This window comes from Erinaceus europaeus, chromosome 21 (assembly GCF_950295315.1).
Source record: "Erinaceus europaeus chromosome 21, mEriEur2.1, whole genome shotgun sequence".
Classification (NCBI taxonomy): domain Eukaryota; kingdom Metazoa; phylum Chordata; class Mammalia; order Eulipotyphla; family Erinaceidae; genus Erinaceus; species Erinaceus europaeus.
Window position 1 is genome coordinate 40,375,361 of NC_080182.1, and position 288,358 is coordinate 40,663,718.

Below are 288,358 nucleotides of genomic sequence, written 5' to 3' on the forward strand. Positions count from 1 at the left end.
AGACTATAGGATATAGTCCCACACCACACCCCCCACTAAAGCTCTGTGTCCCCTCGCCCCCACCTCCCACAGATTACCACCAGTAGTCGTTTTTGAAAACTTGACAACTCAGAAATCATGACCACGGTGCATTATATTTGGTTAAAGTTATGATGTACTTTTTTATGTTTCCCTATGCAAAAATGTGCCAAAACTTTTCTGGCAACCCAATACAATGCCTATAACATTTGGTTGCCTTATTTAGAGACCCCCCCCCAATTAAATTCTGCTTATCATACCACATAAACACGAGTGCCGTTGTCCAGTATAGGAGGTTTTGAGGGCATTTCATTTGAAGGTTGTGATTTATTAACAGGAATGTAGACTTTTATAAAAACCTTTTGTTCTTATTGGGGAACTGTATTCATATGTATCTTCACATCACTTTTATGGGATTCTTTTAGCAGGCCTTTTGAACATCAAAATAAATTACAGCCTGTCCATATTAGATGTTATGCGTAAATAGTAGGTTATAGTCATTCCTTGTGGGACCTCTAGTCTAGAAAAACAGATGTGGGACGGGGAGCCAGCATAATGGTTCTACAAAAAGACTTTCATGCCTAAGGCTCTAATGTCTCAGCTTCAGTTCCTAGCACCATCATAAATAAGCCAGAGCTGAGCAGTGCTCTGGTCTCCCATTCTATATCTCTCGTTAAAATAAATAAATGAATGAAATATATATATATATTTAAACCAGCTGTTACAAACCGGTCCTTATAAAAAGTGTAAGTCACTGCTGTATATCAGGAAGTCTGGTGGCACAGCAGCAGGAGCTGAATACAGTGGGATAAAGGAAAGTAAGAGCTGAGGGAACGGCTTTTGTTGGTCTGATTGGGATCGTTCTTTTTTTTTTTTTCTTTTTAAAGGAGAGAAAGTTTATTATTTTCCCTTTTGTTGCCCTTGTTTTATTGTTGCTATAGTTATTGTTGTTGGACAGGACAGAGACAAATGGAGGAGGAGAAGACAGAGAGGAGGAGAGAAAGACAGACACCTGCAGACCTGCTTCACCGCCTGTGAAGCTACTCCCCTGCAGGTGGGGACCTGGGGGCTCGAACCGGGATCCTTATGCCGGCCCTTGGCGCTTTGCGCCACCTGCGCTTAACCTGCTGCGCTACCGCCCGGCTCCCTGGGATCGTTCTTCTTACAGAGTATCACTATAGACCTAGTCGTTGCCAGTCTGTTACTGTAAGCCATGTAAAACTTTAGCTGTTCCAGCTAATTGTAAAAAGTTTACTAATTGCATTGTTTTAACTGATAAATTTGGTGGGTTTGTCTTGCCTTTTTCAAATCTTTCCAACTTATTGCTTTTACTACTATCAAGGTGTCTAAAAGTATCTAAACAGTAATAGTAATAACAGACCTTGTTTTGTTTTGTTTATAAATTTAGAAAAACTGAAAAGAATGTTGATTTCAGACCTGATGTAGCAGAGACTTGTTAAATTTTAAAGGAGATTTCTATGTAGATTAAGAAGGGATACTGGGAGTCTGGCTGTAGCATAGGGGCTTAAGCGCAGGTGGTACAAAGCACAAGAACCAGGATAAGGATCCCCGTTCGAGCCCCGGGTCCCCACCTGCAGGGGAGTCGCTTCGCAAGCAGTGAAGCAGGTCTGCAGGTGTCGGTATCTTTCTCTCCCCCTCTCTTGTCTTCCCCTCCTCTCTCCATTTCTCTCTGTCCTATCCAACAATGATGTCGTCATTGTTGGATAGGACAACAATAAGCAAGGGCATCAAAAGGGAATAAATAAATAATGGATACTGACTGAAATGCCACTTTACAGTTTATTTAAACATATTTTTCTGGTTTGGGCTTTAATAGAGTAGTAACTTCATATTTCTGAAAGAAATCTACTTGATTATGGACTGTTCTTTGTTGAAGTGTCTTTTCCCGTATTTATTTGACATCTTTTAATTCATTTAATATTTTTTAAAAGAAAATTGGTGACCCTTTTGATATCTTTGACTTGGAAATAGAACTGTTTCTTTAAGACAGTATAGTTGGTGGTTATTTTCCCTGAATCTAAAGTTGATTTATATAAATGTAAATGAATCGCTTTACTCTTTGTCTAAAACAGGAAAACCAAGTCAAAATGCAAATTTTAATATACTTTTTTCAAATTGCATTGAACTACACTTGAAAAGACTTAATTTGTGTTGTTTTTCTTTTTTTCTTACTGAAAATGAGTACTGTCTTAAAATTCTGAAGTTTTTACAATTATGTTTTAGGGAACCGGGCAGTAGTGTAGCAGGTTAAGCACAGGCGGTGCAAAGTGCGTAAGGATCCCGGTTCGAGCCCCCAGCTCCCCACCTGCAGGGGAGTCTCTTCACAGGTGGTGAAGCAGGTCTGCAGGTGTCTGTCTTTCTCTCCTCCTCTCTGTCTTCCCCTCCTCTCTTCATTTTTCTCCATTTCTCTGTCCTATCCAACAACAACAATAATAACTATAACAATAAAACAAGGGCAACAAAAGGGAATAAATAAATAAATATTTTTTAAAAGATGAAATAAAATTGTGTTTTATTCTATAAACATTTCACAAATAAATAACCATACTAGTAGCATTCTTACTATTCTTTGCCATAAATAAGAATTTCAGAAAACAGGTATTTCAGCTAATTTTGTATGCTAAGACAAATTTAAGTGAAAGTATTACTAAACTATGACTAGGCACATGTGAGCATTGACAGATACTTAATAGAATCTAGCTCACCATAAATACATCCCCAATTATGACATCTACAAAATTGACAGGATTAAAATAGCATGAAAAGTTTTATATCTAGTATGAGATAGAATTTCTAATTAGACTTTACTTAATTCACATTTAATATTAACTGTGATTCTTATGAGGTAGTGGTATCCCAAGGAAAAACTACTGTAATAGGTAGTTCAGGTGAATGAATTTTAATTCCCTTACTTTAGAAAAATTTTTAACTTAATTTGGGAGAATATATTGTATAATGCATCTGGAGCTAAGAGCAAAGGAGAAGGAAGAGTGTACTTATGAATGGTAGAGCAGTGGAGAGCAGAGTACCAAAGCTAATGAAGAGGACAGAGAGAGAGGGTATTGACTGCAAAGAATGTGTGTACGTCTTATACACAGGGGCCTTTGTTGAAGCTAACTGCACTTAGACACTTACTCTGATAGTGAATTTTTAAAGTTCAGTTCACTTGACTGATTATAGTCTACCTTTAGTCTTATCCTCACCTCAAATTAAATTCTGCTTATACCACATGAACAATAGCACTGTCTTATAGATCACTTATTTTTCATAAATGCTGATTCTGGTATTCTTCCTGATATTTTCTGGCAAAACTAAAACACTTGCATTTATACTCTTTTTTCATATTGTTCTTTTTAAGCAAATTTAGAAAAGTGATAGTGGAAATTCAAGGTTTGACTCAAACCTTTTTTTAAAAGAATATTATCAAGTCATACTTTATTGCTAGAATTAAAATCTGAGAAAAGAACAAATAAAAAATACAAGTCTAAACTAGATCTGTGGTGAGGAATAGAAGAGCTAGGTGTAGACAGTGACTATTTCAGGTGTCATAATATTTAGTAGAATAGCAAATAAAAAATGTTAAGTGCAGATGGGATGAAACTAAATCCCAAGAACAAGGGCAACAAAAGGGAATATTAAAAAAAAAACATTTTCCTACATTGTTAAAGTTTGTTATTCTATCAAATACATTTTTACAGTTTTACAAATCAATACAAAATAATTTAGGACTAAAAGAAAAAACACGTAGTTTCCTTTTTTGTTGTGCTCATTCCTGAGTTCAATTACTATCTATGACAACAGATGTTTTCAGAAAGGGGAAAACAAGTAGACACAAGAAGAATGAAAGTAAGGAGTGGAGCTGATAACATGGCAGTTAGTTACAGGTAGGCAGTTTTTCTGGCTGTTTTTAAAAACATACCAAATGCATACCAATGTAGTCTCTGCTTAAAGTAACTTACAGGAATTAATCAGTGGGTGCCTGCAAAGCCATCACACTTTTCCTGTATACTGTGTTTTTTCCGATAATACATACCTTGAAGAAGTAGGTATAGTTAATAAATTAGGCACAGTAAAGTGTGGATGTGGTCTCTCCCCTTTCTGAAAACATCTGTTGTCATAGATAGTAATTGAACTCAGGAATGAGCACAACAAAAAAGGAAACTACGTGTTTTTTCTTTTAGTCCTAAATTATTTTGTATTGATTTGTAAAACTGTAAAAATGTATTTGATAGAATAACAAACTTTAACAATGTAGGAAAATGTTTTTTTTTTAATATTCCCTTTTGTTGCCCTTGTTTTATTATTGTAGTTGTTGATGTCGTCGTTGTTGGATAGGACAGAGAGACACCTGCAAACCTGCTTCACCACCTGTGAAGCGACTCCCCTACAGGTGGGGAGCCGGGGCTCGAACTGGATCCTTACACCGTCCTTGCGCTTTTGCACCACCTGCGCTTAACCCACTGCACTACTGCTGACTCTGAGAAAATGGTTTTTTGGTGTTTTTTTTTTTTTTTTACAGAAAACCTATGTATGTAGTTTTGAAACAGATCTTCGAAATAAGCCACTATTTGCTGTGGTTATGCAGCATTTCAGGCTTTCAGGTGTCTTCTTTGTATTGTGAAAATACTGAGAGGGAAATAAGAGACTTATTTCGTGAATTTTCTTCTTTCAGCTGCATTTCTTACCCAAACTGTGTGTCTTGATGACACAACAGTCAAGTTTGAAATATGGGATACAGCTGGTCAAGAACGCTACCACAGCCTGGCGCCAATGTACTACCGAGGAGCACAGGCAGCCATAGTTGTGTACGACATCACCAATGAGGTAAGTAGGGACGGAATCTCCCATGGAACTACTTTTGGTATTTATTTTTTATATTCAAAATTTTGATTAAGATTTTATAAACATATGTGAGTTAGAAAGACTTATTGAGGGGGGTTGGGCTGTAGTGCAGCGGGTTAAGCACACATGGCGCAAAATTCGACGGCCGGCATAGGGATCCAGGTTGGAGCCCCCGGCTCCCCACCTGCAGGAGGGAGAAGTAAAATGAGGGCTGGGGAGATAAGTTAATGACTGCAGATTTATTTTTTAATGGCTTTTTATATCTGATCTCCCAAGGACGCAGGTTCAATCCCTAGCATCACCATCAGCCAGAACTGAGTGATGCTCTGGTTAAGTAAGTAAGTAAGATAAAAATCTTAGAAACCAGTAATGCTATGATTGATTTATTTTTTAAAACGGTGCACTACCCACCCCTGGGCTATGGTGGTGCTTGGGATTGAACCTGGAGCATTTGGTGCTCAGGCATGAAAGGCACTGTACTATCTCTCCAGCTTGAGAAAAAATGGTTTTTCTGAACTATGACGCTAGGAATTGTTGCTTCGGGCATGAAATTCTTGTTGTGCTGCTTTCTCCCCCTTCTTACTATGAAGTCTTTTTTTTGTTTTGTTCTTTCCCCAGATCAAAGCTTTGAAGACTTAACTAAGCTTAACTAAACTGCTTGCTCATGTACCAAATAGCTGTTTTCTTTGTTTTCTAGGAGTCCTTTGCCAGAGCCAAAAACTGGGTTAAGGAGCTTCAGAGGCAAGCCAGTCCTAACATCGTAATAGCTTTATCAGGAAACAAAGCTGACCTTGCAAATAAAAGAGCTGTCGATTTCCAGGTTTGTTGGCGTCTGCATTCACACTTTATTACAGTTAAAATTTTAAAACCATGCAAATAATAGAAAATATCTTTATTTTGGTTTATTTTAATAAATGTTTAAATGTGTACTATATAATAACATTCTCTGACATGCCTGAATATTTTAATGTATTTATATAACTATTATGGGCATTGATTGAAAGATTTTTTTTTTTAAATTACAATTTTTGGATGCAGACAGTGACAGTCAGAAATTTGAGAGGGTAAGGGAGATAGTAAAGGAGAGAGAAAAGTCACCTGAAACACTGCTTCACCACTTGCAAAGCTTTCCCTCTCCAGGTGGGAACCAGGGGCTCAAACCTGGGTCCTTTTGCACTCAGCCAGGTGCCACCACCCAGCCCCTGAAAGATTTTTTAACCTAAACACTTGACAAAGGAATTGTTGACAGTGTAGACATTCCTACAGTGAAAGGCAACTTCCTCCTGTCCTAGTCCCTACACCCCCACATGTGTGCACATCCATATGCACCTATACTCTTGGCAGCTGTTGAAGGGACCTTCAGTAATGGGGGCTCCAGAATCCATGTACATATCTCCTAAGAGAACAGCTTGTGGCTGCTCATGTACAAGAGAGTGCTGTCAATTTATTTATGAGAAAGATAGGAGAGGGAGACGGGGAGAGAGAGAGAGAGAGAGAGAGAGACGGACGGAACCAAACAGTCTGGTACATGTACTGCTGGGGATTGAACTTAGGACCTTGTGTTTGAGAGTCCAATGCTTTATCTACTGCGCCATCACCCAGACCACCCCATTCACATTTTCTTCAATTTTTCTTTTTCGATGATGGCAGTAGGTGGAGAAATTAAGACTGTTAGTCAGTATAGACTGGTAGATAGAGTGCTTGAATTATATCCATTGTGACCCAGCTATCTAACAGTTCAAATGACCCTTTTTTTTTTTTTTTTTTTAACATTTTACTTATTTAGTAATGAGAAAAATAGGAGGAGAGAGAAGGAACCAGACATCACTCTGGTACGTGTACTGCCAGGGATTGAACTCGGAACCTCATGCTTGAGAGTCCAATGCTTTATCCACTGCGCCACCTCCCAAACCACCAAATGAACCTTTTTAACCATCAAATAGAAAGCATAATTGGGAGAGTCCGGCAGTAGCGCAGCGAGTTAGGTGCACAAGGACCAGCCTAAGGATCCCAGTTCGAGCCCCCGGCTCTCCACCTGAAGGGGAGTCGCTTCACAGGCAGTGAAGCAGGTCTGCAGGTGTCTTTCACTCCCCCTCTCTGTCTTCCCCTCCTCTCCATTTCTCTCTGTCCTATCCAACAACAACATCAATTACAACAGTAAAACAAGGGCAGTGAAAAGGGAGTAAATAAATATTTTTAAAAAAAATTTTTTTTTTAATGGGTAATTGGGTGGCACAGTGGTAAAGCTTTGGACTCTCAAGCATGAGGTCCTGAGTTTGATTCCCAGCAGCACATGTGCCAGAGTGATGTCTGGTTCTTTCTCCTCCTGTCTTTCTCATAAATAAATAAAAAAAGGATAATTGGTTGCTCTTCATATAGCTGTGAGGATCAAAGACAACAATGCGTATAAAGTGTGGCAGAAATAACACAGCAGTGGGAGTCAGGCAGTAGCACAGCGGGTTAAGCGCAGGTGGCACAAAGCTCGAGGACCGGCATAAGAATCCGGGTTCGAGCCCCTGGTTCCCCACCTGCAGGGGAGTCCCTTCACAGGCGGTGAAGCAGGTCTGCAGGTGTCTTTCTCTCTCCCTCTCTGTCTTCATTCTAATTATGTTTCTTTTCTCTCTCCATTTCTCTCTGTCCTAGCCAACAACAACATCAATAATAACTACAACAATAAAACAACATGGGCAACAAAAGAATAAATATTTTTTAAAAAAAGAAAAATTTTAAAAAAGAAATAATAGAGCAGTAATAATTTTCAAAGGAATGGCTCATGTGATTAAAAAATACAGTATTGTGGCCCGGGAGGTGGCACAGTGGATAAAGTGTTGGACTTTCAAGCTATGAGGTCCCGAGTTCAAACCCTGGCAGCATATGTACCAGAGCGATGTCTGGTTCTTTTTCTCTCACCTCCTGTCCCTCTCATTAATAAATAAATAAAATATTTTTTTAAAAATAGTGTTGATTATAGAAGTCATTCAGAATTAAACATGAGGGTACCACTTAGTGGTTGGAGCAGTATAGGTGTTTGGTTTCCCTTTGTCTTCATTGTGAAAGTAGAAGTAAAAATTGCCATAGAGATCACAAACAGTTTTGTGCTGGAATAATTACCCTCACATGCACCCTACCCCCAAGTTTGTCATTTGAAAGCAGATTTAGCATGAGACTAGGCTGATCAGGATTTAAATAGGACAAGTTAACGTACTCTTTACAGAGCTCTTAACCTTTGTCTTACTTTTAACTAATAATAATTGCTGGTTAAACACTTGTTGATTTTACGTAGTCAAGCTGGAGTGGTAAGAGGGAAGCCTTTTTCCCTCTAGACCCAAAATTAATCAGGTATAGCATGTGCAAAAGGTATTATATCATTTTTTTTTCTACAAACAGGAAGCACAGTCCTATGCAGATGACAACAGTTTATTATTCATGGAGACATCAGCTAAAACATCAATGAATGTAAATGAAATATTCATGGCAATAGGTAAGGTTGACTTTTTTTTTTTTTTTTAATCTTTATTGGATAGACACAGCCAGAAATTGAGAGGGAAGGGTGTGATAGAGAGGGAGAGAGAGAGAGACCTGCAGCCCTGCTTCACCACTCATGGAACTTTCCCCCTGCAGGTGGGGACCAGGGACTCCCACCTGGGTCCCTGCGCACTGTAACATGTGCGCTCAACCAGGTGCGTTCCCACCTGGCCCCCAAGATTGACCTTTTTTTAATGGTATAAGCAAAACAGTCACACTGGAGCATATTTGATTTGACTGTCATAAAATGTTCCGTATTTTTTTTTTTCTTCCACACATTATGGGGGTTAATGGTTTGTTTACAAAACAGTTGTTGACAGCATAGGTACAAATTCTCATCTCCCCTAGGTGTCTTCCCCCAAACCCGCTCCTTTTTCAAAAATTGTCATACCTTAGGACACCAGACACCCTATCCCATCCCTCTTCCTCCTTCTCCAGTGTCCTTGCTCTGGTATAATACCTGTATTTTCTTTTTTAAAAAAGATCATACGAGGGCTGGGGAGATAGCATAATAAATGGTTATCCAAAAGACTTTCATGCCTGATCCTCTGAGTTCCCTGGTTCAGTCCTTCCCCCTCACCCCATATAATCTTTCTAGATCCCTTCTACCAAGCATTTCTTTTTTTTATTTTGTTTTGTTTCCTTTATTAGGGGAATTAATGTTTTACAGTCGACAGTAAATACAATCGTTTGTACATACATAACATTTCCCAGTTTTCCACATAACAATTCACCCCCCACTAGGTCCTCTGCCATCATGTTACAGGACCTGAACCCTCACTCCCCCCACCCCCAAAGAGTCTTGCTTTGGTGCCATATACCATACCAAACATTTCTTTTACACTGATAAATTTGAAAGATTATTACCCTGATGACTCAGGGAATTGCTCCAAATATGGCAGCAAAACTTTTTTTTAACAACAGAACCTTACTTCTAGGAAGTCAGATTAAAAATTTTTTTTTAATATTTCCTTTTTATTGCCCTTGTTTTTATCGTTGTAGTTATTATTGTTGAAGTTGGGTAGGACAGAAATGGAGAGAGGAGGGGAAGACGAGGGGGAGAGAAAGACAGACACCTGTAGACCTGCTTCACCGCTTGTGAAACAATTGCCCTGCAGGTGGGGAGCCTGCAGGGAAACGTACACTGGTCCTTGTGCTTTCCATCACCTGTGCTTAACCCACTGCGCTACTGCCTGACTCAATTTTTTTTTTTTTTAATATTTATAGATTAAAATTTTTAACCATGGTCTGGGAGGTGGTGCAGTGGATAAAGCATCAGACTCTCAAGCATGAGGTCCTGAGTTCAATCTCTGGCAGCACATGTACCAGAGTGATGTCTGGTGGCTCTTTCTCTCTCCTCCTATGTTTCTCATTAATAAATAAAATTTTTTTAAAAATTTTAACCACAAGAGAGTAAACTGGTGGTTGTTTGAAAAGTGCCATCTGGGGGAGGGGGGTAAAAATGATGTTTGTGTCATCATCCTGTATAATTAGATGGTGTGGTAGAAGGTAAATTGTGCTGCAGTGGTAATGATGCTATTTCCTGGCTTATTACTCCAGGGTCTCGAGAGAATGTGTTACATGCACATCTTTATTAACCTCAATTTTATTTTATTTCTTCATTACCACCAAAGTTGTTATCACTGGAACTCAGTGCCTGCATGAGGAACCCAAAGCTCCTGGTAGCTGCCCCCTCCACCCCTTTTTTTCCATTTGATAGGATAGAAATAAAGAGGGGAGGCAGATGGAGGAGGAGAGACAGCTGCAGCACTGCTTCACTGCTCCACAGGTGGGGCGGAGGCTCCAGCCCAGGCCCTTGCCCATTGTGCCATGTGAGCTCAGTTGGTTGCACCACTGCCTGGCCCCCAAACAAATTTATTTTTTACTGAGAGAGAACTGGTACGTGGGATTCTAGAGATAGAACTTGGGAACCTCATGCTTGAGAGGCCAGCACTTTGTTCATGGTGCCACTTCTCAGCCCTCTGATTTTTTTTTTTTTTTTCTGAGAAAGGAGGAGGGAGAAAGAACCCAGAACATCACTCTAGCAAATACATAATTTGTTTATTATTGGATAGAGACACATTGAGAGGGTGGGGTGATAAGGAAAGAAACAGACACCTGCAACCCTGCTTCACCATTTGTAAAGTTTTCCTCCTGCAAGTAGGAGACAAGGGCTTGAACCTGGGTCCTAACCCACTGTAGTGTGTACGCTTAACCAGGTGTGCCACCGCCTAGCCACCCCTCCTTTTTTTTTAAAGTATCATAAGTATAAATGATTGTGAAAGGAAGTATAATTTGGGCAGGGATAAGTAGCATAATGGTTATGCAAAGAGACTCTAATCTGAAGCTCCAGAGTCCCTGGTTCAGTCTCCCACCACCATAAAAACCAGAGCTTGGACAGTGCTGTGATGGGGGTGGGGGGAGTATAATTTTTCTAGTACTGCTAAAGAAATTCATCCTAATGAATGTGTAGGTGTTGTGTTAAATTTTAATTGTGTCTTTAGTGGCCCTTATTTTACTCATCTTTAGTTATCTGAACTCTGAGGACAGTGACCCATGGTTTAGTATTTAATAGCTACTCAAGAATTTGAAGTTCCCATACCTATGGACATCTAATCTTTGACAAAGGTCCCAGACTATTAAATGGGGAAAGGTGTTGGACAGTTGCACTGAAACTTGCTGAAAAATAAATCTGAGCAAATATTTCACCCAACACAACAGTAAATTCCAAATGGATCAAGAACTTGGATATTAGACCCAGAAAACTATCAAATATTTAGAGGAAAATATTGGCAGAACTCTTCTGTCTAAATTTTAAAGGCATCTTCAATGAAACGAATCCAGTTACAAAGAAAACTAAATAAAAAATAAACCAATGGGACTACATCAAACTAAAAAGCTTCTGCACAGCAAAAGAAACCACCACCCGAAGAAACTTCTCATAGAATGGGAGATCTTTTCATACCATACATCACATAAGGGGCTAATAATCAAAATATATAGAGGTGACCAAACTCAGCAACAAGAAAACAAATGACCCCATCCAAAAATGGGGAAGGATATGAACAGAATATTCACCACAGAAGAAATCCAAAAAGCCAACAAACATGAAAAAATGTTTCAGGTCACTGATTGTCAGAGAAATGCAAATAAAGACAACAATGAGATACCACTTTTCTCCTGTGAGAATGTCATACATCAGAAAAGGTAATAACAAATGCTGGAGAGGTTGTGGGGACAAAAGAACCCTCGTACACTGTTGGTGGGAATGTCAACTGGTCCAACTCCTATGGAGAACAGTCTGGAGAACTTAGAAAGCTAGAAGTGGGCCTACCCTCTGACCCTACAATTCCTCTCCTGGGAATACATTCTAAGGAACCAAACACACCCATCCAAAAAGATCTGTGTATGCCTATATACATAGTAGTACAATTTGTAATAGCCAAAACCTGGAAGCAACTCAGGTGTCCAACAACAGATGAGTGACTAAGACAGTTGTGATCTGTATATACAATGGAATACTACTCAGCTGTTAAAAAGGGTTAATTCAATTTATTCACCCCATCTTGGATGGAACTTGAAGAAATCATGTTAAGTGAGATAAGAAACAAAAGGATGAATAGAGGATGATCTCACTCATAGAAGTTTAAAAACAAGATCAAAAGGGAAAACACTAAGCAGAACTTGGACTGGAGTTGGTGTATTGCACCAAGTAAAAGACTCTGGGGTAAGAAGAAGGGTTCAGGTCCTGGATCATGGTGGCAGAGGATGACCTAGTGAGGGTTGAATTGTTATGTGTAAAACTGGGAAATGTTATGCATGTACAAACTATTGCATTTTACTGTCATAAAGAAATTTTAAATTTTTTTTGAAGTTAAAAAAATGAGCCATGCTGGGGAATTGTGCAGATGCAGTCACATCCACCATGTTGTCCCCTCAGGCTAGTGCCAGTTCCCGTGAGAGTTGGGACATTCTCAGAGGGCCTGTTCAGCCATATTGTCCCCTCAGGCTGTTGACAGTTCCCGCAAGAGTTAATACGATATTGATATTCTCGAAGTGCCTTTCCCAACCAATCCTGTCCCGGCTCATCACTTCCAGTTTTTGCCCTATAAAGCCCTTCTTATTCCACCTCTCGCTCTCTTGCCCGCTTTTCACCTCAGTGATTAGACGCAGAAAAGGGTGCTGCATGAGGCGGCCATTTTGGCTAGCTCCACGTGGCCCGAACTGCTGCACTCTCACCCAACTCTGTAGTGCCCGTGCAAATAAAGGACTGTGTTCCCTCTCCGCTCCAAATCTCCTCTCTCTGTCTCCTCCATGTCGCATCCTGACACCTGGCGCCGAGCATGAAGTCTCTTGATAAATTGTGATAAATGGAAAAAATAATTATAAGTAATTCTAATGGAAACATTCTAATTATATTTCTTTTTATAATTTTCCTACCAGCTAAAAAGTTGCCAAAGAATGAACCACAGAATCCAGGAGCAAATTCTACTAGAGGAAGAGGAGTAGACCTTACTGAACCCACACAGCCAACCAGGAGTCCGTGCTGTAGTAACTAAACGTCCAGTCTGAACTAGCTGGAATATTCTTCTGCTTCCTAAATGTTAGTAACAGTGGAATTGGAGCATTTAACCAGCCCAGTATGACTTCCAAAAAGAAGAGACTTTAGAGTCAAGTTTCTAATACAGAATTATTTTAAGTGTTTTGAACTTAATTTTTAATAACATGCATGTGACCCTCTGACTAACGTTTCAGGAGTAGGAAGGAAATGAAGGTTTTGTGTACACTTGTTTTCTTGGAAAGTTAGGGGGCTCATTTCTCATCACGGGATATAGATAAATAACTCTGAACCCACAGTTAACCAGCCATTTCTATGAAGACATCTATGAAAATATTCTGAATGTATTAATTTAGGGTTTTAAATAATATATGAGGTTCCAAAAGTATTTATGTTTAGCTACCATATTCTGGCAACTGGTAATTTCTCATACTATCTAAAGTACACATTCCACATTTTAACCAATTAGACACAAGGAAATAGTTCCACATCTTTGGGGGGGGAGGAGATGATCACTAATGGCAACTAAATTATAACCAGCTCTTTAATTTTCAGCTGGGGGTGAACAATGAAATACAACCTCAACTTGTTTTAGGAATGTGAAACTGATAAATGCATCTTAATAGTGTTCCCTTTCAAACGTGAGTTCTCCAACAGAAAATGAAACCAGATGTCTAGGATTCCTGTTTAATCACTGCTGACCATTAAAATATGGGTCTTGTTTGTTTGGGGCCAGGGAGAGGGGGCTTTTGCTCCCTTTGGACATAATATAGTCAATGCACTAACAATTATGTACATTCAACCTTGATTATTTTAAATTTGGTCTTCACCTGTACTGTAAATAGGGTATTGCATTGTTGTCTTATGTGTTTATTTCTTTTCTGTAATATTTAAGAGTTGCTTAAAGTATACAAAATGTACAGTTACTAAAACTGCTAATTTTCCTTTCCTCCTTTGTTCCTACACAGCTAAGACCATAATAAACTATGTATCTGTAATTTGTAACATAAATATTGAACATGTTAGTAACAATCTTGCAGCCTCGTTTTCCAAAGTTCATTTTATTTTGATCAGTTCAGTATATTGCACTAATCGTTTTAGGTATTTTCATTATATGAAATCTACCATGTGTCGGAGTTGATTTAATCTATTTAAATGTTGAACTGCTAGCAGAACTTGTACATTTACAGTAATTCAGAATTAGTAAGGAAAACAGTTCACCAGTGTTTAGTTTTATATTGAGGTGCTCAGGTTGGAATAAAGTGGTATAAAAAGAAATTGCTGGGTTTTTTCTCTTTTTTTGGCATGGAGCAGTGAACATAAATGTTATGCCCTATAATGTACTTTTATATTTTTCTTTACTACTTTCTTAAAAATGACTTGCATGGTATTGTTGTGTCACCCTAATCTAGTTAGTTGAAAAATTGTCTTTACGGAGTTATATTTTTGTACACTGGATAATCAGAACTTTATTTTTCATGTCAGAAGTTGATACTCACTTCCACTGAGAAGTATTACCATAACTGTGATGTTGTTTCTGGAACCTGCTGCTAAAGCAGCATTTACAAGTTCACAGCTAATATATTCAGCTGCACTTTTGTAGAATCTCTCAGTGAATGATTCTTTTTCTTTACTTGAATCTTTTGGTGCAGCATCCATGCTAGTTGGCCCATCAGCTTCTTTCCCAGTGTAAAGAGCATAGTTGGTTGTTTCTGGTTGGAATGTTTCTGTTTTTCCAGGATTATCTATGAAATGCTTAGAATATTTTGTATCGGGTAGTTCTTTTGAATACAGAGTTGTTAGACTTTCTTTAGATTCAGATTTAGACTGAAACAGTAAGTGGATGTTATTTTCAGGCTCAATAATGTTTGGCTTATTAGCTGGAGAAAGCAGAAAATTTTCTGATGGTAGATACTTACTTTCTATGATAGAATAATAGGAACTTTTATATACTTCAAATGTTGTCATTGCCAGAGCAGTGACTTCCTTTGTATCCATAACTTCCCAAAGTCCACTAGTGGCTAAAATAAGGAATTGGCATAAGATGTCTATTGGTACAGAGATAGTTTGAGGTGCTGGAATAATGAATCTTTTCAGTCTGGGATTTCCATGAAATCCGAGTCCTCGTGTCGTTTTTATTTGCCCTTCTAGGAGCCCGTGTGGTTCATTTGAACTGATTGTGGCTCCACTCTGAAGTACTCTTCTCCGTTCACTTGTGTTTCGTGTGGTGTGATCTTTGGTTAGGCAAAAACCTTTCCCATTTCTGCATAAGACTGCTTCCACGTTACCTGAAAGAATTTTTTAATTGATCTAGAGATTTAGTAATCAATTATTAAAGTATGCTGTTAAATTTATTGTTTCAGTACATAACACAGTTGACTAAGGGTTTTTTAAATATGTGCAATATATTACTGGATGATTCACAGTGATTGAGATTTCAAACTGGAAGATGAGTTTTTAAGCATCTTAGTGTTTACAACTTAAAGTTTAAAAATGATGTTTTTAATACTAAAATAGCTAAGTGTTAAAAATACTGTATTTAGTACTAAAATAACTGGTGACAGATACTGAAAATAATTTCTATGAAACAGTTTCCAAATATTAATTGTGTGTAGTCAAGAGTTGAGTGCTTCACTAATATATTCCATAAAACACACTTCTAAATGTTTAATAAATGTCTTCATTAAAAACACAAACTTTGATTTTTTTTTTTTTAATGGAGTTTGACAGTTACAAAGTAAGTATAAAACCTAAACATTCTATAGGTATGGGTGTTTGATAATAGAAAATGACTGTTACATGGTTAATTTTTTTAGGTTCCTATAATGTGGTTAAAAATGAGTTAATTGAGAATGGGGAGACAGCATCATGGTTCTGCAAAAGACTTTCATGCCTGAGGCTCTAAGGTTCCAGGTTCAAGCCCCAGCACCAGCATAAAACAGATCTGAGCAGTGCTCTAATCCTTCTCTCTGAACTTCTCTGTCTCACTAAAACTAAGTTGATTGCCCTGTAAAGAACATGATATGCACCATACACATACTAAATGGAATTACAACCAGCCAACATTAAACCCTTTGATTAAAAGCTGGAATCTTAAAAGTTGATTGCAGGACTGAGAAAATGGTGGTTTGCGCAACAGCCATTAATGCACGGGAGCTAGAGGTACCAAATTCAATCCTGTGTACCACTGGGAGTCAGTTTAGCAGTACTCTGGCAGAAAAACGAAAATCTGGGTGAGGATAGATAGCATAATGGTTATGCAAGGAGATGCTCCTGCCTGAGGCTCCAAAGTCCCAGGTTCAATCCCGAGTGCCAGCGTAAACCAGAGCTGAGCAGTTCTCTGGTAAACACGAAAGAAAAAAACAAAAAACTGACTGCAGTTTTCTCATGGTTCAGATGAAATAAAACATCTTGAACAGATTGAGATGTGGCTATACCACCAACTCAAAGAAAATTTATTTTCCCCAGGTTTTTCGGAACATAACTGTACATTCTGGACACGCTTTTCTTTCTCTTTCTGACCTGTGTTCCTCTGCAATTGCTGGTGGTGCCTGGGCTTGGACTGGAACCTCTCACACAAACTGGTTTTACTTGACACACAGTCAGTTACTTTTAGAAGTCAGAATTTTCAAACCTAGTGTTTGGGGGACCTTAGAATTGTGTTGCTTTGCGAGTTCAATACTAATCTGCCAGCTCTTTAGGTATAAGAATCTGAGTGTAGGAAGGAAGGTTGCGGTCTAGACAGTTAAGTTAGTGTGGCTAGACAGAACACAAGCTGGTGACGCAGCAGTGGCAGGCACAGGCAGGAGCTCTTAGCTGAGAATTACAGCTGAGCTAGTAGGTGGATATGGAAAATGTTGTTGTATATGTGCACAGGGTTTGTTTGAAATAGGCAAAACCACTTCCACGATATTTGTGTCAAGCTAAAACCATCAAAAAAATCATATTTCTCTGCTGTGTGATTTTGAAAAGAATTTAATATACAGGGAGTTACCGTGGAAGTTCTCAGCAGGGGGCTTGGTGGATGTAGGCTCCTATGTTATGCCCTTTTAAATTACCTTTTTTTGTTTGTTTTATTTACCAGAGCACTGCTCTGCTCTGGCTTATGGTGGTGCAGAGAACCCGGGACTTTGGAACCTCAGGCATGAGAGTCTTCTTGCAGAACCATTATGCTCTCTACTCCTGTCCCCGTATTTCTTTCATCAGAGACCAAGAATACCATTCCAGCCTCCAGTAGTAGTGCCAGAGCTGGAACACTGAGCCCATGAGTGTTCAAGTCCTACATTCTACCCACTGAACACTTGTTCAGCCACTGTTTGCCATGTTTATTTCTTCCCTGAATTGCTCTCAAATAGTAGGAAATGCTATTTTAGTTCCTTACACTCAGCATAGTAAAACTTGCTAGAAGCAACATTAAATCCTTTTTGGAATTTTCATTCTACAATTACTTCACTAAGCAAAAAAAAATTAATTTCTGTGATAGTTTATTAGTGTTGATAGAAAGTATAATTTAGGGAGTAGCACAGTGGGTCAAGCGCACCTGGCACAAAGCACAAGGACTGGAGTAAGGATCCTAGTTTGAGCCCCTGCTCCCCACCCACAGGGGAGTCACTAAACAGGTGGTGAAGCAGGTCTGCAGGTGTCTGTCTCTCCCCCTCTCTGTCTTGCCCTCCTCCCTCCATTTCTCTCTGTTCTATCCAAAAGAAAAAAGTACCTAGGGGTCAGGTAGTGGTGCACCTTTTTGAGTATTCACATTACAGTGCACAGGGACCCAGGTTTAAGCCCCTGGTCCCCACCTGCAGTGGGAAAACTTCACAAGTGGTGAAGCAGGGCTGCAAGTGTCTCTGTCTCCCCCTCTTCTCTCAATTTCTCTCTGTATCCAATAATAAAATTTAAAAAATAAAAGTATCTTCTAAACAACTCACCTAATTAAACCTAAACTGATGGTGTATGAAAGAAAAAAAACTAATAATTGCCCGGTGTCAGCTATCCAAGCATGTAGCCCAAAAAGTAGAAAATAAGTAACACCAGAGTCATGGGATGTGACGGGTGAAACCCACGAAGATTCAGTGTCGGGCCAGCGAGATGGCTCAACTGGTAGGATTCTAGATGCTAAACCCCATAGCACTTCTGGGACACTCTTATCTGTCTGGGTGAGAAAGTTCAGAACAGTGAAGCCCAGTAGTAACCATAAAAGAGAATAAGAAATTTGGCTTTCAGAGCTAATTTTACTTCCTGAACAGAGTACATGGCTATATCAACTACATAGGCAGTGAGCTTAAATCTAGGCTAGAATGTTGAACAATTTTCAGGGAAGATAGGAACACTGCCCATGCCCAGAGTGTAAGACAAAGAACAACTCTTGCAGTGAAGAGGGAGGACAGGCTGGCTTTAGAAATAGGTTCATGTGAGTGTGCACATACAAATGCAAAACTGATCATTTTGAATATAGCAGTAGTGGGAGAGACTGCTCTTCAGAAACTAACAAAAAATGGAGTAGGGTTACTGGAGGAATGACATGTTCAGGATACTGGGGATTTGCATCATTCTTGAGATTCTACTCAAGCCATTTAAGATGGCATGTAAAGTCACAGGAAGTGTTTTTATGTAATGGTCAGTGAGGTTATACTTCCTCCTGAAATTTCCTGCTGATCTCCGATGCTTGGAAAAGAAGGGTGCTACTCATAATAACAGATTGACCTCTAGAATCCCAAACAATTTTAGATCTAGATGAACAAAATTGAGTCGTGTTGTTTTTGCAATTAAAGCTGCTAACATTGTTGAAGATAGTAGGAATGTTTGAAGTACTGGAGGGAGAAAAGTTGAAATTTTAACATTGGTCAGAAAAAGCAAGAAGCTATGATGAAAGAGTGGCCTACAATTTTTTAAAATGACTTCATGTAGAAGAATTAGCATAGGGAAGTGGGGGGAGGTGGGAGCCAGACCTATTTGGGCTTAAATCCCAACCTTGTGTTTGTGTGACATTGACTAAACCATTTTAATTTTTTGAGAGGTTCATTCTCCATCTGCAGTTGGGGGTGGGGATATTGTGACTAAAATAATAAGTAGATACTTGATGATATGTTACTCTTCTTTGTGGCCTATAAAGGAGAAAGTGTTCTAAGAGAAGCTATCCAAAAGAAATGTTGCTTAAACTGCTTAAACATTCGTGAAGACAAGAACTGTTTAAAGAAAACCTACATTAAGAACGAGTTTGTGACTTGACCTTCTTCAGCTCTGCAGTAGCCTTGGAGAACTATGGGATTATGCTACCACATAGAAGTACTGTGAAAAAGGGGGCGTTTCATAGCAGTCTGCTGTGGTGCATCTCCTCTGTCACCCTCTATCTGGAAGAAGAAGAAAAAGAAGGGGGGAGAAAAGGTACTGGATGATGGAATTGTGCAGGTGCAAAGTTGCAAAGAAGCCCTAGTAGTGGAAAGAAGGTAGAAAAAAAGTATAACTCTGAGGCAGTGAAAGTATTTGAAACTGACAAAAAAGAACTAAGGAGAACAAGCCTGGCGAGACAGCTCACTTGCAACTCATCTGCCTTGCCATGCACGCCACGCCACTCAGGCTTGAACTTCGGCCCCCACAGCACTGGCGGAAGTCTCAACTCGATAGTATCTCTCTCCCTCGTTTTCTCTGTCTCTGAGAAATAGCCTGGAACAGTGAATCCCCAGTGGTGTCAGGAGAGGAGAGCGGGAAAGTAGGTGGGCTGAGAAATGAGAAATCATAGGAAATTACGAAAAAAGATTGAGCTCTGACAGAGTTTGACTGAGAAGTACAGCATCCAGAATTCAGTCCCAGGCACTGCTCATGCCAGAGTGCTACTCTGGTCTTTTTTTTTTTTTTTTTTTAGAGATTTTATTTATTAATGAAGATAGGAGGAGAGAGAGAGGAAAAAAAAAGAAAAAGAACCAGCCACCATTCTGGTACATATACTGCCGGGGATTGAACTCAGGACCTCACACTTGAGAATCCAGTGCTTTATCCATTGCACCACCTCCCGGACTACTGTGTCCATCTCTTTATCTGGTAGAATAGTTAGTTTTAGGGGCCAGGCAGTGACATACCTGATTAAGCACACAGAGAACCATGCGTAAGGATCCTGGTTCGAGCCACTGCTCCCCATTTGCAGGGGGACACATCACGAATGGTCAAACAGGTCTGCAGGTGTCTATCTCCCTCTCTGTCTCTCTCAGTTTCTGTTCTGTCAGATAAGAGGGGGGAAAATGGCTGCCAGGAGCCAGGAATTTGAAGTACCAGCACCAAGCCCCCGTGATAACCCTGGGTGGCAGAAAAAAGTAAGTAAATTATAAATGGGGCCAGTGGCACACCTGGTTGGGTGCACATGTTACAATGCGCAAGGACCCAGGTTCAAGCCCCTGGACTCCAACTGCTTGGCAAGAGGTAAAGCAAGGCTGCAGGTGTCTCTCTGCCTCTCTCCCTCTCTGTCATTCCTTCCCTCTTGATTTCTAGCTGTCTGTCCAATAAATAAAGATGAAAATTGTAAAAAATGACTAAATACAGAATGAAATTTTTTTTTAAGTTTCTTGTGACCCAATGCTCTGGCTTCTCCCCCTCCTCCCATTAGTGAATAAAAAGTTATGAAAAACTCATTACAGAGAAAAAAGATATTTCAGGGGAGGGGAGGACCTGTGGTGTCACACTGAGTAGAGCGCACATATTGAACCTGAGTTTAAACCCTGGTCTCCACCTGCAGAAACAAACTTCACAAGCAGAGGAGCAATGCAGCAGGTATCTCTTCATTCTCCTGCTAGCTCTCTACATATTTCTGTCTCTATAAGAAATAGGGGAGGAAGTAAAAAAAATATTGACCCCTGTGGAGGACAGTCTGGAGAACTCTCAGAAGGCTAGAAATGGACCCACCCTATGACCCTGAAATTCCTCTTTTGGGGATAGATCCTAAGGATCCCAACACATCCATCCAAGAAGATCTGTGTACACATATGTTCTTGGCAGCACAATTTGTAATAGCCAAAACCTGGAAGCAACCCAGGTGTCCAACAACAGATGAGTGGCTGAGCAAGTTGTGGTCTAGATGCACAATGGAATAGTACTCTGCTGTAAAAAATGGTGACTTCACCATTTTCAGCCCATCTTGGGTGGAGCTTGAAGAAATTATGTTAAGTGAGATAAGTCAGAAACAGAAAGATGAATATGGGATGATCTCTCACATGCAGAAGTTGAAAAACAAGATCAGAAGGGAAAACAAAGCAGAACTTGGACTGGAGTTGATATATTGCACCAAAGTAAAAGACTCTGGGGTGGGTGGGAGAGGGCTCAGGTCCTAGAACATGATGGCAGAACAGAATCTAGTAGGGGCGGGGACTGAATAATGTTATGCATGTACAAACTATTGGATTTTACTGTTGACTGTAAACCATTAATCCGCCAATAAATTAGGGAATCAGGTGGTAGTGCAGCGGGTTAAGCGCAAGTGGTATGAAGCACAAGGACCGGTGTAAGGATCCCGGTTTGAGCCCCTGGTTCCCCACCTGCAGGGGAGTCGCTTCACAGGCAGTGAAGCAGGTCTGCAGGTGTCTGTCTTTCTCTTCCCCTCTGTCTTCCCCTCCTCTCTCCATTTCTCTCTGTCCTATCCAACAATGAGGACATCAATAACAATAACTACAACAATAAAACAAGGACAACAAAAGGGAATAATTTTTTTAATTGCCATTCTGTGACTAGAGTCATTCTCTCATATTATACACTCACTTTTTTTAAAGATTTATTTGTTAATGAGAACCAGACATCACTCTGGTACATGTGCTACCAGGGATTGAACTCAGGACCTCATGCTTGAGAGTCCAATGTTTTACCCACTACACCATCTCCTGGACCACACAATTTTTTTTTTTAATTAAGAAAATATCGAGGCTAGAAAAATAGCTCAAGCTCACTTGGATAGTGCTCTGCTCTGCCTTGTTTGTGCTTTGCACTGTTTGCCATGCTGTGACACTGAAGGAAGCTTTGGTGCTGAGGCCTCCCTCCCCCCCACCCGTGTGTGTGTGTGTGTGTGTGTGTGTGTGTGTGTATGCACGTGTGCGCGTGTGCATGCATAAATATTAATAAAGAAGTTGTAACAGACAAAACTTTTGGAGTTGACAATTATAGTAACTGAAATGAGAAAATTCAGTAGAAAAGGCTAAATATCAAGATTTACACTGGCAGAAGAATTTTGTTAATTGGCCTGAAAATAATAATATGAAAATGTTAAGGCAAAGGGAACAAAGTCTCAGAGCCCTATAAGATAACACCAACCCTCCGGAGGCGGAGCTACGAGCAGCAGATCGCTTTCTCTCCTCTCCTCTCCTCTCCTGGATCAACTAGGAATACCAAAGGAGACCACCCGGACCGAAACAAGACAGGACTAGAATGACCACAGAAACCCAGTAAATCACCCGTGAGTACAAACACGCGTGGCTGGTGACAGGAGAGAGGGGCCTAAGGAGAGATTAAGTGACTGCTAACAGTTCGACAGTTTGTCAGTGGAGACACCACCTCCAGTCTGCTCCACCAACAAGGGGACAGGTGAAGGGAGGAGAGGACTCCCCAGAGACTCACCAAGTACAACTCTGAGTCTCCATTGCTACTACCCTCAGAATCTGGAGCAGCAACAGGGAGGGACACCAGGGTACAGAGATCTAACCGGGAAACTCAGGAGAAGACCTATACCTCGGTGGCATAGCTGAGGGGCTGTGAAAGTCTCTTTGCATAACCACTGGATTATCTCTGCCACACCCTGCTTTATCTCTTGGTCAGGAGTCATTAAGCCAAGAAGCCTATTGATAGTTTAAAAGCCCTCAGGCTACCATAGCCTACAGGGGAAAAAAAAAAAAGGCTTTTACACCACTGAACTCCAACTCAGGGATTGAAAAAACTGTTAACTTATATAAAATGGTTAAAACAACAAGAAAAAATAATGGAGACTCGAACCAGGACAAGAGTCCAGCTAAAAGTCCTCCAGAGGGCGAAGCACAAAACAACGAGTTCAACATCCAAACATTAGCTAAGGAAATAATAACAGGAGTGAGTAAAGAATTTGAAAAAATTGTAATCAGAAATGCAGGAACAACAAATGAGAATATGGAAGAAAATTCTAATAATCTCATGGTTATTAAAGAGCTGAAAGCTGAAATTGCTGAGCTAAGAAGGCAACTAGCTGAACAAGTTAAAACAGTATCAGAGCAGGGCAACAAAATAGATGAACTCCAGAAAGCAGTAGAGGGCAGAGAGAATAGAATCAATGAGGCTGAAGACAGAATTAGCAAGATTGAGGATGAATTAGAGACAACTAAAAAAGAAGTAAGAGATCTCAAAAAGAGATTAAGAGATGCTGAAAACAACAACAGAGTCCTATGGGATGACTTCAAAAGAAACAATATACGCATTATTGGCTTACCAGAGGAAGAAAGAGAAGGGGAGGAAGAAAGCGTTCTCCAGGCTATAATAGCTGAAAATTTCTCTAGTCTAGACAACACCAAAGACATAAAGATTCAAGAAGCCCAGAGGGTCCCAAACAGAATTAACCCAGACCTAAAGACACCAAGACATGTCATACTTAGATTGGAAAGGAATAAGGATAAAGAAAGGATCCTCAAGGCTGCAAGAGAAAAACAAAGAGTCACCTACAAAGGAAAACCCATAAGATTAGCAGCAGACTTCTCCATACAAACACTACAGGCCAGAAGAGAATGGCAAGATATCTATCGAGTGCTCAATGAGAAAGGCTTTCAGCCAAGAATACTATATCCTGCTAGATTGTCATTCAGACTAGATGGAAGCATCAAAACCTTCTCAGACAAGCAACAGTTGAAGGAAGCAACCATCACCAAGCCTGCCTTGAAAGAAGTTCAGAAAGGTTTCCTATAAACAACCAGACCACCACAAATAGAATATATATCAAAACACTCTAAAACTCTACGAATGGCGTTAAAATATCTTCAATCTTTGATATCAATAAATGTGAATGGCCTGAATTCACCTATTAAAAGACACAGAGTAGGAAGATGGATCAGAAAACACAACCCAACAATATGTTGTCTACAGGAAACTCACCTAACTCAACAAGACAAACACAGACTTAAAGTGAAAGGATGGAAAACTATCATTCAAGCCAATGGCCCACAAAAAAGGGCAGGAACAGCTATTCTCATATCTGACGTGATAGACTTTAAAATACATAAGATTAAAAAAGATAGGAATGGACACTACTTAATGCTCAGAGGATCAGTCAATCAAGAGGACTTAACAATTATTAATATCTATGCACCCAATGAGAAGCCATCTAAATACATCAAACTTCTACTGAAAGAGCTACAGCAATATATTAACAGTAACACAATCATAGTAGGGGACTTCAACACCCCACTCTCTCAACTTGACAGATCATCCAGGAAGAAAATCAGTAAAGACATAAGGGAGCTAAATGAAGAGATAGATAAACTAGAACTATTGGACATTTTCAGAGTCATTCATCCCAAGAAACTGGAATACACATTTTACTCAAATCCACATGGATCATTCTCAAGGATAGACCATATGTTAGGCCACAAAGACAGCATCAGCCTATTCAAGAGCACTGAAATCATCCCAAGCATCTTCTCAGACCACAGTGGAATTAAACTAACACTTAACAATCAACAAAAGATTAGTAACAGTACCAAAATGTGGAAGCTCAACAGTACACTTCTTAACAACTTCTGGGTCAAAGAGGAAATCAAGGAAGAAATCAAAATGTTTCGAGAGTTCAATGAAAATGAAGACACAAGCTATCAAAATATTTGGGACACAGCTAAAGCAGTCCTAAGAGGGAAGTTCATAGCTATACAAGCACACATTAGGAAACAAGGCACAAATAAACAGCCTGATTGCACATCTTAAAGACCTAGAAGAAGAACAACAAAGGAACCCTAAAGCAACCAGAAGGACAGAAATTACTAAAGTTAGGGCAGAAATAAATAACATTGAGAATAGGAAAACCATACAAAAGATCAATGAAAGTAAATGTTGGTTCTTCGAAAGAGTAAACAAAATCGACAAACCTTTAGCCAGACTCACAAAACAAAAAAGGGAGAAGACCCAAATAAATCGGATAGTAAATGAAAGAGGAGATATCACAACAGACACTGCAGAAATTCAACATACCATGCGAGGCTTCTATGAACAACTATATGCCACCAAGTTAGAGAACCTGGAAGAAATGAATGATTTCCTAGATACCTACCAACTTCCAAAACTAAGTAAAGAGGAAGTGGATAATATGAACAGGCCCATCACAGCTAATGAAATTGAAACAGTTATCAAAAATCTCCCCAAAAATAAAAGTCCTGGACCAGATGATTTTACAAATGAATTCTACAAAACCTTCAAAGAAGAACTAATACCTCTACTTTTAAAAGTCTTCCAGAAGATTGAAGACACTGGAATACTCCCTGCCAGCTTCTATGAAGCCAACATCACCCTGATACCAAAAGCAGACAGGGACACAACCAAAAAAGAAAACTACAGACCAATATCTCTGATGAACAAAGATGCGAAAATATTGAACAAAATTCTAGCCAACCGGATACAGCAGTATATCAAAAAGATTGTTCATCATGACCAAGTGGGGTTTATCCCAGGCATGCAAGGTTGGTTTAATATACGTAAATCAAACAATGTGATCCACCACATTAACAAAAGCAAGACCAAAAACCACATGGTCATATCAATAGATGCAGAGAAAGCCTTTGACAAAATACAACATCCCTTTATGATCAAAACACTACAAAAAATGGGAATAGATGGAAAATTCCTGAAGATAGTGGAGTCTATATATAGCAAACCTACAGCCAACATCATACTCAATGGTGAAAAACTGGAAGCATTTCCCCTCAGATCAGGTACTAGACAGGGCTGCCCACTATCACCATTACTATTCAACATAGTGTTGGAAGTTCTTGCCATAGCAATCAGGCAGGAGCAAGGAATTAAAGGCATACAGATTGGAAGAGAAGAAGTCAAACTCTACTTATTTGCAGATGACATGACAGTATACATGGAAAAACCTAAGGAATCTAGCAAGAAGCTTTTGGAAATCATCAGGCAATACAGTAATGTGTCAGGCTATAAAATTAACATTCAAAAGTCAGTGGCATTCCTCTATGCAAACACTAAGTTAGAAGAAATTGAAATCCAGAAATCAGTTCCTTTTTCTATAGCAACAAAAACAATAAAATATCTAGGAATAAACCTAACCAAAGAAGTGAAAGACTTGTATACTGAAAATTATGAGTCACTACTCAAAGAAATTGAAAAAGACACAAAGAAGTGGAAAGATATTCCATGCTCATGGGTTGGAAGAACTAAAATCATCAAAATGAATATATTACCCAGAGCCATCTACAAATTTAATGCTATCCCCATCAAGATCCCAAGCACATTTTTTAGGAGAATAGAACAAATGCTACAAATGTTTATCTGGAACCAGAAAAGACCTAGAATTGCCAAAACAATCTTGAGAAAAAAGAACAGAACTGGAGGCATCACACTGCCAGATCTCAAACTATATTATAGGGCCATTGTCATCAAAACTGCTTGGTACTGGAACATGAACAGACACACTGACCAGTGGAATAGAATTGAGAGCCCAGAAATGAGGCCCCACACCTATGGACATCTAATCTTTGACAAAGGGGCCCAGACTATTACATGGGGAAAGCAGAGTCTCTTCAACAAATGGTGTTGGAAACAATGGGTTGAAACATGCAGAAGAATGAAGCTGAATCACTGTATTTCACCAAATACAAAAGTAAATTCCAAGTGGATCAAGGACTTGGATGTTAGACCAGAAACTATCAGATACTTAGAGGAAAATATTGGAAGAACTTTTTTCCGCATAAATTTTAAAGACATTTTCAATGAAACGAATCCAATTACAAGGAAGACTAAGGCAAGTATAAACCTATGGGACTACATCAAATTAAAAAGCTTCTTCACAGCAAATGAAACCACTACCCAAATCAAGAGACCCCTCACAGAATGGGAGAAGATCTTTACATGCCATACATCAGATAAGAGTTTAATAACCAACATATATAAAGAGCTTACCAGACTCAACAACAAGACAACAAATAACCCCATCCAAAAATGGGGGGAGGAATTGGACAGAATATTCACCACAGAAGAGATCCAAAAGGCCGAGAAACACATGAAAAAATGCTCCAAGTCTCTGATTGTCAGAGAAATGCAAATCAAGACAACAATGAGATATCACTTCACTCCTGTGAGAATGTCACACATCAGAAAAGGTAACAGCAGCAAATGCTGGAGAGGATGTGGGGTCAAAGGAACCCTCCTGCACTGCTGGTGGGAATGTCAATTGGTCTAACCTCTGTGGAGAACAGTCTGGAGAACTCTCAGAAGGCTAGAAATGGACCTACCCTATGACCCTGCAATTCCCCTCCTGGGGATATATCCTAAGGAAACCAACACATCCATCCAAAAAGATCTGTGTACACATATGTTCTTGGCAGCACAATTTGTAATAGCCAAAACCTGGAAGCAACCCTGGTGTCCAACAACAGATGAGTGGCTGAGCAAGTTGTGGTATATATACACAATGGAATACTACTCAGCTGTAAAAAATGGTGACTTCACCGTTTTCAGCCGATCTTGGATGGACCTTGAAAAAATCATGTTGAGTGAAATAAGTCAGAAACAGAAGGATGACTATGGGATGATCTCACTCTCAGGCCGAAGTTGAAAAACAAGATTAGAAAAGAAAACACAAGTCGAACCTGAAATGGAATTGGAGTATTACACCAAAGTAAAAGACTCTGGGGTGGGTGGGTGGGTGGGGAGAATACAGGTCCATGAAAAATGATGAATGAAATAGTGGGGGTTGTATTGCTAAATGGGAATCTGGGGAACGTTATGCATGTAAAAAAAAAAAAAAAAGAAGTAGAAACGCAAAGCAGAAATTGACTGAGTTTGGAGTATGGCACCAAAGTAAGAAAGCAGAAGTATACTAGAGTTTGCAGTGAGTACCTCCCTAATACTTCCTCTCCACTTTTCCAAGCTTTGGGTCCATGATTGCTCAACAATTTGTTTGGCTTTGTATGTTAACTCTCTTTTCAGTCACCAGGTTCCAGGTGTCATCAGGATGCCGGCCTGACTTCCCTGGATTGAAGATACCACCAATGTGTCCTGGAGCTCAGCTTCCCCAGAGACCCACCCTACTAGGGAAAGAGAGAGGCAGACTGGGAGTTATGGACCGACCAGTCAACACCCATGTTCAGTGAGGAAGCAATTACAGAAGCCAGACCTTCTACCTTCTGCAACCCACAATGACCCTGGGTCCATGCTCCCAGAGGGATAGAGAATGGGAAAGCTATCGGGGGAGGGGGTGGGATATGGAGATTGGGCGGTGGGAATTGTGTGGAGTTGTACCCCTCCTACCCTATGGTTTTGTTAATTAATCCTTTCTTAAATAAAATAAAAAAAAAAGATAACACCAACCCTACAAATATACATATAATGGGAGCTCAAGAAGGAAAGGAGAAAAAGAAGTGCATAAAAAAAAAGAGAAATTCCAAAAAGTTGAAGTAATGTCTGAGAAGTTCCCAAATTTGATGAAAAGAATTCACTGGTACATTCGAAAGCTCAGCAACCTCCAAGTGGGACATGTTAGCAAGCCCCAGGTCCCCACCTCAGGAAGAAAGCTTCGCAAGCAGTGAAGCAGGGCTGCAGGTGTCTCTCTTGTCTCTCCCTCTCTATCACATTTCCCCCCTCAATTTCTCTCTGTCCTATCAAAATAAAAGTTTTAAATCCCTCTCTCCGTTGTTACTGGTCATCTCTATCAGGAACAACACAAGAGACCCCTTTGTGGGCCCCCATAGGACCTTGCCCTCAACTTGGATCAACAACAGGAGAGAATGTTCCATCCTCTGAAGGGAGGCTGGACAACATACTCTATGCTACACCTGAGGAAGATGGGTCCTGATATTGGGGCAGCCTGAAATGTTCCTACTCATGACCACAGAATGTGAGCTCAGATCTACAGGGATGCAGAGGTCACATAGGTTCCTAAGCTGAATATGGGCCCCAGACCACATCAAATCGATGGGGATTACAGTAAATATTTGTACACCTTTCCCATATTAGGGAGCTACTCTCTTCCCTGATCCAGCTTTCTGGTCCTTTTCCAGCCATGACATCACGTCCCCAGACAAATAACTTGGATCTACCTGCATGTCAGATTTCACACTCGGGGTGGGGGGGGGGAAAAGAAACTAGTATAGCCACAAGCCCTTTGGAATAGAACTAAAATATGCCTACTAGCTCTCTACAAAACAGAGGAACCCCCAACTCTTTATCTGCACTATTCCAGCCTTTAAGTTCATGATCAACAATTTGTTTGGCTTTATATGTTAACTTTCTTTTCAGCCACCAGGTTCCAGATGCTACCATGATGCTAACCAGACTGCCCTGGACAGACAACCCCACCAATGTGTCCTGGAGCTCTGCCTCCCCAGAGCCCTGCCCCACTAGGGAAAGAGAGAGGCAGGCTGGGAGTATGGATCCACCTGTCAACGCCCATGTTTAGCAGGGAAGCAGTTACAGAAGCCAGACCTTCCACCTTCTGCATCCCACAATGACCCTGGGTCCATACTCCCAGAGGGTTAAATAATAGGAAAGCTATCAGGGTGGTGGGAATTGTGTGGAGTTATATTCCTCTTATCCTATGGTTTAGTCAGTGTTTCCTTTTTATAAATAAAAGAGTTTACTACTTAAAACACATGATAGTCAAAGTTGAAAAGAGAAAAATATTGAAGGTAATATGAGAAAAGTGACTCAAACAGGACCGGGGTGACAGGAAGGCGGAGTAGAGGCAGAACAAATGCCTCACACACATGAGGTCCTGGTTCAGTTCTTACATTCCCTTTAAAAATAGAAATAGGAGTAGGGCGGTAGCACATTGGGTTAAGCACAGGTGGTGCAAGAACTGACATAAGGATCCCGGTTCGAGCCCCCGGCTCCCCACCTGCAGGGACGTCGCTTCACAGGTGATGAAGCAGGTCTGCAGGTGTCTGTCTGTCCCTCCTCTGTCCATTTCTCTCTGTCCTATACAACAACAATGACATCAATAATAATAGCTACAACAATAAAAAACAAGGGGAATAAATAAATAAATAAAAACTATTTTAATGAGAGTGAGAGACTAGAACACAGCTTAACTCTGCTTTATGGTGTGCTAGGGATTGAATTTGTCCTAAGAGTCTCAGGTGTTAAAAGTCTCTTTACATAACCATTATGTGATTTCTCCAGTCCTATTTCACAACTTGATTTACTATTTAAACAGAGAAAATATTTCACATGCTTGGCTCTTGGTTCCCTATGTTGTTGAGGTCCTGGGACCTATCTATTAAACAGTGTTATGAATTTAAAAACTCCAAATTGGTCACTTGCATAATAAAGAATTCCAATGTAGGGAGTCGGGCAGTAGCACAGCCGGTTAAGCACACATGGTGCAAAGCTCAAAGACCAAGCTAAGGATCCCGGTTTGAGCTCCTGGCTCCCCACCTGCAGGGGAGTCGCTTCACAGGTGGTGAAGCAGGTCTGCAGGTGTCTGTCTTTCTCTCCCCCTCTCTGTCTTCCCCTCCTCTCTCCATTTCTCTCTTGTCCTATCCACCAACGATGACATCAATAACAACAACAATAATAATTACAACAATAATTAAAAAAGAGCAACAAAAGGGGAAATAAATATATTTTTAAAAATTTTTAAAAAGAATTCCAATGTATTCTTTCTCAGATGTGTGTCACACGAATTATAAATAAACAGCCTATTTATACTGCTACCACACTTAGAAAACTAAATGATCTGGTTAGATTTCATATATGTGCCTCCTTAAAAAATAATCACGGTTATTTTTGTATCTGAAATCTGCACTAAAACTGTACAGTCATCAATCATTTCTTAAGCTACTCAACAGGGTTTATAGGCATATGTAGTTGACTCAACAGACCACTGAATAATTGTGGAACCGTGTAAGACTTTACCACCTGGAATAAAAAATGTTGACCTGTACCCTGCCACTACCAAGATACACACCAGTGTTTGCGATATGCAGCACTCCGGAAAGTATTTGTGATGTCCTTTTGAAAAGACCACGGTTGTCAATGGATTTTTTCCAACTCCTCTTCACAGTGGGATTTTTAGTCTTGTCTTCCAGAATGCAAGTAACTGCAGAGCAGCCACTCCACTGAACCCTGGAGACTTCTTTTCTTCCTAGACGTAAAAGTCTGTCCATCCTCCAAAATGCTTTGGCAAAGGCTTTGTGTATGCTCTCGTACTCACCTGCTGGTGGTGCTTTGATCACTTTCTTTGTAAAGAAATCTTCGGTGGCTGTGTAGTGTTCCTTAAAGACTGTGCCAAAGGAATTGATTAGATTTTGCTCTTCAAGGGTCATTTGGTAGGAAGGATCAATCCTGGAAAGCTGATGGAGAAGTAAAACTGGGAGTTCCGTTGATGCCAAGTCGGCCGCAGAGGCACCTTTATGCCCAGCAAACAAGCTAAAAAAGCACACGTTTGGCTTACTGCCGAAATTGTTCACTACGGTGACTTTATCATTCATGTCAGCCTTCCATGTAGAATTCCTGTCTGCACAAATGGCGACTCCTTTAATCAATAGGGTGGAAATGTTTTCAGTATAGCTGGAATTCCCGGGACTGCTTTCACAAATCTTGTAATATTCTGGCAGTTCTTTTTTCCAGAGAAGCTCAAAAGCGCTATTAATGCTGTGTAGGTGCTTTTCAGTGAGTGTAGATGACGACAGCAGTTTAGCGATGATCAGCTTTCTTTGAAGAATTATCTCTGAGGACCCTAGTCGCTTAATGCCATCCCACTGGACGCCCAGCGTGGCCAGAGCTACATGTCTTTTTTTATGGTGGAAAGTTCCAGGTATGTCAATTTCACGGTTGCACGTGGAGCAGGGAAATGTGGGGTCTTGTGTGTAGTAATCTTGCTGAGTTACTTCAGAGACTCGAGGGATCTTGCTCCTCTTCTTTCTAAATGGTTTTCTTCCTACTGGGGTTGGTATTTCCTCCTCTGAAGTGTTTCTTGCTCTCATATACACCCTGCAAACAGGATGGAAGATGTCAACAAGCCTGGAATGATGCAGTGACAGTTTCTTCCAATAGCCTCTTGTTTTTTGGTAATTGGCTTTGACTCTACTTGATTAAATAGGCCAAGAAATTAATTAGGACAAACCTACACAATTGAGTGTCCTGTGTATATGTGAATGAAATTGGGCAAACCTTCCACAAAACCATGGAGCCATTTAAGAAAAGCAGTCAGAGATATGCAGACAGCACTATATCCCAGTTTTGAGACCTTTGAATATGATTTCAAATATAAGTCTAATTCTTTTTGTAGTCCACTGTCTCAAATAACTGTCCTAATTGAAGGATCTCCAAGAAAATGAAGAGGAGATACCAAAATCAAGCAGAATAATGAAAAACGTTGACATAGAGAATTTCTTTAGGATTATACTGCAGAAGTGTAGGCTAACTAAGGAAAGGAAAGGAAAGATGTAGGCACGCTAAGTGATAGGGGCCAAAAAGAATAGAATGAATACCATATAATCTCGTTCACAGGCAGAAGTTAGGAAAACAACTTAAAAGTGGGTCCAGATTTGGTATATTACATGAAAGCAAAGGACTGTGGGGAAGGAGGGGAGAGAGGGAAAGACTTCAGTGATAAATGAAATGGTTCACTCCATTATAGATGAAAAGAATTCATATATGGTCTGCCCACAATAAGATTTAAAATCACACAAGCAGTGGTGCTCCCAGTTGAATACATGTCCCCATGTGCAAGCACCTGGGTTCAAGTTCCCAGTCCCACATGTAGACAGAAAGCTTCCTGAGAGGTAAAGTAGAGCTTCAGGCCTCTCTTTCTCTCTCTCTCTCCTCCCCTCTCTCTCTCTCTCTCAGATATTTTATTCATTCATTCATTTTTTTTTTTTTTTTTTACCAGAGCACTGCTCAGCTCTGGCTTGTGGTGGGATGGGAGATTGAACCTAGGATTTATTTTTTATTATTGTTTTTAATATTTATGTATTCCCTTTTGTTGCCCTTGTTTTATTGTTGTAGTTATTATTGTTGTTGTTATTGATGTTGTTGTTGGATAGAACAGAGAGAAACGGAGAGAGGAGGGGAAGACAGAGAGGGGGAGAGAAAGACAGACACCTGCAGACCTGCTTCACCGCCCGTGAAGCGACTCCCCTGCAGGTGGGGAGCCGGGGTTCGAACAGGGATCCTTACGCCGGTCCCTGCGCTTTGCGCCACGTGCGCTTAACCCACTGCGCCACCGCCCGACTCCCAGTAAAATCTTTTTTAAGAAATAAAGGAGACAAGCAAGACTAGGGAGATGTGCAGGAGAAGTGGGCAGGAGCTGCATGTTGTATCCCCAGTACTGAGCCGAGCAGTGCTGTGGTCCAAAACCAGCACAGGCTAAACAAGCGACTTGAAAATGCTTTGCTCCTTTCATTACTTGTATTCAGTTCTTTTTCTTTTACCAGAGAACTGCTCAGCTCTGGTTTATGGTGGTATGAGGGTTTGAACTTGGGACTGTGAGTCTTCAGGCATGGGAGTCTCTTTGCATAGTTATTATGCGTTCTACTCCCACTCGTGCATTCAAGTCTCTAAAGTACATGACTGAAGTAAATATAGCTTCTCGTTCATGGAGTGAAACGTTACTTACAGATTTCCCCTTCATAAACACATCTACAACTGTCATCCTATTAGCAAGTCTTCCTGGCTTTGCCTCACTGATTTAGTTTTGTTTATCTTAATGAAGTGATTTTAAACAACACAGAAACAAAAGCTTATAATGAGCCTTCAACCAGCAGCATTTTTTCATTCTTAGTTTCTCTGTACCCTCGGCCTATGTGTTTGTTTGATTGGGATAGTTTAAAAGCAAAACCCCAAGTTGTATCATTTGGTCAATAGACACTTAGTCTCATCCATATATTTATTTAATGGACATCCTTCCTTTCTTCCGTCTCTGAGACAGGTCAGCTCCCGTGCACAGCGCACAGATGCGTGAAGCGTGTGCTCTAGTTTAATGCACAGGCGGGTGACATTTGTGCTCTGCTACTAAAGCCCAAGATGGGGCGTCCGGCAGGAGCGCAGTGGGTTAAGCTCACGTGGCACAAAACGCAAGGACCAGCGTAAGGATCCTGGTTTGAGGCCCCACCTGCAGAGGAGTCGCTTCACAGGCAGTGAAGCAGAGCTGCAGGTGTCTGTCTTTCTCTCCCCCTCTCTGCCTTCCCCTCCTCTCTCCATTTCTCTCTGTCCTATCCAACAATGAACAACATCAACAGTGGTAATAATAATAACCACAACGAGGCTATGGCAACAAAAGGGGTGAAAAATGGCCTCCAGGAGCAGTGGATTCATGGTGCAGGCACCAAGCCCAGCAATAACCCTGGAGGAAAAAAAATAATAATAATAATAAATAAATAAAGCAGAAGATGGGTAAAGCCTGTGCTCCGCTTTTAACACCAGGAAGGAAGGAGTCTGCACTGCCACCCATGTACTCACACAAAGTCTTGAGCAAAGCAGACAGAATTCTGGACAAGCCTCATGACTCAACAGGGCAGAGCCCCAGGAAGAATGGCATCTTGAAACCTAAACTACTCTTGATCACAATAGAAAAATATTTGTAGTGGTCCGGGAGGTGACACAGTGGATAAAGCATCGGACTCTCAAGCATGAGGTCCTGAGTTCAATCCCCGGTTGCACATGTGCCAGAGTGATGCCTGGCTCTTTCTCTCTCCTCCTATGTTTCTCATTAATAAATAATAAAATCTTAAAAAAAAAAGAAAAATATTTGCAAAAGATCCAAAGCAAAAATGAAGGGAATGGCAGGGGCTAAGCAGTGGCATACCTGGTAGAAATTGCATGTAACAACGCTCAGGGACCCAGGTTCAAGTCCTTGGTTCCCACCTGCATGGGGGAAGCTTCACCAGTGGTGAAACAGTGCTACATATGTCTTTCTCTCTCTCCCTTTCTATCTCTCCTTCCCCCCTTAATTTGTCTATGCAAATTTTGTCTATACAGGAACAAATCTTAATGAAAAATCAAGGGAATGGTAAATTAGCAGGAGGAAAACTCAAGCTAATGAAACAGTCAAGCAGCAACTTAGAAAAACAAGATGGGGGGGGAGAGTCGGGCGGTAGCCCAGCGGGTTAAGCAGAGGTGACGCAAAGCGCAAGGACCAGCGTAAGGATCCTGGTTCGAGCCCCCAGGTCCCCACCTGCAGGGGAGTCGCTTCACAGGTGGTGAAGCAGGTCTGCAGGTGTCTGTCTTTCTCTCCCCCTCTCTGTCTTCCCCTCCTCTCTCCATTTCTCTCTGTCCTATCCAACAATGACGACATCAGTAATAACTACAACAATATTAACTACAACAATAAAACAAGGGCAACAAAAGGGAAAATAAATAAATAAATATTTGAAAAAGATAAAAGAAGATGGGGGCTGGGTGGTGGCATACCTGGCTAGGTGCACAGACTGTAGTGTGCAAGGATGTGTGTTCAAGCCCCTGGTCGCCACCTGCGGAGGGAAAACTTGCCAAGCTTTGGAGCTGGGTGGCAGGTAGTTCTCTGTCTCTTTTCCTCTCAGTTTCTGTCTTTATCCAATAAATAAAGATAATAAAAAAAATTCAAAAGGAAAAGAAAAATTACACATAGAAAAAGAAATAGGTACAGCTTTTTTTTTTTTTCTTGCCTCCAGAGTTATTACTGGGGCCTGGTGCCTACACCACGAATCCACTGCTCCTAGAGGCCATTTTCCCCATATTTGTTGCCTTGTTGTTAATGTGGTTACTGGATAGGCCAGAGAGAAATTAAGAGAGGAGGGGGAGAGACAGACACCTGCAGACCTGCTTCACCGCCTGTGAAACGACTCCCCTGCGGGTGGGGAGCCAGGGGCTCGAACCATCCGAATCTTTAAGCAGGTCCTTGCACTTGGCACCACATGTGCTTAGCCCACTGTGCTACTGCCCGACTCCCTGGATGCAGCTTTTAATGGGAGAGATTTTAAGTTCTGGTCAAAATGTATAGTAACTTTTTTATCTGCTATTATTTGATATCAAAAAATGTTTTTTTTTCTTTTTTCTTTTATACACAGGGTTACTGTTGGAGCTCTGAACCTAAATGATTTGACCTCTCCTAGGGAATTCTTCTCTTAGACAGGAGATGAGAGACAGAGGGGAAGAAGAAGGCAGAGAGTGCCACAGGACGGCTGTAAGGACGCCCCATGCCACAGGACTGCTGTAAGGATGCCCCATGCCACAGGACGGCTGTAAGGACGCCCCATGCCACAGGACGGCTGTAAGGACGCCCCATGCCACAGGACTGCTGTAAGGACGCCCCATGCCACAGGACTGCTGTAAGGACGCCCCATGCCACAGGACGGCTGTAAGGACGCCCCATGCCACAGGACGGCTGTAAGGACGCCCCATGCCACAGGACTGCTGTAAGGACGCCCCATGCCACAGGACGGCTGTAAGGACACCCCATGCCACAGGACGGCTGTAAGGACGCCCCATGCCACAGGACTGCTGTAAGGACGCCCCATGCCACAGGACGGCTGTAAGGACGCCCCATGCCACAGGACGGCTGTAAGGACGCCCCATGCCACAGGACGGCTGTAAGGACGCCCCATGCCACAGGACGGCTGTAAGGACGCCCCATGCCACAGGACTGCTGTAAGGACGCCCCATGCCACAGGACTGCTGTAAGGACGCCCCATGCCACAGGACGGCTGTAAGGACGCCCCATGCCACAGGACGGCTGTAAGGACGCCCCATGCCACAGGACTGCTATAAGGACGCCCCATGCCACAGGACTGCTGTAAGGACGCCCCATGCCACAGGACGGCTGTAAGGACGCCCCATGCCACAGGACTGCTGTAAGGACGCCCCATGCCACAGTGTTGGTATGCATGAGACCCCTTCTGTTTCATTTGGTTTAAATCCCCCCTGCTTAACACTATTCTATTTACATAACCACTTCATTCTATTTACATAACCGCTGTTAACAAGCACCACCCTCCCTCCAGGGCATTGGTTCAATCCCCACTGTTTCATGATATGTTTTTGCTCCACCCCTCTCCTTGTCACACCCTGATCCTCTCCTTGTCACACTCTGATTGTCACCAGTCACTTTTCTCTCCACCCTCTCTATGTCACATCCTGTTTCCACCCTACTTGGCAAGTATATATAAAGACAGCATTGTGAGTTTTACAGTACCTTGAGTTTAGCTTAGCTCCTCTTAGATTATGCTGCGTCCTGCATGAATAAAGAGATACTGCCTACAGCTCAACCATGAGTCCCTGGTCATCTGTTACCCGCCCGTGAAGCCAGCCTGGCGAAAACAACATAAACCATCGAAAACAACACCACAGGACTGCTGTAAGGATGCCCCATGCTCCCATGAGCTGGCCAGGACCTCACACCCAGGTCCTCTTTCAAAAAGCATGTGCTGTGCCAAGTGAGCTCTCTCCCAAACCCCAGAGTTTTTGATCTGCCAAGACAATATAGAAGATCCTTTATTTCTACAATACACCTAAAGTCAGCTCTTCATATCAGAACTTAAATCTGGAGCCAGAGAAGACCTAGAATTGCCTAAACAACCTTGAGAAAAAAGAACAGAACCGGAGGCATCACACTCCCAGATCTCAAATTGTATTATAGGGCCATTGTCATCAAAACTGCTTGGTACTGGAACATGAATAGACACACTGACCAGTGGAATAGAATTGAGAGCCCAGAAGTGAGCCCCCACACCTATGGACATCTAATCTTTGACAAAGGGGCCCAGACTATTACATGGGGAAAGCAGAGTCTCTTCAACAAATGGTGTTGGAAACAATGGGTTGAAACATGCAGAAGAATGAAACTGAACCACTATATTTCACCAAACACAAAAGTAAATTCCAAGTGGATCAAGGACTTGGATGTTAGACCACAAACTATCAAATACTTAGAGGAAAATATTGGCAGAACTCTTTTCCGCATACATTTTAAAGACATTTTCAATGAAACGAATCCAATTACAAGGAAGACTAAGGCAAGTATAAACCTATGGGACTACATCAAATTAAAAAGCTTCTTCACAGCAAAAGAAACCACTACCCAAACCAAGAGACCCCTCACAGAATGGGAGAAGATCTTTACATGCCATACATCAGACATTAGACAAGAGACTAATAACCACAATATAGAAAGAGCTTGCCAGACTCAACAACAAGACAACAAATAACCCCATCCCAAAATGGGGAGAGGTCATGGACAGAATATTCACCACAGAAGAGATCCAAAAGGCCGAGAAACACATGAAAAAATGCTCCAAGTCTCTGATTGTCAGAAATGCAAATAAAGACAACAATGAGATACCACTTTACTCCTGTGAGAATGTCATATGTAAGAAAAGGTAACAGCAGCAAATGCTGGAGAGGTTGTGGGATCAAAGGAACCCTCGTGCACTGCTGGTGGGAATGTCAGTTGGTCCAACCTCTGTGGAGAGCAGTCTGGAGAACTCTCAGAAGGCTAGAAATGGACCCACCCTATGACCCTGAAATCCCTCTCCTGGGGATATATCCTAAGGAACCTAATACACCTAATACATCCAAAAAGATCTGTGTACACCTGTGTTCTTAGCAGCACAATCTGTAATAGCCAAAACCTGGAAGCAACCCAGGTGTCCAACAACAGATGAGTGGCTGAGCAAGTTGTGGTCTATATACACAATGGAATACTACTCAGCTATAAAAAATGGTGACTTCACCGTTTTCAGCCGGTCTTGTATGGACCTTGAAAAATTCATGTTAAGTGAAATAATTCAGAAACAGAAGGATGAATATGGGATGATCTCACTCTCAGGCAGAAGTTGAAAAACAAGAGCAGAAAAGAAAATACAAGTAGAACCCGAAATGGAATTGGTGTATCGCACCAAAGTAAAAGACTCTGGGGTGGGATGGGGGGGACTACAGGCCCAAGAAGGATGACAGAGGACCTAGCAGGAGTTGTATTGTTATGTGAAAAACTGAGAAATGTTATGCATGTGCAAACTATTGTATTTACTATTGAATGTACAACATTAATTCCCCAATAAAGAAATTTTAAAAAAAGAACTTAATCTTTCTGTTTTGGGGGAATTACCATCATATAGGTCTCTCTCACCTGTAGCCACTCAGAGTATAATCAGTTATGTGAATTCACTCACTCATTCATTCAACAAATGCTTCAATATATTAGGCACTATTTTATTTGCTAGGGATTCAGTAGTGAAAAAAAAGGAGTTCTGCTCTGTGATGAAGTTTATATTCCAGCTGTTCTGGGAGGTGGTGCACTGGATAAAGCTTTGGACTCTCAGCATGAGGTCCTGAGTTTAATCACCAGCAGCACATGTGCCAGAGTGGTGTCTGGCTCTTTCTCTCTCTCCTCCTTTCTCATTAATGAATAAATAAAATATTTTTAAAAGTTTATATTCCAATATGAAGGAAATATTCAGATACATAATATTAAATAGAGAAGTATTATCATGAATAACAGAATAAAAGTATAAACGGGTAGAGGCCCTCTTTTGCATAAAAAGTACTCAGAAGAATTTATCCCTCCACAATATTCATAGCCAAAGAAAGTCAAGTACATGAAAATAATATGGCAGATAGAATGGATGCATTGACGACCTTTGTTATGGGCTACAACATGAAGAACACTCACCTGCAAGCACTGTGGAAAGACATTTTCCTTTAGAATGGTTACTTTCCTTTGTACTGTCTTTATCACCTCCCCCCAGTCTCTGCTCCTTCAAGTTGGGTAGTGACAGTGATGGCCGCAGTAGAGGTGGTAATGCTGGTGGTCATGGGGGTGGTGGAGGTCCTTCCACTGACTTAACTGTCCACCCCACCGAGTGGAATGTTTGCTACATCACCTGGAGTTGCAGTCAGAACTCACTTTATGACTCTGAAGGATTGTGAAGCAACAAGGTCACGAATTATACAAAGTGACAAATTTGTCTTTGACATTTCTGAAAGGTCATGTCTCAGACTGAAAAAAAATGAGAAGACTAGCAGGTAAGTTGTTAAAGTCATGACACTTTTAAAATAGTGATTCCCGGATACTGTCCTTAGTACAAACCAGTTGCCTTTCCTCCCAGAGTCAAGGAACCCCAGGCCAAGGTCATCTCTCGAGCACAGCCCTTCAGTCTACCTGCCCTCTGGTGTCACTCATATTTCATCACTTCTTGGAAGTTATAGTTCTTATTTAGATTATCACTTTTTTTAACTTTTTATTTATTTATTTATTTATTTATTCCCTTTTGTTGCCCTTGTTGTTTTATTGTTGTAGTTATTATTGTTGTTATTCTTGATGTCATCATTGTTGGATAGGACAGAGAGAAATGGAGAGAGGAGGGGAAGACAGAGAGGGGGAGAGAAAGACAGACACCTGCAGACCTGCTTCACTGCCTGTGAAGCAACGCCCCTGCAGGTGGGGAGCCCGGGTCTCGAACCCGGATCTTTGTGCCGGTCCTAGCACTTTGAGCCACGTGCGCTAAACACTCTGCGCTACCGCCTGACTCCCTAGATTATCTTTTTTTATTCTAGAGCCCTCTTCACTTCTGGTCAGTATCTTTTGTTTTTTGAGTTCTTTTTGTTTTTGCTTTAGTGGGTTTTGTCCAGAGCACCATTCAGCTCTGGCTATTAGTGGTGCCAGAGATCAAACTTCAAACCTCTTGCAAGTAAATTCCTAGATTCTTAATTCACAACTGTATTCCAGGTATGGAATAAAATAAGAGTCCTTGGGTCAGGAGTCAGTGATTAAGCTAAGAAGCCTATTGATAGTTTAAAAGCACTCAGGCTCCCATAACCTACAGGGAAGGAAAAAAAAAAAAGAAAGAGGTTTTTAAACCACTGAGCTCCAACTCAGGGATAGAAATAACTGTTAACTTCCACCACTGTGAACCCTTTAATTAACTTACTTAGACACAAGTAATCATCTAAGTTCATTTCCCACTTCGACGCTCGACCGGACCTGCCAATATACGCGGATATCTTCGCCCACCCTGTCCAACGCTTGACATCTCATCATCCAATCTGGTCCCCTACGCCTACACTGAACTTCTCTGTTCCAGACTCTTGGAAACAGAGTTGGCAGTCAGCTGAGGTAAAGAACAAACACCTCATCACAGACCCTTGCAGGCGTCAACCCGGCTTTGACCTAGCACGTTATGATCGGGCCCTCCTCAATCGCTATCAAACAGGCCATGGCTGGTGCGCCGCTGTGTTCCATCGCTGGGGAGCCAGAGACGACCTGAACTGCCCCTGCGGCTACAGACAGACTATGACCCACATAGTCAACGACTGCCACCTCTCCAGATTCAAAGGAGGTCTCGAAACTTGACATCAGGCTCAACCTGATGCTGTTGACTGGCTACGGAAGAAGGGCAAACGCTAGAAGAAGACACAAGTCAATCCAGGCAGTAGTGATCAATAATTTGAAAAGTACTGATAAACGGAACTCATAACATAATATATGAAATGGTTAAAACAACAAGAAAAAATATTGGAGAATCGAACCAGGACAAGAGTCCAGCTAAAAGTCCTCCAGAGGGTGAAGCACAAAATACCGAGTTCAACATCAAAACATTAGCTAAGGAAATAATAATAGGAGTGAGTAAAGAATTTGAAAAAATTGTAATCAGAAATGCAGGAACAACAAATGAGAATATGGAAGAAAATACTAATTATCTCATGGTTATTAGAGAGCTGAAAGCTGAAATCGCTGAGCTAAGAATGCAACTAGCTGAACAAGCTAAAACAGTCTCAGAGCAGGGCAACAAAACAGATGAACTCCAGAAAACAGTAGAGGGCAGAGAGAATAGAATCTATGAGGCTGAAGACAGAATTAGCAAGATTGAGGATGAATTAGAGACAACTAAAAAAGAAGTAAGAGATCTCAAAAAGAGATTAAGAGATGCTGAAAACAACAACAGAGTCCTATGGGATGACTTCAAAAGAAACAATATACACATTATTGGCATACCAGAGGAAGAAAGAGAAGGAGAGGAAGAAAGCATTTTCCAGGCCATAATAGCTGAAAACTTCTCTAGTCTGGACAATACCAAAGACAGAAAAATTCAAGAAGCCCAAACAGAATTAACCCAGACCTAAAGACACCAAGACATATCATACTTAGAATGGAAAGGAATAAGGATAAAGAAAGGATCCTGAAGGCTGCAAGAGAAAAACAAAGAGTCACCTACAAAGGAAAACCCATAAGATTAGCAGCAGACTTCTCCATACAAACACTACAGGCCAGAAGAGAATGGCAAGATATCTATCGAGTGCTCAATGAGAAAGGCTTTCAGCCAAGAATACTATATCCTACTAGACTGTCATTCAGACTAGATAGATGCTTCAAAACCTTCTCAGACAAGCAACAGTTGAAGGAATCAACCATCACCAAGCCTGCCCTGAAAGAAGTTCTGAAAGGTCCTCTATAAACAACCAGACCACCACAAATAGGACATGTATCAAAATACTCTAAAACTCTACAAGAATGGCGTTAAAATATCTTCAATCTTTGATATCAATGGATGTCAATGGCCTGAATTCACCTATTAAAAGACACAGAGTAGGAAGATGGATCAGAAAACACAACCCAACAATATGTTGTCTACAGGAAACTCACCTAACGCAACAAGACAAACACAGACTTAAAGTGAAAGGATGGAAAACTATCATTCAAACCAATGGCCCACAAAAAAGGGCAGGAACAGCTATTCTCATATCTGACATGATAGACTTTAAAATAGATAAGATTAAAAAAGATAGGAATGGACACTACTTAATGCTCAGAGGATCAGTCAATTAAGAGGACTTAACAATTACTAACATTTATGCATCCAATGAGAAGCCATCTAAATACATCAAACTTCTACTGAAAGAGCTACAGCAATATATTAACAGTAACACAGTCATAGTAGGGGACTTCAACACCCCACTATCTCAACTTCACAGATCATCCAGGCAGAAAATCAATAAAGACATAAGGGAGCTAAATGAAAAGATAGATAAACTAGAACTATTGGACATTTTCAGAGTCATTCATCCCAAGAAACTAGAATACACATTTTACTCAAATCCACATGGGTCATTCTCAAGGATAGACCATATGTTAGGCCACAAAGACAGCATCAGCAAATTCAAGAGCACTGAAATCATCCCAAGCATCTTCTCAGACCACAGTGGAATTAAACTAAGACTTAACAATCAACAAAAGATTAGTAACAGTGCCAAAATGTGGAAGCTCAACAGTACACTTCTTAACAACTTCTGGGTCAAAGAGAAAATCAAGGAAGAAATCAAAATGTTTCGAGAGTTCAATGAAAATGAAGACACAGCTATCAAAATATTTGGGACACAGCTAAAGCAGTCCTAAGAGGGAAGTTCATAGCTATACAAGCACACATTAGGAAACAAGAAAAAGCACAAATAAACAGCCTGATTGCACATCTTAAAGACCTAGAAGAAGAACAACAAAGGAACCCTAAAGCAACCAGAAGGACAGAAATCACTAAAGTTAGGGCAGAAATAAAAAACATTGAGAATAGGAAAACCATACAAAAGATCAACGAAAGTAAATGTTGGTTCTTCAAAAGAGTAAACAAAATCGACAAACCTTTAGCTAGACTCACAAAAAAAAAAAAAAAAAAAAAGGAGAAGACCCAAATAAATCAGATAGTAAATGAAAGAGGAGATATCACAACAGACACTGCAGAAATTCAACATACCATGCGAGGCTTCTATGAACAACTATATGCCACCAAGCTAGAGAACCTGGAAGAAATGGACGATTTCCTAGATACCTACCAACTTCCAAAACTAAGTAAAGAGGAAGTGGATAACATGAACCGGCCCATCACAGCTAATGAAATTGAAACAGTTATCAAAAATCTTCCCAAAAATAAAAGTCCTGTACCAGATGATTTTACAAATAAATTCTACAACACCTTCAAAGAAGAACTAATTCCTCTACTTTTAAAAGTCTTCCAGAAGATTGAAGACACTGGAATACTCACTGCCAGCTTCTATGAAGCCAACATCACCCTGATACTAAAAGCAGACAGGGACACAACAAAAAAAGAAAACTACAGACCAATATCTCTGATGAACATAGATGTGAAAATAATATTGAACAAAATTCTAGGCAACCGGATACACCAGTATATCAAAAAGATTGTTCATCATGACCAAGTGGGGTTTATCCCAGGCATGCAATGTTGGTTTAATATACTTAAATCAAACAATGTGATCCACCACATTAACAAAAGCAAGACCAAAAACCATATGGTCATATCAATAGATGCAGAGAAAGCCTTTGACAAAATACAACATCCCTTTATGATCAAAACACTACAAAAAATGGGAATAGATGGAAAATTCCTGAAGATAGTGGAGTCTATATATAGCAAACCTACAGCCAACATCATACTCAATGGTGAAAAACTGGAAGCATTTCCCCTCAGATCAGGTACTAGACAGGGCTGCCCACTATCACCATTACTATTCAACATAGTGTTGGAAGTTCTTGCCATAGCAATCAGGCAGGAGCAAGGAATTAAAGGGATACAGATTGGAAGAGAAGAAGTCAAACTCTCCTTATTTGCAGATGACATGATAGTATACATGGAAAAACCTAAGGACTCCAGCAAGAAGCTTTTGGAAATCATCAGTAAGGTGTCAGGCTACAAAATTAACATTCAAAAGTCAGTGGCATTCCTCTATGCAAACACTAAGTTAGAAGAAATTGAAATCCAGAAATCAATTCCTTTTACTATAGCAACAAAAACAATAAAATATCTAGGAGTAAACCTAACCAAAGAAGTGAAAGACTTGTATACTGAAAATTATGAGTCACTACTCAAAGAAATTGAAAGAGACACAAAGAAGTGGAAAGATATTCCATGTTCATGAGTTGGAAGAATTAACATCATCAAAATGAATATATTACCCAGAGCCATCTACAAATTTAATGCTATCCCCATCAAGATCCCAAGCACATTTTTAGGAGAATAGAAAAAAATGCTACAAATGTTTATCTGGAACCAGAAAAGACCTAGAATTGCCAAAACAATCTTGAGAAAGAAGAACAGAACCGGAGGCATCGCACTCTCAGATCTCAAACTGTATTATAGGGCCATTGTCATCAAAACTGCTTGGTACTGGAACATGAATAGACACACTGACCAGTGGAATAGAATTGAGAGCCCAGAAATGAGGCCCCACACCTATGGACATCTAATCTTTGACAAAGGGGCCCAGACTATTACATGGGGAAAGCAGAGTCTCTTCAACAAATGGTGTTGGAAACAATGGGTTGAAACATGCAGAAGAATGAAACTGAATCACTGTATTTCACCGAATACAAAAGTAAATTCCAAGTGGATCAAGGACTTGGATGTTAGACCACAAACTATCAAATACTTAGAGGAAAATATTGGCAGAACTCTTTTCCGCATACATTTTAAAGACATTTTCAATGAAACGAATCCAATTACAAAGAAGACTAAGGCAAGTATAAACCTATGGGATTGCATCAAATTAAAAAGCTTCTTCACAGCTAAAGAAACCACTACCCAAACCAAGAGACCCCTCACAGAATGGGAGAAGATCTTTACATGTCATACATCAGATAAAAGTTTAATAACCGGGGTCGGGCGGTGGCACAGTGGGTTAAGCACATGTGGCGCAAAGCGCTGGGACCGGTATATGGATCCCGGTTCAAGCCCCCGGCTCCCCACCTGCAGGGGAGTCGCTTCACATGCGGTGAAGCAGGTCTGCAGGTGTCTGTCTTTCTCTCCCCTTCTCTGTCTTCCCCTCCTCTCTCCATTTCTCTCTGTCCTATCCAACAACGAACAACATCAACAATGGCAATAATAATAACCACAACAAGGCTACAACAACAAGGGCAACAAAAGGAGAAAAAAATGGCTTCCAGGAGCGGTGGATTCATGGTGCAGGTACTGAGCCCAGAAATCCTGGAGGGAAAAAAAAAAGAGAGTTTAATAACCAACATATATAAAGAGCTTGCCAGACTCAACAACAAGACAACAAATAACCCCATCTAAAAATGGGGGGAGGCCTTGGACAGAATATTCACCACAGAAGAAATCCAAAAGGCTGAGAAACACATGAAAAAATGCTCCAAGTCTCTGATTGTCAGAGAAATGCAAATCAAGACAACAATGAGATACCACTTCACTCCTGTGAGAATGTCATACATCAGAAAAGGTAACAGTAGCAAATGCTGGAGAGGGTGTGGGGTCAAAGGAACCCTCCTGCACTGCTGGTGGGAATGTCAATTGGTCCAACCTCTGTGGAGAACAGTCTGGAGAACTCTCAGAAGGCTAGAAATGGACCTACCCTATGACCCTGCAATTCCTCTCCTGGGGATAGATCCTAAGGAACTCAACACATTCATCCAAAAAGATCTGTGTACACATATGTTCTTGGCAGCACAATTTGTAATAGCCAAAACCTGGAAGCAACCCGGGTGTCCAACAACAGATGAGTGGCTGAGCAAGTTGTGGTCTATATACACAATGGAATACTACTCAGCTGTAAAAAAATGTTGACTTCACCGTTTTCAGCCGATCTTGGATGGACCTTGAAAAAACAGGGAGTCGGGCTGTAGCGCAGCGGGTTAAGCGCAGGTGGCGCAAAGCACAAGGACCGGCATAAAGATCCCGGTTCGAACCCCGGCTCCCCACCTGCAGGGGAGTTGCTTCACAGGCAGTGAAGCAGGTCTGCAGGTGTCTATCTTTCTCTCCTCTCTGTCTTCCCCTCCTCTCTCCATTTCTCTCTGTCCTATCCAACAACGACGACAACAATAATAACTACAACAATAAAACAACAAGAGCAACAAAAGGGAATAAATAAATAAAATATTTTTAAAAATTCAAAAAAAAAGAAAAAATCATGTTGAGTGAAATAAGTCAGAAACAGAAGGATGAATATGGGATGATCTCACTCTCACGCAGAAGTTGAAAAACAAGATCAGAAAAGAAAACACAAGTAGAACCTGAACTGGAATTGGCATATTGCACTAAAGTAAAAGACTCTGGGGTGGGTGGGTGGGATGGGAGAATACAGGTCCATGAAGGATGATAAATGACATAGTGGGGGTTGTATTGTTAAATGGGAAACTGGGGAATGTTATGCATGTACAAACTATTGTATTTACTGTTGAATATAAACCATTAATTCCCCAATAAAGAAATAAATTTTTTAAAAAAAGAAAGACATCTCTTTCCCTGGGGGGCCGGGTGGTGACGCACCTGGTTGAGTACATGTGTTACGCTGCTTAAGGACCTGGGTCCGAGCCCCTGGTCCCCACCTGCAAGGGGACTGGTGATGCAGGTCCGCAGGTGTCTCTGTGTCTCTCTTCCTCACTATCTCTTCCTTCCCTCTCTATATCTGGCTGTTGCTATCAAACAAATAAAGACAATAAATTAAAAAAAAAAATCTCTTGTGGTCCGGGAGGTGGCACAGTAGATAAAGCATCAGACTCTCAAGCCTGAGGTCCTGAGTTCAGTCACTGGCAACACATGTACCAGAGTGATGTCTGGTTCTTTCTCTCTCTCCTTCTATCTTTCTCATTAATAAATAAATAAGATCTTATTTATTTATTTATTTTCCCTTTTGTTGCCCTTGTTGTCTTTTTATTGTTGTTGTAGTTCTTGTTGTTATTATTGATGTCGTCATTGTTGGATAAGACAGAGAGAAATGGAGAGAGGAGGGGAAGACAGAGAGGGGGAGAGAAAGACAGACACCTGCAGACCTGCTTCACCGCCTGTGGAGCGACTCCCCTGCAGGTGGGGAGCCGGGGGCTGAAACCCAAATACAATCTTTAAAAAAAAAAAAATCTGTTTCCCTGGTTTACTTTCATCTGTTTCTTTCTGCTCACTTTTGGCCCTCCTGTTGCCTATATTTATTTTTTCTCTATCACTTACCTTACATATACACATGTACAAATGGGTATGCTGACAGACACATACAGGCATGTCTAGCAAGCAATTTGAAGAGGTAGCAGTCATAAAACACGATCGGGGCTGTGTGTGTGTGTGTGTGTGTGTGTGTGTGTGTGTGTGTGTGTGTACACATATCTATCTACATATATATGTAATACATATATATATATATATATAATCAATGAACAAAAAATAAAGGAAGGAAGGAAGAAAAAAAAGACAAATAGAGTTCTTTCAGTCTGAAGTCTTTCTTACTCCTAAAAATGCCATGTGTCTATTAAAATGGAAACCTGCTGGGGAAAGGCTGGCTTACCAAACCGGAGTCAAATTTGATCTCTGACAACACAGGGCAGCACCGGGACACCGGGCGCTCTGTGTCCAGTCTGCCTCTCCACACACATATGTCCGTACATATATGTAATACAACATATGAAATACAAAATAAAATGGAAGGAAAATAATTGCCCCAGGAACAGTAAAGTTGTGCCTGTCCAAGGCCATGTTGCCACATGAATTTAAGAATCTTAAATATGGTTATATCTACGAAAAATAGGAGAACTTACTAAGGTGGGTGATTACATAAATAACATAGAAAAAGAGTGAGGGTAGATAGCATAATGGTTATGCTCCAAAGTCTCAGGTTCAATCCCCTATACCGCCATAAACCAGAGCTGAGCAGTGCTCTGGTAAAATAAATAAATGAATAAATAAATAATATAGAAAAAACTAATTTGGTGGTCCGGGAGGTGGCACAGTGGATAAAATGTTGGACTTTGAAGCGTGAGGTCCTGAGTTCAATCCCTGGCAGCACATGTACCAGAGTGATGTCTGGTTCTTTCTCTCTCTCCTCCTACTTTCTCATTAATAAATAAATCTTTTGTAAAAAAAAAACAACCACTAATTTGGCAGCCTAGAAGGTGGCACCATGGGTAAGGTGTTAGACACTTGGCAGAAGCTCCTGAGTTCCTTGGCATCACACGTGCCAGAGTAAGTAATGTCCTTGTTCTCTCTCTCTTACTAGAGCACTGCTCAGCTCCGGCTTATGCTAGTATGGGGGACTGAACTTGGGATTTTGGAGTTTTAGTCATGAGAGTCTCTTTGCATAATCTGGGCACTTGTGTATGTGCTGTGCGTTCAGCCGGGTGTGTCACTACCCAGCCCCTCATCTCTTCCTCACAGCCGGCTGGCTTTTATCAAGTTACAAATCCAGCTGCAAATTACAAAGATGTTTTTAAAGCTCACAGTGAAGAGAAAGCTTACATTGGGCTTGGAAAACTCATTCTTTATATGTCACCATAAAAAGGGAAAGTCAGGGCTGGCCAGAGTGCCGGCTGAAAAGTGTACTGCTTTGCGGCCTACAGCCGCAGCTCTGAGCCTGCTCCCCACACACTGAAGGGTGCTGGGTTCCCGGCTGTCTTTCCCTCTTTCTCTGTTCCTCTGTTTAACTCTTTATATCTGGAAAGATTAGTCTAGAGCGGTGAAACCCTGGCATATGACATATATGACATAGATAGACAGACAGACAGAAAGATAGATAGACAAACCGACAGACAAATCAACCACTGAGACACATACAGTTTCTAAGTTATTTCAATCCAGAATATATAAACATACAAATAAATGTTTTGGGCAAATCAGATTGAAAGACAAACACTCCTTTCACTCCAAAGGCAGAGAAGACTTTAGAGATACTTCTCAGGAAAATAAAAATATGGTTAGTGACTATGAAAAATTGTTCTAGTTCAATAAAAATCAGGATGATAAATAGTTGAACTAGAATGAGTTCACATTTCATATTCACCAGAGCAGAGGCCCAACAAGTGGCTCATGTGGGCAGTGTGCTGCTTCCAGCCTGGCCCCCACTGCGTTGAAGGAGGCTTTTGTACAGTGCTCTCTGTCTGTCTGTCTGTCTGTCTCTCTCTGTCTCTTATCTATCTAAATAAAACAAAACAGCAAACGGGTGGGGGGAGATACCATAATGGTTACGCAAACCTACTCCCATGCCTGAGGCTCAATCCCCCATACCACCATAAGCCAGAGCTGAGCGGCAATCACTCTGGCAAAATAAAATAAAATAAAATAAAATAAAATAAAATAAAATAAAATAAAATAGCGAACTAAACTAAAAACATATCCACCATATTGGCTATGGTCTAGGGTCTGGCCACACTAAATATTGATGAGTATGTTGAATTAAACTCACACTGGGGGACTAGGTGGTAGCGCAGCGGGTTAAGTGCATGTGGCACCAAGCGCAAGGACCCGTGTAAGGATCCTGGTTCGAGCCCCTGGCTCCCCACCTGCAGGGGAGTCACTTCACAGGCGGTGAAGCAGGTCTGCAGGTGTCTATCTTTCTCTCCCCCTCTCTGTCTTCCCCTCCTCTCTCCATTCCTCTCTGTCCTACCCAACAACGATGACATCAATAACAACTACAACAATAGACAAGGGCAACAAAAGGGAATAAATAATTTTTTTAAAAAAATTAAAAAAATAATTTAAAAAATGAAGGAGTCTGGCGGTAGCGCAGCGGGTTAAGCGCACGTGGCGCAAAGCACAAGGACCAGAGGAAGGATCCAGATTCGAGCCCCCGCTCCCCACCTGCAGGGGAGTCGCTTCACAAGCGGTGAAGCAGGTCTGCAGGTGTCTGTCTTTCTCTCCCCCCCTCTGTCTTCCCTCCTTTCTCCATTTCTCTCTGTCCTATCAAAAATAAAATAAAATGGCCACAGGAGCAGTGGATTTGTGCCCAGTGATAACCCTGGAGGGGAAAACAAAGCAAAACAAAAAACAAGTGAAGGGAAAGCACAAAGCAGAACCCGGACTTGGTTTGGTGGACTCTGAGGTGTGGGAGGTGGGGGGTTCAGGCCCTGGAGCATGATGGTAGAGGAGGACCTGGGTGGGGGAAACTGAGAAATGTTACACACATACCAACTACTGTATTTCACTGTCAACTGTAAACCATTAATCCCCCCAATAAAGAAAAAAAATGGTTAAGATAGTGAATTTTTCTGTGTTTACTTAATCACAATAAAAGGATGTGTTAAAAAAACTCACAGAAATGGTGAAACAGCAAAATGGTTACTTAAAAAGACCTTCTTTTATGCCTCCAGGGTTATTGCTGGGGCTCGGTGCCTGAACCACAAATCCACTGCTCCTGAAGGCTATACCCCCCTTTTTCTTATTATTTATTCTCTTTTGTTGCCCTTGTTTTATTGTTGTAGTTATTATTGTTGTCGTCACTGTTGGATAGGACAGAGAGAAATGAAGAGAGGAGGGGATGACAGAGAGGAGGAGAGAAAGACAGACACCTGCAGACCTGCTTCACCACCTGTGAAGCGACTCCCCTGCAGGTGGGGAGCCGGGAGCTCAAACCAGGATTGTTGTATCGGTCCTTGCGCTTTGCACCAGGTGCACTTAACCCGCTGTGCTACCCTTACCCCCTTTTTGTTGCCCTTGTATTTTGTTTGCTTGTTTGTTAAGTTTTTTAAATATTTATTTATTCCCTTTTGTTGCCCTTGTTTTTTTAATTGTTGTAGTTATTATTGTTGTTGTTGTCATTGTTGTTGGATAGGACAGACAGAAATGGAGAAAGGAGGGGAAGACAGAGGGGGGGAGAGAAAGACAGACACCTGCAGACCTGCTTCACTCTGTGAAAGGACTCCCATGCTACAGGTAGAGAGTAGGGGGCTCGAACAGGGATCCTTGAGCTTTGCGCCGTATGTGCTTAACCTGCTGCACTACTGCCTGGCCCCCTCAATCTGTCTTTCTTCCTTTCTTTCTTCCTTCCTTCCTTCCTTCCTTCCTTCCTTCCTTCCTTCCTTCCTTTCTTTCTTTCTTTCTTTCTTTCTTTCTTTCTTTCTTTCTTTCTTTCTTTCTTTCTCTTTTGCCTCTAGCGTTATTGTTCCTGGAGGCCATTTTTCCCCCTTTTGTTGCCCTTGTTGTTGTAGCCTTGTTGTGGTCATTATTGTTGCTATCGATGTCATTTGTTGTTGGATAGGACAGAGAGAAATGGAGAGAGGAGGGGAAGACAGAGAGGGGGAGAGAAAGACAGACGCCTGCAAACCTGCTTCACCGCCTGTGAAGCGACTCCCCTGCAGGTGGGGAGCCGGGGGCTCGAACCAGGATCCTTAGCTTGGTCCTTGCACTTTGCGCCACATGCGCTTAACCCACTGCACTACTGCTAGACTCTCTCAGTCTGTCTTTCTATTGTCCCCTCAGTTCTCATCTTCTCTCTGTCTCTATCTAAAAAAAACAAGACTTAAGGCTATATTGGCAGACTCAGCATAAGAATGGACTCTCCAAAACACACAAGAAAATAGAGACCTCAGTACAAAATATGCAAGAAAATTCTGTAACATACTTGCAAGTGCATCCTTCCCGCCCAGCAGATGAACAGGGAGCCTTGACCAACAGCTCATGGTAGCCTTGCAAAGAACAGGCATAAGCCATGTCCATACTCCTTAGTGTGTCATTTTAAGTTACCATGCTAGCTTACTTGGCAGCAACAGCTAGCCAATGTCTTCTTGCTGATGTCTAGATTATTTACGTTTTTCCCCAGGTTTATGAATAATATGGCAATAGCTCTTCTGACGCATGACTCCTGGCACAGACACTCAATTGTTTCTGTACAGTCAATAGTTCAAGTGGACTTGCCAAGCACAGAGCAGAAGTCACTTGCCAACTCTGTAGAGGACTGTAGCTAGTTAGCATTTTTGACTGCGGGCCCTGTACTTCCTGTTGCCATGAGTCATCTCTGTTGTTGTACCACAAAATTTGAATGAGAAGCAGCATGATTGGGTTCCACCACAGTCGTGTTTAGGAACACTGACATGTGAATGTTATGCTTCTTGTCATTCTGATTATTTTTCTACCCTGTGAGAGTGCTGAGACAAGTAATGTTTTTGCAATCAGTGGATACTTAGTCTGTTAATAGCATTTTCCAAGCTGGGGAGACAGCAGGATAGTTAGCATAAACACCATTCATGCCTGAGAATCTGAGATCCCAGGTTCAGTCCCCAGCATCACTATAAGCTAGTAGTAGTACTCTGGCCTCTCTCTCTCTTTCTCTCTCTCTCTCTCTCTCTCCCTCCCTCCCTCTCTCTCTTTCTACCTTTGTAGCTCTCACTCCTTAAGATAATAAAATAAATATTTTTTAAAATGCCATTTTCCTTTTACAAACAATGCTATACAGCAGTAACAAAAACCTTTGTATATGTATTCACACGATATTGATAATTCCATAGTAGTAGAACTCATGACAAGACTAAGTAAATTTGAATGTTTTTTATTTAATTCAACAATAATTTATTAAAGAAACTCTGTGGTAGACAGTTTTTTTAAAAAATATATATTACTATTATTTTACACCAGAGAACTGCTCAGCTCTGGTTTATGGTGGTGCAGGGGATTGAATCTGGGACCTCACAGCCTCAGGCATGAGAGTCTGTTTACATAACCATTATGCTGTCTCCCCTGCCCTAGTAGACAAGTTTTTATGGTAGGGATTTCATATATATATTTTTAAGTGAATTCCTTTATGCAGAGAGTGTACACTCCAAGTGTATGGCCAACTGCCATATATCTTACACTATCAAAAATAACTTTGGCGGAGTTGGGCGGTAGCACAGCAGGTTAAGTGCAGGTGGCACAAAGCACAAGGACTGGTGTAAGGATCCCGGTTGGAGCCTCCAGCTCCCCACCTGCAGGAGAGTCGCTTCACAGGCGGTGAAGCAGGTCTGCAGGTGTCTGTCTTTCTCTCCCCCCCCCTCTGTCTTCCCCTCCTCTCTCCATTTCTCTCTGTCCTATCCAACAACAACAACATCAATAACTACAAGAATAAAACAACAAGGGCAACAAAAGGGAATAAATAAATATTGAAAATAAATAAACAAAGGTTGGCTTTAATTCAGAAGGTAATGTTCAGGGCCAGGTGGTGGCACACCAGGTGAAGCACACATGTTACAATGTGCAAGGACTCAGGTTCGCGCACCTGCAGGGGCAAAATTTCACAGGTGATGAAGCAGCGCTGCAGGCATGCTCTGTCTCTCTCCCTGAGTCCCCTCCCTCTTGATTTCTCTCGGTCTCTCTCTGATAAATAGATAAGTAAATTTTTTTTAACAATTTAATAAAGAGACAACATTCAAATATTATCCCAAAGCTGTGTTCAACCTAACTAATATAAAACAAGTGGGAAGAAATATTCTAGGAAGATATATATCTTCAAAGTGTGTAGAATGAATTTTTTAAAATTAATTAATTAATTAATTAATTTCCTTTTTGTTGCCCTTGCTGTTTTTTATTGTTGTTGTAATTGATGTCGTTGTTGTTGGATAGGACAGAGAGACATGGAGAGAGGAGGGGAAGACAGAGAGGGGGAGAGAAAGATAGACACCTGCAGACCTGCTTCACCGCCTGTGAAGCGACTCCCCTGCAGGTGGGGAGCCGGGGGTTTGAACCGGGATCCTTGTGCCGGTCCTTGATCTCTGCGCCAAATGCGCTTAATGCGCTGCGTTACCGCCCAACTCCCAGAATGAATTTTTTTATCTACTCTTTTTTTTTTAACTAATTTTAAAAAGTTTTTTTTATCTACTTATTATTGGATAGAGACAGAGAAATTGAAAGGGAGGGGAAGATAGAGAGCGAGAGAGACAGAGAGATACCTGCAGCCCTGCTTCACCACTTGTGAAGCTTTCCCCCTGCAGGTGGGGATCAGGGGCTTGAACCCGGGTCCTTGTGAACTGTAATGTGTGCACTTAGCCAGGTAAGCCACTGCCTGGCCCCTCTCCTAATTTTTTTAAAACCACACTTTACTTGTGATTAGTAGTAGTTTACAACATTGTAAGATTACAAGGTATACTTCCAAACTACACCCAACCACCAGAGTCCTGTGTTCCCCACCCCTCCCAAGGACAACTACCATTGTGTACAATGATTTTATTTTCCTAACTCACAGTTAAAGCTGATATAAATAACAAGAAGGCCACGGAGAATTAGAAAGACATCCTGGAATGACTGATAAGACAAGAGATAAATTCCTGTACTATAGGATGACTCTATCAATTATATATTTTAAACATTGAACACTTACAGAACAGGCACTGAGTATAAAAGGCAATAAATAGTTGTTCTCTATGTTTAAGGAGCTCCGTGTCATGGAGAAGAAAGACAGAAGCATTACATAATAATAGCAATGTCAGCACTCCCTGTGTTGAAAGAGCATTTCTAAGCATTCCATTCACATTACCTTGCATCCATACAATCCCTCAAATAGATCACATGCACTGGCACTTAATCTCTGGGAAGACAGTGGTAGAGTTGAAGATCACACTCAAGTCTATTAACTACCAAATGCGTGAATTCCACTATACCAGAGACAAAGAAAACATCCAGGGTCATCTCTCTCCCTCTCTCACCCTCCCTTCTCACTCAGTTTCTGTCTGTCCTATCTAAAAAAAAAAAAAAAAAAAAAAAATTAACCACCAGGAGCAAAAGGGATGGAGTGAATTCATTGTGCAAACACTGAGCCCCACTCATAGCCCTGTTAGCAATGAAAAAAAAAAATTTAATCCATTCATTTTGGAAGAAGAAAACAAAAACTTATTTTATTTAAGGAAGTAGGATTTTCACTACTTGACACCGTTCAGGTTCAAATATATCCACAAATCTTTCTTCTTCTTTTTGTGCCTTTTTTTTTTTTTTTTTTTACCCCTGCAACAAATTCTTTGGCTTGGAGGTCAGCATGTGGGGACGTAGCCAGACTAGTAAATACTAACATCCAGCCTCTCTAGCAGGATGCCCTGGTTCAGCTGAAAACTGCCTATTAAGTCCCAGTTTCCTAGATGTTCTACAGCTCTGATCGTAAACGTCCAGGCAGAAGGCACCAGCCTGTGCCGCAGAGAGTTATATTTAGAATGTAGTCTTTTGGAAGCTGTCTCTCCCCATATCACAGAAACTCTGGTACAGGCTGTGACTGTTTGAGAACTTCTGAGCCCGAGGCAGAAAAAATGGAGTGGGTGGTTTGCTGACAGCGATAAAGTATAAATACCCTGGTATTTATTTAACGGCAGAGACACACAGAGCATATAGAGAGCATTAAAGGAAAGAGCTCAGCTCAGCTCCATTCACCCTCTGGGCCCAGCACCAAGTGCTGCAGATTTGTCCTGTGATCAGCCTCATTTGCCAGCTGCAGTCCAGGGTCTCAGGAAGTCACCTGCCTGCTGCTGGAGGAAGGAAGGAAGGGAGGGAGGGAGGGAGGAAGGAAGGAAGGCACGGGGAACAATGAGAGTCTTGCTAAGGTCAAGTTTTTCTTTGTTTTGTTTTGAAATTTATTTTCTAATCATGTCACTCCACTGCTTAAACCCTTTCAGTAGCAGGCCACTGCTTTTAGGCTAAAGGTCAAAAGTGGCTGATAGGACTAACACTCTGACATTTCCTCCCCCCACTTTCTCTTTCCAGAAAGTTCTTCAAGCACGGCGACAGTCTGCCTACCTCAGTGTTTCCCTCCACTTCGCAAGTTTTTCCTACACTGTCAATGCTTTTAATTTTGTCCCAGGATTCATTCCTCAGAGCATCACCTCCACAAGCTGAGCGCTGAAACCATCAGAAAGGTGCCTTTCTTTGTGCTCCAGTGCTGGGAAACCTGGGCACCAAGCAGACTTCACTCTACAAGGAGCTATTTATTCTGTGTGGAAACCACTAGACATAGGTACCACTCAAATTTAACTGGCTGAAAATTAAAGTTAAAATCTCATTCCTCTCTCAATTTCTCTCTGTCCCGTATAACAACAATAACAATGCCGGGGGGGGGGGGGGGGGAGTGGGGGAGGTAGCAGTCAGGAACAATGGAGCCCCAGCAATAAAGTATAAATACCCTGGTATTTATTTAACGGCAGAGGAAGAGAGGGCTGCGTGGTGGCGCACATGTTGCTTTGTGCAATGACCCAGGTTCAAGCCCCTGGTCCCCACCTACTGGGGAAGCTTCACAAATGGTGACACAGTGGCACAGGTGTCTTTCTTCCTCCCTATCTCCCTCTCCCTCCCACTTTCTGACCTTCTCTATCAAAGATAACAAAAATTAAAAAAAAAAAAAAAGGGAGTCGGGTGGTAGCACAAAGGGTTAAGCGCACGTGGTTTGAGCCCGGTTTGAGCCCCAGCTCCCCACCTGCAGGGGAGTCGCTTCCCAGGCGGTGAAGCAGGTCTGCAGGTGTCTGTCTTTCTCTCCCCCTCTCTGTCTTCCCCTCCTCTCTCCATGTCTCTCTGTCCTATCCAACAACGACGACATCAATAAGAACTAGAACAGTAAAAACAAACAAACAAAAACAAGGGCAACAAAAGGAAATAAATAAATAAATAATTTTTTTAAAAAAGAAAGAAAAAAAGGAACTGAGGAAGAGAGAAAACAAAAAATCACAATCTAAATGTCTAAGTGGGCAAATTCTTGTTGTCCCCATTGAACAATCACCTGTCAAGCTCTTCTCACAGGCCAGGTCCATCAACTCTAAATCTCTGCATTAGGCCTGGGCTTAAAATGACAAGCAAGACAGAAGGAGGAGAAAGCAATTCACTGAGTAGTCACGTAAAGGCATCTTTAGAAAGTTGTATCAGGGCCGGTGGTCATGCACCCAGTGCAGCACACACGCTCTAAGTGCAAAAGGAGCGGTTCACGGCCCTAGTTCTCCCTGCACGGGGAAACAGGGCGGTGGGTCGCAATCTCTCTCTCTGTGTCCCTTTCCTCTCAATTCCTCTGTCTTCATCCAAAGTAAATAAAACTTGAATCAAAGTAAACATCTGTGGTCCGAGAGTTGGCACAGTGGATAAAGCGCTGGACTCTCAAGAGTAAGGTCCTGAATTCAAGCCCTGGCAGTACATGTGCCAGAGTGATATCTGGTTCTGTCTCTCCTCCTATCTTTCTCATCCATCAATAAATAAAATCTTTAAAAAAATAATAAACACCTAAAAAAATTGTGGGCTGGGGAGATAGCGTAATAGTTATGCAAAAAAGACCTTCATATCTGAGTCTCTGAGGTTCCCAAGTTCAATTCCCAGCACCACCATAAGCTAGCGTGAAGCAGTGCTCTAATAATAAGTAAATAAAATTTTTAAAAGGGAGATGTTTGGCGAAGATAAGGTATTTCCCCTATATTTATTTATTACTGTATATAGACAAAGAGAAATTGAAAGGGAATGGGGAGAAAGAGAGGAAAAGACACAGAGACACCTGTAGCCTTGCTTCACGGCTCCTGAAGTTTCTCTTCTATAGGTGGGGGCCAGGGGCTTGAATCTACTTGTTTGCACAGTCCTATGTGCACTCTACTGTATGTGCCACTGGCCAGCTCTCTCTCTCTCTCTCTCTCTCTCACTAAAGGTAGACAACCAATTCTCTCTCCTTTTAAAATATATTTAATTTATTTTAATTATTTTAAAATTTATTTATTTTCCCTTTTGTTGCCCTTGTTGTTTTTTTATTGTTGTTGTAGTTACTGATGTCATTGTTGTTGGATAGGACAGAGAGAAATGGAGAGAGGAGGGGAAGACAGAGGGGGGGAGAGAAAGACAGACACCTGCAGACCTGCTTCACCTCCTGTGAAGCGACTCCTCTACAGGTGGGGAGCCGGGGGCTCGAACCAGGATCCTTACATGGGTCCTTGCTCTTTGCACCTCCTGCACTTAACCCACTGTGCTACTGCCTGACTTCCAATTTATTTATTTATTATCGGATAGAGACAGAAAAATTGAGCGAGGAAGAGGAGATGGAGAGTGAGAGAGACAGACACCTGCAGTCCTGATTCACCACTTGTGAAGCTTTCCCCCAGCAGGTGGGGACCAGGGGCTTGAACCCGGGTCCTTGCACACTGTAATGTGTGTGTTCAACCAGGTGCACCACCACCTGGCCCCACAGCTCACTCTCTATACCCATTATTGGTTGCAACTTCTAGCCCTTGAAATCCCAGGTGCTGAAGTAGAAGTCTCTTCCTCTTTAAACTGTGCTCTTCATGTCCCTCATTCGGCTTATGATGGGGATAGAGTTAGTCAAAACATATTTGGACCCTTGGCTTTTAGTAAATGGTAGCCACTGTTGTTACTGGCTGGAAGTAAGAGTGATTAGGAATAGAATCTCATACAAATGCTTTGAGTTCAAGTTTCTCTCTCTCTCTTTTTTAAAAATATATTTTTTTATTATTTATTAATGAGAAAGATAGGAGGAGAAAGAGAAAGAATCAGACATCACTTTTGGTACATGAGCTGCTGGAGATTGAACTCAGGACCTCCTGCTTGAGAGTCCAATGCTTTATCCACTGCGCCACCTCCAGGACCACAGAGTTCAAGTTTCTCACCTCTAAAATGGAAAAAAAACAGCTTTAACATACTGGTAGCAATTAGATGGGATAATCCAGAAAGAGAAGCCTAGGACAAAATAAATCCACCAAAACTATTGTCTATCCTTACTGTTGCTGACCTGCAACAAACTCTGACTTCTCATAATTCACCTCAGAAATTGGGAAGCATTCTAGGTGTGGACTCTGGCCAGTAAAGAAATTTCCACGAGGCCTTCCTGAGACCTAGCAGCCCAACCTGTAAATCCACCTGTTTGTCAGTCAGTCAGTCAACTTCGCTGTGATCACACCCACATTTCTGAGATGCCCAGGACTCCTCACAAGGCCAAGCTGTACCTGACTCACATTGTTTGTTACGATTCCACCAGAGGACAGAAAGGGGGTGGAGAGGATGGTGGTGTTTTAAACAATTGAACTTTGACCGCGTTTTCCTGTTTGGCCTCAGTTAGCCTCCACTAGTGTCTCTGTCAACACACTGGCTTTGTTTCTGTTTTCTTCCAAATTTTAGACGTGTATCAGGCAACCAAATTCCAAACAGGATGCGAATGTTTGCATTTGGAGGGTGGAGAATGGAAAGAGAAGGAGGGAAATGCTGTCTAATCTGGTGTCAAGCTAGAAGCAAAGGAGAGAGTGGCAAGGCAGGAGGGGACTTTTAATATTGACTGACTCCCCGTCATGTGGCGACCATGTTCTCCAGCTTTATTTTTTTCTTTATTGTGGTAAAGAAAAACAAAAACACCAATAAATAACTAAATAAGCAAATAAAATAAAATTGTAATAGTATTTGAATTATACAAATTTGGGGATGTTTAAAAATAAAAAACTTATAAAAATTTGGGGATAGGGGGTCGGGCGGTGGCGCAGTGGGTTAAGCGCATGTGGCGCAAAGCGCAGGGACCGGCGTAAGGATCCCGGTTCGAGCCCCCGGCTCCCCACCTGCAGGGGAGTCGCTTCACAGGCGGTGAAGCAGGTCTGCAGGTGTCTGTCTTTCTCTCCCCCTCTCTGTCTTCCCCTCCTCTCTCCATTTCTCTCTGTCCTATCCAACAACGAATTGCGTCAACAAGGGCAATAATAATAACCACAACGAAGCTACAACAAGGGCAACAAAAGGGGGGAAAAAAATGGCCTCCAGGAGCGGTGGATTCATGGTGCAGGCACCGAGCCCAGCAATAACCCTGGAGGAGGAGGGGAAAAAAAAAAAAATTGGGGGATAAAAAAAAAAACTAAGGGCAAATTTACTCCTTCAATTTAGTCATCTTAAATTCTGATTGATTGAGCACTGGACTCTTAAGCATGAGCTTGATCTCTGGCATTCGATGTGTTGAAGCGACATTCTGGTTCTCTTTCTCATTAATAAGTAAGTGACCTGGGTGGTGGTGCAATAGATAAAGTCTTAGACTCTCAAGTTGGGAGTCCTGAGTTTGACGCCTAGCATCACATGGACCAGAAGGATACTCTGCTTTTCTTCCTCTCTCAAAAAATAAATAGTCACAAACAAATAAACCTTAAAAATAACTGCTAATATAGTATTCTTCCAAAAACACAAAAGTCTGTGTGTATTTGCCCTCTCCCTGTATCCTCTATCCTTCTATTTCTCTCGGTCTCTTTTAGAAAAGAAAAAAAGGGTGGTTGGGGTTAGGGTATAAATATATTTAAGAGATATAAGTATAGGGCAGGGGGTAGATAGCATAATGGTGATGCAAAGAGACTCTCATGCCTGAGGCTCCAAAGTCCCAGGTTCAATCCCTTGTACCATCATAAGTCAGAGCTGATCAGTGCTCTGGTAAAAATAAATAAATAAAAATAAACAAAACCAAAAAACAACCAAATGAGTTTCTTTATGAGAGAGAGAGGAGAAGAGAAAGAGAGAGAGAAAGAATAACACCAGGGCATCATTCTGTTGCAGCTGAGATTGACGTCGAGGTCACATATATGCAAATCAGGCACTCTGTCAGTTCCTGCGCAGAGAATTTTTTTTCCTTTCTTTCTTTCTTTTTTATTTTATTTTATTTTATTTTTTTATTTATTTAAGAAAGGAGACATTAACAAAACCATAGGATAAGAGGGGTACAGTTCCGCACAATTCCCATAACCCGATCTCCATATCCCATCCCCTCCCCTGATAGCTTTCCTATTCTCTATCCCTCTGGGAGCATGGACTCAGGGTCATTGTGGGATGCAGAAGGTGGAAGGTCTGGCTTCTGTAATTGCTTCCCCGCTGAGCATGGGTGTTGACAGGTCGATCCATATTCCCAGTCTACCTCTCTCTTTCCCTAGTAGGGTGGGGCTCTGGGGAAGCAGAGCTCCAGGACTGTTGTTAAAATTTCGGGAGGCTCTGGTCGGGCTGGCTTGCTTCACGGTGGTGAACAGAGACGCGGAGACAACGGCTGGGCAGGGAAGCTGTATTTCTTTATTCAGGAACAACGATTCATAAACTAAGACAAACTAATCACCAAACAAAACTCAGCTGTCTCTTTGGGGCGGCGCAAGCACTCTTTCCTTTTCTCTGGAACTCAGGAACCCTCTCCCTTACTCTCGAACTCAGTAACTCTCGCACTCTCGAACTCAGGAACTCAGGAACTCTGTCTCTCTGGCACTCTCTCTTACTCTCGAACTCAGGAACTCTCGCACTCTCCAACTCAGGAACCCTCTCCTGGGGTTCCTTGGGGCGGGGCCAAACAGGCCCTGAAATTAATTGGACTGATCCAATTCTCTTGGCGGGGGGAGGGCTAGAACAAACCAATGTAAAGCATACGACACAGGACACATTGGTGGGGTCTTTAGTCCAGGGAAGTCTGGTCAGCATCTTGTTGGCAGCTGGAACCTGGTGGCTGAAAAGAGAGTTAACATACAAAGCCAAACAAACTGTTGACCAATCATGGACCTAAAGGCTGGAATAGTGCAGATGAAGTGTTGGGGGGTATTCCCTGCAGGCTCTTGTGTACTTCTGCTTTCAGATATATATTTTTCCCTGGTTTATGGACACATGTGAACATATGCTCTATCTCAGGGGACCTGGACTATATCTAGGTTTGGGGACTTTATTGGGGAGTGGACCACCTGGAATGGAATTAGAGAATACTATGAATGGAAAGGTCTCACCGAGTGATGAAGCTGAAGGGTTGTCATTCCACACCTGAAGTCTCTGGACACAGTCTGAAGTGAAGCATGCTGGGGTGGTAATTGTTGCATTGATTAGGTTGTGCTAGGCGGATGCAATATTATTTGATTTGAATTGAGAGCAGCATGAATCCACATGGATCCCAGTCCCTTTCAAAGCCAGAGACAAGCAGCTCCTGACAGCTTTCAAGCTGTTGGTCCTGCTCTTCGAGTCCTCCAACTTAATGTTGAGGGGCTGTCCTTTGCCAAACGCGTTCTTATTGGTCAATTGGCGATTCAGCATCAGGCAGATGTTATCTGCCTACAAGAAACACATATAGCAGTCGATGAAGCTGCTCGATTCACCATCAGTGGATTCAATTTAATATGCTATAATCTCCATCCTAAACACGGCCTAGCCATGTACGCCAAATTGTGTCTTGTGGACGTTTACCATAAGGCCTCTTCGACCTTCTACGACTCCGTTACTATTGGAACTATTCAGCTCGTCAATATACATAAGCCTCCCAGTGCCTCATGGGATAATGAGGTCCTGTCTAGCCCAAATCACCCAGCCGTTTACGTTGGAGACTTTAATAGTCATCACCAAGACTGGGGATATTCCTCCACTCGTGCTGACGGTTCTATCTTAGCCGACTGGGCTTCAGCGAATGACCTCTCCCTATTATATGATCCCAAACAGCCAGGCTCTTTTCACAGTGCTAGATGGAATAAAGACTCATCACCCGACCTGTGCTGGATTAGCACAGTCAACGGTCAAGCCTTTCCCGCTACGAGACACGTTTTCAAGATCTTCCCGCACAGTCATCACCGCCCAGCTATCATCCACATTGGTCTCCAGCTCCCACTGATTCTGTGCTCGGAGAAACTAAGATGGAACTTTCGGAAAGCAAACTGGCGTCTGTTCAGTGATCTTACCAACAAATCTATTCCTGCAATTCCAATTAACTCTATCCCCTCTGAAGATTTCTTCAGGTGCTTCCGCCAAGCCATCTTCAAAGCAGCTTCCCAAGCTATTCCTCGTGGGAGACGTGCTAACTATATGCCTTGTCTTGATGCTGAATGCGAGCAACTACTAAAGCAGTATGATGAGTCGGGCGACCCAGATGTGGCTGACCATCTCATTGCCTCCCTGGATGCAGCACGCCAAGCCCGCTGGCAACAACTCACGGTTGTTGAACTTCAAAGTCTGAACTTCACCCACTCAAGTAGGAAGGCCTGGAAGCTTCTTCATAGTCTGGGTGCCAGTAGCCAACCCCCTCCCGTCTCCCATCCTCCTGTATCTCCAAACTCAGTGACCAGTCACCTAACTCAAGTTGGACCCAGTCTGGAAAAGAGAAATTTCCCATGAGTGGTCATCCTACTTCCATTTATCTTGTCCATCTCCAAAACTCTCTCCCTTTACACTGTCTGAACTGGAAGACGCTTTGAAGAGAGTTAAACCGGGAACAGCTGTTGGCTATGATAACATCACCCCAGAACTCATTCTTAACTTGGGCCCCGCGGCAAAGAAGTGGCTCGCTTCATTCCTGTCCCACATCTTGGAATCCGAATCTATGCCCAAAGTTTGGCGTCGTGCGAAGATTATAGCAGTTTTGAAACCAAAGAAAGACCCAACACTGGCTGCCAGCTATAGACCAATTTCTCTCCTCTCCGTGTGTTACAAACTCCTTGAGAGGCTGCTTCTGTCACGTATTTCTCATCTTACAGAGAAATTCCTATCACCCGCCTGAGCTGGTTTCTGGAAGATCTACCTGCGAACAAGCCCTGGCCATCTCAACTTACATTGAAAATGGATTCCAGAAGAATTTAAAGACGGGTGCTGTCTTTGTTGATCTCACAGCAGCCTATGACATGGTCTGGCACCGTGGTCTCCTGGTCAAGATCTCAAGATGCCTGCCTCCATGGGTGGCCAACACTATATCGTTTCTTCTCCAAAACAAGATTCCGGGTGCATCTGGGTGACAAGTCTAGCAGATGGAGACTTGTCTCAAGTGGTCTCCCCCAGGGCTCTGTTCTGGCTCCTACACTATTTAATATTTACATCAGTGACCTCCCAGAAACTTCAAGGAAGTTCATCTACGCCGATGACATCTGCTGTGCAACTCAGGCATCCAAGTTCGACATCCTCGAGGAAACACTCACGAAAGACATGTCTCTGATATCTGATTTCTGTAAAAAATGGCGACTAATTCCTAGCACTGCTAAAACGGTATCATCTGTTTTCCATCTACACCATGCCTTGGCCTCGCGTGAGCTTAATGTGCAGCTTGGCGATACGAGAATCTGGCATGAAGCCCAGCCAGTCTATCTTGGCGTTACTCTCGATCGCACCGTCATTTCACGAACATCTCATAAAAACTGCAGCAAAGGTGGGCGCGAGGAATCACATCATTGCGAGACTGGCCAGCTCCTCATGGGGTGCGAGCGCTTCCACACTGCGATCCTCATCTCTGGCATTATGCTATTCCACTGCAGAATACTGTGCCCCACTATGGTTCTGTAGCCCCCATGTCCACTTGGTCGATTCCAAATTATATTCCTCCATGAGGATCATTTCTGGAACCATCCGTTCCACCCTGGTCCCATGGCTGCCAATTCTTAGCAACATCGCCCCGCCAGATATTCGTCGGGATGCGGCATCATCTAAGTTCATTTCCCATGTCTTCGCTCGACCGGACCTGCCAATATACACGGATATCTTCGCCCACCCTGTTCAACGCTTGATGTCTCGTCACCCAATCTGGTCCCCTACGCCTACACTGAACTTCTCTGTTCCAGACTCTTGGAAACAGAGCTGGCAGTCAGCTGAGGTCAAGAACAAACACCTCATCACAGACCCCTGAGAGCGTCAACCCGGCTTTGACCTAGCACGTTATGATCGGGCCCTCCTCAATCGCTATCGAACAGGCCATGGCCGGTGCGCCGCTATGTTCCATCGCTGGGGAGCCAGAGACGACCCGAACTGCCCCTGCGGCTCCAGACAGACTATGACCCACAGAGTCAACGACTGCCACCTCTCCAGATTCAAAGGAGGTCTCGAAACTTGACATCAGGCTCAACCTGACGCTGTTGACTGGCTACGGAAGAAGGGCAAACGCTAGAAGAAGAAGAAGAGAGCAGTATGCAGGAAAGTGGGCCCCAATTTTTCTTTCTTTCTTTCTTTCTTTCTTTCTTCCTTCCTTCCTTCCTTCCTTCCTTCCTTTCTTCCTTTCTTTCTAGAGCACTGCTCAGCTCTGGCTCATTGGTGGTGCAGGGGAATTAAACCTGGGACTTTGGAGCCTCAGGCATGAGAGGTCTCTGCATAACCATTATGCTGTCTACCCCTACCCTGGCAGATAGATTTCTTTCCCTTTCTCTTTTCCTGTTTTCTTTCCTTTTCTCTCTTTCTTTTCCTCTCTCTCTCTTTTTTTTGTGTTGTTGTTGTGTAGTGTTGCTTACAATGTATACTGTAATGATAAGTAGATTGATTAAACAACGTTGTCAGTGTTTAAAACAATGAAGAAAGAAAAAGGGCAAAAGTGCAGGGCACACTTAGATCTATTTATGATAAAGATGGAAAATTGATGTCAAGACCAACTAAAAATAAAAACGAAGGAAACAGCAATAATGGTATTGAAGTCATGCTTAACTCTCACAGTGGAAACTATTTAATTGTGTGTGCTTGGGATCCCTTTAATTGCCTAAGTACTTGGGGTTCCTTTTGTAATTTCTTTTCAGTATTTTTTCCTTAAAAGAATAACTTTTGGAGAGTCAGGCGGTAGCGCAGCGCGTTAAGCGCACATGGTGTGAAGCAGAAGGACCAGTTTAAGAAGGTTCCCGGTTCCAGCCCCCGGGTCCCCAACTGCAGGGGAGTCGCTTCACAGGCAGTGAAGCAGGTCTGCGGGGTTTCTGTCCTCTCCCCCTCTCTGTCTTCCCCTCCTCACTCCATTTCTCTCTGTCTTATCCAACAGCAACAACAGCAATAACAACAACAACAATAAAACAACACGGGCAACAAAAAGGAATAAATAAATAAATATTTTAAAAAAGAGAATAAGAAAAATGAATCACTTTTATCCTATAGATGACTCGAAAAAAGTCCAATAATTGCAGTCACTTTCTTCAGTCTGAAGGTGGCTGAAGGTGGCTCCATACTAAGGTGACAGTTTCCTGTTTTGTTTTTTTTTTTTACACTCACGCCAAGCTGTTGTCTTGAAAAGTAGGCCACTGTACTGGGACAGATGTCATCACTGGCCACACACTGGGCCAAACCTGCTCTGATATCACTTGGTCCAGACTCAACCCCTGTGGGACAATGTCACTCCGTCTGTGGACTTCCAGGTTATTGGCGCATTACAGTCATTATAGGAATATATATTCCTATAGGACTTGGTCGGAATATATAAATATTAAAAGGTGCTTGACACTGGAGTAACACTAGTTGGTCAAAAACCTGTCTTTCTTAGATGATGGCAAGTCATCTCCAAGCAAAGGATACTGGATGAACAGTGCTAGTCTTGCTGGGTGATGGGGAGAGGGGCATAGGGGTGGGGTGGGGAGGAGTTGTTGATAGAGGGGTGATCGGGCACTGCAGCAAATGCCAAGGTCTCAAGACAGAAGAGAACTTCTTGGGCTTAACTGAAGATTACCACACCCCAGCTAGAAAGGCCAGGCCTGGTAGGTTGCAGAGTTGAGATTGGACTTTATTTTTTAAATTTCAATCTTTTAAAAAGATTAATTACTTATTTTTAACCTTTATTTTTGTTTTATTTATTTATTTATTTATTGGATAGAGACAGAGAGAAATCAAGAGGGGGAGATCAAGAGGGAGATACCCGCAGCCCTGCTTTATCACTTGTGAAGCTTCCCCCTGCAGATGGGGACCAGGGGCTTGAACCTGGGTCCTATGTTCTATAATGTGAGCACTTAGGCAGGTGTGCCACTGCCTGGCCCCTGAGATTGGACTTTTTATGTGAAGCCACCAAGTTGTGTCTCCCAGGAGCTGTGGGATCAGGTTTGTAATTACATTTGTTAAGGTTTTTTAATGTTTGTTTGTTTGTTTGTTAATGAGACTGATAGAAGGAGAGAGGAAAGGACCAGATATCACTCTGGCACATGTGCTGTCAGGAACTGAACTCAGGACCCCATGCTTGAGAGTCCGATACTTTATCCACTGCACCACTTCCTGGACCAAAAGGTTTTGTTTATTTAATAATGAAAGTGATAGGAAGAAAGAGAGAGAACCAGATATGACTCTGATACATGTACTGCCAAGGACTGGACTTGAGACCTCATGCTTGAGAGTTCACACTAAAAGCCATGTTCCACTTATTTATTTACTTAATCTGTGAGAAAGCTATAGGGAGAGAATGAGAGCAGTATTCGGGCACAGACAGTTCCAGGGATTGAACCCAGCCCCTGACATACCCAAGTCCTGTAATTAAATGCTAAGTTGCCTCCCTGCTTGTATTTACAGCTTAAAAACTCTTCTGTGAAGAATGTGGTAGAGAGAGGGTAAAAACAGAAAGACGAATTAGGAAGTTACTGCTAGTAGGCGGAAAAGGAAATGGCCAAGGAGACAGATATAAACAGAGGAAAGAGAATTTGCAGGTGGAGGTGACTACAGGTATATACTGAGAAAATTTTACTGTGAGGACGGAGAGGAGCGTGGAGAGAGGAGAGAGAATAGAGAAGGGGGAGGAGGGGTGAGAACCAGCACATCAGTGTTACTCGGGGTCAAACTGAGGACCTCACCTTTGAGTTCCTAACTCTTTATTCACCATGCCACCTCCCAGGCCACAAAAGGAAACTTTTGTTTTTTATTATTATCTTTATTTATTTATTGGATAAAGACAGTCAGAAATCAAGTGGAAGAGAGAGACAGAAATGGAAAGAGACAGACACCTGCAATCCTGCTTTACCACTCACAAAACTTACCCCCTGCAGGTGGGGACCGGGGGCTTGAACCTGGGTCCTTGTGCATTGCAACAGGAGCGCTCAACCAGGTGCGCCACCACCACCCGGCCCCTAAAAGGAAACTTTTAATAAAAGGGCTTGCTGTGTACCTTTTTCTTTCTAAAACTTTCTCATGCTTTGCATTTTAGAGGGAGTGACCGTGCCTGTATCAAGCCCGGGACCTTGCATATACAAAGCACCCACAGCTGAGCTATATCCCCAGTCATATTTTGCATGTTTATTTGCATTCACTGAACACATACAGAACTGAGCTTACTTGCCACTGTCGGCTTTTAAAATTTGTAAAACTTAAATAGTATTACACCGTAGAGAGTTGATTTAACAGTGTTTCTCTGTGGGTCTGTATTTTAGATTTGTATAAAGGTCATAATATTCTATAATATTAACATGCTTCAAGGACCCTCCAGTGGTCAACCGATATCTTACAATTCTTATTTCCGAAGTCCTCGTTATTATCTGTGTCCTCCTTATGTTAGTAAAATACTTTGTGAACCAAAGTCTTTCCTGGGAGTCACTTACTCAGTGATCACAACAGCCAGATTATGAAGGAGGCAACAAGCCTCCTGCATCCTTTGTCCTTGAAGTGTCCCTGCCTGGTGCTCACAGCACATTTGGGTTAGGCCTTGAAACTGTGTGCCTCCAGCCTAAGGCAGCATGTCATTTGGGGGCTCTGAGCAGGAAAACAATGAAAAATAATTATTCCGTTGATGTCACAAGCCATTCACCATTCAGACAGTGATGATTTTCAGGGTGGACTAAAATGAGGTTGTTTTCTTCTGCTTCAAAACACACTGGAAATAGCTTGTCTTTTGGATTCTGGGAGAGACCTGGGAAGTAATGTTTTATTTGTCTATTGGATAAAAACAGAGAAGTCCAGCAGTGAGGTAGGGGGAGGGAGAAATAGAAAGACACCCTCAAGTAAATATATAAAAATATGGCTCTGAGTGGGAGGCAGAACATGATAGTTATGCAAAGAATTTTTTCATGTTGGGGGCTCCAAAGACCTTGGTTTAACCCCATATACACCCATAGGCAGAGCTGAGAAGCGCTCTGGTCTCTCTTCTTTATTCAAAGGAGTATTCCTTTGTTTTTTTGTATGTCTGTTACAATATTATTCGGGTTTCTCTCACTCTGTATTTTTTTCTCATTAAAAATAATTGGGGAGTCCGGTGGTAGCGCAGCAGGTTAAGCGCACGTGGCACAAAGCGCAAGGACCTGCATAAGAATCCCGGGTTCGAGCCCCCACCTCCCCACCTGCAGGGGAGTCGCTTCACAGGAAGTGAAGCAGGTCTGCAGGTGTCTGTCTTTCTCTCCCCCTCTGTCTTCCTCTCCTCTCTCCATTTCTCTCTGTCCTACCCAACAACGATGACAACAGTAATAACTACAACAACAATGAAAAAAAAAGGGGCAACAAAAGGGAAAATAAATATAAAAAAATTTAAAATAATAAAAAAATGGGAGACTGGGAGATGGCTCACCTGTGTGAGCACACGTTACAATGCGCAAGGTCCTGGGCTCAAGCCCCCTATCCCCACCAGCATCAGGAAAGCTTCACAAGTGGTGAAGCAGGGCTGCAGGTGTCTCTCTGTATCTCTCCTCTATTTCCCCTTTCCTTTAAATGTCTGGCTATATTTATCAAATAAATAAATAAATGTAAAAATAAAATTAATAAGTAAAAATTTAAAAATATATGGTTGTCCCCAACATCTCACTATGGAAAATTGCAAGCAAACAGATAAGTTTGAAGAACTTGATGATGCACCCTATTCCCACTACCTACATGGAATCAACACTGAATTCTACTAGCATCATGATGCAACCATCACCTGGTTTAATATTCTGATGCTAGACTTTGATCAGTGCACCACAGCACAATGGTTATGCAAACAGATTCTCATGCCTGAGGCTCTGTCAAGTCCCAGGTACAACCCCCCTGCACCACTATAAACCAGAGCTGAGCCTTGTTCTGTGTAAAAACAAATAAAAGGAGTCAGGGGGTATCACAGCAGGTTAAGCCCACGTGGCATGAAGCACAAGGACCGGCATAAGCATCCCAGTTCCAGCCCCAGGCTCCCCACCTGCAGGAGAGTCGCTTCATAGGCTGTGAAGCAGGTCTGCAGGTGTCTGTCTTTCCCTCCTCCTCCTCTCTGTCTTCCCCTCCTCTCTCCATTTCTCTCTGTCCTAGCCAACAACGGCAAAACAAGTGCAACAAAAGGAAATAAATAAATATTTTAAAAAACTTTTTTTCCGCATAAATTTTTTAAAATTTATTTATTTAAGAAAGGATAGATTAACAAAACCGTAGGCTAGGAGGGGTACAACTCCACCCAATTCCCACCACCTGATCTCCATATCCACTCCCCTCCCCTGATAGCTTTCCCATTTTTTATCCCTCTGGGAGTATGGACCCAGGGTCATTGTGGGATGCAGAAGGTGGAAGGTCTGGCTTCTGTAATTGCTTCCCCGCTGAACATGGGTGTTGACTGGTTGATCCATACTTCCAGTCTGCCTCTTTCTTTCCCTAGTAGGGTGGGTCTCTGGGGAAGTGGAGCTCCAGGACACATTGGTGGGGTCTTCAGTCCAGGGAAGTCTGGTCAGCATCTGGCTGGCATCTGGAACCTGGTGGCTGAAAAGAGAGTTAACATACAAAGCCAAACAAATGATTGAACAGTCATGGACCGAAAGTATGGAATAGTGCAGATGAAGTGTTGGGGGTACTCTCTGCAGACTCTTTTGTACTTCTGCTTTCAGGTATATATTTTTCCCTGGTTTATGGACACGTGTGAACATATGCTCTATCTCAGGGGACCTGGTTTATATCTAGGTTTGGGGACTTTATTGGGGAGTGGACCACCTGGAATGGAATTAGGAATCAGCTTCATCACCCGAGTGATGAAGCTGAAGGGTTGTCATTCCACACCTGAAGTCTCTGGACACAGTCTGAAGTGAAGCATGCTGGGGTGGCACTTGTTGTATTAATTAGGCTGCGATTGGCGGATGCAATATTATTTGATATGCATTGAGAGAAGCATGCAGGAAAGTGGGCCCCACCTTCAGGTTCCAGGACTGGGGGAAATATAAGCTCTATAGTGGAAATGTGAGATTCCTGCTGTCTTAGGGTTCAAGAAGACAATAGATAGTTATTGTTGTAATCACATTATTTGGCGATTGGGTTAACTTTGAAAAGTCCCTTTCTTAAAGTTTGCTGTATAATACCCAGGATCTTGTATATAGCTGTGCTACCGGTTACTTCTGTTCTACCTGGTCTAGACTTTTGAGAGAGTCAGCATATCAAAGATTCAGCCTATGTATTAAAAAGACTCAGTCTGTGTTTTAAAAAGTTCGAGACATACAATTTTTCCCCTCTCATATTAATTAAATAGTGATTTATATGACTACACTTTAATAGCAGTGTACATAAACACCATTCCCACCACCAAAAGACTGTGTCCCATCACACCCCACCCCCACCCCACCGTCCCGGGAAGCAGAATGTCCACCCTCCCCCTCACCACAGGGTTTTTACTTTGGTGCCCTGCTCTCGATTTAATCAGATCCTGCTTTTAGTTTCCCTTTCAGTTCTTCTTTCTCAACTTCTGTTGATGAGTGGGGACATCCCATACTCATCTTTATCTTTCTGACTTAGCTCACTTAACATAATTCCTTCTAGCTCCATCCAAGATAGCTGCATAGTATTCTTGATAGCTGCATAGTATTCCATTGTGTATATATACCACAGCTTTCTCAGCCACTCGTCTGTTGTTGGGCACCTGGGTTGTTTCCAGGTTTTAGCTGTTATGAATTTTGCTGCTGTGAACATAGATGTACACATATCTTTTTGGTTGGGCATTATGGAATCCTTGGGGTATATCCCCAGGAGAGGAATTACTGGATCATATGGAAGGTCCATGTCTAGCCTTGTGAGAGTTCTCCAGACTGCTCTCCAAAGAGGCTGGACCAACTTGCATTCCCACTAGCAGTGCAGAAGGGTTCCTTTGTCCCCACAGCCTCTCCAGCATTTGTTGCTGCTGTCCTTTTTGATGTATGCCATTCTCACAGGAGTGAGGTGGTATCTCAGTGTTGTCTTTATTTGCATTTCTCTGACAATCAGTGACCTGGAGCAGTTTTTTATGTTTGTTAGCTTTTTGGATCTCCTCTGCAGTGAATGTTCTGTTCATATCCTCTGCCCATTTTTGGATGGGGTCATTTGCTTTTTTGGTGTTAAGTTTGCTGAGCTCTTTGTATATTTTGCTGATTAGTCTCTTGTCTGATGTATGGCATGTGAAGATCTTCTCCCATTCATTCTGTGAGGGGTCTCTTTGTTTGTGTGATAGTTTATTTGGCTGTGCAGAAGCTTTTCAATTTGATGTAGTTCCACTGGTTTGTTTCTGCTTTAGTCTTTAGACGCCCTTGAGGTTTAGGTGGGAAAGTGTTTCACCAATGTTTCCCTCTAAGTATTTGATAGTTTCCCATCTAACATCCAGGTCTTTGACCCATTTGGAGTCGATTTTTTGTTTCTGGTGAGATAAGGTGTTTCAATTTCATTCTTCTGCATGTTACAACCCAGTTTTCCCAGCACCACTTATTGAAGAGAGCCTCCTTCTTCCATTTAATACTTTGGGCCCCCTTATCAAAGGTTAGATGTCCATGGGTGTGGGGGCTTAGTTCTGGGCTTTCAGTTCTGCTCCACTGGTCTGCGTGCCTATTTTTGTCCCAGTCCCAGGCTGTTTGATGATGATGGCCTTGTAATATAGTCTGAGATCTGGGAGTGTGATGCCCCCATTTCATTCATTTTTTTTTAAAACAAGAAAGACATTCATGCCACTCTGAATTAAAAGACAAAGAGCATAGGGAATCTTGCAAAAGGGTAGAGGAACATGCTTTTTAAAAGGGATAGGAAGGGGGCCAAGTGGTGGTGCACCTGGCTGAGTGCACCTTACAATGTTCAAGGACCTGGGTTTGAGCCCTAGTCCTGTCCTGCAGGGGGAAAGCTTTGCGCATGGTGAAGCAATGTTGCAGGTGTCTGTCTCTCTCCCTCCCTATCACCCACTTCCTTCTAGATTTCTTTTTTCTCTCTTTTTTTAAATTTTTAATTTTTGAGAGAGATTCAGAGAGAGACCAGCACAGAGAGAAACACCATAGCACTGCTCAGCTCTGGCTTATAAGGTGGTGCGGGTGGTGCCGGGGGTGGGGTGGGGGGATAAGTCTGTTTGCATAACCATTATGCTATCACCCTCTGCCCTACTTTTCTAGTTGTATTTATTTATTAATGAGAAAGATTGAGGAGAGAGAAAGAACCAGACATCACTCTGGTACATGTGCTGCCAGGGATTGAACTCGGGACCTCATGCTTGAGAGTCCAGTGCTTTATCCACTGCGCCACCTCCCGGAGCACTTGTTTTTAAAAATTTCTTTATTGGGGAATTAATTTTTTTAAAAAGATTTTGTTTATTTATTAATGAGAAACATAGGAGGAGAGAGAAAGAGTCAGACATCACTCTGGTACATGTGCTGCTGGGGATTGAACTCAGGACCTCATGCTTGAAAGTTTGATGCTTTATCCACTGCGCCGCCTCCCGGAGCACCACAGGAATTAATGTTTTATATTCAACAGTAAATACAATAGCTTGTACATGCATAACATTTCCCAGTTTTCCATATAACAATACAACCCCCACTAGGTCCTCTGTGCGGACCACTTTTTGAATTTCTTTTTACCAGAGCACTGCTCAGCTCTGGTTTATGGTGGTGCAGGGGATTAAACCTGGGACTTGGGAACCTCAGGCATAAGAATCTCTTTGCATAACCATTATGCTATCTACCCCTGCCCTCTTGTTGTCTCTATCCAATAAATAAATAAAGATAATAAAAATAAATTTTAAAAAGCTGGGTGTGGGGGGGGAGTGGTAGGAAGGGGAATGTTTCCAGGGAGAAAGCACATTCCTGCATGCTGCTGGGGCCAGAGGTGGTGTGAACAGTAAGGCATGCAAACACTGAGAATGTGCGGGCTGTGACCCATATTACAGAAAAAGGAAAAAAAAGAGACTCGAATAACAAAAGTGAGGATACTTGTGCATGTCCCTGAGGAACAGCACTGGACTTTTAAAAAGTGCTCTAGAAAGACTGATCAACTCCTTATTATTATTATTATTATTATTATTATTATTATTATTACTACCAGAGCACTGCTTAGCTCTGGCTTGTGGTGTGGGGGATTGAACCTGGGACTTTGGAGCCTCAGGCACTAGAAAGTCTCTCTGCATAACCATTATGCTGTCTACCCCCTAGATTGATTAACTCTTAAATATGTACTCCACATTATTAACCATCACCATCCTTTGTCACCAACAAAGAAAAGTAGGATTTTCAACAATCGCTGAAAATGCTGAATTGACATGTCCATCCCCCTCTTCCCGTTTGAGGCCAAAATCAATATTCATGCTTTGGATGAATAAATTTTAAAAAGTTGGGGGTGGAGGACATAGGAAGGGGGAATGTTTCCAGGGATTGGGGAACTTTTTCGCATTTGCTGTGCATCCTGCTGTTACCGATTTTGAAAACTACAGGGCCTACAGAAACGAACATAGCAAGGTTATAATTCCATCACGCAGCCATGAGTCCTAGCACCAAACTTGCGGTGCTCAAAACTTTTCCCATTGCGTCTCGTTCTCATTCTGACAGCGTTTTCAGATGACTGTTCTTTTAACAGCTAAAGATTACAGAAAATATCAGCTAAAATGGCGTTTCCTTCCTCTAGCAGATTAGATAGAGAATTTGTTACAGGAAGAAGGCATTCTTTATTATAAAAAAAAAAGTTGGTCACTTGATCTGAGCTTAAAAAAAAAAGTTGGATAGAAGAGAAAACATCACGTCATCACGCCTTTATTTTGGTGAATTAGCAACAGAGAAAAATACTTCTCAAAATTATATATATATATAATTTCTTTTTCTGGCTCCCGCTAGGGTGAAGGAAGTTGTGCTCCGAGAGTGGATAGAACAAATGACTGGGAACCCCCCCGCCCCCCCCCCCATACACACACACACACGGCCGCCGCCCTCTGGTCCCCACCCTGCCCCGCTCGGGGTGCGGGGTGCTGGGTGCAGGGTACGGGGCTGCTGGGTGCTGGGTGCAGGGTACGGGGCTGCTGGGTGCTGTGTGCAGAGTACGGGGCTGCTGGGTGCTGTGTGCAGGGTACGGGGCTGCTGGGTGCTGTGTGCAGAGCGCGGGGCTGCTGGGTGCTGTGTGCAGAGCGCGGGGCTGCTGGGTGCTGTGTGCAGAGTGCGGGGCTGGTGGGTGCTGTGTGCAGAGCGCGGGGCTGCTGGGTGCTGTGTGCAGGGTGCGGGGCTGCTGGGTGCTGTGTGCAGAGCGCGGGGCTGCTGGGTGCTGTGTGCAGAGTGCGGGGCTGCTGGGTGCTGTGTGCAGAGTGCGGGGCTGCTGGGTGCTGTGTGCAGGGTACGGGGCTGCTGGGTGCTGTGTGCAGGGTACGGGGCTGCTGGGTGCTGTGTGCAGAGTGCGGGGCTGCTGGGTGCTGTGTGCAGGGTACGGGGCTGCTGGGTGCTGTGTGCAGGGTACGGGGCTGCTGGGTGCTGTGTGCAGAGCGCGGGGCTGCTGGGTGCTGTGTGCAGAGTGCGGGGCTGCTGGGTGCTGTGTGCAGAGTGCGGGGCTGCTGGGTGCTGTGTGCAGGGTACGGGGCTGCTGGGTGCTGTGTGCAGGGTATGGGGCTGCTGGGTGCTGTGTGCAGAGTGCGGGGCTGCTGGGTGCTGTGTGCAGGGTACGGGGCTGCTGGGTGCTGTGTGCAGGGTACGGGGCTGCTGGGTGCTGTGTGCAGGGTACGGGGCTGCTGGGTGCTGTGTGCAGAGCGCGGGGCTGCTGGGTGCTGTGTGCAGAGTGCGGGGCTGGTGGGTGCTGTGTGCAGAGTGCGGGGCTGCTGGGTGCTGTGTGCAGGGTGCGGGGCTGCTGGGTGCTGTGTGCAGGGTACGGGGCTGCTGGGTGCTGTGTGCAGGGTGCGGGGCTGCTGGGTGCTGTGTGCAGAGCGCGGGGCTGCTGGGTGCTGTGTGCAGAGTGCGGGGCTGGTGGGTGCTGTGTGCAGAGCGCGGGGCTGCTGGGTGCTGTGTGCAGGGTACGGGGCTGCTGGGTGCTGTGTGCAGGGTACGGGGCTGCTGGGTGCTGTGTGCAGAGCGCGGGGCTGCTGGGTGCTGTGTGCAGAGTGCGGGGCTGCTGGGTGCTGTGTGCAGAGTGCGGGGCTGCTGGGTGCTGTGTGCAGGGTACGGGGCTGCTGGGTGCTGTGTGCAGGGTATGGGGCTGCTGGGTGCTGTGTGCAGAGTGCGGGGCTGCTGGGTGCTGTGTGCAGGGTACGGGGCTGCTGGGTGCTGTGTGCAGGGTACGGGGCTGCTGGGTGCTGTGTGCAGAGTGCGGGGCTGGTGGGTGCTGTGTGCAGAGTGCGGGGCTGCTGGGTGCTGTGTGCAGGGTGCGGGGCTGCTGGGTGCTGTGTGCAGGGTACGGGGCTGCTGGGTGCTGTGTGCAGGGTGCGGGGCTGCTGGGTGCTGTGTGCAGAGCGCGGGGCTGCTGGGTGCTGTGTGCAGAGTGCGGGGCTGGTGGGTGCTGTGTGCAGAGCGCGGGGCTGCTGGGTGCTGTGTGCAGGGTACGGGGCTGCTGGGTGCTGTGTGCAGGGTGCGGGGCTGCTGGGTGCTGTGTGCAGAGCGCGGGGCTGCTGGGTGCTGTGTGCAGAGTGCGGTGCTGGTGGGTGCTGTGTGCAGGGTGCGGGGCTGCTGGGTGCTGTGTGCAGAGCGCGGGGCTGCTGGGTGCTGTGTGCAGAGTGCGGGGCTGGTGGGTGCTGTGTGCAGGGTACGGGGCTGCTGGGTGCTGTGTGCAGAGCGCGGGGCTGCTGGGTGCTGTGTGCAGAGTGCGGGGCTGCTGGGTGCTGTGTGCAGGGTACGGGGCTGCTGGGTGCTGTGTGCAGAGTGCGGGGCTGCTGGGTGCAGGGTACGGGGCTGCTGGGTGCTGTGTGCAGAGTGCGGGGCTGCTGGGTGCTGTGTGCAGGGTGCGGGGCTGCTGGGTGCTGTGTGCAGGGTGCGGGGCTGCTGGGTGCAGGGTACGGGGCTGCTGGGTGCTGTGTGCAGGGTGCGGGGCTGCTGGGTGCTGTGTGCAGGGTGCGGGGTTGCTGGGTGCTGGGTGCAGGGTGCAGGGTGCGGGTGCGCGCGGAGCTGCAGGCGGCCGGCAGGTGCCTGTGCCCCCGCCCCGCGCCGCGTCCCCGGCCTCCCCCGCCGCCACCCCCCGCCCGGGCCCCGGGGCGTCCCACCCGCTGCCGCCCGGCCCGCGCCCCGAGCAGCATGTCGGCGGCCGGGCGCGGCGCAGGGCCCCGGGGCGCAGAGCGGGGCCGCTAGTCCCTCCCTCCCGGGAGCCGCCGCCAGCAGCGCGGGCCGGGCCGGAGCGAGCCGGGCGCGCGGGCGGGCGGGCGGCGGCGGGGGCGGGGCGGGGAGGGGGGTGGGCGCAGGGCGGGAGGCCGCGGGGAGGGTCTCGCGCTCCCGGCCGGCGAGCAGAGGCCGAGCGGAGACCCCGGCGGCGGCGGCGCGTCCTGCGGAGCTCCGGGGCGGCATGTCCGAGGCCGGCGGGGTCGCGCCGGGCGGCGGCGGGGCGGGGGTCGGGGCCGCGGTCGGGGTCGGGGCGCTGCCCCCGCCACCCCCCGCGCCCCCGGCCGCGCCCCCCCAGGGCTCCCCGTGCGCGGCCGCCGGGAGCTCGGGCGCCTGCGGGCCGGCAACGGCGGTGGCGGCGGCGGGCACGGCGGAGGGGCCGGGAGGCGGCGGCTCGGCCCGGATCGCCGTGAAGAAGGCGCAGCTGCGCTCCGCGCCGCGGGCCAAGAAGCTGGAGAAACTCGGCGTGTACTCCGCCTGCAAGGTACCGCCGCTCGCGGGCCCCGGGGGGCTCGGGCCCGGCCCGCGGGACCGCCGCGCCTCCCTCCCCGCCCCCGTCCCCGCCCGGGCGGCCGCCGCGCCGCGGAAGTGCCGGTGGGGCTGGGCGGGAGGAGGGGTCGGCGGGACGAGCCCCCGGGTCCGCGTCCCCGCTTCCCCGGTCCCGTCCTCGGTCCCCCTGCTCCCCGTCTCCAGTCCCCGGTTCCCCCGCTCCCCGTCTCCAGTCCCCGGTTCCCCCGCTCCCCGTCTCCGCCCCCGGTCCCCCCGCTCCCCGTCCCCGGGTCCCCGCTCCCCGTCCCCGGTTCCCGGCTTCCCCGGTTCCCCCGTCCCTGGTCCCCCGGTCCCCGTCTCCGTCCCCGGTCCCCTTGCTCCCCGTTTCCGGCTCCCCCGCTCCCCGTCCCCGGTCCCCCGACCCCCGTCCCCGGTTCCCCCGTCCCCGGTTCCCCGGTCCCCGGCTCCCCCGCTCCCCGTCCCCGGCTCCCCTGGCCCCGGCCCCGGGAGGAGTTGCCCTGCCCGCCGGCTCCCGGGCGTCCCGGGCTCGGTCGCGCAGTGGTAGCTCGCCCAAGGCTCCCTCCTGGCGTGGGGCGGCGCTCAAGGTGTGGCAGGCGCCGGAGGACCGGGGACAGTGTTGTTGTTGTTGTTGTTATTGTTATTATCATCATCATTATGGTTTGAAGGGAGGCGGGGTTGGTCTCTGGACGCGTCCTCTTCCAAGGGGCTCTGGGACCGACCGGCGCCGACTCCCCGCGCCCGGGCAGGTGGAGCGCAGGCCTGGGCTCCCGCACCCGGCGGAGGGCGCACGCGGCGGGCCGGGGGCCGGGGGCCGGGGACCCGGGGCCGGGCGGCGGTCGCCCCGCGCGGTCGGCGGCCGCTTTGTTTTGACAGGGCGACAGCTGAGCGGGGCGGGGACTCGGCCTGGGCGCTGGGCCTGCGGCTCTGCGGGGACGCGCTCGTCCTCCCGCCCGCAGCCCGCCGCACCCAGGCCGGGCCCCGCGCCCCACCTCCAGCCGCGGCCGCTCGTGCGTCTCGGGCCGAGGTGATGCGTCCCGCCGGACCCGCTCTCCTCCCTCCTGGTGCAGTTTTCAGACTGCGAGGAGTTTCTCAGCAGCGATGGCATGCTTTATTAGCCCGTCCTCCTGCCCCCGTGCAGATGATATATACTATTTATTCAACGCCTTTTATGTACCCCGCGGGGGAGGGGGTTCAACAAGTATTTGTGGGCGGGGGGGGGCACTTGTCACAGTTAATAGGCGCCTGGCTGCAATGCTGATTCCCAGTCTGTAGAGGTGGGGTGGTAGGTACTGCGGTTCTGCGCTCCCTTCTCTCTCCTTTACTTCATCTGAGCGCTGCTCGGCTCTGGGTGAACTTAGTGCAGGGGGTAGAATCTGGGACCTTGGAGCCTCAGGCACACAAGTTTGCATAACCGTGAAGCTGCCTTCCAGGCTGGCAGGGATTCTGCATTTCTGACTTGACTGTTGACATAAAGACTCGCCCAAGTAGCGAGACTCCAGTTCCCATCGGGACAATCGGCTGTTGGTCTCTTTTTGAATTCAGTCAAAGAAGGTGGAAATGTGGAAAAGCTAATGACAGCCCAGTTGCTTTTTCTGAAGCACAAACGCAAACAAACATTGTTTGCATTTAAGGCGAAGAGCTAAGCGTGGATGTGAAGGAAGGTCTTGCTGCGAGATCAGGAGTGCTGTGTGTGTGTGTGTGGGGGGGAGGTGCAGGGAACCGACAACAGGCCTGTCACCCCTGCAGCCTGGTGCTTTGCAGCCATACTGAGCTCACCGACCAGTGCTTCCCTGCTGGTTCCTTCTCGGGCTGATATCACAAGGCATCGTCTCTCCCTGATTACTGTCTGGTTTTGCCTTAATATCTGAAAACTGTCCTGACGTTTATAGAGTCCTGTTTAAAACCATCAGCTACTTGCTGGGGCTGTGACACCTACAGTCTGCCCTTTTGCAGCTACTGACCAGGCAAGTGTGTGCTCATCACGGAGGTGGGCAGTGTGACCTAATTAACAAAAAGTGTAAAAAAAATAAATAGGTAAAAGTCACTTTCTTGCAGTAGTTTTAGAACTCAAAGCAGTGAACTACAGGGCAGGAGCTTGGGTAGGGTAGGAATGGCTTCCTGGAACAAGTGTCAGTGGGTGCTAAAGGACTCCTGGGTGGGGCCAAGTGAAGCTTCTTGAAGAAACTGAAAGTAGTTATGAAAGCTTGGAGCTGCGCCAACAGGAGCTTGAGCCGGATTGGCTGAAGCCACCAGGTTGGGCAGAGGTGTGGCCAGAGGGCTCTGGGGAATCCAGAGTCTTGTCTTTTTCTTTTACCAGAGCAGCTCAGCTCAGCTCAACAGGCCTTTGGCCGGTGCTGGGGGTTGAACTTGGAACTTGGGAGCCTCATGCTTGAGAGAGAGTCTTTCGCCTAACCATTTAACTGTCTCCCTAGCCCTCCCTCTAGATGTCTGGGGCTTGGAAGTCTTTTTTTGCATAACCATTGTGTTGTGTGCTCACCCCACAACTGGGGAATCTTAACCTTGGGAAAAGGGACATTATCTCAAATTTGCTTTTTTAATTTTTATTGTTTTATTATTATTTTTTTTTACCGGAGCCCTGCCCAGCTCTGGCTTATCGTGGTGCAGGGGATTGAACCTGGGACTTTGGAGCCTCAGGCATGAAAGTGTGTTTGCATAACCATTATGCTATCTACCACTGCCCTTTAATTTTAAAAAATTTTTAAAAATATTTATTCCCTTTTGTTGTCATTATTGTTTTATTGTTGTAATTATTATTGATATCGTTGTTGTTGGAGCCCTTTAATTTTTATTTTGTGATTTTTTTTTTTTGCCTCCAGGGTTATTGCTGGGACTCAGTGCCTGCAGCATGAGTCCACTGCTGGAGGCCATTTTCCCCCTTTTTGTTGCCCTTGTTGTTGTAGCCATTATTGTTATTGTTGATTTCCTTCATTGTTGGATAGGACAGAGAGAAATGGAGAGAGGAGGGGAAGACAGAGAGGGGGAGAGAAAGACAGACACCTGCAGACCTGCTTCACCACCAGTGAAGCGACTCCCCTGCAGGTGGGGAGCCGGGGGTTTGAACCAGGATCCTTGTGCTGGTCCTTGAGCTTTGGGCCACATGCGCTTAACCCGCTGCGCTACCGCTCGACTCCCCCTAATTTTTTATTTTTAAATTGTTTTTGATGTAGTGTGAGGAGGCAGGAGAGAGCAGAATCAATCTGTGGTTCTTCCTTCCCTTGTCTCTATGCTCAAAGGCCCAAAGGACCAATTGCTTGACCTTTGGCCAGAAACTGGTTCTCAGGACTAGTTGGAGAATGGGTTAGGGAATGAGAAGCGACCCAGAAGGAGAAGAGCCACTTGACTGGGAAGAAAACAGTTGATGCTTCTAAAGCAAAGAGAAAAAGAAGGGGACAAGTTCATAGGGAGGAGCACATCCTGGACAGGAGACTTGGAGAAAACAACAACAACAACAACAACAAAGAAAGAAACTTGTTTTGCAGGATGGGGGGAGAGTTCTCTGAACTGTGTTCTGGTAAAGGTTATGTGACACAGCCAGGGTGACTATGAAAAGTGTGGATCTGATCTTAGCATGTGCCCACTTAAGACGCCCTCAGTTCTCTATATTAGAGTCCACAAGGGCCTTCCTGCTGGGCCCTCCTGGCCGCTGCTCTCTGTGGGCCTTGCGGGCAGGGGGTCCCTTCCACCCCGGCCTGGCACACACACCACTCACCTCAGCAGACAACTCAAAGGAACTTCCAGCTTTCCATACACACCTCACCTTCCCTTTAACTGGCCTTCCCATCAGGAAAGATCTGAACCTTCCTTCATGCTTTTTCTTTGTGGTGCTTTTATCAGTGGGTTTTAACTGTTGGATCATTTAATGAGTGCTTATGGCTAGATACGTTTTAAGTGGTATGCTTATGAAATGACTGAATGAACTAGAAAAGGAAAAAAAATAAAGGAAATAATTAGCTGCTGAAATAGCACAAGTGAAATGTTAGCCTTTTTACTTGACAGTTGGATAGAGAACTTTTTTCACATAGGGACTGATTTCTAGACATCTCATTCATATTTACAGGATTGAGTTTTTATGAAATTCATGTAGTTCCCCCCCCCCCTTTTTTTTTTTAGCTTCATTGCTCTGGAGAACTTTTTTCTAGACAGATAAATTAGATAGATAGAGAGATGGCCCAACCATAGCACTGAAGCTTCTGCCAGTATTGTGGCGGTTCAGGCTCAAACCAAGTAAAGCAACAAGCTCCTGGGTGAGTTATCTTGCCGTGTGTGTGTGTGTGTGTGTGTGTGTGTGTGTGTGTGTGTGTATGTGTGTGTGTAATTTCTTTACTGGGGAATTAATGGTTTATAGTCAACAGTAAAATGCAGTAGTTTGTACATTTCTGTTTTCCACATTTCTGTTCAACCCCCACTAGGTCCTCCTCTGCCATATATTTTTTTGCTTTTAAATATTTATATTTTATTTTAATGAGAGAAAAACAGAAAGGGAGAGAGACACTGACCAGAGCACTATTCAGCTCTGGCATATGGTGGTACGGGGCACTAAAAATATTTATTTTCTGGGCCCAGGAGTTAGCACAGTGAATAAAATGCTGGATTCTCAGGCATGAAGTACGTGTGCAGGAGTAATGCCCCTCTCCGCCTCCTCATTAATAAACACTTAAAATATATTTATTTATTTTACATGTTTAATTTTTATTAGTGATATAATATTAACAAGACTGTACTGGCATCGTAATAGGGGCACAGTTCCCACCACCAAAGTTCTGTGTCCCATCCCCTCCACTGGAAACTTCCCATTTGTTTATCCCTCTAGGAGTATGGACCAGAATTCTTTTTGGGGTGCAGAAGGTGGGAGTTCTGACTTCTGTCATTGCTTTTCTTTTTAATAGACATGGCAGGTCAGTCCGTACACCCAACCTGTTTCTGCCTTTCCCTAGTGGGGTAGGGCTCTGCAGAGGTGAGGCTCCAAATATATTTGTTTTTGAGGGGAAAGACAAGAATGCCATCTCATCTTGTGTGGTGGGTGCCAGGCGTCACTCTCGGGGCTTTACGTGTGCTCTCTGCCTGCAGACACATCTCCTGGCCTTCTGGGTCCCCCCACCCCTATGAAAGAAACTCCATGAGGGGCCGGGTGGTGGCTCAGCTGGTTGAATGCACATGTTGCAGTGTGCAAGGACCCGGGTTCGAGCCCCAGGACCCCACCCGCAGGGGGAAGCTTTGTGAGTGGTGCAGCAGAGTTGCAGGTGTCTCTCTGTCTCTGTCCCTCCCCCCCCTTTTTTTTCCTTCTTCCTTTTTTGCCTCCAGGGTTATTGCTGGGGCTTGGTGCCTGCAATAATAATCCACTGCTCCTGGAGACTATTTTTTCCCTTTTGTTGGCCTTGTTATTGTTATTGCTGTCGTCGTTGTTGGATAGGACAGAGAGAAATGGAGAGAGGAGGGGAAGACAGAGAGGGGGAGAGAAAGACAGACACCTGCAGACCTGCTTCACCGCCTGTGAAGCGACTCCCCTGCAGGATCCTTATGCCGGTCCTTGAGCTTGGCACTATGTGTGCTTAAACAACCCTGTGCTACCACCCGGCCCCCGTCTCTCTGTCTCTCTCCCTCTCTATCACCCCCTTCCCTCTCCATTTCTGGCTGTCTCTATCTAATAAATAAAGATTATAAAAAAAAAATAAAAAGAAGGTCCCCAAGTGTCCTAGGTAGCACAGTGGCTGTAGCTTTGGACTCCAAAGCCATGAGGCTCTGAGTTTCTTCCCTAGTCCCCCATACACCAGAGTGATGTTTTGGTGTTCTCTCTTACTGCTTAATTTTAATTATTATTATTTTACCGTCAGGGTTATTGCTGGGGCGATCGGTGCCTGCACTAATAATCCACTGCTCCTGCAGGCCATTTTTGTTGCCTTTTTGTTATTGCTGTCGTCATTGTTGGATAGGACAGAGAGAAATGGAGAGAGGAGGGGAAGACAGAGGGGAGGAGAGAAAGACAGACACCTGCAGACCTGCTTCACCGCCTGTGGAGCGACTCCCCTGCAGGTGGGGAGCCGGGGGCTCGAACCGGGATCCTTACAGTGGTTCTTGTGCTTTGCGCCATGTGCGCTTAACCAGCTGCTCTACTGCCCAGCCCTCTATTTATTTATTTTTAAGTTTCAGCGGGTGGGGGTGCATTCACCAACTGTAATGACACTAACATTAATAGTTCTTCTGATAACCCGCTACCATCAGACCAGCTTCTCTCTCTTACTCTTATGTTAATAAGTAAATAAATAGATCTGAAAGAAATTAAGAAATAACCCCCTAGAAAATGCATGAATAGCACAACTTCACATCTGGAATTAAAATGCAATTTAGCTACTAACTTAAAACCCAAAACCACTGACCATGCCTAATAAGTTAGGCCATTTATATTTGAGGAAGACCATAGGTAACAAAGTCAAGAAAACATGGTTAGGAGTTGAGATTAACCTGAGCTCATTTTTTTTAAAAATTTATTTCTTTATTGGGGGGTTAATGTTTTACAGTCAACAGTAAATACAGTAGTTTGTACATGCAGAACATTCCTCAGTTTTCACATAACAGTACAACACCCCCCCCCCCCCAGATCCTCTGTCATCCTTTTCCAGGACCTGCACTCTCCCCCATCCATCCCAGAGTCTTTTATTTTGGTGCAGTATACCACTGAGTTCAAATGTTAGCATGACTTGCTGAGTGGACCTGGACCAGGATTTTTTTTTTTTTTTTTGCCTTGTCCCGCATTTCCTTGCCTCTAAATTAGAACAGTAGACACCCTCTCAAGGCACAACAGTGAAGATTTAAAATGGGCTCCTATTCAGAGACATCCTCGGGGGGTATGTGGCCCAGAGTGAGTCTTCAGCTGCTCAGAAGAGACCTCACCATGAAAGTCAAGAAAGACTGGAGTTGGGGTAGTAGGTTAAGTGCACGTGCACGTGGCGCGAAGTGTAAGGACCCCGGTTCGAGCCCCTGGCTCCCCACCTGCAGGGGAGTCGCTTCCCAGGCGGTGAAGCAGGTCTGCAGGTGTCTGTCTTTCTCTCCCCCTCTCGGTCTTCCCCTCCCCTCTCCATTCTCCTCTCTCTGTAGTATCCAACAATGATGACATCAATAACAACAATAACCACAACAACAATGAAAAACAAGGACAACAAAAGGGGAAATTTAAAAAAAAAAGGAAGTCAAGAAAGAATATGGCACTTGGGGACCCTCAACTCTGCCACTTCTGTTCATTTTCCTAGCCTCGGTAACTTCTGTGAAATGGTAACCGTGAATCCAGCCTTGACCTTAATAGTTTGAGATCCTCCCAGGTTCCAGGAACTTGCAAGTGCTGGGCGGATTTCAGATCAGCTGATGTGTCTGGTGTTTTCCCCCATGTAGGGTCGGTGGCCATGGAGGAAGAACCCATTTGCTTTGATTCTGGACTGAGTGTTGTCTTTAGAAAGTTACACAGACACAGGACTATAAAAGTAGTCTGATTCCGGGACTGAGCAGTGGTGCACCTGGTTGAATGCACCCATTATCACGCACAAAGACCTGGGTTCAAACCCCTAGGTCCCTCCTGTAGTGGGGAAGCTTCACAAGCAGTAAAGCAGTGTGGCAGGTGTCATTCTTTCTGCCTGTTTCCCCTTCCTCTAAATCTCTCTCTGCCCTAGCAAAGAAACATTTTTAAAAACAAAAAAAGTTCATTTTAATTTCAAGAAACACTGGCTTCTGTTCTAGAAGTCAGTAGCCCTAGGGACTAAGGAGGGGTAGAAGCAGACATGCCATCCCAGGCCAAAGTGTCCTTCCTGGGTTTGCTGACTAAGCTGGCAGTGGGGGGAAGGGGCGGGATTTAGAAGAAGCCTTACAGCTGGGGGAGAGCCCCCAAGTGCCTTTATGTGTCTCTGCCAGGCACTGGGGGGTGGGGGGGGGAAGGCCTTTTTCCACTGTCAGCTGTGGCCCTCACCCAAGAACTCTTTAGTCCTCAGGGGAGATTTGGCAATGTCTGAAGACATGTTGGTCATTATAACAGGGTGTGTGGGGGGTGGGGTAGAGGGTGGAGCAGGCGATGTGGGGGGAGGGAGGGAAACTGCTGGCGGGCATCCAGACCAGAGGCCAGAGACTTGCTAAACATCCTCATCCACAGACGGCCTGCCCTTCACAGCAGAGAATTTTTTTGGCCCCAAGTGACAGTAATGCCAAAGTTGAGAGATTTTCCCTTTCAGAAGAAAGCCATGTTGCCCCCTCAAAACTGCATTTGCAGTACCAGAAAAAGAAACAGAGAGAGAGAGAGAGAGAGAGAAAACAACAACTTGTCATGCTGTCGATTTGGAGTCAGGCTTGAAATCGGAAACAAAATAAAACCTTGCTGCGCGGGTCACAAGCATATTTTTCAACAGCTTTATTGTGGCGTAATTAATCAGTCATCAGGCTCATGTTCAGACGCTTCGGAGTAAATGCAGCTGTGGTCTTCACTGCCGCCCGCTTTAGAATCCTCTCCTCTCCCTCACAGTTTCTCCCTCCCGTGAAAGGAGCATTTTGTATTGATTTGATCGCTGATGTGAAAGGTAACCAAATTGAGAATATCTGTTTGGAGAGTCTTCAGATAGTCTTGTTATGGAGGAACAGGTAGATAAAAAAGTTCAAGAAAGAATCACCAGCTTTAGGGGCCAGGCAGTGGTGCACCTGGTTAAGCGCACACATCACAGTGCACAAGGACCCAGGTTCAAGCCCCCGGTCCCCACCTGCAGGGGGAAAGCTTCACAAGTGGTGAAGCAGGGCTGCAGGTGTCTCTCTGTCTCTCTTCCTATCTCCCTTTCCTCTCTCAATTTCTCTCTGTCTCTATACAATAATAAAAAAATTAAAAAATATATAAATTCCTTAAAAAAAAACAACAACAAAAAGACTCATCGGCCTTTAGCCGCAGAGATGTGTAACCTGTAGTTACCCATGTGTGGTGACCCTCTAAAAGCTTGTGCCATACAGCCAAGCGCTCACGGGAAGAATGTTTTATTGGGCTACCGCAATTTAGAATGCTTGAGAAAGAGGCCCAAATATGATTCTGTTTCCTCATAGACTTTCAGGGAGGATGGAAATTCAAGCCTGTAAAGGCTTCAGATTGCAATTTTTTATGTAACCAAGAACAGAGTTTATAGGGCACCACAGAATAACATCTGCCGAGGACTGCTTTGTTTCAGAAGCGTACGCTAAGTAGCATTTTGTGCGGTGGCTCCAGTGATGTTTTGTTTGGTTTAGTCTTTAATCTACTCAACAGATTTAAAGCCAGCTAGCTACCTGGCCACACTGACAGGCTCTCTTCTTTTTTTTTTTTTTTTTTCTACACCACTCCCTTTAGTATTCCCCCTAAAATATAGAGAAAGATTGGTGCTTCCCACAGTGGAGGGGCCACCTTACATAGCATGATTAATAAATAGAAAGTTATGGTACCCGCCTAAATACAATGGGCCTTTTATTTATTTTTTTTTATTTAAGAAAGGATTAATTAACAAAACCATAGGGTAGGAGGAGTACAACCCCACACAATTCCCACCGCCCAATCTCCATATCCCACCCCCTCCCCCGATAGCTTTCCCATTCTCTATCCCTCTGGGAGCATGGACCCAGGGTCATTGAGGGTTGCAGAAGGTGGAAGGTCTGGCTTCTGTAATTGCTTCCCCGCTGAACATGGGCGTTGACTGGTCGGTCCATACTCCCAGTCTGACAGGCTCTCTTCTATACGCACCCGGGAAGGGTCTCTGGTCTCTGGTGTTGAGGGTGAAATACTTAGTTTCCTGTGTGGTACTTTGGCATAAGAAGTACAGCGGCTGCTCAGATGAAAAGTCTGGATGCTCAGTGGATCCCCAGAGCTGAGTCTGTCTTTCCGTCTGTCTTTCTGCGCACAGCCATCGTGTCAGTGGCTTCCTACTAGTTTGTTTTAAAAGCCGAGTCGAGTCCTGCTTTTGGCTCCCTCCAGACAGGGCGCCTATGGGGCAACCCCCAGAGTGGCCCAGTTTGCTCACTGGTGAAAGGGAAGCCAACATGCCATCTGCTGAACTTGTGGTGAAATTAAAAGGGTTTTGTGTATATGAGAGTTCTTGGAACATGGTCATTCCACAGCTCGTTGTATTTTTAATTTGTATTTATCTTTTGGTCATCACTGGGGCTTCATTGCGCCGGACCACCCTCCACCACCATCCCCCACCCCCGCAGGTAGAAATAGACAGGGGAGTCTGGCGGTAGCGCAGCGGGTTAAGTGCACTTGGCACAAAGCTGCAAGGACTGGCGTAAGGATCCCGGTTCGAGCCCCCGGCTCCCCACCTGCAGGGGAGTCGCTTCACAGGCGGTGAAGCGGGTCTGCAGGTGTCTGTCTTTCTCTCCCCCTCTCTGTCTTCCCCTCCTCTCTCCATTTCTCTCTGTCCTACCAAACAACTACGACATCAATAACCACAACAACAAGAACTACAACAACAATAAAAACAAGGGCAACAAAAGGGAAAGTAAATAAATAGATATAAAAATTAAAAAAATTAAAAACTGAAAAAAAAGAAAGAAAGAAATAGACAAAGAGAGAGAGACACCACAGCACTGAAGCTTCTTTCAGTGAAGTAGGGACGGGCCATATGGCAAAGACAAGCTATTTTGTCAGCTCATGTTTTATTTTATTTTTTTAAATATTTAATTTATTTATTCTTGAGAAAGATAGGAGGAGAGAGAAAGAACCAGACATCACTCTGGTACGTGTGCTGCCGGGGATTGAACTCAGGACCTCATGCTTGAGAGTCTCATGCTTTATCCATTGCGCCACCTTCCGGACCACAAGCTCATGTTTTATTTTAATTCATTTTCTGCTACCAAGGTCATCACTGAGGTGCCATACTACCTGCATGACTCTCCTGCTCCCTGCATCCCTGCAGCCTCCCCCCCCCCTTTTTCTTTGGTAGGGGTGAGAGACAGACAGACAGACAGACAGGCAGACATTTGCAGCACTGTTCCACTTACATGTTAACCCCCGTCCCTTGCAGGTAGTGAGTGACCAGGAGCTTAAGCTCACGTCTTTGCTCATGATAATGTATGCACTCCACCAGGTATGCCTCCATCTGGCCCTAGCATGATGATTGTTTTCTTTTATTATTATTTTTTTAAATAAACTTTCCTTGGGCATTAGCAATTTGCGTTTTGTTTAAGCGCTAGAAAGCTTCCTGTCATTTTCTTCTTCTACCTGGGAAGAGGAAGGAAAGAAGGTTGTTTTACTAGCAGGGAACCGAGACCCACGAAGGTTGAGTAACTTCCTCAAGCTGGCGTGGTTGCCCAGGCTAGAGCTGACCCACATCGTCTCTCTCCAGCACTCCGTTTTCACATCCCCTTCCGAAGCTTTCTGATGACGGTCGGTCAGAGAATGAATGCTCCTTCTTCAGACACTTTGCCCAGATGATGGCTGTTTCAGACATCCTAATGCTCTCACTTAACGCTTATTGTACTTCTGTGGAGAGGTCGCTGGAGCTCTGTAGGGCATAAAACAAGCAGAGTTGAGTGTTCTTTATTACTGGGCAGACAGATGCATGACCTTGACTGTGTCAAAGCTGACAGGATGCTGACCCAGGAGAACTATGTATTTAAGGATGGCGAAAGCGATGCCTTCTCTACGTGCCAGGTATGCTAGAACGAGGGAATCAACTGTCCTGGGTGTTCAAAGAAATCCCCAAGGGGCTCTCCAGAAGACAAAATGCAGAGTAGCAGCTCAGCACAAAACAGAGGAAAGTCATGTTTTATTTTTTAAAATAACTATTTATTCCCTTTTGTTGTTGCCCTTGTTTTATTGTTGTAGTTATCATTGTTGTCATTGATGTTATTATTGTTGGATAGGACAGAGAGAAATGGAGAGAGGAGGGGAAGACAGAGAGGGGGAGAGAAAGACAGACACCTGCAGACCTGCTTCACCGCCTGTGAAGCGACTCCCCTGCAGGTGGGGATCCGGGGGCTCGAACCGGGATCTTTACGCCAGTCCTTGCGCTTGGCACCACGTGCGCTTAATGCACTGCGCTACCGTCTGACTCCTGGAAAGTCATGTTTTAATGCTTGTAAATTGAATTGTGAAGACAGTCATTTGAATCCTAAGCATATATCTCTCAATGAATGTTTGATATGCATGCATTCACAGGGCTGCAACCTAGACAGTAGGACTGTCTGGTATTTCTAGCCCCGCTGAGTCCCTGTGTGCTCCTCCCCATTCAGACTGCATTTTGATGAAGTGCCAGGGTCTTGTGCAGGAATGATAATACCACCGGGGCCGGGTGGTGGCGCACCTGGTTGAGCGCACATGTTACAGTGCACAAGGACCCAGGTTCGAGCCCCTGATCCCCACCTGCAAGGGGAAAGCTTTACAGGGGGTGAAGTAGGGCTGCCGGTGTCTCTCTGTCTCTCTCCCTCTCTATCACCCCTTCACTCTCAATTTCTGGCTGTCTCTACACGATAAAAAATAAAGGTGATAAAACAATTAAAAAAAAAGATAATACCGCCAAGGTCAAGTTTTTTGTTATTTGTTCCCCCCCCCTTATTGGGGGATTAATGTTTTATAGTCGACAGTAACTATAATAGTTTGTACGTGTGTAAGATTTCTCAGTTTTCCACAGAACCCCACTAGGTCCTCTGTCATCTTTTTTGGACCTGTACTCTTCTCCCCACCCCAGAATCTTTTACTTTGGTGTGATACGCCAACTCCAGTTCAGGTTCTACTTGTGTTTTCTCTTCTGATCTTGTTTTTCAACTTCTGCCTGAGAGTGAGATCATCCCATATTCATCCTTCTGTTTCTGACTTATTTCACTCAACATGAATTTTTCAAGGTCCATCCAAGATGAGCTGAAAACGGAGAAGTTACCATTTTTAATAGCTGAGTAGTATTCCACCTGAGTAGTATTCCACTGTGTATACAGACCACGACTTGCTCAGCCACCTCAAGTTTTTCACTGTTCTAGAGAGAGGGAGAGAGACACCGCACTCTCTCTGAAGAATTCCTCTGGTGCCGTCCAGGATGTCCCCATGGTGCTAGGATTTTGGGCCCAGGCTAGATCACACCCTCTGCAGGGTAAGATAGCTCCCAGCCTATTTATTCAGACCTTTTCTTTGTTTCTTTCTTTCTTTCTTTCTCTCTCTCTCTCTTTCTTTTTTTTTTTTTTTTTTTCTTTTACCAGAACACTGCTCAGTTCTGGCTTATGGTGGTGCTGGGGATTGGACCTCAGACCTCAGACCTCAGAGCCTCAGGCTTGAAAGGCTTTTGCATAATTTTTATGTTGTCTCCCCAGCCCTATTCTGACTTTTCATACCAGAGATTAGCCTTTCTTAAACTCCAGATACACAGACTCCTACAGTAGGGACTCTTTTACACCTGGCTTATATCACCTAAAGACCCTGCAGGTGGGGAGCCGGGGGCTCGAACCAGGATCCTTACACGGGTCGGTTCTTGCACTTGGCGCCACCTGCACTTAACTCACTGCACTACCACCCGACTCCCTATTTAGTTATTTATTACCAGAGCATGGCTCAGCTCTGGCTAATGGTGGTAGGGGGGTTTGAACCCGGGACTTGACAGAGCCTCAGCCATGAGAGCATGTTTGCATAGCCATTATGCTAGCTATCTACACCCCTGCCCGCTTTGTAGTTTTTTAGTTTCAAGGATTTTTTTGTTTGTTTGTTTTGGGGTTGTCTGCTTGTTTGTTTTTACCAGAGCACTGCTCATGGCTTATGGTGGTGCAGGGGATTGAACCTGGGACTTTGGAGCTTCAGGCATGAGAGTCTGCTTTCATAACCATTATGCTATCTACCTTACCCTCTACCCCCTGCCTGCTTTGTAGTTTTTAAAATTATCTTTTATTTATGTATTGGATAGAGACAGCCAGAAATTGAGAGGGGAGGGGGAAGGAGAGAGAGAGAGAGAGAGAGACACCTGCAGCCCTGCTTCATCATTCATGAAGCTTTCCCCCTGCATGTGGGGGCTGGGGGCTCAAACCCCAGTCCTTGCACATTATAACGTGCGATCAGCCAGGTGCACCACCACCAAAAGTTGATTATTTTTATTTTTTATTTTTTATCCAGAGCACTGCTCAGCTCTGGCTCCTGGTGGTGCAGCAGATTGAACCTGAGACTTTGGAGCCTCAGGCATGAGGTCTCTTCGGCATAACCCTTATGCTGTCTACCCCCACAGCTGCTTTATAGTTTTTGCAAAACAGTTCATCCTTGAAAATTTGTATGAACTGTAAGACAGGCTTGCTATTTACTGGGATTATGTGGGCGATTCTCTTGTAAATCAGCCTTTCCCATAACACATTCAGCACAACGTGCTGACTTGAAGGCTGTGTGTGTGCGGGGCTTCTCCTCCTGTCGCCGCCCAGTCACCCATTTAACCTTGATTTCCAAGCTCTGCGCTCTGATGGCACCTGTCTGTGCGCCTTATGTACCTAGTTACAGTGGGAATGGAAGTGAATCCGCCTGCATTTCGGTTTGCTTTCATCTTTGGCATATAATTGTACACGCTGGTAGCCCTTGCACCACATGCTTTTTTAAATTTTAAACTTTTTAATATTTATTTTATTCATTTATTCCCTTTTGTTGCCCTTGTTTTATTGTTGTAGTTGTTGTTGTTATTGATGTCGTTGTTGGATAGGACAGAGAGAAATGGAGAGAGGAGGGGAAGACAGAGAGGGGGAGAGAAAGACAGACACCTGCAGACCTGCTTCACCGCCTGTGAAGCGACTCCCCTGCAGGTGGGGAGCCGGGGGCTCGAACCGGGATCTTTACACCAGTCCTTGCGCTTTGCGCCATGTGCACTTAACCCGCTGTGTTACCGCTCGACTCCCCCCTTCCTTTTTATTTTAAATTAACCAGAGCACTGCTTAGCTCTGGCTTATGGTGGTGCGGGGGATTGAGCCTGGGACTTTGGAGCCTCAGGCTTGAGAGAGCATCTTTGCATAACCATTATGCTGTCTACCCCACCCCCACCTATCATTCTTTGAAAATACATCCCCCACCTGCAGGGGGAAAGCTTCCCAAGTGGTGAAGCAGGGCTGCAGGTGTCTCTCTGTCTCTCTCCCTCTCTATCACTCCTCCTCTTGATTTCTGGCTGTCTCTATCCAATAAATAAAGTTAATAAATAAAAAAATAAAATAAAAAAGAAAATACATCAGTTTGCTTTTTCTGACAACAGAAACGCCGTCAGGGCATTTCTTTGTTCTTAACTACTCGGAATGTTATTTTTTTTTAAATATCTAATTATTTATTGGGGAGATTGGGGCTGGGGGATGGGTGTATAGCGCAAAGCACAAGGACCAGTGTAAGGATTCTGGTTCGAGCCCCCGGCTCCCCACCTGCAGGGGAGGGTCGTTTCACAGGCGGTGAAGCAGGTCTGCGGGTATCTATCTTTCTCTCCCCCTCTTTGTCTTCCCCTCCTCTCTCCATTTCTTTCTGTCCTATCCAACAACAACAACAAGGCAACAAAATGGGAAAATGGCCTCCAGGAGCTGAGCCCCAGCAATAACCCTGCAGGCAAAAAAAACCGAGATTCCAAGAGATTCCGTCTCCTGCCCAGAGTCACGTGGTTTGCAGCCGGACAGACAGCACCTCCTGACTGTAGCTGAGTGCTCTCAGCTAAGTGCTTCCCAGGAACTCACGGCAGATCTGATAACAAGCAGTACTTGTCTGATGGCTTGGACTTCTTCAAGGCAGAGCAAGGCCGGGCCCACCCAATTTGCCGTGCTGCTCCCTGCATGGCTGTGAACTTCTCTGAGCACCATTTCCTCTTCTGTACATTAGAATTAAGTTCTCACACGGGTTTTGTGATTCAGACCAGAGAGTTAAAGCCTGTGAAGTGAGAAAAAGGTCCTAAGCATCTGTATTTGTATCAGTCAGCTAGAAAAAAATAATAAATCGTCCATCAGGACGTATAGCTATATTTTTTCTTTGTTGCCGGTTTTAAAGGAAAGGCTTTGAGTAGTTTTTTTTTTTCTTTTTTCCTTTCCTAGTTGTTCCTGTCGGTACAGAGGCCCAGATGCAGATTTTTTTTTTTTTTTTTTTTAGGTTAGAAGATGAAAACATTTCTTGGGGGGGAGGGGAGAAAGTGTGAACAGTATCTTTAATGATCCATTTGACATGGTCTGCCATCTGATCTTAGGTGGAGGCTTTGAGCCGTGTGGGGGATGCTTGTTGTCATTCCACGGCAGCCCAATCGGTAGTCATTCATCAGAGTGCCCCGCCATGCGCCTTCTCTGCGGCTCCCAACTATGCAGGGACACGGCCTGAGGAGTAGCCTCAGTTCTAACAAGCTGGTGTTGAAACCCGGTGGCAGCATGCCAAAGAGGCCAAGGTCAGTGTCCTTTGAAATAACCGAGTGAGTCACGTAACCCAGGGTTTGCACATAGGATCCAGAGTACCTGACTCACCCCGGGTGACATAAGTATCGGTTGGGTGCCTGTGCCCAGTGCAGTCCTAGGTGGGCAGCCAGAGGAGACAGCAGAAGCCACAAGGAACCAACCCCTCATCTTGCTGGAGGCAGAGAGCAATTCAAGTGAAGCTGGCTCAGAAAGGAGGCATCGGGGGCTGGGCGGTGGTGCACCTGGCTAAGCGAACACATCACATGCACAAGGACCCGGGTTCAAGCCTCCCCCAGTCCCCACCTGCAAGGGGGACGCTTCCCGAGTGGTGAAGCAGGGCTGCAGGTGTCTCTCTGTCTGTCTCCCTCTCTATCACCCCTTTCCCTCTTGATTTCTGGCTGTCTCTATCCAATAAATAAAGATAATTAAAAAATGTTAAAGAAAAAAAACAGAAAGGAGGCACCATGGGCTGGGGGTGGGGGGGCAGGCGGAGATGGGGGAGAGAGGCCTGAGCCAGCTGCAGGGGTGAAGGCCAGGGTTTTAGCCCTGCTGTCCTCCTTCCTGGCTCTCGTCCTGGGCTGGGGAGATTCCTTAGCCCCTACAAGGCCCAGGTTTCTTGGTGGTAAAATAGAGACAGCGTTCTTGTCGTTTTTTCCCCCCAGTCACTCGCAGATTGTCCAGGCGTGTGCCAGGCGTGCTTTTAGACTCTTGCAGAGCCGGCTCTGGTGGCAGAAGCAGACAGCAGACAAGAAAACAGCAAAGTGGTTAAGTGCCACAGAAAATGGAAACAGAAGTAAATGAGAATGCCTGGGAGCTCCTGGAGACAGGTCCAGATAGGTCCTTCGGTGGGGTGGAGAAGCCCGGCCAGCGATGTTGGGGTCCCCGGGGGAGAAGATACCAGGGCGCTGTGCTGATACTTTGGGGCCAAAAGTGACGTGCCTGACAGCCACAGTGCCATTAAGTCTTGATGGGGTGGCGGCGCTGGGTGATGGGGTGTGAGTGTGGGATACCAGAGAGGAGAGATAGAGGAAGTCAGGCTGCCCAAGTGTAACTAACTTCCTGCCTCTCTTTCTCTCTCTGTCTCTCTCTGTCTCTCTTTCACTCTTTCTTTTTGCCTCCAGGGTTATCACCGGGGCTTGGTGCCTACACCATGAATCCACTGCTCCTGGAGGCCGTTTTTCCCATTTTGTTGCGCTTGTTGTTGTTATTGTTATTGCTGCCATTGATATTGTTGTTGGATAGGACAGAGAGAAATGGAGAGAGGAGGGGAAGACAGAGGGGGGGAGAGAAAGACAGACACCTGCAAACCTGCTTCACCGCTTGTAAAGCGACTCCCCTGCAGGTGGGAAGCGGGGGCTCGAATCTGGATCCTTCCTCTGGTCCTTGTGCTTTGTGCCACGTGCGCTTAACCCGCTGTGCTACCGCCAGACTCCCTCATTTTTAAAATTATTTTTTAAATTTAAAAAAAAAAATTTATTCCCTTTTGTTGCCCTTGTTTATTGTTGTAGTTGTTATTGATGTCATCGTTGTTGGATACGACAGAGAGAAATGGACAGAGGAGGGGTAGACAGAGAGGGGGAGAGAAAGACAGACACCTGCAGACCTGCTTCACCGCCTGTGAAGCGACTCCCCTGCAGGTGGGGAGCCGGAGCCTCGAACCGGGATCCTTACACCTATCCTTGCACTTTGCGCCACATGCGCTTAATCCGCTGCACTACCGCCCGACTCCCTATTTATTTATTTTTAAGGCTTATTTTATGAGTATCAGAGAGAGACATGAGCACCTTTCAGTCTGATGTGCCCTTGGAAATTGAACACAGGCCTCAGGCTTGCAAGGCATCCCTCTCCCCACTGCGCCACGCCGCAAGTCACGGCACTCGTGGTTTCCGTGTTGGGGAATTTTTATCAGTCACACTCTTCTTCAATAAGACCTGCAGGTCCGTCTGCAGTGCTGCATGTGTCCGAGGTGGATTTCTTGTTTGTTCCAGGGCATGGATGTGACACAGCTTGCTTTCTCGCTCACCTGCTGATAGATAGCCAGCTGTTTCCAGTAGAATCAAATAAGATTTGCATTTTAAAGCATTCTCTTTGGCTGCACACAAGAAAAAAAGTGTACAAGGCAAAAGAGGAGGGGGTGCGGAGGGTAGACAGCATAATGATTATGCAAAAAGACTGTCTTGCCTGAGGCTCCAAAGTCCCAGGTTCAGTTCCCCACATCACCATAAGCCAGGGAGGTGGGGGGGAGGTGAGCTGGGTGGTGGTGCAGCTGGTTAAGCGCACATGGCAGAAAGCACAGGGACCGGAGACCCCGGCTCCCCACCTGCAGGGGAGTCGCTTCACAGGCGGTGAAGCAGGTCTGCAGGTGTCTGTCTTTCTCTCCCCCTCTCTGTCTTCCCCTCCTCTCTCCGTTTCTCTCTGTCCTATCCAACAACGACGACATCAATAACGATTACAGTAAACAAGGGCAACAAAAGGGAAATAAAGAAATAAAGAGGGGAGCAGGAGACAGGTATAAGACAGAGAAGATAAGAAGGACCTTTCTTATGCAATACTTAATTAAAAATTTTTTTTATTCATAAAAGGAAACACTGACAAAACTATAGGATAAGAGGGGTACAACTCCACACAATTCCCACCACCAGAACTCCGTATCCCATCCCCTCCCCTGACAGCTTCCCTGTTCTCTATCCCTCTGGGAGCATGGACCCAGGGTCACTGTGGGTTGCAGAAGGTGGAAGGTCTGGCTTCTGTAATTGCTTCCCCGCTGAACATGGGTGTTGACAGGTCGATCCACACTCCCAGTCTGCCTCTCTCTTTCCCTAGTGGGGAAGGGATCTGGGGAGGCAGAGCTCCAGCACACATTGGTGGGTTTGTCTGTCCAGGGAAGTCTGGTCGACATCATGGTAGCATCTGGAGCCTGGTGGCTGAAAAGATAGTTAACATATAAAGCCAAACAAGTTGTTGACTAATCATGAACCTAAAGGCTGGAATAGTGCAGTTGAAGAGTTGGGGGAGGGGTGTCTTCCATTTTTGTAGATAGCTAGTAGGCATATTTTAGTTATATTCCAAATAGCCCATGACTATACTAGTTTTAAAAAAAATATTTATTTATTTATTTATTCTCTTTTGTTGCCCTTGTTTTATTGTTGTAGTTATTGTTGTTATTTTCATTGCTGTTGGATAGGACAGAGAAATGCAGAGAGGAGGGCGCTCTTAACCTACTGCGCTACCACCCGACTCCCAACTATACTAGTTTTTTCTTGAGCCTGACCTCTGATATGCAGGTGGACCCAAGTAGAAGAACCCTTTTTAAAAAAAATTTGTTATTGGATAGAGACAGAAATTGAGAGAGAAGGGGGAGATAGAGAGGAAAGAGGCAGAGAGACACCTGCAGACCTGCTTCCTTCACCGCCTATGAAGCGAATCCCCTGCAGGTGGGGAGCCGGGAGCTCGAACCAGGATCCTTACGCCGGTCCTTGTGCTTTGTGCCACGTGTGCTTAACCCGCTATGCTACTGCTCGACTCCCTTTAATTTTTTTTTTATTTGGATAGGGACAGCCAGAAATCGAGAGGGAAGTAGAGAGAAAGAGGGAGACAGAGAGACACCTGCAGCCCTGATTCACCACTTGTAAAGCTTTCCCCCTGCAGGTGGGGCCCGGGGGCTTGAACCTGGGTCCTTGAGCATTATAACATGTGCGCCCAACCAGGTGCCCCACCACTCGGCCCCATGAAGTTCTGTTTTTCAATGTGTTAAATTAGGTGTGTCTTCTAGTCATCAGGTGTTATTGTGTGTGGTTATTATTTTTTTAAGATTCACTTGTTTATATGAGAGGGATAGAGAAGGAATCATGAAAGAACAGTAACTATGCAGGTGGTGGTGTGGGATTGAACCCATGGCCTCTGTGGCTTTGGGCACTTTAGCCCTGCACTCTAACAGGCTGAGCTATCTCTGGGCCCTTGTGTGTTTTGGTGATAAAATGACATCATCTAATTAGCAGTTTGGAATTGTATCTGAAGCATTCTAAATGCCCAGTGAATGGTAGCACCCATTACAGTTAATTTAATTAATTGATTTTTTTTGCTAAGTAGAGCTGGGGAGGTAGCACAGCAGAAACGCAGGACCCTTGCACATAAGTGGCACCAGGCTCAAGCCTAGCATCCCAGTAGCAAGAAATGGGAGGTGCCCTGGACATCTCTCTCTCCCTTTCCCTCCCTCCCTCTCTCCTTCTTCCCCTCTCCCTCTCCCTCTCCCTCTCCCTCTCCCTCTCCCTCTCCCTCCCCCTTCCCTCCCCCTCCCCTCCCCCTCCCCCTCCCCCTCTCCCTCTCTCTTTCACACACACACAACATACACTGCTAAGTAAAAAGTACTGGTTATTTTATTTTATTTTTTAATTTCTTTATTAGGGAATTAATGTTTTACATTTGACAGTAAACACAGTAGTTTGTACGTGCATAACATTTCCCAGTTTCCCATATAACAGTACAACCCCCACTAGGTCCTCTGTCATCCTTCTTGGACCTGTATTCTCCCCACCCACCCACCCACCCCAGGGTCTTTTACTTTGTTGCACTACACCACTGAAATCACTGGTCTTTATAAAGCGATCAGCCTGATTGGAGAAAAAAGAAAAAGGGATGCGCAGGAACACTGAGGAGAACTGGGCCGTTGGACAAGGAAAACAGGAGCTGACGGCTCTTGAATTTCAGGTAGAGTCTTGCATGGGATCTACATGCTAATAGTGAGTCTCTGCGCTTTAAGAAGGAGGTGGCAAGGGTGTTTCAGAGTGCCAGGGAGGAGCTGTAGGTTTGCTTTGGCTCCTTGCTTCTTTGCCAGCTGGGTGAACTCAGGCAAAGCACACCCCTCCTCTAAGCATTGAATTACTTGTCCTGCGGGTTGTTGGGGAGGGAAAATAAGATGATGAGGGCTGGAATTGCCTTGGAAACTATCAGACAGAAATGCTCAAAGTTATTAAATGGCATTTTCTAGCAGAGGGATGTGTCCAGTGGGTGTTAATGGCAGGGCTGGGTGTGGGAATGTATTCTAAGAGGGGAGGAAGCAATTGCTTCTAACTGGCTATTAAGGGCTTGACCTGGGGCCCTGGCAGTGGGAACGAAGACAGTAGAATAAATCCAAGAGCTTCTTTCAAAGAGGAATCAGGGGGTCGGGCGGTAGCGCAGCGGGTTAAGTGCAGGTGGCGCAAAGCGCAAGAACCTGTCTAAGGATCCCAGTTCGAGCCCCCGGCTCCCCACCTGCAGGGGAGTCGCTTCACAGGCGGTGAAGCAGGTCTGCAGGTGTCTGTCTTTCTCTCCCCCTCTCTGTCTTCCCCTCCTCTCTCCATTTCTCTCTGTCCTATCTAACAACGACGGCATCATCAACAACAATAATAACTACAACAATAAAACAAGGGCAAGAAAAGGGAATAAATAAGGTTTTTTTGTTTTGTTTTTTTTTTAAAGAGGAATCAGATTCCTCAGCCTTGGGCTGAGGTTATCAGGTGCAGGTGTAGCCTCAAGAACCGGAAGAAGGGTAGTGAACGCCAACGAAAGGAAAAGGCCAGTTGGGCAGGGGGTGCTGAGAGAAGGGCAGACCTCATCAGAAAACTTAGTAGGCAGAGATGCCAGACGTAGCCAGCCGAGAATGTGGAGTGGAAGTTCTGCTTCGCAGGTTGGGCTGGTCGTGGACTCTCGAGTCATCAGCTCAGAGGATGACTGACACCAGGCAAACACACTCATGTTTATTTTGCTCATCCCTGCTGACTTGGTGCCCAGACAACAGGCTGAAGAGTGAGAAAATTCTGCCCGTCAGCTGGTTGTCTGGGCTGCTATTCCTCCCAGGCAGACAGCTTGACAAATCTTTCCACTGTGGTGTGACTGAACTGACTGCTTGGTTCCTTTACCAGTAAAATGAGAGCGAGAGCGAGAGAGAGAGAGAGAGAGAGAGGAGGGGGGAGGATGGGAATATAAAGAGGGGGTAGGGTAGAGAAATAACTCACTGAATAGTGTGCTGCTTCAATTCACAACGTGTGCGACCCAGGTTCAAGCTTGGCCCCACCACATGCGGTTGTCTCTTTCATTCTTGCTGTCTGTGTCTATTTAAAAACTAATTAAAATAAAGAGAGAGAGAGAGAGAGAGAGAGAGAAGACAGGGTTGGGTAGTAGTTTATCTGGTCAGACACACAGACAGAGGGCTGGAGTTCAAGTCCCCTGTCTCCGCCTACAGGGAAAAGCTTCCTGAGTGATGGCTCAGTGCTGCAGACATCTCTGTCTCTCCCTCTGTCTCTCGGTTTCAGTCTTCAGGAAAAAAAAAGTCCACTGGGAACGGTGGAGTCGCGTAGGCATTGCTGCCCAGCAATATCCCTGGTGGCACAAAGAGAGCGGGGAAATAGAGTTGTCTAGGGCACAGGATTTAGGATCAGACCCTCAGCACCACCAGTAGCCAGAACCGAGTTGGGGGAGAAAGGAATCCAGGGGGTATCTTGGGTTTCAGATTCTGGAGAACCTTGGGAAGCCTTTCCTGGAGTGACAGCTCTGGCTGTGGAGAGGTGACGCGGGTGTCATAAAGGCTCTCACCCAGCCCAGGGCCGTTGGCAGCACTGGCTTGTTTGTCTGTTTTAGTTCTGGCATCATTTCTTTTTTAAATATGTATTTATTTATTTATTCCTTTTTGTTGCCCTTGTCCTTGTTGTTGGATAGGACAGAGAGACATGGAGAGAGGAGGGAAAGACAGAGAGGGGGAGAGAAAGACAGACACCTGCAGACCTGCTTCGCCGCCTGTGAAGCGACTCCCCTGCAGGTGGGGAGCCGGGGGCTCGAACCGGGATCCTTATGCCGGTCCTTGTGCTTTGCACCACCTGCGCTTAACCCACTGCGCCACCGCCCGACTCCCTCTGGTATCATTCTTTTTAAAATTTTTTTTAAATTATCTTTATTTATTGGATAGAGACAGCCAGAAATCGAGAGGGCAGGGGAGATAGAGAGGGAGAAAGAGAGACACCTGCAGCCCTGCTTCACCACTCGCGAAGCTTTCCCTCTGCAGGTGTGGACCGGGGCTGAAACTTGGGTCCTTGTGCACCATAACATGTGCGCTCAGCCGGGTACGCCACCACCCGGTCCCTGGCATCATCATTCTAATTCACTCCTGAAGTAATGCCTGAAACTCCTGGCCCTTTGATGCAGTCAGACCTGATTATTAAGCAGAGAGAGACAGGGTAGCTCCATACTGAACTCCAGACAAGGATGTTCAGGAGAGTTTTTGAGATTTGATATTGGAGAACTTAGAGGAGAAGCTTTGGAACAGGGTTTAACGGGAATACAAGACTGAGATTCTGTATTTCTAAAAAGTGGGATGTTTTTAGAGATTTTCATTCTCTTTAGGTATCCTTGATCGCTCTAGTCTTTTTTTAAATATTTTTTTCTTTATTTCTTTATTGGGGGGAATTAACAGTTTACAGCTGACTGCAAAATACAGCAGTTTATACATGTGTAATGTTTCTCAATTTTCCACATAACAACCCCTGACCACTTTAGTTTTTATTATTATTTTTATTTGTTGGCTAGAGACAGAATTGGGGGGGGGGGCGATGAGGGAGAAAGAGAGACACCTGCAGCCCTGCTTTACCATCTGGAGGTGCTGACTGGGGACTTGAACCTGGGTCCATGAGCATAGTAACGTGTGAACTCAATTGGGTGTACCACTACCCAACCCCACCACTCCAGTTTTCAGGGTTCCTAATGGTATCCTAACCAAATGACATTCTTAATTATAGATGCTAGTTACATTAAATTGCCTCACTGTGGTTTATTTCTCTCCAATTCTGCTTTTATCCATAATTTAAAACAAACAAAAACAGTGTCAAAAATGCTCCAATTAAAGTAATCCCGGTTTCAAGTCTTGATTTTATGATGGTGGAAGTTTCTGTCCTTCCACAGCTGAGTGAGCTGTGAAAGGGTTCTTAATACCTGGGGGGGGCGAGGTTTATAGGTTGGGGAGATAGCATAATAATTATGCACAGACCTTTCCTGTCTGAGACTCTGAGGTTCCAGGTTCAACACCCGGCACCACCATAAACCAGAACTGAGCAGGACTGTGGTCTCTCTATTGTTCTGAGTTTCTCTCATCAAAATAAAATGAAATATTCAAAGAGGGAAACTGGGGAATGTTATGCATGTACAAACTATTGTATTTACTGTTGAATGTAAAACATTAATCCCCGGAATGTTTTCTAGGAGAGCTGTATGTGATGTGATAACTAGTTATTAGTGCTTTTGGCCTCTACAAGCAGTTTATAGAGTGTAATTTGTCGGCCGTAAAGTTCTCGTACTCAGTGGACAGCTCAGTGGGTTTCTAGGAAATTGGCCAAGCTGTCCAGTCACCCTCCTGGTTTACTGTTAGAAACTTTTTACTTTAAATTATCTTTATTTATTGGATAGAGACAGCCAGAAATCAAGAGGGAAGGGGATGATGGAGAGGGAGAGAGAAAGAGAGACTCCTGCAGCCCTGCTTCACCACTCGTGAAACTTTCCCCCTGCAGGTGGGGACCAGGGGCTCGAACCCAGGTCCTTATGTATTGTAACACGTGCCCTCAACCAGGTGTGCCACCACCCGGCCCCAATGTTAGAAACTTTGCACAACCCCCACCCCAAAGATCTAAACACTGATATTTTCTGGACATTCATAAATGAAATTAAATAGTACACAATGCTTTGTGAGTGGCTTCTTACACTTTGTAAAGTGTATCAGCACTTCATTTTTAAAAAACTTCCATTTAATATTCCAGTATATGGATATATGTCACAAATAATATCTCAGTATGTGGATATATGTCACATATAATATCTCAGTACATGGATATATGTCACATTTAATATTCCAGTATGTGGATGTATGTCACATTTAATATCTCAGTACATGAATATATGTCACGTTTAATGTCCCAGTACATGGATATATGTCACATTTAATATTCCAGTATGTGGATATATGTCACATTTAATATCTCAGTATATGGATATATGTCACATTTAATATCTCAGTACATGGATATATGTCACATTTAATGTCCCAGTATATGGATATATGTCACATGTAATATTCCAGTATGTGGATATATATCACATTTAATGTTCCAGTACATGGATATATGTCACATGTAATATTCCAGTATGTGGATATATGTCACATTTAGTATCCCAGTACATGGATATATGTCACATTTATTATCTCAGTACATGGATATGTGTCACATTTAATGTCCCAGTATATGGATATATGTCACATGTAATATTCCAGTATATGGATATATGTCACATGTAATAATATTCCAGTCCATGGATATATGTCACATTTAATATCCCAGTCCATGGATATATGTCACATTCTGCTTATGTTTCGCCAGCTGATAGAGATTTGCATTCCATCCTTTCTTCTCTCTCTTTTTCCTATTGTGATTAAGGATAATGTGAACATCTGTTTAAGTCCTTGTGTGGATATATATATTTAGGAGATGGGTTTGCTGGACCCTTTGCTAAATTTATGTTTTTTTTTTTTTTTTGCTTATATAGTTATTTATTTGCCTCTAAGTCTTCATTGGGACTTTCTCTCTTCCATCATCCTCCCTCCCTCCCTCCCTCCCTCCCTTCCTTCCTTTCTTTCCTTTTTTCCCTACCAGAGCACTGACATCTGGTGATGCAGGGAACTGAACCTGAGATCTTGGCACCTTAGGCATGGGAGTCTCTTTGCATAACCATTATGCCATCTATCCCTGCCCGTGAACTTTTTTTTCCCCTTTTCTGTTCTTCCTCCTTCTCCCACTTTAACAATTTTTAAATTATCTATTTATTTATTAGAGACAGCCGGAAGTCAAGAGGGAAGGGGGAAATAGAGAGGGCAAAAGACAGACAGACTGCTACAGCCCTGTTTCACCACTTGCAAAGCTTCCCCCTTGCAGGTGCGGACCGGGGGCTTGAACCTGGGTCCTTGCACTGTGACACATGCACTCAACCAGGTGTGCCACCACCCGGCTCCCTCTTTTTCTTTTTTTCTGGTAGAGGGTGGAAGGGGGAGAGAAAAGGAGAGACAACATGGCACACTGCGCCACTGCTTACAGAGCTTTGCCTTTTGCAAGGTACTTACTCCCTTGAAGTGGCCAGGGGTTAGAATCCAGGATAAGATAAAATAAAATACCTGACAAGGGACTAACATCCAGAGTAAGAAGGACTCCTCTGGTTTAACGAGATTAATGAAAAGCAGTGTGATGAGAGAAATGGCCCAGGAACTTGCCTAGATGAACATGGTAAAGTGTGTGCTTTACCTCACGAGCCATCTCCTAGCTCCCATGTTTATTTCAAATATATATTCTAATTATTTTCTGGTATTATTTAGCATGATGTCCCTCCACACTGAAGCAGATGTCAGAATTTCCTTTCTTTTTGAGGCTGAATAATATTCATGAGGTAGGCATATCACAGTTTCCTTATTCACTTGTTCATCTTGTCAGGGAAAGTCTGAGTCACTCCCAGTTTGGGGCATTGTGTAGAATGTTTGTGAGCATGAAAATACAAATATGTCTTCAGATTTCTGTGTTCAATCCTCTAGGACATATACACAGAGATGAAAATGCAGGATTATGTGGTCATTCTGTCTTAAATTCTCTGAGGAGTTGTCACACTATTTTCTGTAGTAGCTCCACAATTTATCTTTTTGCCCATAGTGCACAAGGGTTCCAGTTTCTCTACATCCTAGCCATTGCCTGTCTGTGTGCTTTTCACATTAGCTATCTGAATGGATAGTGACGCTTGGTTGTGGTTTTGATTTGTAGCTCCCTACTGCCTAGTAATGTTTTGTGTCTTTTTAAGTGCTTACTGACGGTTTACTTTTGGAAAAACATCTAGTCAAGTTCCTGGACCATTTCTCTCATCACATTGCTTATTATTAATCTTGTTAAATCATGGGAGTCTTTATTCTGGATGGTCCATAATAAAGACCCATGTCAGATATTTTAATTTTATTTTATTTCTTTATTATTTTTTTAAAATATTTTTTAATATTTATTTTCCCTTTTGTTGCCCTTGTTCTTTTATTATTGTTGTTATTGATGTCGTTGTTGGATAGGACAGAGAGAAATGGAGAGAGATGGGGAAGACGGAGAGGGGGAGAGAAAGACAGACACCTGCAGACCTGCTTCACCGCCTGTGAAGTGCCCCCCCCCCCCGCAGGTGGGGAGCCGGGGACTGGATCCTTACGTAGGTCCTTGTGCTTTGCACCATGTGCGCTTAACCCGTTGCATTAACGCCTGACTCCTCGACAAATATTTTTTGCCCTAAGATGGGTTGTTAAAGATTGTATCCTTTATTACACAGAAGTTTTAAGATTTGACAAAGTCCCGTTTACGTATTTTTTTTCTTTTGTTACCTGTGATTCTTGGTTTCTAAGAAATCATAGTCAAACCCAGTGGCGTGAAGCTTATCTCCTGTGCCTTCTTTAGTCACTTAGGCTTAGGTCTTTGATCTGTCTGTATGTGGTGGAATGTAAGGTCTTTCCAACAGCTTCCCTCTCTTGTATGTGAATATTCAGTTTTCTCCATCGTAGTTGTTGAAAAGACTTGTCATCTCCACTGAATGTTCTTGACACCTTTGTCAAACTTATTTGACCATTTATTGATGTGAAACTTGGTTTGTTTATTGTTACCTGTTATTTCCTTTTACCAGATCACTGCTAAACTCCACTTTTTAGTGGTGCTGGGGTTTGAATTGGGGATGTCTGTTTGGTGCCTTAGGCATCAAAGTCTGTTTGCATAACCGTTATCGTCCTGATTGTTACATTTTTTTCTGTTTTGTTTATAATTCACTTTAAAACTTGCATATTTATTAATGAAGGCTGGGAAGTGGGGAAGGAATGAGAGAGAGAGAGAGAGAGAGAGAGGAAACACATGCACACATAAGAGAGAACCCAATGTAGACATCACCCTGGCACAGGCCATGTTTGCATGTAGAGCTTAGAGCTTCATGCTTGAGAGTCCAAGGTCTTACCCACTGTACTACCTCCTGGGTCCTGAATGCTTAGCTTTTAAAGAAATTCCAAACTTTTTTTTTTTATGTCTGTTCTGCTTACTTTCCTTTCAGTAATTTTTTTTTTTTTTTTTAACCAGAGCACTGTTCAGCTTTGGCTATGGTGGTGTAGGGGGGATTGGACCTGGGACTTTGGAGTCTCAGGCATCAGAGTCTGTTTGCATGACCATTATGCTATCTACCCTCCGCCCAGCAATGTTTTTTCTATTTCTCCTCATCCCTGACAGTATTTGTTATCTCTGGTTTTTTTTTTATTATTATCTTCCACATTTCATGGCTATGGAGCTCAGCTCTAGTTGATGGTGGTACAAGTTCTCAAGGTCTTCCCGCACAGTCATCACCGCCCAGCTATCATCCACATTGGTCTCCAGCTCCCACTGATTCTGTGCTCAGAGAAACTAAGATGGAACTTTCGGAAAGCAAACTGGCGTCTGTTCAGTGATCTTACCAACAAATCTATTCCTGCAATTCCAATTAACTCTATCCCCTCTGAAGATTCCTACAGGCGCTTCCGCCAAGCCATCTTCAAAGCAGCTTCCCAAGCTATTCCTCGTGGGTGCTGTGCTAACTGGTCTTGATGCTGAATGCGAGCAACTACTAAAGCAGTATGATGAGTCGGGCGACCCAGTTGTGGCCGACCATCTCATTGCCTCCCTTGGCACGCCAAGCCCGCTGGCAACAACTCACGGAAAGTCTGAACTTCACCCACTCAAGTAGGAAGGCCTGGAAGCTTCTTCATAGTCTGGGTGCCGGTAGCCAACCCTCTCCCGTCTCCCATCCTCCCGTTTCTCCAAACTCAGTGGCCAGTCACCTAACTCAAGTTGGATGTGCTAAGATCGACCCAGTCTGGAAAAGAGAAATTTCCCATGAGTGGTCATCCTACTTCCATTTATCTTGTCCATCTCCAAAACTCTCTCCCTTTACACTGTCTGAACTGGAAGACACTTTGAAGAGGGTTAAACCAGGAACAACTGCTGGCTATGATAACATCACCCCAGAACTCATTCTTAACTTGGGCCCCGTGGCAAGGAAGTGGCTCACTTCATTCCTGTCCCACATCTTGGAATCCGAATCTATGCCCAAAATTTGGTGTCGTGCGAAGATTATAGCGGTTTTGAAACCAAAGAAAGACCCAACACTGCCCCTGCGGCTCCAGACAGACTGTGACCCACATAGTCAACGACTGCCACCTCTCCAGATTCAAAGGAGGTCTCGAAACTTGACATCAGGCTCAACCTGACGCTGTTGACTGGCTTCGGAAGAAGGGCAAATGCTAGAAGAAGATGGTGGTATTGGGGATTGAACCTGGGACCTTGGAGCCTCAGGCATGAAAGGCTCTGCAGCATAACTATCATGCCGTCTCCCCAGTCCTCCCTCCAGTATTGTAAGCATAGCAGAATTCTGCTAGACAGCTGGGCTGCTTTTTCCTTCTGTTTCTTTCTGGATGTCGCCCAGATACCTCCACACCCATGCTCCCTCATCCCCACGGCGTGAACTGGGGGCATTCTCCTGTGTCTGTCCGTCCCCTGGGTCATGACCGCTCCTTCACCCATTTCAGCTTCCTCATCACCTGTCCTGGCTTCTGCGTCCTCTGACAGAGTCAGCCGCACTTTCTTGACATCTAGCCTCGGTTTCTTTTCGAGCACAATGGTTCTTACCCTAGGACTGTCCAAAGCAGTGCTGTGGCCTCCCCCCACCCCACCCCTCGGCTGTGCAGAAACTTGCTCTGGGGAGATGAAGTCACCTGGGCAGCTCTCCCTGCCTGGTGCCCGAGTTGCTAGCTGCTGCAGTAATTGGCTTGGCAGTGTGCTCACCCAGGGTGTCCTTCAGCCCGTACTTTGCTCAAGCTGCAAGGCGGACACCCTTGGGAGTTCCCTTCCCTAGCAGCTGTCTTGCCTAATTAAGGAGAGACCCAAGAAAGGTGCTTTGAAGGGAGACCTCTTATCTTGAAGAGCCCTGGCTGGGCTGGAACATCTGGAAGGGAGATAAGGAGGCAGAGAACCTGGTGGCAGCAGCTTGGAATGCTTGGCCGAAAATGCAGGGAGGGATGATGACATTGAATGCTTTTTTTTTTTTTATATATATTTATTTATTTGTTTATTCCCTTCTGTTGCCCTTGTTGCTTTATTGTTGTAGTTATTATTATTGTTCTTGATGTTGTTATTGGACAGGACAGAGAGAAATGGAGAGAGGAGGGAAAGACAGGGAGAGAGAAAGACAGACACCTGCAGACCTGCTTCACCGCCTGGGAAGCGACTCCCCTGCAGGTGGGGAGCCCGAGGGTGGATCCTTGTGCTTTGCACCATGTGCGTGCGCTTAACCTGCTGCGCTACTGCCTGCCTCCCCCACAACAGAATTCTTAATGAGATGGTTTAACTTTCATTTTATTTTTGTCCTGAGTCTTTGAAACCCAGCAAGTCTCTTATGCTTACAGGCCACTTACAGCTAGCTGCCACCTTTGGGTGTTGCGTGACTGAGAAGGCCATTCTAATTTCCACTGTTACGCCCATTTTATCTCCTTCTCTCCTAACCTCTCCCCCTCCCTTTGCTCACTTCTTAGTTTTCAGGGAATTTCTATTTATTTAGAAGAAGTCTCAGTCAGTTCTAAACAAATGAAACAGAAATCTACTTTATAAAAGCTGCCGGGACCCCAGGACTCAAGGGAGGAAGCCAAAGGTAGCTAGTCATGAAAGAAAAGGCCTTTCTTTATTCAGTTTCATCTTAGTGGGTTGGCGTTCATTGTTGGATGGATTCACCAAGCATTTCACTCACAGGTGGTTTAACTAAATGTGGTCGATATTTGAGACATATCATATTTTGTTGAGTAGGTGTAACAAAGCACTTTAATTTCTAAATCTCCCTGCCATGAGATGTGGGACCCATTCATTTACTGGCCCTCCCCAACCCTGCCAACATGCCATTATTCCATGTCATGTCAAGACAAGAATGGTATAGACCCCCCACACACACACACCAACTTCTCTAAGTTGAGGGGTGGGAACTTTTTTAAAAAAAATTTTAATATTTATTTTTGCTTTTGTTGCCCTTGTTTTATTGTTGTAGTTATTGATGTCGTTGTTGGACAGGATGGAGAGAGGAGGGGAAGACAGAGAGGGGGAGAGAAAGACAGACATCTGCAGACCTGCTTCACCGCCTCTACACCTCTGTCTCTATTAAAAAAATAATAATACAGCTGGGGAGACAGTCTAATGGCTATGCAGAGAGATTTCCTAGTGGCTCTGAGGTTCCAGGCTCAGTTCCTGTCACCCCTAGAAGCCAGAACCCTGCTCCAGTGGGCCGACAAGAACGATGACACAGGACTATATATATAGCCCCAGCAGCAAAGACTCGCCCCCGTGACTTGTTGAATGTGCTTTGCGTGCCATAAGCTTCAGGCTTCTGCTCTCCCCTGGCCCCTCCAGTGCCTTCAGCTGAGCCTCCAGCCACACTGGTGATGGAACCGCCTGGAAGCCGCGTCCTGGGCCCGGCTGGCTGTGCGCTGCTCACCAGAGTGTTTCTGTAAAGAGGGCTTCCCACAAATGCGGCTGCTGGGCCAGAGGGCGTGAGCTTTTCAATGTGGCATCTGAGAAATGATAACCAGCGTCTCTGCTCACACACAGTGTGTGAAGGTGTAGGTTTCCTCGTATTTGGTCAACTTTTAGATATTATCAGTGTCATCCTGTGTCTGCAAATCTAGTTAGATGAAAACTCATTTCACAGGTCTTAACATTTTCATTTCCTTCTCTCTCTCTCCTCCCCTTCCTCCCTCCTCCCCTCTCCCCTTCCTACCTCCTCCCCTTCCTCCCTCCTCTCCCCTCCCCTTCCTCCCTCCTTCTCCCTCTCCCCTTCCTCCCTCATCCCCTCCCCTCCCTCTCCTTCCCCTCTCCCCTCCTCTTCCCCTCCCCCTTCTCTCCCCCTCCCCTTTGCCTCCAGGGTTATCACAGGGGCTTCTTTCCTGCACTAGAATCCACTGCTCCTGGAGGCCATTTTCCCCATTTTGTTGCCCTTGTTTATTTATTTATTTTCTCTTCTGTTGCCCTTGTTTTATTGTTGTAGTTATTGATGTCCCTGTCCTCATTGTTGGATAGGACAGCGAAATGGAGAGAGGAGGGGAAGACAGAGAGGGGGAAAGACAGACAGACACCTGCAGACCTGCTTCACCACCTGTGAAGCGACTCCCCTGCAGGTGGGGAGCCGGGGGCTCGAACCTGGATCCTTACTCCTGTTCTTGCACTTTGTGCCACCTGCGCTTAACCTGCTGCACTTCTGCTTGGCCCCCTCATTTCTCTTTTATTTGATCATGTTGTATAGGTTTGTTTATGTATGATTAACAGTAGCATTCATTTATCTTTGAATCACTTTGACTTGTTTTTTCTTTCTTTTTTTTAAAATTAGCTTTATTTTCTTTCTTTCTTTATTGGATAGAGACAGCCAGAAACTGAGAGGGAAGGGGGAGAGAGAGACAGAGAGACACCTGCAGCCCTGCTTCACCACTCACAAAGCTTCCCCTGCAGGTGGGGACTGGGGGCTTGAACCTGGGTCCTTGTGCATTACAATATGTGCACCCCATGACTTGTTCTTTTTTATTACTGTTGGTTCCCCTCCCACCCTCCCTCCCTTCAGCTCTCCCTCCTCTCCCTCCCTTTCTTTCTGTGTCCAGGCTGAATTTCTTCCCAGATGTATTCTGGAATTGCCATCCAGTGATAAATAATAAGAAACCACAGTGCATGAAGTTTCCTTCAAGTCAGTGGGTCTTGGGCTTGAACCTGGATTATGCAAAATGCAAAGCAGCAAATGTCCCAGTGAGTTATTCTCCCCATTCGCTTTCTCTCTTAATTTTATTTATTTATTGGAAAGAGACGGAGAGAAATTGAGAGGGGAGTGGAAGAGAGTCAGAGAGACATCTGCAGGTGGGGACCAGGGCCTTGAACCTGGGTCCTTGCACACTTTAATGTGTGCACCTACTAGGTGCCCCCGCCCCGCCCCTCTTTTCTAATTGTGTTATACATGATTCACATGTATTCTGCATGGTGATTGATATATGTGTGTATATATATATATATGTGTGTGTGTGGTAAGTAAATAATCTCTCAGCTGATCTCTTATACTTATAATGACTTAATTTGAAGATTAGCACCATCTTTACAATATTAAGCCTTTTGATTAAGAACATTTAATACTTGTTAATTTCTTTTTTTTTTTTTTTACACTATCGTTTATTTATTTATTAGAGACAGTCAGAAATAGAGAGGGAAGGGGGTGATAGAGAAGGAGAGAGACAGAGAGACACTTGGGACCCTGCTTCATCACTCAAGAAACTTTCCCTCTGCAGGTGGGGATCAGGGGTCCCAACCCAGGTCTTGAGCATTGTAACTTGTGCTGCTGTTAATTTATTCAGTCTCCAGTGGAAGCGTGTCAGTTTTCTGCTTATGAGTCCTGCTCACCTCCTTGAAGGTTATTTTTCATTTTTTAAAACAATTATTTATTTTCCCTTTTGTTGCCCTTGTGTTTTATTGTTGTTGTAGTTATCGGTGTTGTTATTGGTGTCATCATTGTTCGATAGGACAGAGAGAAATGGGGAGAGGAGGGGAAGACAGAGAGAGGGAGAGAAAGACAGACGCCTGCAGACCTGCCACTCCCCTGCAGGTGGGCAGCCAGGGGCTAGAACCGGAATCCTTTGCGGGTCCTTATGCTTTGCACCATGCGCGCCATGTGTGCTTAACCTGCTGCACCATTGCCCAACTCCCTTGAATGATCTTTCTTTCTTCCTTCCTCCCTCCCTCCCTCCCTCCCTCTCCCTCCCTCTCCCTCCCTCCCTCCCTCCCTCTCTCTCTCTCTCTCTCTCTCTCTCTCTCTCTCTCTCTCTCTCTCTCTCTTTCTTTCTTTCTTTCTTTCTTTCTTTCTTTCTTTCTTTCTTTCTACTTTATGACTGACTGTGTTGCCTTGGCCAGCCATGCCCCATGGGTTCCAATCTTGTGTTCTTCTCAGTGATTCTTTGTAAACTGACTCTAGCTCTTTCTCTTTGCTTCTGCTCTGTTAGAGCTAAGCCCAAGACCACTTTGTGAATCTTCTGAGTTACCTATCAGTGCTGTCACTGATGGTAGGGATGAATCCGACTTTTTACAAACAACTTTAAAAAAAAAGGGAAACATACATTTCGGGAGAGACAGACACTGAGTTCGCAGCATTCTCACAGCATTGCTCTTGCGTTGTTACTGCTAGGGAATGAGCTCATGCAGGCAGACCTTGCTCCATCTAGGTCACCTTTCTAGCCGTGGGAACATGAGCTGTGTATTTATATTTATTGAGAGAGAGTGGGGGGGGGGGAGATTGGGGGGAGCTGCTAGCACAGTGGTTATGCAAACGAGACTGTTGTGCCTGAGGCTCAGAAGTCCCAGGTTCAGTCCTCCGCGCACCACCGTAAAGCAGAGCTAATCAGTGCTTTGTCGGGGTGGAGGTGGTGGGAGAGAGACCCCAGACCATTTATCTGCTGTGGCTTATGTTATACGGGGGATCAAGCCCAGGCTGCACACAAGCAAAATCCTATACTCTACCCACTGAGCCACCTTCCTGGCCAAATTCTTAATGTGTAAGCCTTTTATTTTTATTTATTTATTCCTTTTTTGTTGGTCTTGTTTTATTGTTGTAGTTATTATTATTGATGTCATTGTTGTTGGATAGGACAGAGAGAAATGGAGAGAGATGGGGAAGACAGAGAAGGGGAGAGAAAGACAGACACCTGCAGACCTGCTTCCCCTGCAGGTGGGGAGCCAGGGGCTCGAACCGGGATCCTTACGCTGGTCCTTATGCCTTGCCCCACATGCGCTTAACCCACTGCGCCACTGCCCAACTCCCTTTTTGTAAGCCTTTTAATCATTTGTTCAATATGAGCCATGGTTTGTTTGCTTCTTTCTTTTAAAAAAAATATTTTACTTATTTTTAATGAAAGAGAGACACAGAGAACTAACTACCAGAGCACTGCTCAGCTCTGGCTAATGATGGTGCTGGGGACAGAACCTGGGACTTTGGAGCCTCAGGCATGACAGTCTTTTGCATAAGCTTTATGCTGTCTCCCTAGCCCCTTGCTTCTTTCTTGAAAAATCTATTTATTATTTAAAAGAGAGAGGGAGAGGGAGAGAGAACCAGAGCATGACTCTCACACATATGGTACCTGGGGCCAGGGCTCACGCCTGTATCTCCTGCTTGAGGGCCCACTTACTCCTCCACTGTACCACCTCCCTGCCCCACTTACTCCTCCACTGTACCACCTCCCTGCCCCACTTACTCCTCCACTGTACCACCTCCCTGCCCCCACTTACTCCTCCACTGTACCACCTCCCTGCCCCCACTTACTCCTCCACTGTACCACCTCCCTGCCCCCACTTACTCCTCCACTGTACCACCTCCCTGCCCCACTTACTCCTCCACTGTACCACCTCCCTGCCCCACTTACTCCTCCACTGTACCACCTCCCTGCCCCACTTACTCCTCCACTGTACCACCTCCCTGCCCCCACTTACTCCTCCACTGTACCACCTCCCTGCCCCCACTTACTCCTCCACTGTACCACCTCCCTGCCCCACTTACTCCTCCACTGTACCACCTCCCTGCCCCACTTACTCCTCCACTGTACCACCTCCCTGCCCCACTTACTCCTCCACTGTACCACCTCCCTGCCCCACTTACTCCTCCACTGTACCACCTCCCTGCCCCACTTACTCCTCCACTGTACCACCTCCCTGTCCCACTTACTCCTCCACTGTACCACCTCCCTGCCCCCACTTACTCCTCCACTGTACCACCTCCCTGCCCCACTTACTCCTCTACTGTACCACCTCCCTGCCCCCACTTACTCCTCCACTGTACCACCTCCCTGCCCCACTTACTCCTCCACTGTACCACCTCCCTGCCCCCACTTACTCCTCCACTGTACCACCTCCCTGCCCCACTTACTCCTCTACTGTACCACCTCCCTGCCCCCACTTACTCCTCTACTGTACCACCTCCCTGCCCCCACTTACTCCTCCACTGTACCACCTCCCTGCCCCCACTTACTCCTCCACTGTACCGCCTCCCGGCCCCATGCTCTGTTTCATGATGATCAGTGCCAGCTGCAAACTTCTCCCTGTTCACAGAGGCCCCGTCTTCCTATTGAACTTGCCGCTCAAGTTCAGCTTGCTCCCCCTTGACTGGTGGGACACTCCCAGCATATTAGAATTGTCATATTAGAATAATACCGCCATTATCTCTGAGGTACTTGCACTCACTTAGCACCTAGCCACACTGCCTAGTGCCCTGTACAGGAGCCTCATGGAAAGCGTGGAGTCAGGCAGGTTAAGACCTGGGACCTGCCCTCAGAGATCCTGATTGGATTAGTCCGGGATAAGTGTTGGTCTCTAGCTTAAGGGAAATCTCCTGTAATTCCAAGGTTTTTCGAAACTTAAAACGCCTCGGAATAGACACTCATGCAGAGCTTTCTCTCTTGCCATTTCTCTCTTTCTCTTCCTTTCCTCCTTTCTTTCTTTCTCTCTCTCTCTTTCTTTTTTCTTTTTAAGATTTTATTTATTTATAAGAAAGACAGGAGGAGAGAGAAAGAACCAGACATCACTCTGGCACATGTGCTGCCGGGGATCGAACTCGGGACCTCATGCTTGAGAGTCCAAAGCTTTACCACTACACAACGTCCTGGACACCCCTGCTTTCCTTCCTTCCTTCCTTCCTTCCTCCCTTCCTTCCTTCCTTCCTTCCTTCCTTCCTTCCTTCCTCCCTCCCTCCCTCCCTCCCTCCCTTTCTCTCTCTCTTTCTCCTCAACTCTAGTTTATGGTGGTAGGGAGATTGAACCTAGGACTTCGGAGCCTCATTAAGAGCACATTTAGTCTTTGGAAAATATGTAGTTGATGCATGAAGAAAAATGAGAAAGAGTTGTGTCTCCTCTACTTTTCTTTCTCTCTATGCACTCTTCTCGCCCAGCTGCCCCAACACTTTGTAAGATCCAGTGGGTATAAAGCCACAAGAGCTGAGAGAACCACAGGACCCAGAGACGTCTCACCTCATCACTCGTACCGCTGAACCCAAACAAACAAACAAACAAACATACAACATGTTTTGCTGAGATTGTAGGTTGTTCTTGTAGAATATAGACCAGCCGCTGTTTCTGCTCACACCGAGAGCTAGTTGGCTTTCTCAAGTTTCCTCGTGTGTAGAAACTTCATGTTTACTAGGTCATTGTCTCTCTGAGAATCTGGAATGGCAAATGTCGACTACGGTTGGTTTCATTTTGGTTCCTAAAGCATTCCTGCCAGAATTTCTCCCTGCCCACAAACAACTTGACAAAGGAGATTGAGACTGTGGCTGCCCTCGTGCCCAGATGCAAAAATCTCTCCTTTGTCTAGAGTTTAAGGCGAGTGGTGACTGATCCCAAACCTCAAGGGTCCTTCATTACTCAGCCCTGCAGTGAATCTTAGGTCTTAATATTTAAGGAAACCTTTGAATAGGCAGTCTGACTGTAATCATCTTCATGATTATGCAAGGAGGCTCCTGTGGTCTCCTAGTGGGTTCCAGTTAAGGAGCCCTGGTCCCTGTGCATCCAGATATCAAAGTGATTGTTAAGTTTTTGGATTGTACTAATGATTTAGTCTACTGTCTCGTGTAATAGAGTGCATAGTTGATCCTAGAAGTTTAAAGGAAATAGGATATTTGCTTGTGTAAGTGACAGGAAGATCGATTTTTTAAAAAGACTCAATGACTGCTGTTAAAGAAAAAAAAAGAGTGAGATTGATTTGCCATGGTGATTAAAGGGAACAGTGAGTGGGAAAGACTGGGGACGTCTGCCTCATGCCCCTGTGTTTTGTCCTTCTCCCTGTGGGGAATTCTGTTTGAGAGGGAGATAAGTAACCGAGTCAAAGTTCTTAGCCAAGCTAACGGCATTTCATTGTTACTCTCTGCACTGGGCCTTGCAGATACCGTGCTTACAAACAGGTGTGTGGAAGTACTGCATTAAGGAAATCAACCAGTTTCAGTGATGGTCAGCAATTTTTAGCTAGTTTTAAAATGAAGATAAGCAATAGTATGCATCATGACTCTATTTGTGAAACTGGGCGGCCTTATTCAGGTATGCATTCCCCTCTCTGGGTCACTTTCTGGCCCCCCCTTCAGACACAGAGACAGGAAGAGTGAGAGATACCATAGCTTTGCCTCCTCTTCCTCTGTTGCCATAGCAACCCCCAGGGGTGCCAGGGCTATAACTAACTTGGGTCATTCACAGGGTGATGTGAGCCCCTGCCCTGTGAGCCAACTCTGGCCCTGAAATCACCTCCCCCAACCCCGTTACCCCCGGCTTTTCTTTCTCTTTGCTTTGCTTCTACAAGGCAAAGTTCACATTATTTGAGAGAGTAAACTACTTCTTTTTTTCCCCGGTTTTCCATACAACCCCCACTAGGTCCTCTGTCATCCTTCTTGGACCTGTATTCTCCCCACCCACCCCAGAGTCTTTTACGTTGGTGCGATAGGCCAATTCCGGTTCAGGTTCTACTTGTGAGAGTAAACTACTTCTAGTTCACGATTACTGCTGTTTTTATTTCTGTATTGGGAGATGAACGGTTTACAGAAAGTATGATGGTTTGTATATGCCTAACATTTTCGCGTGACAGTCCCGGCCCCACTAGGTCCTTCTCGGCCAACCTGTTCCAGGACCCTGGTTTTCTTCTTTCTTTTTTTCCTCTTCACACGCACTATTTCACACTCAATCACCTATAGTATGGTGCAAACAAAAGTTTTTTTTATGATTTTCCCTTTTGTTGCCCTTGTTGTTTTATTGTTGTTAATGCCGTTGTAGTTGGATAGGACAGAGAGAAATGGAGAGAGGAGGGGAAGACAGAGAGGAGGAGAGAAAGACAGACACAACGAAGACATCAATAACAACAACAATAACAGTAAAACAAGGGCAACAAAAGGGAAACAATCGTACATTCTGTCCACCCCCTCCCTTAATTTTTTTTTAAAATAGTGATCTAATCATGATTAACAAGACTGTAAGATAACAGGGATATAATTCCATACAGTTTCCACCAGCAAGGTTTTGTCGTGTCCGTCCACTCCACTGAAAAGTATTTTTCCCTTTTGTTGCCCTTGTTGTTTATCACTGTTGTTGCTATTATTGTTGTTGCTGTCATTGTTGCTGGGTAGGACAGAGAGATATGGAGAGTGGAAGGGAATACAGAGAAAAAGACAAGACACTTGCAGACCTGCCTCACCACACTCGTGAAGTGACCTCCCTGCAGGTGGGGAGGATGGGGCTCCAACTGGGAACCTTGAGCTGGTCCCTGCGCTTTGCGCCACCTATGCTTAACCTGCTGCGCTACTGCCCGGCCCCTGTGCAGAGATTTTTTTTTAAATTTATTTATTTAAGAAAGGAGACATTAACAAAACCGTAGGATAGGAGGGATACAACTCCACACAATTCCCAATTCTGTCAGGATGCCCTCCCCTGACAGATTTCCTATTCTCTATCCCTCCGGGAGTATGGACCCAGGGTCATTGTGGGATGCAGAATGTGGAAGGTCTGGCTTCTGTAATTGCTTCCCCGCTGAACATGGGTGTTGACAAGTGGATCCATACTCCCAGCCTGTCTCTCTCTTTCCCTAGTGGGACAGGGCTCTGGGGAAGCAGAGCTCCAGGACACATTGGTGGGGTTGTCTGCCCAGGGAAGTCTGGTCAGCATCTTGCTGGCATCTGGAACCTGGTGGCTGAAAAGAGAGTTAACATACAAAGCCAAACAAATTGTTGAACAATTATGGACCTAAAGGCTGGAATAGTGCAGATGAAGTGTTGGGGGGTACTCCCTGCAGGCTCTAGTGTACTTCTGCTTTCAGGTATATATTTTTCCCTGGTTTATGGACACGTGTGAACATAAGCTCTATTTCAGGGGACCTGGACTATATATCTAGGTTTGGGGACTTTATTGGGGAGTGGAACACCTCCAATGGAATTAGAGTATGCCATGAAAGGAAAGGTCTCACTGGAGTGATGAAGCTGAAGGGTTGTCATTCCACACCTGAAGTCTCTGGACAGAGTCTGAAGTGAAGCATGCTGGGGTGGCAGTCGTTGCATTGATTGGGTTGCGCTCGGTGGATGCAATGTTATTTGATATGCATTGAGAGAAGCAAGCAGGAAAGTGGGCCCCACCCTAAGGTTTCAGGACAGAGCTTTTAAGACCTTGTGGAGCTAAGAGCGGTGAGGGTACGCCCGCAGCACTAAGGGTCGCCTGAGCTACTCACTGCGACTGTGCTGATGTAAGGCACTTCTTGGTCCTCCTCTCTCCTTACTGTGAGAAAACGGGGGACACAGCCAGGCGGGGCTGGCCAGATCCCAGGGGCCTCTGTAAAGGGCTTCAAAAGCAGATGTTCATTCTTTCGTTTTGACGTCTTTATTTTTGAGGTAGTACTCATTTACGTGGCTTTCTATATGGTCTGAATACGATTCTACCTCTCTTCAAATCGTTATCACACCCCACTGGACACCGGGGCAACCGTATCTCTCCTCCACAGCCCTCTGGGTGTCATCCACGGTTCTACTGCCTCCTTGCCCTTTAACAACCTCATGGTGGGAGTCGGGCGGTAGCGCAGTGGGTTTAAGCGCATGAAGCACAGGGACCGGTGTAAGTCCCCGGCTCCCCACCTGCAGGGGAGTCGCTTCACAAGCGGTGAAGCAGGTCTGCAGGTGTCTTGTCTTTCTCTCCCCCTCTCTGTCTTCCCCATCTCTCTCCATTTCTCTCTGTCCTATCCAATAACAATGACAACAATAATAGTAACAACAATGATAGTAACAATAACATCGATAAACAAGTAGGGAAAGAAATGGCCTCCAGGAGCGGTGGATTTGTGGTGCAGGCACCGAGCCCCAGCGATAACCCTGGAGGCAAAAAAAAAAAAAAAAAAGGAAAAAAAGAATGATGAAGTTGGGAGCGAGAAGGGGTAAATGCCACCTAAATGGTGCACATTGTTCTCTGGTAAAACATCCAGTTCAGTGTCAGAGGGTTTATGGTGTGTGAGCCTGACATCTCTGACTGTTAGCATCTGACAATAGACTTTTCCCTGCACAAAACAGTAGTCAACAAACAAGAATTGAATTTTTTATAGCCTGTTTCTGAATTTTTTTTTTTTTTATCTGTGTTTCTTTTTCAGGCCGAAGAGTCTTGCAAATGTAATGGCTGGAAAAACCCTAACCCTACTCCCACTCCCCCCAGAGCTGATCTGCAGCAAATAATCGTCAGCCTTTCAGAATCCTGCCGGAGTTGTAGCCATGCTCTAGGTGAGTCCCTCCATGGAGGAAACTGACACTGGCATTGCTGCCTGAAACTTCAGACTCGGCTGAATTCTATGGATTAACTAAACCTGCTTGCTGCTTATCTCTCTCTGAGATAGCAACCAAAGTGTCTCTGGGCTTTCATAAATCTACTGGAGAAGAGTCCCTTAAAAGGGAAAACTTACCCCTTTTATACCACAACTTGGTATATTAAATCACTAATAAAGAAATTGGGAGCCAGGCAGTGGTGCATTCAGTTAATCACACATGTTACAGTGCTTAAGGATCCAGGTTCAAGTCCCTGCTCCCCATCTGCAGGGGGAAAGTTTCCCGAGCGGTGAAGCAGGTCTGCATGTGGCTCTCTGTCTCTCTCCTCTATCTATCTCTCCATCCTCTCTCAATTTCTCTCTGTCTCTCTCCAATAATAAATAAAAACTAAAAAAAAATTAAACAAAAAATGAGGGGATACTGAAAACACAAAGGACTCACCTGTTGCCATCACAAAAAGAGAAAAAGAGAGAGAGAGACAGATAAAAAAGAGAAGAACCTTGCATGAATTTCCTATCTGTGTCCTTCAGTTCCCCTCTTAATAGCTGAGTTGAACCGGGAGACAGCCGAGTAAGATGCAACGTGGATGCCAAGCTGTTGCTAGAATAATACATAACAAGTTCCCATCGATTCTGACGAGGCCTGAGAGTCTTTAAAGACCAGCGATGGCACATCAATCAATTAATTGAGTTTTTATTTAGTTATTCTTTTTATTCCCTGAACTTTCCGGAAGTACTCCATTTTATTCTCCAATTTCTTTGTTCCTTGTATCTGGTAGCACTTTCTTTATTGTAGTTGTGTTTGGTAAATACTTCCATGTGTTTCCTTTTTCAATATTTTATTTATTGTTTTAATGAGTAAGGGAGAGAGGCTAGAGTATTGTTCAGCTCTGGGTGATGGAGGTGCTAGGAATGGAATTTGGGACCTCAGAGCTTCAGGTGTGAAAGCCCTTTGCAGGACCATTAGGCTGTCCCCTCAGCCCTATTTCCTTTTCAGTTCTCCTCTCTGACCCTTTAAGAAAGTCAGTGCCAGGATGGCAGGCAAGATCTGGTCAGAGGTCCTCAATAGGACTGTGCTAGTTTGTTCGGTGTCCTCATACACGTTTTAGGGTAACATTTTATTAAGTTGTATTTTGTTTGAGTTGGTAAATGTCAATGGATAATTAGTTTTCCATCATAAAATTCCAGTTGACAAGGGATCTGGAATATAATTCTTTTTCTTCTTTCAGTTATCTAGTCTCCTGAAGGATCTCTCTCTTTTAATTTTAAATATTTTATTTATTTTTATTTTTGAGCGAGGTGCAGACACACACACACACACACACACACACACACACACACACACACACACACACACACACAGAAACACCAGAGCACTGCTCAGTTCTGGCTTACGGTGGTGCAGGGAGGGGATTGAACCTAGGACTTTGGAGTCTCAGGCATGAGTCTCTTTATTATGCTATTTACCCCCACACCCTGAAGAATATCTCAGTTGCTAGTTGTACAGTTCTATGTCACAGTGACCACAGCTACACAGAACACTCTCGCTAATGTATTTTTGCAAGTTTTGCTAGCCATATAAGAATAAACTGATAGTGGTCTGGGAGATGGCTCGGTGGATAAAGCACTGAACTCTCAAGCATGAGGTCCTGAGTTCAAGCCCCAGCACTACATGTGCCAGGGTGATATCTGGTTCTTTCTCTCTCCTCCTATCTTTCTCATAATAAACAAAATCTTAAAAAAAAAAAAAGAAGAAGAAACGGATAATGTTCTTGATTAAAGTGCTCTTTTTTGTGACTGTTAGAGAAATTGTCATTCACGTGTCTCCTTGTTACCCTTATCCATGTTTTTATTCTTTCTATTGATTTGAGTCTTGAATAGAGGGAATTGTTTTTCCAAGGGAATCTTTAACCTTGCTTTAGTTTAAACTGTTTTAAATGTTTTCACAGTCTATTACTGTTTTTTTATATTTAATTTTTTATTAAAAAAAAGGAAACATTGACTAAACTATAGGATAAGAGGGGTACCAACTATACACACAATTCCCACCAGCAGAGCTCTGTATCCCATCCCCTCCCCTGATAGCTTTCCTATTCTCTATCCCTCTGGGAGTATGGACCCAGGGTCATTGTGGGATGCAGAAGGTGGAAGGTCTGGCTTCTATAATTGCTTCCCCGCTGAACATGGGCGTTGACAGGTGGATCCATACTCCCAGCCTGTCTCTCTCTTTCCCTAGTGGGGCAGGGCTCTGGGGAAGCAGAGCTCCAGGACACATTGGTGGGGTTGTCTGTCCAGGGAAGTCTGGTCTGGCCAGGCATCATGCTGGCACCTGGAACCTGGTGGCTGAAAGTCTGTTGCTGTTAGCTTGCTTGTAGATGTCCTCTGTTAGACTGAGATCACTAATTGTAATACAGTCAAACGAGTTATTTTTGCCCCACTATTTTTTAAAAAATGATTTTTAGTTCTGATTTCAAAATACATATGGGGATTGTTTTTTCTACTTTATGTATCTGTATTTATAATACATGTTTTATTATATCAACAAAAGTATAATATATGACCCATGTTAAATAACACTCATATTGTATTTTTTCCTAATTCTTGAGTGAATTATTTGCCAATTGCATCCGCTAATTGGATCCATCTTTTTCTCCACTGAGGCACCTACTGAAAAAAGATACAGGGAAAAAAATTAACAAAAGAAATATAAAGACTAATAATTACACCACTGTGTTGATTTTTTTAAAAAAAATTTTAAATATATTTATTTATTTTCCCTTTTGTTGCCCTTGTTTTTTATTGTAGTTATTATTGTTTTTGTTATTGATGTTGTGATTGTTAGGACGAGAAATGGAGAGAGGAGGGGAAGACAGAGAGGGAGAGAGAAAGACAGACACCCACAGACCTGCTTCATTGCCTGTGATGTGATCCCCCTGCAGGCGGGGAGCTAGGGGCTCGAACCGGGGTCCTCACACAGGCCCTTGTGTTTCACACCATGTGCACTTAACTCACTGCGTTATTACTGCCTGACTCCTCACTGTGTTGATTTTAACTGGTGTGTTAAGTCATGCAAATCCTGATTTCTGAAGCACCAGTGCAAGTGAAGGATTCCAAAGGAGCCTGAACCCTTGTCTGCACTGGCTCCCTTAGCAAATGCTCCTTTTAGTTGATTCAAGTAACATTACACAATAAAAAACTGGGTCTAAGAAATTCTTAAGCCCTGGGTTTGAACTGTATTTGGTATTGATTGGGAAATCCCATTATCTTACATCAATTAACATTTAAAAACAGAGTCTTCTTTCTAACTGTGGATTTTCTCCCTTCTCAGCAAGTAAGTACACAGGAATGCCTTGAGGCAGAAACAGTCTTTTCCCAAGAAAAGCCAACTTTGTTCTTGATTATATTTCTTAAGCTTTGAAAGCAAATGCCTTTATTTGACAATACATAATGGAATGGAAGAGTAAAGTTCATATCCTCGAGCTGGCTAGAAATTTAACCTACATGTAAATTAAGATGTGCCCTCAATTTAAGCAGAAAGGACCTTATTCTTGTTATTAAAACTAGAAATGCCCTAAATATCGCATTGTAGGGGTAGTAGAGTTAAAATCTATGTTATAAAGTTCAGTGTGGTTTTTGGGCACTTTCCAATATGGGAAGAAGAAAGACAATGAAAGAACAGGCCACACAGCATCTTAACAGGCCACACAGCATCATAGTTTCCAGCTACATTAATTAGGCTTCACTAGCCTGAGTTCAAATCCTGGTTCTGGTATTACTAACCATGAGTGGGGGCTTATTATTTCATCTGCTGACCTGTTTTCTTAGCTCTGAAATGGGAGTGACAGTAGTATCTACCTCATAGAATTAATTTGTGAATCACATCTGATATGTGATTTTAGGATATGTGATTTTAGAATTTAGGATATTACTTGGCAAATGGTTCATTACTAATAATTCACTTTTTTCCTATTAGTAGTGTTATTACAGTACTATTTGTTGGTTATTTCATTTCAAAGGACAGTTAACTGTCTAGTTAATATTAGAAAACAGTGAGTATAAGGTCTTGGACTCAAAGGGGTAAGTATTAGGGGAAGATGACCAGAGGCCTCTGAACTGCAAATTCATCAGGGACCCAGACAGAGAAGAGGAAAAAAAAATTAAAAAAAGAGAGGACACTCAGAAGTAGTAGGTGTGACTTAGGAAGACAAGGCAGAGCCATAGGAAAACAAAGGGCAAACCTTTATAAATAGAGACAGACAGATAGTTATAGAAATAATAGGCAGCCCCTATCTGTGACCTTGGGAGAACCACTGCAGCTCTCTCTGGAGTTAATGGGGACACAGATGGTGGGAAAGGTATGGAACTACACCCATCATCTTTTAATTTTGTAAATCAATATTAAATCACTAATTTAAAAAAAAAGGGAGGGGGAGAAGGTCTTGGACTGTAAAAGAAGTCTTGTAGTCTGTCTTTTCAGAGACTGTTTAAATAAACAAGCATCAGATTGATAAGACAGAAAGTGAAGAGAGATTTATTAGTAACATGTATACCTCTTGTATATGTAATAGAGGCCTAAAACAGTTGAGTAACTCCACATTCAAGAATATAACAGTTTAGTTAATGCAAGTCAGACCTTGGAGGTAGAAAAGGGGAGGGGTGGTCAGTTAGGAAGGTTACTCCAGAGAACATTTATAAAAACCCAGGCATACAGATTAAAAACCCTGCCTTCTGCCTTCTGATCAGGTTTTCCCGTGGGGGAAGGCCTTGGGGAAGACTTATTTAAAAAGGGCGGTGGCTCAGCAGGTTAAGCACATGGCACAAAGCGCTAGGACCCGCTTAAGGATCCAGGTTTGAGCCCGCCCCGCCTCACCTGCAGGTGGTTCACTTCACAAGCTTTCTCTCCCCATTTCTGACTTCCTCTCCTCTCTCTGTCCTATACAATAACACCAATAACAATAATAACAACAAAGGCAACAAAAATGGGGGAAAATGGCCTCCAGGAGCAGTGGATTCTGTAGTGCAGGCACTGAGCACCAGTGATAATCCTCGAGGCAAGAAAAGAAAAAACAAAAAAACCCAGCTCTTTTATCTCAGGTAACTTTGGTCCTACCATTAAAGGTCCCTCCCTGAAATTAACCTTTTACCAAAGACAGTTTTGGGGTGACAGATTTTTTTTCCCTAAATTTCTTTATTGGGGGATTAATGTTTTACAGTCGACAGACAGTAAATACAATAGTTTGTACATGCATAACATTTCTCAGTTTTCCATATAACAATACAGCCCCCACTAGGTCCTCTGTCATCCTTTTCCAGGACCTGAACTCTCCCCCTCCCCAGAGTCTTTTACTTTGGTGCCATACATCAATTCCAGTTCAGGTTCTACTTGTGTTTTCTCTTCTGATCTTGTTATTCAACTTCTGGGATGGCAGACTTTTGCTCCCCTACAAAGACCTGGTAGCTCCCAGAAACTGAACAACAACAAGAACAACAACAACAACAACAACAACAACAACAGCCTGATTTCAATTTGGTCTGGTGACCTCAGCTGCAAGAATTTTGGACCTTCTGTCCGGAACATTACCCTGATTCAGCTCCAACCACATCTGTTCTGAGTTCAGGGTTGAAATACTGAAGGAGGGAATCTAACTGGTTTGGTGCCTGTCAAAAAACCCCCCAATCCTCAGAGAGCTATTTAAGAGTAGTGATGCTGACTCAGGAACAGCATCATGAATATAATCTCTCTCTTTAAAATTTTTTTTTTATTATCTTTATTTATTTATTGGCTAGAGACAGTCAGAAATCGAGAAGGTGAGAGACAGAGAGACGCCTACAGCCCGGCTTCACCACTTGTGAAGCTTTCCCCCTGCAAGTGGGGACCAGGGGCTCGAACCTGGGTCTTTGTGCATTGTAACATGTGCGCTCAACCCAGCCCCATAATCTCTTGTAATTTAGAATTACAAGAATTTAGAATTTAATATGACATTTTAGTATACAAACAGGAAAAGATCTGATAGGATGTTGAGTTGTTGATAGTGCTTTACTCAGAATATTAGGGCTTTTTTTTTTTTTCTTTTTTAAAGAATATTTCTGCTTTATCTTTTCTTTTATTTCCACTCTATTCAGTCTGCTTCTTTAAAATTCAAATGTGTACATATTTTCAAGAACTCCTGGAATTATTGCCAGAATGTCACCATTTATTTATCAGTCTGAATATCAGGACTCTGAAAAACGGTCGCTGCCCCCCCCCCCAATTACATTCCCAGCATCCCCAGCCCTCTTTAGAAACTTTTTATTCTTGGTGCCAAGTGCAAGGACCAGCGTAAGGATCCTGGTTCGAGCCTCCCACCTGCAGGGGAGTCGCTTCACAGGCGGTGAAGCAGGTCTGCAGGTGTCTGTCTTTCTCTCCCCCTCTGTCTTCCCCTCCTCTCTCCATTTCTCTCTGTCCTATCCAACAACGACGACATCAATAACAACAATAATAACTACAACAATAAAACAACAAGGGCAACAAAAGGGAAAATAAATAAATATTTTAAAAATTTTTTTAAAAAGAAACTTTTTGTTTTGGAAAACTAAACTATGTACAGGAATATTTTAATCAGTCGCCACATGTCACTGAACTTTGACAGTTATTAACAGTGCCACTCTCCTTCCTCCTCTTTGCCCTAATATTTTAAGCAAGTTCCGATAGCTTTTCTTAATTAGGAAGAGACTGGGGTCTGGAGAATTCTGTCAAGCCTCAGTCAACCTTAAATTTTAAAATATATTTCAATTTGCAAACCCTGTTGTATTTTCACAGTAACTACTCTGAGCATGACTACGTCAGTCAGCAGTAGCCATACATTTATATCAATATGTCATGTTCTTGGGCCTCTCAGAGCAAAAAAAAACCCCTTAGGTTTGTTGATTGAGATGGTGGCCATTCTATTGATTTGCTGGATCTCTTTGGACTCACCCATACGGTGTTCTTTTGACAACGAACTCTGAATTCATGTGGTTCTTCGAATGTTTTTCTATATTTATTTACTTTCCCTTTTGTTGCCCTTGTTTTTTTTTTATTGTTGTAGTTATTGTTGTTATTTATGTCAGCGTTGTTAGATAGGACAGAGGGAAACGGAGAGAGGAGGGGAAGACAGAGGGGGAGAGAAAGACAGACACCTGCAGACCTGCTTCACCGCCTGTGAAGCGACTCCCCTGCGAGTGGGGAACCGGGGGCTCTAAATGGATTCTTAAGCTGGCCCTGCGCTTTGAGCCACAGGTGCTTAACCTGCTGCGCTACCGCCCAACTACCCCTTTAAATGTTTTTTATTTGTTTTATTTTACTAAAAGAGAGAGAGACAGACAGAGAGACACAGAGAGAGACAGAGAGACAGACAGAGAGAGACAGAGACAGAGAGAGATAGACAGAGAGAGACAGAGAGAGACAGAGAGAGAGATCCCAGAGGTGGTGCAGTGGACACAGCACTGGACTTGCAAGCACGAGGCCTCAGGCTCAGCCCCCTGCAGCACTCTGGTGAGGGATGTCTGCCTCTTTTCTTCTCTCCTCCTGTCTTTCTCATTAATAAATAAATAAAACCTTAAAAATAAAAAAAAAAGAGGGGGGGAGGCCAAACCGTGGCACAGCAGATCAAGCACACACAGTACAAAGGGCAAGGACACATGCGAGGATCCCAGTTCGAGCCCCTACTCCGCCACCTGCAGGAGGGGAAGCCTCGCGAGCGGTGAAGCAAGTCTGCAGGTGCCTGTCTTTCTCTCTCCCTGGGGCTTCCCTTCCTTGTTAAATTTCTCTCTGTCCTACCCAATAAAATGGAAGAAATGGCCACCAGGAGCAGTGGATTCATAGTACAGGGACCAAGCCCCAGCGATAATCCTGGAGGCAAAAAAAAAAAAAAAAAAAGAATAAATAAATAAAAACAAAAGAGAGAGAGATACAGAGAAAGGAAGATAGAGAGCTGCCTTGACACGGCTGAACTCTGCTTATGCTGGATTTGGAGCTCAGGCACGAGAGTCTTTTTGTACAATCCTAGGTTCAATCTCCCATATGATCAGAGCTGAGCAGTTAAAAAAAAGAAAAGAAAAAAAGGAAGACAGTGCTTTTATATCACATGCCTTTAAATACCTTTTACATTAGTCAGTTTAAAAGACTTCAATGAAGCAATTTCTTTTCTTTTTTTTATTATTTTTTCTTTATTGGGGAATTAATGTTTTACATTCGACAGTAAATACAGTAGTTTGTACATGCATAACATTTCCCAGTTTTCCATATAACAATACAACCCCCACTAGGTCCTCTGTCATCCTTCTTGGACCTGTATTCTCACCACCCTCTGACCCACCCCAGAGTCTTTTACTTTGGTGCAATACACCAATTCCAGTTCAGGTTCTACTTGTGTTTTCTCTTCTGATCTTGTTTTTTAACTTCTGCCTGAGAGTGAGATCATCCCATATTCATCCTTCTGTTTCTGAATTATTTCACTTAAAATGAATTCTTCAAGGTCTATCCAAGATCAGCTGAAAACGGTGAAGTCACCATTTTTTTTTTTTAATAGCAGAGTACTATTCCACTGTGTATATATACCACAACTTGCTCAGCCACTCATCTGTTGTTGGACACCTGGGTTGCTTCCAGGTTTTGGCTGTTACAAATTGTGCTGCCAAGAACATATGTGTACACAGATCTTTTTGGATGGGTGTGTTGGGTTCCTTAGGATACACCCCCAGGAGAGGAATTGCAGGGTCATAGGGTAGGTCCATTTCTAGCCTTCTGAGAGTCTCCAGACTGTTCTCCACAGAGGTTGGATCAATTTACATTCCCACTAGCAGTGCAGGAGGATTCCTTTGACCCCACGACCTCTCCAGCATTTGCTGCTGTTCCCTTTTCTGATGTATGACATTCTCACAGGAGTGAAGTGGTATCTCATTGTTGTCTTTATTTGCAGTTCTCTGGCAATGAAAGACTTGGAGCATTTTTTCACGTGTTTCTCAGCCTTTTGGATCTCTTCTGTGGTGAATACTCTTGTCATATGTTCTGATTTTTAAACCTAAATTTCCACAGGTCTAAAATGTATTTGAACAGCTTGCTCATCCTTCAGCTGCTTCTCTTTCTCTCCAGTGGAAAGGAGCAGAGACATGCTAGCTGCATGCCCAGCTGCTGCCCGCCCCTCCTGCAGGGCATGTGGAGACTGGCAGGGTATCCTCCAGAGACGTGCAGGCTGCTGTGAGCCAGTGTCACAGCTCATGGTGACAGTGTGTTCCCTCCCCTCAAAGAGGCAGCAGCTGCACCACGACTCTGGCAACGAGAGCTCACACAGCCCAAGAAGTGGTGAGGCAGACCCTCGCAGAGAGATGTCGAGAGAGCAAACCCTCAAGTCCTCTGCACATGCACACCACCTCCCGCTCCCCTGCCCTCCACGTAGGACTAACAAAGATGGGAGGGGTGCTGCTGAGGACAGAGTCCTGACTGACACAGAGCACCGGGCTTTTCTGATGAGCAAGGAAAGGGAGAGGATACTTGGGTGACTGACTGACTGACTGGCTGACTGACTGACTGACTGACTGGCTGGCTGGCTGGCTGGCTGGCTGGCTGACTGGCTGGCTGTCTGGCTGGCTAACTGACTGACTGATTGACTGACTGACTGGCTGGCTGGCTGGCTGGCTGGCTGGCTGACTGACTGACTGACTGACTGACTGACTGATTGATTGACTGACTGACTGACTGACAGACTGGCTGGCTGGCTGACTGACTGACTGACTGGCTGGCTGGCTGGCTGGCTAACTGACTGACTGACTGGCTGGCTGACTGACTGACTGGCTGGCTGGCTGGCTGGCTGGCTAACTGACTGACTGACTGACTGACTGGCTGGCTGGCTGACTGACTGGCTGGCTGGCTGGCTGACTGACAGACTGGCTGGCTGGCTGACTGACTGACTGACTGGCTGGCTGGCTGGCTGGCTGGCTGGCTAACTGACTGACTGACTGACTGACTGGCTGGCTGGCTGGCTGGCTGACTGACTGACTGGCTGGCTGGCTGACTGACTGACTGGCTGGCTGGCTAACTGACTGACTGACTGACTGACTGGCTGGCTGGCTGACTGACTGGCTGACTGGCTGGCTGGCTGGCTGGCTGGCTGGCTGACTGACTGACTGACTGACTGACTGACTGACTGACAGACTGGCTGGCTGGCTGGCTGGCTGGCTGGCTGGCTGGCTGGCTGGCTGACTCACTCACTCACTGGCTGACTGGCTGGCTGGCTGGCTGACTGACTGACTGACTGACTGGCTGGCTGACTGGCTGACTGACTGACTGACTGACTGGCTGGCTGGCTGGCTGGCTGGCTGGCTGGCTGACTGACTGACTGGCTGACTGAATGACTGACTGGCTGGCTGGCTGACTGACTGACTGACTGGCTGGCTGGCTGGCTGGCTGGCTGGCTGACTGACTGACTGACTGACTGGCTGACTGGCTGACTGGCTGACTGGCTGGCTGGCTGGCTGGCTGGCTGGCTGACTGACTGGCTGGCTGGCTGGCTGGCTGGCTGGCTGGCTGGCTGGCTAACTGACTGACTGACTGACTGACTGACTGACTGACTGGATGGCGGCTGGCTGGCTGGCTGGCTGGCTGGCTGGCTGGCTGGTTGGCTGGCTGGCTGGCTGGCTGGCTGACTGGCTGGCTGACTGACTGACTGGCTGACTGACCATTGCTGATTCTCACCAGATTCTCGGAGGACGATTTGAAATGAAAGCAGGGTCCATTTGCATTTAATGATCTCATTCAAGGTGGAGGGAAAATCTGGATCTTTTCCTTTGTAAATAATTTTAAAGGAACAGAAGTCATGTGAATACAGTGAAGACTTTTATACCTCTACTCAGATTTACCAGTTGGTAACATTTCATCCTATTTTCTGTCATAGGGACTCATGGATGGGTGAATATTTGTGTGTGTGTATATATACATTTTTCTTTTCTGTGTTAGTACTTTTTGTTTTATTTTGTTACTGTTGTTGGATAGGGCAGAGAGAAATGGAGAGAGGAGGGGAAGACAGAGAGGGAGGAGAGAAAGACAGACACCTGCAGACCTGCTTCACCGCCTGTGAAGCGACTCCCCTGCAGGTGGGGAGCCGGGGGCTCAAACCGGGATCCTTACGCCGGTCCTTGCACTTGTGCTTAACCTGCTGCACTACCGCCTGACCCCCCTGTGTGCTAATACTTTTAATCTATAAACTTCAGATTAAGAGAGAGACATAGAGGGTGGGAGAGACACTACATCCCCAGAGATTTCCCGGATGCCATGACACTCCCATGTGGTGCGGAGACAAAGGACATTCATTGGTTCTATTCAGTGAGCTATTTTCTTCCTTTAAAAATTTTTTAAAATTATATTTATTTATTTATTTGGTAGAGATAGCCAAAAATTGAGAGGGAAGGGAGTGGTAGAGAAGGGAAAGAAACAGACAGACACCTGCAGCACTACTTCACCACTCGCAAAGGCTTACTCCTGCAGGAGGAAAGGGGGACTCAGACCTGGGCCCTTGTGCACTGCAACATGCGCACTCAACCAGGTGTACCAGCACCCGACCCCTTCAGTGAGCTATTTTCCAGTTAATGAAAGCATGTTTATACTTTTTTCTGTATCATATGAGATAAGCTGCATTTATTTCAGTGCCTTTCCCCTCTCTACGTACACATGCAGACTTACCAGAAATATGAATATTCTCTTATACAACTTTAGCTGCCAACTTTAATCTTAAATGTATGTATGTATTTATTTATTTATTTATTTTTGTCGAATTTACTGTTTGCTGGTATCCTTTCACCAGGATGAAAGGGAGAAGAAGGGTCTTTATGATTTCAGAATTGGTGTTAAGAACCTGATGAGGGAAGATAGTGTAATGGTTACACAAATAGACTTTCGTACCTGAGACTCCAAAGTCCCAGGTTCAGTTCCCCCAGTCTCTTCCCCTCATTAGCAGAAGCCATAGCTGAGCCGTGTTCTGGCAGAAGAAAGGAAAGCAAAAAACAAAAACCAAACAAAACAAGGGAGTCAGGCGGTAGCACAGCGATGACATCAGTAACAACTACAACAATAAAACAAGGACAACAAAAGGGAATATAAAGCCAAAACAGAACAAACAAACAAAAAACAGGAAAGAATCTGGTTGCTTTGGGAGGAAAAAGACAGTCAACAGGACATATATATTTTAGATGTTTTAATGTTTTGTTTATATATTCATTATTGGTTAGAGACAGAGATATTTATTCCCTTTTCTTGCCCTTGTTGATTTTTATTGTTGTAGTTATTATTGTTTTTATTGATGTTATCATTGCTAGATAGGACAGAGAGAAATGGAGAGAGGAGGGGAAGACAGAGAGGGGGAGAGAAAGACAGACACCTGCAGACCTGCTTCATCGCCTGTGAAGCGACTCTCCTGCAGGTGGGGAGCCAGGGGGCTCGAACCGGGATCCTCACGTCAGTCCTTGAGCTTCGCGCCACGTGCGCTTAACCCGCTGTGCTACCGCCCAGCTCCCTGACAGGATATTCTTATAGTCACTTTTCCTCCCCCTTTTGTGGGGACAGAGGAACATTTATGGGCTACAGGCCAGAGATTCTCCTCATCTAGAAACACATGCTATTAAAGATAAGTGACAAAACAAGATGCTTGTCTGTGAAGGTTTGTGCAACCATCCTGCAGATAATAGGAGAATGTCTCTTGAACAGCACACATATTTACACCCTGTCTTTTGGACAGAAGATCCCTTCTAGGCAGCCAGTGGTGGTGCACCTGGTTTAGTGCATGCAGTCAGTTTTCCCTGCAGGAAGGAAGCTTCTTGAGCAGTGAGGCAAGTGCTGCAGTTGTCTCTTCCTCTCTCTCTCTCTCTCTCTCTCTCCATTCCCTCTCCATTTCTCTGTCTCTATCCAGTCCAATAAAAAGAAGAGGGGGGGGGGGTGACTGCTGGGATTGAACTCCAGTGATGACCCTGGAGGCAAAAAACAAAACAAAACAGAACGGTGGGCTTATTCTAGGTGAGAGGAAATGCAGAGTGAGAGAAGCAGACTCCCTTGTTTAGGTAGAAAGGAACTTCCTGGTTTCCCTTGACTTCCCACTGAGTATAAGGGGAAAGGAGCCACTGCTCAGTAAAGGGAATATCCTCACCTAAACTCCTGTAGGTTTTTTTTTTTAAATTTATTTATTTCCTTTTGTTGCCCTTGTTGTTTTATTGTTGTAGTTATTGTTGATGTTGTTGTTGTTGGATAGGACAGAGAGGGGGAGAGAAAGACAGACACCTGCAGACCTGCTTCACCGCCTGTGACTCCCCTGCAGGTGGGGAGCCAGATCCATCTGCCAGTCCTTGCGCTTTGCGCCACATGCACTTAACCCCCTGCGCTACCACCTGACTCCCACTCCTACAGGTTTATCGTTCTTTTCCTAATTTCATTCCACAATTGAGTGATTAACAAAACTCAGGAGGATGGTTTGCTTGCTAGATTACTGGCATATTGTAAAAGGGTGTGAGGCAGGAAGTGCCCCACAGAGCGAAGGGCGGAGTCTGGGCAGCACCAGAAGCTTCCTGGTCTCTCTCAGTATGGCACCCTCCAGGTGTCCCCTGTCTCTGAACACCCCCCACGAGGGTTTTTTTTAAATTTATTTCTTTATTGGGGAATTAATGTTTTACATTCAACAGTAAATAAATACAATAGTTTGTACATGCATAACATTCCCCAGATTCCCATTTAACAATACAACACTCACTGTGTCATTTATCATCCTTCATGGACCTGTATTCTCCCCACCCACCCACCCCAGAGTCTTTTATTTATTTTATTTTATTTATTTATTTTTTTCATGTTTTATTTTTATTTATTTATTTATTTATTTATTTATTTATTTATTTAAGAAAGGATTAATTAACAAAACCATAGGGTAGGAGGGGTACAACTCCACACAATTCCCACCGCCCAATCTCCATATCCCACCCCCTCCCCAGTAGCTTTCCCATTCTCTATCCCTCTGGGAGCATGGACCCAGGGTCATTGAGGGTTGCAGAAGGTAGAAGGTCTGGCTTCTGTAATTGCTTCCCTGCTGAACATGGGCGTTGACTGGTCGGTCCATACTCCCAGTCTGCCTCTCTCTTTCCCTAGTAGGGTGGGTCTCTGGGGAAGCTGAGCTCCAGGACACATTGGTGGGGTCTTCAGTCCGGGGAAGCCTGGCCAGCATCCTGGTGGCATCTGGAACCTGATGACTGAAAAGAGAGTTAACATACGAAGCCAAACAAGTTGTTGAGCAATCATGGACCCAAAGCTTGGAATAGTGGAGAGGAAGTGTTAGGGAGGGTACTCACTGCAAACTCTAGTGTACTTCTGCTTTCTTACTTTGGTGCCATACTCCAAACTCAGTCAATTTCTGCTTTGCGTTTCTACTTCTTCTTCTTTTTTTTTTTTTTTACATGCATAACATTCCCCAGATTCCCATTAACAATACAACCCCCACTATTTCATTCATCATTTTTCATGGACCTGTATTCTCCCCACCTACCCACCCACCCCAGAGTCTTTTATATGGTGCAATACGCCAATTCCATTTCAGGTTCTACTTGTGTTCTCTTTTCTGATCTTGTTTTTCAACTTCGGCCTGAGAGTGAGATCATCCCATATTCATCCTTCTGTTTCTGACTTATTTCACTCAACATGATTTTTTCAAGGTCCATCCAAGATCGGCTGAAAACAGTGAAGTCACTATTTTTTACAGCTGAGTAGTATTCCATTGTGTATATAGACCACAACTTGCTCAGCCACTCATCTGTTGTTGGACACCTGGGTTGCTTCCAGGTTTTGCCTATTACAAATTGTACTGCCAAGAACATATGTGTACACAGATCTTTTTGGATGGATGTGTTGGGTTCCTTAGGATCTATCCCCAGGAGAGGAATTGCAGGGTCATAGGGCAGGTCCACTTCTAGTCCAATATTTTTTCTTGTTGTTTTAACCATTTTATATATTATGTTATGAGTTCCCTTTATCAGTACTTTTCAAATTATTGATCACTATAGCCTGGATTGACTTGTGTCTAAGTAAGTTAATTAAAGGGTTCACAGTGGTGGAAGTTAACAGTTATTTCAATCCCTGAGTTGGAGCTCAGTGGTTTAAAAGCCTCTTTCTTTTTTTTTTCCTTCCCTGTAGGCTATGGGAGCCTGAGGGCTTTTAAACTATCAATAGGCTTCTTAGCTTAATCACTGACTGCTGACCAAGAGATAAAGCAGGGTGTGGCAGAGATAATCCAGTGGTTATGCAAAGAGACTTTCACAGCCCCTCAGCTATGCCACTGAGGTATAGGTCTTCTGAGTTTCCTGGTTAGATCTCTGTCCTCCCTGTCGCTGCTCCAGATTCTGAGGGTAGTAGCAATGGAGACTCAGAGTTGCACTTGGTGAATCTCTGGAGAGTCCTCTCCTCCCTTCAGCTGTCCCCTTGTTGGTGGAGCAGACTGGAGGTGGTGTCTCAACTGATAAACTGTTGAACTGTTAGCAGTCACTTAATCTCTCCTTAGGCTCCTCTCTCCTCTCTGTCACCAGCCACACATGTTTGTACTCACTGGTGATTTACTGGGTTCCTGTGGTCATTCTAGTCCTGTCTTGCTTCGGTCCCAGGTGATCTCCTTTGGTATTCCTAGTTGATCGAGGAGAGGAGAGGAGAGGAGAGGAGGGGAGGGGAGGGGAGGGGAGGGGAGGGGAGGGGAGGGGAGGGGAGGGGAGGGGAGGGGAGGGGAGGGGAGGGGAGAGGAGAGGAGAGGAGAGGAGAGGAGAGGAGAGGAAGTGATCTGCTGCTCGTAGTTCCGCCTCTGGAAGTCGAATCTGCCACGAGGGTTTTAATGGAGGCCTTCATCAGGCAAGGTTGATTAAGTCACTGGCTATTGGTGACTGAGTCGGTCTGCCCCCTTCCCTCCTGGAGGTAGAGTGGATGGGGTTAAGAATTCCAACACTCCAATCATTTGTCCAGTTCCCCAGGTGTGGGTGGAAGAGATTTGTTATGAGTGAGAGAAATCTGTCCTCTCACCTTTGTTTCTCTTATCACTTATGAAAGCCCACGGGTTTTAGGAACACATGCTCATAAGAGGACTAAATAGGCATGTACGTGAATAGGCACTGTAAGTTTATTTTATTTTATCATTAGATAGAAACAGAGAGGAACTGACAGGTAGGGGAGCTAGAGAGGGAGAGGGAGACAGACACCATTTATTCATTTATTTCCCCTTTTATTGCCCTTGTTGTTGTAGTTATTATTGTTGTTGTTACTGATGTCATCGTGGTTAGATAGGACAGAGAGAAATGGAGAGAGGAGGGGAAGACAGAGAGGGGGAGAGAAAGACAGACACCTGCAGACCTGCTTCACCGCCTGTGAAGGGCCTCCCCTGCAGGTGGGGAGCCCTGGGGCCTCGAACCGGGATCCTTATGCCGGTCCTTGGGCTTTGCACCACATGCGTTTAACCCGCTGCGCCACCGCCCGGCTCCCTACATTTTTTTAGTGTACTTTAATGTAAAGCAATTCTACAGCTTGTGTGCTTGTATATCTGCTTTCTCCCTTTTGCTCTCTGTTCCTCCCTTCCTTTTTTTTTTCCCCTTCCTTTCCTACTCTTCCTGAGAGGCAGGGAGCGAGAGAGAAGCACATACCAAAGGTTCCTCCAGTGAGGTGGGAGCCAGCCTTGACTCTGGGCTGCATGTGTCACCGAGTATCACACAGTCCTTGTGTGCTATTCAGCCAGGCCACGTTTGTGATGATATATATTTTTTTCATTGGCTAGGGACAGAGAAATTGAAAGGAGAGGAAGAGGTAGAGAGGGAAAGAGAGACACCTGCAGCATAGCTTCAGCATTTGTGAAGCTTTACCCTGCAGGTGGGGACCAGGGCTGTAAACCGGGTCCTTGTGCACCGTGATGGCGCCACTTGACTAGGTACGCCACTTGCCTGGCCCGTTGTGTACAGTAGTGACATTTAAAAGTTAGTCACTTAAAGAGCTAGAGGAAAATTATTTTTTGTGTCCTTTTAGGGGAGAGAAAGGTTTGTAGAAAAGATCTTTGGAGGGCCGGGTGGTGGCACACCTGGTTGAGTGTGTTTTACAGCGTGCAAGGACCTCTGGTCCTTGGAGCCCCTGGTCCCCACCTCTTTGCAGGGGGAAAGCTTTGAAAGAGATGAGGCAGGGCTGCAGGTGTCTTTCTGTCTCCCTTGTCACCCTGTCCCCCCCTCTCTCTTGATTTCTGGCTGTCTCTATTCAATAATAAATGAAGATAATAAAAAAAGGAAAAAGAAAAGATCTTTGTAAGATATTTTAAAAAATTGTTTATATTTATTTGTTTTTCCTTTTGTTGCCCTTGTTTATCGTTGTTATTGTTGTCGTCGTTGTTGGATAGGACAGAGAGAAATGGAGAGAGGAGGGGAAGACAGAGAGGGAGAGAGACAGACAGACACCTGCAGACCTGCTTCACCGCCTGTGAAGCGACTCCCCTGCAGGTGGGGAGCCGGGGGCTTGAACCGGGTGTTTAACCCTCTGTGCTACAGCCTGACTCCCATAAGTAAGATCTTAAAGGAATGACAATCACAGACTTGACTTAAAAAATTATTAACTAGTGGCTGGGGAGATGACTCAGCAGTGTGTAGAGAACAGAGCACAGGACTTGATTCCGGAAGCCTCAGGATCAGGCTCCATCTCCAGCACCCACTCCCAGCACAACACATACCACAGCAGTGCTCAAGTCCCTCCCACTCACAAAAAGGAAAAAAGGAGGGGGCCTGGGTAGTGGCGCACCTGGTTGAGCGCACATTTTACAATACACAAGGACCTGAGTTCAAGCCCCCAGTCCCCCTGCAGAGGGAAAGCTTTGTGAGTGGTGAAGCAGGCCTGTAGGTGCTCCTTTGTCTTTTCCCCCCTCTCCCCTCCTTTTTTTTTTTTTTTGATTTCTGGCTGTCTCTATCCAATAAATAAAGATAATAACAATTGTTTTTTTAAATTCTTATCTTTATTTCTTGGATAACGACAGTTAGAAATTGAGAAAAAGGGGGAGACAGAGGAGAGAGACAGAGGCACCTGCACCCCTCGCAAAGCTTCCCTCCTGCAGGTGGGGACCGGGAGCTTGAACCCCCGGGTCCTTGTGCACTGTAATATATGCTCAACCAGGTGTGCCACCACCCAGCCCCCATAATAAAATTTTTGAAAAATTAAAAATTTAGTACAATCATATATATATCTTGATAGAGACAGAAATTGAGAAAGGGGATAGGAAGGGATGGGGAGAGAGAGACAGAGAGAAAGGGAGAGTGAGAGCGTGAGAGGGAGAGAGGGAGAGGGAGAGAGAGAGATATCTGTAGCACTGCTTCATCAGCTCATGAAGCTGCACCTCAGCAGGCATGGGGCTGGGCACTGCAGGCCCTTGAGCTTGGTAGTGTGACCTGTCCTACCAGCAGGAAGCTCAGTGCTTCCTATACAGGTTCCTTCCTCTGCTCCAGTCTGCCCCTTCCCCTTCCATCCATTCTGGCTTTTCCCTTTTTCACTGTCTGAAAGAGAGTTTGTGCTGCGAAGGGGGGGCTTCTGCCTCCTTCCGAGAGACTTGCTCCTTGATTTAGATTCCTTTCACCCCCCAGCTCCTCTTTCCTTGATGCTTTGAACTATGCAGGGTGCTTTGAGGAGAGATCACAGAGTCTGTTCTGGACAATCAAAGGGAGATATTTCCTCAGGTCTACTCCTTCGGCATTTTAATCTAGTCTCCTACCGCAAGACAGTGGTTCCAAACAGACGATTTTAAGCTGTGAGTCTGCAGTAAGGGAATAGTCAGCCCCCACCTGCCACCCCCCATAACCAGCTGCTGGAAGTTGGTGTGCCTACATTTTGTGACTTAAGCAATTTGAACCAGTAATTAGAAAAAAAAATCATGACCTGTATTTTCAGGAGTGAAGCTTCATGCAACCTGGAAGGGATTCCTATTTTTGAAAGTTTGAAAACAATTAGAAAAAAATATTTATTGGGCTTGAGAAGAGAGCATAGTGGTTATGCAAAAAGACTCATGCCTGAGTAAAGATCTCAGGTTCAATCCCCCGCACCATCATAAGCCAGAACTGAGCAGTGCTCTGGTTAAATAAATAAATAAATAAATAAATGAAATAAGAACATAGGGGAGAATGAAAGACTCAGAGCACTCCTCTGGCACATACGATGTTAGGTCTCCAACTCAAGACCTCATGCTTGAGAGTTCAACACCTTATCCACTTGGCCAACTTTTGAGCAGCTGAAGGAATTTTTCATTATACTGTAGATAGATGACTTTCATAGTTTATCACTGAAAAGAGAAGAAAGCATTGCAAGGCAAAAAGAGTCTTAAGGTTATTTCTGTAAATAACTGACATAAAGATTTTGACCTAGTTCTTTCCAGAATGAGGCCTGGCTCCCAGAGGCTTCAAATTGATTTCAAGGAAAGATTTATATTGTCTTAATTAAAAAAAAAAAAAAAAGACCTGGAAGATATTCTCTGTAAAAGGAAGTCTAATTTAGGGCATCTTTTATTTTTCCTTTTAAATTTTAAATTTTTAAATTTATTTTATATTAATTAGCAAGGAGAAACTAGTGCGGGGCAGGGAGAGGAGGAGGAGGTCAGCGGACGCCTGAGTCAGAGGATAGAGTCCCAAAGGCAGGAGGGCTGCGGCCATGCTTGTGCAGGACATTGGACTTAAAGTTCCTTAGGACTTTGCTGCAGAGACCATGTGCCGCAGTCTGAAAAGCTGAGGAAAAGGCTTCATTTAGTTTTTACATGGGTTTGGGCGGGGGGCGGTGAGCAATCCTTTTGGCCTACAGAGATAGTCACAGGAGTTCCAGCCCAACCTTAAGTGAGCTTGGCTGTGTCTCTGGGAACTGCAGACCCATTAGTTCTAGATCTAAGTCTGAGGCTACTCAGTGTGGTGGAGACTTTGTTCACGTGGAAATGAGCAAGGAACTTAACACTATCACTACCAGAATCGGTGCCAGCAAGTTCCCCATTTTGAACTAGACTTTATTAGAAAGAATTTCTGATGTTGGGAGTCGGGCAGCAGCGCACGTGGCACAAAGCACAAGGACCCGTGTAAGGATCCCAGTTTGAGCCTCGGCTCCCCGCCTGCAGGGGAGTTGCTTCACAGGTGGTGAAGCGGGTCTGCAGGTGTCTGTCTTTCTCTCCCCCTCTCTGTCTTCCCCTCCTCGCTCCGTCTTTCTCTGTCCTATCCAACAACTACAACATCAATAGCAGCAACAATAATAGCTATAACAATAAAACAGGGCAACAAAAGGGAAAATAAATAATTTAAAAATTTATTTATTTCCCCTTTTGTTGCCCATGTTGTTTTTTATTGTTGTAGTTATTGTTGTTGTTCTTATTGACGTCGTGGTTTTTAGATAGGACAGAGAGAAATGGAGAGAGGAGGGGAAGACAGAGAGGGGGAAAGAAAGACAGACACCTGCAGACCTGCTTCACCGCCTGTGAAGAGACTCCCCTGCAGGTGGGGAGCCGGGGTTCGAACCGGGATCCTCACGCCGTTCCTTGTGCTTTGTGCCACGTACGCTTAACCCGCTGCGCTACCGCCCAACTCCCATAAATAAATATATATTTTTAAAAAGAATGCCTGGTGCTGAGTGGGAGTGGGGTGCCAGGGTTCAACACAACAGCTTCTTTATTATAAGCCACTGTATCAGAAGACTTTGTTCCTACAGGGCTCTGCAACTTCCTCTGTTGAAAACGCAGTGTTAGGGGGCTGGCTTTCTGGGAGCTTCAGGAGAGAGCACTTACGGTTTCCGACTCACTGTCCACGTCTGTCGCTTTGCTTCTTGCCTGCAGCTGCCCATGTGTCCCACTTGGAGAACGTGTCAGAGGAGGAGATGAACAGGCTCCTGGGAATAGTGCTGGATGTGGAGTATCTCTTCACCTGCGTGCACAAGGAAGAGGATGCAGACACCAAGCAAGTTTATTTTTACTTATTCAAGGTGAGGTTGTAACGCTTAATCTATCTCTTGCCCTGCTAGGAGCCTTGCACCCCTGTCATATCACTATGCCTATCGCTGTGTTGTTGTTTTTTTTTCCTCCCTCATTCTAAAGGGAGAGGGAGACATGGCAACACTTGAGTTTCCCCTTTCTCTGCGGCACTCCTGTGTGGTGCCAGGGTGCCAGCCTGGGTGACATGTACGTGGCAAACCACACCCCCCTACTGAGCGAGCTTTCCTTAATATGTGGTGTCTTATTCTTATTTAAAAAAAAATTTTTTTTTTTTTGGTTTTCAGTAAAATAAAACCAAAGAGTGACAGAGAACTAGTCACCCTGGCACACACGCTACTGGAGATCAACACTGGGATGGCAGACTTGAGAGTCTTGTTATTCACTGTCCCACCTCTGGGACCCACTGTCGTCCAGTTACAAATAGATGTTTCTTACTCCGCCCATGGTTCAGTCAGTTGTTTGCAGTCTGTACATCAGGTCCTGCATGAAAGGGCTCTCAGCTCAATATAGGTTTTGCCCTCAGGATTATTGGAGCCTGGGCTGCTGCTTCATGAAGGAGACTCTAGAATATCTGCTTGGAATACCTCAGTCTCCTTGAGAGCCCTCATTCCTTACGCAAAATTGTATGCCTTCTCTGTACACACGGGTAGACTTCTTTTCTTCTGTCTATCCTTTCGTCCTTCCAACGGTCATTGTGCACCTGCTTCATGCATGGCACTTAAACGTCAGCGTGAAGGACAGGCCACTGGGCAAACCATAGGCCCTGCTTTCATGGAGGGTATTTTTTTAAATTTATTTATTTTCCCTTTTGTTGCCCTTGTTGTTTTATTGTTGTAGTTGTTATTGTTGTTGTTGTTGTTGGATAGGACAGAAAGAAATGGAGAGAGGAGGGGAAGACAGGGGGGAGAAAAAAAACAGACACCTACAGACCTGCTTCACTGCCTGTGAAGCGACCCCCCTGCAGGTGGGGAGCCAGGGGCTCGAACCGGGATTCTTATGCCAGTCCTTGTGCTTTGCACCACGTGGGCTTAACCCAACTCCCCTGTCTTTTTAAAAAAAATTTTATTTTTATTCTAAGGGTTTATTTACATATAGTAGAGAAAAATGGAGTACGGTGACTTCCCTTCAAAGGGTGTGTGTGTGTGTGTGTGTGTGTGTGTGTGTGTGTGTGTGTGTAGCAGTAAAGGGAAATGAACAGGTGTTCATTTACAAAAGTGATCTCTTTGCAGCTCTTGAGAAAATCTATTTTACAAAGAGGAAAACCTGTGGTGGAAGGCTCTTTGGAGAAGAAACCCCCATTTGAAAAACCTAGTATCGAACAGGTAAAAAAAAAAAAAAAAGACCTATTTTTTTCTTTAATTACTTTCAATCTGAAGAAACCTACTTATTTCTTCTTTGTCTCTATTCATATCTTCCTTACATCCTTTCTACCTGCCTAGAGAGTGTCTGTAGCTACTGTCTCGGACCTTTTGGATGAAAATTGAGCAGTTTAGTTAATACACTGTGGAGAGCACATGTCCTTCAGAGCTGCTGTGTAGTCAGAATTTCTTGTGGATTTGAGGAAGAAAAAAAATGAAGTTTAACATGCCATTCTTATTTCTTGATGTTAGTGTTTTAAAATGAAATCTTTTTAAAATTATTTATTTATTTTCCCTTTTCTTGCCCCTTTTTTATTGTTGTTGTTATTGATGTCGTCGTTGTTGGATAGGGCAGAGGGAAATGGAGGCAGGAGGGGAAGACAGAGAGGGGGAGAGAAAGACAGACACCTGCAGACCTGCTTCACCGCCTGTGAAGCGACTCCCCTGCAGGTGGGGAGCCGGGGGCTTGAAAATGAAATCTTTTTGTTTTGTGCTGTTTGAAGAAGCTTTTTGATGTAAGAGAATTCAGTAGTAATGTGAAAAGCATTGTTAGTCAAGCAAGTGAGAGAGAGAGAGAGAGAAAAGAGAGGAGACAGATAATTTTGTATCCAGAAATTGATTTCCTGCTGAACCTCGTGATTCCTGGAAAGACACTGATTTTCTTGGAGAGCCAGCCGGCGCCCACTGATGGACTTTTCTATGAGGTGCTGTCAGTATCTCTCGTCAGCATCACTTTGTCACCTGACATTATTTAGCTGAATACATCTCACACGCTCTTGGATTGCTTGACAAGAGAATGATTACAGAGCGCATATAAGAATTCATACAAAAGATTTTGGGGTTCGGTCGGTAGCACAGCGGGTTAAGTGCACATGGCGCAAAGCACAAGGGCCAGCATAAGGATCCCGGTTTGAGCCCCCGGCTCCCTACCTGCAGGGGAGTCGCTTCACAGGCGGTGAAGCAGGTCTGCAGGTGTCTGTCTTTCTCTCCCCCTCTCTGTCTTCCACTCCTCTCTCCATTTCTCTCTGTCCTATCCAACAATGAATGACATCAGCGACAACAATAATAATCACAACAAGGCTACAACAACAAGGGCAACAGAAGGGGGAAAAAATGGCCTCCAAGAGCAGTGGATTCATGGTGCAGGCACTGAGCTCCAGCAATAACCCTGGAGGCAAAACAAACAAACAAAAAGATTTTGTCAGTTTTCAGTAGAAAAGAATTTATTTTACCCGCAAATCTTATTAAATAAGAATTCATTATCCCTTTATTTGAAATTAGATGGGACTGTTCTATGGAGGTTTTGTTTGTTTTTTTAAACAGTTCTTCATTTTAATTTTTTGCCATGTTATTGGTGGCAGATGGTCTATAGTCCAGTTGTTGATACAAAGGCTCATGCCTTTGGTCCCTCCTTTCTCTGTGGTAGTTCTGTGCAGAACTCTCTGGCCCCCCAGCTCCAGGCCCTTTCCCGCCACTGCATGTCTGCACCCCGAGACACGCGCACTGCTCTGCCGCCCTTGCCCGGTGTCTTGCTTTGGTTCAGTATACCTCACTCAGTCCGAATTTTGCTTTGTATTTTCCCTTTCTGTCTCTACTTCTTAAGATCTAAAGTTGGTTATCTTTTTTTTTTTTTTTTAAACTTGCTGAAACTGGAAGAGTAATAATACAGAATCTAAATTCTAGGGGTTTAGTTCAGTGACAGAAAGACATGCTAGCAATCTTTACTGTTAGTAAAGGTACAATATTTGTCTGAGATTCTTATCCTGTATGAGCTACTGGGTTAATATTACAGCAAGATTGTTCCATTAAACAGTCATATTGCATTATTTACATAAGCACACGAATACAATGCTTTGCCTCTCTTACAGGGTGTGAATAACTTTGTACAGTACAAATTTAGTCACCTGCCATCCAAAGAAAGACAAACAATAGTCGAGTTAGCCAAAATGTTCCTGAACCAGATCAACTACTGGCATCTGGAGGCACCATCTCAAAGAAGACTGCGGCCTCCCAGTGACGACGTGTCTGGGTACAAAGAAAACTACACAAGGTAACCCATGGGCGCTTTCTCCTTCGGCCCCATACCAGCTCGTTGGAGACCTGACATTCCTCCTTGTCACGGGGACTCCATGGTTCCAGGGGCAATGTCTGTGCAGTGTAACCCCCTCACTTCCTATTGCTCACTGATCTCACGATGTTCTAAAGGGTAAGTGATTTTTCAACAAGAGAGCTATAGAGAGAAAAGTTTCAGGGAGAGGGAGAGGGAGAGGGAGAGGGATAGAGGGAGAGGGAGAGAGAGAGGGCGAGGGCGAGGGAGAGGGAGAGGGAGAGGGAGAGGGAGAGGGAGAGGGAGAGGGCCAAGGAGAGGGAGAGAGAGAGGGAGAGGGAGAGGGAGAGGGAGAGGGAGAGGGAGAGAGGGAGAAGGAGAGAGAGAGGGCGAGGGCGAGGGCGAGGGCGAGGGCGAGGGCGAGGGAGAGGGCGAGGGAGAGGGAGAGGGAGAGGGAGAGGGAGAGGGCGAGGGAGAGGGAGAGGGAGAGGGAGAGGGCGAGGGCGAGGGCGAGGGAGAGGGCGAGGGAGAGGGAGAGGGAGAGGGAGAGGGAGAGGGCGAGGGAGAGGGAGAGGGAGAGGGAGAGGGAGAGGGAGAGGGAGAGGGAGAGGGAGAGGGCGAGGGCGAGGGCGAGGGCGAGGGCGAGGGAGAGGGAGAGGGAGAGGGAGAGGGAGAGGGAGAGGGCGAGGGCGAGGGAGAGGGAGAGGGAGAGGGAGAGGGAGAGGGCGAGGGCGAGGGAGAGGGAGAGAGAGCGCGAGCTCAAGGCAGAGACCAGGACACTGATCAACTTTGGCTTATGCTGGTGCTGAGGATTGAGCCTGGGACCTCTTGGGCATGAAAGTCTTTACATAACCATCATGCTGGATTACATATATATTTATTGGTCAGGGAAAGAGCAGAATGGTTTTGTAAAAATCTTTCTATGTCAGAGGTGCTTGAAAGCCCCCCTACAGTAGGGAACCGGGGGGCTCATACCAGGATTCTTATGCTGGCCCTTGCACTTTGCGCCACGTACGATTAACTCATTGCGCTACTGCCCAGCTCCCCTTTAATTTACTTTTTACCAGAGTACTGTTTAGCTCTGACTTATGGGGACTGAAGCTGGGACATTTGGTGTCTCATGCTTTTTGCATAACCTTTATACTATTTCCCCAGCCCTAGTTTTTGGTTTTTTTAATTATTATTTTGAAGGGTGTGAAGGGGCTCAACAAAGTGACATTTGGGGTGGGGGAGACAGCATAATGGTCATGCAAAAAGGTAAATGACAAGATGTCTGGCTTTTGGCTCCATTCCCTGCCCCCTTTTATTCCTCCTCCTCCTGAGCTCCTCAAAGTTTGGGCCCTGGCTGGGACTAGGCAACACCGTCACTGAACTAGATCACTGCTCAGGGCAGAGTGCACACATCATCACGTGCACGGACGTGGGGTCTGGCCTCCAGGCTCCACTTGCAGGAAGGAAGCTTCGTGAGTGATGAAGCAGTGTTGCAGCTCTCTCCCTTTTCCCCCCTCCCCTTTTACCTCCCTGTCCCCTGTGAATCTCTCTGTCCTATCAAAGGAAAAACGGAATGGGAAAAAATGCCTCCGATGCTCCGTTTTGCGTTTGTTAGAGACCTGGAGTCATTTAGAAATGTGGTGATATGACTGCACTATAATAGGGTGAAATAATCTGTGAAAATACAAAAGAAAGTATTGTGGTCTGGAAGATGGTGTAGTGAATAAAATGTCGGACCCTCAAGCTTAGTCCCTGATATTACACCATCCAGTGTGATGCTCTGGTTCTTTGTCCTTCACTCTCTTTTCTTTTTCTTTTTTGTTCACTTTTGCTACCCTTGTTGTTCATTGTTGTTGTTGTTACTATTGTTGTTATTGCTGTCATTGTTATTAGATAGGACAGAGAGAAATGGGGAGAGCAGGGGGAAGACAGAGAGGGGGAGAGAAAGACAGACACCTGCAGACCTGCTCCACCGCCTGTGAAGCGACTCCCCTGCAGGTGGGGAGACGGGGGCTCGAACCAGGATCCTTATGCTGGTCCTTGTGCTTTGCGCCACCTGCACTTAACCCGATGTGCTACTTCCTGGCCCCCCACTCACTTCTCCATAGACATATGAATGATAAATAAATAAATGTTGAGAATAAGAAAATGAATTATGAAACAAATTTTTCCTATCCCAGTACCATATTGTTCATACTATGTTACTGTATTATTAATTGTATAATTAGTATTTATCATACAGTATTGTACGTACTGTCTTTCAGACTTTGTGCCTTTAAGTAATATTTGCTATTAGTTATGATAAAAAAAAATATAGAATTTGTATCCCTTTTGCCCCACCAGTCAAGACTGTACCAGACATTTTAGTTACTGTATAATAGCCTGTTGTGGTGATGTTTTGTAATTTACTTGCCCATTTTTCCTGTAAGCTTACAATCAAACTATGCATATATTGCCCAGTTGACACACTATTTTATTACACTGGGACTTGTTATAATTTCCTGTGAAGTGCAGACTGACACAATTGACTCAGAAGAATCTTAAAACTTTGGGTCATACAAAACAGAATGACACACATTTATTCTCACTATCCATTGTCTTTCCCTTTAAATAACTTGCCATTTGTATTTTCTAGACAGATGAAAATCACAGTAGAATTTATTGTGCTGTGTGCATGTGTGTATTTTTTCCCAATTTAAGGAAGGCCATCCCTTTTGAAAGCTTGTGAAGACCTTTTGTAGCCAGATTCTTTTCTGTAACAGGAAGTGGTATGTAGGATAGACAGAGCTTAGGACGACCTTTCCTCTGTGGCCAGTGACCTGCTTTTATGTGTGTTTCTTCCCTCTCCCACGCCTTTTTACAATATATACAATTTCATTTCTTTATAAAGTGTATTTCTTTTAATACTTGTCCTTTTATAGAAGTTAGAGATCTCTTCAAAATTGAAATTTTGGTTAGATCTTTGTCTCTACATCCTCATTCCAGAATTTTCTCTTGGTAACAGTTTCTATATTATTGTAATGGTTGTTCATGAGTGGAAATAAGAACTATTTCAAAAACATGTTATCTTTTAGCCTGGGGATGATTTGCCAGAGCCAACTCCCTGGAAGTTTTTGCTATTCTTAACAGAGAAGTAATTGTTTCATCCACAAAATTAAATGTGAAAAGCCACAAGAACATTATATTTTAGAAAACAGTAGTAAAAAAAAACCAACAAACAAACATGGAGCATTTGAGATTTGCTAAGAAATGGAAGACACAAAAACTCAAAGAATAGTTGAAATAGAAACTGAACTTTGGAGTGAGAGCAAGGTATGGACCGTGGCTCCATCCCTCCACGGTTCTGTGAGCTTTACAATAGTCCCTTCACCTCCTCGACCTTCAGTTTCTTCTGCCAAGCGTCAGGGACGTTGCGTGTGTTCCAGGAGGTCGAGTATGTGGACTGTCTGGCTCCCAGAAGAGGTGCTGGGAAGGCTCTCGCCACCTCCCACAGATGCTGTTCTCAGTCACTGCCAGCACGGGACTGTCAAAGGACAGCATTAAATGGACACTTTCATGAGAGTACAACCATCGGAGTGTCCCTTAGAGCCTCAGCCATCAGGGAATAGAAACTGAAGCACCGGAGTGCTTTCTAACACAGGTTCCTGAGCAGGCAGTGGAAGGTGACAGAGGTGATCGTGAACACCGTGCTGAGAGGTTGAAAGGAACACGCCCTGCCTTCTGGGTGGCATGGAGACCTAGGGCCTCTGTCAGTGATTTATGAGGAAATGAGTTCACTGTCCCGGCTTCCCACCATCCCCCCGTGGGTGATGAGGAAAGGGAAGGCCGTGGACTTGGTGAGCATCAGTGATCATTTCAGAGTCCAATCTCCTTGCGGCGGTGGCTTGGGAATTTGAAAAACCACACAGCGCTACAGCCAAGTGTCACTGTGACAACCACCTCCTCAAAATCGGCTACTGTTACGGGTTGTAGGCACCCCTGGGCTTTATCTCCATGTGTAAGTGAACCCCTGGACTCGTTTTGCGGGCTCAGCATATAATTAATTTACAGCAGCTGCAGCAGTTAGAAGTAAGGGGCCGAGCTGGCTGGCAGTGTAGCTTATTTGAGAAGTGTACTTGACTCAGGTTGAAGCCGAACCACCATACTGAAGAAGCTTCAGTGCTTTGTTGTCTTTCTTTCTTGACTCCTCCCTCCCTCCCTCCCTCCCTTTTCTCTCTCTCTCTCTCTCTCTCTCTCTCTCTTTCTTTCACCAGAGCTCTAATCAGCTCTGGTTTATGGTGATGCAGGGAATTGAACCTGGGACACTGGAGCCTCAGGCATAAGAGTCTCTTTACAGAATGATTATTTTTATCTACCCCTGCCCCTGTCTTTCTATCCTGAAGAGGAGGAAGAGGAAGAGAAAGAGATCAGAAAATATCTGAAGCATAATGTCAGTATGAAAATCTAGTGCACTAGACTTCTCTGTAGACAGTTCTGGACAGGGAACACGCTCATAGTCATCACAGTCAGCCTGTAACGGTACCTAGTAAAGCAATTCAGACAGCAGCTGGGTGGTGCTGCACCTGGTCAGGCCCACACATGACCCTGCGTGAGGACCCGGATTCAAACCTCCAGTCTCCACCCACCTTGGGAAGCTACACAAGTGTTAAGGCAGTGCTGCAGGTGTCTGTCTCTCTGTCTGTTTCCACCCCTATCTCTCCTAGGTTCTCAATTTCTCCCTGTCCTAGCAAAATAATAATAATAATAATAATAATAAATTAATAATAAAGGACAAAAATGGAGGGATGGCTGTAAGGAGTAGTGAATTTGTCATGCAGGCACCAATATTACTTTATGGTTGGTTTGCTGTACTGTGGAATTCCTTTTTTTTTTTTTTAAAGTATTTTATTTACTTTATTTTTAAGAGAGATACACAGGGAGAAAGACACAGAGAAGCACCAAAGCACTGTTCAAGTCTGGCTTATGGTGGTGTGGGGGGATTGAACCTGGGACTTTGGAGCCTCAAGCATGACAGTCTCCTTGCATAACCGCTAGGCTATCCACCCCCCACCCCCCCCCCCCCCGCCCTGTACTGTGGAATTTCAAGGGTGTAGCTTTACACTTCTGTATGGACAGGAGATCCTTGCCACTGAAGTTCCAGTGCCCCCTTGCCACCAAAAAGAGCCTCTAGCTGTCCTTCCCACACCCTCCCTTACCCTTTGCTAATCCCCATAATTGTCACGGGATTCCAGGAGTCAATCTTGTTGTGTGTTGCCAGCATTTGTCTTTCAGTTCCTTCCTTATTTCACCCAGCACAATCAATCACATGGATGTCCACCCACATTGTCCCAGAAGACACGCTTTCATTTTTAGTGGCAGAGTGGTATGCTATCAAGTTTCTACATCACATGGGTAGCTGACAGATCTGTACTGACATTAAGGCTGATTTTCAGGTTTCTGACTATTGTGAACAGTGCAAATATCCTTGCAAATTAGTGTCTTCACATGGAACTAAATTTTTCTGGTAGCCACATTTTCAAAGTGATCAAACGGAGGAAATTAATTTTGTGAAAACACAGTATGTTTTTAAAGGTTGATTTATTTATGAGGGAGAAGGAGAGAGAGAAGACTAGTGTATCATTTGGACGCATGTAATGCCGGGGATCAAGTCTGAGACCTCAGGCCTCAGCCCCACTGCACCACTCACCAGGCTGCAACTCCAGTAGTGTTTTGTTTTATTCAGTATATGAGAACATTATCATTTCACCACAGTCAATATGAAAAATTACTAGTATGTCTTCACTTTTTCAATTTTCTAGTTTAGTTCTAGAGTATATTTTATTACTTTTTAAAGTTTTTTATTATCTTTATTTATTTATTTGATAGAAACACCCAGAAATTGAGAGGAGAAGGGGAGATAGAGAGGGAGTGAGACAGAGAGACACCTGCAAACCCGCTTCACATTTCGCAAAGCTTTCCCCCTGCAGGTGAGGACTGGGGGCTTGAACCATGTGCACTGTAATATGTGCGCTCAACCAGGTGCACCACCACCCCTAGAGTGTATTTTTTATGTATGGCATAGCTTAGATTATTCACTCAACCTTAAATGGTGGAGAGTGGAGAGTGGGGAGGATGGCATAATGGTTCTGCAGATGACTTTGATGCCTGAGGCTCTGAAGTCCCAGGTTCAGTCCCCCACACCATCATAAACTAGAGCTGTGTAGTGTTGTGGTAAAAAAAAAAAAAAAGAACATGGAGTCTTTCTTTTTTTTTTTCCTCCTCCAGGGTTATTGCTGGGCTCGGTGCCTGCACCATGAATCCACTGCTCCTGGAGGCCATTTTTTCCCCCCCTTTTGTTGCCCTTGTTGTAGCTTCGTTGTGGTTATTATTATTGCCCTTGTTGACGCAATTCGTTGTTGGATAGGACAGAGAGAAATGGAGAGAGGAGGGGAAGACAGAGACGGGGAGAGAAAGATAGACACCTGCAGACCTGCTTCACCGCCTGTGAAGCGACTCCCCTGCAGGTGGGGAGCCGGGGGCTCGAACCGGGATCCTTACGTCGGTCCCTGCGCTTTGCGCCACATGCGCTTAACCCACTGCGCCACTGCCCGACTCCCGTCTTTCTTTTTTTTAAGATTATTTTTTTAAAAAATTATGTATTCCCTTCTGTTACCCTTGTTGTTTGAAGAAAATGGAGTCTTAACCCAACCCAAATGATAGTTTTGTTTCATGAAAGTATGTTTCCCAGTTTCCATTTGAAAGTAAAATAGAATCAAAAGTGCAGGTCTCCCATTGTATCAGCCACGTTCCAAGTGCTCGGTGATTCTGTGACGAACTGGTTACTGCGTCAGCACAGTTTTCATATGTCCTGTCATTTTGTGCTGCAGCCTTGAACCCCCATTGCAAATCTGGCCAACTCTCATATCAGATTGTACAGAGAGCCTTGTATGAGTCCCTGTCTCATAAGAGTGAACTTCTTATGACTAGGCTCTGTGACTGCTCAACTATTTTTTCTTTAATATTTATTTATTGGATTGAGACAGCCAGAAATTGACAGGGAAGGGGAAGCTAGGGAGAGAGACAAAGAGACACCTGCAGCCCTGCTTCACCACTCGCAAAACTTTCCCCCTGCAGATGGGAACTGGGGGCTCGAACCCCGGTCCTTGCTCATTGTAACATGTGCACTCAACCAGGTGTGCCACCACCCAGCCCCATATTTAGGTATTTTCTAATGACTTAATTGGGGTCTAACCTCTCTCTTGTCAAAATTATTTATTCATTTATTATTGGCTAGAGACAGAGCTTTCCCCGTGCAGGTGGGGACCGGGGACTCGAGCCTGGGCCTTTACACTTTATAACATGTATGCTAAACCAGGGCCGCCACCACCCACCCCTGGAAGAGGATGGCTTGACTCTGTCACCAAGGAGTCAGGATCTGTGACATGAAACTTCTAACGTTTCCTTACTTGGTTTGGTGTTACCCTCTGTGACCCCAGCCTAGGAATTTCAGATCTGGCAACCCTGGGAAGATAAGAGTATTGATTTCATGAGAGATAGTTAAAGAGACAGAAAGACAAACAAACCAACTGGCCAACCAGAGAATTGCTCAGCTTTGCTTATGGTGGTGCTAGGAATTGAACCTGGGGCCTTAGAGCCTCAGGCGTGAGAGTCTTGCATAACCTAAACTGTGCTGCTGTTTCCCCAGCCCACCGTAGCTTCTCTAGACTACACATCTTTCTAATACGGACGCCCTGCATAGCTAGCGTACCCCACAGCTGTGGTCAGATCTTCAGGAAGCACCTCCCTGGTTGCCCCGTGGGCCCGGGCACAGCCTGATGCAGGGCCAGAGAGCTTGTTTGACTTGAGTCTGAGTCACTGAAAAGTGCACCTTAGCGACAGATGGTGAAGTTTATTATTTCCTGCATCCTGACTGAGTTTTGAACGGATTTGAAGATCTTTATCTTCCCACCAAAGCTTTGAGTGGATGCTTATGTTAGTACTTTCAAAGAAATCTTAAATTTCACTCAGAGGTCTAGGGTATGCAGTTTTTTTTTTTGTTTTTTTTTTAACAAAAGGGACTTCCTCTTTATTTTTTTAGATTTCAGCTGCCATTTACGTGCTGGAAACTCTCACTGCATCATGCATTTTCAAACAACCCACTGAAGTAGGCATGCGGTCCTAATTTTACATGTAAGAAAAATGAAACCTGGCAGGCCTTCATGTAGGGCGGTAGCGCAGCGGGTCAAGCGCACATGGCACAAAGCACAAGGACCGGCGTAAGGATCCCAGTTCGAGCCCCCAGCTCCCCACCTGCAGCAGGGAGGTCGTTTCACAGTAGTGAAGCAGGTCTGCAGGTGTCTGTCTTTCCTGCTCTCTGTCTTCCTCTCCTCTCTCCATTTCTGTCCTGTCCAGCAACAACAGCTATAACAATCACAACAAGGACAACAAAATGGGAAGCAAAATGGCCTCCAGGAGCAGTGGATTCATAGCGCTGGCACTGAACCCCACGGATAACCTTGGAGGCAAAAAAAAAAAAGAGAGAAAAGAAAATAAAATGAAGACCTAAGGACGTAGCTAGGGCTGAGCAGCAGTGCACCTGACTGAGCAGACACGCTGGCTCTACGCTTAAGCCCCTGTTCTACCTGCAGAGAGGAAACTCCACGAGTGGTGGGTGATAGAGCCCTGCAGTTGTCTCTCTCCCCCTGTTTCTCCTTACCTCTCCATTGCTCTCTGTCTGTATCCAAAACAAATAAATAAAACACCAGTGAAAAATCAGAACATAAGTAGATTTTCCATGGTAGCCAGTTCTTCTTCTTCTGGCGTTTGCCCTTCTTCCGTAGCCAGTCAACAGCGTCAGGTTGAGCCTGATGTAAAGTTTCGAGACCTCCTTTGAATCTGGAGAGGTGGCAGTCGTTGACTATGTGGGTCATAGTCTGTCTGTAGCCGCAGGGGCAGTTCGGGTCATCTCTGGCTCCCCAGTGATGGAACATAGCGGCGCACCGGCCATGGCCTGTTCGATAGCGATTGAGGAGGGCCCAATCATAACGTGCTAGGTCAAAGCCGGGTTGACGCTCGCAGGGGTCTGTGATGAGGTGTTTGTTCTTGACCTCAGCTAACTGCTAACTCTGTTTCCAAGAGACTGGAACAGAGAAGTTCAGTGTAGGCGTAGGGGACCAGATTGGGTGACGAGACGTCAAGCGTTGGACAGGGTGGGCGAAGATCTCCGCGTATATTGGCAGGTCCGGTCGAGCGTAGACGTGGGAAATGAACTTAGATGATGCCACATCCCGACGAATATCTGGCGGGGCGATGTTGCTAAGAACTGGCAGCCATGGGACCGGGGTGGAACGGATGGTTCCAGAAATTATCCTCATGGGGGAATATAGGTAGCCAGTGACGTAGCACATCAAGGATAGACCCTCCGGCCGTCTCACGGCAGGACTCGGCCTGCAGATTGTTGGAGCTGTGGAGTAGAATGATCTCAGTAGGTTTGTGCCTTAGTGCTTGGGTAAGGGTGAGGCAGTCTGATCCCCAAGTTTTGCCAGCAGCTAGCTTCACTTTTGCTTGTCACTGCAGACCCAGTCACGTCTGCTGAGGGTCAGTGGTATGAGAGTGACCGTGGTTGGATAGTTGAGATGGTCTGGGACTGGAGGGATATTGAAGGCATCTCTCTCCTCCTTTTACAGGTGGCTGTGTTACTGCAACGTGCCACAGTTCTGTGACAGTCTACCTCGGTATGAAACCACCCAGGTGTTTGGGAGAACACTGCTTCGCTCGGTCTTCACGGTCATGAGGCGCCAGCTCCTGGAACAGGCGAGACAGGAGAAGGACAAGCTGCCCCTCGAGAAACGAACTCTCATCCTCACCCACTTTCCAAAGTAAGAAGCCGCCCTTGCTGCCCTTTGACCCCGACTCTGAGAACGGCAAAGCGGTGCGGCAAGTAGGGTAGCAGAAGCATCGTGGGGCCCGGGAAGGGGGTGCCCTTCTTCTCAGCTCCCTCCTGGGCCTGGGTCTCGGCTGTCTTCGAGCCCACCTGCTACCACTTCAACTTGGGTGTTGACTGCCGCCCACCCTTGTTCCCTCAGCTCCGCGGCATCCCACCTGGGTCATTGTCTGCGGCTCTCCAGGATAGTGTGTGTGTGCTCAGCTGCAAAGAACATAAGGCTGAGGAAGAGTGTGCAGAGAGGCACTCTGTATGGTACAGAGCAATCCAAGTGCTGCCCTCCCCGTGTTTCAGCCCTTTGCAAGAAGGCTGAATCAATCCTGCCTCAGCCACGGTGGGCCTGCCCCTCATATTGTTACCAGACCTCAAGGGCAGGGCGGAACAGGAGCAGAGAGGCCCTCCTCAGAAGGCCTTTGCCTCTACATTCAGATTCTTGTAGAATGTACACATTCTTCTTCTTTTTTTTTTTTAGACATCACTGCATCTTTTTTTTTTTAAATTGTTGTAGTTACTGTTGTTATTGATGTCTGATGTTGTTGTTGTTGGATAGGACAGAGAGAAATGGAGAGAGGAGGGAAATACAGAGAGGGGAAGAGAAAGACAGACACCTGCAGACCTGCTTCACCGTCTGTGAAGCGACTCCCCTGCGGGTGGGGAGCCAGGGGCTCAAACTGGGATCCTTATGCCATTCCTGCGCTTAACCCGCTGTGCTACCGTCCGACTCCCAGAATGTACACATTCTTGTGTGCCTTGTTTCATTACCTGCTGAAGCTTATTGCTAGAACCATATGATTTTTTTTTTTTTCAAATGAAAGAAATGTGTTAAAGAGAGCAAGCTGCTATGTGTCACCACTGACTCAAAAAGCATTTTCATTGCTAGGAGCCAATGGTCGAAGCTCAGGAACTGGCTGCTGCCGAGAGGGGCGAAGGGTGTGGCTTTTGATTTGTTATGAAGCTTAGACAGCAGGACATGAAAGAGACAGATCGTCTTGTGGTTATTATTTCTGCTGAGAGCAGCACCGGGGTGGAGAGGAGTCAAGTTATAATTTGAAAAAAAACATTCTAAGTATGATAGCACCTTTCTTCCCCACACCATTGAGTACTGTGGGTGTGGAGAAAAGAATTAAGAGGGGGAAGTATAATAATATTAAAAGTTGGGCTTTATTATTAAGCTACTACAACAGGATCACCCAGTTTGCATCTCAAGAAAATAGCTTGAGTTTAAGAACATTAGGTCGGATTCACAGTTGACAACAGAAATTTTTCTGAATTGCAGCTTTTTAATTAATTCATATACATGGGAGAGAGAGCAATAACAGCACTCGGGGATATGCGATACCAAGCATTAAACTTGTGGCCTCATGCTTGAGGGCGCAGAGCTTTTATCCATGGCAATAGCTGCTTCCTGGGCCACCTGACTCACAATGTATCCTAAGTCCTAAGCCTTAGATAAGGATGTCTGGGTAACTGTGGTGACTTTCAGCTTGTCAGTCGAGTTTTACACATACATCCCAGCATCCTGACTTTCTTTTTGGGCAGAGACAGAGGGAAACAGGCACCTTCAGCACTGCTTCACCGCTCACAAAGCTTCTCCTGGACAGGCGGGAATGGGGGAGGTGCTTGGCATATGGTAACATATGCACCCTACCAGATGGGCCACTCCTTGGCCCTTATTATCTCACTTATTTATTTTACCGGAGCCCTGCTCAGCTCTGGCTCACGGTGGTGCAGGGGATTGAACTTGGGACTTCGGAGCCTCAGGCATGAGAGTCTGCTTGCATAACCATTATGCTATCTCCCCCTGCCCTCGCTTTTTAATTTTTCAATCATCACTAGATTTACCACTGCAGGCTTCCTTCAGTGCAGTGGGGACCAGGCTTGAAACTGCATCGTGCTCTAGACAGGGTAGGCACACAGTGACTTGTCTTGCCAATCCATATATATATATATATATATTCATTCCTCCCCCCCCCCCTTCAGCTACCAAGTGCGGGCTTGGTGCTAGCACTATATATACTACTTCTTGCAGCTTTTTTTTTTTTTTTTCTGTTTTATTGGATAAGACAGACAGAAATGGAGAGGGGGAGAGAAAGATAGACAGACAGGCTTCACCGCTTGTGAAGCGACTTCCCTGCAGGTGGGGAGCCGGGGGCTTGAACCGGGATCCTTACGACGGTCCTTGCACTTGGCACTGCGTGCACTTGATCTGTTGTGCAGATTCCCAACATTTTGTATATATATTTATATTTGTTCTTTTCTTTTAAAAAATTCTTTTATTTATTATTGGAGAGAAACAGAAGTTGAGAAGGAAAGAGGAGATAGAGAGGCAGGGAGGGGGACTGGGCGGTAGCGCAGCGGGTTAAGTGCATTTGGAGTGAAGCAAGGACTGTTTTAAGGATCCCAGTTCAAGCCCCCGGCTCCCCACCTGCAGGGGAGTTGCTTCACAGGCGGTGAAGCAGGTCTGCAGGTGTCTGTCTTTCTCTCCCCCTCTGTCTTCCCCTCCTCTCTCCACTTCTGTCTGCCCTATCCAACAACAACGACAGCAATAACAATAGTAATAACAACAATGATAAACAACAAGGACAACAAAAGGGAAGAAATGGCCTGCCTCTAGGAGCACTGGATTCATGGTGCGTCACCGAGCCCCAGTGATAACCCTGGAGTGGAGAGAGGGAGAGGGAGAGAGAGGTAAGCAGAGAGAGGGGGTGCACAGAGACACCTGCAGCACCACTTCCCCTCATGAAGCTTCCCCCCTGCAGGTGTGAACCAGGGGCTTTGTGTATGGTAGTGTGTGAGCGTAACTGGGTGGGCCACCACCTGGCCCCTCCTTCGGTGTTTTCTAAAGGCGTTGAGCACATGAGGCAGCCGTGACACGGGCTTGTCGCCCCCAGGAAAAGGTCCTTCCACTACAGCTTCATGCCGCCGCCTTTGTGGGCTGGGAATTCTGTGCAGGCTCGTAGGCTGCAGTGAACGGCTTTTAACTGGTCTGAGCTCCTTTCTTTAAAGATGGAAGCATTTCTCTTAGTCACTTCTCTCTCTCTTTTTTCTTCAAGTTTTACAAACCCCCTTTCATTTACCTTTTGGGGACAAAATACAGCCCCTCCCTCCCAAATTCATGAACCAGGAGAGCAGTGGGGGGTACTCAATGCCGTGAGGCGCCGAGCTTGGCCAGCTATGACTCCCCATGATTTGCGTGGACTTCTCCAGAGGGTGCGGGCAGCCTTCCAGCATCTTCCTACAAGACTGAGGACGGTGCACTGGTCTGTCTGGTAAGGTCACCGCGCCAGCCGGTAACCAGATCTCTTGGGCCACCTGCTAGCACCACCTCTGGATGCCAGGCTGGTCGGTAACCTGGGCGTGGATACAGGGCAGACCTTCCATGAGGCCGCTGTCACAGGCTACCAGTCACCTTCCCCTTGAATGGTGAGCCATTGCTCTTGTGACCTCCCAGGGTCACCTCGAGACTTGAGGGCAGGCAGGAACGAGAGCTTTGACACGACAGGATCCAGGCGGCCCACCAACACGCAGTGACAGGTGGGGCACTGTGTCGAGTGTCAGACTGTCAGCCGCCCAGTGGCTGTGTGACACGGCCGTCAGATCTGCGAGCCCTCTGGGGCAGCTTAGTCACTTTTCTGTTGTACTTGCCACACCACCAGGGCTTCATGATTATAGATTGTAGTTTGCACTTTGTCTCTAAGCCAATGGAAGAAGAGGACCGTATCCCCTCTAGTCTCCCAATACCATATACACTGAACACCTTTTAGGATATTAAAAGAGAAATTCTTTTTTAAAAAATATTTATTTCCTTCTTGTTGTTTCCATTGTTGTTGTAGTTATTATTGCTGTGGTTATTGCTGTCCTTGTTGTTGGATAGGACAGAGAGAAATGGAGAGAGGAGGGGAAGACAGAGAGGGGGAGAGAAAGACAGACACCTGCAGACCTGCTTCACTGCCTGTGAAGTGACTCCCATGCAGGTGTGGAGCTGGGGGCTCGAACCGGGTTCCTCACGCCTGTCCTTGCACTTTGTGCCATGTGCATTTAACCCGCTGCGCTAGCGCCCAACTCCCTAAAAGAGAAATTCTAACTACTTTGCATAGCAGTGAATTTTAATTTTTTTTAGCAGTGAATTTTTTCCCCCACAGATTTATTTTGCTTCTCTCAGATATTGGCTAATCACAGTGTTTTGTTCCTTGAGCCCATAGTTCTGGCACATGGATGGTGTTCAGGCGGAATGTCGTTGTTGCTTTCTTCTCTCCTCTATTGCTAATGCTGCCACCCAATTTTTCTTTCAAATCCCCTTTCATGGATTATGACAACATCTGAGGCTCTTGGGGATTTATACCTGGTAGGATTTGGCAGCAGAATCACATATACTCAAAGCCCGAGGTGCTGATCAGGTCTCAAGGGAGTGTTGCAGCCAGGTCCCCCCCACCCCCCACCTTCTGACATCTTTCTTTTTTAGGTAGAGACAGAGTTCTGGTGGTAGGAATTGTGTGGAATTGTACCCCTCTTATCCTATGGTTTTGTGTGTTTCCTTTTTATAAATAAATTAAAAAGAGAGAGAGAGACTTGTAGCCTGCTGAGCAATAGTGCACCAGGTTGAGCACACATAGTAAGAAGCACAAGGACTAGTGTAAGGATCCCGGTTCAAGCCCTCGGCTCCCCACATGCAGGGGGCGTCTCTTCACAAGCCTTGAAGCAGGTCTGCAGGTGTCTGTCTTTCTCTCCCCCTTTCTGTCTTCCCCTCCTCTCTCCATTTCTCTCTGTCCTATCTAACAAAAACAACAGAAAAAAGAAGGCTACCAGGAGCAGTGAATTCAGTACAGGCACTGAGCCCCAGCAATAACACTGGAGGCCAGAAAGGGGAGAAATTTGTAGCAACTCAGGACGTGGCGCAGTAGATAAAACATTAGACGCTCAAGCATGACGTTCCATCTTTGTCTGCATGTGCCAGAGTGATGCTCTGATTTTTTTCTTCTCTCTCACTGATATGGAAAACATTCCTCCCTCCCTCCCTCCCTCCCTCCCTCTCTTCCTCCCTCCCTCCCTCCCTCCCTCCCTCCCTCCCTCCCTCCCTCTCCCCATCCCACTCCTTAACACCAAGCACCAACTAACTATGCCTTTTGCTAGTACTAGGGATTGAACCTGAACTTCTGGTGCCTTGAGTATGAAAGGCCTATTGCATAGCCATCATACTATCTTTCCAGCCCAATAAAATGTTTTTTAAAAAACTTTTTATTTATAAAATGGTAATATTGACAAGACCATAGGATAAGAAGTAGAAACGCAAAGCAGAAATTGACTGAGTTTGGAGTATGGCACCAAAGTAAGAAAACAGTACACTAGAGTTTGCAGTGAGTACCCTCCCTAATACTTCCTCTCCACTTTTCCAAGCTTTGGGTCCATGATTGCTCAACAGTTTGTTTGGCTTCGTATGTTAACTCTCTTTTCAGTCACCAGGTTCCAGGTGTCATCAGGATGCCGGCCAGATTTCCCTGGATTGAAGACCCCACCAATATGTCCTGGAGCTCAGCTTCCCCAGAGACCCACCCTACTAGGGAAAGAGAGAGGCAGACTGGGAGTATGGACCGACCACCAGTCAACGCCCATGTTCAGCGGGGAAGCAATTACAGAAGCCAGACCTTCTACCTTCTGCAACCCACAGTGACCCTGGGTCCATGCTCCCAGAGGGATAGAGAATGGGAAAGCTATCAGGGGAGGGGTGGGATATGGAGATTGGGCGGTGGGAATTGTGTGGAGTTGTACCCCTCCTACCCTATGGTTTTGTTAATTAATCCTTTCTTAAATAAATAAAAAAAAGAGAAAAAAAAAAAGAAAAAAAACCTTTTTATTTATAAAATGGTAATATTGACAAGACCATAGGATAAGAGAGGTATAATTCCATACAGTTCCCACCACCAGATCTCTGTATTCCACCCCCTCCCCCGATAGCTTTCCTATTCTCTGTCCCTCTGGGAGCATGGACCCAGGGTCATTGTGGGATGCAGAAGGTGGAAGGTGTGGCTTCTGTAATTGATTCCCTGCTGAACATGGGCGTTGACTGGTCGGTCCATACTCCCAGCCTGTCTCTCTTTCCCTAGTGGGGCAGGACTCTGGGGAAGCAGAGCTCCAGGACATATTGGTGGGGTCGTCTGTCTAGAGAATTCATGTTGGCATCTGGAACCTGGTGGCTGAAAAAGAAGTAAGATATAAAACAAAATAAACTATTCATTAACCATGAACCTAAAAGCAAGAATATTCCTGATGAGATTTGTGGTCTCCATTTTAGAAAAATCTAGTAGGTCTATTTTATATTCCAAGGGGGCCCCTGTTAACTGTAACCCCATCGATTTGATCTGGGCTCCATGTTCAGCACAGGAGCCTGTGTAACCTCTGCATCCCTGTAGGTCTGAGCTTTTATTGTATGGTCACAGCTAGGAACATTCCAGGCTGCACTAATTTCAGGACCTGTCTTCCTCGGGTAGTAGGTGGAGTATGTTGTCCAACCTCCCTTCGTAAAATGGAACAGTCCCTACCATTGTTGATCCACACTGAGGGCAAGGTGCTGCAGGGGCCCACAAAGGGGTCCATTATGTTGTTCCTGGTGGAGATGACCAGTGACAGTGGAGAGAGGGGTCTGTTAGAGGTCTAGGCCCATCATGTCCGTGTGGGAACCCCAGGACTCCCTGACTAGGGCCCCGGGAGATGGGGTGGCCTGGTAGTGACTAAAGAGTCATCATTAAAGTGTGCCGGTCTCTTGTCCTTACCCAGATTCTGTCGTCCTTAACTTTGTCTGACAAGGTGAGCTTTGGAGTGATTGAGGGAAATGAAATAGGGGGTAGGTGAGGAGGTTGTCTAGGTCTAAGTAGCAACTGTTTGATTAAGTACTTTATGGTCTGTTTTAAAAAGACTTTCAGGAAGAGGTTATGTACTTTACAGATTTATGTTGGTATTTGAACTATAGGTTCTCAGTTTTGATTTCCATAAGAATTGTCTTGCCCATGTTCAGCGGGGAAGCAATTCCAGAAGCCAGACCTTCCACCTTCTGCATCCCACAATGACCCTGGGTCCATACTGCCAGAGGGATAGAGAATAGGAAAGCTGTCAGGGGAGGGGAGGGGATATGGAGGTCTGGTGGTGGGAATTGTGTGGAGTTGTACCTCTCTTGTCCTATGGTTTTGTTCATGTCTCCTTTTTTAAATAAATTAAAAAATTGTCTTAATTTACTGAAATTACTCAAGCCTGTGCTCACTGATTCAGTGAAGCTAGGTGAGGCATGAATATTTCTAACTATATTTCTAGTAAGAATTTTAACTAGACTTCCAGGCCGTTCTGTGTGCCCCCCAAATGTGAAATCCACTTGATTTGTAACTTGAGAGGAAAGAGAATGTCGTAGTTAATAACTGATTTCAGTGTCGGCCTTGCAGTGTACAAGCTATGGGGCTCTGTACCAATCATTTAAATACTCTGTGTCTTCAGTTTTTTCATTTGTAAGGTAGGTCTAGTAAAAGAAAAAGCTCAAGAGGAATATCAAGTGAATTAACACCAATCAGTGAATACAGCAGTGTCTATTATGTAGTAAAAGGTGTGTGTGTGTGTGTGTATGGGTTAGGGTTAGGGTTATTTGTGTAATACAAATAAAATGTATAGTTCATTTGGGCTGGTAAAAGGCTTCATTCAGTAAGTTCTTATAATAGTACAGACAAATAACAAGCAGTTAATTATTAATTTTTGTAACATTAATGGCAAGGACAGTGATAGCCATTGACTAGGACTAACAGATTTTTTTTTAATTTCTTTATTGGGGGATTAATGGTTTACAGTTGACAGTAAAATACAATAGTTTATATGTGCATGACAATTCCCAGTTTTCCACATAGGAATTCAATCCCTCTGCTATCATGATCCAGGACCCAAACCTACCCCACCCCACCCCAGAGTCTTTTACTTTGGTTCAGTACACCCAGGACTAACACATTTCTGTTGATGAAATGCTCTCTGGGGCAGGGAGGTAGCACAGTGTTACTGCAGAAAGACTCTTATGACTGAAGATCTCCAGTCCCAAGTATAATCCCCCTGCATCACAGTGCATCAGGGCTGAGCAGGGCTTTAGCAAAACAAACAAGCAATCAAGTAAGGCAACAAGCTCTCTGTAGCCTAGGTTATGTTGGTTGGTGCAGATCACAGAGGTCATATTTGTCAAAATGCATTTCTATATTTGAGTATGTACCAGGTTGCCTGTCTAAGTCATCCTTTGAGTCATGATTCACTAGCATATTTCTGTGCTGATGTTAAGGAAATGTGTTAGATTGTTTAGGCTTTTGATCCGGTAATAATACACTGATCTTCTGTTTTTACTTTTGTGTCTAGGTTTCTGTCTATGTTAGAAGAAGAAGTATATAGTCAAAACTCTCCCATCTGGGATCAGGATTTTCTTTCAGCCTCTTCCAGAACCAGCCAGCTAGGAATCCAAACAGGTAAATTTCTTCTTATATGTCAGATAACGACCGGGACGTGTCGGTTGCAGCTGTGTTTCATCAAGAAGCTGAAGACTCAAGCCAGCGAAGAAGTAAACCCTTTGGCAGATCTTACATTGGCTTCTCTGCTAATGAGGAGAGCAGGTGCAGCTCAGTCCAGCAGCAGCAGCAGTAGCTGAGTTTGCACATCACAGTTTTAGGGAAAGCATAAAACACAGCAGCTCAGCTTTATTGTCGAATGTCAACTTTTTTAATTGATTTAATTATGATCAACAAGTCCGTGGAATAAGAAGGGTACAATTCCACACAATTCCCACCACCAGACTTCTGTATTCCATCCCCTCCCTTCGAAGCTTTCCTGTTGGATATTTCTCTGGGAGATCAGTGTGGGGTACAGAAGGTGGAAGGTCTGGCTTCTGTAATTGCTTCCCCGCTGGACATGAATGTTGACAGGTGGACCCATACTTTCAGCCCCTCTCTCTTTCCCTAGAATGTTGACAGGTGGACCCATACTTTCAGCCCCTCTCTCTTTCCCTAGTGGGGCAGGGCTCTGGGGAGATGGAGGTTCCAGGACACATTGGTGAGGTCATCTGCCCAGGAAAGTCAGGTTGGCATCATGGTAGCATCTGCAACTTGGTGGCTGAAAAAGCATTAAGATATAAAGCAGAACAAATGGTTTAATAATCAGGAACCTAAAGGTAAGAATAGAGCGGATAAATACTGGGGTCTCCATTTTGGATAAAGCTAGTAGGTCTATTTTAGGTATATTCCAAGGGGCCCATGACTTTACTAATTTTTCCCTGACCCCAACTTTTAAAAAAAGACACTTGTTAGTCTTGGCCAATAACAGATTTGTCCAGAATCAAGTCTTAGTCTGTTTTGTTAATCTGTGATGCCTGTTTGATGTATCAAGTAGCTCTCATGAGTAATGAATGGTAAAAGGGCTGAGCAACAGAGCAGCCTTGAGTCCCAGGACAGAAAGTACTTCTCCGTAGGGCTAGCGCATTCTTGCCATTGCCTTGAGTCATCAGCGCATTTTGTGAGGAAGAAAGACATGGGACTTTGAGTGACACTTAGCTTAGAAGATAGGAATTGCTTTTGCCCTAGAAAGACTGAAAGAAGTTGAGCAGACAAGGCCAGAACATTGGTTATCTATGTGGCCAGGGCAAGAGACTGAATGAACACTTTTGGTGTCAGACTTTATGAGAGAGCTCTGGGAGTTTGCAGTTATCACCTCTAGGAACATAATTTTATTCTTTTTAAAATTATTTATTTATGAGAGGGATAGAAGGAGAAAGAGGGAGAGAAAGAACCAGACATCACTGGTACATGTGCTGCTGGGCGTTGAACCCAGGACTTCACGCTTGAGAGTCCAATGCTTTATCCACTGCATTACTTCCCGGACCGTGATAATTTTATTCTTTAAAAAGAGCAAAACACATAGAGATATATTTGATACAGTAAGTGTCCCCTCTTAGTATATGGTTCTGAAATGCCCATAAAGGTGTATAGCCAACACTGCCATCAAAAAATGAAGTCATACCATCCCAGAGACTTGCCTTGTGCCCTCTGTGGCTCATTCACTGCTCTACCCACAGCCCGAGCTACCACTGATTTTGTTGTTGTTGTTGTTGTTGGATGGGCAGCCTGGACATGGAGGCCTTTGTAACTCCTCAGGGTGGGCTGGGGAGATATCACAGTAGTAGTACAAAATAGACTTTCGTTCCTGAGGCAACCCATAAGTCTCAGAGCTGACCTAGACCAGACCGGACCAGACCGGACCAAGCCAAAACCAAACTGTCCTCAGGGGAACCTGACATTTGAGAACAGCTGTGCCATAGGGTACTTGTCTCAGATGATCCTGATCCTAGTTTTTGTTCCTTTTTAAAAAAAACTTGATTTGTTCCATTGATATGCATTTGCTTACTTACTGCCACCAGGCTGTCAGTCACCGGGGCTCCGCGCTTATACAATGGCACTTCCCCTGGCAGCCTCTTTGACTAGTTATTTTATTTTTTGGCAGGAGACAGAGAAATGGCGGTGGGGGGGAGAAACATCTGCAGCTCTGCTCTAACACTTTGAAGCTTCCCTTCTGGAGCTGGGGATCACGGTCTTGTCCGAACCCAGGTCCTTAGGCCGAGTGACATGCACTTTCTTACTGAGTGTGCCACCACCACTCAACCCCTCAAAAACTCATTTTATTTTTTTTATAATTTTCTAACATTTTTATTTTTTAATTTGATAACATAGGAATTGAGAGGAGAAAGAGGAGATAGAGACCTGTAAGTAGTGATCAGGGGCTTGAACCTGAGTCCTTGTGCATGGTACTGTGTGTGCTCAAGTGGGTGTACCATGCCCTGCCCCCTAAAAATTTATTTAAGGGTGAGAGAGATAGTATGACGCTTCTACAAAGAGATTTTTATGCCTGAGGCTCCAAAGCCCCAGGTTTAATCCCCAGTACCACTATAAACCAGTGCTGAGCAATGCTGTGGTGAAAGAAAGAAAGAAAGAAAAAGAAAGAGAGAAAGAAAGAGAGAGAAAGAAAAAGAAATTGGGAGTTGGGTGGTAGCTCAACACGTTAAGCGCGCATGGCGCAAAGTGCAAGGACCAGTGTAAGGATCCCGGGTTGAGCCCCCTGCTCCCCACCTGCAGGGGAGTCTCTTCACAAGCCGTGAAACAGGTTTGCAGGTGTCTGTCTTTCTCTCCTCATCTCTGTCTTCCCTTCCGCTCTCCAACAACAGTGACAGCAATAACAACAATAAACAACAAGGGCAACATAAATGAAAAAATGGCCTCCAGGAGTAATGGATTCATAGTGCAGGCACCGAGCCCCAGCAATAACCCTGGAGGCAAAAGAAAGAAAAAGATTTTTTTTAAAAAAGAAATCCCGTATTTATTTTACTGAGATAAAGAGACAGAAATAGTAGAGGTAGACAGACGGTAGAGGTGGCTAGACACCATAGCATGGCCTCTAGACACAAAGAGCCGAGGACTGAACGGGGGGCCTCAGGCAGTAGTTCTGTACCCCAACATCTTAAACTGTCACCCCAGCTGCCCTGACACCATTTTTTTGTTTGTTGATGAGGTAGGGACTGAACCCAGGGCATCGCTCACATGCAAGGACCACTGAGCTACATTTTTAGTTCTAATCGTGTATTTTTTTCCTGCTTCGATTACGACTCCTGGATATCAAGAGAGTGGGTTTCACAACAGTAATGTGGACATGATGTATTTGTCTCTAAACTTTCCTCAGATCTTCAAGCCTTAGCACAAACACTCAGATTAGTATTATTATTTTCCATACTACACAGATGAGAAAGAGGAGAGAGAAGAATAACAAATTGCCCAAGATCAGACCTCCTAAGAGGTCTGCCTCCGTCTCCTACAGAGCTCAGCCCATTCACTGGACAGCTTTAGTGGGCGCTGCAAATGTGCGGGCAGATGCTTGTCGAGGGGATGGATAAAGAGCCCAGTTTCCTTCGAGCAAGGGGACACCAAAGCTGTTGAGCAAAGTCAGCTTGGCTCTTTTCTGGAGGACGTCACGGGGAGTATTTCCGCTGTGCGTGATGACTCCCCTGCGGCTGGCAACACAGCTTACTTGGGCCGTGTGCTGCTCGGCCGCATGGGACACCAAGTTTGAACCTGGCTTCCATTGCACTAAAGAAGGCTTCAGCGCTGTGGTCTCATAGACACACGCACACTCTCTCTCCCTCTCTCTCTCTCTCTCTGCCTTTTTCTAAAAAATAATAAAAATGAGGGAGGAACCAAAACAAACAACAACAGCAAAACGACTTTCTCTCTTTTTAAAAAATATTTAGTGGTCCGGGAGGTGGCGCAGTGGCTAGGGCATTGGACTCTCAAGCATGAGGTCCTGAGTTCGATCCCCGGCAGCACATGAACCAGAGTGATGGCTGGTTCTTTCTCTTCTCCTGTCTTTCTCATGAATGAATAAATAAATATTTTTAAAAAATTTATTTATTCCCTTTTTGTTGTCCTTATTGTTTTATTGTTGTAGTTATTATTGCTGTTGTTATTGATGTTGTTGTTGTTGGATAGGACAGAGAAATGGAGAGAGGAGGGGAAGACAGAGAGGGAGAGAGAAAGACAGACACCTGCAGACCTGCTTCACCACCTGTGAAGCGACTCCCCTGCATGTGGGGAGGCGGGAGTTCTAACTGGGATCCTTATGCTGGTCCTTGCGCTTTGCCAGGCAGTCTCCCATCCAAGTACTAACCAGGCCCGACCCTGCTTAGCTTCCAAGATCAGACGAGATCGGGTGTGTTCAGGGTGTTATGGCCGTAGACGGTCCTTGTGCTTTGCGCCACCTGCACTTAACCCCCTGCGCTACCGCCCGACTCCCAAAACTACTGTCTGTATTTTCTCTTGTTCAGTAAGCTTCCCAGTTCAGCCAGCCTCTGGCACGTTGTGATCTGCAGGCGAGGGCTGGAGAAGCCAGAGTGGTCTCCTCTGAGCCTCTGGGAATTTCAACTTATTGCTGTGGCTGGGGTCATCAGCTAGACCGTGGCTACTCTGCGGTGTACCTGAAGCAGTTGGAGCAGACTGTTTTCCCCGCCCCCCGTTCTACTGTAATTGCCGGGGCACCCAGGGGAGGGGTGGGAGAAGAGTGTAATCATCCACTTAATTGGCATGTCTGCACAGCTCCACAACTGTGATAAATGACATTCACAATTAGACAATTAGACAACTGCAAGATACTCAGATGTCTGTGGAATCACTTGAGCTTTTTCTCTGTGTAGAATCACTGATGGACTTTGGAATCCAGAAGGTCTGTGTGCTGGGAGGAAAGCTGGCTGGCACCTGAGTGTATTCTGACTCTTCACAGACTTTCATCGCTGTTTAGTTAGAAGTACTGTGGGTGGTCTCTTTCTATTGATAAGTTTCCATATCCCACCCTTTTCCTGGCTGCTGGGAATGTCCTCTTCAGATGGAGTTGTGACTACGTTGAAATGCAGACCATCATCCTCTCTGGGCATCTGCTACCACTGCCAAACTATATTCCCTGTGACCGGTGTCAGTGAGACTGTCTGTGCCCCTCACCTGCTCTCACCCTGTCTGGATAGCAAACATCCTGTTTCCCCAAATTGCTAAAATAGTTTGGAAATTCTCTCAGATTTATTTATAAAAAAAAAAATAACAGAGAAATCTCATAGACACTATATTCCTAACCCAGATTCATCAATTCTTTTCTAAAATTTTAAAAAAATATTTAATTTATTTATTCCCTTTTGTTGCCCTTATTGTTTTATTGTTGTAGTTATTATTGTTGTCGTTGTTGTTGTTGGATAGGACAGAGAGAGATGGAGAGAGGAGGGGAAGACAGAGGGGGAGAGAAAGACACCTGCAGACCTGCTTCACCGCCTGTGAGGCGACTCCCCTGCAGGTGGGGAGCCAGGGCTCGAACCGGGATCCTTACTCCAGTCCTTGTCACTATCTGTTGGTCTGCTTCTAATTCTGCTTCTAAAAACCCCTTCTGTTTCATTGGTTGAATCCCCCCTGCTTAACACTGTGTTCTGTTTACATAACCACTGTTAACTGAGCACCGCCCTGCCTGCAGGGCACTGGTTTCATCCCCACTGGTTCACGATATCTTTTTGCTCCGCCCCCTCTCCTAGTCACCCCATCTCCACCAGTTACTTTTCGCCCCACACTCTCTACGTCACGTCCTGTTTCCACCCTACTTAGCAAGTATATTAGTTTAGTTTAGTTTAGCTTAGCTTGGTTTAGATTGTGCTGCGTTCTGCATAAATAAAGAGATACTGCGTACAGCTCAGCCATGAGTCGTCTGGCTCCCGCTCGCGAAGCTAGTCCGGCAACTATCGAAACTACAGGCAGTCTTCCATTTTTGCCTTTTATCTCAATATGGTCTCTAGCAACTTTGAAATCATACTGGGAAGCATGCGGTGTTGGGACACTTGTGTGGGGGACGCTGTGAGGCTGTCCTGTCTGCATAGGGCAGGATGCACAAGTTTACACAAGGCTCACCTTGCACAAGAGCTTACTCCCTACATGACTTAGTGTATGTGCTGTGAGTTTCTCCCTTGTTTTATTTGTAGTGAGGAAGTTTTCAGTCTTACCACGTATTTATCTATCACATTTGCTATTTCATCAATATGGACTCAGTTAGATAGTGTCTCTAGTGGCTTAATGGTCTTTCTTTTCAATTTTTTAAAATTATTATCTGTATTTATTTATTGGACAGAGACAGCCAGAAATTGAGAGAGAAGGGGGAACTAGGGAGAGAGACAGAGAGACACCTGCAGCCCTGCTTCACCACTTGCAAAGCTCTCCCCCTGCAGGTGGGGACCGGGGGCTTGAACCCAGGTCCTTGTGCGCTGTAACATGTGCGCTCAACCAGGTGCCCCACCACCTGGCCCCATTTTCATATTCATATATATATATATATATATATATATACATATATATGAAAATACATATATATGTATATATATATAGTTTGTTTATTTATTAGATTGAGACAGAAATTGATAAGGAAGAGTGGGAAAGGCGAAAAAGACACTTTAAGCATCGCTTCGCCCCTCGTGAAACTTCTTCTCCTCCCTTCCGCATTTATTTATTTATTTATTTCATTGCAACAAGGATTAGCTAGGATTCAGCACCTGCACTACCAACCTGCATACCCTTACCATTGGCTGTATTAACCCATTCTCCTTTTTTTTTCTTCCTCTTCCTCCTCCTCTTCTCCTTAATATTTATTTATTTATTTATTTATTTATTTATTTGATAGAGACAGGAATCAAGAGGAAAGACAGATATAGAGAGGGAAAGAAAGGCAGCTGAAGTTCTGCTTCACTTTTTCCTTTTATTTGATAGTATAGAGGGAAAGTGAGGAGGGAGGGAGAGAGAGAGAGACGCCACTCCTAAAGGTCTCCCACCCTCCCTGTGGGTGGGGGTGGGGGTCTTGAACCCAGGTCCTTGCACAGGGTGGTGTGTAGATTCTACTAGGTATACCGCCACCCTGCCCCAATCTTTATGTTCTTGAAGTCATGCGGACCCAGGGCCTTTTATTTTAAAGATGACTTCTTCGCAGTGTTGGGCAGGGTGGGGTGGTCTTATGTGTACTGGAGTCCTTACTGCCTCAGAAAGGAGTCACCTAATGCCTTGATTTTCTATCCTTGGGGCAGTTATCAACCCACCTCCTGTGGCTGGGACCATTTCATACAATTCAAACTCATCTTCCATTGAGCAGCCAAATGGAGGGAATGCCAGTCCTTCCTGCAAAGCCTCTTCTGGGCTTGAGGCAAACCCAGGTAAGCTCTGAAAGGGGCACAAGCAGGGCTGTGACATGCCTTCCGCACATTTTTGTTACAAGAGTGCTGAAAGCAGACCTAAGCCGGTGGCAGATTGTAATGTCCTGTCCAGAATTTCAGTGGTTGACAATCACTTTGAGCTGTGTTGACAACTTACTGTCTTGTGACAAACAAACCCAGCGTCTTCAAACAAAACTGTCTTCCTTTATCGTCATGACTGACTCCTTCTGTGGTTCAGCCTCCCCGGGTCTTTGCTGGGACTGCGTGTGAGTCTGTCTGTGGACAGGCCTGGGCGTTGTCAGGCTCAGCTAGACTGCTTCAACTTGAGCTCTGCTTCACACTCTCCCCCTGCCCCGGTGATCATGGGGTCGGCCTCTGCTCTCTTGGGGAAGAACCTTCTCGTGATGGCGGCAAGGACACCAGAGAGCAAGCAAGAGACAGAAGGTTTAGCTCAGCACTGGCCTGCCATCACTTCTGTTGCGTTTTGTCATGTAAAATAATTCACATGGTCGGAGTTAGTGTCAACTGGTGGAGAAGTGTACTTTATTCCTTTTGAGGGAGAATGGGCCAGGAGGGGGAAAACTGGGGCATTAACATAATAGGCCATGCAGGCAGATACCTCACAGTTCCAGAAGCATTTCACACATAGAAAATGCTTCCAAGACTGTTTCTGTCCATATGTGTGACATCAAACAAGTGATATAACCAAAATTTGACATTAAAGAAGTCGCTTAGGGAGTCGGGGGGTAGCACAGCGGGTTAAGCGCATGTGGCGCAAAGCGCAAGGACCAGCATAAGGATCCCGGTTCGAGCCCCCGTCTCCCCACCTGCAGGGGAGTCGCTTCACAGGCAGTGAAGCAGGTCTGCAGGTGTCTGTCTTATCTCCCCCTCTCTGTCTTCCCCTCGTCTCTCCATTTTTCTCTGTCCTTTCCAGCAATAATGACATCAATAACAATAATAATAACCACAACAACCATAAAAACAACAAGGGCAACAAAAGGGAAAATAAATAGATAAATATAAAAAAATTAAAAAAAGAAGATAATTTTTTAAAAAAAGAAATGGCATAAAAGAGGGAAGGGGAGAGGCAGTCGGTAGTGCAGCGGGTTAAGTGCATGTGGCACAAAGCGCAAGGACCAGCATAAGGATCCTGGTTGGAGCTCCTGGCTCCCCACCTGCAGGGAAGTCACTTCACAGGCGGTGAAGCAGGTCTGCAGGTGTCTGTCTTTCTCTCCCCCTCTCTTGTCTTCCCCTCCTCTCTCCATTTCTCTCTGTCCTATCCAACAACAACATCAACAACAACAACAATAATAAGTACAATAACAAAGGCAACAAAAGGGAATAAATAAATAAAATATATTTGAAAAAAGGAAGGGAAGAACGGGCTCTTCTATAAAGTAACACATAGTTCACATGTATGTGCCCCATTCTCTCACTGCTAAGTGAGGGGCACCATAGGCCAGAAATCTCTGCCTCTGAACTAGAGTGCAGCCTTAGATGATTTCTGTTTGTATTATTTTAAACCAGACCACTACTCAGTTTTGCCTTCTGCAGGTGTGAGGGATTGAACCTGGGCCTTTAGACCCTCAGGCACGAGAGTCTCTTTACATAACCAGTATGCAATCTCTCCCTCCCCAGATGTTTTCTTATGAACAATCTATCAGATCTGAGACAGATCAGGTAAACGCCTCAGGTACAGTATAAATAGCACATAGCATCAGTTTTGAGACGTCACGGAACTGAGAGACTTGTTGATCAAATGGCTGGAAAAACCCTTTCTTTCACATAGTACCGTTGCTGACCTGTGGGAACAACTTCCCACCTCCCTGTGGTAGGTGTCTGCAAAACACTCCCTGCAACTTTGGGTCTTTTCTGTCATGTACTTGAGCCCCCGAGGCCCACCCCCTCGCTTCCCTTCACCTCCTTTCCCAGAGTTGTTTGCTTTGGAATAGTACACCACACCCAATCCAAGTTTTACTTTGTCTTTTCCTTGATTAAAAATATTTTTACTTGTTTGAACTAACAATAAATGAAATAGGAGTTACAGAAGTAAGATCTCAACAGAAGGCCAGTTAGTAAGGAACATTTATTTATGGAAGCATCACATATAAACATCCCATTCGACAGTGCTTCGGTCCTTTATAACTAAAGATACAGGAATGTGTTTTTATCAGTACCTTAAGATAAGTCTGATCGGAACATGTAGAAAATCAAAGCATTAACTGCAAAAATAAATATATACTGTGAAAGGAAAAAAGGGGAAAAGCCATTTGATCATGAGTAGAAAGCTCACACAGCCAATATGTACTTGAATGAGGAAAGTGGCAGGAAGTTCTGTCTGAGCACTGCATCCATTCCATAGGCCCATGAGTCTGGTCACGCTGGAGGTGGCATCTTGGTGTAAAAAAAGCATCGTGGGGGGGTCGGGCGGTAGCGCAGCAGGTTAAGCGCATGTGGCGCAAAGTGCAGGATCCGGCATAAGGATCCCGGTTTGAGCCCCCGAATCCACACCTGCAGGGAAGTCGCTTCACAGGCGGTGAAGCAGGTCTGCAGGTGTCTGTCTTTCTCTCCCCCTCTCTGTCTTCCCCTCCTCTCTCCATTTCTCTCTGTCCTATCTAACAATGATGACATCAATAACAACAACAATAATAGCTACAGTAAGGCTACAACAAGAAAGGCAACAAAAGGGGGGGAAATGGCCTCCAGGAGCGGTGGATTCATGGTGCAGGCACTGAGCCCCAGCAATAACCCTGGAGGCAAAAAACAAAACAAAAAAAGCATCGTGGACAAAAAAGAGATGCTGTTGTTAGGGGGGTGGGGAGACCTTCCTATCAGTCGTCTGCAATCTCAGGTTTATGTCTCACCGCCCGCCGCCAGGCGCTGTCTGTGTTTCTCAGACGCAGCATTATCCAGGGTAGCCCCAGCCCTGAACGGAAAGTCTTCAGCTTGTACACAGGGCAGGGATGTGAGATAGCAATGGAGACCGCATTCAGGTTCTGGGTCAGATAGACGCCTGAGGTGAGGGACATCTGATGTGAACGCTCCTCAACAGGAAGATATTTCATGCTTGAAAGGTTAAATGTGGAGCCAGGCAGTGTGGTGTAAGGACCAGGGTTCGAGGCCTCACTTCTCCACCTGTAAGGGGGACGCCTCACAAGTGGTGAAGCAAGCCTGCAGGTATCTGTCTTTATTCTTATTTTTTAATCTTTTCTTTTTTTCTATTTTATTCGATAGGATAGAGAAATTGAAGAGGGTGGAGAAAGAGGGAGAAGGAGAGGGAAGGAGGGAGAGAGAGAGAGAGAGAGACCTGCAACATGTTTACCGCTTGTGAAAGCGTCCCTACTGCAGGTGGTGTCTATCTTTCTGTCTCTCAGTTTCTCTCTGTCCTATCAACTAAAATAGGAAGAAAATTTGCACGGCTGCAGGTGTCTCTCTGTCTCTCTCCCTTTCTATCACCCCCTTCCCTCTCGATTTCTGGCTGTCTCTATCCAATAAATAAAGAGAATTTAACAAAAAAGTCTTATGAAGGTGGGGCCAGGCCGTGGTGCACCTGGTTAAGCACACATATTACAGTGCTCAAGGACCCAGGTTCAAGCCCCCGGTCCCCATCTGCAGAGGGAAAGCTTCACAAGTGGTGAAGCAGGGCTGCAGGTGTCTCTGTCTCTCCTCCTCCTTCTCTCTCTCTCTCTCCTTCCCTCCCCCTCTCTCCATCTCTCTCTCTCCCTCTCTCTCTCCTTTCCTCCCTCTCTCCCTCTCTCCCTCCTACCCCCTTTCCCTCTCTCCACCCCCCTCTCTCCCCCAGAACCCTGCTCAGCTCTGGCTCATGGTGGTGCAGGGGATTCAACCTGGGACTTTGTTGCCTCAGGCATAAGAGTCTCTGCATAACCATTATGCTGTCTACCCCCACCCTGTTTGTCTCCCTCTCTATCATCCCCCATCCCCTTCCCTCTTGATTTCTGGCTGTCTATCTAATAAAAAAAATTTTTTTTAAGTCTAAAAATAGGAAGAAAATTTAAAAAAGAAAAAAAATTGCTTCCGGGAGACATGGATTCATAGTGCTGGCACTGAGCCCCAGAAATAACCCTGGTGGCAATTAAAAAAAAGGGGGGGAGTTGGATGGTAGCACAGGTGGTACAAAATGCAAGGACTGGTGTAAAGATCCCAATTCAAGGCCCCGGCTCCCCACTTGCAGGGGAGTCACTTCACAGGCAGTGAAGCAGGTCTGCAGGTGTCTGTCTTTCTCTCCCCCTCTGTCTTCCCCTCCTCTCTCCATTTCTCTGTCCTATCCAACAACAACAACAATAACTACAATAATAAAATAACAAGGGCAACAAAAGGGAATAAATAATATAAATTTTTTTTAAAAAAGGATTAATTCACCGGCAAAACAAGTTTAGTACTTTACCCCAAATATATAACTAACACACATATTTGAGGGAGAGAAGGAAAAATTCTGCAGAAGTACCAAGAGAACTAAATCCTCTAGTAGGGTCTTGGAAAAAAAAAATCTCTGAGCAATTAATAGATCAGTCTGATAAAACGAAAACTAGTCAGGATTCAGAAACCTGAAAACATGATCAAGACACACAACCCAATTAATGTAAATGGTCATTATTTCTAAAATAAATCAATAAAGAAAAGACCTCCCCACTGCAAGATATTGCATATCAATAATACGTTAGTCTTTCTTTAGTCTGTGAAACAAAATTCAACAATTCTGACATTTTAGTATCATATGGGGTATGTTCTCTGACAACAAAGGGACTAAATTATAGATTAAGGAGCGTTAAGACCCAGAGCCGCCCTTCCTGCTGGCTAGTGAGGATGTGCATATGTGTATTATGTAGAATCTATATTAGAATGAAGAGACTGTTCAGAATGAAGTTGTGGTTGAGTGTTACTGGGATCTCCTCCATTGCACCTAATCCCACAGTAAGTGGAGAGAGAGTTGGTTTCCAACCCCACAGTATTAGAAAATTGACCAGATTAGTTGACATGTGTTTTCTCCTTTGCGCTCACAGTCACCCAACTGTTTATCCTTTTGTTTTGATCATCACAGGGGAAAAGAGGAAAATGAATGACTCTCATGTTCTGGAAGAGGCTAAGAAACCCCGAGTTATGGGGGACATTCCTATGGAATTAATCAACGAGGTCATGTCTACTATCACAGACCCTGCAGCCATGCTCGGACCAGAGGTCAGTGAATCCAGGCAACTAACTGGTAGACCCTCCACTCTCTGACCATTCCAGCTGTCGTAATGGAGCTGGTTATCACTGAGAGTCGGCGTGCCCACCAACCTGTTTTGCATTTAACTTGTGTTGTGGTTCAGAGGGGGGAGCATCGCAGGGACAGGCCAGAGAGCTGATTCTCTTTGATCAGATCACATCATGAGGAAACATAGTAGCCGTCTTGCATGGTTGAAAGGTGCTCTCCCCACCACACTGGATAAAAAACTATTTTTAAAATTAAAATAGCATTGTATTATAACATTGTGTAAGTTTCAGGTGTGTGTCATTGAAAGTCAACATGGGTGTCACTTTTGTCTAATGATACTTCTTTTCTTCCCTTTGGAAAACAAGAATTGATCAGATAGTTCTAAAGTTCAGATAGTTCAGCCCTGGCTTATGGTGGTATAGGGGACTGAACCGGAGACTTTGGCGCCTTAGGCATGAGAGTCTCTTTACATAATCATTTGCTATCCTACCCCAGCCCATGGTACTTTTCTGACAACCCAATAGATGATAGTTGATTCAGCTGACTAAAGGTTATGCCATTAAATATCTGTAAATTACTACTTCATCTATGACAGCATATTATCTTTCCATAAAATTATGTGTGCCTAGTATTAATAACTTTTTTAAATTACTAAATGATTTTGAAAGTGTAAAAAATTGTAGTAAAGGTTCATAGACCCTTAGACCTCCCAGCTGTCAGCATTATGCCTGTGTTTGCCTCACTCTCTCATGAACCGTTTGAAAGTCCTTCAGATCTAAATACAGAAGACATGCCACTTCCCCCCAGGTGTCTCTCTCTCTCTCTCTCTCACACACACACACACACACACACACACACACACACACACACACCCCCTCACCCTCTGAATAAATATTCTTTCTCTCTCTAAACATAGGTACAATGTATGATAATTACCACTCAGAAAACTTAGCAAGGTGATAGCATTAATGTAAAATACAGAGGTTGGCAAACATTGGACTACAGACCAAAATTAGAGAATAGGCTACATTTATAAATAAAACTTTGATTTTTGTTTGGTTTTGTTTTTTAATTGCCACCAGGATTATCACTGGGCCTCAATGCCAGCACTTATGAATCCACCACTCTCAGTGGCCATTTTTTCCTTCCTTCCTTCCTTCCCTCCCTCCCTCCCTTCTTTCTTTCTCTCTTTTTCTTTTATTAGGTAGGACAGAGACAAATATAGAAGGGAGGGAGAGAGAAAGTGAGACCTTGCACACCTGCTTCACCTCTTAGGAAACTTGCTCTGTGCAGGTGGGGAGTAGAGGCTTGAACCCAGGTCCTTGCACATGGTAGGAATGTGCGCATTAGCCAGGTGGATGTAAATTAAGTTTTGTATACACTGCCAAGAGGTAAAATATTTGTTATCTGACCCAGTGTAGGGAAGCTTGCAACGCTCTTCGTCTACTATCCAACCTAGTGAAATTCCCCATTTACCCAGAGTGTGCCCTTTATGATATATGCTACTGTTGTTGAAGGCTCTGTGATGAGCTAGGCATTTAATCTAGGCTTGGTTTTTGTTTTTAATTTTTTCTTTAAAATTTAAAAAAAATTATCTTTATTTATTTGTAAGATAGAGACAGCCAGAAATTGAGAGAGAAGAGGGAGAGAGACCTGCAGCCCTGCTTCACCACTTGTGAAGCTTTCCTTGTGCAGGTGGGAAGCGGGGGCTCAAACCTGGGTCCTTGTGCACTGTAACATGTGCACTTGACCAAGTGTGTCCCCCGTCCCCCTTTAATTTTGCTTTTCCTAATGCAGTACTGAGGAGTGAACACAGTCTCACATATGTACCATACTGTCAATTTCTCTCCCAGCTCAAATTTGATCCTATATTTATCTAGACAGAGAGAGACAACGAGAGAGGCACCAGAGTAACAGTCCACTAGCATTTCACTGTGTTATTCAGGATCCTCCCACGTGGTGCTGGGGACCCACCCTAGAGCACAAGGCAGGGTAACACAGACCTTCTGCTGGCTGAGCCGGCTGCCAGGCTCGGGTTTCCTTTATTTCCTTTCAGCTTTATTATAATTCACAATACTTTCACAATCCTGTGCAGTTTTTTTTGTAGCACTGCCATTGTAAGAGTCCTGGTCACTCATTTTTCATAAACTCCCTCTTTTTTCTTTGGATTGATTTGTTTGTTTACTCATGTTAGAGTCAAGTAAAGCCTTTTGGGTAAAAGTACTTTTGTCCTCTCTTATTTCATCCAAGGGCAGGGCAGTTTAAAATATTCCTGACAGCTTCTAGGAAATGAAGAAATGGCTTAGATGTTATTTTTGCAAAACATCTCTTAAAATTTTCTCAGTTTGTCATGTTTCCCGAGATGATTTGTTTTATGGCGTTGAGGATAATTCAGAGGGCTGGGGTGTAATAAGTAGAAAGATCTCATTATACAGTTGTCCTTTCCGTTTCCTTCAAGTTCCCTAGTCGTGGGGATTTAGGGCTGAAGTCCCTTTTATCTACTTGTCCTTCTGAGATTGACCAGCTTCACAGAATAGCCGAGCTCCATGCCACACCCCCCACCCCCGCCCCTATCTGCAGGATGCAGATGCAGTCACACATTTCAGAATTGTGGAGTGGATTTAGTAGTATGCTGAAGTACACTTGTAGAGAGTGACACACACACAGGAACTTCTAAATTTTCAGCAGTTTTGTGAGCTGGCTATTAAATGTATTGGTAGCTTGAAATTGACCCCAGTGACAGCCAGTGACCTGCACCCTCAGCCCCAGACCAGTGAAGTGAACGAGTGCTAATTCTTTCTGAGAGAGCTGTTCCTTGGCTGTTCCCCTGCATTCCACAGGGCGTGTAAAGTACTAGCACAGGGTTGTGCTTATAGGGAGGGTGCCGAGTGGGTCTTTGATGTTCTTCTGGGGGGAAAAAAAAAGTCCTCCAAAGACACACTGACAATGTGATGTGAGTGTGACTGAGGCTGTTGGGTCTGCATCCAGAGTGGAGGGTCTGTTTATAACATTCAGCTGGGTGAGGTGCCTCTAAATTTGGGGTTCATTGACTACTGCACCTCTACTTCCAGGCCAAATTCCATTCCATGTTCTAAAGAGCATTCACTTACTCATATGGGAGATACTCTGGTCTCTCAAAATTTCTACCTTCCATCCATCCATTCATTCATTTTAAATCATGGCTTTCTCGAGAAATCTTGATGCAACTACCCCCACTTAAAACTATCTACTCATTCATTCATTTAGTTTCTGAGAGGACCGGGAGAAGTTGAGAGAGAAGGGCCATCGAGAGGGAGAGAGAGACAGACGCTTGCTCCATTGCTTCCCCACTCATGAAGCTTCTTCCTTCCTGTGTGTAGGGACCAAGTGTTTGGACCCAGGTCCTCAAGCAGGGTAATGCCTGTGCTCAAGTAGATGTGCCGCTGCCCAGCCCCTCTCCCTTTTCATGTTTAAGACTTACAGAGGGAGAGGGACGGCCAGAGCACTGTTGAGCCTATGGACTGCCAAGGAGGGAATTTAGGACCTCACATATACAAGTGCTATGCATGATACCCAGTTTCTGCCCATCCACCTTCTCTTTCCTCTCTTCTTCCCTCTCTTTCTCCCTTTCTTCCTCCCTCTCTCCCTCCTTCCCTCCCTCCCTTCCTTCCTTCCTTCCTTCCTTTTCTTCCTCTTCCTCTTTGCCTCTCTCTCCTTCTTCCTTAGAGTTGTATGCTTGATAGCCTGAAAATTCACCCACGCTCATCTTATTAGAACAAAGAGAAGTATTGAGCTATGCTAGCTAGCATCCTTCTCTGAAGAGAAGATCGCTGTGTAATATTTTCCGGTTTCCTCCATCCTAGACCAATTTTCTGTCCGCACATTCAGCCCGGGACGAGGCGGCGCGGCTGGAGGAGCGCCGGGGTGTGATTGAGTTTCACGTGGTCGGCAACTCCCTGAAGCAGAAACCAAATAAGAAGATGCTGATGTGGCTCGTGGGCCTGCAGAATGTCTTCTCCCATCAGCTGCCTCGGATGCCGAAAGAGTACATCACGCGGCTTGTCTTTGACCCGTACGTGCTGCTTCCCCTTTTGCTCTGCGCCTTAGTTCATTTTTTTTCTTCCCCTCCAGGGTTATTGCTGGGCTCGGTGCCTGCACCATGAATCCACTGCTCCTGGAGGCCATTCCTTCCCCCTTTTGTTGCCCTTGTTGTTGTAGCCTCGTTGTGGTTATTATTATTGCCATCGTTGATGTTGTTCGTTGTTGGATAGGACACAGAGAAATGGAGAGAGGAGGGGAAGACAGAGAGGGGGAGAGAAAGACAGACACCTGCGGACCTGCTTCACCGCCTGTGAAGCGACTCCCCTGCAGGTGGGGAGCCAGGGGCTCGAACCAGGATCCTTATGCCAGTCCTTGCGCTTTGCGCCACATGCACTTAACCCACTGCGCCACCGCCCGACCCCCCACCTTAGTTCATTTTTAAGTGAAAGAGTATTGACACAGTGAGAAGTCAGCCACTCACCCGCTGACCCTGATGCCTCTCACATAACTTGTTGTTTTTTGTTTGGTTTTGTTAATGACAGTGAATTTTTAAAAAATTTTAATTGCTATTAACTCATCTGTTCTTCATTCATGAGAACAACAAAAAACATAAATATGAAGCCATATCACTTTTTTAAAAGTTTTTTAATATTTATTTATTCCCTTTTGTTGCCCTTGTTGTTTTATTGTTGTAGTTATTATTGTTGTTGTTGTTGTTGATGTCATCGTTGTTGGATAGGACAGAGAGAGGAGGGGAAGACAGAGAGGGGGAGAGAAAAACAGACACCTGCCGACCTGCTTCACCACCTGTGAATTGACCCCCCTGCAGGTGGGGAGCTGGAGGCTCGAACCGGGATCCTTGAGCTGGTCCTTGCACTTTGCGCCACCTGCGTTTAACCCGTGGCACTATCACCTGGCTCCTGCCATATCACTTTTTAAATAGTTAAAACATCCTTGGTTTTGGTGTCTTAACTCAGTACCATTGTTAACTAACCAGGCACCGAAAAATTATTGGGTCACTGAAAAAGTCATGATGCATTTTTGCATAGAAAAACAAAAACTAAGTCATGACTTTGCCGATAACCCAATAGCAGGATATAGGACAGGTTACCTTTGAAAACAGATCGCTTACAAAAATACAAGCAAGGTCTGGGTTCAAACCCCAGTCCCCACCTGCAGGGGTTGAAGATTCATAAGTGGTGGAGCAGGGCAGCAGGTGTGTCTCTTTCTCCTTCTGTATCTCTCTGTCTCACTATAACAATCAAATGATTTGTTTGAGCCCCTGGCTCCCCACCTGCAGGGGAGTCACTTTACAGGTGGTGAAGTAGGTCTTCCGGTGTCTGTCTTTCTCTTCCCCTCTCTGTCTTCCCCTCTCTGTCTTCCCCTCCTCTCTCCATTTCTCTCTGTCCTGTCCAACAATGATGACATCAGTAACAACAATAACAATTAAATACAACAATAAAACAACAAGGACAACAAAAGGGAAAATAAATTTAAAAAAAGAAGGAAAGAAATATTATGGGGTGGAGAGTAGACAGCATAATGGTTATGAAAAGAGACTCTCATGCTTAAGGCTCTAAAGTCCCAGGTCCAATCCCCACACCACCATCAACCAGAGCTGAGCAGTGCTCTAGTTTAAAAAAAGAAAAAGAAAAAGTTGTGGTATATATACACAGTGGAAAAAAAATATTATGGAATCCACAGATGAAATTTTCTAAAACCTGCATTACCAAATCCTATCAAAATATATGAATTTGAAAAAGAAAAAAAAAAGAGAGAATCAAAAGTTCACAGGACTTTGTGAGAACTACGGTGACTATCTTTGCAAGGGTGTTGACACAGAGCCTTGGTGGTGGGTCTGATGCAGACCTGCTTCACCGCCTGTGAAGCGACTCCCCTACAGACAGGGAGCCAGAGGCTGGAACCAGGATCCTTATGCCAGTCCCTGCGCTTTGTGCCACATGCGCTTAACGCTACCGCCTGACCCCCTGGGGATTATTCTTACCCAGCCAAGCAAGAAAGGTAGTTACACTGTTTCTAAGAAAACTTCATTTATCTAGCCACTACTAGCCACTATCCGCACAAGCTTTCATCAAAACCAAACACCAGGCATCCAAGAAAGGTCTGAGGCATACAGCATAAGAGTACATGGGCTGGCCGGTTAGCTCAGTTGGTTAGAGTGTGGTGCTAACAGCATATAGGAGTACTACAGCTGGTACTGACTGGCACTACACTGGACAAATCCAACACCAGGGGCTTGGGGGGCAGGGAGCGGTGCACACAAAGTCATGAACAAACATGGCGTATTTCTGAAGCATCCTTCCCCAAAGCATTATAGAAATACTGTGAAATAGGGGGAGGGGGCCCAGGCGTGGGGCACCTGGTTAAGTGCATTCACTAAAGCACACAGGGGCCCAGGTTCAAGACCCCGGTCCCCACCTGCAGGAGGAAAGCTTCACAAGCGGCGAAGTAGGTCTGCAGGCGTCTCCCTGTCTCTCTCCCTCTCCCCTCTTAATTTGTGTCTCTATCTAATAATAAATAAAAACATTTTTTAAAAAGAAATATTATGGGAGCCAGGCAGTAATGCAGCGGGTTAAGTGCACATGGTGCAAAGCACAAAGACTGCGTAAGGATCCCGGTTCAAGCCCCCGGCTCCCCACCTGCAGGGGAGTCGCTTCACAGGCGGTGAAGCAAGTCTGCAGGTGTCTCTCTTTCTTTCCCCCTCTGTCTTCCCCTCCTCTCTCCATTTCTCTCTGTCCTATCCAACAACGACGACATCAATAACTACAACAATAAAAAAGGGAATAAATAAGTATTAAAAAAAGAATAATCTCCAAAGTATGTTTGTATAGTCAAGGCAGATACATTTTGATGTAATCTTTGTCTTTCAGGAAACACAAAACCCTTGCTTTAATCAAAGATGGCCGTGTCATTGGTGGGATTTGCTTTCGTATGTTCCCGTCACAAGGATTCACAGAGATTGTTTTTTGTGCTGTGACCTCCAATGAGCAAGTCAAGGTAAGAGGCATCAGGGAACTGGGGGGCTTCTCACTCAGGCAGGTTGCAGATGTCGAGAAGGTCTCACTATGAGATGCATGTCTGGAGAAGGCTCAGAGTGGAGTTTGGGACTCTCTGCGAATTCAGCCCAAAGTATAGAAATAGATGTGTGTGAGGTGCATACATAATCCCACATGTTAACAGGTGCCTCCCTGTGCCGACGCCGGCTCACGTACAGAGACTACGGCAGGGATCCTTGGAAACGGGTCTCCTCGGTGTTGTTGGTGCACACGCACACTGGCACATACACGCACACGCGCACGTATTGAATTGCTAGATGGACATAGTGCCACGAAGATTTAGCACGATTTATACGGCTTACGGCTTGTACTTCAGAAGGATTTCTTTTTTTTAAGTTTTTTTTATATTTATTTTATTTATTTATTCCCTTTTGTTGCCCTTGTTGTTTTTTATTGTTGTTTTTATTATTGTTGTTGTCGTCATTGGATAGGGCAGAGAGAAATGGAGAGAGGAGGGGAAGACAGAGAGGGGAGAGAGAAAGATAGACACCTGCAGACCTGCTTCACCACCTGTGAAGCGACTCCCCTGCAGGTGGGGAGCCGGGGTTCGAACCGGGATCCTTATGCCGGTCCTTGTGCTTTGCGCCACCTGCGCTTAACCCGCTGCGCTACAGCCCGACTCCCCAGAAGGATTTCTTATTATCTTTTCCTAACTGGGGTATAAGGTGACAGAATTGCTCTAAAGGAAAGCCGTGAAGAATCTGGGGCCAGGTGGTGGTACACCTGGGTAAGCACATACATTAAAGCAAAGACCTGGGTTCAAGTCCCTGGTTCCCACCTGCAAGGGGAAAGCTTCACGAGCAGGGAAGCAGGACTTCAGGCCTCTGTCTCTCCCACTAGCTCTATTTCCTCTTCCCCTCTTTATCTCTTCCTGTCTCTATCCAGTTATAGATACGTCAAAGATGAAAGAAAGAAAAGCATTTGAATATATTTGCTGTGAGTGTTAGAAGCAAGCTCTCAGGCTTTGGAGTGTATTACTACTAGCTGTCTGTCTAATTTACCTTCCCAAATTCTCCAGCTCAGTTCTTTTCTTCTCCAAAAGGACTACTGTTTCATTGTTTTTACAGCATGTACCACAGTCTGACTGGATTAAACTAGACACTTAGTTGGCAAAAAGGATCCTGACTGTGTTCTGCTCTATTCTGCTTTTAGGGAAATGGAACTGGGAAGTGTCTTTACAGTGTCATTCATGTAGTGCTTCGCTACTTTGACATATATCACTCAAAGATATGCTGGCTGTTGTAAAAGATGAATAGTCAGGATTATTCCTTTTTTTAAAAAGATTTATTTATTTATTTTTAAAATAGCATTTATTCCCTTTCGTTGCCCTTGTTTTGCTGTTGTAGTTATGATTGTTGTCGTCGTTGTTGGATAGGACAGAGAGAAATGGAGAGAGGAGGGGAAGACAGAGAGGGGGGGAGAAAGACAGACACCTGCAGACCTGCTTCACCGCCTGTGAAGCGACTCCCCAGCAGGTGGGGAGCCAGGGGCTCGAACCGGGATCCTAATGCCAGTCCCTGCACTTTGTGCCACCTGCACTTAACCTGTTGTGCTACAGCCCAACTCCCAGAATAGTCAGGATCATATGGATGCTGAGAAAAATGTTGTTACAGTGAGATATGGCATGTAAATGTGAGCCACGCACAGAATTTTAAATTTCCTCATAGCCACATTTTAATAATATATTAAAATATATTTATGTTTATTTGTTTATTTATTTATTGGAAAGAGACAGGAATTGTGAAGGGATGGGGAGGGTGAGGGGAAGGGAGAGGGGCCAGGTGATGGCACAACAGGTTAAGTGCATGTGTTATATGCCCAGGGACTCCGGTTCAAACCCCGTCCCTACCTACAGGGGGAAACATTACACGTGAAGTAGTCTTCAGTTGTCTTCTCTCTCTCTCTCCCTCTTCCCTCTCTGTTTCTCTCTATCCTATCAAATTAAAGTTAAAAAATCTTAGAGGGGGGGGAGGGAGAAAATCTTAGAGGGGGGAGGGAGGGCGGGCGAAAGTGACACCTGCCGCACTGCCTCACCGTTCATGAAGCTTTGTCTCTACAGGTGGGGGCTGGGGGTTGAACTCAGGTCCTTGTGCACTGCAACATGTGCATTCTAACAGGTGTTCCACTTCCTGGCCCCTTAGTAACATTATTCCTTGATTTTTTAAATATTTTTTAATTTGAGATAAGTTGACAGCAGAGGGGGAAATAGGAGGGAGAGAGAGGACGGCACTGCGGTGCTGCTTCACCACACATGCAGCTTCCGCCCTCAAGCAGAGATGAGGTGCCTGAACCCGGCCCCTGTGCATGGCCACACGGCAGTCTGTCGGGTGTGCCGCACACTGTCTGGCTCCACCGGTGGTCGCATTTTGAAAAAGTAGATAGCCAGCCTAGGCAGTGGTACACTTAGTAGAACACACATACCGCGCTGCTTGAAGACTTGGGTGCAAACCAGAGAAGCTTGAGGAGCAGTGGAGCAGTGCTGCAAGTCTTGCCTTCTCTATCATAAAAGAAAGGGAAAGGGGGAAAAATAAAACAAAGGTCAACAGGGGTGGTGGGGTTGTCATGCAAGCACCGAAGCCCAGCAATAAATAACCCCGGGGGCACACAGGCACCAAGCAAATGGAAGCTGGTTAATTAAGCCTCTTTCCAGGCTGGTTTATTTTTATTTTATTTTATTTTATTTTATTTTATTTTATTTTATTTTATTTTATTTTATTTTTGCCTCCAGGGTTATTGCTGGGGCTGGGTGACTGCACTGCCAATCCGCTGCTCCTGGGGCCCGTTTTCTCCCATTTTGTTGCCCTAGTTGTTGTTGTTACTGTTGCCATTGCTGTTGTTGTTGCTGGATAGGACAGAGAGAAATCAAGAGAGGAGGGGAGGACGGGGGCCGAGAGAAAGACAGACACAGACCTGCTTCACCAGCTGGTTTATTTATTTAATTTATCCAGTGTATCCAAATTATTTGTCATTGCAAGAGGTACTTACTCAGTGACACCAGCGGTTCCTGAGACACTTCACATTCTCATTCTTTTTGTACTTTGTACCTGAAGTAAATCGAGGAATATACACTTGCAACATGTCTCAGTTCGAAGTAGTCACATTTTAAGTGCCAACCCGACAGGCACTTGTGACATCAGTATCTGAGTGGTTCCAAGGATCTCGTTCCCTCCTTCGAGCTAGAAGGAAGCAATGCCATTTACAAAAATCCATTAAGTTACTGGATGGAGTTGTTCTTTGCTTGAGGGTTACGACTAGTGCTGTGGGTACTTGTGCTTTCATTAACAGCTGCAACCTGGTGACACAGCCAGTTATAACTGCTGCCATCTATTTTCACGGACACAAACTGCATCAAAGGGAAAGTAAAATTCAACATCTTACATTCTTCATTCTCACTGAAGAAGGCAAGGATCCAGGCAAGGATTCGTTTGAAACAGAGCTCTGTTTTTTGTTTTGTTTTTCAAGAAATTCTGACAACATGTCTTTAGATGGTGCTACTGCTATGTTTATCAATTAAAAAAAAAAAAAAACTCCTTCTTGCAAAGTGAGAAGCAATTTCAAATGTCCAGAGTTTAAATTTACTTAAAAGGAGAAGTTTGCTTGTTTTTTTCCTACTTAGAGGAGGTCCCGGGCTTAAGATGTCATTAAAAGGATTGTATAATCTTTGTTTTCAAAGATAGTTATAACCAAGCACGCTGTTTGGAAAGGTGGGTTGGGTTGACTTGGACACTTTTAGGGACAGCAGAGGGAAAATAAAAGTATTTCCTGTGAGTATATTGGACAGTAGGTTCTTTCCCAAACCATGTAATTTTCTAAAGACCAGGAGGAATGTGGCCAAACATCACAGACTCAGCAGGAAGAACTAGAAAAAATAACTTTTGTAAGTGACTTGAAACTGGAGTTTTAGAAAACAAACATTAGTCTTTTAAAACTGAATAGAATGAGTGAATTTCATGGACTTAGTATTGGTGGCATCTCTGTTTAAAACAAATAAATTCGTAAGTAGAATTTTAAAGTTATTAACTAATGTACTAAAAAGCTTGCCTAAAAGTGCTTTAATTTTTTTAGCCATTTCTTTTGGAGAATGAAGCATACATAAAAACTCCTGTGGGTTTGTTAACTAAGTTTTTTATTTGAATTTATGTTGCTCAAAGAACATGCAAGATGACATATGAGAACTTAATTGAAATGTCTTATCTGCCTTGAGGGTATCTTGTCATCTGAGAACTATTTGGGTTTTATAGTGTAGGAAACTTTCAACTTAACTTGCTTAATACTCATTAGCCACAATAAATACTTAAACACTGAAGGTACCAGATGAATTTAGAAATGAATCCTCTTGACAACTGTTAAAAATAAAATAAAGACATGCAAACAAGGGAAATAGTTCTAGGGTAAAAATCTAAACATTTGCTTAGAATAGCTTAATGCTGTTTATGTTCTCTGACCAAGGAAATACTTCAGCTCCCACTACTGCCAAGCCTAGACACAGAGTGGATTCAAGTTTAAAGCCCAGTCCTCACAAGCATTTGGAATCTGGAATTTTTTTTTTTTTTAGTAAGGTAACAAATTAGTGACCACTGATGAAAAATATCTTAAGTATCTTTTGAGAAATTATTTACAGAAGAAGTGTTAGTGTTTTTCTTGAGTTAAACCATCAGGCTGTGAGCCCTATGGAGAACACTCATAGCTCTATGAACTCCTTACAAGATGAAATATATAATATGTGCCACATCAAAGTTAAAGTGAGTTTAGTTAAGAGTTTTATCAGGAGGTGTTGTTTTCGCTGGGCTGGCTTCACGGGCGGGTAACAGACGACCCGGGACTCATGGCTGAGTTGTACGCAGGCAGTATCTCTTTATTCATGCAGGACATAGCGCAACCTATACCAAGCTAAGCTAAACTAAAAACTACAAACAATCTTGTCCTTATCAATATACTAGCCCAGTAGGGTAGGAACAGGATGCGACGCAGAGAGGGTGGAGAGAAAAGTGACTGGTGAAAATCAGGGTATGACAAGGAGAGGGGGCGGAGCAGGTGAGAATTCTACCACTGAACCACCAATGCCCTGGAGGGAGGATGGTGCTTGTTAACAGCGGTTATGTAAATAGAATACAGTGTTATGTAAATAGAATGCAGGGGGGATTAAACCAAATGAAACAGAAGGGGTTTTTAAAAGCAGAATTAGAAGCATACCAACAAGGAGGCCCGTTTATCGCCAATGTCTAGGCATGACTATTCCCACGCACACATAATTTCCTTCAACTCCAGTTTCCCGACGTCCCCCTTGACCAGCTAGGTCATCCACAAATATGTTTTCAGGTCATGCCGAATCCTCACATGTCCTTCTTTCTGTCATCCCCGCTGTTGTCAGGTTGGTGTGTGTCCTCCAGTGCTCCTTCTTCTAGCGTTTGCCCTTCTTCCGTAGCCAGTCAACAGCATCAGGTTGAGCCTGATGTAAAGTTTCGAGACCTCCTTTGAATCTGGAGAGGTGGCAGTCGTTGACTATGTGGGTCATAGTCTGTCTGGAGCCGCAGGGGCAGTTCGGGTCGTCTCTGGCTCCCCAGCTCCTTCACTGATCTCTGTGTACATGGAAACGGACCTCGAGGGCCTGTGTTTTCTTAGTGTCCCTCCCTTTCCTTTTCTTCAGAGCACTGCTCAGCTCTGGTGTACGGTGTGCTGGGGCCAGCAGCTGAGAGCTTTACTGTCTCGGGCATGAAAGCTTTGTACTATCTCCCTCTAGGTAAATATAGTTCCTACAGTATGTACTTGAGAACACTTCACCATTATACCTTGGAGTCTTTCCGCTTTAGTGTAGTGTATGCGGTTATTTAAATTCATGTTTAATCAGTTAAAATTAAGTTAAATTTAAAATTCAGCACCTCAGTCACTCAGATAGCCAGAGACAAGAGACTCTGCGTGACCAGTGATTACCATCTCAGATAGCATGAAGCAAGCACCTTTCTGTCCTTGTAGAAATTTTTCTTAGTGCTAATGCAGAGGTCATCTACTCTGTATATTATTTCACAATAAACATTATCATAACTAATGTAATTATTTTGTTGTAGAAATATACAGTTTCAGTTTTTTTTTTTTTTTCCTTCAAGTGAAAAGTAACACCCTATTTGGAATGGTTTCAACATTGGGAAGTAGATGCTGAAAATATGAAATTGAATGTGACCAGTCTAAAAAAAAAAATCCAGAGCACCCTTTTCAATGAGATTGTGAGTTTATATTTTCGCTGCTAGTGTTAGAGAGTACCTTTTCCTTCTGGAATCCTTATTGACATTGTATAGCCTCAACCTTAAAGCCTAATTGCAGTTCAGTTAATTGCGTGCTGTTGGTGAAATATTGACGGTCTGTTGTCCACTCCCCTGCCTTCTCTCTTACCAGAGCACTGCTCAGCTCTGGTTTATGGTGGTGCAGGGGTTAAACTTGGGACTTTGGGGGCCAGGTGGTGGCATACCTAGCTGGGTGCTCACATTTGCATATATATATATATATATATGAATGAAATTAAAACTGTCCTTGGGTAATATCAATGGAGGAATAATTCTCAGTTGAAGGAAATGGTAAACTATTCTGTTTACTGGACAGACTACCTGCTAGTTATTAGTATGCATGGTCCTGGGATCTGTCCTTTCGAAGGAGCCTTGCTGTTCAGGAAAAAGTTCTGAAACAAGTGATAAATTGCTATAGGCTGTTGTTAAAATTTTCTGAAAGGCTCTGGCCGGGCGGGCTTGCTTCACGGGCGGGTAACAGAGACGCGGAGACAATGGCTGGGCAGGGAAGCTGTATTTCTTTATTCAGGAACGATTCATAAACTAAGACAAACTAATCACCAAACAGAACTCTGCTGTCTCTTTGCGGCGGCACAAGCACGCTCCCTTACTCTGTAACTCGGGAACTCTCCAGCTCTGGAACTCTGGAACTCTCGTACTGGGGAACCCTCTGAAACTCTGGCACTCTCAAACTCAGGAACCCTCTCTCTCCCTCTGGAACTCTGGCGGGTTTCCTAGGGGCGGGGCCAAACGGGCCCGCGAAATTAACAGGACTGATGCAATTCTCTTGGCGGGGGAGAACTAGAACCCAATGTAAAGCATACAACAATAGGCTTTCCTGACCATGCCATGTGGGGAATAGCTCAAAGCCTGATGGTGCTTGAGTAGGAGTTTGAGGGGATTGGTTATGAATGAGAAAATGTTGTCTCCAAGGGCTTTAAGAGCTGCTATGAGCAGGTAAGAGTTTCGCTGCTATGTTCAGATCTCAGGTGAGTATTGCGAACAATGCCTGCGAAGATCAGTCTGTGTAAGGGTCAAGGGGTCTTCCTTATGGTGCGGTTCTGGGAGCTTCCCTTTTCAGGATAAATAGAAAAGACTTCTCGGGAGTCAGATGGTAGCACAGCCGGTTAAGCGCACGTGGCGCAAAGCACAAGGACCGGCATAAGGATCCCAGTTCGAGCCCCCCGGCTCCCCACCTACAGGGGAGTCGCTTCACAGGCGGTGAAGCAGGTCTGCAGGTGTCTGCCTTTCTCTCCCCCTCTCTGTCTTCCCCTCCTCTCTCCATTTCTCTCTGTCCTATCCAACAACAAGGACATCAATAACAACAACAATAAAAACTACAACAATAAAACAAGGGCAACAAAAGGAAATAAATATATATATAAAGACTTCTCATCTCATATGGGGCAGAAGGTTAGAACAAATGATTTCTAAAAAAATCTTTGTACCCATGAATGAAGGTTCCACTACAAATCTGAAATCATCCTGCTACGCATATGTGAGTCCTCTAGAAAAGTGTTCCATCAGATTCTAAAATAGTTCTCTGAAAATATTTGGGTTTGGAGGCTTGGGCTTTTTTTTTTCCACCTAAGTAGTTCCAAAATAGTCACTTTAAATTTATAATTTTCCCAAGTATTGTAAATCTATGGAAAGGCTAGGATTTGCAGTTTTTATATTTTTTGTTACTAATTTATGCAGCATTGTTCACTGTCTTCAGTTACCTCAGAAACTCCGGGCTTCTCAGGCTTGGGTTAGAAAGATTTGATAAGACCACTATATCAAAAGTTCAATAAATGAGATAGGATTCTGCAGAAAACGTACGCGCAACACTTAGACTAGTTGTTACTATCTGGTAGAGATGAGAAAGCACTTTCCATTTCCATAAATCTTTCACCCAAAGCTCATAAGTGCTTTAAGGATAAGCAGAAAGTCTCAATCAGTATTTACTCCAACACTTCTTTAATAATATTCAGCAAGCAGTCGTTGGAATTGAATCAACAATTTTGTGGCCTCAATGTGTTTTTTTCAAAGAACCATAAACGTGTACACTCTTTCTTTTTTTAAATTTTAATTAATTTATTCCCTTTTGTTGCCCTTGTTTTATTGTTGTAGTTATTATTGTTGTTACTGATGTCATTGTTGTTGGATAGGACAGAGAGAAATGGAGAGAGGAGGGGAAGACAGACGGGGGAGAAAGACAGACACCTGCAGACCTGCTTCACCGCCTGTGAAGCGACTCCCCTGCAGGTGGGGAACCGGGGGCTCGAACCAGGACCCTTGCGCTGGTCCTTGCGCTCTGTGCCACCAACGCTTAACCCGCTGCGCTACCGCCCAACTCCCAAACTTGTACTTTCAAATAATGATTGTATCTTAATTCCAGAGATTTAACTTGTAATTCATTTCTCAAAATTATGAAATGCAAGAAAGGATGTTAGTATCACATTGGTAAAATCTTTCAAAGTACCACACACACACACACACCCGTTTAGTATTATTTCCCAGAAAATTTGTGGGATTTTTCATATTTGTCTGTATTTAACTTCTACACAGGGCTATGGGACACACCTGATGAACCACTTGAAAGAATACCATATAAAACACGACATCCTGAACTTCCTCACATATGCAGATGAATATGCAATTGGATATTTCAAGAAACAGGTATGTTTCTCCACTCTATAACACTGGTCTGTCTTTTCTTACTAGACACTCATGTGACCAGCAGCCAAATAAAACCCTTCTATTCCATCCTTCTGCTTATAAGAAGGATGAACATTTATTTTATAATTTTTAAGCCATCAGTACATTTCAGTCTGCATTAAGAGAAGTACGACTAGCACAAATTAAGTTCTAAATTATTTATTGAGTCAATGGATAAATGCCATCTATAAGTATAATATCACATCCTAAAATCAAAAATGTAGTATTCCGTGGTCCGGGAGGTGGCGTAGTGGATAAAGCATTGGACTCTCAAGCATGAGGTCTCGAGTTCAATTCCCAGCAGCACATGTACCAGAGTGATGTCTGGTTCTTTCTCTCCTCCTATCTTTCTCATTAATAAATAAATAAAATATATAGTTTTTAAAAATGTAGTATTCCCAGGCTAAGAACTTCCCAGTGCAGGGTAGTTAGGGTTCTCTATGAAAGAGAGCAATGCATTCCGTCTTTCAAAGTCCTCCATGTGTGAGAGTAGAGAGGAAATTCTGAAGTTGTTGGGCCGCCAGCTGCCTTAAGCTCTGCGGCCCATAGCTGGTGGTGTGTGGGTGCTTTCTTCTCATATGTTTTCAGCTTGGCTTTGGGGGGATTATTCTTTGCATCATGTTTTATGGTATAAACTGATTCATACTGTATGAAACCTGTTAATTTGCGCCTTTCACTTTAATATATCTTGGATTTCTCAGTTTTCTACTATTAGAAGAAGATAAATTATCTAGCATCACATTTCCCAGAAACTTAGGGGTTTCTTGCAAGTAACTGTACACGCGTGAGTGTGTGCACGCCACTGTGTGCTGCCCCTTGTGGTGGTAATCTGCTTGGAATAAATGCCCAGAAGAAGAGTCACTTCCAAACTATGGTTAAGGTTTTGTTATGCACTACCAAAACACTATGACATTCTTCTCAGCAATAATTAAGGAGCCCGGGAAGGGAGTGATAATAAATATATAGAGAACATATTTATTTGATCATTGTCAGACTTGATTTAGTTAACATTAATCATTGACCCTTTGTGTTTCTTCTTTTCTGAATTGCCAAATTCATTGCATTTTGCTTTTTAAAGAACTGTTTTGTTTATTTATTTATTTATTATTGGATAGAGTGAGGAATTGAGAGGGAAGGTGGAGATAGAGAGGGAGAGAGACAGAGATACATGCAGCCCTGATTCGCCACTTGTGAAGCTTTCCCCCTGCAGGTGGGGACCAGGGGCATCATGCTATCGCATCTCTAAGGTGTATAATGAATATATTGCAAAGCATAAGTATCACCAACATAACCACACTTTGTAACAATCTGGAAGTTTTTTGCTTGTGAAATAGAGGTTTCACATGCTGGGGGATGGATTGACCTGCCAGCGTCCATGTCTAGTGGGGAAGCAATTACAGAAGCCAGAACCCCTACGTTCTGCACCACAAAATAATTTTGATCCATACTCCCAGTAGGAGAGAAGTGATAAGATGAAGAAGACAAGAGAATTCTGCACCCCAGCTCCATCAGGACCCGGAGAGAGAAGAGGGAAAAGAGAGGGACGTTTAGATGCAGTAATAGGGTTATGTGTGGCTTGGGAAGGAAGAGAAGATGGGACCTTGGGGGGCGGGGGAAGCAGTTCTATACAAATAAAGACAGGTAGTTGTAGAAATAATAGTCAGCCTGGGAGTCGGGCGGTAGCGCAGTGGGTTAAGCGCACGTGGCGAAAAGCACAAGGACCAGCAGAAGGATCCCAGTTCAAGCCCCCAGCTCCCCACCTGCAGGGGAGTCACTTCACAGGTGGTGCGGCAGACCTGCAGGTGTCAATATTTCTCTCCCCCTCTCTGTCTTCCCCTCCTCTCTCCATTTCTCTCTGTCCTAACAACGACGGCATCAATAACAACAACAATAATAACTACAACAATAAAAAAAAAGGGCAACAAAAGGGAAAATAATTTTTTTAATTAAAAAAAAAAAAGAAATAATAGTCAGTCCATATCTGCACCCGTAGGAAACTGCTGTAGCTTGCAGTTGAGGGATTGGGGATTCAGAACTTTGGTGGTGGAAACAGGGTGGAATTATACCCCTGTTGACATGTAATTTATAAATCAATATTAAATCACTAATAAAATGAAATAGAGGTTTTATTTCATCCAAATCAAGGTTCTAATTGCTGTATTTTTGACTTTTTAAAAAAGAAAATAAATACATTTAGTGTTATTGACTTGTCGAACCCTGGAGTTTCTATCCTTCCCCATTTGGGGGAGAAATTGTGTAATTCAATACATAATTAAACCTTACTTTAGCTTAATTAATAGCTATTTAAGTGTTGGTTTTTTGAAATTTATTTTACCAGAACACTGGGGACTGAACCGTGACCTTTTGCTGCCTTAGGCAAGAAAAACTTTTTGCGTAATCATTATGCTATCTCCCCAGCCTATTTAAAAGTTTTTTTAAATTTTATTTATTTTCCCTTTTGTTGCCCTTGTTGTTTTATTGTTGTAGTCATTATTGATGTCATCGTTGTTGGATAGGACAGAGAGAAATGGAGAGAGGAGGGGAAGACAGAGAGGGGGAGAGAAAGACAGACACCTGCAGACCTGCTTCACCGCCTGTGAAGCGACTCCCCTGCAGGTGGGGGGGGGAGGAACCGGGATCCTTAGGCCGGTCCTTGCGCTTGGCGCCACCTGCGCTTAACCCGCTGCGCTACCGCCTGACTCCCTATTTAAAACTATTTTTAAATCAGACTTTTATTTTTATGAGCGAGACTGGCATAGGCCAGTGCTCAGCTCTCATGAGTGGAGCCAAGAACTTCAAAGGTCTCCTGCAAGCAGGACACTGGCTTTACCAGTAAGCCAGCTGTTAACCCCTTAGCAGCCATTTCTCTGGAATGTTGTCTATGTATACAGTTTTATTCATGATGTTTTTGAGCTTCATGGATGTCGTTTTTGACGGGTTAGGTTGTTTTCGCCGGGCTGGCTTCACGGGCAGGTAACAGACGACCAGGGACTCATAGTTGAGCTGTAGGCAGTATCTCTTTATTCATGCAGGACGCAGCACAATCTAAGCAGAGCTGAGCTAAACTAAAGGTAAAGTACTCTAAAACTCACAATGCTGTCTTTATATATACTTGCCAAGTAGGGTGGAAACAGGGTGTGACATAGAGAGGGTGGAGAGAAAAGTGACTGGCGAAAATCAGAGTGTGACAAGGAGAGGATCAGGGTGTGACAAGGAGGGGGTGGAGCAAAAACATATCATGAAACAGTGGGGATTGAACCAATGCCCTGGAGGGAGGTGCTTGTTAACAGCGGTTATATAAATAGAATGAAGTGGTTATGTAAATAGAATAGTGTTAAGCAGGGGGGATTTAAACCAAATGAAACAGAAGGGGTCTCATGCATACCAACACATGGAAGGTTTTTTTTTTTTTTTTTTGCTTCCAGGGTTTTCGCTAGGTTCAGTGCCTGCACTACTAGAAATCCAAAGCTCCTGGAGGCTATTTTTCGCATTTTGTTGCCCTTGTTGTAGCTGTTACTGTTATTGTTATAGCTGTTGTTGTTGGAAAGGACAGAGAGAAATCGAGAGAGGAAGGGGAGAAAGAGGAAGAGAGAAAGACAGACACCTGCAGACCTGCTTCACCGTTTGTGAGACGACTCCCCTGCAGGTGGGGAGCCGGGGGCTCGAACTGGGATCCTTACGCCGGTCCTTGGAAGACTTTTCAAGTGAATCATTCCCATAATGTGATGCGAATTAGAAAGGAGTCCATGTTGATGCCTCCCCCCACCCCCCGCGCACCCAGCCCATAGTCAGCAGTCAGTAGATACTTTTTTTTTTACTTTGAATTTTTTTTTAAATTTCTTTATTGGGGAATTAATGTTTTACATTCAACAGTAAATACAATAGTTTGTACATGCATAACATTCCCCAGTTTCCCATATAACAATACAACCCCCACTATGTCATTTATCATCCTTCATGGACCTGTATTCTCCCTACCCACCCACCCCAGAGTCTTTTACTTTGGTGCGATATGCCAATTCCATTTCGGGTTCTACTTGTGTTTTCTTTTCTGCTCTTGTTTTTCAACTTCTGCCTGAGAGTGAGATCATCCCATATTCATCCTTCTGTTTCTGACTTACTTCACTCAAACGTGATTTTTTCAAGGTCCATCCAAGATCGGCTGAAAACGGTGAAGTCAACATTTTTTACAGCTGAGTAGTATTCTATTGTGTGTATATGCCACAACTTGCTCAGCCACTCATCTGTTGTTGGACACCTGGGTTGCTTCCAGGTTTTGGCTATTACAAATTGCGCTGCCAAGAACATATGTGTACACAGATCTTTTTGGATGGATGTGTTGGGTTCCTTAGGATATATCAGGATATAATTCCAGGAGAGGAATTGCAGGATCATAGGGTAGGTCCATTTCTAGCCTTCTGAGAGTTCTCCAGACTGTTCTCCACAGAGGTTGGACCAATTGACATTCCCACCAGCAGTGCAGGAGGGTTCCTTTGACCCCACACCCTCTCCAGCATTTGCTGCTGTTGCCTTTTCTGATGTCTGACATTCTCAAGGAGTGAAGTGGTATCTCATGATGCGAATTAGAAAGGAGCCCGTGTTGATGCCTCCCCCCGCCCGCCCAGCCCATAGTCAGTAGTCAGTAGATACTTTGTGTTCATGTCCTTGAGAATGAGTTTATTTTATCTTGCAGGGTTTCTCCAAAGAAATTAAAATACCTAAAACCAAATATGTCGGCTATATCAAGGATTATGAAGGAGCCACTTTAATGGGATGTGAGCTGAACCCCCAGATCCCATACACAGAGTTTTCCGTCATCGTTAAGAAGCAGAAGGAGGTGAGCAGCTGACTGGTTCATATTTCTGCATATTCCTGCATTCCTGGTTCATATTCCTGCAGCGGCCAGTTTGATTGGGAGTGAACTGCTCTTCCTCAGGGCTCTGTGCTTGTGTTTACTGGGTGCCATAGTCTCAGCGTATTGCATATGGTCTCGACTTCTTCTTTGAAGGTGTCCTTGACCTTTCTCCTATCTAGGTACCATTTCTAAAAAGGCCAGTCCTTGTTAAATAGATATAAAGTTCAGAATTTGGGAGTCAGGTGGTGCAAAGCACAACGATCGGTGTAAGGATCCCGGTTCGAGCCCCCGGCTCCCCACCTGCAGGGGAGGCCCTTCACAGGCGGTGAAGCAGGTCTGCAGGTGTCTGTCTTTCTCTCCCCCTCTCTGTCTTCCTCTCCTCTCTCCATTTCCATCTGTCCTATCCAACAACAGCATCAATAACAACAACAATATTAACTTCAACAATAAAATACGGGCAACAAAAGGGAATAAATAAATACAATAAATATTAAATACAGTACAGAATTTATAGAATAAGGTGGCTTATCTTAATTTTTCCGTTAATGCATTTCACACTTTGCCTTCTAAGAACCTTCCCAAGTATATTGTTTAGTTTCTACTTTGACCATTATGGATGCTTTAAACCTCTTCTTTCAGAAACACACACACACACTCTCTCTCTCTCTCTCTCTCTGTCTGTCTCTCTTTCATTTGACCCACCCATTTTAGCTTCAGTTATTCATCATCTCACATATTATTTCCCTTGGTTTATAGTATATCTTAATTTTAAAAAAAGTTTTTTGTGTTATCTATTTATTGTATAGAGACAGCTAGAAATCAAGAGGGGAGGGGTGATAGAGAGGGAGAGACACAGAGAGACACCTGCAGCCCTGCTTCACCACTCACGAAGCGTCCCCCCCCTGCAAGTGGGGACCTGAGGGACTTGAGCTCGCCTTAATTTTCTTTTTAAACATCGTTAAGTTCTAGAGACGTATACTTCTAGATATTAAGTGATATATACTTTGATGAAGCCTTTTAAATATTATGAATTAATGGTGAAGGCCAGTTAAGGGAGAGGTCTGACTCTTAAGGCTGAGGTGGGGGTGGGGGCGGGGGCGGGGGGGGGGGGGGAGAACCTACAAAGGGTCATTGGGGAATGTGCCAGACCATTTATTCAATGAATGTTCTTTGTGTGCTGGGCCCAGGAGCACCCGCCCACTTCCTCCCTGGTTGGCTGGCTTTGCAGCAAGGGGCTATTGGGCAGCTGTGACAGCCCACACCTTCCTCACCCTCACCGCACACTTCTGGTATTCTTCCCAAGCTATTAGAAGTGACGCCTGTCTTGAACTCGCCGCGTTCTCTAGTTTCTGTTAGTGTCTCTTAATCCCGGTAATGATTCACATGTCGGACGTCAGGGCGTGGGTGTAGTAGGCGTTCCTTAAGCGCTTTTCCTTTCTGAAGTGGCTCAGCTGTGGCCTTCAGCTTCTTGTGCAGATGAGTGAAAGGCTTTAAAAATGAAAGCTACCTTTGTTGTTTCTTGGTTAAGAGTGTTAAGAGAGAATTCCAAATAGGGACTTGGAAAGTTAATAAAAGTGCCCTGCCCCCAGTCCCGTAGGGGCCAGCCCTCTTCACTGTTCTCTTTGGGGTTTAATGAGCAGGTCTGTATTCCACAGCTCATTGTTCAGCTGCAGAGGCCGCTGGCCAGCTAACCCATCTCTGTGTTGTCAGCTGCCCTTTCCTCATTCCTCTGCCAGCAGCACAAATTCATCTCCACTGTTTAAGCTTGATTTAAGCGCAGAGCAAGACTCCTCTCATGGGAACAGGACTGCAAATGGACCAAGTCCACACCTGGGCGGAGTCTCCCTAAGGCCACAGCACAGAGCTAACAGCAGCAACCAGCTTTTCAAAGGCAACACTTCCTCTCCCAGCTTCTTGCTCTCCTTTCTCTTCTTCCCTCTTTGCCTCCAGCTTTCTGTTTCACACAACAGTAAATTGGTGATGCTGGCTTGAAGATAGGTTGTTTTGATTTAGGAGGGAAATTTTTGCTTTTATTCTGGCATTTGGGATTGAACCCAGGGACCTCCTGCATGAAAATCAAGTGTTCTAATTCTGAGTTACATCCCCCAACCTAGTTGTCTGAAGAGATCTGAGGTCAGCATAATAAAACACACAGGTTGGGAGGCGGGCGGGCGGTATTCTGATTTTGAGCAACTGGTGTGAGTAAAAAGCTGTGAAAGGGCTCAGGAAAATTCCATTAATTGGGGTCAGGTGGTAGCGTACCTGGTTGAGCACATAAGGACTGGGGTTTGAGCCCTACCTGCAGGGGTAAAGCTTTGCGAGTGGTGAAGCAGGACTGCAGGTGGCTCTCTCTCCCTCTCTTTCTCCCCCTCCCCCCTCTATTTCTGGCTGTCTTTATCAAATAAAGATAATAAAAAATTCCATTGATTATATGATATATATGATAATAATATAGTTTTTATTGTAATGTCTATGTTATAGATATAGTGAAGTACATAAAGATATGTTGTTAGGGTCCATTCCGCCAGTTTTACATTAAAAAATGTGGTTCAGAAGCGGTGAGGTTGTCCTGCAATCACTTAGCCCCTGTGATGACCCAGGTGACTAAAATAAGATAAAATAAGGTTCCTGGAAAATGTAAAATTACACGAGTGGCATGGAATATATATATATATATATATATATATATATATATATATTAGGTAACACTGAACTAGATTTAGCGGGATTATACTTTAAATAGTCTTATATTTACTTACTTACTACATGGATTTCCTCATTTAATTGCTAGGATTCTATATCCATACTACAGTACGGATCAATCTGTCTTTGAGATGAAGTAGATACAAGCAGAATTTTGTGTTTTCCTTTGTGAGCTCAGTTACTTTATCCAAAATTCAGTGATAACAGTTAATTTCTGAAAGGCATTAAAAATCCCCCCCCCTTTTATTGGATAGGACAGAGAGAAATGGAGAGGAGGGGAAGACAGAGAGGGGGACAGAAAGACAGACACCTGCAGACCTGCTTCACCTCTGTGAAGTGACTCCCCCTCAGGTGGGGAGCCGGGGGCTCGAACCGGGATCCTTACGTTGGTCCTTGTGCTTTGTGCCACATGTGCTACTGCCTGACACCCTTTCCCCCTCTGTTTACAAGTTGAAATGCCATGGTTTTGGAAACAGAGTTTTCAAAAGGCAGGGAATAATTTTGTAGAAGAAACAGATTTCTCCGTTCTCTCCCATCTCAGATGCATCACCTTAACAAGACAAATCTTTGGAGTTGCCTTTTTGACTCATCAACATTTTAGGTCTCAAACCTTGAGGCTTCTAGACAAGAGTAAGGCCATTCTCTGAGGCCTTGGGGACTTCCAGATGCCTGTTATCTGCTCCTAGGCTCCATGAGAATGCTCCTAGTCGCAGGATGTGAAGAGGTTCTGATCTGACAGGAGAGCTAGACAAGGCTCCTTGAAAAAGCAGGGCAAAATAACGGCACTTATGCTAATGACACAGCAGGCCCTCACTGTGCTCTATCCTGTTGGCTTTTCTGGGTGGCAGGGGACAAGTATTCAAAGACCGTGTCGGTCACAGTGACAGTATGTTCTCCCATGTAACAGCAGCAGCATCCTTTTCTCCCTGTTTGTTTTTCTAAAGACTTAATTTTGTTAGAATGACTTTTTAGGTTGACTGACTTGAACTGTAGTCACAGATCGCTGTCACTGAAGAGTTTTTTTCATCCTGTGCTTTACAGATCATTAAAAAACTGATAGAAAGAAGACAAGCTCAGGTCCGCAAAGTTTACCCTGGACTTTCGTGTTTTAAAGATGGAGTTCGACAGATTCCAATAGAAAGCATTCCTGGAATCAGTATGTATAAGTCTTCATTTAAAAAGCAGTAATTTTTGGTAATCTACTTGGAAAAAATTTCAGAGTGCAGTAAATTGAAAAGCCTTTGCTCTGCCTGCTGTTTCTTGTCCTTTTTCATCCTCTCTCTGCTTCCAGTGCTAACAAACAAAAGAAAGCTTAGATGACCCCTTGCAATCGCTGATGGTAGTCATCCTTCACTGAGACTGCTGTTTGTAACACAGTGCTGGCTATTACCCAGATAGTACCTTGAAGCAGGGGAAATTTACCTTTATAAGTGGCGAGACTCAGTGTCAGAACACTAATTCTTTTAAGCTTCGGTGGCACACGACCAGTTGCTGTCTATATTGATCTGACCTGTTTCAAACATTTCATCATTTGCACCACGTCTTACTGGCATCTTGGTTGCCACCAAATTTGGCCAAATGTGTTTCCTAAAACAAATATATGATTGTAAATCCTGTAATTAGTTTCAAGTTCCCTGTTGTATATAGTAAGCTTCCCAAACCCTTCATTATTATTATTTTTATCTACGGATGTGTTAGATGGGATTTGTATTGAGTTAAAGCAAATAGAAGAGCTGGAGTTGTTTGTTTGTTTGTTTGTTTGTTTTCCACAACAAAAATCATTAAATGCTGGAAGCTTCATTTGGTTCAAATCCAAAATTTTCCTTCTGTTACTTTATCTTCTTGCCACCAGCTTTATTGCTTTGGCTCAGTACTGGTACCATACAAAAGAGAAAAACTGAGGGAGACAGGAAGATAGAGAGAGAGGGAGACACCCACAGACCTGCTTCACTGCTTGTGAATTGGAGCCCCTGCAGGCAGGGAGCAGGGTCTCGAACCCAGGTCCTTGTGCGTGCTTGGTAATATGTGTGTTTAATCAGGTGCCCAGTCCCCTTCCCCCAAGATTCTCTAGTACAGTGTGTGCAGGATTCAAGGCATCACTGGGACAATTCTGCTTCTTCATTGCAATATTATTTATTTGGCCACTGGGGTTCTCACTGGGCCTCCTTGTCCACACTATGAATTTACCATTCCCAGCAGCCACCCCAAATTTATTTGATAGAACAGATGGAAATAGAAGTAAAGAAAGATAGACACCTTGAGACCTGCTTCACTGCTTGTGAAGCGTCTCTCTTCAGGGGGGGACCAGGGGCTCGACCTTGGGCTCGACCTTGGTCTTCATGCTTGGTAACACGGCCATGGCTCAGTCTTCCCGCCTCTTTTTTTTTTAAAAAAACATTGACCTACTAATGTCAAAACTTCTAACATCACCTTATCTATAGTATTCTCTATAGATTGATTAACTAAGGGCCAAATGGTTAAGTAGTTTATCCAGGATAAGTTAGCTTTTAAGGAGAGAGTAGGAAAATCCACATCTGTTATCCACCAGGTCATGCTTTCTTTTTGATGTAAAGCTTTCTTGGATTACAAGTAGTCTTCACCAAATAAAACAGGGACCAGGAATTTGTTTACATTAAAATAACGACTTAACTCTTTCACGTGGTAATTAGTAGAGCTGGGACTTAGAGCTAATGAAATACACGTGCCCATAACATCATCAGGCTTTTTTGTTTGTTTGTTTTTTATGCTTTCTTTGAGAAGCTGGAGCTCAGCTTATATATATATATATATATATATATATATATATATATATATATATATATATATAACCACAAACAGCCATAGCAATGTAGCCAAATCATGGAAATACTTACTATCGTTAGCTGTCAAAGGAAGTAGCTAACCAAAGTTCATTTTAGTCTCTTCTCAGAAATAGACTGTAATGTATTTTACTTTTGTTAAGTATTAATTATATTCTTCTCTTGACTGAGAGCCATGCTCATTCATTGTTTAATTTTGTTAATGTATAGGAGAGACAGGCTGGAAACCCAGTGGAAAAGAGAAAAGGTAAGAAAGATGGGTGAAGCGATACTAATGGAAGTGGTGATTCCCCCCTCCCAGCTACTTAGAGAAAAGGAGCAAAGTGATTGTCAGCACCAGTCCAACAGTTAGGGGGATTCAGTTTCCACAGATAATTCTGCAGAGGATCCAGTGTTAGTTTTCTATAAAAGTGAATTCAATGGGATGCAGCAGACAAGTGGTTAAACAGCTAATCGTGGCTCCTTGTTGTTCACTTCTTTCCTTTCAAGCAAAGAGCCCAAAGACCCTGATCAGCTTTACAGCACACTCAAGAGCATCCTCCAGCAGGTGAAGGTGAGTGTCTTCTTCTCCCTCCCCTCTTGCAGATATTTTTGAATTGATTTCCTACGTGGGCTTTCCATGTCACATACCTTACTGTTTTCTTTACCTTTAGAGCCACCAAAGTGCTTGGCCCTTCATGGAACCTGTGAAGAGAACAGAAGCTCCGGGATATTATGAAGTTATACGGTTCCCCATGGGTAATGCCAGTAGTATTTTCTCTGTATATTTATCTCTCTGAGTGACAGTGTGGGGAATAGATGGTGTTGGGGCCAGTTAAGACTCCCGGGGACATTCTGCACTTCTCTTTTCACATGTCAGTAACACAGAATGTTGAAAGCCTTGATGGCAAACCACAGACTTCCTAGAGCAGAGAAACTGACAGTTTAGATAAAATCTTTCTTAAAATCTACCTGTTTTGTTTCAAATAGGACAAAAAAAAAAAAAAAAAAGACTTTGGCTTAAACTGCCCTGCTTTTAGAAAGAAGAATTTTAGTTAAGCCAGCTCTTTGATTTCTCCAAGCTCTTGATGGATGTCCTTAGTGTCACTGCAGTGTCAGCATCATATAGCCCAAACTCTTGTGTACACTTTGTCCCATACCCAAAGCCAAACAAAAAATGCCTTTAGAAGCATAGAACTGGGGCCGGGTGGTGACACACACCCCGTTGAGTGCACTTGAGCCCCCAGTCCCCTGCCCCCCACCTGCAGGGGGAAAGCTTTGTGAGTGGTGAAGCAGGGCTGTGGGTGTCTCTCAGGCTCTCTTATCTCTCTTTTCCTCTTGAATTCTGACTTTATCAAATAAATAAAGATAACTTAAAAAAAAAAGAGACATAGGACTGTGGAACCTGCTGCTATGCTTGTACTGTCTAAATGAATGATGAGTTGGATCAATAGTGAATCCACAAATTTAACTTGGCACTGGGCCAATGATAGGCAATTAGTTGAAATGTCTGTCTTCTTATTGTCATGTCTGCCTGTCTGTCTTTTTTGGAGACAGTGTCTTCTGTCTTTTTTCTGCCATCCTAGTATGAAGATGTGACAGAATGAAAGGAACCCCTGGTAACTGGGAGCTGTCGATGATTTTCTGCGGCTTCAGTTTTCACATGACTGTGTCACGTCGACCTCAGAGGAAAGCTCCAGTAGCCTGGTTCTTATAGCCGGCATGTTCCACACACTTCCCTTTCCTTCTTTTAGCTGCCTTGCTATTATGCATTTCTTCCTTCCTTCCTTCCTTCCTTCCTTCCTTCCTTCCTTCCTTCCTTCTTTCTTTCTTCCTTTTTTTCTTAGATATTTATTTATTTTCCCTTTTGTTGCCCTTGTTTTTTATTATTGTTGCTATTGGTATTGATGTCGTCGTTGTTGGACGACAGAGAGAAATGAAGAGAGGAAGGGAAGACAGAGAGGAGGAGAGAAAGACAGACACCTGCAGACCTGCTTCACCGCCTGTGAAGCGACGCCCCTGCAGGTGGGGAGCCGGGGGCTCAAACCAGGATCCTTAACTCCGGTCCTTGTGTTTCACGCCAACTGCACTTAACCTGCTGAGCTACTGTCCGACTCCCTGCTACAATGCATTTCTGCACACAAAAACCAAAGTGAGAGTTGGTTGAATCTAGAATTTTGAGTGGAAGATTGGTTTGAGAATCAGTTTTTCCCTGTGATGTGGAAAATATGTCAAGCCCTTAATGTCTTCTTTGTACCCGTTGTCGCTTCTGCATCTCTCATCTCTTGGGGCAGTTTAGCTGTTTTTGTGACAACCTTATGGGTGGTTGTCTGAATTTTGGGGCAAATGGCCCTCTTACCTCCTGTCCATGTACACACTGAAGTCCCGTCATAGTGTGTCTCTTTGAGATCTGTCTCTCTTAGCCTAACCACGCATACTGCTTTCTGGGAAGTTTTTGCTTGACCAGCTTGAGAAGGTTATAAAAGTCTCTAACAGAAGCCTAACTGGATTTGTGTGTGGAGAACATTGACCTTACTAAGCAAGGCTAGTGGTGGGCTGTCATGTGTGATGGGCAGAGTTTATCATCAAAAGAACAAAAAGTGCTCTTTGGTGAATATTAATATTTTTTAGGGACATCAATCTAGGTCCTGGGTGAAATATGTTATCTTGCCGTTAATGGCAATCACGTTTTCCTTTTCCTCACTATTTCCATCTTGGTGCTTTTTATTCACTTGTTTTCCCCAAGCACTGCATAACTGGTTTATGCTGGTACAAGGGATTCAACCTAGGACTCCAGGACCTCAAGTCTTTTGCATAATCATTGTGCTTTTTATCTCCCTCACGCCCCATTTGGGCTTTTCACCACCTCCTCTCTCCCCGCCGCCCCCCCCCCCGCCCTTTTCTGTCTTTTTTTTTAATACTAGAGCATAGCTCAGCTTTGGCTTATGGTGTTGCTGGGGACTGAACCTGGGACCTTGGAGCCTTAAGCAGAGAGTCTGCATAACTATTATGCAATCTCTCTTTCTTTCTTTCTCGATTTAAATTAGTGATTTAATAATGAGTTACAAGACTGTAAAATTACAGGGGAAAGTGGCTTTTTATTCCTTCAGTCACTGATTCATGGGATAGCTAGGAAAGGTGAGAGAGAGCGCACAACCTAGAACTTCACTCTGGCCTATGCGATTTCAGGGACCCGTCTCAGCACCTCATGCTTGAGTCTAATGCTTTACCCACTGTGCCACCTCCCAGGCTGCCTGAATGGCATTTTCTAGATATTTCTTCTCTTTCCAAGGCCTCAGGGGAGCTTAGTGGGTGGAGCTCAGGCCTTCTATTTACGTAGGCCCTGGTTTCTATGTCAAGTGCCACAAGAGAGCACTGGGAAAAAAAGGAGGGTTAACTCACAGATAGCGGAGTGGCGCTTCACCGTCTTTTCTTTTCTCAGAATGTGAAATAAATACAAAGCTGAATCGGGACAGACCTCAGCAGTAGGGTGTGAGCAAGATCTCTGAGTTTGACCCGTGGTATCAATTTATTTTTCTTCCCATATGAATCATTGCTATCCTACTTTGTGTATAGAATCACATACAAAATGTTATCTGGCTCATGAATGCCCAGAATTGCTACCCAGAATCCCCAAGTTAGTAGGGGAGAGGATTGGAAAAAGAAAATTTTAGTAGCTTGTCTACGTTAGGTATCGCTGATATTTAATGACAATTTTTCCCTTATTTATTTATTTATTCATTTATTTATTTATTTTGGCTTGAGAGATATCAGAGCATCTTGCCAATCCTGCTTTCTTGGTCCTTTTGTCTTGCATTTTAGAATATGAGAAATGAACCTGGGCTCTCATGCGCTCTTACCACCAAACCACAACTCCAGCCCCTAGTGGCTCCCCCCACCCCCAAGACATTGTCATATTAGAGAGTTTAAAAGACTGGATAAGAAAGATAGCTGTCTCTAATTTTTAAAATAAAAGAAACATAGAAAGGAAATTTGTTGTGATTATTCAGAAACGCCAAACACTTCTGTGCTGTCTTTTTTTTTAATAATTTATTTCTTTATTGGGGAATTAATGTTTTACATTCAACAGTAAATAACAATAGTTTGTACATGCATAACATTCCCCAGATTCCCATTTAACAATACAACCCCCACTATGTCATTCATCATCTTTCATGGACCTGTATTCTCCCCACCCACCCACCCACCCCAGAGTCTTTTACTTTGGTGCAATACGCCAATTCCATTTCAGGTTCTACTTGTGTTTTCTTTTCTTTTTTTTTTTTTTTTTTTATTTAAGAAAGGATTAATTAACAAAACCATAGGGTAGGAGGGGTACAACTCCACACAAGTCAGGAACAGAAGGATGAATACGGGATGATCTCACTCTCAGGCCGAAGTTGAAAAACAAGATTAGAAAAGAAAACGCAAGTCGAACCTGAAATGGAATTGGAGTATTACACCAAAGTAAAAGACTCTGGGGTGGGTGGGTGGGTGGGGAGAATACAGGTCCATGAAAAATTGTGTGGAGTGTTTTCTTTTCTAATCTTGTTTTTCAACTTCGGCCTGAGAGTGAGATCATCCCATATTCATCCTTCTGTTTCTGACTTATTTCACTCAACACTTTTCAAGTTCCATCCAAGATCGGCTGAAAACGGTGAAGTCACCATTTTTTACAGCTGAGTAGTATTCCATTATGTGTATATGCCACAACTTGCTCAGCCACTCATCTGTTGTTGGACACCTGGGTTGCTTCCAGGTTTTGGCTATTACAAATTGTGCTGCCAAGAACATATGTGTACACAAATCTTTTTGGATGCATGTGTTGAGTTCCTTAGGATCTATCCCCAGGAGAGGAATTGCAGGATCATAGGGCAGGTCCACTTCTAGCCTTCTGAGAGTTCTCCAGACTGTTCTCCACAGAGGTTGGACCAAATGACATTCCCACCAGCAGTGCAGGAGGGTTCCTTTGACCCCACACCCTCTCCAGCATTTGCTGCTGTTACCTTTTCTGATGTATGACATTCTCACAGGAGTGAAGTGATATCTCATTGTTGTCTTGATTTGCATTTCTCTGACAATCAGAGACTTGGAGCATTTTTTCATGTGTTTCTCGGCCTTTTGGATCTCTTCTGTGGTGAATATTCTATCCAAGTCCTCCCCCAATTTTTGGATGGAGTTATTTGTTGTCTTGTTGTTGAGTCTGGCAAGCTCTTTCTATATGTTGGTTATTAAACTCTTATCTGATGTATGGTATGTATAGATCTTCTCCCATTCTGTGAGGGGTCTCTTGGTTTGGGTAGTGGTTTCTTTTGCTGTGAAGAAGCTTTTTAATTTTATGTAGTCCCATAGGTTTATACTTGCCTTAGTCTTCCTTGTAATTGGATTCGTTTCATTAAAAATGTCTTTAAAATTTATGCGGAAAAAAGTTCTGCCAATATTTTCCTCTAAGTATCTGATAGTTTCTGGTCTAACATCCAAGTCCTTGATCCACTTGGAATCTACTTTTGTATTTGGTGAAATACGGTGATTCAGTTTCATTCTGCATGTTTCAACCCATTGTTTCCAACACCATTTGTTGAAGAGACTCTGCTTTCCCCATGTAATAGTCTGGGACCCTTTGTCAAAGATTAGATGTCCATAGGTGTGGGGGCTCATTTCTGGCCTCTCAATTCCATTCCACTGGTCAGTGTGTCTGTTCATGTTCCAGTACCAAGCAGTTTTGATGACAATGGCCCTATAATACAGTTTGTGATCTGGGAGTGTGATGCTTCCAGTTCTGTTCTTTTTTCTCAAGATTATTTTGGCAATTCTAGGTCTTTTCTGGTTCCAGATAAACATTTGTAGCATTTTTTATTTCTATTCTCCTAAAAAATGTGCTTGGGATCTTGATGGGGATAGCATTAAATTTGTAGATGGCTCTGGGTAATATATTCATTTTGATGATGTTAATTCTTCCAAACCATGAACATGGAATATCTTTCCACTTCTTTGTGTCTCTTTCAATTTCGTTGAGTAGTGACTCATAATTTTCAGTATACAAGTCTTTCACTTCTTTGGTTATGTTGGCTCCTAGATATTTTATTGTTTTTGTTGCTATAGTAAAAGGAATTGATTTCTGGATTTCAATTTCTTCTAACTTAGTGTTTGCATAGAGGAATGCCACTGACTTTTGAATGTTAATTTTATAGCCTGACACCTTACTGTATTGCCTGATGATTTCCAAAAGCTTCTTGCTGGATTCCTTAGGTTTTTCCATGCATACTAACATGTCATCTGCAAATAAGTAGAGTTTGACTTCTTCTCTTCCAATCTGTATGCCTTTAATTCCTTGCTCCTGCCTGATTGCTATGGCAAGAACTTCCAACACTATGTTGAATAGTAATGGTGATAGTGGGCAGCCCTGTCTAGTACCTGATCTGAGGGGAAATGCTTCCAGTTTTTCACCATTGAGTATGATGTTGGCTGTAGGTTTGCTATATATAGACTCCACTATCTTCAGGAATTTTTCATCTATTCCCATTTTTTGTAGTGTTTTGATCATAAAGGGATGTTGTATTTTGTCAAAGGCTTTCTCTGCATCTATTGCTATGACCATGTGGTTTTTGGTCTTGCTTTTGTTGATGTGGTGGATCACATTGTTTGATTTACGTATATTAAACCAACCTTGCATGCCTGGGATAAACCCCACTTGGTCATGATGAACAATCTTTTTGATATACTGCTGTATCCGGTTGGCTAGAATTTTGTTCAATATTATTTTTGCATCTATGTTCATCAGAGATATTGGTCTGTAGTTTTCTTTTTTGGTTGTGTCCCTGTCTGCTTTTGGTATCAGGGTGATGTTGGCTTCATAGAAGCTGGCAGGGAGTATTCCAGTGTCTTCAATCTTCTGGAAGACTTTTAAAAGTAGAGGTATTAGTTCTTCTTTGAAGGTTTTGTAGAATTCATTTGTAAAACCATCTGGTCCAGGACTTTTATTTTTGGGGATATTTTTGATAACTAATTTTGATAACTAATAAGCTAATTTCATTAGCTGTGATGGGCATGTTCATGTTATCCACTTCCTCTTTACTTAGTTTTGGAAGTTGGTAGGTATCTAGGAAATCGTCCATTTCTTCCAGGTTCTCTAGCTTGGTGGCATATAGTTGTTCATAGAAGCCTCGCATGGTATGTTGAATTTCTGCAGTGTCTATTGTGATATCTCCTCTTTCCTTTACTATCCGATTTATTTGGGTCTTCTCCCTTTTTTGTTTTGTGAGTCTGGCTAAAGGTTTGTCGATTTTGTTCACTCTTTCGAAGAACCAACATTTACTTTCGTTGATCTTTTGTATGGTTTTCCTATTCTCAATGTTACTGATTTCTGCCCTAACTTTAGTGATTTCTGTCCTTCTGGTTGCTTTAGGGTTCCTTTGTTGTTCTTCTTCTTGGTCTTTAAGATGTGCAATCAGGCTGTTTATTTGTGCTTTCTCTTGTTTCCTAATGTGTGCTTGTATAGCTATGAACTTCCCTCTTAGGACTGATTTAGCTGTGTCCCAAATATTTTGATAGCTTGTGTCTTCATTTTCATTGAACTCTCGAAACATTTTGATTTCTTCCTTGATTTCCTCTTTGACCCAGAAGTTGTTAAGAAGTGTACTGTTGAGCTTCCACATTTTGAGACTGTTACTAATGTTTTGTTGATTGTTAAGTGTTAGTTTAATTCCACTGTGGTCTGAGAAGATGCTTGGGATGATTTCAGTGCTCTTGAATTGGCTGATGCTGTCTTTGTGGCCTCACATATGGTCTATCCTTGAGAATGACCCATGTGGATTTGAGTAAAATGTGTATTCCAGTTTCTTGGGATGAATGACTCTGAAAATGTCCAGTAGTTCTAGTTTATCTATCTCTTCATTTAGCTCCCTTATGTCTTTACTGATTTTCTTCCTGGATGATCTGTCAAGTTGAGATAGTGGGGTGTTGAAGTCCCCTACTATGATTGTGTTACTGTTAATATATTGCTGTAGCTCTTTCAGTAGAAGTTTGATGTATTTAGATGGCTTCTCATTGGGTGCATAGATGTTAATAATTGTTAAGTCCTCTTGATTGACTGATCCTCTGAGCATTAAGTAGTGTCCATTCCTATCTTTTTTAATCTTATCTATTTTAAAGTCTATCATGTCAGATATGAGAATAGCTGCTCCTGCCCTTTTTGGTGGGCCATTGGCTTGTATGATAGTTTTACATCCTTTCACTTTAAGTCTGTGTTTGTCTTGTTGAGTTAGGTGAGTTTCCTGTAGACAACATATTGTTGGGTTGTGTTTCTGATCCATCTTCCTACTCTGTGTCTTTTAATAGGTGAATTCAGGCCATTGACATTCATTGATATCAAAGATTGAAGATATTTTAATGCCATTCTTGTAGACTTTTAGAGTGTTTTGATATATGTCCTATTTGTGGTGGTCTGGTTGTTTATAGGAGACCTTTCAGAACTTCTTTCAGGGCAGGCTTGGTGATGGTTGCTTCCTTCAACTGTTACTTGTCTGAGAAGGTTTTGATGCCTCCATCTAGTCTGAATGACAGTCTAGCAGGATATAGTATTCTTGGCTGAAAGCCTTTCTCATTGAGCACTCGATAGATATCTTGCCATTCTCTTCTGGCCTGTAGTGTTTGTATGGAGAAGTCTGCTGCTAATCTTATGGGTTTTCCTTTGTAGGTGACTCTTTGTTTTTCTCTTGCAGCCTTGAGGATCCTTTCTTTATCCTTATTCCTTTCCATTCTAAGTATGATATGTCTTGGTGTCTTTAGGTCAGGGTTAATTCTGTTTGGGACCCTCTGGGCTTCTTGAATCTTTATGTCTTTGATGTTGTCTAGACTAGAGAAATTTTCAGCTATTATGGCCTGGAGAATGCTTTCTTCCTCTCCTTCTCTTTCTTCCTCTGGTATGCCAATTATGCATATATTGTTTCTTTTGAAGTCATCCCATAGGACTCTGTTGTTGTTTTCAGCATCTCTTAATCTCTTTTTGAGATCTCTTACTTCTCTTTTAGTTGTCTCTAATTCATCTTCAATCTTGCTAATTCTGTCTTCAGCCTCATAGATTCTATTCTCTCTGCCCTCTACTGTTTTCTGGAGTTCATCTATTTTGTTGCTTTGCTCTAATACTGTTTTAGCTTGTTCAGCTAGTTGCATTCTTAGCTCAGCGATTTCAGCTTTCACCTCTCTAGTAACCATGAGATAATTAGTATTTTCTTCCATATTCTCATTTGTTGTTCCTGCATTTCTGATTACAATTTTTTCAAATTCTTTACTCACTCCTGTTATTATTTCCTTAGCTAATGTTTGGATGTTGAACTCATTATTTTGTGCTTCGCCCTCTGGAGGACTTTTAGCTGGACTCTTGTCCTGGTTCGAGTCTCCAATATTTTTTCTTGTTGTTTTAACCATTTTATATATTATGTTATGAGTTCCCTTTATCAGTACTTTTCAAATTATTGATCACTATAGCCTGGATTGACTTGAGTCTAAGTAAGTTAATTAAAGAGTTTACAGTGGTGGAAGTTAACAGTTATTTCAATCCCTGAGTTGGAGCTCAGTGGTTTAAAAGCCTCTTTCTTTTTTTTTTTTCCTTCCCTGTAGGCTATGGGAGCCTGAGGGCTTTTAAACTATCAATAGGCTTCTTAGCTTAATCACTGACTGCTGACCAAGAGATAAAATAGGGTGTGGCAGAGATAATCCAGTGGTTATGCAAAGAGACTTTCACAGCCCCTCAGCTATGCCACCGAGGCATAGGTCTTCTGAGTTTCCTGGTTAGATCTCTGTCCCCTGGTGTCCCACCCTGTCACTGCTCCAGATTCTGAGGGTAGTAGCAATGGAGACTCAGAGTTGCACTTGGTGAGTCTCTGGGGAGTCCTCTCCTCCCTTTAGCTGTCCCCTTGTTGGTGGAGCAGACTGGAGGTGGTGTCTCAACTGATAAACTGCTGGACTGTGAGCAGTCACTTAATCTCTCCTTAGGCCCCTCTCTCCTCTCTGTCACCAGCCACGCGTGTTTGAACTCACCAGTGAGTTACTGGGTTCCTGTGGTCATTCTAGTCCTGTCTTGTTTCGGTCCCAGGTGTTCTCCTTTGGTATTCCTAGTTGATCTGGGAGAGGAGAGGGGAGGGGAGGAGAGTAGAAGGGAGGGGAGGGGAGGAGAGGAGAGGAGAGGAGAGGAGAGGAGAGGAGAGGAGAGGAGAGGAGAGGAGAGGAGGTGATCTGCTGCTCGTAGCTCCGCCCCCGGAAGTGCCTCCTTTCTCTTTTTCTTATATTCTCGGTGCTTCCCATCTCTTTTTGCCAATCCCTCTCCAAAAGGTACTTTGCAGCATTTTTGAATAAACTTATCTGTATCAAGTTTCATCCCCAACCTTCTTCCTCCTTTCACTCCATTCCCATGTCTTCCTTTTTGTGACATTACAGGCATTAAATTGGGGAGTAAGTCCTTAGTGGTAGCCCCTTCATTGGAAGGACTGTAGACATAGACATCTGCTTTTGCCTAGCAAAGTACAATTTCATTTTACTTTCTTCCATAAGTGAGAGGACATCTTAATCTGCTCCTTCACTCTTGGGTGAGTCATTTAGAGGAATATTTGTTGAGTCTTTGTCGGATCTTAATACTCTTAATCTCCCTCTCCATCTAAACCTTTTCTGGTAGAGACAATAGGAATTTAGGGAAATGGAGTCAACAGATGTAATAATACCTCTAGTGAAGAGGACTTCAATCAAAGAAAAGTAGAAGTACTTTTTTTAATTTTCATTTGCTATTTATTGCAATTGACTTAAGATTTTGGTGCAAGTGTATTTCTCCACTTTTGGGGAAGTTGTACTTAAATGCAATTATTTTATTAAATGATATTTCCAGTATACTTGGTGAAAAGATTCTCCCCTCTAGAAATTTTGGTGATATAGTGGGAATTGGAGTCACTGCTAGTCAGAAGTGTTTCTCTAGCCATTTGAATGTATGTTTCTGTTTACAGTTAAGTAATATGTCATAATATAGACTGAGAGACAGACAGGCAGCTATAGGTATAAAAGTTTACATCTTCCTGGAATTCTTTAACTTGGTCTTGGAGTAAGGAGAAACTTTTTTGTATTATTACTTTTTAGATTAAGCAGTTTTCACCTGGAATAGGACACAATTTAAAGCAAATAGATAAATCAGGAAAATATTCTTTTTTTTTTCTTTGCCTCCAGGGTTATTGCTGGGGCTCAGTGCCTGCACCATGAATCCACTGCTCCTGGAGGCCTTTCCCCCCCTGTTTGTTACCTTTGTTGTTGTAGCCTTGTTGTGGTTTTTATTGTTGCTGTTATTGATGTCTTCATTGTTGGATAGGACAGAGAGAAATGGAGAGAGGAGGGGAAGACAGAGAGGGGAGAGAAAGACAGACACCTGCAGACCTGCTTCACTGCCTGTAAAGCGACTCCCCTGCAGGTGGGGAGCCGGGGGCTCGAACCGGGATCCTTCTGCTGTCCTTGTGCTTTGTGTCATGTGCGCTTAATCCACTGCGCTACGCCTGACCCTTGAAAATATTCTTTTTATAGTATTATCACAAGGTTTAACTGATTGAGAAAACCAAGTAAACAAAGTTTGCTATTTTTACTTCATTGATGGGCCTAACACAAGTTCCTTTTGTAAGTTCCCTGATGGGCCTGCAGTTACAGGCAACTACAGAATCAATTCTCATACTTGAGTTCTGTCTCTATGCAACACCCAGACAGCTGGGAATGTAGTGAAAAGAATGATCGTTTTGAATCAGGTAATCAAATGACTCAGCACAATGTTCCACTTGATCTGCTCCATGTAAACAAAAACTCTTCTAATTCTGAATTAGTAAGTAACAGCAGTCAGTTAATCATGCTTACTGCTCCTAATCTTCTTAGCTTCTATGCACTGAAGAGAGAATTAGGCCAGATGAATAAAAGTAGTCCTTTCAACTTGAATATGCTGATATTTCTACACAGGAAACCCTTACAAAAGAAAGAACATGTGAGAGATGTGGACATATACGGTCAAATCCAGGACACAAATATCCCCCCACACACACTCACGTGTTTTAGCTGGTGTTTAAAGTGTGTGGAAGAATCGTAATATTTGTATTTTTCCCCCCCGTGCAGATCTGAAAACCATGAGTGAACGCCTCAAGAATAGGTACTATGTCTCTAAGAAGTTATTCATGGCAGACTTACAGCGAGTTTTTACTAATTGCAAAGAGTACAACCCCCCTGAGAGCGAATACTACAAATGTGCCAATATCCTGGAGAAATTCTTCTTCAGTAAAATTAAGGAAGCCGGATTAATTGACAAGTAATTTTGTTTCCTTCTGCTTCTTAGAAACTCATCAAGAAGTGTGCCTAAAGCAAAATGGTTTATTTAGTTTTACAACCAATTGGACATATGTATTGAAGATACCTGTAAATGTAATAATTAGCACTTTTGAAAAACAAACATAAAACCTCTTCGCTTTTCAGAGAAGTATTTAAATTGAAGTCATAGAACATTTTTTATTCTGTGGAATAGATTTTAATCTATTTACTACTATTAATGTAAATTTTCTATGGCATGTCCATTAGTGGAATATTCAATAATAGATTATCAGGGTTTCCTCAAAACTGGTATATGAGGAAATTGCACATAGTACCAAGATTTGGAGGAATCCAGGAAGTTTTCAGACCGTGAATGTTTCCATTTTTTTCTAATGGAAGGTGAGAGTTTATTTTAATTTTATTCTGAAGGACTTTAAGGAAAGCGTACATGAAAAACAAACAAAAGCCCATAAAAGGTGAAATATATGATGCTTGAAGTCTCACTGTAGACTTTTTATATATATATATATATATATATATTTTTAAAGACACTCATCCAGAAGAGGTGCTTTGAGCAGTTCTGAAAAAAAAAAAAAAGAAAAGAAAGCAGTTTCAGAAAAGTAACTGTTTTGATTCCTATGGAAACAGTTCTTAATAATACACACTTCCCCCCCCCCCCCGTAAACATTTAGGCTTTTAAATAATTCTGATGACAACAGACTTGTGAGCTTGTTACCACTATTTTAATAATTATTTTCTCTACACAAATGTGTAATGTCTTACTTGACTTTGCTTATGCAGGCCATAAGTTCCCAAAAAGTAATTTCCAGGGTCACAGATATGAAACTACTTGAAAATGAATTGACGTTGTTAACAAGAAAAGATACAGTATGAACATATACTAAGTTTGGTGACTCGTTGCCCTAATAAATACCATTTTCCCTTTATAAGACCCACATAACCCGACAGATATTGTATTATGAACCTTTTCCCACTTGCATTACAGACTATATTCTGAGGTGAATTAAAGTACCACAGAGGTTTGCTGTCAGTATTTCCACACCCACATGGGTATATAGTTCCAGGGTATTATCCCAGTAAAATCCATTATACATCTGTCTTCACCTGTTCAAGAATTTCACCTTAGTGCTTATATCTATTTCTTAATGAACACTACATTAAAAAGTTGGGCAGTTGCCACCCCAACTTTGAGAGAACCAACTAAAATAAAACAAACAAAGGCCATCTTGATAGTCTCGACACTAATTTTTATGATACGAATTTATAAACGGATTTTTGTAAAGGAGTAGGTTTTAAATGTGTATTTACCTTGATATTTTTTTACCAACACAGTTGAATTAAAGTAAAATAGTCACCAAAAACAGTCGCCAGCGATAATCTGCACGGAGGAAAAAGACTTGGCAAATGTCTTTTATGTAGACGTGTTTTGATGTCAGAGATATTCAGAATGCTCACACTGGAAAACAAAACAAAAAAGCCCGTTTCCTTAACATGTAAGAAACCACCTTGAGTGGCATCTAGATTTCTAATGAAGAACCACAGAGCTTGAAGGAAGTATCGTGGATTGGTTTCAAACAGTTCTTCATACTGGATCAGCTGAAGCATCTGGCCAGCTTGGTATCCTGTGAAAGTTTGTTATTTTCTGGGTAGACGTAGAGTATTGTCTTTAAAATCATATGGTCTCTTCTATATTGAAAGCATTTTTATGTTTTCTAATTTAAAAAATTAATATTTTCTTATAGATAATTGTGCAATAAAGCTAAAGTAGGATGTGTGGATTTTGCAAATGCTTTAACAACTGATAAAATTTTACATTTGTAAAATTAATATATTGTACTGGTACAAAATAGTTTTAAATTATATTTTTAAAAGCTCTTTATGTGGCGGTGTGTTTTCTTCTAGAGTTTAAGTATACTATCTGGTTGATGATCATTTACTACACCCCTTTTTTAAAAAAACAAATTTACTTATTTATTAATGAGGAAGATAGGAGGAGGGAGAGGGGTTTTGGATAACCACTATGCTGTCTTCCTAGCCCCAGAAAAATTCTAAAGAGAATACGCTGTCTCTTGTCTTATCCAATGCATTTGACCCACAGTCACTTAATAAATACAGAAGAAAGAAAATCCATCTGTCTTAGAAATTAAGATTATTTGGGCCAGGCAGTGGCATACCTGGTTGAGCACACACATTACAATGTGCATGCAAGGACCCAGATTTAAGCCCTTGGTCCCCACCTGCATGGGGGAGGGGAGCTGTCTCTCTCTCTATCTCCCCCTCTCCACTCAGTTTCTTTCTGTCTCTAATAATAGATAATTCAAGGAAAAATATATTTAAAAAAGAAATTAAAAGATTATTTTCACCTTTTTTTCTTTATAGCTGGAAAACAAGACAGATAAAAAAGATTTTTTTTAACTTGGTTAAGATTTGCTTATTTTTTTGGGTCATCTCTGAGTCTTCATTGATTTGAGCTGACATTTTTGGACAGACGGATAGAGGTGTGGAAGTTCAGTGTGGTGAACAGGCTTGAATCTAGGTCATGCTGCAGTGTGTGTGGGGGGGGGGGCAGGGGCTTGAACCCATGTCCTTGTTCATAGTACTATGTGCCCTTAGCTGGATGCACCACTGCCCGGCCCCAAGATTTATTTTTTTCCATGAGAGAGAGGGGGCTGGGGAAGGGTTCAGGTCATTGCTCAGCTCTGGCTTATGGTGGGCTCAGTGACTGATCTTGCGGCATCTGGGACTCAGACAGACAAGTCTCCCCTGCTCACAGCTCATTTTCAGGTTACTTGACTTCTTGACTCCTCGCTTAGGTAAGTTCTCCCCAAGGTAGGAACGACTGAGAGGCTGGAGGAAGTCAAAATGTGACAGTGAACATCTGCAGTGCGGAGTAAGGCTTCCTTCTGCTGTACTCTAGTGGTAACTGATAAGATCTCTAGACTGTTGTGATCCTTCAACATTAAAAATTAGTTGCGTTCATTCATTAGAAGAAAATAAATGGGAGGGGGAACTTGAAGATTCCTGTTCTTCTCTGCTATTTTGGCTCTGCATTGGCATTCTCCTCTTGAATGTCCAAGGTCCTGATGGATAGATCTTCTTGGGAAGTTGTAATTAAGTTATTATTAACATTTTTAATGCATATATTAGTGTTTCATGTATTTATTTTGCCTTTATTGGGGGAATTAATGGTTTACAGTCCGCAGTAAAATACAGTAGTTGGTACAAGTGTAACATTTAACATTTCTCAGTTTTCCACAGAACTATAGCCCTCCTTCCCCTCCTGGTCCTCCTCCACCATCATGTTCCAGGACCTGAACACTCCCCCTGTCCCAGAGTCTTTTGCTTTGGTGCAATCCACCAACTCTAGTCCAAGTTCTGCCTTGTGGTTTCCCTTTCTGTTTTTATTCTTCAACTTGTGTCTGTGAGTGAGATCATGCCATATTCATCCTTCTCTTTCTGGCTGATCTCACGTAACATGATTCCTATTTAAGATGAGGTGAAGAAGGTGAATTCACCATTTTTAATAGTTGAGTAGTATTCCACTTTCTCAGCCTTCATTTCTTTTTTAAGAAAACATTTCAATTTTAATTAAATACATATATATGTGTAGCTGTAGATAAAAAGATAGATCGAGTTGTTGGCAAAATCATGGTGAATTTTTCTTATGTTTTGCTTTTTTAAAAAAATTATATTTTTTATTTCATTTTTTATTTGTAAAAAGAAAACATTGACTAAATCATAGGATAAGAGGGGTACAGCTTCACACAGTTCCCACCACCAGAACTCCGTATCCCATCCCCTCCCCTGACAGCTTTCCTATTCTTTATCCCTCTGGGAGCATGGACCCAGGGTCATTGTGGGATGCAGAAGGTGGAAGGTCTGGCTTCTGTAATTGCTTCCCTGCTGAACATGGGCGTTGACAGGTTGATCTATACTCCCAGCCTGTCTCTCTCTTTCCCTAGTGGGGCAGGGCTCTGGGGAAGCGGAGCTCCAGGACACATTGGTGGGGTTGTCTGCCCACGGAAGTCTGGTTGGCATCATGCTGGCATCTGGAACCTGGTGGCTGAAAAGAGAGTTAACATATAAAGCCAAACAAATTGTTGACCAACCATGGACCTAAAGGCTGGAATATTGTAGATGAAGAGTTGGGGGCTTCTCCGTTTTGTAGATAGCTAGTAGGCATATTTTAGTTCTTTTTTTTTAATATTTATTTTCCCTTTTGTTGCCGTTGTTTTTTCTATTGTTATAGTTATTGTTGTTGATGTCAGATAGGACAGAAGTGGAGAGAGGAGGGCAAGACAGAGGGGGAGAGAAAGACAGACACCTGTAGACCTGCTTCACTGCTTGTGAAGTGACTCCCCTACAGGTGGGGAGCCGGGGGCTCGAACCGGGATCCTTACACTGAACCTGTGCTTTACACCATGTGTGCTTAACCCACTGCACTACCGCCCGACTCCCGGCATGTTTTAGTTCTATTCCAAAGGGCCTGTGGCTACTAGTTTTTGGTTTTTTTTCTGAGCCTGAAATCTGATATGCAGGTGGATCCAAGTTATTGTCTGGGGAGATGATGTCATGGTTGGAAAAAGGACCAGAAAGCTGGATCAGGGAAGAGAATAGCTCCCTAATATGGGAAAGGGGTATAAAAATTGTTGACTGTAAACCTCGATATGATGTGATCTGGGGAATTTTTTTTTTTTTTTAAACCAGAGCATTGTTCATCTCTGGCTTCTTATGGTGGTGTGGGGGGCTTGAACCTTGGAGCCTCAGGCAGAGTCTGTTTGTACAACCATTATGCTATCTACCCTCTGTCCAAAACAAGTGTGGGAAAATTAGAACTTCTAAGCTGCTGTTAAAGTGAGTGATGTACTTACTCTTTGCTCCAGGAGAACTGATTCATACACTTGGGAGATCAACTCCACCACCAGGTCTCACTGTCTGCAGGCTTATTCACATGTGTACAAGGATGCAGAATATTTTATTTATTTTGTTTATTTTCCCTTTTGTTGCCCTTGTTGTGTTCTATTGTTGTGGTTATTATTGTTGTTGTTACTGATGTCGTCGTTGTTGGATAGAACAGAGAGAACGGAGAAAGGAGGGGAAGACAGAGAGTGACCAACTGGGTCTGATTGGATTTTAAAAAATATCAAAGAAGCTTAAAAGCTCCGGAGACTTTACAAATTTAAAGGACAGGCATATGAGGAAATGGTTACGATACCTAGAGAAGTTAGATTGTGATGGGAGAAGATAAAGTGATTCTTTTCAGGGCTAGAAAAATGTGGGATGAATTTTGGTTGGTACCACTATAGAATGCAGAAAGAAAACTTGAGGTGTGATTGGGAAGGTCATCCTACAGAGTAGAATTTATTGATCAGAGACGTGGATATTCTATAATGCAAAGTTAGAGGAAGGAAATGTTAGGTTGAGAGTATGGTGGGGAAGCTGGGAGTTTCATGCAATGATTACAGCAAATGCAAAGTGGGGAGAGCAGAGAAATGTCCAAAAAGTGAGCACAGTGAACATGAGAAGGCAAGATGGCCACACAGCTACTCTACCTTCAACATTTCAGGAACAGCAGAATAATACAAGGACTGTTTTAGACAAACTTTATTGCACTGACAAATGTACAACTTCGTGCTTTAAAAACCAAAGGTATATACAAGTATAAGCTTCAGGCTTTCAGAACTGAACTACTTCCCTTTCACTGCTCGATCAAAAATACAAGGAAAGAAACCTTGGAATCAGTTATTTTTTATTTATTTTGTTTTTTTATTATCTTTATTTATTTTTTGGATTGAAACAGCCAGAAATCAAGAAGGAAGGGGGAGATAGAGATGGAGAGAGACAGACGCCTGCAGCCCTGCTCCCCCACTTGGGAAGCTTTCCCCCTGCAGGTGGGGACCAGGGGCTTGAACCCGTGTCCTTGCACACTGTAACATGCATGCTCAACCAGGTGTGCCACCACCTGGCCCCGGCATCCAGTTTTAATATCTGTGATTTCTGATTAAACTATTCTGAAAGTCCATGACATAATGTTTTATGGGTTTTGCTTAAGTGTCACTTTGACCTTGTTCACCTTGAGCCTGGGGTTCACATATCTAGTCCCTGCATCTAAGCTACCAGCATGCTCTAGTCCTGATACCATATACATGTCATGTGAAAAATTATCTGCCACCGTTAAAGGCAGCCAAAGGGGTATCTCAGGTCACAGATTTTTCTTTTTTATAAGGACATATTTCTTTTTTTAATTTCTTTATTGGGGTATTAATGTTTTACATTCAACAGTAAATACAATAGTTTGTACATGCATAACATTTCTCAGTTTCCCATATAACAATACAGCCCCCACTAGGTCCTCTGTCATCCTTCTTGGATCTGTACTCTCCCCACACACCCATCCCAGAGTCTTTTACTTTGGTGCAATATGCCAATTCCAGTTCAGGTTCTACTTGTGTTTTCTCTTCTGATCTTGTTTTTCAACTTCTGCCTGATAGTGAGATCATCCCATATTCATCCTTCTGTTTCTGACTTATTTCATGAATTTTTCAAGGTCCGTCCAAGATTGGCTGAAAACGGTGAATTCACCATTTTTTATAGCTGAGTAGTATTCCATTGTGTATCTAGACCACAACTTGTTCAGCCCCTCATCTGTGGTTGGACACCTGGGTAGATTTTTCTTTTTATCAACGATGGGTGCTGTGGTGTTTCTGTGTGGTCCTGGAAACAGACCCCAGAGCTTCACTGAAGATCCCCTGCTTGTCTCCAAACTTAACTCATTCCAGTGTCCCCCACTTTAAAGGAGTTGATGTCAAAACTTTATCATTTATAAATCTTGACTTTTTACCTTTATAGAAAGCTGAGAAGAGGAAGCCCCCTTCACAAATTTGAGTTTCTTGAATTCACCTGTTTGATTAAAATGAAGGCTTTAAACTATACAAAAAAAAATCTGTTGGGGTGCTTAAATCACTATTGATATTCAAAAGAAAAAATATACACATTTAACAAACGCTTAATTAAGCAACTTTGTCACATATGAAGTATCATTTTGAAAAAATGGCCATGATCTAGAGCCCTGATAAAAGGGAGTGACAGTTCAGCCCACTAGGACTTATAGGCTCTCTTCAAGCAGAAGAGAGGGTTTAAGATGAGTGAAGCGGCGGTTAGAAAAGCCACTCAAGTATTTGGATCAGACTTTCTTCTTTCTAGAACTGAGTCTGGAGTCCTTTTTCTGTTTGAATCAAGACACTCAAATCAGCAGAAAGTCATTGTAAATTATCAATATTTCCACTGCATTTAAAAAATTTTTTTTTTTAGATTTTTAAAAAATATTTATTGATTGATTCCCTTTTGTTGCCCTTGTTGTTTTATTGTTGTAGTATGATTGATGTCATTGTTGTTGGATAGGGCAGAGAGAAATGGAGAGAGGAGGGGAAGACAGAGGGGGAGAGAAAGACAGACACCTGAAGACCTGCTTCACCACCTGTGAAGCGACTCCCCTGCAGGTGGGGAGCCGGGGGCTCAAACCAGGTTCCTTACACCAGTCCTTGAGCTTTGCACCACCTGCGCTTAACCCGTTGTGCTACCGCCCAACTTCCATTTCCACTACATTTTTAACAGCAATTCCATGTTTCAAATAATACACTGATCCTTGGGGGAGGGGGGAGACATCCTTAGACAAAGTCTCATAATCTGACTTCCCCAACAGTATGTCACTGAAAGTGAGTTCCCACAAACTTAAGTTCTTATGAAGCAATTGTGGGCTCCTGATAGCTCACACTGACTGTGCATCTGCACTTAGGCAGAGATGCCATTGGGCCTTCCTTATTATGTTTTGGAGAAAGAATTTATCTGATTCTCAACTTCAGGAACCAAGGAGACACTGGTGATATCCTTCAGGCTAAAATGAGGTGGTTGGTGAGTTTCAGGTAGTACATCTACAAGAGTAACTTTTATTGAATATGCAATATTCATCATCAGCAACAAAGAAACCCACATAAACTAAAATGTTATGAAATTATATTTCTTAAATATATATAAAATCCAACATTTTGTACTGTAGTTTTCTAGTATGTTCATGTATTCCTTTTACATTTATCCCAGACGGCACTGAAATATTAAATCATCATAGATGTATGGAACTGATTTGACACACATGTACAAAAATGTAAAATTCTTCTAGGATTGTTTACGATGGACTCGTTTAAACTACCGAATCTTAACTTTAGTTGTACCTTGCCCTTTAGAATCAAGTCCTGTCTCTCTTTTTTTTTCTATTTTTTTTACATTTATTTATTTTCCCTTTATGTTGACTTGTCATTATTATTGTTGTAGTTATTATTGTTGTTATTGATGTCGTCGGTTGTTAGATAGGACAGAGAAATGGAGAGAGGAAGGGAAGACAAAGGGGGAGAGAAAGACAGACACCTGCAGACCTGCTTCACTGCCTGTGAAGCGACTCCCCTGCAGGTGGGGAGCGGGGGGCTCAAACCGGGATCCTGAACACTGGTGCTTGAACTCTGCGCCACCTGCGCTTAACCTGTTGCGCTACCGCCCTACTCCCCCCCTTCTCTTGTTTTTATTGTCTAGAGCCTTGTGCACGGATAATACACTGCTCCCAGCTGCCAACTTTTCCATTCTGTTGATTTTATCAAGATCAATACGTAAGAGAGGTCACAGCACTGCTGCACCCTTTGGTTAGCTTCCCTTGGTGCTGTGGTGCTCCTGTGTGGTGCTGGAGACTGAGCACTGAGCCCAACGCTGGGCGGATGTGCACACTCTACCACGAAAAACAGGGGCTTCCTTTATAACGCTAAATTACAAAGGGTGATTTGAAAGTTACATGGGCACTGGGACACTGGGACATGGAGGTATCCAGCACAAGTAGGGACATTGCAGGACAAATTATCTCTCTTTTAAAAATATTTCATTTGTTTATGATACAGAGAGAAATCGAGAGGGAAATGGAGACAGGGAGAGAGAAAGAGAGACACAGCACTACACACACAGGCACTACTTGAGGCTGGGAGCTCAAACCCAGGTCCCTGCACATGGCAGCATATTCGCTCAACCAGGTGCGCCAACAACTGGCTCCCTTATGCCTACTTTTGATCAAACAAAACCAAGTGTTGTTTTTTTTTTTTTGACAAGTTTTTAAATACCTCATAAACACTGTAAAAAAGAATGTCAAGGGGGCCAGGCAGTGGCACACCCGATTCTTCTTCTTCTAGCGTTTGCCCTTCTTCCGTAGGCAGTTAATGGCTTTGAAAGTGACTGGGATCCATGTGGATTCAGTCAGCTAGGAAGGATCGTCAATTTCCCCAATGAATGGGTACTCATGGGATGCACCACGGGAAGGTCGATCCAATGCATCCCAGCACAACCGATTAAGTGCACACATTACAGTGTGCAAGGACCCGGGTTCAAGCCCCTGGTCCCCACCTGCGGGGGGGTGGGGGAGCTTCACGAGTGGTGAAGCAGGGCAGCATGTGTCTCTCTGTATTTTTCCCACTCTATCTCCCCATCCCCTCTCAATTTCTCTCTGTCTCTATCCAATAATAAATAAATAAAAATTAGAATTAGAAAAAGATTATCAAGCCTAAGAGTTAAGTTATCAAGCTTAAGAGTTCACCTTAACAAGGAAGTTATCATATACTATAGACACTGAAAGAAATTGAGAGGGGAGGGAGACAGACATAAAAGCTTTTGCCCTGCAGGTAGGGGCTGGGGCTTGAACCTGGGTCCTTATACACTGTAATGTGTCACCTCCCAACCCCCCCCCCCAATTCTTTTAAATCATGGTTTCTGTCAAACTGAATATTAACCAAGGCCATTAAAATAACAGCACTGCATTCAAGCAGATGTTTCTGGTGAGTATATAAAATAGGTTCTAATTCACCCTAATTCTGCACAAAGAATACTTGCCTACTTTGGAAAACTTCCGTTCCTTAAGAGATGTAAAAGCCTTCATAGCACACAGTCACTGTTTTCAAGAGGGACACAGCTGTGATTTGCAACCCCAGGACTGTCCCCCTGTCTAGTCAGACTGGATCTTTCCTCAGAGACAGATGGTGACTGTGAACCTCGGGGAAGCAGATGGTGTATGTATACCCTGTAAGCATCAGGAGAGATCATTCAGCCTAGGCATTAAAAATGCAGGCAAACAAGTAGATCACTTACAGGTCCCTTTTGTGGGCTTAGGAGCACCCAATTCTTTGTCCTTTGTATATTTTAAGGCTCTTTCAGAAGAAGGCCTGGTGATGGGAGTGCTCTCACACTGGCTGGGGAGATCTGGAGCCTTCTTGCAGGAGGGCAAATAGAGGCTGGCAGAGTCCTCTTCTGAACTGCTTCATTCAGAGATACCCTTTCACATCCGTCGGCACTTTCTTTTCTATCAGCCTCATTGCTCATTTTTTGTCTGGAGCGAGGTGAACACCTCTCCCAAATTAAAAATTGTGCATCATTGCAAGTCAGATTTATTCAACTTTTCTGTGGAAACAGTTTTTTTTTATTTCTACTTTTATTTCCTCTGTATGTTGGTTCAATTTTTCATTTTTTTCCCTTCTGTTAGCTTTTCTTTCTTTTTTAATTTATCTTTATTTATTTATTTATTGGATAGAGACAGCCAGAAATCAAGAAGGAAGGGGGTGATAGAGAGGGAGAGACACAGAGAGAGACCACTCGTGAAGCTTTCCCCCTGCAGGTGGAGACCGGGTGCTCGAACCCGGGTTCTTGCGCACTATATAGCACTATATAGCATGTGCGCTCAACCAGGTGCGCCACCAATATAGCGCTATATAGCATGTGCGCTCAACCAGGTGTGCCACCACCCGGCCCCTCTCTTAGCTTTTCTTTTCTCCTCCCTCTTTCTTCCTTGTGTGATTCTATTTTTCCTTTTAGTTTGTTCACACTTATACTCTGAAGTGTCTTCTTTTGTGTTAAGAGGACCTCCTGGGTGATTCTGTCTTGGCGATGAGTTTATCTGGTCTGTCTTCCATCGACAGACATTCTGTTCCACATTTTCAGGGCTGTGCATATTCACCAGTGGGTCCACACATGCAATTCTTACTCATTCAAAAGACTCCTGATGAATTGCTGGTTTCAAAACCATCCAGGGCGCTCAACTGACAGAGACTGAGATGTTTCCTTAAACTGCGACGGGTGGAGACAGCGCTGGGTGAGGTCCTAGCAGTAGGCTTCCCTCCATCTGGAGTCACATCAAATCCCAGTCTGTCCTGAGAAGTAGTGGGTATCTGTTCTAAACAAATCTTTAAAAATAAATGAGAAAAACAGTTTTAGTTTATGGGAAATTTAACTTCAAGAATCTTTTACTTCAGAGTAAAAGGCTATGAATAAGGGGCCAAGCAGTAGCGCGCCCAGTTAAGCGCAGGCCCCTGGTCCCCACCTGCAGGGAAGCTTCACAAGTGGCGCAGTACGGCTGCAGGCACCTCTCTGTCTCTCTCCTTCTCTACCTCCCTCCCCTCTCAATTTCTATCTCTAGCCAACAATAAATAAATAAAATTTTAAAAAATCTCTTAAAAAAAATAAAACTATGAAGGGAACTACCATGTTTTATTCATAGCTTTAAAAAATTTTTAAATATGACTTACAGGAAAGTCTTTTGTTTGTTATTAAATAAAGGATTATAAAAAATTTTAGCTTGGCTATATGTAATGGAATTATCAAATTAACTTTATTTTCAGTAAAGAGCCTATTAAGACTTTAAATATAAGTGTCAGTGGTGCCAGTGTGGGACTTTACACCAGTTATCTTATAATATTGAAAGCCATTATTAAATGACTAATAGAAATAAATAAAGTTAATGGTGCAAGTTTCTGTTCAAATGCTTCAGAGAATTAAAATTTTCAGGTACTAATGATCACAGTGAATGTGGTATTTATGGTGGTAAATAAAAATCTAGGAACTCAAACATTACCACTTATTTATTTGGCAGCAATAAACTAGTGGCTAATATCAGATCTGTGAAAGTAGCTTATATAACCTGAAAAAATATTCTAACTTGAGATTTTATGTGTCTTGGGTATAAAAGCCTAAAGAGAAACCAGTCATTTAATGCATAGGATTCAGAGGATGAGAGCTTTAGGGAACTAAATTATTTTGTGAAGAGTAAGATTGAGATAAGTAGGATAGTCTTTCAGGTAAGAAATATAATTTGTGATTTTAGGAAAAGTGAGGATATTTGGTGCTACTTACTCAAAGTTACCCCCTCATTCATGTAAAGAGAGCTGATTTTTGAATATAGGGCAAAATAAATCTAAAAGTCAAAGAAGGCTGACCTAGGAGATAGATAGCACAGTGGCTAGAGTTCTAGACTTAAAAAAAATTACAAGGTCCTGAATTCAGTCACCAGTATCACATATGCTAGAGTGATGCTCTGCTTCTTGCTCTCTCAGGCTTTTGAGGCTGAGTTGGAATTAAAATACTTCTCTTAGCACTTGGCCTTCTTCTGTGAGCTATGTTAGATCAATGCAGCAAAGGTGGGCGTGAGGAATAACCTCATTGCAAGACTGGCCAGCTCCTCATGGGGCGCGAGCACTTCCACACTACGATCATCATCTCTGGCATTATGCTATTCCACTGCAGAATACTGTGCCCCAGGATGGTTCCGTAGCCCCCATGTCCACTTGGTCGATTCCAAATTATATTCCTCCATGAGGATCATTTCTGGAACCATCCATTCCACCCCGGTTCCATGGCTGCCAGTTCTTAGTAACATCGCCCCACCAGATATTCGTCGGGATGCGGCATCATCTAAGTTCATTTCCCATGTCTACGCTCGACCAGACCTGCCAATATACGTGGATATCTTCGCCCACCCTGGCCAACGCTTGACGTCTCGTCACCCAATCTGGTCCCCTACGCCTACACTGAACTTCTCTGTTCCAGTCTCTTGGAAACAGAGCTGGCAGTCAGCTGAGGTCAAGAACAAACACCTCATCACAGACCCCTGCAGGTGTCAACCCAGCTTTGACCTAGCACGTTATGATTGGGCCCTCCTCAATCGCTATCGAACAGGCCATGGCCGGTGCGCCGCTATGTTCCATCGCTGGGGAGCCAGAGACGACCCGAACTGCCCCTGCGGCTACAGACAGACTATGACCCACATAGTCAACGACTGCCACCTCTCCAGATTCAAAGGAGGTCTCGAAACTTTACATCAGGCTCATCTGACGCTGTTGACTGGCTACGGAAGAAGGGCAAATGCTAGAAGAAGAAATGTGAGATGGGACTGACTGTGGATTTGTAGCCTAAAGTTGTTCTGAGGGTTAAATGAGATAGTGCATGCAAAGTAGTTAAGAGATTACTTGGCATGTAGCAGGGCTCTGTAAACTGTAGCCATGATTATAGCCAAGGTTTCTGACTATATTTAACACAATAAATATATTTTAAAACTCTTATTACCCTGTATAAAAAAAAAGATTTGCCTTCAGTAGAACACCAGGTGAACAGATTTTTAAAAAGTCAGACAAGGGGTGGGGAGATAGCATAATGGTTATTCAAAAATGACTTTTGCCTGAGGCTGCAAGTCCCCTAGTTCAATCCCCAAACCAAAGCTAAACAGTGCTCTGGTTAAAAATAAATAAAAAATAAGCAAACATTATAATATAAAGGTAAATAATTTTTTAAAGTGAAAAATAAGAGAAAAATTATGCTATCAGCTTCATGCTCTCATCTTGTCCTCAATATTTTAAAATTTCACTTGCATTACCTTCTACTTTGAAAGTTTCTCCTTGTGATGGAAGGCAAGCTTCTTGAAGAGGAACTTGCCTTAAAAATATCAGTGAAAACAGAAATTTATTTAAAAATTATAAAAACAAAGTTAAGATTTTCTTTTAAAAAAAACCCACAAGTTTCCTTTACTCTGTATCATAATTCTATTCTAAAGTTGACACTTCTTTTTTTTTTTTATTTATTGGGGAATTAATGTTTTATATTTAACAGTAAATACAATAGTTTGTACATGCATAACATTCCCCAGTTTCCCATTTAACAATACAACCCCCACTATGTCATTTTAAAGTTGACACTTCTGTGTCAAATGAAACCAAACAAATTTAAACTGATGACATCAAATGGGAATAAAAGTCATAGATGAAATGGCTTCTGTGAGGAGAGGCCAGTTTAAACTCGATCTGCCATGAATGCAATGAATTCAAAGGAGAAGAAGTCACATCAAGTTGGACAGTTTCTCCTGAAAGCACGCCACAGCCCTATCATCTCACTGGGGGGGCGGCCCACTAGAGTGGCTCAATACATTATTTTAAAGAAAGGTCTTTGATTCATAAACTCTTTAGGAGCTGTTGTCATTAGCCAGACTATCATTTGGGGGTAGCGGACAGCAGACGTATTTATTTCCATGTTTACTTGTTGATTTCTAATGTTAACACGATTCACTTTCTCTTTAAAAAACGTGTTCTCCTTTCATCATAAAAGTATTTATGACTGAAGAGCACACATTACCCTGCATGAAGACCTGGGTTCCAGTGGAAGTCCAGACATGCCGGGGAAAAGCTTCATTCGTGGTGGAGCAGTGCTCCAAGTGTCTCTCCCCACCCCCCATTTTTTTTCTATCTCTATCTGAAAGTAAGAAGGAGGGAAAAAGAAGTCACTGGGATGGGTGGATTCTTCATGCAAGCATTGAGCCCTAGTGATAATTCTGGTGGGGAAATTTTTTGTGTGTGTGCTTTAATTATACTATTACCAATCATTTCATTCTGCTAATTGTTCTCATTATTATTAAAATTCTATCCTGCTGACATCAGAATCTGAATACAGGTTAAAGTAACAGAGTTAGGGTAACCAATTGATAATAATTTAAAAATATTTTAAAAATAGAATTAACTCATCTTAAAATTTTGCCCATCACATGGGAATAAAAGTCATATAAACAACTACTTCTGTGAGGAGAGGGCAAGAGATACAAAGGGTGATGAGGAAATAGTTTATGGCCATAATCTTTTATGGATGACAATTACGCTTCCCTGAGGATAGCTAGATGTGTGTTGGGTAGTGTGCCAGCTCCCTGGCTTAAAGCCTCTGTCTCTAATCCTGCTTAACTAAGCACCGCCATGCCTGCAGGGCATTGGTTTGATCCCACTTAAAGCTGCGGTCTATTTACATAACCACTGTTAACTAAGCACCACCCTCCCTCCAGGGCATGGGTTTAATCCCACTGGTTCATGATGTCTTTTTGCTCCGCCCCCTCTCATAGTCACCCTCATTTCCACAGTCTTTTTTCACTCCGCCCTCTCTACGTCACACCCTGTTTCCACCCAACTTGGCGAGTATATATACAAGCTGCTTTTCTGAGTAAACACACTTGGAATTGCTTTCCGGCTCCGAGAGTTCCAGAGTGTATCTCCTGCGACGCTAGCCCGGGCACGAGTTCCTGATCCCTCTCCCACGCAGCAGCCTAGGTTGGCTCCAGTTGAGTTCTCTCCAACCCAGAGAGCACGTGCTCGGGAAGAAGCACCCTCAGGCTCTCCCGGCAGATGTGTCAGCACATATTGCTGGGTATCAAAACTACGGGAAGAGGGTGGTGCCACTGGTATTTAGTGGGCAAAGGTCCAAGGCGTTGCTATATATGTAGCCAACCATAACAGAATGATCTGCTCTCACATGTCAATAGTGTCTGAGCCTGAGAACTGCCAGGGGAGAGTAATGGAAATGTTAGGAATACTAAGAGTTTTGGCTCCACAGGGATAGACTTTAAACGAACTCACTGAATTATATAATTGAGATCTGTGTATTTTACTGTATGCAATTATAAGCTAAGGATTCTTATTCAAATAAGGACAGTGCACTTGATTCCAGAGTAGGGGGAGAATGTGTATGAGGTCTGGTTATATTTACGAACAAATTGAAGATACCGTAGCTTGTCAAGTATGGTGTTTAATATGTTAAAAATTATGATTTGTTATACTCCTCTGCTAAAACAGACTGTTATTTGTAAGACTGGCAAGAAACCATTTGAACAACCAATGCATCTCAGAAAAGATATATACGTTATAGAAACATGACTTACAGGAAGTCTCTTGTTTGTTATTAAAGAAATAATTATAAAAAATTTTAGCATGGGGGGTCGGGTGGTGGCACAGTGGGTTAAGCGCATGTGGCGCAAAGCACAAGGACATGCATAAGGATCCTGGTTTGAGCCCCTGGCTCCCCAACTGCAGGGGAGTTGCTTCACAGGCAGTGAAGCAGGTCTACAGGTGTCTTTCTCTCCCCCTCTCTGTCTTCCCCTCCTCTCTCCATTTCTCTGTCCTATCCAACAACGAACAACATAAAAAATAACAATAATAATAACCACAAGGAGGCTACAACAAAAGGGGGAAAAATGGCCTCTGGGAGCGGTGGATTCATGGTGCAGGCACCGAACCCAGCAATAACCCTGGAGGAAAAAAAAAATTAGCGTGGCTATATATAATGAAATTATAATATCAAGTTAAGTTTATTCTCAGTAAAGAGACTATTAAAACTCCAAAAACAAGCGTCAATGGTGCCAGTGTGGGACTTTACACCAGTTATCTTATAATCTTGAAAGCCATTATTAAATGACTAATAGAAATAAAGTTAATAATGCAAATTTCTGTTCAAAATGCATCAGAGAATTAAAATTTTCAGGTATTAATTATCACAATGAATGTGGTAGTTACAGTGGTAAATCCCTGGAGTGGTTATCACTACTGGAGTCCACTCCAGAGGGACATAGTTCCTCGTGCTGGCAATGTAGTAAAACAAACACTGTTACCACTTCAGTATTCAAAACGAAGCAACCAATTACTGAGCAAGACTCACTTATTAACAGTCTGCTATGGTGCCAGGTACTATTCTAGGTTGACAGAAGCAAAAAGCAGATGAGCCTTTCTTTCTTTCTTTCTTTCTTTCTTTCTTTCTTTCTTTCTCTCTCTCTCTCTCTCTCTCTCTCTCTCTCTCTCTCTCTCTTCTTTCTTTCTTTCTTTCTTGCTTTTTTATTTTTGCTAGAGACAGAAACAGAAAGGGGAGGAGGATATAGAGGATGAAAGAAAGACACCTCTGGGGACCGGGGTGGCGCACCTGGTTGAGCACACATGTTACAATGTTCATGGACCTGGGTTTGAGCCCCCAGTCCCCACCTGCAGGGGGAAGGCTTTGTGAGCAGTGAAGCAGGGTTGCAGGTGTCTGTCTCTCTCCATCTCTGTCTCCCCCTCCCCTCTCAGTTTCTGACTATCTCTAGCCAATAAATAAAGATAATAATAAAAAAGACACCTGCAGCACTGATTCACTACTCTTGAATCATCTGTTTTCCATCTACACCATGCCTCGGCCTCGCGTGAGCTTAATGTGCAGCTTGACGATGCGAGAATCCGGCATGAAGCCCAGCCAGTCTATCTTGGCGTTACTCTCGATCGCACCCTGTCATTTCACGAACATCTCATAAAAACTACAGCAAAGGTGGGCGCGAGGAATCACATCATTGCAAGTCGGCCAGCTCCTCATGGGGCGCGAGCGCTTCCACACTACGATCATCATCTCTGGCATTATGCTATTCCACTGCAGAATACTGTGCCCCAGTATGGTTCCATAGCCCCCATGTCCACTTGGTCGATTCCAAATTATATTCCTCCATGAGGATCATTTCTGGAACCATCCGTTCTACCCCGGTTCCATGGCTGCCAGTTCTTAGCAACATCGCCCCGCCAGATATTCGTTGGGATGCGGCATCATCTAAGTTCATTTCCCACGTCTACGCTCGACTGGACCTGCCAATATACACAAATATCTTCGCCCACCCTGTCCAACGCTTGACATCTTGTCACCCAATCTGGTCCCCTACGCCTACACTGAACTTCTCTGTTCCAGTCTCTTGGAAACAGAGTTGGCAGTCAGCTGAGGTCAAGAACAAACACCTCATCACAGACCCCTGCGAGCGTCAACCCGGCTTTGACCTAGCACGTTATGATCGGGCCCTCCTCAATCGCTATCGAACAGGCCATGGCCGGTGCGCCGCTATGTTCCATCGCTGGGGAGCCAGAGACGACCCGAACTGCCCCTGCGGCCCCAGACAGACTATGGCCCACATAGTCAACGACTGCCACCTCTCCAGATTCAAAGGAGGTCTCGAAACTTTACATCAGGCTCAACCTGACGCTGTTGACTGGCTACGGAAGAAGGGCAAACGCTAGAAGAAGAAGAAGCTTCTTCCCCTACAGGTGGGTGGCTGGGAGCTTGACCCAGGTCCTTGCACATGGTGATGTGTAAGTGCTCACAGGTGCACACCACCAAGCCTCTGCGCCTACTCTCTTAAAGCCTTAATTCTAGTGCAAGAGAGACATTTTACAAAATGTCTATATAAATCATTTCATAGCGGTAAGTGTGATAGAAATGCTCTGGGTGAAGTGAAAGAGAATTTGAGGATGACGGGCTCTTGTAGAGTAACTTTCACCTGAAGTGTGAAGAACGCAAACCAGTCAGCTATTGGAAGAGCAATGGGGTGATCATGCTGAGTGAAGAAAGACGTGAAGGACAACTACCAGATGGTTCCACTCATATGTGGACTATAAAGGACTAACACAAATGGACTTGGAAAAAACAAAAAGGTACGCAGACTGTTTCTTGCACCAGGTGATAACTGAGAATGGTTACCGGGGGTGAGGGGAGGCTGGGGTGGTGGAGGCAGCATAAAACCTTCGTGTGGGTGTGATACTTGTATGAGTCACGTTTGCGCAGGAAAATACTGAGATCTGATAATTTTAGAAAATAATGCTAAACCACTAATTAAAAAAAGAAGGGAGGGGGGCCGGGTGGTGGCGCACCTGGTTAAGCTCACACACTACAGTGTGCAAGGATCCAGGTTCAAGCCCCCAGTCTCACCTGCAGGGGGAACACTTCACAAGTGGTGAAGCAGGGCTGCAGGTGTCTGTCTCTTTTCCTCTCTACCTCCTCATCACAGTTTCTCTCTGTCCTTATCCAATAATAAATACATAAATATAATGAAAAAAATTGCCCATTCACAAAAGGAATTCGGTAGGATAACCCATTCTGCATTCAGAAAAAGTCATTGTAGCTGGAATGTAGTTGCTAAAGACTGAAAATGTTGGTCTGCTTCTAATTCTGCTTCTAAGACCCCTTCTGTTTTGATAATCACGTTAGGTTCACTTGCATTGCTTAACACTGTGGTCTATTTACATAATCACTGCTTTACCTGAGACCCGCCCTGCCTACAGGGCACTGGTTTAATCCCACTGGTTAGATGCAAGCTTGATACTTCCGAGCGCTTTTTCCTTCTCCCCACCCCCTATCTTATGTACTTCCTCTTCCTGACACTTCCACCTCAGGAAATATAAAGGACAGGATTTTCTAATGAGGAGAGATTAGATTGATTGCATTGCATTCCCACTCATCAAGAAAGATTGAACTGCGTTCACAGCTCAGCCATGAGTCCCCGGTTGTCTCTCTTCCCCGCCCACGAATCTAGCCTGGCATGAAGATATGTGTTTATATGCATTTAACAGTCGTGGCTTGGTTTTAATCTAAATGTGACAGAAATTATTTAACTGTTAAGCAGTGAGATAGATTAATTTGGCCATGGTATAAAACATGGATTGAATGGGGCCAAAGACAGAAGTTGGGAAGTCATCATTGTGAATCATGGAAGACATTGGTTAGCACTAGAGGTCTATGGTTATAGAGGTGAAACCCAGAAAGTTCTGAGATAAAAAACATTCCTAGGCTGTTTATAGGTGTAGAGGTGGGGACACTAAGGAAAACGGATGCTTCTTGGGATTTTAACTTGAGAAAATGCATAGGCTACTGACAGAAGAGATAGGGAGGTAAGAGTAGCAATTTGTACTTTCTCTGGGTAGGGGAAATAAAGTGCTCTGCTCTGCACATAGTGTGTTGGAGTTCCTTTCTAAATATTTAAATGCTCGCATCAGGTAGTAGCTCTGTGTGTACATAAACAGTATTTAAAGCTCTGTGTGTGTGTGAGTATGTGTGAGTGTGTGTGTGTGTGTGCATAAACAGTATTTAAAGCTGTGTGTGTGCGAGTGTGTGTGTGTGAATGTATGAGTGTGTGTTAGTGTGTGTGTGCACGCGAGTGTGTGTGCATGGGTGTGTGTGAGTGTGTTTAGTGTGTGTGCGAGTGTGTGTGCATGTGTGAGTGTGTATGAGTGTGTGTGCGTGTGCATGTGTGCATGTGAGTGTGTGTGCATGTGTGAGTGTGTGTGCATGTGTGTGTGTTTGAGTGTGTGTGTGCATGTGTGTGTGTGAGAGTGTATGAGTGTGTTTTGAGTGTGTGTGTGTGTGTGTGTGTGAGTGTGTGTGTGAGTGTGTGTCTGTGTGTGAGTGTGTGTGTTTGTAGGGACGACACACCTGGGAGAATGGTCTACATCAAAAAGATTAGAAGCAATCTTTCCAATTTTGTTTAGAATCTTTTTCAAGTGTAGGTAAAGAAAGAGAGAGGGAAAAAAGAACTCTGATATACTCCTGGCTCTGTTAACATTATCCCTTTTTCTTTCTCTATGAAGTTTCCTTGGCACCAGTTTCTGGGGAAAGGAGAGGAAATACTGGCTTATACTTCTTGAAGTTCATGTCCAATGAGGCATGAATAATAATATTCTAAACCAGGTATTCTCCATAGCTTATATTTTGACTGGCCTTTTAAATTTTTTAAATAAATTGCATTTCTTCATTTAGTTGTATTTTTTGCTATTTACTTATTCCCCTTTGTTGCCCTTACTGTTGTAGTTATTATTGTTGTTATTGATGTCATCATTGTTGGATAGGACAGAGAGAAATGGAGAGAGGAGGGGAAGACAGAGAGGGGGAGAGAAAGACAGACACCTGCAGACCTGCTTCACCACTTGTGAAGCGACTCCCCTGCAGGTGGGGAGCCGGGGGCTCGAACCGGGATCCTTATGCTGGTCCTTGCGCTTTGCGCCACCTGCGCTTAACCCGCTGCGCTCCTGCCTGACTCCCCTTGACTGGCCTTTTTAATAAAATCTTGGACAGAAACAGAATCACTAAAAATGTTGACAGCAAGATGGAATGGACCTTTCTTCTTTCTTCCTTGCTTCATCCTCCCCCCACCCCACCAAAGGGAGACAGCGACAGGGAAATACACCACAGCACTACAGCTTTCTCCAATGCACTGAGGACTGGGCTTGAACATGGGTCGTGCACATGACAAAGCAGCTGAACTATATTGTTATTTGGGAATTACTATATAGTCTTCTTTATTTAGCCAACTAATAGGTAAAAATCATTCTCTAAAAAGCACACAAATATTCCCCACATCCCAAATAAAAGAAGTTGTCACAAAACTGAACTAGGTAGAGCAAAACTGTAAAGAAAAGCTAACACAGCATTACGGTGTTTGGTTTTAATTAGTCTGACTGAACTACCACTTTTATTTTTCTTTATATCTTTGCCTCCAGGATTATCGCTGGGGCTGGGTACTGGATATATGAATCCACTGCATTATGCTACAAATCCACTGGAGGTCATTTTCTCCACTTTATTGGATAGGACAGAGAGAAACTGAGGGAAGATAGAGAGACACCTGCAGCCCTGTTTCACCACTTGTTAAGTGAAGCCCTGCAGGTGGGAAGTTGGGCGGCTTGGGGATCCTTGCACTTTGGATTATGTGTGCTTAACCCGGTGAGCTACTGCTCAGCCCAGAAATACCACTTTTTAAATTTTATTTTATTTTTATTTTTTTATTAAGAAAGGATTAATTAACAAAACCATAGGGTAGGAGGGGTACAACTCCACACAATTCCCACTGCCCAATCTCCATATCCCACCCCCTCCCCTGATAGCTTTCCTATTCTCTATCCCTCTGGGAGCATGGACCCAGGGTCATTGTGGGTTGCAGAAGGTGGAAGGTCTGGCTTCTGTAATTGCTTCCCCACTGAACATGGGCATTGACTGGTCGGTCCATACTCCCAGTCTGCCTCTCTCTTTCCCTAGTAGGGTGGGGCTCTGGGGAAGCTGAGCTCCAGGACACATTGGTGGGGTCTTCAATCCAGGGAAGTCTGGCCGGCATCCTGATGACACCTGGAACCTGGTGACTGAAAAGAGAGTTAACATACAAAGCCAAACAAATTGTTGAGCAATCCTGGACCCAAAGCTTGGAAAAGTGGAGAGGAAGTATTAGGGAGGTACTCACTGCAAACTCTAAGAACTACCACTTTTATAGCTTTAGCTTAGCCAACCTACTATTTACTCACTTAGATGAAAGTTAAAAAAAAAAAAAAAAGGAAAAAGGGGAGTCGGGCGGTAGCACAGTGGGTTAAGCGCAGGTGGCGCAAAGCTCAAGGACTGGTGTAAGGATCCCGGTTCCAGGCCCTGGCCCCCCACCTGCAGGGGAGTCGCTTCACAGGCGGTGAAGCAGGTCTGCAGGTGTCTGTCTTTCTCTCCCCCTCTCTGTCTTCCCCTCCTCTCTCCATTTCTCTCTGTCCTATCCAACAACGACAACAACAATAATAACTACAACAATAAAACAGCAAGGGCAACAAAAGGGAATAAATAAATAAAATAAATATTTTAAAAAATTACCAAAAAAAAAAAGAGAGAGAGAGGAAAAAAAAGAAAAACTGGCAGCATAAAAGGCTAACTAACCCCTTTCATACCTGTTTTGCTACTTGCTTTCAGAGCTGTTTGAGAAGGACAAGCCTCAGTCACCTCCATGGCTTCAACTTTCTTTTCTTGAGAAATTCAGCCCTTGCAATGAAAATACCTGAGCAGTTTCTTCTGCTTGTTTAGAAGCAAGTTTGTCTCTCAATGCGCACAGCTGATACGCCAGGTGATAGCATTCTTTTCTCAGCTGCAGGATTGTCTCTTGGGCTTTTCTCACTTCAGATTTTTCATTTTCCAAAGCCAAAAGTGATGCAAAAGTACAACATCAAGATTTTACTGATTATTTGACAAGGCGCAGCTATGAAAAACTCGTTTGCCAATCTCTTGTCAAGTTTTTATTCTTTTTTTCTTTCATTCACTTCTTTATTTCTTCCAGACTTTCCTGAAAGGCCTTTTTAAGGCACCTATCCTTGGCCATCTTCTACCTAGAATTTAAAAACAATGTTTAATTTTTCTTACAGGTATTAAATAAAATACAGGACTGAAAGTAAAAGCAGTCTAGAGAGAATGGAATAAGTAGATTAGTGATTTCAGAATTAGCTTATAATGGCCAGCCCACCAGCCAGGCAAGAAATTAGATTTAAAAAAAAAAAAACCTTTATTTTTATTATTGGATAGAGACATTAAATAAATTAAATTAAAATTTTACATTTCTTTATTGAGGAATTAATGTTTTACATTCGACAGTCAATACAGTAGTTTGTACATGCATAACATCTCCCAGTTTTCCATATAACAGTACAACCCCCACTAGGTTCTCTGTCATCCTTTGTGGACCTGTATTGCTTTAAATTCTTAGTAATATTTCTGGCAGAGTATTTTCCTCCTGAGATGCTTTCTTGGGAATATTTAGTCGACGTGAATTTGTGACTCCAGGTGAAGTAGGGTGCCATTTAAGAAAACACTGGTGAAACGCTGGAGGATCTTCACATCAAAGACTCATGTGGAGGTTATGTGACACACAGTGCATGCAATGCCACTCCACAATCAAAAAGGACGATACTGTGTCTTCTGAGACAAAATGGATGACAGTAGAGGTGATTATGCTTAGCAAAATAAGATGTGAAAGACAATTAACTGAACAAACAATAGAAATGACCATAATTAAACAAAGTCTCCAAGATTTTGCGAGGACTTTGGTGGTTATCGTTGGGAGGGTTGGGGGCACAGGCTTTGGGGGTGGGGCAGTGGTATGCTACTTCACTGATGGATGCTTTTCTTAGATCTGTACAGACCCCAGAAGAGCATTCAGAATTATCATATCACATGCGAATTGTAACTGATCGAGAGTGCCAGCTATAACACTCAATAAATCAGAAGAAAAGATTCATAATAGCGAATAGTGCACATGAGCCCAGATGCTGAAGTTTAAAATGAGAAGATAGTACTTTGCAAGAAACAAAGTACTCAGTATGGCATAAAAGTTATTTCTAAAACTCAAGTCCTTAAACTTTCAGGAAACCGTGATTATAGCAAACAAAAAGTTAAATGTAACAGCTAATAATTAACAAAGCTCTACAGTTAAAAAAGTAGCAAATCATGTATGACAATATTTTTTATTGTATTTTTTTATCTTCTCACAGTCAAACATTTTCCTGATTATTCTCTCTAGGTATTACTTCCTTCCTTTGTTTCAGTGTCTGGGGTCTTGAAGATATTGTAATGATCACTTACTTATTTTCTTTCTGCCAGTGGAGATACATTATAAACTCAGGACCAGGCACAGATATATTCTGAAGCACTGAGAATAAGTGGGTTGAGTGGTCCGGGAGGTGGTGCAGTGATAAGGCTTTGGACTCTCAAGCATGAGGTCCTGAGTTCGATCCCCCGCAGCACATGTGCCAGAGTGATGCCTGGTTCTTTCTCGCTCCTCCTGTCTTTCTCACTAATAAATAAATAAATAAAATCTTAAAAAAAATTTTTTTTAATAAAAAAAGAATAAGTGTGTTGATAAAACAGTATAGTTTCTGAATAGCCACACATTGATTGTTCAATTTCTCTTAAAAGCCAGACCTTCTCTAAAACACCTTCCTAATACACTCAATCAACTTAAAAGTCACAAAAGCAAAAATACAGCCCATCAGACTCCTTACTTCCTGACTACACGATGGGATTAAGAGGGGTGTGTGGTGCAAGACTCAAACGAAATCACAATCTGTGACTAGGGAGGACACAGTGGGGGCAGCTGTAGGTCTGTGTAGTCTCTGGGTCAGTCTGCTGTACGTTTATTAATGGGATGCCCGCTGTCGGTCACAGCTGCTTGGCCAGTCGAGCCCCAGGCTGTGCGGCCAGCGCTGGGCCGGGCAGAGGCCACATCGGAGGGGCTGTGCCGCAGCAGGCGGGGTGACTGCCCGGCTGTTAGCTCGGGACGTGCCGAGCCCGGTGACACCACCGTCCATGTCCCCGCAGCAGGCGGGGTGACTGCCCGGCTGTTAGCTCGGGACGTGCCGAGCCCGGTGACACCACCGTCCATGTCCCCGCAGCAGGCGGGAGGTCAAGGTCGCTCTGTTTCTGCCACGGCGCCGCGCTTCCAGGCGGCTCTCGGAGCGGGAAGCCACCAAGCCGCAGAAGCAAGGCTCCGTCCCGAGTCCCTCCTCCCCCTGCGCAGCCTCGTTCGAAATCTCCGCCGCGCTCGCTTATTGGCCGTCCGGGAGGCGGCCACGTGACCGCGACGCACCGTGCCGCACGGCCCCGCCCCCTCGCGGGGCGGAGTCACGTTCGGCCTCGCGTTTTCTTTCCAGCGGGCGTGGCTGCATCCGGGCACCTGCCGCGCGCCGTCAGAAGGGCGGAGCCTCGAGTCCCGGAGGCGTGGCTCCCGGGCGCGCGAGCTGCTTCTCGTGGCAGCTGCGGGCGCTGAGTGTCGGGTGGCGCTGGACGCCGCTCCCGGCGCGGGTTTGCTTGTGCCGCCGCGCGGCCGCTCGCCCTCCGCCCTCCGCCGACTCCTGCGTGCGGCCCGGCCGACGCCGCCCGCTGCTTTTCGCTGCTTTTCGCGGACGGCGCGCACACGGACCCGGGTTCGGGCCCCGCGCTGCCAGGACACGTGGCGGCCCCGCGCCGGTGTCGGCGACCGTGCGTCCGTCGTTCTGTCCCCAGTGAAGGGATGTGCAGACAAAGCCACGGCGCAAAGTCGGCGCAGGATGAGAGCCAAGGGGCGGCGCCTGCGGACAGGCAGACAGGCAGGCAGGCAAGCAGGAAGACAAACAGACATACAGGCAGACAGACAGACAGGCAGACAGACAGACACAGGCAGGCAGACAGACAGACAGGCAGACAGACAGACAGGCAGACAGACAGGCAGGCAGGAAGACAGACATACAGGCAGACAGACGCAGGCAGGCAGACAGGCAGGCAAACAGGCAGACATACAGGCAGGCAGACAGACACAGGCACACAGACAGACGCAGACAGACAGGCAGGCAGACAGACAGGCAGGCAGACAGACGCAGACAGGCAGACAGACAGACAGACGCAGGCAGACAGACAGGCAGGCAGACAGACAGGCAGGCAGACAGACAGACAGGCAGGCAGACAAACAGGCAGGCAGACAGGCAGACAGACAGGCAGGCAGACAGACAGACAGCCAGCCAACATGAGCAGAGGCGGCCCCAGCTCAGACTCGGGGCCACGGCCCTGGGGGCGGAGGTCTCGCTCTGCGGCCCGTGCACCCCTCTCTTTCCTTCGTTCCTTCCTTTTTTTAAGAAAACTTTTTTTTATTTATCATTTGCAGAATAGAGACAGCCAGACTCGCAGAGGGAAGGGGTGACGGGAAGGAAGACAGAGACACCCGCAGCCCTCCTTCCCGGCTCGCAGAGCTTTCCCCCTACTGGTGGGGACCCGGGGCTCGAACCGGGATCCTTAAGCTTGGCAACATGTGCACTCACCAGGTACGGCACCACCCGGCCCATCTTTCCTCCCCTCCCCTCTCCTCCCCTCCCCTCTCCTCTTCTCTCTTTCTTTCCTCTTTCTCTTTCTTTCTCTTTCTTTTTTTCTTCCTTTCATTCTTTAATTTTTTATTTATAAAAAGGAAACACTGACAAACCATAGGATAAGAGGGGTACAACTCCACACAGTTCCCACCACCAGAACTCCGTATCCCATCCCCTCCCCTGATAGCTTTCCTATTCTTTATCCCTCTGGGAGTATGGACCCAGGGTCACTGTGGGATGCAGAAGGTGGAAGGTCTGGCTTCTGTAATTGCTTCCCCGCTGAACATGGGCGTTGACAGGTGGATCCATACTCCCAGCCTGTCTCTCTCTTTCCCTAGTGGGGCAGGGCTCTGGGGAAGCTGAGCTCCAGGACACATTGGTGGGGTTGTCTGTCCAGGGAAGTCTGGTCACATCATGGTAGCATCTGGAACCTGGTGGCTGAAAAGAGAGTTAACATACAAAGCCAAACAAATTGATGACTAATCATGAATCTAAAGGCTGGAACAGTGCAGAAGAAGTGTTGAGGAGGGTCTCCATTTTGTAGAAAGCTAGCAGGTCTATTTTAGTTATATTCCAAATGGCCCATGACTTTATTTGTTTTTGCCTGAGCCTGCTATCTGATATGCAGGTGGACCCAAGCTATTGTCTGGGGAGATGATGGCATGGCTGGAAAAAGGTCTAGAAAGCTGGATCAGGGAAGAGAATAGCTCCCAAATATGGAAGTGGGGCTCCAGGACACACTGGTGGGGTCGTCTGTCCAGGGAAGTCTGGTCACATCATGCTGGCATCTGGAACCTGGTGGCTGAAAGAGAGTTAACATACACAGCCAAACAAATTGATGACCAGTCATGGATCTAAGGGCTGGAGTAGCAGAGGAAGAGTTGGGGTCTTCCATTTTGCAGATGGCTGGTAGGCATTAGAGGAATTCTTACCTAGCTTGCTTATCCATTCTGCCATGTGTGGACACAGGGAGAAGTTGCTGTCACTGGATTTGGAAACCCTCACTACTTGCTACATGACTTTTCAGGCTCTTGGAGTCCTGGACTCCAACAGTATGAGCAGTAAATCCCTCTAGTTTATCAGGCACCAAGTCTGTGCTGTCATAACAGTCTGAGGAGACTCGCACACTAGTAAACGCTGCAAGTCCCGGCATCTTGGCAGAATACTATACATGAGGAAAAAAACAGGACTTAGTGTAGTTGGAAAAAACAAGGTAAGACTTGTGAAAAGTTATATAGCAATTATTTTATAACTAAGAAAGCTAATGACCCAAGTTAATAAGGAAATGAGTATTACCAAGTAAGAGATAGAATATGAGTGTGATTAGTTGAAGAAATTAAAGGAGTGCATTACTTTAATTAAGATTTCATTCATTCATGCACAGAACAAATGTATTTTTAAACACCCAGGCAGAAGCTACTCGTGCCTATCTGATATCTGTGCTTTTCTTCTCTCATTAATAGAACTTTCATGTTGTTGGAATAATAATGTGCTCAGTTATAATGACATTTTAAGTCTCCCTTTCATAGGAATAGCTTAATGTGAGTGGAAGCTATTGTATGGAGAATTATATAAATTCCTTGGCATACTTTCATAAATTTCTGGCTTAAGAAAAGTCTAGGGCAGGGGAGATAGCATAATGGTTATGCAAGGAGATTCTCATGTCTGAGACTGAAGTCCCAGGTTCAATCCCTTGTTCCACTATAAGCTGCAGCTGAGTAGTGCTCTGGTTAAAAAAAAAAAAAAAAGAAAAAAGAAAGAAAGAAAAAGAAAAGAAAGAAAAGTCTAATAAATCAGGACTAGCAAAAATGGCCTCACCTCCTGAGTCACAGTTCATCTTGCCGTCATTATTCGCTTTCAGCCCCGTCTTTCCTCGATTCTGTAAGCTGTCTGAGGACAGGGACTTTGTCTTCCTTTGTATTTGGCCCCAGGAGAGGCACAGAATAAATGTTCATTGAATTAATGACTGAAGCAATAGCTCCCAACTTTGTATTGAGGAAGATTCTGATTTAGTATTGATTTCAAGGGAAATAGTGCATTTCCTTTTTTTTTTTTTTTGAGAGAAACATGCCAAGAGGTGTCATTTTTACTAAAGTTTTATATTGTAAACATAATAATAATAATATTATTATAATCAGTGTTGTACTAGCTTACTACTAAATTTGATTTTTCTGTTATGTACTGAGTTAGCACTGATAGATCCGAAAAGTTACCAGGATTAAGAAAATAATGAAATAGGTTAAATTGTATTAAAATCATCTTGTTATGTCCTTCAGTTTATAGAATTGAGAGCTTAAATGGTTTACTGAGATATCTGATAGTTTCTTGAAGTTATATCTTGTATTTTTTTTTTTACCCCCAAAATATGTTCCTGACTCAACTTTTCAGCACCTTTACGGTATCATCTGTTTTCCATCTACACCATGCCTCGGCCTCGTGTGAGCTTAATGTGCAGCTTGACGATGCGAGAATCCGGCATGAAGCCCAGCCAGTCTATCTTGGCGTTACTCTCGATCGCACCCTGTCATTTCACAAACATGTCATAAAAACTGCAGCAAAGGTGGGCGCGAGGAATCACATCATTGCAAGACTGGCCAGCTCCTCATGGGGCGCGAGCGCTTCCACACTACGATCATCCTCTCTGGCATTATGCTATTCCACTGCAGAATACTGTGCCCCAGGATGGTTCCGTAGCCCCCATGTCCACTTGGTCGATTCCAAATTATATTCCTCCATGAGGATAATTTCTGGAACCATCCGTTCCACCCCGGTCCCATGGCTGCCAGTTCTTAGCAACATCGCCCCGCCAGATATTCGTCGGGATGCGGCATCATCTAAGTTCATTTCCCACGTCTACGCTCGACCGGACCTGCCAATATACGCGGATATCTTCGCCCACCCTGTTCAACGCTTGACGTCTCGTCACCCAATCTGGTCCCCTACGCCTACACTGAACTTCTCTGTTCCAGACTCTTGGAAACAGAGCTGGCAGTCAGCTGAGGCAAAGAACAAACACCTCATCACAGACCCCTGCAAGCGTCAACCCGGCTTTGACCTAGCACGTTATGATCGGGCCCTCCTCAATCGCTATCGAACAGGCCATGGCCGGTGCGCCGCTATGTTCCATCGCTGGGGAGCCAGAGACGACCCGAACTGCCCCTGCGGCTCCAGACAGACGATGACCCACATAGTCAACGACTGCCACCTCTCCAGATTCAAAGGAGGTCTCGAAACTTGACATCAGGCTCAACCTGACGCTGTTGACTGGCTTGGGAAGAAGGGCAAACGCTAGAAGAAGAAGCACCTTTACAGAGCTTTATAGTTAGTGAAAGGTCGTGCTCGAGGGCTCCCTCTTGTGGTTCTCCTTGGGTGCTGATAGCACAAGAGACTGTGATAGCAGAGTTAAGATTTTATTTGCAATTGCACCAAAAATTCTAATCTTGCCGCAAACTCTGAAGTTTCAGCTGCTATCTTCTGACACCCCAACACCTTCACACTTCAGTGTTTGTTAAGTGAAATTAACAGTAAATGCACAAAGACTGAAACCATGATGTAGCACTTTTAATTTTTTGTAAAGTTTTTTTTTTTTTTTTTTTTGCCTCCAGGGTTATTGCTGGGCTCGGTGCCTGCACCATGAATCCACCGCTCCTGGAGGCCATTTCCCCCCCTTTTGTTGCTCTTGTTGTAGCCTTGTTGCGGTTATTATTATTGCCATTGTTGATGTTGTTTGTTGTTGGATAGGACAGAGAGAAATGGAGAGAGGAGGGGAAGACAGAGAGGGGGAGAGAAAGACAGACACCTGCAGACCTGCTTCACCACCTGTGAAGCGACTCCCCTGCAGGTGGGGAGCCGGGGGCTCGAACTGGGAACCTGACACTGGTCCTTGTGCTTTGCGCCACCTGCGCTTAACTCGCTGCGCCACCGCCCGACTCCGCAAAGATTCTTAATGACGTGTGTTCTCTGTATGTGGATGCATGCTCGTATTCACTTATTACATAAATTGTTTTCAAGTGTTTACATTGTGGTTTATCCTTGGAAATCTTAATTTACTTGCTGTTGTTATTTTATTTTTATTTTATTTTATTTTTTTTTGCCACTAGGTGTCTTCTCTTTTTTATTTATTTATTTTATTTTTTTTATTTATTATTATTTTTTTATTTAAGAAAGGATTAATTAACAAAACCATAGGGTAGGAGGGGTACAACTCCACACAATTCCCACCGCCCAGTCTCCATATCCCACCCCCTCCCCCGATAGCTTTCCCATTCTCTATCCCTCTGGGAGTATGGACCCAGGGTCATTGAGGGTTGCAGAAGGTAGAAGTTCTGGCTTCTGTAATTGCTTCCTCGCTGAACATGGGCGTTGACTGGTCGGTCCATACTCCCAGTCTGCCTCTCTCTTTCCCTAGTAGGATGGGTCTCTGGGGAAGCTGAGCTCCAGGACACATTGGTGGTGTCTTCAATCCAGGGAAGTCTGGCCGGCATCCTGATGACACCTGGAACCTGGTGACTATTTTAGAGAGTTAACATACAAAGCCAAACAAATTGTTGAGCAATCCTGGACCCAAAGCTTGGAAAAGTGGAGAGGAAGTATTAGGGAGGTACTCACTGCAAACTCTAGTATACTTCTGCTTTCTTACTTTGGTGCCATACTCCAAACTCAGTCAATTTCTGCTTTGCGTTTCTACTTCTTTTTTTTTTTTTTTTTACATGCATAACATTCCCCAGATTCCCATTTAGCAATACAACCCCCACTATTTCATTCATCATTTTTCATGGACCTGTATTCTCCCCACCCACCCACCCACCCCAGAGTCTTTTACTTTGGTGTAATACTCCAATTCCATTTCAGGTTCGACTTGTGTTTTCTTTTCTACTCTTGTTTTTCAACTTCGGCCTGAGAGTGAGATCATCCCATATTCATCCTTCTGTTTCTGACTTATTTCACTCAACATGATTTTTTCAAGGTCCATCCAAGATCGGCTGAAAACGGTGAAGTCACCATTTTTTACAGCTGAGTAGTATTCCATTGTGTATATATACCACAACTTGCTCAGCCACTCATCTGTTGTTGGACACCAGGGTTGCTTCCAAGTTTTGGCTATTACAAATTGTGCTGCCAAGAACATATGTGTACACAGATCTTTTTGGATGGATGTGTTGGTTTCCTTAGGATATATCCCCAGGAGGGGAATTGCAGGGTCATAGGGTAGGTCCATTTCTAGCCTTCTGAGAGTTCTCCAGACTGTTCTCCACAGAGGTTGGACCAATTGACATTCCCACCAGCAGTGCAGGAGGGTTCCTTTGACCCCACATCCTCTCCAGCATTTGCTGCTGTTACCTTTTCTGATGTGTGACATTTTCACAGGAGTGAAGTGATATCTCATTGTTGTCTTGATTTGCATTTCTCTGACAATCAGAGACTTGGAGCATTTTTTCATGTGTTTCTCGGCCTTTTGGATCTCTTCTGTGGTGAATATTCTGTCCAAGTCCTCCCCCCATTTTTGGATGGGGTTATTTGTTGTCTTGTTGTTGAGTCTGGTAAGCTCTTTCTATATGTTGGTTATTAAACTCTTATCTGATGTATGGCATGTAAAGATCTTCTCCCATTCTGTGAGGGGTCTCTTGATTTGGGTAGTGGTTTCTTTTGCTGTGAAGAAGCTTTTATACTTGCCTTAGTCTTCCTTGTAATTGGATTCGTTTCATTGAAAATGTCTTTAAAATTTATGCGGAAAAAAGCTCTGCCAATATTTTCCTCTAAGTATCTGATAGTTTCTGGTCTAACATCCAAGTCCTTGATCCACTTGGAATTTACTTTTGTATTTGGTGAAATACAGTGATTCAGCTTCATTCTTCTGCATGTTTCAACCCATTGTTTCCAACACTATTTGTTGAAGAGACTCTGCTTTCCCCATGTAATAGTCTGGGCCCCTTTGTCAAAGATTAGATGTCCATAGGTGTGGGGCCTCATTTCTGGGCTCTCAATTCTATTCCACTGGTCAGTGTGTCTGTTCATGTTCCAGTACCAAGCAGTTTTGATGACAATGGCCCTATAATACAGTTTGAGATCTGGCAGTGTGATGCCTCCGGTTCTGTTCTTTTTTCTCAAGATTGTTTTGGCAGTTCTAGGTCTTTTCTGGTTCCAGATAAACATTTGTAGCATTTGTTCTATTCTCCTAAAAAATGTGCTTGGGATCTTGATGGGGATAGCATTAAATTTGTAGATGGCTCTGGGTAATATATTCATTTTGATGATGTTAATTCTTCCAACCCATGAGCATGGAATATCTTTCCATTTCTTTGTGTCTTTTTCAATTTCTTTGAGTAGTGACTCATAATTTTCAGTATACAAGTCTTTCCCTTCTTTGGTTAGGTTTATTCCTAGATATTTTATTGTTTTTGTTGCTATAGAAAAAGGAACTGATTTCTGGATTTCAATTTCTTCTAACTTAGTGTTTGCCACTTAGGAATGCCACTGACTTTTGAATGTTAATTTTATAACCTGACACATTACTGTATTGCCTGATGATTTCCAAAAGCTTCTTGCTAGATTCCTTAGGTTTTTCCATGTATACTATCATGTCATCTGCAAATAAGGAGAGTTTGACTTCTTCTCTTCCAATCTGTATTCCTTTAATTCCTTGCTCCTGCCTGATTGCTATGGCAAGAACTTCCAACACTATGTTGAATAGTAATGGTGATAGTGGGCAGCCCTGTCTAGTACCTGATCTGAGGGGAAATGCTTCCAGTTTTTCACCATTGAGTATGATGTTGGCTGTAGGTTTGCTATATATAGACTCCACTATCTTCAGGAATTTTCCATCTATTCCTATTTTTTGTAGTGTTTTGATCATAAAGGGATGTTGTATTTTGTCAAAGGCTTTCTCTGCATCTATTGCTATGACCATGTGGTTTTTGGTCTTGCTTTTGTTGATGTGGTGGATCACATTGATTGATTTACGTATATTAAACCAACCTTGCATGCCTGGGATAAACCCCACTTGGTCATGATGGACAATCTTTTTGATATACTGCTGTATCCGGTTGGCTAGAATTTTGTTCAATATTTTCGCATCTATGTTCATCAGAGATATTGGTCTGTAGTTTTCTTTTTTGGTTGTGTCCCTGTCTGCTTTTGGTATCAGGGTGATGTTGGCTTCATAGAAGCTGGCAGGGAGTATTCCAGTGTCTTCAATCTTCTGGAAGACTTTTAAAAGTAGAAGTATTAGTTCTTCTTTGAAGGTTTTGTAGAATTCATTTGTAAAACCATCTGGTCCAGGACTTTTATTTTTGGGAAGATTTTTGATAACTGTTTCAATTTCATTAGCTGTGATGGGCCTGTTCATGTTATCCACTTCCTCTTTACTTAGTTTTGGAAGTTGGTAGGTATCTAGGAAATCATTCATTTCTTCCAGGTTCTCTAACTTGGTGGCATATAGTTGTTCATAGAAGCCTCGCATGATATGTTGAATTTCTGCAGTGTCTGTTGTGATATCTCCTCTTTCATTTACTATCCGATTTATTTGGGTCTTCTCCCTTTTTTGTTTTGTGAGTCTGGCTAAAGGTTTGTCCATTTTGTTTACTCTTTCGAAGAACCAACATTTACTTTCATTGATCTTTTGTATGGTTTTCCTGTTCTCAATGTTATTTATTTCTGCCCTAACTTTAGTAATTTCTGTCCTTCTGGTTGCTTTAGGGTTCCTTTATTGTTCTTCTTCTTGGTCTTTAAGATGTGCAATCAGGCTGTTTATTTGTGCCTTTTCTTGTTTCCTAATGTGTGCTTGTATAGCTATGAACTTCCCTCTTAGGACTGCTTTAGCTGTGTCCCAAATATTTTGATAGCTTGTGTCTTCATTTTCATTGAACTCTCGAAACATTTTGATTTCTTCCTTGATTTCCTCTTTGACCCAGAAGTTGTTAAGAAGTGTACTGTTGAGCTTCCACATTTTGGCACTGTTACTAATCTTTTGTTGATTGTTAAGTGTTAGTTTAATTCCACTGTGGTCTGAGAAGATGCTTGGGATGATTTCAGTGCTCTTGAATAGGCTGATGCTGTCTTTGTGGCCTAACATATGGTCTATCCTTGAGAATGATCCATGTGGATTTGAGTAAAATGTGTATTCCAGTTTCTTGGGATGAATGACTCTGAAAATGTCCAATAGTTCTAGTTTATCTATCTCTTCATTTAGCTCCCTTATGTCTTTACTGATTTTCTGCCTGGTTGATCTGTCAAGTTGAGATAGTGGGGTGTTGAAGTCCCCTACTATGATTGTGTTACTGTTAATATATTGCTGTAGCTCTTTCAGTAGAAGTTTGATGTATTTAGATGGCTTCTCATTGGGTGCATAGATGTTAATAATTGTTAAGTCCTCTTGATTGACTGATCCTCTGAGCATTAAGTAGTGTCCATTCCTATCTTTTTTAATCTTATCTATTTTAAAGTCTATCATGTCAGATATGAGAATAGCTGTTCCTGCCCTTTTTTGTGGGCCATTGGCTTGAATGATAGTTTTCCATCCTTTCACTTTAAGTCTGTGTTTGTCTTGTTGCGTTAGGTGAGTTTCCTGTAGACAACATATTGTTGGGTTGTGTTTTCTGATCCATCTTCCTACTCTGTGTCTTTTAATAGGTGAATTCAGGCCATTGACATTTATTGATATCAAAGATTGAAGATATTTTAACGCCATTCTTGTAGAGTTTTAGAGTGTTTTGATATATGTTCTATTTGTGGTGGTCTGGTTGTTTATAGGAAACCTTTCAGAACTTCTTTCAAGGCAGGCTTGGTGATGGTTGCTTCCTTCAACTGTTGCTTGTCTGAGAAGGTTTTGATGCTTCCATCTAGTCTGAATGACAATCTAGCAGGATATAGTATTCTTGGCTGAAAGCCTTTCTCATTGAGCACTCGATAGATATCTTGCCATTCTCTTCTGGCCTGTAGTGTTTGTATGGAGAAGTCTGCTGCTAATCTTATGGGTTTTCCTTTGTAGGTGACTCTTTGTTTTTCTCTTGCAGCCTTGAGGATCCTTTCTTTATCCTTATTCCTTTCCAATCTAAGTATGACATGTCTTGGTGTCTTTAGGTCTGGGTTAATTCTGTTTGGGACCCTCTGGGCTTCTTGAATCTTTATGTCTTTGGTGTTGTCTAGACTAGAGAAATTTTCAGCTATTATGGCCTGGAGAACGCTTTCTTCCTCCCCTTCTCTTTCTTCCTCTGGTAAGCCAATAATGCGTATATTGTTTCTTTTGAAGTCATCCCATAGGACTCTGTTGTTGTTTTCAGCATCTCTTAATCTCTTTTTGAGATCTCTTACTTCTTTTTTAGTTGTCTCTAATTCATCCTCAATCTTGCTAATTCTGTCTTCAGCCTCATTGATTCTATTCTCTCTGCCTTCTACTGCTTTCTGGAGTTCATCTATTTTGTTGCCCTGCTCTGATACTGTTTTAGCTTGTTCAGCTAGTTGCCTTCTTAGCTCAGCAATTTCAGCTTTCAGCTCTCTAATAACCATGCGATTATTAGAATTTTCTTCCATATTCTCATTTGTTGTTCCTGCAGTTCTGATTACAATTTTTTCAAATTCTTTACTCACTCCTGTTATTATTTCCTTAGCTAATGTTTGGATGTTGAACTCGTTGTTTTGTGCTTCGCCCTCTGGAGGACTTTTAGCTGGACTCTTGTCCTGGTTCGAGTCTCCATTATTTTTTCTTGTTGTTTTAACCATTTTATATAAGTTAACAGTTTTTTCAATCCCTGAGTTGGAGTTCAGTGGTGTAAAAGCCTTTTTTTTTTTTCCCCTGTAGGCTATGGTAGCCTGAGGGCTTTTAAACTATCAATAGGCTTCTTGGCTTAATCAATGACTCCTGACCAAGAGATAAAGCAGGGTGTGGCAGAGATAATCCAGTGGTTATGCAAAGAGACTTTCACAGCCCTTCAGCTATGCCACCGAGGTATAGGTCTTCTCCCGAGTTTCCCGGTTAGATCTCTGTGCCCTGGTGTCCCTCCCTGTTGCTGCTCCAGATTCTGAGGGCAGTAGCAATGGAGACTCAGAGTTGTACTTGGTGAGTCTCTGGGGAGTCCTTTCCTCCCTTCAGCTGTCCCCTTGTTGGTGGAGCAGACTGGAGGTGGTGTCTCCACTGACAAACTGTCGAACTGTTAGCAGTCACTTAATCTCTCCTTAGGCCCCTCTCTCCTCTCTGTCACCAGCCACGCGTGTTTGTACTCACGAATGATTTACTGGGTTTCTGTGGTCATTCTAGTCCTGTCTTGTTTCGGTCCGGGTGGTCTCCTTTGGTATTCCTAGTTGATCCGGGAGAGGAGAGGAGAGGAGAGAAAGCGATCTGCTGCTCGTAGCTCCGCCTCCGGAAGTCGAATCCTGCTGTTGTTATTTTATAATGTCTTTCATGACCAACTTTCTTGAAATGAACAGTATCTATTTTAGCCCTACAGACATGGAGAGACTGAAATAGGAATGCACACAGAAATTAAGTTTTGCCTTAAGGTGGCACTATGCATCTAAATATGAGAGGCTCTGACGCTTGAGATGCAAATCGCAAAGGAGGTTAAGAGAACGAGCTTTGTAGATCAGCGAGACACTGGACTTGCAAGGATGCCAGGCACTTTTTCGATTACTTAGTTCTGTTAGCATGACTAGTCACCTAGCAGACATAAAGGAGCTTCACTTGCAGTGTGAAAGAAAGGAAAACAGTGCTGATCATCTCCAGTATTTTTGTGTTTTGCACATTATCTTACTCAAATTGAAATGAAGTATTCACATCATATGTTAGTCATAATTTAGCGTGGAGTCATGAAAAATAAAATATGGTTAACTGTAGATAACTATAGATTACTCATTAAATCACCTCAGTTGCAGCAAATTAAATAGCTAGTTATAACTCTCAGTGAATTCCCTTCAGGAATTAATCATAGTGGTAAGCAAACTCTGACGTTATGCAAATAATGAAAATGGTTAAATTGGAATCAAATTATTAAGAGCTAGACTGGGCTAGTTAGATGAGGAACTTGGTAATAATATAGAAGCCCAGGCTGTAACATATCCCAATAAAAAATGGGCCTTTCCCATTTTTATTTTGTACATGATTCTGATATCTTGTAGACTTATTATTTATTTTGATATTTAATTTATTTGTTAGCATCTTTATTTATTTATTTATTGGATAGAGACAGCCAGAAATTGAGGGGGGGTGTGACAGAGAGGGAGAGAGACAGAGAGACACCTGCAGCCCTGCTTCACCACTTGTGAGGCTTCCTCCTTGCAGGTGGGGACTGGGGGCTCGAACCCGGGTCCTTGTGCACTATGACATGTGTGCTCAACCAGGTGCGCCACCGCCTGGCCCCATTTATTTATTTTTATGGGAGGGATTAGTGGTTTATAGTACGGTTGTTGACACATGGGTGAGATTTCTTGTCTCATCGAGATAGGCGTCTGCAGAACATCTTCACTCAAGCCTACGTCCCATTTTCTCGCCTTTTATGGCCTGTCAGTCACCTGGAGAGCCTGTTAAAATGCATATTCTAGTTTAGTAGATTTCAGGTTGGGTCAGGTCGGTATTTCACGCATGTTATTTAAGGTAAAAAGTTCTGTACATATCTGTATATTTGTCACCAGCTTATTACTGGGACTTCGGGCCTGCTCAGCTCCACCATTCTCAGTGGTTACTTTTTCCTTTAAGTTTCTTTCTTTTCTGTTCTGACAGAGAGTGAGAGAAAGAGGGGCCGCATGGTGGCGCACCTGCCTGAGCACATGTTACAGTGCGCAAGGACCCGAGTTTGAGCCCCTGGTCCCCACCTACAGGGGGAAAGGTTTGCAATTGGTTAAGCAAGGCTGCAGGTGTCTCTCTGTCTCTCTCTCCCTCTGTGTCTCTCAGTTTCTGGCTGTCTCTATCCAGTAAATAAAGATAATAAAAAAAAGAACGAGAGAAAGACAGTGAAGGAAGAAGATAAGGAGAGACAGAGAAAATAAGAGAAAGGTGCTGGGCGGTGGCGCACCTGGTTAAACACACACAGCACTATGCACAAGGACCCATTCAAAGGACCAGGTTCAAGCCCCTGCTCACCACCCACATCAGGGATGTTTCAGGAGTGATGAAGCAGGTCTGTGGGTGTCTTATCTTTCTCTCTCCTTCTCTTCCCCTCTCAATCCCTTCCCCTCTCAATCTCTTTCGTATTGAATGAAATTAAGAAAAGGGAAAAAGTGGCCTCCAGGAGTATTGGATTCATGGTGCTGGCACCGAGCCCCAGTGACTGGAGGCTACAAGGAAGCAACAACAAAGGAGTTACCTGCAGAACTGCTCTGTTGCTGGTGGGGACCAGGGGCTTGAACCCAAGTTATCAGACATGGTAGCTGTGCGCTCTGCTGTGTGCCGCCACCGGCCCCATGGCCTTTATGTATTTTACTGACTAGAGGAAAGTGCACTTATGAGATGTGTGATTTGTTGACACTTTCCATTTGTTGGGCATTTTTTAATAGTTCCCATTGAAACACAATTGGATAAAATATAATGAATCTATTTTTTTATACAGAGTGCAATTTAATACTATATATTTGCAGAATATCTCCTGTGGGATAAACTATGTCAATGGCACAGAGACCTCTACATGATTTCTTAAAACTCTTCGTGAACTGGGGGTCGGGCGGTAGAACAGCAGGTTAAGCGCAGGCGGCGTGAAGCGCAAGGACCAGCGTAAGGTTTCCCTTTTGTTGCCCTTGTTTTATTGTTGTAGTTATTATTGTTGTTATTGATGTTGTCGTTATTAGATAGGACAGAGAGAAATGGAGAGAGGAGGGGAAGACAGAGAGTTGGAAAGAAAGACAGACACCTGCAGACCTGCTTCACCGCCTGTGAAGCGACTCCCCTGCAGGTGGGGAGCTGGGGGCTCGAACCAGGATCCTTAAGCTGGTCCTTGTGCTTTGTGCCATGTGTGCTTAACCCACTGTGCTACCGCCTGACTCCCTGAACTATGCTTTTAAAAATATATATATATATATGTATATATGGTTAGAATAGATTATATACAGTATTTAATAAATAAACAAAAGCATACATTATATAGTTACCTTTTGAAAATTTTAAATAAAATTATGTTAGGACAATTTTATATTTTGGTAAGTTTTACTTTTTAAAAAAAATTTTTTAAAGGCCAGCAGTTGCTAATAAGTAGTTAGCTACTTTCTTGACTACAAGGGAAACCATGATGCACCATATTGATGTGAATTATTCTAATAAGGAAAGGCAAAGGCACAGTGATTTTTTTGTAGTTTTATTTATTTATTTTTTTGGAGGAGGTATGGAGAATATTTGAATTCTGTTAACCTATTTAATTTATTGTATTCTTAAAACCACTTCCTAAAACTTAAGTGAAAAGTTGAACAATAAATAGAATGTCAGTGTCAAGTTTGTAAATTGGTAGCTTTATAGTGAGTAATTACTTGCCCTGAAATGAGACATCTTTGCTTTTAAAAGTGTTTTTGCTGGTTCTCTTTAATATGCTCTCTGAAATTATAAAATTCCATTTTTGCCTTTTGAAAATTTCTGCATACAAGTTAACAGATTGTCTTCAAATCTGTTATTTCATCAAAAGGCATCAAACATTTCTTACATATTTTTTCTTTTTTTTTTGTATTGAGGAGGCTAATGGTTTACAGTGCAGCTGTTGTACGAGTATAATTTCAGTAATATTTCTTTCTTTTTTAATTTTTTTTTAATATTTATTTTATTTATTTATTCCCTTTTGTTGCCCTTGTTGTTTTATTGTTGTAGTTATTATTGTTGTTGTCGTTGTTGGATAGGACAGAGAGAAATGGAGAGAGGAGGGGAAGACAGAGAGGAGGAGAGAAAGACAGACACCTGCAGACCTGCTTCACCGCCTGTGAAGCGACTCCCCTGCAGGTGGGGAGCTGAGGGTTCGAACCGGGATCCTTATGCCGGTCCTTGTGCTTTGCGCCACCTGCGCTTAGCCCGCTGCGCTACAGCCCGACTCCCTCAGTAATATTTCTTATATTAGGAATGTATTCTACTAGTTGTTTAGTTGCTATTGCTTAACAGGGAAGAAGGAGAAGGAGAAGAAAAAGAAACAGGTAGGAAATAGTTACCAACTTGAAAATATTTGCACATACCAGCGCATCACCTCATTATTTTCTTTGAATCTGGGAGAATTCTTTTGCTTCTTGGCAGGTGCATGGTATGCACTTCAGATCATTTATGGTAAATGGGGGGGGGGACCAAGACCCTTTTATTGTTCACATCCTGAGTACTCAAGGGGTTATGCTGTTTATCTACACACTGCCAGTAAGGCTGATAATGAAAATGTTATGTTGGAGCTCATCAGTAAGGGTATTGACAGATGACAATCAGATTCCAAGGAGGTATCTTCCAGGTAGGTTTTGCTAATCATAGTTCTGCAATTCTGTCTGTAGCTTTTCTTTTTTTTTTTTTAAACTTTAAAAATTATTTATTTATTTATTTATTTATTCCCTTTTGTTGCCCTTGTTGTTTTATTGTTGTAGTTATTATTGTTGTTGTCGTTGTTGGATAGGACAGAGAGAAATGGAGAGAGGAGGGGAAGACAGAGAGGAGGAGAGAAAGACAGACACCTGCAGACCTGCTTCACCACTTGTGAAGCGACTCCCCTGCAGGTGGGGAGCCGGGGGCTCGAACCGGGATACTTGTGCCGGTCCCTGCGCTTTGCGTCATCTGCGCGTAACCCGCTGGGCTACCGCCGACTCCCCTGTGTATAGCTTTTCTTGGAAGTTGAGGAGAACTAGGGCACAGAAGTGCACAGAACATGTGTCACCTATCACAGGGCCCGGAAGCCTCCAGATGCACTGTGTGGCCTTCACCAGAAAGGCATCTTCCTGGACGCTGCTGTGCAGGCGGTTGATGACAGTCATCGTGACGGAGGAGAGACTTACGAGTTGGTTACACTGGGCCAGCCTGAGCGTGAATACCTCATTCCAGCAGACCCTATCACTGCTCTCCCGTCTTGTCCGTGTGCCTCAAGAGGGATGAAGAATAGCTTTCCTGTTCTCTATCCCTCTGGGAGTATGGACCCAGGGTCATTGTGGGGTGCAGAAGGTGGAAGGTCTGGCTTCTGTAATTGCTTCCCCTCTGAACATGGGCGTTGACTGGTCGGTCCATACTCCCAGCCTGTCTCTCTCTTTCCCTAGTGGTGTGGGGTTTTGGGGAGATGGGGTTCCAGGACATATTGGTGGGGTCATCTGCCCAGGGAAGTCAGATTAGCATCATGGTAGCATCTGGAATCTGGTGGTTGAAAAAGAGTTAAGAGTCATCTTTAAAGTATGGCAGTCTCTTGCCCTTATTCCGCTTTTGTAATTCTTACTTTGTCTGACAAGGTTAGCTTTGGAGTGAGTGAGTGAAGTGGAATAGGAAGTAGGTGAGGAGGTCTACGTAGAAACTACTTCATTAGGTACTTCATGGTGTCTTCTTTAGGTCTTTCTACAGCTTACTGCATTTATTGACTCACTGCAAACTGTTGTGTGCTATTGCTTTCAGGTATATGTTTCCCCCTAAGTTATGGATACATGGACATGTGCCCTATCTCATGGCTCTGGTCTCTGTCTAGCTTTTGAGGCTTTGTAAGGAAGTGCACCACCCGAAATGGAATTTAGAAGTCCTGTGAGCTAGGAAAGGTCTCGCCAGATTAATGAAGCTGGAGGGTTTACATTCTATGCCTGACATCTCTGGACACAATCCGAAATGAAGCATGTCGGAGTGGTACTGGTTGCATTGAATAGGTTGGCATCAGCCCATGCGGGATCAACTGGTATGAGTTGGGAGAAGCATGCAGGAAAGTGAGTCCCACCCCAGCGGTTCCAGGACTGGGAGAAATATGGGTTTTGTAGAGAATGGGGAAGGTGCCTGCTGTCCAAGGGTTTAAGAAAGTAATAGATGGTTATTGCTATCACCAAATTATTTGACAATTGGGTTAACTTTGAATCCCACTGTTAGGATTTGCTGTATCATATAAGAACTCACTGTAATTTATGTCCTTTAATGTTATTTACATATAGCTGTATCTTATAAAGTGGCGCCAACAGTTGCTTCTGTTCTCCCTGGTCTAAGCTTACAGGTGGCAATATTTCAAAGCACAAGTCATTATTAGAGATGTATTTACAATTTGAGCCCACTGATGAAATCAGTCTTATTACCCATTTGAAGTCTTAAGTGCTGAGATTGAAGGAACATATACTCAGAGCTGTGGTCTATGCATCAAAAAGTTTGAGACATTCAATTCGTTTTTCCTCTCTCACATTAATTAAATAGTGCTTTGTGAGACTATAAATTAACAGGAGTGTGGAGGACTGAGGCAGGTGCACTGCGCTGCCGTGTTGAAGCACTGTTAGAGCGCCTGTGCTGTGAGTGCCAGCAGCGAGCTGGAAGGCATGGGCCGTACTGATTGGTCAGCGTTGTCACGTGAGGGCTGTTGGCATCTGTAAACTCAGGGCGGGATGCTGGTGCCCTGAGACTCTGGAGCTGCACCAACCGACCTGGAATGACTCCTCTCCTTGCTTCGAAGGCTGTGTCCAAACTACACCTGTGGCTTATGTGAAGCCACTCATTTCGTAGGCAGAAATGGGGAGGACAGTCAGATTTTATTAGGTGGCCAGGTGGTGGCAAGCCCAGCTAAGTACATACAATTGCAAGGACCCACGCAAGGATCTGGGTTCAAGCCACTAGCTCCCTACCTGCAGGGGGGTTGTTTCACAAGCAGCTCAGCAGATCTACAGATGAGGGAATTCCGGAGGCAGAGCTACGAGCAGCAGATCGCTTTCTCTCTCCTCTCCTCTCCCGGATCAACTAGGAATACCAAAGGAGACCACCCGGGACAAGACCACCCGAAACAAGACAGGACTAGAATGACCACAGGAACCCAGTAAGTCACCAGTGAGTACAAACACGTGTGGCTGGTGACAGAGAGGAGAGAGGAGCCTAAGGAGAGATTAAGTGACTGCTCACAGTCCAGCAGTTTATCAGTTGAGACACCACCTCCAGTCTGCTCCACCAACAAGGGGACAGCTTAAGGGAGGAGAGGACTCCCCAGAGACTCACCAAGTGCAACTCTGAGTCTCCATTGCTACTACCCTCAGAATCTGGAGCAACGACAGGAAGGGACACCAGGGGACAGAGATCAAACCAGGAAACTCAAAGACCTATACCTCGGTGGCATAGCTGAGGGGCTGTGAAAGTCTCTTTGCATAATCACTGGATTATCTCTGCCACACCCTGCTTTATCTCTTGGTCAGCAGTCAGTGATTAAGCTAAGAAGCCTATTGATAGTTTAAAAGCCCTCAGGCTCCCATAGCCTACAGGGAAGGAAAAAAAAAAAAAAGAAAGAGGCTTTTAAACCACTGAGCTCCAACTCAGGGATTGAAATAACTGTTAACTTCCACCACTGTGAACCCTTTAATTAACTTAGACACAAGTCAATCCAGGCAATAGTGATCAATAATTTGAAAAGTACTGATAAAGGGAACTCATAACATAATATATAAAATGGTTAAAAAAAACAAGAAAAAATATTGGAGACTCGAACCAGGACAAGAGTCCAGCTAAAAGTCCTCCAGAGGGCGAAGCACAAAATAACGAGTTCAACATCCAAACATTCGCTAAGGAAATAATAACAGGAGTGAGTAAAGAATTTGAAAAAATTGTAATCAGAAATGCAGGAACAACAAATGAGAATATGGAAGAAAATTCTAATTATCTCATGGTTATTAGAGAGCTGAAAGCTGAAATCGCTGAGCTAAGAATGCAACTAGCTGAACAAGCTAAAACAGTATCAGAGCAGGGCAACAAAATAGATGAACTCCAGAAAACAGTAGAGGGCAGAGAGAATAGAATCTATGAGGCTGAATACAGAATTAGCAAGATTGAGGATGAATTAGGGACAACTAAAAAAGAAGTAAGAGATCTCAAAAAGAGATTAAGAGATGCTGAAAACAACAACAGAGTCCTATGGGATGACTTCAAAAGAAACAATATATGTATAATTGGCATACCAGAGGTAGAAAGAGAAGGAGAGGAAGAAAGCATTTTCCAGGCCATAGTAGCTGAAAACTTCTCTAGTCTAGACAACATCAAAGACATAAAAATTCAAGAAGCCCAGAGGGTCCCAAACAGAATTAACCCTGACCTAAAGACACCAAGACATATCATACTTAGAATGGAATGGAATAAGGATAAAAAAAAGGATCCTCAAGGCTGCAAGAGAAAAACAAAGAGTCACCTACAAAGGAAAACCCATAAGATTAGCAGCGGACTTCTCCATACAAACACTACAGGCCAGAAGAGAATGGCAAGATATTTATTGAGTGCTCAATGAGAAAGGCTTTCAGCCAAGAATACTATATCCTGCTAGATTGTCATTCAGACTAGAGGGAGGCATCAAAACCTTCTCAGACAAGCAACAGTTGAAGGAAACAACCATCACCAAGCCTTCCCTGAAAGAAGTTCTGAAAGGTCTCCTGTAAACAACCAGACCACCACAAATAGGACATATATCAAAAACACTTTAAAACTCTACAAGAATGGCATAAAAATACTTCCGACTTTGATAGCAATAAATGTCAATGGCCTGAATTCACCTATTAAAAGACACAGAGTAGGAAGATGGATCAGAAACACAACCCAACAATATGCTGTCTACAGGAAACCCACCTAAATCAACAAGACAAACAGACTTAAAGTGAAAGGATGTAAAACTATCATACAAGCCAATGGCCCACAAAAAAGGGCAGGAACAGCTATTCTCATATCTGACATGATAGACTTTAAAATAGATAAGATTAAAAAAGATAGGAATGGACACTACTTAATGCTCAGAGGATCAGTCAATCAAGAGGACTTAACAATTATTAACATCTATGCACCCAATGAGAAGCCATCTAAATACATCAAACTTCTACTGAAAGAGCTACAGCAATATATTAACAGTAACACAATCATAGTAGGGGACTTCAACACTCCACTCTCTCAACTTGACAGATCATCCAGGCAGAAAATCAATAAAGACATAAGGGAGCTAAATGACGAGATAGATAAACTAGAACTATTGGACATTTTCAGAGTCATTCATCCCAAGAAACTGGAATACACATTTTACTCAAATCCACATGGGACATTCTCAAGGATAGACCATATATTAGGCCACAAAGACAGCACCAGCCAATTCAAGAGCACTGAAATCATCCCAAGCATCTTCTCAGACCACAGTGGAATTAAACTAACACTTAACAATCAACAAAACATTAGTAACAGTCTCAAAATGTGGAAGCTCAACAGTACACTTCTTAACAACTTCTGGGTCAAAGAGGAAATCAAGGAAGAAATCAAAATGTTTTGAGAGTTCAATGAAAATGAAGACACAAGCTATCAAAATATTTGGGACACAGCTAAATCAGTCCTAAGAGGGAAGTTCATAGCTATACAAGCACACATTAGGAAACAAGAAAAAGCACAAATAAACAGCCTGATTGCACATCTTAAAGACCAAGAAGAAGAACAACAAAGGAACCCTAAAGCAACCAGAAGGTCAGAAATCACTAAAGTTAGGGTAGAAATAAATAACATTGAGAACAGGAAAACCATACAAAATATCAAGGAAAGTAAATGTTGGTTCTTCGAAAGAGTGAACAAAATCGACAAACCTTTAGCCAGACTCACAAAACAAAAAAGGGAGAAGACCCAAATAAATCGGACAGTAAATGAAAGAGGAGATATCACAACAGACACTGCAGAAATTCAACATACCATGCGAGGCTTCTATGAACAACTATATGCCACCAAGATAGAGAACCTGGAAGAAATGGACGATTTCCTAGATACCTACCAACTTCCAAAACTAAGTAAAGAGGAAGTGGATAACATGAACATGCCCATCACAGCTAATGAAATTGAAACAGTTATCAAAAATCTCCCCAAAAATAAAAGTCCTGGACCAGATGGTTTTACAATTGAATTCTACAAAACCTTCAAAGAAGAACTAATACTTCTACTTTTAAAAGTCTTCCAGAAGATTGAAGACACTGGAATACTCCCTGCCAGCTTCTATGAAGCCAACATCACCCTGATACCAAAAGCAGACAGGGACACAACCAAAAAAGAAAACTACAGACCAATATCTCTGATGAACAAAGATGCGAAAATATTGAACAAAATTCTAGCCAACTGGATACAGCAGTATATCAAAAAGATTGTTCATCATGACCAAGTGGGGTTTATCCCAGGCATGCAAGGTTGGTTTAATATACGTAAATCAATCAATGTGATCCACCACATCAACAAAAGCAAGACCAAAAACCACATGGTCATAGCAATAGATGCAGAGAAAGCCTTTGACAAAATACAACATCCCTTTATGATCAAAACACTACAAAAAATGGGAATAGATGGAAAATTCCTGAAGATAGTGGAGTCTATATATAGCAAACCTACAGCCAACATCATACTCAATGGTGAAAAACTGGAAGCATTTCCCCTCAGATCAGGTACTAGACAGGGCTGCCCACTATCACCATTACTATTCAACATAGTGTTGGAAGTTCTTGCCATAGCAATTAGGCAGGAGCAAGGAATTAAAGGCATACAGATTGGAAGAGAAGAAGTCAAACTCTCCTTATTTGCAGATGACATGATAGTATACATGGAAAAACCTAAGTAATCCAGCAAGAAGCTTTTGGAAATCATCAGGCAATACAGTAATGTGTCAGGCTACAAAAGTAACATTCAAACATCAGTGGCATTCCTCTATGCAAACACTAAGTTAGAAGAAATTGAAATCCAGAAATCAATTCCTTTTACTATAGCAACAAAACAATGAAATATCTAGGAGTAAACCTAGCCAAAGATGTGAAAGACTTGTATACTGAAAATTATGAGTCACTACTCAAAGAAATTGAAAAAGACACAAAGAAGTGGAAAGATATTTCATGTTCATGGGTTGGAAGAATTAACATCATCAAAATGAATATATTACCCAGAGCCATCTACAAATTTAATGCTATCCCCATCAAGATCCCAAGCACATTATTTAGGAGAATAGAAAAAATGCTACAAATGTTTATCTGGAACTAGAAAAGACCTAGAATTGCCAAAACAATCTTGAGAAAAAAGAACAGAACCGGAGGCATCACACTCCCAGATCTCAAACTGTATTATAGGGCCATTGTCATCAAAACTGCTTGGTACTGGAACATGAATAGACACACTGACCAGTGGAATAGAATTGAGAGGCCAGAAATGAGCCCCCACACCTATGGACATCTAATCTTTGACAAAGGGGCCCAGACTATTACATGGGGAAAGCAGAGTCTCTTCAACAAATGGTGTTGGAAACAATGGGTTGAAACATGCAGAAGAATGAAACTGAATCACTTTATTTCACCAAATACAAAAGCAGATTTCAAGTGGATTAAGGACTTGGATGTTAGACCACAAACTATCAAATACTTAGAGGAAAATATTGGCAGAACTCTTTTCCGCATAAATTTTAAAGACATTTTCAATGAAACGAATCCAATTACAAAGAAGACTAAGGCAAGTATAAACCTATGGGACTACATAAAATTAAAAAGCTTCTTCACAGCAAAAGAAACCACTACCCAAACCAATAGACCCCTCACAGAATGGGAGAAGATCTTTACATGCCATACATCAGACATTAGACAAGAGACTAATAACCACAATATAGAAAGAGCTTGCCAGACACAACAATAAGACAACAAATAACCCCATCCAAAAATGGGGGGAGGCCTTGGACAGAATATTCACCACAGAAGAGATCCAAAAGGCTGAGAAACACATGAAAAAATGCTCCAAGTCTCTGTCAGAGAAATGCAAATCAAGACAGCAATGAGATATCACTTCACTCCTGTGAGAATGTCATACATCAGAAAAGGTAACAGCAGCAAATGCTGGAGAGGGTGTGGGGTCAAAGGAACCCTCATGCACTGCTGGTGGGAATGTCATTTGGTCCAACCTCTGTGGAGAACAGTCTGGAGAACTCTCAGAAGGCTAGAAATGGACCTACCCTATGACCCTGCATTCCTCTCCTGGGGATAGATCCTAAGGAACTCAACACATGCATCCAAAAAGATCTGTGTACACATACGTTCTTGGCAGTACAATTTGTAATAGACAAAACCTGGAAGCAACCCAGGTGTCCAACAACAGATGAGTGGCTGAGCAAGTTGTGGTCTATATACACAATGGAATACTACTCAGCTGTAAAAAATAGTGACTTCACTGTTTTCAGCCGATCTTGGATGGACCTTGAAAAAATCATGTTGAGTGAAATAAGTCAGAAACAGAAGGATGAACATGGGATGATCTCACTCTCAGGCAGAAGTTGAAAAACAAGATCAGAAAAGAAAACACAAGTAGAACCTGAAATGGAATTGGCATATTGCACCCAAGTAAAAGACTCTGGGGTGGGTGGGTGGGTGGGTGGGGAGAATACAGGTCCATGAAGGATGATAAATGACATAGTGGGGGTTGTATTGTCAAATGGGAAACTGGGGAATGTTATGCATGTACAAACTATTGTATTTACTGTTGAATGTAAAACATTAATTATACAATAAAGAAATAAATTAAAATAAAAAAATTAACAGGAGTGTATATTAACACCACTCCCACCACCAAAGGTCTGTGTCCCATTCCTCCTCCCTGCCCCCCCCCCCCATGAAACTGAACACCCACCCTCCCCGTCCCCGCCAGAGGTTTTTACTTTGGTGCCCTACTCCAAACTCAGTCAAATCCTACTTTGAGTTTTCCCTTCTGTTTTTCTTTCTCAACTTCTGTTGATGAGTGGGATCATCCCATACTCATCTTTATCTTTCTGACTTAGCTCACTTAACATAATTCCTTCTAGCTCTGTCTAAGATGGGTCAGAGGAGGTGGGTTCATTGTTCTTGATAGCTGTATAGTATTCCATTGTTTATATAGACCACTGCTTTCTCAGCCACTCATCTGCTGTTGTTGCTTCCAGGTTTTAGCTATTATGAATTGTGCTGCTATGAACATAGGTGGACACATATCTTTTGGGTTGGGTGTGACGGAGTCCTTGGGGTATATCCCCAGGAGAGGAATTACTGGGTCATATGGGAGGTCTTTTTCTAGCCCTGTTAGAGTTCTCCAGACTGCTCTCCACAGAGGCTGGACCAATTGACATTTCCACCAGCCGTGTAGGAGGGTTCCTCTGTCCCCAAACCTCCCCAGCATTCGTTGCTGTTGTCCTTTTTGATGTATACCATTCTCACAGGCCTGAGGTGGTATCTCAATGTTGTCTTTAGTTTAGTTGCATTTCTCTGACAATCAGCGACTGGAAGCAATTTTTCATTTGTCTGTGTCTGGCTGCTTTTTTTTTTTTTTTTTTTTTGCCTCCAGGGTTGTTGCTGGGCTCGGTGCCTGCACTACGAATCCACCGCTCCTGGAGGCCATTTTCCCCATTTTATTGCCCTTGTTGTTGTGCTTGTTGTTGTTGGATAGGACAAAGAGAAATGGAGAGAGGAGGGGAAGACAGAGAGGGGGAGAGAAAAACAGACACCTGCAGACCTGCTTCACCGCCTGTGAACAGACAGGTGGGGAGCTCGGGCCTGGAATCTAGATCCTTACGCCGGTCCTTATGCTTCGTGCCACGTGCTCTTAACCTGCTGTGCTACCGCCTGACTCCCTTCGGGCTGCATTTTTAAGTGTCTTGTTTGGGATTCACTTCGATTGCCAGGGGGCTTTACATTTGCCAGTGTGCCCAGAGCTCCCTGACTGGGTTCAGATCTGGAATTTGTGGTCAGGAGAACAACACTGTCTCCAGGTACCAGGCTGCTGAACACTCACAAGCTTCCTTGCTCCATCTTTACCCGCCACAAATCTGAGAGTGGTTACCAGAGGACATCCCAGTTTCTTTCAGATAATGAGTTTCTTAGCCAAAGCAGCACCGTTTCTTGGCTATTATTTTTGCCTGTCAAAGGATTTCTGTCCACTTTGTACAGATTCAATAGCCATGCTAATTTTTAAGTATTTTTCAGTCAGCAAGATTACCAGTGGTTCTGGCAGTGTTTACCAGTGATGCAGTCTTGGTTGCACCAGCAAATATAGGCTGACATTGCCTTTGTGAAGAAGGCTTCTTCTTCTTTTTTTAATTTATTTATTGGGGAATTACTGTTTTACATTCAACAGTAAATACAATAGTTTGTACGTGCATAACATTTCCCAGTTTCCCATATAACAATACAACCCTCACTAGGTCCTCTGTCATCCTTCATGGACCTGTATTCTCCCCACCCACCCACCCCAGAGTCTTTTACTTTGGTGCAATATGCCAATTCCAGTTCAGGTTCTACTTCTGTTTTCTTTTCTGATCTTGTTTTTATTTTCTTTTTCTTTTTTTTTTTTTCCCCTCCAGGGTTATTGCTGGGCTCTGTGCCTGCACCATGAATCCACTGCTCCTGGAGGCCATTTTTTCCCCTTTTTGTTGCCCTAGTTGTTGCAGCCTCGTTGCGGTTATTATTGCCATTGTTGACGTTGCTTTGTTGTTGGATAGGACAGAGAGAAATGGAGAGAGGAGGGGAAGACAGAGAGAGGGGGAGAGAAAGACAGACACCTGCAGACCTGCTTCACCGCCCGTGAAGCGACTCCCCTGCAGGTGGGGAGCCGGGGGCTCCAACCGGGATCCTTACGCTGGTCCCTGCGCTTTGCACCACGTGCGCTTAACCCACTGCGCCACCGCCCGACTCCCCTGATCTTGTTTTTCAACTTCTGCCTGAGAGTGAGATCATCCCATATTCATCCTCTGTTTCTGACTTATTTCACTCAACATGAATTTTTCAAGGTCTGTCCAAGATTGGCTATAAACGGTGAAGTATTCCATTGTGTATATATACCACAACTTGCTTAGCCACTCATCTGTTGTAGGTTTTGGCGGTTACAAATGAAGAAGGCTTCTTTTGAAGAAATCTTTGAAGGCCACACAACTGAGAGCCCCATAACGATGACCAGAGCTATTGCTGTCATAGATGACACAGGACTCTACTATCTGCAGTTGCTGGGTGGTGGCCTTCCCCACAAAATGCTCCAAGGAAGGAGAGTCTGTGATGACCCAGGTCCTGCTGGGGGTGAGGCTTTTGGAAGTGGGAAAGATGAGCTGCTTGGCGTGGGGTGTCTCCGAGGAAGCTACTCCCGTTCCAGTTTCAGTCCCATCTGCATTGACCCGGATCCCAAGGTATTTGCTGCACTGACTGTCTGGATCTTTCGTTGTCCTGTCTGCTGCTCTGTCATAATTGGACTGTCGCGAGGCGAGGGTGCTGGAGAAGATGATGAGGATACCAGGTTACCCCTGGGAATTCTGACTAAGAGGCGGGTGAGAAAGCCAGCCACCTGCTCGGAGCCTGCTCTGTGCCAAGCTCGCCCCTCCAGATTCGCAGTTGTGGTGAAGCAAGATCATCTGCAGGGGTGCTTCTCCCTACCCTCTCCACAAGAAGAGACAGACCCCTGATGCCAACTGCTGTTATTTTTGTCAGTGAAAAGACATCAAGGTTATTGCTGGAGCTTGGTGCTGGCATTACGAACCCACCACTCCCAGTGACTGTTTTTTCTTTTCTTCTTTTTAAAAAATATTTATTTATTCCCTTTTGTTGCCCTTGTTGTTTTATTGTTGTAGTTATTATTGATGTTGCTGTTGGATAGGACAGAGAGAAATGGAGAGAGGAGGGGAAGACAGAGAGGGGGAGAGAAAGACAGACACCTGCAGACCTGCTTCACCGCCTGGGAAGCGACTCCCCTGCAGGTGGGGAGCTGAGGGTTTGAACCGGGATCCTTATGCCGGTCCTTGCGCTTTGCGCCACCTGCGCTTAGCCTACTGCGCTACCACCCAACTATTTTTTCTTTTCTTTTTCCTTTCTTTTATACTTGATAGGATAGAGAGATACTGAGGGAGGAGGGAGGGATACATACACACACACAAACACACACGTAGAGAGAGAGGCGCCAAGATGTACAGTCTTGCTTCAGCACTTGTGAAGTGCCCTCCTGCAGGTGGGGATTAGGGGCTCTAAGCCAGGTCCTTGCACTCGGTAATATGTGCGGTTAATGTGGTGTGCCACCACCCAGCCCCCAAGTTGTCTTTAGCTGGAAAGATTAGCTTATGAAGGACCTAATGAGTGCTCCATGAAAGGGCTGGGTCGTAGCATACTTAGTAGAGTGCACAGATTATCATGTGCCAGGACCCAGGTTTAAACCCCTGCTCCCCATCTGCTTGGGGAAAACTTCATGAGTGGTAAAGCAGTGCTGCGGATGTCTCTTTCTCTTACTCTTAACTCATCTCCCCTCTCAGTTTTTCCCTCTCTTCTACCAAATAAACAAATAAAACAGATTAAAAAAAGAAGTGTTGAGTAAAATTACACTATCCTCCAGAGCTAGATACAATTCAATAGTAGTTGATTTATAAGATAAAAGTTATTTTGGTTAAACCCTAACATTTCTGAATTCTTGTTTTGAATGCATTGTGACAAGTTTAAACAGCTCAGGGAAAGCCTGGAGTAGTCATGAAAAATCTGTCACTGGCATCACATATACATGTGTATATGTATTTTCCCCAAGGCTGTATGAACCAGCACGCAAGCACATCACCAGCCAGTTCTGGAGTGCAGAGTATGAGGGAAAGAGGGGGTGGGGACGCCACGGAAACTTCCATCAGGGTGCTGCTGGGCCAGGCTCGCACCTGCATATGGCCAGTGCATATGGCCAAGCCGCATCTCTCCTTAAGTGTTTTATTTCCAAGTCCCATCTAGCTTGCTCTACTTTGCTTTTCTGAACAGAATGAAGAAATCTCAATCTTATCATGAAATTACTTATTTCATTATAATGGCTATGTATTGCCAGGAACCTTTCTCCTCACCTTGCAACCCCTCCCCCTTCCACCATCTAGAATGTAATTCTTTTCAAGGAAAAATAATCTTTATGACTCTAACAGTTAAAATAAGTTTTGTTAAAGTAATAAAAATATATAATTGCTATTAAAATAGTAAGCAACGTGACATTCTGTTTTGTGAACTTAGCAACATTCTATTGTTGCTTTTAACTTCGTATTTCCATTTTTCAAATAAGTAGATATTCATTGATATGACTGGATTCTTGAAGGATTTTAGGCAAGCCCATAATCATTAAGCTCAAGAATCAATAAAGATTTGAAATAAGAGAAGAGTGGTTACATAGTATAGTGGCTATGCAGAAAGGCATTCATGCCTGAGACACCAGAAGTTCCAGGTTCAGACTCCAGTCTCACCAGAAAGCCAGAGGTTTGCAAGGCTGCTCTGGCCAAAAAAAAAAAAAGATTTGAAATAAGGGAAGAGTCGACCATACCCACTCATTAGTTTTAATATATTTCTGGGTAAGTAAATATGCATTTCGTTATATAAATATATTTTTAGAGTCTGTCAGATTTTCATAACTACATAATAATCATTGTAGATTTAAATATGAAATAATATAACTGCCATAGAAATATCTCTTATAAATAGGATATTACATAACCTAATGATTTAAATATGAAATAATATAAATGCCATAGAAATATCTCTTATAAATAGGCTATTACATATTACATAGCCTACTTACTATATAACTTTGGTGGTAGAGAAGTTGAGGTAACAAATATCTAAATTACATACTGAAGTAATGTCCTTACTGTTGAGGTAACAAATATCTGAATTACTTACTGAAGTAGTGTCCTTACTGTTGAGGTGACAAATATCTGAATTACTTACTGAAGTAATATCCTTACTGTTGAGGTAACAAATATCTGAATGACATACTGAAGTGATATATTTACTGCTGAGGTAACAAATATCTGAATCACATACTGAAGTGATATCCTTACTGTTGAGGTAACAAATATCTGAATTACTTACTGAAGTAGTGTCCTTACTGTTGAGGTAACAAATATTTGAATCACATACTGAAGTGATATCCTTACTGTTGAGGTAACAAATATCTGAATCACATACTGAAGTGATATCCTTACTGTTGAGGTAACAAATATCTGAATCACATACTGAAGTGATATCCTTACTGTTGAGGTAACAAATATCTGAATCACATACTGAAGTGATATCCTTACTGTTGAGGTAACAAATATCTGAATCACATACTGACATGATATCCTTACTGTTGGGAACCATGTGCGATTCGTTTTTTTCTCCTTTGCCATTGCTAGATAATAGCAGCACCTCACTTCAGGTCTGTTTGGTTATGTCACCTTCCCTGCAGTGACTCCTGCCAACTGGTCTTGGTAGTGTCATGGGTAACATCCGTCCCTCGCCAATAATGGAGTAAAGTCACCGGTTTCTTCCTCAGAGTCTCTGCTCCTGTTTCCAGGGGTGACTGGGACTCTGGTTGATGACAAAACTACTCCAGACTAAGCTGCGCGTTTTATTCTTAGATATCATTTTCAGATTTGGGGAGAGATTTTGCACAGACACTTGTAATTAATGGAAAGAAAGAAGTCGATTTTGCTGCTTTTCTTTCTTCTCCATGTCTGACTGGCTCTGCTTGGTCCATTGTCCTGCTATTGACCTTTGTGGTTGTGAGGCTTCCTGTGGCTTTTCCATCTACTTAACAGCATGATTCACACATTCCAAAGGACAGCAGGCGACTATGACTCAAACAGGAAAAATGACCAGCCTTTCTTATTATTCTTTCCTGGTGTGTGTGTGTGTGTTTGTGTGTGTGTGTGTTCGTAACGAATCTACTGCTCCTGGAGGCCATTTTTTTCACTTTTGTTGCCCTTGTTGTATTGTATCATTGTTGTGGTTATATTGTTGTTGTTGTTGGATAGGACAGAGAGAAATGGAGAGAGAAGGGGAAGACAGAGAGGGGGAGAGAAAGACAGACACCTGCAGACCTGTTTCACTGCCCGTGAAGCGACTTCCCTGCAGGTGGGGAGCCGGGGGCTCGAACCGGGATCCTTACGTGGGTCCTTGTGCTTTGCCACCTGCGCTTAACCCATTGTGTTACCACCTGACCCTCTTGTGTTGTCTTTAGTCACTTATCTAGCTAATTATCCAGGGAGACAGAGAGTAGTATGGGTCTTACATTTGACTACAAATAAAACTAGAGGAAATCGGCATCTTCTACTTTCAGAAATAAAATTCTAAATGAATGAACACTTCTGGGGGGCAGATTATTCTTTTTACTAGAAGGAAGAGAAGTTTCGGGAAGATTGGCATGTTGTTTTCTTTGGCATTCCTTAAGGAACTTCAACTAAAGTGCTAAGTGGAGGTGTACAGAAGCTTCATATACTTAAATAACTGAAGGGTAAGAGGCACTTATTGCTATGACCCTGCTTGTTTTATTCTATTTTTTTCCTATTTTATGCTTATCACCTATAAAAAAATCCCTATATTTCAAAACTCATTACTTCCTTTAGCCCAAAGAGATTTCTGACAAGTCCTGTTTGTGATGGGGCGATGGATTTACACAGTACAGTATGATTCATAAAGATAGTCTGAATATAAAGCAGACTACATGATCATCATTTTTTTAGAGTTCGAAGATGAATTCTGTATGTCTAACACAAATATATAAAACTAATTCATATTTGTAAGAAGAGAATAGATATTGGTATTCTTTCTGAGTAGTTTGGATAATTACAAAAGAAATAGAGGGGAAAAACACTAGAAATATGATTTAATTTCATGTGTAATCAGAAGAAATCTACCAAGTAATTCATCACTAATTCACATAGTTAAGAAAAATCCAGGGAAAGCTCTAGGCAGCATAATTAGCTATACAGAAGACTGAAACATTGGCAAAAAAGGTTACAGTTACAAATTGTCATTTTTATCCCCACAAGATACCCACAAGATCTGAGTAAGCTTCACCAGAAGACTTTCCAGGAAGTCTCAACAGGAAATACTTGTATTTGTACTTGATATAGGACTTTTCACCTAGAGAGAGAAGTTGCGAACTCTGCAAGGTTAACCTAGTTTTTGAAAAGCTTTCTGGAAGTCTGCTGCTTACTCTTTCTAGCTTTCATTTCCTTTTCATGAAAAATGGGAGGGACTGTGCCTGTCACCCCTTTGTCTCCCAAGAGTGTTGTAGAGGATCTATATCCATTTACCCACAGTCCTCTGCTGTGAATGGCAGGCCAGGGGGCCTCTCTGGCCCAATAATGCGTTCCTGCTTTCTTCAGCCTCAGCGAAAGGCGTGTCTTATTATCCCTTAACTTCCTACTGATAATATCGATTTGTTACAGTTAGACAACTCTTGATTGAGTGTGGAAGTCAAAATCTTAGACAAGAACCTTGACCATAGAACTCATTTCTAGTCCCGACTGTCATAAATCCTCTTCTCAAAACAGAGACAGAGAGAGGGAGAAACACACAGGACCAAACTGCCCCTGGCACCATATCGCTTCTCATGTGACGCCAAGTAAATGCCTCGGCTCTCCGCATGGAAAGGCACGAGTCCTAGGTAGTGAACTGTTTCTCCAGCCAGTCCGAAAGGTTTTTTTTTTTTTTTTTGAAGTTATCTGTGAATTTTCATTTATTGAATAAAGTTGAGGTGGCTACTCATTTCTACTTATCCTCCCTCTGTTGCTGTCCTACAGTTCTTTCCTTCATTGCTAGATTCAACATTGGTGTCCGAATCTTAAGACTTCAGAGGTATAGTTTATCTGCTAGATATGTGTATACACAGCTCAGGGCACCAGCTGCAACACAGCAACAATATGCAGCCGTCACTTGGTGGAGCTAGAGTTCTATGCAGTCCCGGAGTACTCCTTCAGCTGATTTGCTGGGAAAATGGTGCACTGTAGCATTCAAAGCTTTTACCCACAACTGCCAAATATTCAGATACATTGCTTTTGTGAAACCCGTTTTTATGGTTTTATCACTGTGTGAGAATATAAGCAGGGAATGGCTCAATAATAAAAAGAAAAATGATTGGACATAAAGGTGTTTTCTTGTTGGCAATAAATGACAGTCTCTAAATTGAGGTGAATTTACTGCTATAAATGGCACACCTTGGGGCCAGGTGGTGGGGCGCCCAGTTAAGTGCACATATTACCAAGTGCCAAAGACCAGGGTTTGAGCTCTCGTTCATTCCCCACCTGCAGGGGTTCCGCTTCACGAGTGGTGAAGCAGGTCTGCAGGTGTCTGTCTTTTTCTTCCTCTCTATCTTCCCATCCTCTCTCAATTTCTCTCTGTTCTATTAATAATAATAATAATAATAATAATAATGATAATAGCAAAAAATTGGCCAATGGTGGATTCATAGTGCCGGCACTGAGCAATAACCCTCAGCAGTAACCCTAGTGGTGATAAAAACAAACAAACAAATAAGCAAGCAAACAAATAAATACTTAAATAAATGAATATTTGGGAGCTACTCTCTTCCCTGATCCAGCTTTCTAGTCCTTTATCCAACTCTGACACCATCTCCCTAGACAGTACCTAGGATCCAATCAGATGTCAGGCTCACGCAAAAACTAGTAAAGTCATGGGCCCCTTGGAATAGACCTAAAATAGACCTCCTAGCTTTTTCCAAAATGGAGACCCCAAATCTTCATCTGCAATATTCTTACCTCTAGGTTCATGATTAGTCAACAGTTTGCTCTGCTTTATATCTTAACTCTTTTTCAGCCACCAGGTTTCAGATGATACCATGATGTCAACCTGACTTCCCTGGGCAGATGACCCCACCAATGTGTCCTAGAACCCCACCTCCCCAGATCCCTGCCCCACTAGGGAAAGAGAGAGGCAGGCTGGGAGTATGGATCGACTGACCTGTCAACGCCCATGTTCATCGAGGAAGCAATTACAGAAGGCAGACTATCCACCTTCTGCATCCCATAATAATGTCCATACTCCCAGAGGGATAAAGAATAGGGAAGCTATCAAGGGAGGGGACTGGATACAAATTCTGGGGGTGGGAATTGTGTGGAAATGTACCCCTCTTATCTATAGTCTTGTCAATTTTTCCATTTTATAAATAACAAAAAACCCAAATAAATAAATAGATAAAATAGAAACAACAATAACAGAAAACTGCACACCTCCTTAAGTCAGTTAAATCGCTTTTAACTGTCATTTGTTGATCCAGTGACATCTTAGCAAAACTCACACAGTCCCTCATAACTCATGGCCATTTTTGCTTAGTATGTTAATCACTGCAAGGTCAAGATGGACTTTTAGGTAGCTTATATACCCAGAAAACAACGTCCAGTGGATGCCATGCAGAAAAAACTAGAACATTTTGAAGGGATTGCTTCATATCTCTATCCATGTTGTTTCTTGCATTCACACCAAAGTTTTAGTGCCAACACACTATCAAGGTGATCCTTTCACACAAATGTCTTTGGTCAATACTTGATTCTAGGATTCTCAGGTGCACCACCACCTGGCCCCTTAAAATGATTTAAAATATTTTTTAAAATATTTATTTATTTTCCCTTTTGTTGCCCTTATTTTTATTGTTGTAGTTATTATTGTTGTTGTTATTGATGTCATTGTTGTTGGATAGGACAGAGAGAAATGGAGAGAGGAGGGGAAGACAGAGAGGGGGAGAGAAAGACAGACACCTGCAGACCTGCTTCACTGCTTGTGAAGCAACCCCCCTGCAGGTGGGGAGCCAGGGCTTAATCCGGGATCTTTAAGCCGGTCCTTGTGCTTTGTGCTTAAAATGATTTTTTTTTTACAGTATGAAAGGTCCCAGATTCAAGCCCCTGGTCCCCTCCTGCAAATGGTAAAGCAGTGTTGCAGTTGTCTCTCTCACTATCTCTCCTACCCTCTCAATTTCTGACTATCTCTATCCAATAAATAAATAAAGATAACAAAAAATTAAATTATTTTTAGGGTAAACATTAAATAAGGTTTCTATGGACTTGGGAAATACTTCCAAAGAATAAATTGAACTCTTGAAAAACACTATATTGAGTCCTTTCTTACTTTGATATTCCCAAAGTTAAAAAAAAGTCTATTTAAAAATATCAATATGTACATAGGCATATTTTTGTTTTTTTCTTGTTCTTTTTAAATTTATTTATTTATTTTTTATTAGTGATTTAATAATGATTGACAAGATTGTGGGATAAGAGGGGTGCAATTTTATATAGTTCCCACCACCAGAGTCCCACATCCCATCCCCCAGTAGAAGTCTCCTTATTTTTTATCCTTTGGGAATATGGACCGACGATCTTTATGGGATGCAGAAGATGGGAGGTCTGGCTTCTGTAATTGCTTCTTTACCAGATATGGGCATTGAAAGGTCAATTCATACTCCCAGCCTGTTTCTGTCTTTCCCTAGTGGGGCAGGGATCTGGGGAAGTGGGATTCCAGGACACATTGGTGAGGTCGTCTGCCCAGGGAAGTCAGGTTGGCGTCATGGTAGCATCTGCAACTTGGTGGCTGAAAAGCATTAACATGTAAAGCAGAACAATTTGTTTAGTCAGCAGGAACTTTTATTCTCAGGTGGTGGCTATATTCCAAAAGAGTTTATTCTAGAGTAAAATTAATATTTTTCATACTTATAAAGTCTTTTTTTTCCCCAGGGTTTTTGCTGGGGCTCGGTGCCTGCTCTACAAATCCACTGTCCTTGTTGTTTATTGTTGTTGTTATTGCTATTGCTGTCATCATTGTTGGTGACAATGAAATTGAAAGAGGACGGGAAGACAGAGGGGAAGAGAAAGACAGACACCTGCAGACCTCAGACTGGGATCCTTCAGCCGGTTCTTGCACTTTTTGCACCGTGTGAGCTTAACCGGCTGTGCTACCACCTGGCTCCCCATACTTATAAAGTCTTAACTGGAAAACTCATTTCCTACCTTGGATATATGACTGCTGCTGGTCTGCTTCTAAATTCTGCTTCTCAGACCCCTTCTGTTTCACTGGTTTCATCCCCCCTGCTTAACACCGTATTCTGTTTACATAACCACTGTCAACTAAGCACCGCCCTGCCTCCAGGGCATTGGTTTAATCCTCACTGTTTGCACGCTTTTTCCTTCTCCCCACCCCCTATCCTGCGTACATCCTCTTCGGACCTGACTCTTCCGCCTCAGGATATATGAGGACAAGACTGTGATTAGAGATAGCTTAGATTGCGCTGCGTTCCACATGAATAAAGACTGAACTGCGTACCACTCAGCCATAAGTCCCTGGTCGTCTCTCTCTCCTGCCCGCAAAGCTAGCCCAAAAGACTGGAATGATGAAGTTTACATAAATGTGAATCATTGCAATGGCATGGAAAAGCAGTAAATGCAGGGTTTATGCTATTGCTTAAATAGCTTTATTCTCTATTTCATACCTTTTTATCTTTTCTTATAGAAGACTTTTTTTTTGCTTATTTGCTTTTGTCATGAGAAAAATTTCATTTGACCCTGTGAATGACTCTTGTTGAAGGAATTGTAGAAATAGGACAATTAGTCTTTCACTACATATTTTTATTGTGGTAGAGTCAAGTTTTTTTTTCTTTTTTTAAAAAGGTTTGTTTGTTTATTCTTGAGAAAGCAGAAGAATGAGAGGGAACCAGGGCAGGGCATTGCCCTGGCACATGTGATACTGAGACTTGAACATAGGACCTCATGTTTGAGTTCCAGTGCTTTATCCACTGAGCCACCTCGCTGGACCCTAGGAATTAGGGCTTTGAGTTATTTTATTATTTTTTTATGACTTGGTAGAGTCAAGTTTTTTTTTTTTAGTATTTATTTTCCCTTTTGTTACCCTTGTTGTTTCATTGTTGTAATTATTATTGTTATTGATGTTGTTATGTAGGACAGAGAGAAATAGAGAGAGGAGGGGAAGACAGAGAAGGGGAGAGAAAGACAGACACCTGGAGACCTGCTTCACCTCCTGTGAAGCGACTTCCCTGCAGGTGGGGAGCTGGGGCTCAAACTGGGATCCTTCGACCGGTCCTTGCACTTTGCGCCACCTGTGCTTAACCCACTGCACTACTGCCCGACTCCCGGTAGAGTCAAGTTTTATGGGACTTGAGGTTGAAGCCCTATGCTCCTTTTCTGTAGAAGATCAAGAAATAACAGATACAAAACTAGGCACTGAAGTCCACATTTATTTAGAACTTGGAAATAATGACATTGCAGTTTTAGAAAAGATGAGAAATAGTCTTACTGCTTCACTGTTTCAGAGCCTCAGCTATGGGAATCGCTTTGCATAACCATTATGCTTTCTACCTGGTCAATGACAGTTTTAAGCACCCTTACTCTGATGTTTTCACCCTTAAGAATGTATTCTGATCTTTATCTATGTGATATATAACCACATGCTATTTGTATCTTGACATTTACATCTGATTTATTTTTTACTTAAAAAAATCTTTAATCTCCCTTGTTCCTTTTTGGTGTAATGCACAATTTACCAATAGATAGATACTCCTGGAAGCTTGGAGTGGGTGGGGCATATACCTGACAGTGTTCCAGGTTGGAATGTTTTATATATGTTCCATCTGACCTCTTCTGGCCACTTGTATGCTGACTGTCTATGGACATTCTCTCTCTACCCTGAAACACATCTCATCTCGGCCTGGCCACCGGTTAAAGCTTTCTGCCTGTGATGTGGCCACACAGTGGCGCACTTAGTAGAGCCTGTGTGTTACTGGGCACAGGGACCCAGGCTTAGTCCTGTGGGGAAGGGGGGCACTTCATGAGTGGTGAAGCAGCACTGCAGATGTCATTTTCTTTTCTCTCCCTTTCTCTCTCTCCCTTTTATCCAACTTTCTTTCTGCCAGTATTCAAAATAAATAACTAAATAAAAACGCATGTGACTGTTATTGCCAAATGTTTTCTAAGAATTTTTGGTAGTTTGGATAAAGAGTGCTAAAGCAAACAAAATAGTAGGTCTCACATTAGTCTATAGTTCACTGTCATTAAATATCACTTGAAAGATTCAAGACTTGACTTGAGACGTTGTATATGTTCCTGTTACTTAATTAGCATTTCAAACTATGGTGTTTTGTAATGTATTAAGCAAATCGTGCGAGTGTGGCACCACCATTAATGGCCTGCTGAAACACCATTACGAATTTTTAAAATTATTTTTATTTATTTATTGAATAGAGACAGTCAGAAATTGAGAGGGAAGAGAGAGATAGAGAGGAAGAGAGACAGAGAGACACCTGCAGCCCTGCTTCACCCCTTAGAAAGCTTTCCTCCTGCAGGTGGGAACCAGGGGCTTGACACGGGGTCCTTTTGTACTCAACCAGGTGCCCCACCACCCGGCTGTTGAAACACCTTTTAGTTTTAGTCTTTGAGAGAGAGAGAGATGAGAGGAGGATAAAGAGATAGAGGAGAGATATTGCAGCATGGTTCCATCATCCATAAGGCTCCCAGTGTGGCTCTAGGGCTCTGTGGGGCTTGAATCCAGGGTCTCACCCTTAGCAAGGCATATCTTCTGCTTGGCGAGACATCTCTTAGTCTCCATGTTCTTACTATATCAGAAAAAAAAAAGAAGGCAAATCCTACAGCTCATTGACTATTGAAACATTCTCTACTGTTCAAATGAAAAAGCCTAAAACCAAAAGAGTTTTGTATCAGATATAAAATTGTATTTGTATGATGATTTATGGAAGTCTCTTGATGCCGTAATAGAATACTAAATGCACATCTTCTTCCCTTTGTGGGGCATTCAGGTCACAGAAACAGCACTCGTCAGTGTTTGTCAAGTGCCTGATCTCAGTGAGTCTTTTAGCTAAAGGCTTCACCCCCTCTCCCTCTTTTATCCTTAAGTCATGTGTTTCTCTCTCTCTCTTTTAAAATATTTATTTATTCCCTTTTGTTGCCCTTGTTGTTTTATTGTTGTAGTTATTATTGATGTTGTTGTTGTTGGGTAAGACAGAAAAATGGAGAGAGGAGGGGAAGACAGAGAGGGGGGAGAGAAAGACAGACACCTGTAGACCGGCTTCACTGCTTGTGAAGTGACTTCCCTGCAGGTGGGGAGCCGGGGGCTCGAACCGGGATCTTTAAGCCTGTCCTTGAGCTTTGTGTCACTTGCGTTTAACCTGCTGTGCTACCGCCCGACTCTCCTCTTTTATCCTTAAAACAGTTTTAGGAGCTAGGTACCTTTTTACAGATGGAGGAACTGAGTCTTAGTGAATTCAAATGACAGACCAAGGTTCATGCAGTTTAATTGGCAGGTATAGTGTCTGAAGACAGATTCTGCATTTTTCAAATATACCTTGCAGTGTTATCACAGAAGCAGTGAGAGATGACAGGAGGATTTGGAGCACCTAAATAGTACAGGGAAAAACAGTATAAACTCAGATATTAGGGCCGAACTGTTTGAGTTTGTGTCCTGCTTCCACCATACTATCTCGCTGGCTTTAGGCAAGTTATATAAGCTTTCTTCACCTCAATTGCCCCATCTATTATAGTGTATTATGTGGGAGGATTCAGGGAGGAGAGCATTAAACTAGTGCCTGAAAAAAAAAGGTATGAATTATTATTGTCCACTAATACTTAAGCATCTCTCCTCTGAAAAAGAATATATGGCGTGTGCATGCTAAGTAAATATAGTGCAAAGCAGTTTCTCTATCTTGTCTTACTTTTCTACGATGTACATTCTTCAGTTAAGACCCTCTATGCATATTGTGTATGTGTTCTTGGCAATATTAGAATATCAATATAAAATGAATTCTACTTTTAAAAAATGAAAACACTTCCTGAGAAAATAAAATATTAAAAGTCTGTTTCATATTTATATTCTACTTTGATTTAAAGGAAATTGCCATTATGTGCAAGAATTTCCAATCCAGGTGTGTTCCTGTGGATGTTATGACTTTCGAAGCTTAATCTACTATTTATGTTATAAAATTATTAATACCTTGTAGCTCAGCAGAAACAGTAATATAATGAGAAAAGTTGCATCTCTGCTCCTGATATTCTTAATAAACACATTATTCATTTTTTATTCAATTTAACTGCAAATAGCTATATTGAAAACATTGCCACAGGGCACATTTCTATTTTAGGGTGACAGGAAAATAACTTCTGAATAGCCTCAGCAGTGAGAAACAAAATATGAATTGTGTAGTAGATGGGAAAACATAAAAGATTTTGATATCTATGAATAACTGTATTTCCCAAAGGAGTAAACATTAATGGCTTTAATTAGATTATAATTGCTCATGAGAGCAAATTTTAGCCTGAGATAAAAATACCTGACAAACCATTATGACTGAAATTTTCTGTCAGCAGCATAAGATGGATCAATGGAAATGCCACTTAAAGGCAGGGCAGTCTCTAAATGTAAATAAGTCCTTGATCAGTGCCAACACGATGGAAAACCCCTTCTTCTAATTGCTTCAGATTCTGCTTGGTCTTGACAGGTTCACATCATGTTTAAAAAAGGACTGTGTCTATGGAAAATTCCAGAATATTTTTCTTAAGAATCTTTATTTCACAAGTGGGACAAAATAAGCCATCGGGGCTATCAGAACAGCTCACGAGGGTAATATATTGCTTGGCCGTGCACACGGCTCAGGTTTGGACTCCATCCTCACTGCCCTGCTGGAAGCTGCTGCTGCTGCCCCTCTCTCTGCCTTTCTGCATGTGTGCATCTGTCATCTGGAACAACAGCAATAATAACAACAACAACAGACACTCTTTTTCTTTAATGGACATTTTTTTTTATATTGTTTCATTTGCTTGGAAGAACACTGCTGAAATTGTCAGGTATAGGATTAGATTTAGGGGCTTTATTTGATTTCATGGGCAGTGTTGGACTCTGTATTTACTCCATCAGTCACTCCTGGTCTCAGGGACTCTGGTGAACATAAATGCATTTTGGGCTCTGGGGTAGAGTGCTGCTGTTTACAGGACAGACTTTCATGCTAAGGGCTTGGAGCTTCTGGGGTCAGTCCCTGGCACTTCCAAGACAGAGCTGAGTAGTGACCACAGATCAACAGACAATAAAACATGCTTTTTAAAGTTTCCCATGCAATTAAAATGACTTAATAGATAGAAAACAAACAGATTTTCTTCTAGTGAATGATTTAGACCTTATTAGTAAAACAGGTATTATTTATCGATACAGTAAATAATTAAGATGTCTGTGATTTCTCTTTTTCTGATACTTTTAAAAGGTAAACATCTGAAACTTTGAGAACTTTCAAGGATTAGGATGTTTTCAGCCTCATTTAGGAGTCTGTGTACTCAGTTCTTTGCGTCATGGGTTTTAGTGAGATTTTATAATGAGTTCCTTTGTCACTGGACTTACCACACTTCACTATGTTGAGTAAAGTTCCCTGTGCTATTTTTAAAAGTTAGTTATGCTCTTCCACAGCTGCAGAGTCCATCACTGACACAAGTCAGGCATATGATGTAAATCAGTGAAGCAAGTGAGAGGAGATAGTGGTAACTGGGAGGTCCGTCCCTCTATCTGTGGGGGACATGGCCGGTGTGGATGTAGGGACCAAAATTTGTGATTGAAAAGATGGTGGAGGGCAGGGAGACAGTGTAATGGTTTTGCAGAAAGACTTTAATGCCTGAGGCTCTCAGTTCTGGGTTCAATCTTCCATATCAGCTTAAATTAGAATTGAGCAACAATCTGGCTTAAGAAAAAACAAACAAAAAGGAAAAAGAAAGATACTGGAAATCTAGGTTTTTATTATTACAGTGCCTACTATCTTCCTCTGGCTTTTACATAAAGAATTATTTTTTTGGGGAAAAATCTATTTACTCTGGTCCTTTTTCATACTACAGATCAAATGCTGAAATGAAGCATTTTATAAATTATCTAAATTTATATATTGTTCTAGAATCACAGTCTATCATGCATTTCATTTCAGGTGTGTTCTAAAATAACATTCCAGTTGTAGTATATATATGTATATATGTATTTTGTGTGACTAATGCATCAGAACAGCAGTGATTATGTGCTATATTCAGAGAAATGGTAATGAGAAACTTGGCCCCATTGATGAGTATCTGGCTTTCCCGCTTATTTAAACCTTTGGGCATTCATGCTGTTGGGTGGATTAAGGAACAGATGGGGGAGCTGTGATTTAATAACAGAGTTTCAGTGCCAAATCTGCCTCTAACTCCAGGTGCCCCTTGGCAAAAGAAAAGAAAAAAAAATCCTGTGCTGTACTATCTTGTTTTGGAAAGCCACTCAAATCAATTAATGCACACTACCAATAGTAGATGGAACCTAAAAAGCTTTTAATTTATAGAGGAAACAGTTCTGGATAAAGCCATTTTTTGTTTCTTTAGAGGAATTTTATATACATTTTATGTGGATATATGTCAAGTACATGGAGAAGAGCAGACAAATGTAATGCATGTGGAAATCTATCTCAATTTGAAGAGGAATTCTGCATTGCTGTACCAGGATGCCTCATATAGACTGAAGAGTGAAAAAAAAAAGAAAAGAAAAGAGAATGTGGGATCTCAGTGAAGCACACAATTGAAAATGAATCAGAAAGCTATGAAATTAAATGAAGACTTAAGTAGGTTAGGGAAGCAGAAGTGGTCAGTTGCTAGTAAGAAGTGTTAGTGACTCCAGTAATGTGTGTGCTTAGTCTGGTGTGCCACCACCTGGCTCCATTAAGGAATAAATTGTTGGCCAAAAGCACATGCTTCCTTTTAAATAAAAATATTCCACCTGTAAATCACTGATACATTAATATTACTTTTATGATGAGTGACCTTGGAAAGAAGTTTTTTTTCTCAGCTCCTGTGAGACCAAATGCAAATCAAACACCAGACTTAATTTGATTTTCTTTGCAAGGAAGAAGCATGGCATTTGAGTTTGGTCCGACAGAGCCCTGGACTTGAATCTCACTTCTGCTTCAAATGAGATGGGTACAATCGAGAAAACAGTTCACCCTTCAAACACTCCGCAACGATACCATTATTTCTATCATGGGCAGTGATGCCATTATTTCTATCATGGGCTCATTGTAATGTGTATAGAAAACACCCGCACTTCCAGAACCACTGGGGACTTAACAGGTGCTCAGTCAGGAGTGGCTGCAGGTACTGTAGGAAATGAGCCATCCTGCCAGTCTGCATCTATTCAAGGAAATACAGAGGGAGGAATTTTATCTAGATCCATGCCCTCAATAAGCACATAGTATTAGGGGCAAGATACACTGACAAGTTATGGTAAAACCCCATCAAAGGCATATGCATTCTTCAGTAAGGAAAAGAAAGTCTGATGTGCACGCTAGTATTTTAAATAAAATGAAAGAAGCATTCCTGCCACTAGCAGATGTCTCACTCAGCAGAACACACAGGGCCACCACATGGGAGCAGTTTCACAATGGGAGCTCACCAGCCGTGGAACATTGAAAAGAAATAAGAAGTCTACCGGGAGTGGTGGGGTTCTGCAGGTACTGAGCTCCCAGCAGTGACCTTGGTGGCAGAAAATGAATTAAAAAATATCGAGGAATTATTTTTTAAAATACACTTACTTGTAGAGTGATTTGAAAGAAAAAAAATGACATATCCTTAGAATGCTGAAACCTGGTATGACATACTGAAATGAAAGGATGATTATTTTATGAATCTTTTTCTCTGGAGAGTTTGTAGTTTATATTTCTTTTTAAAATTTTTATTATCTTTATTTATTTGGTAGAGACAACCAGAAATTGAGAGGGAAGGAGGTGAGAGGGAGAGAGAGACCCCTGGAGCCCTGCTTCACCACTTGTGAAGCGTTTCCCCTGCAGGCGGGGACTGGGAGCTTGAACCCAGGTCCTTGTGCACTGTAACATGTGCACTCAACCTGGTGCGCCACCACCAGCCCCTGCAGTTTCTATTTTTGGGGGAGAGGGATCACTATAGGACATAAGGACTGAAGTAATTAGCTTTGAGGTTAGTGTTTTTGCCAATGTATTATTCTTGTCCAAAGACAAAACTGGCAAATTCAATATAAAGTTTGAATAACAGTTAGTAGTGGTACTTTGCGTTTGAAATAATATGGATAGTTCTTGGATTTCTACAAAAATTTGAATTTTAGTCTCTATGGGAAATTGAGAAGGAGACGAAGACTACTTACTTGGAAATAATACAATTCAAAGTACACACTATCTTAGTTTCTTTAACTAAGTAGTCTCCACCTGGGATTTAAAAAAGTTTCTGTGGGGCCAGGTGGTGGTGCACTTGGTTCAGCGCACATGTTACAGTGCACAAGGACCCAGGTTCGATCCTCTGGTCCCCACCTGCAGGGGGAAAGTTTCACAAGTGGTGAAGCAGGGTTGCAGGTGTCTCTCTGTCTCTCTCCCTGTCTATCACCCCCTTCCCTCTCAATTTCTGACTGTCTCTATCCAACAAATAAAGATTTAAAAAAATTAAAAAAAAGCTTCTGTGAAAAAAAGTTTCTGCACATTGATTTTGCCATTGTACTTTGGCTACTCGTCTATGTGGTAACAGAATTTGAAATATAATTTGGAACAAAATTCTTCTTCAAAGAAACTGGACAATTTTGAAATTACTAAATGGCATATTTACTTTATGAAAGATCAAAGAAAGTGACTGGTAGTTAAGCATTTTTATTTTTTTGCAAGTAAGCTTCTCATCTCCAGCTGGGGCTTGGGGCCTAGGTGCGTGGTGGAGAATGACCCACGTTGAGGGGACAGTGTTTTGTAGATGCCATCATGGTGAGATGAGAGATCTCACCCACATGTCAGCAACTGTACTGTAAACTGTTAACCCCTTAATGGGATGATAAAAATAAAAATGTGTAAAACATATCAAAGCTATAGAAACAAATGTGGATGTGTTTAGAAAAGATTATTACTTCTTCCCTCACCTTTTAAAAATCTCCAGTTTCAAAAATCAACTCCAAATGGATCAAAGACCTAGATGTCAGACCAGAAACAATCAAATACTTAGAGGAAAACATTGGTAAAACACTTTCCCACATACACCTCAAGGACATCTTTGATGAATCAAACCCAATTGCAAGGAAGACCAAAGCAGAAACAAACCAATGGGACTACATCAAATTGAAAAGCTTCTGCACATCCAAAGAAACTATTAAACAAACAGAGAGACCCCTCACAGAATGGGAGAAGATCTTCACATGCCAGACATCAGACAAGAAACTAATCACCAAAATATATAAAGAGCTCAGCAAACTTAGCCGCAAAAAAGCAAATGACCCCATACAAAAATGGGCAGAGGAAATGAACAAAACATTCACCACAGAGGAGATCCAAAAGGCTAACAAACATATGAAAAACTGCTCTAGGTCACTGATTATCAGAGAAATGCAAATCAAGACAACACTAAGATACCACCTCACTCCTGTAAGAATGGCATACATCAAAAAAGACAGCAGCAACAAATGCTGGAAAGGATGTGGGGACAGAGGAACCCTTTTACATTGCTGGTGGGAATGTAAATTGGTACAGCCTCTGTGGAGAGCAGTCTGGAAAACTCTCAGAAGGCTAGACATGGACCTTCCATATGACCCAATAATTCCTCTCCTGGGGTTATACCCCAAGGACTCCATAACACCCAACCAAAAAGAGGTGTGTACTCCTATGTTCATAGCAGCACAATTCATAATAGCTAAAACCTGGAAGCAACCCAGGTGCCCAACACCAGATGAGTGGCTGAGAAAGCTGTGGTATATATACACAATGGAATACTATGCAGCTATCAAGAACAATGAACCCACCTTCTCTGACCCATCTTGGACAGAGCTAGAAGGAATTATGTTAAGTGAACTAAGTCAGAAAGATAAAGATGAGTATGGGATGATCCCACTCATCAACAGAAGCTGACTAAGAAGATCTGAAAGGGAAACTAAAAGCAGGACCTGATCAAATTGTAAGTAGGGCACCAAAGTAAAAACCCAGTGGGGAGGGGTAGGCATGTAGCTTCCTGGGCCAGTGGGGGGTGGGAGTGGGCGGGAGGGATGGGTCACAGTCCTTTGGTGGTGGGAATGGTGTTTATGTACACTCCTAGCAAAATGTAGACATATAAATCAGTAGTTAATTAATATGAGAGGGGGAAATCAATTGTATGTCTTAAAGTTTCTCAAAAGACAAACTGAATCTTTTTAATATATAGGCTATGTATTTGATATGTGGACTCTCTCAAAAGCCTAGACCAAGTAGATTAGAAGCTTCCAATAGCACAGCTATATACAAGATACTGGGTACTGTCCAGCAAACCATAACAAAGGGACTTTTCAAAGTTAACCCAATTAACAAATAATGTGATGATAATATTAACTATTGATTGTCTTTTTGAACCCTAAGACAGCAGGAACCTCACATCTTCACTATAGAGCCCCTACTTCCCCCAGTCCTGGAACCCTTGGATAGGGCCCACTTTCCCGTATGCATCTCCCAATCCAAACCAAATAACATTGCATCTGCCGATCACAACCTAACCAAAGCAACGATTGCCACCTCAACATGCTTCACCTCAGAATGTATCCAGAGACTTCACGTGTGGAATGACAACCCTTCAGCTTCATTACTCGGGTGAGACCTTTCCTTTAATAGTACACTCTAATTTCATCTCAGGTAGTTCACTTTCTAACAAAGTCCCATAACCTAGATATACACCAGTTTCTGTGAGAGAGGGCTTATGTGCACACGTATCCATAAACTACTGCAAAATATATACCTGAAAGCAGGACTACACTAGAGTTTACAGTGAGTACCTCCCTAACACTTCCTCTCCACTATTCCAAGCTTGGGATCCATGATTGCTCAACAAATTGTTTGGCTTCATATGTTAACTCTCTTTTCAATCACCAGGTTCCAGATGCCACCAGGATGCTGGCTAGGCTTCCCTGGATTGAAGACCCCACCAATGTGTCCTGGAGCTCAGCTTCCCCAGAGTCACACCCTACTAGGGAAAGAGAGAGGCAGACTGGGGGTATGGACCGACCAGTCAACGCCCATGTTCAGCGGGGAAGCAATTACAGAAGCCAGACCTTCTACCTTCTGCAACCCTCAACGACCCTGGGTCCATGCTCCCAGAGGGATAGAGAATGGGAAAGCTATCAGGGGAGGGGGTGGGTTATGGGGATTGGGTGTTGGGAATTGTGTGGAGTTGTACCCCTCCTACCTTATGCTTTTGTTCACTAATCCTTTCTTAAATAAAAAATTAAAAAAAAAAAATCTCCAGTTTCAATTCATTAGAAATCTTCCCTAAATTTTACCTGTTCATTTATCACTCTTAATGTTAACAAAACAAATATTTTAAAACACAGACTCAGTTTTTTACTAAAGAAAGCTTATATGATTATCGTAAATAGAAAATAGTGATACTTGTCATGAATACTTGGTAATTTTATTTAAAAATAAAAACAGGGGTCTGGGAGCTGGTTCAGTGCTCCTGGATTTGATCCCTAGCACTGTCTGGAGTATTGTGGAAAGTCCTAGGGACGAAAATGGTGGAATTCCGTGGATTTTGGAGTGCTGCTTTGGTGTCTCTCGCTCTCTCTCTTTTTTTATTTTTAAAACATTTTTATTTATTAAAAGGAAACACTGACAAAAAAAAAACATAGGATAGGAGGGGTACAACTCCACACAATTCCCACCACCAGAACTCCGTATCCCATCCCCTCCCCTATAGCTTTCCTATTCTTTATCCCTCTGGGAGTATGGACCCAGGTCATTGTGGGATGCAGAAGGTGGAAGGTCTGGCTTCTGTAATTGCTTCCCCGCTGAACATGGGCGTTGACAGGTGGATCCATACTCCCAGCCTGTCTCTCTCTTTCTCTAGTGGGGCAGGGCTCTGGGGAGGTGGGGCTCCAGGACACACTGGTGGCGCCGTCTGCCCAGGGAAGTCCGGCTGGCATCATCTTAGCATCTGGAACCTGGTGGCTGAAAGAAGAGTTAGCATATAAAGCCAATCAAATTGTTGATAATCATGAACCTAAAGGCTGGAATAATTCAGATGATGAGTTGGGGGGTCTCCATTTTATAGACAGTTAGTAGGCCTATTTCAGTTATATTCCAAAGAGCCCATGACTATACTAGCACCCCCCCCCCCCCCCGCAGGCTTGACATCTGATATGCAGGTGGATCCAAATTATTGTCTGGGGAGATGATGTCATGGCTGGAAAAAGGACCAGAAAGCTGGATCAGGGAAGAGAGTAGCTCCCTAATATGGGAAAGGTGTAAAATATTGTTGATTGTAACCCCCATCGATTTGATGTGATCTGGGACTCATATTCAGCTTAGGAGCCTATGTGACCTCTGCATCCCTGTAGATCTGAGCTCACAATCTGTGGTCATGAGTAGGAACATTCCAAGCTGCCCCAATATCAACCCATCTTCCTCAGGTGTAGCATAGAGTATGTTGTCCAGCCTCCTTTCAGAGGATGGAACATTCTCTACCATTGTTGGTCCAAGTTGAGGACAAGGTCCTAATGGGGGCCCACAAAGGGGTCTGTCTATTGTGTTGTTCCTGTTAGAGATGACCTGTAACAATGGAGAGAGGGATTTATTGGAGGTCTAGGCCCATCATGTCTGTTTGGGAATCTCAGGATTCCCCAGATAGGGCCCCAGCTGATGGGATGGCCTGCTAGTGACTAAAGAGTCATAGTTAAAGTATGCCAGTCTGTTGCCCTTATTCAGCTTTTGCAGTCCTTGCTTTGATGAGGTTAGCTTTGGAGTGAGTGAGAGAACTGTAATAGGAAGTAGGTGAGGAGGGTATCTAAGTCTAAGTAAACACTATTTCATTAGAAACTTTATGGTGTCTTTTAAGGTCTTTCTGCTTGCTTGCTGCATATAGTGACTTACTGCAGACTATTGTGTACTTTTGCTTTCAGGTATATATTTTGCCCTGGTTTATGGATTCGTGTGAACATATGCCCTATCTCATGGGACCTGGTCTATATCTAGGTTTTGTGACTTTATTAGGAAGTGAACCACCTGAAATGGAACTAGAGAATCCTATGAAAGGAAAGGTCTCACCCGAGTAATGAAGCTGAAGGGTTGACGTTCCACATCTGGCATCTCTGGACACAGTCTGACGTGAAGCACGCTGAGGTGGTACTCTTTGCGTTGGGTGTCTTTCTCCTTAATAGTACAGAATAAAAAAATGGTCTAGGGAGACATCTCAACAATATTGTGTAGGTGTGAGGAGACATGTTCACTCTTACCTGGCATTAAAAAAAGTAAAAACAGCAGGAAATGTCATCACTTTTATTTATTTACTGTGACATATTGAGGGCTCATATTATTTGAGTTAATTATGTAAAAAAATTAGGTATAGACAGAGAGACTAAAAGAAGAGAGAGGAGAAAGAAGGAGAGAGAAGGAGAGAGAGAGGAAGGAGGGAAAGGAGGAGAGAGGAGAGAGAGAGAGAGGAGAGAGAAGGAGAGGAGGAGAAAGAGTAGGAGAGAGAAGAGAGAGAGAGGAGAGAGAGAGAGGAGAGAGAGGAGAGAGAGGAAGGAGAGAGGAGAGAGAGAAGGAGAGAGAGAGAGGAGAGAGAGGAGAGAGAGGAAGGAGAGAGAGAGGAGAGAGAGAGGAGGAGAGGAGAGAGAGGAGGAGAGAAAGAGAGAAAGAGGGAGAGAGAGGAGAGAGAGAGAGAGAGAGAGAGAG

The 288,358-nt window shown here is 43.7% G+C and overlaps 4 protein-coding genes across 4 annotated transcripts in view; 2 read left to right on the top strand and 2 right to left on the bottom strand.

Moving 5' to 3' along the window:
* The window catches only part of RAB5A (RAB5A, member RAS oncogene family), a 36,209-nt gene extending 21,967 nt beyond the window's left edge, over nucleotides 1–14,242 (top strand). The window contains exons 2-5 of the mRNA XM_007529678.3: nucleotides 4,712–4,863; nucleotides 5,579–5,701; nucleotides 8,269–8,362; nucleotides 12,850–14,242. Of these exons, the coding sequence (XP_007529740.1) occupies nucleotides 4,712–4,863; nucleotides 5,579–5,701; nucleotides 8,269–8,362; nucleotides 12,850–12,965 (485 nt within the window). The 3' untranslated portion in view covers nucleotides 12,966–14,242. The remainder of the gene's footprint in view (nucleotides 1–4,711; nucleotides 4,864–5,578; nucleotides 5,702–8,268; nucleotides 8,363–12,849) is intronic.
* PP2D1 (protein phosphatase 2C like domain containing 1) lies at nucleotides 14,121–39,939 on the bottom strand. Its single transcript, XM_007530018.3, has 3 exons — nucleotides 39,765–39,939; nucleotides 31,086–32,110; nucleotides 14,121–15,252 (listed from the first exon to the last, which is right to left on the bottom strand). Exons 1-3 carry the CDS (start codon nucleotides 39,785–39,787, stop codon nucleotides 14,441–14,443), a joined length of 1,860 nt encoding a protein of 619 aa, XP_007530080.2. The 5' UTR covers nucleotides 39,788–39,939; the 3' UTR covers nucleotides 14,121–14,440.
* Nucleotides 39,940–78,063: 38,124 nt separating this feature from the next.
* On the top strand, nucleotides 78,064–216,124 carry KAT2B (lysine acetyltransferase 2B). Its single transcript, XM_060180874.1, has 18 exons — nucleotides 78,064–78,378; nucleotides 120,017–120,143; nucleotides 141,025–141,170; nucleotides 142,410–142,502; nucleotides 144,407–144,588; nucleotides 154,242–154,433; nucleotides 162,869–162,975; nucleotides 170,139–170,264; nucleotides 175,324–175,460; nucleotides 179,322–179,530; nucleotides 182,391–182,517; nucleotides 191,405–191,515; nucleotides 196,248–196,391; nucleotides 200,154–200,268; nucleotides 202,142–202,178; nucleotides 202,421–202,484; nucleotides 202,585–202,669; nucleotides 214,040–216,124. Exons 1-18 carry the CDS (start codon nucleotides 78,079–78,081, stop codon nucleotides 214,231–214,233), a joined length of 2,496 nt encoding a protein of 831 aa, XP_060036857.1. The 5' UTR covers nucleotides 78,064–78,078; the 3' UTR covers nucleotides 214,234–216,124.
* SGO1 (shugoshin 1) lies at nucleotides 214,264–237,302 on the bottom strand. Its single transcript, XM_060180887.1, is given in 7 exon segments — nucleotides 214,264–214,334; nucleotides 215,755–215,871; nucleotides 227,973–228,031; nucleotides 230,920–230,984; nucleotides 236,985–237,141; nucleotides 237,143–237,203; nucleotides 237,206–237,302. Coding segments are annotated over 7 exon segments (627 nt in total).
* Between the last annotated feature and the right edge of the window lie 51,056 nt (nucleotides 237,303–288,358).

Excerpts from the sequence above, each read along its gene's own strand:
- PP2D1 (XM_007530018.3), bottom strand. The coding sequence starts at position 39,787 with ATGTCTTTCCACAGTGCTTGCAG. Across the intron at positions 32,111-39,764 it reads TCTTTCCACAGTGCTTGCAG|GGTGTATATGAGAGCAAGAA; the intron begins GTGAGTGTTCTT and ends TCCTGTTTGCAG. Across the intron at positions 15,253-31,085 it reads GCTGCATATCGCAAACACTG|GTAACGTGGAAGCAGTCTTA; the intron begins GTGTGTATCTTG and ends AAATTCTTTCAG.
- KAT2B (XM_060180874.1), top strand. The coding sequence starts at position 78,079 with ATGTCCGAGGCCGGCGGGGTCGCGCCGGGCGGCGGCGGGGCGGGGGTC. Across the intron at positions 142,503-144,406 it reads AAAAACCTAGTATCGAACAG|GGTGTGAATAACTTTGTACA; the intron begins GTAAAAAAAAAA and ends CCTCTCTTACAG. Across the intron at positions 175,461-179,321 it reads CAGCCATGCTCGGACCAGAG|ACCAATTTTCTGTCCGCACA; the intron begins GTCAGTGAATCC and ends CCTCCATCCTAG.